The 288,358-nt window shown below is 43.1% G+C and overlaps 5 protein-coding genes across 6 annotated transcripts in view; 2 read left to right on the top strand and 3 right to left on the bottom strand.

Annotated features, from left to right (window-relative positions):
* Positions 1 to 14,909: 14,909 nt before the first annotated feature.
* On the top strand, positions 14,910 to 23,639 carry LOC124042905 (transmembrane protease serine 3-like). The gene is made up of 13 exons (XM_046361037.1): positions 14,910 to 15,322; positions 15,789 to 16,023; positions 18,818 to 18,922; positions 19,153 to 19,269; positions 19,434 to 19,557; positions 19,721 to 19,846; positions 19,981 to 20,027; positions 20,111 to 20,276; positions 20,615 to 20,784; positions 21,302 to 21,397; positions 21,533 to 21,675; positions 21,856 to 22,005; positions 22,702 to 23,639. Exons 1-13 carry the CDS (start codon positions 15,254 to 15,256, stop codon positions 22,744 to 22,746), a joined length of 1,593 nt encoding a protein of 530 aa, XP_046216993.1. The 5' UTR covers positions 14,910 to 15,253; the 3' UTR covers positions 22,747 to 23,639.
* An 83,631-nt stretch (positions 23,640 to 107,270) lies between these two features.
* On the top strand, positions 107,271 to 234,322 carry LOC124043914 (glypican-6-like). 2 transcript variants are annotated; one of them, XM_046363064.1, is made up of 10 exons: positions 107,271 to 107,748; positions 133,816 to 133,974; positions 168,642 to 169,033; positions 178,023 to 178,188; positions 189,196 to 189,326; positions 200,634 to 200,780; positions 202,309 to 202,338; positions 225,099 to 225,238; positions 229,506 to 229,681; positions 229,970 to 234,322. In XM_046363064.1, the coding sequence occupies exons 1-10, from the start codon at positions 107,598 to 107,600 to the stop codon at positions 230,185 to 230,187; spliced, it is 1,710 nt and encodes a 569-aa protein (XP_046219020.1). In that variant the 5' UTR covers positions 107,271 to 107,597; the 3' UTR covers positions 230,188 to 234,322. The 2 variants fall into 2 exon arrangements, with proteins under 2 accessions (XP_046219020.1, XP_046219021.1); XM_046363065.1 differs by lacking the exon at positions 202,309 to 202,338 and having other exon boundaries at positions 229,970 to 234,321.
* On the bottom strand, positions 233,634 to 249,470 carry LOC124043915 (L-dopachrome tautomerase-like). Its single transcript, XM_046363066.1, is given in 9 exon segments — positions 233,634 to 234,263; positions 234,407 to 234,608; positions 235,821 to 235,962; positions 236,089 to 236,133; positions 236,135 to 236,272; positions 246,545 to 246,711; positions 246,804 to 246,904; positions 247,460 to 247,759; positions 248,951 to 249,470. Coding segments are annotated over 9 exon segments (1,557 nt in total). The 5' UTR covers positions 249,240 to 249,470; the 3' UTR covers positions 233,634 to 234,090.
* Positions 249,471 to 254,830: 5,360 nt separating this feature from the next.
* On the bottom strand, positions 254,831 to 257,972 carry LOC124042904 (L-dopachrome tautomerase-like). The gene is made up of 8 exons (XM_046361036.1): positions 257,369 to 257,972; positions 256,908 to 257,207; positions 256,688 to 256,788; positions 256,413 to 256,579; positions 256,031 to 256,210; positions 255,802 to 255,943; positions 255,479 to 255,680; positions 254,831 to 255,362 (listed from the first exon to the last, which is right to left on the bottom strand). The coding sequence occupies exons 1-8, from the start codon at positions 257,658 to 257,660 to the stop codon at positions 255,196 to 255,198; spliced, it is 1,551 nt and encodes a 516-aa protein (XP_046216992.1). The 5' UTR covers positions 257,661 to 257,972; the 3' UTR covers positions 254,831 to 255,195.
* A 28,167-nt stretch (positions 257,973 to 286,139) lies between these two features.
* Positions 286,140 to 288,358, bottom strand: part of LOC124042903 (transcription factor Sox-21-B) — a 2,387-nt gene continuing 168 nt past the window's right edge. Inside the window, exons 1-2 of the mRNA XM_046361035.1 lie at positions 288,211 to 288,358; positions 286,140 to 288,004 (exon numbers count right to left, since the gene is read on the bottom strand). The exon at positions 288,211 to 288,358 is cut by the window's right edge and continues 168 nt beyond it. Coding sequence (XP_046216991.1) covers positions 287,251 to 287,982 — 732 coding nt within the window. The 5' untranslated portion in view covers positions 287,983 to 288,004; positions 288,211 to 288,358 and the 3' untranslated portion in view covers positions 286,140 to 287,250. The remainder of the gene's footprint in view (positions 288,005 to 288,210) is intronic.

Below are 288,358 nucleotides of genomic sequence, written 5' to 3'. Positions count from 1 at the left end.
TTTTGGATGCTACCCTGGTGTCCGAGCTGGGCATCCACACTCAGCCCCTCTCCATTACCATACATGGATGGGCACTCTATAGGCTGGGTCACTCACAATAACACTCCCATCAACATACAAGTGTCAATGAACCACAGCGAGGCAATCCAATTTATGCTGATTAAGTCTCCTCGGGTTCACGTGGTATTGGGATTTTCTTGGCAACAGAGACACAATCCCATCATAGACTGGACTGCTGGTGTCATGTTTTGTCTTAGATTGTCTTGTCATTATGCTTTCCCTTCTGTTCATTTTCCCCCTGCTGGTCTTTTTAGGTTCGTTCCCCTTTTTCTCTCTCCCTTCCTCTCTCTCTTCTCTCTATCGTTCCGTTCCTGCTCCCAGCTGTTCCTATTCCCCTAATCAATCATTTAGTCTTCCCACACCTGTTCCTTATCTTTTCCCCTGATTAGAGTCCCTATTTCTTCCCTTGTTTTCCGTTCCTGTCCTGTCGGATCCTTGTCTATTGTTCACCGTGCTGTGTCTGTGTATCGCCCTGTCGTGTCGTGTTTCCCTCAGATGCTGCGTGGAGAGCAGGTGTCTGAGTCTGCTAGGTTCAAGTGCCTTCCCGAGGCAACCTGCAGTTCTTGATCGAGTCTCCAGTCTGTTCTCGTCATTACGAGTGGAATTATGTCTTATGTTTGTAGAAATACTTTACTGGATTAAAGACTCTGTTTTCGCCAAGTCGCTTTTGGGTCCTCATTTACCTGCATGACAGCTGGTGCCATTATTGGCTGGAGCTCGTCCTGCCACGCCCATTGTCTGAAGTCAGCGCAGCCTGCCCCGGGACGTCTTCCTGTGGGCTCGAAGTTGCCCCGGACCTCTCCACCATTCTCGAGGTGCACCAGGACCTCCGGGAGGTTTCCAGTAAAGCCCAGGCCACTTCACTTCCTCCGCACCGACCCAATGACTGTGTGATCAACCTTCTCCCAGGCATCACACCGCCCCGGGGATGACTGTACTCTCTGTCGGGTCCAGAGACCAAGGCTATGGAGACCAAATGTTGAAGTTGGAAGTTTACATACACTTAGGTTGGAGTCATTAAAACTCCACAAATATCTTGTTAACAAACTATAGTTTTGGCAAGTCGGTTAGGACATCCACTTTGTGCATGACACACATCATTTTTCCAACAGTTGTTTACAGACAGATTATTTCACTTATAATTCACTGTATCACAATTCCAGTGGGTCAGAAGTGTACATACACTAAGTTGACTGTGCCTTTAAACAGCTTGGAAAATTCCAGAAAATGATGTCATGGCTTTAGAAGCTTCTGATAGGCTAATTGACATAATTTCAGTCAATTGGAGGTATACCTTTGGATGTATTTCAAGGCCTGTCTTCAAACACAGTGCCTCTTTGCTTGACATCATGAGGAAATCAAAAGAAATCAGCCAAGACCTCAGAAAAACAATTGTAGACCTCCACACGTCTGGTTCATCCTTGGGAGCAATTTCCAAACGCCTGAAGGTACCACATTCATCTGTACAAACAATTGTACGCAAGTATAAACACCATGGGACCATGCAGCTGTCATACCGCTCAGGAAGGAGACGCATTCTGTCTCCTAGAGTTGAACGTACTTAGGTGCGAAAGTGCAAATCAATCCCAGAACAACAGCAAAGGACCTTGTGAAGATGCTGGAGGAAACAGGTACAAAAGTACCTATATCCACAGTAAAACAAGTCCTATATTATCATAACCTGAAAGGCCGCTCAGCAAGGAAGAAGCCACTGCTCCAAAACCACCATAAAAAGCCAGACTATGGTTTGCAATTGCACATGGTGTCAAAGATCGTACTTTTTGGAGAAATGTCCTCTGGTCTGATGAAATCAAAATAGAATTGTTTGGCCATAATGGCAAATGTTATGTTTGGAGGAAAAGGGGGGAGGATTGCAAGCCGAAGAACACCATCCCAACTGTGAAGCACAGGGGTGTCAGCATCATGTTGTAGGGTTGCTTTGCTGCAGTTCGACTGGTGCACTTCACAAAATAGATGGCATCATGAGGGAGGATTTTCACCAAGTATTTGGATATATTGAAGCAACATCTCAAGACATCAATCAGGAAGTTTAAGCTTGGTCGCAGATGGGTCTTCCAAATGGACAATGACCCCAAACATGCTTCCAAAGTTGTGGCAAAATGGCTTAAGGACAACAAAGTCAAGGTATTGGAGTGGCCATCACAAGCCCTGACCTCAATCCTATAGAACATTTGTGAGCAGAACTGAAAAAGCGTGTGCGCGCAAGGAGGCCTACAACCCTGATTCAGTTACACCAGCTCTGTCAGGAGGAATGGGCCAAAATTCACCCAACTTATTGTGGGAAGCTTGTGGGAGGCTACCCGAAACATTTGACCCAAGTTAAACAATTTAAAGGCAATGCTACCAAATACTAATTGAGCATATGTAAACTAAGACAGGACATTTTTACTAATATTAAATGTCAGAAATTGTGAAAAACTTAAATGTATTTGGCTATGGTGTATGTAAACTTTCGACTTCAACTGTATCTATCTTTATGTGCTAAAACCACTGGCTCTCAGCAGGGGTAAGCATAACATACAAGTTGTGTTCCCCTACTCAGGAGAGGTGACGCAACAAGCAATTTGTGAATTCATCCCGGTTCATGCTGGGTTCACAGCCGGAACAAGTGTTCCAACTGTTCCAAATAATGAAGGCGCTGACGTAAGTGGCGTCAACATGCACCAGCAAAATAGCTGCAAATTGCGCTGTGCTGTAGTTGCTCGCCCCCGCCTAGTCCAATTAAAGAAAATATGTTTCAAAGTTGATACATGTGCATCCAGGTACATTACTGTTCAAAAGTTTGGGGTCACTTCGAAATGTCCTTGTTTTTGAAAGAAAAACACATTTTCTGTCCATTGAAATAACGTCAATACAGTGTAGGCATTGTTAATGTTGTAAATTACTATTGTAGCTGGACACTCTAATGTACTTGTCCTCTTGCTCAGTTGTGCACTGGGGCCACCCACTCCTCTTTCTATTCTGGTTAGGGCCAGTTTGCACTGTTCTGTGAAGGGAGTAGTACACAGCTATGTGTGAGATATTCAGTTTCTTGGCAATTTATCGCATGGAATAACCGTCTTTTCTCAGAACAAGAATAGACTGACAAGTTTCAGAAGAAAGTTCTTTGAGCCTGTAATCGAACCCACAAATGCTGATGCTCCAGATACACAACTAGTCTAAAGAAGGCCAGTTTTATTGCTCTTTGATCAGAACAACAAATATTCAGCTGTGCTAACATAATTGCAATAGGGTTTTCTAATGATCAATTAGCCTTTTAAAATTATAAACTTGGATTAGCTAACACAACGTTCCAATGGAACACAGGCGTAATGGTTGCTGATAATGGGCCTCTGTACACCTATGTAGATATTTCATAAACAATCTGCCATTTCCAGCTACAATAGTCATCTTCAACATTAACTATATCTACACTGTATTTCTGATCAATTTGATGTTATTTTAATGGACAAAAATGTAGCTTTTCTTTCAAAAAGAAGGACATTTCTAAGTGACCCCAAACTTTTGAACGGTAGTGTATACTCCAAGTCACAATTCACATCATTAACAAGTGGTTCAACCATCTGCACCCATTCAATTTATCCTAGATGTACGTAGTTATTACTTCTAAACAAAAAACATTTTTTGGGGTTCTCATATACTTCCAATTTTTGATTATTGCTTGAAAGGTCGCTAGGATAATAATATTTGGTTGTGATCATTGCACAATACATATTTTGGATGCAGCAGTAGCAAAGACTGTAGCAAAGCTACCTAAAAGAGCCATTTTACTGGTTGAAGTTGATGCATTGTTTAAGTATAATGCAGTTGATTTGCAACGATAACACTACCATTATATTAAGCAGGACATTCATACTAGCCGTACAATCTAATTATTATCAAATAGTAGTGTGAAATACACTCCTAGCAACATGTAAAAAAAATTGATGGCAGTCTCAATCAATCAAATGTATTTATAAAGCCCTTTTTACATCAGCCAATGTCACAAAGTGCTATACAGAAACCCAGCCTAAAACCCCAAACAACAAGCAATGCAGATGTAGCAGCACGGTGGCTAGGAAAAACTCCCTAGAAAGGCAGAAACCTTGGAAGAAACCTAGAGAGGAACCAGGCTATGAGGGGTGGCCAGTCCTCTTATGGCTGTGCCGGGTGGAGATTATAACAGTACATGGCCAAGATGTTCAAATATTCATAGATGACCAGCAGGGTCAAATAATAGTAATCACAGTTGTTGTGGAGGGTGCAACAGGTCAGCACCTCAGGAGTAAATGTCAGTTGGCTTCTCATAGCCGATCATTCAGTGTTAGAGCCAGCAGGTGCGGTAGAGAGAGAGAGAAAGAGTCAAAAACAGCAGGTCTGGGACAAAGTAGCACGTCCGGTGAAGAGGTCAGGGTTCCAGAACAGTTGAAACTGGAGCAGCAGCACGACCAAGTGGACTGGGGACAGCAAGGAGTCATCAGGCCAGGTAGTCCTGAGGCATGGTCCTAGGGCTCAGGTCCTCCTAGAGAAGAGAGGAAAGAGAGAAAGAGAGTTAGAGGGAGCATACTTAAATTCACACAGGACACCAGATATGACAGGCCCCCCAACACATAAACTATTGCAGCATAAATACTGGAGGCTGAGACAGGAGGGGTCGGTAGACAAATCAAATCAAATCCAATTGTATTTGTCACATTTGCCGAATACAACAGGTGTAGACCTTACAGTGAAATGTTTACTTACGAGCCCCTAACCGACAGTGCAGTTACGGATAAGTGCAAATACGTGCAAATACGGATAAGAATAAGAGACAAAAGTAACAAGTAATTAAAGAGCAGCAGTAAAAATAACAATATATACAGGGGGGTGCCGGTACAGAGTCAAAGTGGGGGTGAACCAGTTAGTTGAGGTAGTATGTACATGTAAGTAGAGTTCATTAAAGTGATTTTGCACAGATGACAACAGAGAGTGGCAGTGGTGTGGAGAGGGGAGGGGGAGAAATGCAAATAGTCTGGGTAGCCATTTGACTCGATGTTCAGGAGTCTTATGGCTTGTGGGTAGAAGCTGTTTAGAAGCCTCTTGGACCGAGACTTGGCACTCCGATACAGCTTGTCGTGTGGTAGCAGAGAGAACAGTCTATGACTAGGGTGGCTGGAGTCTTTGACAATTCTTAGGCCGGATGGCAGGAAGCTTGGCCCCAATGTACTGGGCCTTTCACACTACCCTCTGTAGTGCCTTGCGGTCAGAGGCCGAGCGGTTGCCAAACCAAATCATGCTCTCGATTGTACAGCTGTAGAACCTTTTGAGGGTCTGAGGACACATGCCAAATCTTTTCAGTCGCCTGAGGGGAAATAGGGTATGTCGTGCCCGCTTAACGACTGTCATGGTGTGCTTAGACCATGTTAGTTTGTTGGTGATGTGGACACCAAGGAACTTGAAGCGCTCAACCTGCACCACTGCAGCCCCGTCGATGAGAATGAGGGCATGCTCGGTCCTCTTTTTCCTGTAGTCCACAATCATCATCCTTTGTCTTGATCACGTTGAGGGAGAGGTTGTTGTCCTGGCACCAGACGGCCAGGTCTCTGACCTCCATCCTATAGGCTGTCTCGTTGTTGTCGGTGATCAGGCCTACCACTGTTGTGTCATCTGCAAATTTAATGATGGTGTTGGAGTCGTGCCTGGCCGTGCAGTCATGAGTGAACAGGGAGTACAGTAGGGCCAGAGCATGAATCCCTTTGGGGCCCCTGTGTTAAGGATCAGCGTGGCGGATGTGTTGTTACCTACCCTTACCACCTGGGGGCGGCCCGTCAAGATATCCAGGATCCAGTAGCAGAGGGAGGTGTTTAGTCCCAGGGTCCTTAGCTAAGTGATGAGCTTTGAGGGCGCTATGGTGTTGAACGCTGAGCTGTCATCAATGAATAGCATTCTCACATAGGTGTTCCTTTTGTCCAGGTGGGAAAAGGCAGTGCAATAGAGACTGCATCATCTGCTGATTTTTTGGGTGGTATGCAATTTGGAGTGGGTCTAGGATTTCTGGGATAATGGTGTTAATGTGAGCCATGACCAGCCTTTCAAAGCACTTCATGGCTACAGACGTGAGTGCTACAGGTCTGTAGTCATTTAGGCAGGTTACCTTAGTGTTCTTGGGCTCAGGCACTATGTTGGTCAGTGCATGCTCGCAGTAAACGTCCTGGTAATCCGTCTGGCCCTGCGGCCTTGTGAATGTTGACCTGTCTAAAAGTCTTACCCGCATCATTTGTGGAGTGCGTGATCACACAGTCTTCTGGTACAGCTGGTGCTCTCATGCATGTTTCAGTGTTATTTGCCTCGAAGCGAGCATAGAAGTAGTTTAGCTCATCCTGTAAGCTCGTGTCACTGGGCAGCTCTCGGCTGTGCTTCCCTTTGTAGTCTGTAATGGTTTGCAGGCCCTGCCATATCCGACAAGCGTCAGAGCCGGTGTAGTGCGACTCAATCTTAGTCCTGTATTGACGCTTTGCCTGTTTGATGGTTCGTCGGGGGGCATAACGGGATTTAGTTAGAGTCCCGCTCCTTAAAAGCTTTAGCCTTTAGCTCAGTGCGGATGCTGCCTGTAATCCATGGCTTCTGTTAGGGAATGTATGTACGGTCATTGTGGGGATGACATCATCAATGCACTTATTGATGAAGCTGATGACAGATGTGGTGTACTCCTCAATGCCATTGGAGGAATACCAGAACACATTCCAGTCTGTGCTAACAAAACAGTCCTGTAGCTTAGCACCTGTTTCATCTGACCACTTTTTTTTATTCATCTAGTCATTGGTGCTTTCTGCTTTAATTTTTGATTGTAAACAGGAATTAGGAGGGTGAAATTATGGTCAGAACTGTGGCCCCGTCCGACGATACCCCCGGACAAGGCCAACCAGGCAGGATATAACTCCACCCACTTTGCCAAAGCACAGCCCCCACACTACTAGAGGGATATCTTCAACCACCAACTGAGACAAAGCCGAGTATTGCCCACGAAGATCTCCCCCACGGTATTAACACGAGCGGGGTGCCAACCCGGACAGGATGATCACGTCAGTGACTCAACCCACTCAAGTGACGCACCCCTCCTAGGGACGGCATGGAAGAGCACCAGTAAGCCAGTGACTCAGCCCCCGTAATAGGGTTAGAGGCAGAGAATCTCAGTGGAGAGAGGGTAACCGGCCAGGCAGAGACAGTCGCTCCAGTGCCTTTCCGTTCACCTTCACACCCCTGGACCAGACGATTCTCTATCATAGGACCTACTGAAGAGATGAGTATTCAATAAAGACTTAAAGGTCGAGACCAAGTGCGTCTCTCACATGGGTTGGCAGACCATTCCATAAAAATGTAACTCTATAGAAGAAAGCCCTGCCTCCAGCTGTTTGCTGAGAAATTCTAGGGACAGTAAGGAGGCCTGCGTCTTGTGACCGTAGCGTACATGTAGTTACAGTATGTACGGCAGGACCAAATCGGAAACATAGATTGGAGCAAGCCATGTAATGCTTTGTAGGTTAGCAGTCTTTGAGAACTCCCACGTGTTTTCCCAGAAGGTGGGGAAATTGTGGGTGTACTTATGTGGGTGAACTTATTTGAATGACATTATTTCATATGATTTAATATATGTTATTACTGATATTAAGTCTGCTCCATTTGAAGTAGAAATTGAATATAAAGTTTATTACATGACACAAAACATTTAATAATTTTTAGACTACAGGAAATAGGCTGAATTTTGTGATAAACAACTGCAGTCAGGCTGCTTTGATTGTCAACAGCCTTGTGGCTATTGTAGTTTTTGACTGTAGAAAAACAGGAATCTCTATTGTTGCCCCATTTGAGGCAGGCATGCGAGAGAGGGGCATCTGTGATGGTGCAATGAACTGTCTGAGCAGGGGAACATTCAGTATACAATTTTCATGATGATGATGAGGATCATCGTTTTGATCATTTTTATTGATAACAAAAAGCTAAATGGTACATAATTGTTTATCATCAGTAATTATTTCACCTGCTATTTAAAATGACAATAATTCAAAGAATGATCACAGGACCACCTGTTTACTTTTCTTTATCAATCGACCTTTCACTTATCTGAACGATACGATTTGGCTCACAGACAGACGTCAGTCTCATAAAGATAAAGACGAGATGGAGTTTTCCTTGCTTTATCTCAAGGATCAGTCTCACATTTTTTCAGACTCAAAGGTCAGGTGAGGGTCTACGCAACAAACGTCCTGTATCACCACCAGTTTTGAATCTTGTTTGAGACACGTAATAACCAGCCTAAATGTACTTAATCACACTCTCTCTCTCTCTCTGTGTCTTTGATTGCAGACCAGCACAGACCAGTGATTAGGCCTGCCATGCAATCTCACCGATACTGTAGGGTACAGTAGCCTTACGCATGTCTGGTGGGCAGAGAATGAGGATGAGTTTTTATTTCGTTTTTTTATCTGATAAAGCCCTCAAACTCAACTCTGGACCTCGAAGCTAGTTCCACTGCATTTTTTCTAATCAGGGACCGATTAAGACCCGGGACACCCGGTGTGTGCAATTAATTATCAGGTAGAAGAGAAAACCAGCAGGCTCCGGACCTCGTAGATTAAGTGTTGAGTACCCCTGTGATAAAGCATGCATATTTTTTTGTCAGAAGCAATATTGCTGTTTATTATAATGCCTATGTGTCTTAGAATTTCCAACACTGTATGTCAAAAGACTTTCAACACGCATACCCAAACAACAACGTCATTAGGTTTATCTGTGTCTGTACTTTTCCCTGATAAACTTATTCAAAATAGTGATAGTATACCAACTCAAATCAGGTTAGTGTTACAGCATTCTAATGGTATATCTTTTAGAACAAAACTCTTCATCAGGTTAATCTGTATTTGAACAATTAGTGACATGGGAAGGGCATGTACTGTAAGTCTAACCAGGGCCACCTCTCAAAAGTGACATAGAGCAAAGTGTATATTATAAATGTGATGTGTGTGCAGTGTCAACGCAAAGTGAGAGGGGAGGAAGTGGATAGGGCAGAGAGAAGGCACACTGACCATGAGGAGCAGGGGTGTTTATTTTGACTGGAGTACATCTCGTTCAGCAGCATTGGTTGGAGGAGGATTAGGGAAAGTATCAAGGGTTGAGTGCACTTTGACAGCCGCAACACCACAACTTGACTGGTGGGTCTGGTGACAGAGTGGGTCGAATGGAAGGACTGTGTTCTTAACGTCACTGTATTAGCCTTTGCAGTCAACATGGCAGAATGGAACTGGTGCCCATTGATTTGTATCTAACAGACCAGGGTTCAAGTACTATTTCAAATATCGCAATTACTTTCACATACATTCAAAGTAAGTATTCAGATCTATTTTATTTGAATAGGCAAGTAGTTGAATGTTTCAATGTATTTGGAAATACACTTGGAGAGTATTTGAAAATAGTCAAATACACTGACTCAAATACACTCCCATGCATATTACCCAGGTATTTGAAATAAGTATTAGAACATAATCTCAAATACATTTTGGTAGACTATTTGGTTTTTACAAATAACCATTCACTCAAATAAAAGTTATTGTTTTGGGCTGTGTATTTGAACATAATCAAATACACAGAGAAAAGTATTTGACATAACAGATACTCAAATACACATGTATTTGAACCCAGGTCTGGCAATCTAATGCTGATCACTATGGATGCCTACCTGCTGTTCCCGTGCCTGATGATGCTACTGGCTATGTGTATGGATTATCACTGTGCAGATGCAAATGAAGACCAGGGCAATCAACTGCTAGGCCTCTGGATGTTGTCAATGAAAGACTCAAAGCAGAAAGGTGAGAACAACATGAGAGGAAATGTTGTGTCTTCTTGCATCATGCTGATATAATATTACTAGGGCCCAGAGGTTTTCCTATAAACTGTTGGCCCTACATACTGTAACATAATGACCTTCCAACCGGCTGCTGGTGTTTGTTGGATGTTTGTTCATTAGAAAGTTAAAGGTTAAAAAAACACCTGTTGTGAAGTTCCTATGCCAGACCGCTTTAAACTGTTGTGACTGAGGTTCTGGCAGCTCCTGACAGACGTGCGGCTCTGGCAGCTCCTGACAGACGGGGGGCTCTGGCAGCTCCTTACATACGGGTGAACTTGGAGGGAGGAGACGGAAAGACAGCCTGGTGCATGGGGCTGCCACAGAACCCACCAGGCTGGGGAGACCTACAGGAGGCCTGGTGCATGGAGGAGGCACCGGATGGACCGGGCTGTGGGGGAGCACTGGAGCTCTGGTGCGCAGCCTTGGCACCACTCCTCCAGGCTGGATGACCACTTTAGCCCGGACCCTCCAGAGTGCAGGCACAGGTTGAACCGGGCTGTGGGTGAGCACTGGAGCTCTGGTGCATACCACTCACACCTCTCCCTTCGGCTCAATACCCACATTCGCCCGGCACGGGCGGAGCGCAGGCATAGGATGCACTGCACCCTCCCAGCGCCCCGGAGACACAGCACGCAGAGCCGGCACAGGATACCCTGGGCCAAAACGGCGTACCGGAGACCAAACACGCTGGGCCGGCACAATACGCCCTGGCTGGATGCCCACTCTCGCATGGCACTTGTGGGGGGCTGGCCTATAGCGCACCGGGCTATGAGCGTAACACGGTGCCTGACCAGTAATGCGCTTCTTCCGGTAAGCACGGGGAGTTGGCTCAGGTCTATCGCCTGACTCTGCCAATCTCCCCGTGTGCCGCCCCCCAAAAACGTTTTGGGGGCTGCCTCTCGTGCCTGTTGCGCTGCCTTACCTCATATCACCTCTTCCTTGGGACGGGGATATTCCCCAGCCTGTGCCCAGGGTCCCTTGCCTTCCATTATCTCCTCCCAAGTCGAGGAGTCCAGAACCCTCTGCTCCTGGTTACCACCCTGCTTGGTCCTTTTTTGGTGGGTAGTGTTTTCTTTTTTTTTTTCCTGTAACGGTTTTCCTCCTCTTCTGAGGAGGAGTAGGAAAGATCAGGCCAATGCGCAGCGTGGTAAGTGTCCATATTTTAATGAAATGTAACCGAACACTGAATACAAAAGAACAAGAGAAATAAATGAAAACCGAAACAGTTCTGTATGGTTAAAAACAGACACAGAAAACAACTACCCACAAATCATAGTGGGAAAACAGGCTGTCTAAGGATGGTTCTCAATCAGAGACAACGATTGACAGCTGCCTCTGATTGGGAACCATACCAGACCAAAATCAGAAATACAAAACATAGAACAAAAACATAGAATGCCCACCCCAACTCACTTCCTGACCAAACTAAAACAGAGACATAAAAAAGAAACTACGGTCAATACGTGACAAGACCTTTAGCTCCACTGATAAGATGCACGTGTCCACAGTTTTATTTCTTAGACTCTCTCTCTCTCTCTCTCTCTCTCTCTCTCTCTCTCTCTCTCTCTCTCTCTCTCTCTCTCTCTCTCTCTCTCTCCCCCTCTATCTATCTATCTATCTCTCTCTCACACCCCCTCTATCTATCTCCCTCTCTTTCTCTCTCTCTCTCTCTCTCTCTCTCTCTCTCTCTCTCTCTCTCTCTCTCTCTGCAGGTGTGCCACCTCCTCATCCAATCAGAGGATTGGTCAAACAACAGCTGCTGTACTGCCGTGTTGGGATAGGATACCATCTCCAGGTCCTGTCCAATGGAACTGTAGGAGGAGTGCATGAACCAACTGAACATTGTAAGTTCTGATGAACTCCTTTAATTGATGACAACAATATACAGTATATCAGTTGTTCTGTATATCAGTTGTGTCAGAGGAACTGTCCATTTCAGAGAACAGATTTGAAACAGACCTGTAAGCCCTTGATGTAAGATCATTAACCTGTTGCGTGTGTGTGTGTGTGTGTGTGTGTGTGTGTGTGTGTGTGTGTGTGTGTGTGTGTGTGTGTGTGTGTGTGTGTGTGTGTGTGTGTGTGTGTGTGTGTGTGTGTGTGTGTGTGTGTGTGTGTGTGTGTGTGTGTGTGTGTGTGTGTGTGTGTGTCACTCTGCGTTAGACTGTATCTCACCATCCCTTGCATCCTGCAGGCTTGCTGAAGGTGTTTGCCATGAAGCGTGGTGTTGTGGGCATCAGAGGCATCAAGACTGGCTTGTATATCTGTATGAGCCAAGAGGGCATCGCACACGGAGCAGTGAGTACAATCTAACATGACTCTAATGTGACTGTTATAAATGGGGTATAGTAATGCAACAAAGACATTTGCTTTTCTGATCATGTCATCTTGTCCACCCACAGCTACAGTTCTCATCTGACTGTCTGTTCAAGGAGAGCCTGGAGGAGAACCACTACACCACCTTTTCCTCCCTGTCTCATCCAGGCATCTACTTGGCCCTGTCCCATAAAGGAGAGGCCAAGAGGGGGACCAGCGTTGGGAGACTCCAGCCCTGCACACACTTCCTCCCTCGCAGAGCTCCATAAGTAACCCCTGTGCAACCCTTTTACAACCTTTCTACAACCAATGACCCCAACCCAGGGGTCACAACTGTAACTGTGAGGAGAATCCTGTAAATCCCTACAACATTGAAATAACCCAAACTGTTGGGCATTTCACGCTTTTACCCAGTGTGACTGATATACTTGAAATTACATTGGAAACAGTGTAGCAACTGAAGAAAAGCAAATTGACATATAATGGTAGACTAACTCTAAGGGTCAACGCACACACGGTCCTTGTGATGCTCTGTTAGCATAATTGGATGTAACTGGACTGGACTGGATTTCGAACATCTGTTCGAAATATGAAGATATTTATGGACAAAAATATTATTTTTTTAAATCTACAGTTTCAGTCAGATTGAGTTGTGGTCATTACACTTGCCTTTTTTCAACTTTTCACATTATTTATTATATTTATCAGGGTTGGCCCTAGCCTTTTGGGGGCCCTAAGCGGGATTTGTTTGGGGGGCTCCCAAACTCACTGGGCAAAACATTTTAGTGGCCCCCCTCATGATGGTTGAAAGAAAAGTGATGGTGGTTGAAAAGTTAATTTCCTGCAATTCTACACATTTTGCCATCAGAAGTAGAGAACATGTTACCAAATGTTGCCATTTTATTTTTTTAAATGATGTAATTCTATACATTTTGAGAGAACAAAATAACAGTTTTACAGCACATTTCCTGAATATCTACCCATTTTTCTGTGTCTTATGCCATGTTGATAATATCTGAGTGAGTGTGACTGTCAGTGACGGACATAACAAGAGAAAAACTGCTGATGTACAACCCAATTTTGGGGGTTTTGGGAAAGGCAGCCCTATGTGACCATTTATGTTCATATGCCTGCAGCCAGCCTTGATATTTATTACAATCTACTATGAATATACACTTCCCTCTGTATGTATTTGGACAGTGTTGCAAAAATAAATATTTGTTTGGTTCTATACTCCAGCAAAAAAAGTCACCCTTCCCGCACACACACACTTAAAAAGTAGTCAGAAGTTTAGTATTTGGTCCCATATTCCTAGCACGCAATGACTTCATCAAGCTTGTGACTACAAACTCATTGAATGCATTTACAGTTGGTTTCAGTTGTGTTTTAGTTTATGTTTTTGCCCAATAGGAACTGAATGGTGAATGATGACAGCAGTAATTTAATTCTATGTGAGAAGATACAGTAAGATAATTCTGAACATTTCTACATTTCTAAATCTGAGGTCTTGGCTGATTTCTTTTGATATTCCCATGATGTCAAGCAAAGAGGCACTGAGTTTGAAGGTATGCCTTGAAATACATCCACAGGTACACCTCCAATTGACTCAAATGATGTCAATTAGCCTATCAGAAGCTTCTAACGCCATGACATCATTTTCTGGAATTTTCCAAGCTGTTTAAAGGCACAGTCAACTTAGTGTATGTACACTTCTGACCCACTGGAATTGTGATATATTGAATTATAAGTGAAATAATCTGTCTGTAAATTTTTTGGGGGGGAAATGATTTGTGTCATGCACAAAGTAGATGTCCTAACCGACTTGCCAAAACCATAGTTAACAAGACATTTGTGGAGTGGTTGAAAATCGAGTTTTAATGACTCCAACCTAAGTGTATGTACATAGTGAAGTGTACATATACATAGGTTATGAGGTCTATTCCTCTACTTATTCTACACACACTCTGACCCCTGCCCTCTACCCCTCTCTCTCAGGGACTGAGGCGCACCTCACTGAATAAGACATACGTGCTTGCCAGAGAGACGTGGTGAGGAGAGATTTAACCCCCCAGGATTTCAAGTCACCTCAGACCTCTCACTGGACCTCCAATATGAGAGAAAGATTCCACCACAATACGCAATAAAAAGAACAAATTTACTTGGGGTCGGTTTCTGTTAATTTATTGTCATATTCCTTCTTCATTCTCGTTTTTTTTACTACGTCTGACACATTTATTATTATTTAAAGCCATATTAATACACTGCTCATGACTTAATGATACATTATTAATAAGAGTGACTATATTTTTGTTGGAGATTACTTTTCTGGGAACATCTGAGTGATCTAAACCCTATAGACTAACAGACTGTCAGCTGGCCGTTATGTTCGGCCTAGACTGTAAGGACAGGTGACTACGTCACCCTCTATTTCCGTGTCCTGTGGTCCGGTACAGGGAGAGACACACACCCCGTGCCACGTGTAACCCTACCCCTGGAGGGGGAGGCTTGGGATCATTTGATCCCCTCGCTGAGTGGCAGGCCTCTTCGATCAGAACTCGCCTGCTCAGGTGTCCCTTTGTGTCTGAGCGGTGAGCGTGGGTTCAGGCAAGGCAGTAGATATAAGACCTCCCATTAAGGGAGAGAGAAAGGGATAGAACTGTGTTTTCATTTGGTATCAGGATTGGAAGAAAAAGACTCGATGGTGGAGAGGATCAAGATAATTACTACCGGCATCTAATGGTCACTAGGTTGGCCAGAAAAGTAGCTGGTCATCTTAGCGGCAATCTACAGATTGGTTTTCTCAAGCCTTTCTTCATTTATCTATTTGGGTCTTCGCCTTTTCACCTCTTTTCTTTTGTCTTTCATCTGGTCTATTCTGTACTTTGCGCTCCCATCCGTCTTTCTTCTCCTCTTTCTCCTCCTCTCTTTCATTCCATGCCGTGTTTCTGTCAACTGCTCTGAGATGGACTGTACAATAGATGACAGGGTGTGAGCGAAGACATGGCAGACCAAGAGAACACTGAAGAGCTAGCAGCTCCTGCTGCTAAGGAGAGCACAGCCACTGTCACGGTAAGAATCTTACCAGCCTGTGTGTGTCCATGGTTAGTATAGTGAATAGTTACCTACTTCAGTTCAGATAAGTGAATGAGCTTAGTCCTACACTCTTACAAAAAAAGGTTATATCTAGAACCTAAAATGGTTATTCTACTGTCTCCATAGGAGAACCCTTTGAAGAGCTCTTTTTGGATCCAGGTAGAACCAATTTGAGTTCCATGTAAAAACCCTTTCCATAGAGGGTTCTAGCTGGAACCAAAAAAGGTTATCCTATGGGGACAGCCGAAGAACCCTTTTGGAACCCTTTATTCTAAGTGTGTATGCATTTTCAGAAATTACTTCCGATTATGTTAAAGTTATATTAGCAAGCCACATGGTCAAGAGCTTTGTCTTACATGTCTATGTTAGCTATTCACGTGGCTCTATACTATAAGTCGATGAGTAGTATAAGCGTTGGGTCAATATCCATATCATCCCATAGGCCACTGAGGCTGAGCAGACAGACACATGGAGGATAGAGGTGGTGTCTGTGACTGATGACGACCTTCCGACGGTCGATACCCCGACCACATTGAATGTCAGTTCCCTCGACAGCCCCAATGACACCCCTCTTCCCGACACTGCCAAACCTGAACCCACCACTGAGCCCAAAGCCCCGCCCCCTGCCCCACCAAGTCCAGCCATGCCAATCACTAAGGTCCAGCCTTTCATGAATGGTAAGAGACTGGGACTCCTTTACCTGTACATTTGCTGACGGTCTCTCAAAGAGAGGAGTGTGAGATGTAATAGGTAAGAGTTCACCATTGTGGATTATAGGATTCTATGCCGACATTTGAATGAACATGGGAAAAGTGTTCCAAAATGGTTATTTACGGAGGGTGTTCAACCAAGAACCGTTTTGATCAGAAGAACCCATTTTGAAAGACAAGGGTTCTTGTAAGGCACAGGGGTCTATCTAGAACCTTTAACATCATAAGAAACGTTTTTGGAAGAAAGGGTTCTTTGATGATTCTTTGGAAAGCAAGAAGGATAATTTGAAAAGCAAGAAGGGTTCTACATAGAACCATATATAACATTTCCCGTTATGGTCAATTGCAGGGAGATTTTCATAATTGTTTGTTTTACTGTAATATTTGTGTTATTGCATGTACATTGATTGGTTGATACATTTTATGCTATACGAAGACAATTAATATACCGTTCTCTAAACTAATCCAATCTGTCAGTCTTTGGATTTATTGCACCTGTTACTGAGTTGGTTGTTCCAGTTTAGATGATTGAGTTGGTCTCAGTATTCAATCTTCGGTACACTGGCAGTCATTCTGAATGCAGGTTGCGGGTGACTAACAATTCCACTTGTTGGGTATCCTAACTCTGGCTGGATTCCAATTACACATCACTTTGCAAGCCAGCATAATGTGACTTGCAGGCCTGATTTGGCCTGTAAACCAGGATATTACTAACACCACTGTGTTAGGGTATAACTTGGCCCTCAAAGAAAGGCCTAATGATATACAGTGCCTTGCGAAAGTATTTGGCCCCCTTGAACTTTGCGACCTTTTGCCACATTTCAGGCTTCAAACATAAAGATATAAAACTGTATTTTTTGTGAAGAATCAACAAGTGGGACACAATCATGAAGTGGAACGACATTTATTGGATATTTCAAACTTTTTGAACAAATCAAAAACTGAAAATTGGGCGTGCAAAATTATTCAGCCCCCTTAAGTTACTACTTTGTAGCGCAACCTTTTGCTGCGATTTTAGCTGTAAGTCGCTTGGGGTATGTCTCTATCAGTTTTGCACATCGAGAGACTGAAAATTTTTCCCATTCCTCCTTGCAAAACAGCTCGAGCTCAGTGAGGTTGGATGGAGAGCATTTGTGAACAGCAGTTTTCAGTTCTTTCCACAGATTCTCGATTGGATTCAGGTCTGGACTTTGACGTTCTAACACCTGGATATGTTTATTTTTGAACCATTCCATTGTAGATTTTGCTTTATGTTTTGGATCATTGTCTTGTTGGAAGACAAATCTCTGTCCCAGTCTCAGGTCTTTTGCAGACTCCATCAGGTTTTCTTCCAGAATGGTCCTGTATTTGGATCCATCCATCTTCCCATCAATTGTAACCATCTTCCCTGTCCCTGCTGAAGAAAAGCAGGCCCAAACCATGATGCTGCCACCACCATGTTTGACAGTGGGGATGGTGTGTTCAGGGTGATGAGCTGTGTTGCTTTTACGCCAAACATAACGTTTTGCATTGTTGCCAAAAAGTTCAATTTTGGTTTCATCTGACCAGAGCACCTTCTTCCACATGTTTGGTGTGTCTCCCAGGTGGCTTGTGGCAAACTTTAAATGACACTTTTTATTGATATCTTTAAGAAATGGCTTTCTTCTTGCCACTCTTCCATAAAGGCCAGATTTGTGCAATATACGACTGATTGTTGTCCTATGGACAGAGTCTCCCACCTCAGCGGTAGATCTCAGCAGTTCATCCAGAGTGATCATGGGCCTCTTGGCTGCATCTCTGATCAGTCTTCTCCTTGTATGAGCTGAAAGTTTAGAGGGACGGCCAGGTCTTGGTAGATTTGCAGTGGTCTGATATTCCTTCCATTTCAATATTATCGCTTGCACAGTGTTCCTTGGGATGTTTAAAGCTTGGGAAATCTTTTTGTATCCACATCCGGCTTTAAACGTCTTCACAACAGTATCTCGGACCTGCCTGGTGTGTTCCTTGTTCTTCATGATGCTCTCTGCGCTTTTAACCGACCTCTGAGACTATCACAGTGCAGGTGCATTTATACGGAGACTTGATTACACACAGGTGGATTGTATTTATCATCATTTGTCATTTAGGTCAACATTGGATCATTCAGAGATCCTCACTGAACTTCTGGAGAGAGTTTGCTGCACTGAAAGTAAAGGGGCTGAATAATTTTGCACGCCCAATATTTCAGTTTTTGATTTGTTAAAAAAGTTTGAAATATCCAATAAATGTCGTTCCACTTCATGATTGTGTCCCACTTGCTGTTGATTCTTCACAAAAAAATACAGTTTTATATCTTTATGTTTGAAGCCTGAAATGTGGCAAAAGGTCGCAAAGTTCAAGGGGCCCGAATACTTTCGCAAGGCACTGTATGCAATGTATTGTTTAAATAATTACATTTAAAAGGCTAATACGTGTGGTAGAACTGTTTATAGAGGGTTCTAGGAAGAACCTTCCAGAGATAAAATGGTTATTGGTAGAACCCTTCATAGAGGTTTAAATGCAGAACCCTACATAGAGGGATCTAGGTAGAACTATATACAGGGGTTCTTTGAAGAACCCTACATAGAGGGTTCTAAGACAGAACCCTCTGCAAAGGGTTCTACCCAGCACCAAAAAGCGTTCCCCTATGGGGACAAACCGAAGAACCCTGTATGGTCATACTAAACACTTTTTTCTCTAAGAGTGTATCGGTTGGCCCTGGAAGGCTCTTTAAATTCTCAATTCCTTTGTCATGATCCCTCAGAGGAGAAGACATGGTGTGGCCGGTTGGTGGCTCGCAGGATGGAGCTACTGATCGGAGCATCGGTCCTCATGGTGGTTATTCTCACGTTGGGCATTGGGCTGGGAGGTGAGCACTAACGAACATAGTCCATTTGTAATTAATTAATTGTACCACTTTCCTCAACTCTTTAAATAATTAATGTACCCTATCCAGTTATACAATTTGGGTCTCATCCTGCTTTAAAGTCAGTCATTGCCTGGAACCCCGGTTGCACAATAAAGACAGAAACAAAGTGTTGTTGCCTGGTGTCAGTTTACAACCAACAGCATGTTAAGGGGAGTTTCATGTCTCCACAGTGGGTCTTAGCTGTGTGGGTAAGTTCCGCTGTGGTACGTCTTCTCGCTGCATCAGTGGCTCAGCCCAGTGTGACGGGGTGATGGACTGTGAGAATGGGGAGGACGAGCTTAGCTGTGGTGAGCAGAGCTAATGTTTTATCTCAACATATACAAGGACAAGCACACATTAGACTATTGAGACACAGCTGGTCAAGGGACTCGTTCAGTAGATGCCTTTATTCCTCACTCTCTCTACCTATGTCTATGCTTCTGTCTCCTTCTCGGCCTGACTGTTTGTACAGTGCGTTTGAGTGGAAAGAGTTCAGTGCTCCAGGTGCTGAGTGGAGGTGTGTGGAGGACTGTCTGCTCTGAAGACTGGAACCCTGCTCTTGGCCTTTCTGCCTGCAAGCAGCTGGGCTACTCCAGGTACGACTTGGGTATTTAACATGATATGCCTTACTGTCCTTCTTGAACCCTCTTTTTCATTGCCCTTGTGTGTTCCAGGATAGAGTTTGCCTTGTGTTTATAGATGCATTTTCAGAGGGTGTTTCTGATTAATTGCCAATAACTTATTCTATTCAACCCTCAGGTATGTGGAGTCCCGCTCCCTCCCCCTCTCTGCTATAGAGCAGGACTTCCAGCAAAACCTGGTGTCAATCAACCTGAGCCAGTCGGGCCAACAGGCCATCAAGATTCACAACGCCACCAGCCTCAGGTAGCCCACTGTCACCACACCAGAACAAGAGAGTTGATAGGGACTGCTGCTGAATTATTTTTCAATCAATATTCTGACCATCTCTGTCTTCTGCTCTCTCTTCGTCTTGCTCACCATTTACTCTCTTTCTCCAGTAAGACTCAATGCAGCTCAGGGACGGTGACCACAATCAAATGCCTGGGTGAGTGGATATTTAAGGAAGTGGGAAACTATACACAAAGGTAATACTAGTATTGTAAGCGCATATTGTACATGTGTCTGCAGAGTGCGGCTCCAGACCCCAGTTCAGCAGTCGTATTGTTGGGGGTAATGTATCAGCACTGGGCCAGTTCCCCTGGCAGGTGAGCCTACACTTCCAGAGTGAACACTTGTGTGGAGGCTCTGTCGTAGCAGACAGCTGGATACTGACAGCTGCACACTGCGTGTATGGGTGAGTCTAAAGTGAATGAACACACACACACACACACACACACACACACACACACACACACACACACACACACACACACACACACACACACACACACACACACACACACACACACACACACACACACACACACACACACACACACACACACACACAAAATCATATGCAACACACACACATACACACACACACACACACACACACACACACACACACACACACACACACACACACACACACACACACACACACACACACACACACACACACACACACACACACACACACACACACACACACACAATCCAACACATCTCATACTGCTCCTCCTTTCTCAGGTTTGCGTTCCCCTCACTGTGGGCAGTGCATGTAGGGTTGACAGAGCAGCCGGTGAATGGGGCTCAGGCTCTGGCAGTACAGAAGATTATTTACCATGGCCGCTACCGGCCCAAAGCTCTAGACTATGACATCGCTCTGATGAAGCTGGCTGAGCCACTCACCTTTAACGGTAGGTAGGGACCCCTCTGTCTTTTAACATACTGTACATCTCTGATCTCCCTCTGTTTGTCTTTATGAATGGAGGGAGGGATGGAGGCAGGTGCGAGGCTCATAGTATATCCTATGCTTTGTTTCTATAACTATTTTTTTATCCACCTTAATCATCTCCCTCCATTCCTCATTTTTTCACACTGTCCACTCTTTCTTTTCACCCCGATACGCCCCGTCTTCTCTCTGGTCACCTGGCTGTCTCTCTCTCTCAGGTTTCCCGGGCTCTGACAGCGAAATGTCATTATGTGTATGGTCTGTCTACTACTCTTGTTTTCCTGCAGTCCTGTATCTCTACTCTAGCTCACTTTTAATTATTGAATGCGTTGTTTTCTCGCCATTTGTTAGTTGCTCCAGGAATAAGAATCAGGTCAATTGTAGATTGTCTCAGTGAACTCTTACTTTATCACTATTTTTAACCCATGTGTTTCTGGGAAGTGTAGTTTGTTTCTGTGACCTGTCCTCCTTTCCTGCTTCAGGTCTAGTGGAGCCCATCTGCCTACCTAACTTTGGGGAGGACTTTGAGGATGGGACCATGTGTTGGATCTCAGGCTGGGGGGCCACTTCAGATGGGGGTGAATCTAGGGTGTTAAGCATCTCACATGCTGTTTCTCTATTCACACTAGTAGTCAGTCTAGGAGTCATATAGTTTTAAAATGTTCTTCTTTGTAAATGCATACTTTGTCTGAGTGTAGTCTGCTCTTTGCCAGGTGATGCTAGTGATTCGTTGCTCTCTGCCCGGGTCCCACTCATCTCCTCTAAGGCGTGCAGCACGCCAGGCGTCTACCAGGGCTTCATCTCCCCCGGGATGATCTGTGCAGGATACCTGGAGGGAGGAACAGACTCCTGCCAGGTACTGTAAGCTGATGGTGGTGAGCCTTAGTATAGAGTGAGACCTTTTGTGATTGTGTAAGTCTACATATACGTTAAATATACATGTGCTGATATGTTTTTACTGCTGTTAAAATATTAACTGTGTCTAGGGCCTTTCTGTGTGAGCCTGGAGTTTTACTGTTGTGTTTGTGGCCCCCAGGGAGACAGCGGGGGACCTCTGGCATGTGAGGACTCAGTGTGGAAATTGGTGGGGGCCACTAGCTGGGGCCAGGGCTGTGCTGATAGGAACAAGCCTGGGGTCTACACCCGCGTCACCCAGTCCCTGAAGTGGATCCACCAACAGATGGAGGTTAGGAAGGGGAGCAGGGGTTGGGGATTGGGGCTGGCAGTGATTGATGAGCAAGTATTTTAGGGTTATGAGAAGGGCCAAGAGTTTGGTTCTGACCAATAAAACTTCTTATCATGGGGTGACATTTATCATGGGAGTTAGTGGAGAGAGAGCCAGAGAGTTAGAATGAATGAATGAATGAATGAATGAATGAATGAATGAATGAATGAGGACGTAATTCCTCAGTGTGTGTCCAACAAAGCAGAGATGATTACAACCGCAGTGAAGCAGAGAGACTTGTACACATGGTGACGGAGAGAAAGGGTACGATGCTTGAGCCTCCCCTTCTGTCCCTCGTGTGTCTTTTCTTATTCTGTTTCACAAGCCCAGCTGTTCTCCTGTCCATCGATTCACAGAACTAAGACCGACAGCATTACTGTGCCTCCCCTTCCCCCAAATCCAGCAGCTGGCTGTACAGTAGAGTACAGGGTTGTGTTCAGATAGGAAATATGACATGCCTCTCTGACACAGAGAGGGAGAAATCATTTCAGCTCTATTCATCACAGTTGTGTCTGCAACATTCAGTGTGTTCACTCTTGTGAACTTTACCCAGTGCTTTACGCTATGCTTCCTCACTGACACCTAGTGGAGATGAAGTATAACTCAAACCCGTCTCAATGTTTCTCTTCTCGTGTGTCTGTGTTTCTACATCTGTAGAAAGAAGAGGAGCTGAACCCCTCGGAAGTTAGTACGGACAACTGAATTAGTAGAGAAGTGTTTTTATACATGCTACTTCTATCAAAAGTTTATAATATTGTACATTGCCTTGGACTTAAGAGTACGGCCAACGAACCAAATGCTGAATGTGTAGCACAGGCCAGGGTTGGATGGCCTAACAGTGACAGCAGCCCTCACAGGACAGGCAAAGGCAAACCACCCCCCAGAACAAGACACAGTAACCTTATAGACATGTTGGATGCTCAGAAAAGGCTATAAAAGCACCTGGATCAGAGTACGGTAGAGTATAGTACACTAAACCTTTGTCAGTTTGTATCCTACATGGCTTACAACCAAGCACAATGAAGGCAGTGGCACATTCAACAGTAGAGGTAAGGCATTGTTTATTCCAAAATAACAAGCTCTAAGGCAAACAGAGAAAAGTGAACAACAGTAGATAACAAGCGACAGCGATGGTAGAGATGTGAGAGACAGAGCGTGCAGCTGAGACCCACCTGAACCCGAGCCAGAAACACTCAGTGGGGATCTAAGTGCATCTCAGGTTGTCTGAATGACATCACAAGATAAGAGGGAACATTTGATGGAAACTATACAGTACGTTGGGGCAGCTTTTCCCAACAACAAAGGCCCTGACTTGGGCAATGATATTAGAATAGAAGATGGAGAGTTCAGAAAACATTCTTAAAACTGTCCCTAGATCAGCCAGAGTACAAGTCCTCCAGTCCATCTCAAACAGAGGACCAACGTGCTGCCTGTGAGGTCTGAGGATCCCAACTGCTCTCTCCACTTTTAATACAATCATATGTATGTGTACATAAATAAAGATTAACGTGTGCAAAATATAGTTTTAGACTGTGATCTACTTTGTACTGTATCTATGTATTGTTGATCTGACTGCCTAAGTACTATTTCAGTTCCTCGTGGTTGTGTTATAATAAACATTGTGCACTTGAAAGAGTGACGTCTGTGCTATTATTATAAAGGATTTACAAAGTGTGACATACTGTGTACACTGTGGAAAAACTGGACATGTTTGTATAATATCAGGTTACTGCAATCAATTAGCTGTGCAAGACCAAGTATATCTCAGTATATTTGAATTTAAATCCCAACTGTGATTGATAATGTAACATATTACTATGTCGTAGCTACTGTAAATCAGTGACCTGCTGTTTAGCGTCCTTTGACTAATTTAACAATGGGTTAGTTAGGCTTTCTGTGCTTCTTGGCTATAGTTAAAGGGATAGTTAACCCAAATTACAAAATGAGGTATTGATTTCCTGATCCTGTAAGCAGTCTATGGACAGCAATCCATGTAAGCAGTCTGTAAGCAGTCTAGGTGTGACAGCAATCCATGTAAGCAGTCTGTAAGCAGTCTAGGTGTGACAGCAATCCATGCTTTGGTGTTGTTTACCTGGCCAGCATTACAAATGCTAACATTGTAGCATTTGTGGCACAAATCAAATACAAATCTGTTGTACCTATAGCATTTTCGCGGCTCATGTCCAAATCATCCTAAAAGTATATAAAAATGTATTGTGTAACTCAATGTTACTTATAGATTATTTTTACATGAAGTGCATCATTGCTGATATACTGTAGGTAACACTGACTTGCATTGGATTTGTTCCACAAATGCTAAAAGTTTGCATTTGAAACAGTGGCTAGATTAACAAAACCAAAGCATGGATTACTCTCATACCTTGTCCATAGTTTTTTTTATACAGAAATATTTCATACAAAACAAGAGAACATAAAACAAATAACACATACTTCTCATGTTTGTATATAAAAATCTAGTTTCTTATTTTTTTCTCATGGGGCCATATGGCCATGTGTAAGCCTTGGAGTCAGTCATAATCAGAGTGGGCACATTGTGTGTGTGTGTGTGTGTGTGTGTGTGTGTGTGTGTGTGTGTGTGTGTGTGTGTGTGTGTGTGTGTGTGTGTGTGTGTGTGTGTGTGTGTGTGTGTGTGTGTGTGTGTGTGTGTGTGTGTGTGTGTGTGTGTGGGTGTGTGTGTGTGTGTGTGTGTGTGTGTTAGTGTGCGTGCGTGCGTGCGTGTGTGTGTGTCCACAAGATGCAATTGAGTTATTCATCATGCCAAGTTGTTGATTGGCTTAAGCTTGAAATAAGTCCTATTAGCTACACGTAGAGTGAGATAATTATCCTGTTTACCAGCAGCATCCTCCTCGCCAGCAAGTTGATCCATCTGACCTAACACATAGATAAAATGTGTCTGTAGACTAGACTATTACCTAACAACAATTATTCTAGTTACTGACTGGGATCTGAATTCCCACTTGTGAAGTAGGCCTAACTGTCTTTTAAATCAATGTTGATACAGTTAAACCTACTTTTAAATACAACAAGCATCGATTTGTGTCATGTACAACTTACACATGAGCCAGGGATTGTGTGTCTGTGTTGTCAGTTGAACTCCTAACATTTACTGAAAAATGCATAACTTGTAGCATTTATCATGTCAAGAGGCACAGTTGGTTCTTTAGATTGGATCAGAGAAGGGCAGAATAGTTTGTTTTAAATAGAGTTCATACTCATTAGGCAGTTATGGTTGTATCCAGCAGAGGGAAGCACATGCGATGTTAAAATTGTATTTGCAGCTTCAAGAGACGTTTCAAAAGAACCTCAATAACAGCTTCAAGTAATGTACCTATGCTTCATTCTGATGGTTCAAAACTGATAAGACAAAGATATCATACATTTTCTAATAGGCCTACTTTTCTGGCAGTGTTGGAAAAATTACCCAATTGTCATACTTGAGTAAAAGTAAAGATACCTTAAAAGAAAATGACTCAAGTAAAAGTGAAAGTCACCCAGTAAAATACTACCTGACTACAAGTCTAAAAGTATTTGGTTATAAATGTATCTAAGTATCAAAAGTAAATGTAATTGCTAAAATATATTTCTGTATCAAGAGTAAAAGTACAAATCATTTAAAATTCTTTATATTAAGCCAACCAGATGGCATGGTTTTCTTGATTTTAAATTTATGGATAGCTAGTGACACTCTTCAACACGAATACATAATTTACAAACGAAGCATTTGTGTTTAGAGAGTCTGCCAGATCAGTGGAGGTAGGGATGACTGGGGATGTTCTCTTGATAAGTGTGTGTATTAGATCATTTTCCTGTCCTGCTAAGCATTCAAAATTGACTTTTGGGTGTCAGGGAAAATGTATGGAGTAAAAAGTACATTCATTTGTTTAGGATTGTAGTGGAGTAAAAGTAAAGGTTGTCAAAAATATCATTAGTAAAGTAAAGTATAGATACCACAAAAAATGACTTAAGTAGTACTTTAAAGTATTTTAACTTAAGTACCTAACACCACTGATTTCTGGGCACATTGCTTGAATCTGTTTTATAAAAATGGTAAAGATCCTGATGTGTCCATGTTTTCCTCAAAATCCAAGGCTACAATGTGTGTGTGATCGTGTTATTATAATGTGATTTGATACGGATACTGCCCCAGGATAATTGGTGGATGGGGACCAACTCCAACAGGAAGTGACAGCACAGTACTTGGGCCCTTAAGAAATAACTACCCATGTAGACTCATCAAATCAATTTTTGTCACTTAAACTCTCTCATTGTTTTTTCCATTGTGGTTGACTCATAGAGAATAAGGTTTGACAGCACTCATATGGTAATAGGCTCCTATACCAGCACAGCTTGATTGGTATCACAAAGGACCCATATTTCCATTCCACCATTGTGACACAATGACCATCTGAGTTTAGTCATCTTGTTATTTTAATGTTAAAGTTGGCAATTCCTATGGTGACAAAGCTAACCTGTACACCGACGTTCTCACTTCTCCCCAATTCTGACCTTTACTTGACAGCCAAGATAAGTGAGAAGCATTCAGACACAGGACTTGTACTCAAAAATGAATTTCTGTTTGTCAGCCTATGCCGATCGCTCACACATCCTCTATTTACTGTGATGTGATTTTGTCCCCTCTTATACTATTTTTACAAATGAAATTGGTTCAAATCAATTCCCACTTTATTCTTCCATCCTAATAAGGTTGAACTCAGTCTGTTCAGCCTGCTGTCATAGACTAGACGTAACATACTAAACACTCAAATTAGAATGACATGTTGTTACATTTGGTATGCTCACATAAGACTGAAGGTATCTTCCGGCAAATAACCCGAACGTCTAGCAACTCAAAGGTTGCTTGCTTGAATCTCATCACAGACAACTTTAGCATTTTCTCTAATTAGTTACTTTGCAACCACTTACTACTTTTTAGATACTTTGCAACTACTTAGTGTGTAGCTAAACCTTTCCCTAACCCTAACGTGAACCATTTAATCTATTGAGTAGCTTGGATGAATAAGGTGCCCAGAGTAAACTGCCTGCTACTCAGTACCAGTATATACATATTATTAGTATATTTGGATAGAAAACACTCTGAAGTTTCTAAAACTGTTTGAATGATGTCTGTGAGTATAACAGAACTCATATGGCAGGCATGATGTTCCGGAGTTCTAAATTGAGCAGCTGCTGAAAAATGAGCTCCTGTATATATTGAGATTTAAATGGTTTTTTTAGAGTGAAGTACATCAAAAAAATCAAGAGAAAACTGCAAGACTCAATAGAAGACAAAACAAGGAACAAACCAAAAAAGACAGGCTTTTGAAAAATTAACTATTTTTCATAAAATTGTACAGTTATCTTAGCTAGCTGAATTGCTAGCAGAATTGTTTACTTGTTGCTAAGCAGTTGCTAGGGACTCTCCTGGAAGAAGCTAGCTAGCTTACAAAGAATAACAACAAAAAATATCTAGTTAACAGAAGAAAGGAAGACAAAATAAGGACAAAAGAAGGACAGAAGAAAAAGGAAAAGAAAGAGGACAACATAGTGAAACAGTACTTCTATTGCAACTTGTATTTCGTCGTCCTAACGTAGTCTACACTGCTATCTGCCCAGCAGCTAGCCAGCTAGCATACGTCCACCGTCTACCGAATTGCAGCACTGTAGAAACTATTACACTCAACTGAACGACTTGATTAGTGTAGTGTTAGCTAGCTACATAGTTGTCTTTGCTGTCTTCGTATCCAAGATAATTGTGTAGTTTAGAGCGTGTAGTCTTAGAGTGATTATCTTAATTTACTGAGGTTAGCTAGCCAGCTATTTGTCGTCCTTAACGTAGGAGACACTGCTAGCTAGCCAACAGCTAGCCAACGTCTACTGAATAGAACTTCCGCACTCAACAACCCGGTCGCATTCCGCTTCGCTCCACAGGTAGTATCACATTTTTCATTTCATTTCATTACAGCACAACGGTTTGATTTGTTTGATCGTAGCTAGCTACATAGCTAGCTACATAGCCGTCTGTGTATCAAAGATAATTGTTGTCGTTCTTTTAACGTAACGTAATCAACACTGCTAGCTAGCCAGCTAGCCCCCGAATAGCAACACTGTAGAAACTATTACACTCAACGGAACAACTTGATTAGTGTAGTGTCAACAACGCAGCCACTGCCAGCTAGCCTACAAAGTCAACAACGCAGCCACTGCCAGCTAGCCTACTTCAGCAGTACTGTATCATTTTAATCATTTTAGTCAATAAGATTCTTGCTACGTAAGCTTAACTTTCTGAACATTTGAGACGTGTAGTCCACTTGTCATTCAATCTAAATGTAATGTAAAAGTTGCGCTCACCTGTAGCCCTCCGCTTACAGATGAGCTCTGGCTTTTACTTTAGCGTAGCCTCTTCTGTAGCCTGTCAACTATGTGTCTGTCTATCCCTGTTCTCTCCTCTCTGCACAGACCATACAAACGCTCCACACCGCGTGGCCGCTGCCACCCTAATCTGGTGGTCCCAGCGCGCACGACCCACGTGGAGTTCCAGGTCTCCGGTAGCCTCTGGAACTGCCGATCTGCAGCCAACAAGGCAGAGTTCATCTCAGCCTATGCCTCCCTCCAGTCCCTCGACTTCTTGGCACTGACAGAAACATGGATCACCACAGATAACACTGCTACTCCTACTGCTCTCTCTTCGTCCGCCCACGTGTTCTCGCACACCCGAGAGCTTCTGGTCTGCGGGGTGGTGGCATCGGGATCCTTATCTCTCCCAAGTGGTCATTCTCTCTTTCTCCCCTTACCCATCTGTCTATCGCCTCCTTTGAATTTCATGCTGTCACAGTTACCAGCCCTTTCAAGCTTAACATCCTTATCATTTATCGCCCTCCAGGTCCCCCTCGGAGAGTTCATCAATGAGCTTGATGCCTTGATAAGCTCCTTTCCTGAGGACGGCTCACCTCTCACAGTTCTGGGCGACTTTAACCTCCCCACGTCTACCTTTGACTCATTCCTCTCTGCCTCCTTCTTTCCACTCCTCTCCTCTTTTGACCTCACCCTCTCACCTTCCCCCCTACTCACAAGGCAGGCAATACGCTCGACCTCATCTTTACTAGATGCTGTTTTTCCACTAACCTCATTGCAACTCCCCTCCAAGTCTCCGACCACTACCTTGTATCCTTTTCCCTCTCGCTCTCATCCAACACTTCCCACACTGCCCCTACTCGGATGGTATCGCGCCGTCCCAACCTTCGCTCTCTCTCCCCCGCTACTCTCTCCTCTTCCATCCTATCATCTCTTCCCTCTGCTCAAACCTTCTCCAACCTATCTCCTGATTCTGCCTCCTCAACCCTCCTCTCCTCCCTTTCTGCATCCTTTGACTCTCTATGTCCCCTATCTTCCAGGCCGGCTCGGTCCTCCCCTCCCGCTCCGTGGCTTGACGACTCATTGCGAGCTCACAGAACAGGGCTCCGGGCAGCCGAGCGGAAATGGAGGAAAACTCGCCTCCCTGCGGACCTGGCATCCTTTCACTCCCTCCTCTCTACATTTTCCTCCTCTGTCTCTGCTGCTAAAGCCACTTTCTACCACTCTAAATTCCAAGCATCTGCCTCTAACCCTAGGAAGCTCTTTGCCACCTTCTCCTCCCTCCTGAATCCTCCTCCCCCTCCCCCCTCCTCCCTCTCTGCAGATGACTTCGTCAACCATTTTGAAAAGAAGGTCGACGACATCCGATCCTCGTTTGCTAAGTCAAACGACACCGCTGGTTCTGCTCACAGTGCCCTACCCTGTGCTCTGACCTCTTTCTCCCCTCTCTCTCCAGATGAAATCTCGCGTCTTGTTGGCCGGCCGCCCAACAACCTGCCCGCTTGACCCTATCCCCTCCTCTCTTCTCCAGACCATTTCCGGAGACCTTCTCCCTTACCTCACCTCGCTCATCAACTTATCCCTGACCGCTGGCTACGTCCCTTCCGTCTTCAAGAGAGCGAGAGTTGCACCCCTTCTGAAAAAACCTACACTCGATCCCTCCGATGTCAACAACTACAGACCAGTATCCCTTCTTTCTTTTCTCTCCAAAACTCTTGAACGTGCCGTCCTTGGTCAGCTCTCCCGCTATCTCTCTCAGAATGACCTTCTTGATCCAAATCAGTCAGGTTTCAAGACTAGTCATTCAACTGAGACTGCTCTTCTCTGTATCACGGAGGCGCTCCGCACCGCTAAAGCTAACTCTCTCTCCTCTGCTCTCATCCTTCTAGACCTATCGGCTGCCTTCGATACTGTGAACCATCAGATCCTCCTCTCCACCCTCTCCGAGTTGGGCATCTCCGGCGTGCCCACGCTTGGATTGCATCCTACCTGACAGGTCGCTCCTACCAGGTGGCGTGGCGAGAATCTGTCTCCTCACCATGCGCTCTCACCACTGGTGTCCCCCAGGGCTCTGTTCTAGGCCCTCTCCTATTCTCGCTATACACCAAGTCACTTGGCTCTGTCATAACCTCACATGGTCTCTCCTATCATTGCTATGCAGACGACACACAATTAATCTTCTCCTTTCCCCCTTCTGATGACCAGGTGGCGAATCGCATCTCTGCATGTCTGGCAGACATATCAGTGTGGATGACGGATCACCACCTCAAGCTGAACTTCGGCAAGACGGAGCTGCTCTTCCTCCCAGGGAAGGACTGCCCGTTCCATGATCTCGCCATCACGGTTGACAACTCCATTGTGTCCTCCTCCCAGAGCGCTAAGAACCTTGGCGTGATCCTGGACAACACCCTGTCGTTCTCAACTAACATCAAGGCGGTGGCCCGTTCCTGTAGGTTCATGCTCTACAACATCCGCAGAGTACGACCCTGCCTCACACAGGAAGCGGCGCAGGTCCTAATCCAGGCACTTGCATCTCCCGTCTGGATTACTGCAACTCGCTGTTGGCTGGGCTCCCTGCCTGTGCCATTAAACCCCTACAACTCATCCAGAACGCCGCAGCAAGTCTAGTGTTCAACCTTCCCAAGTTCTCTCACGTCACCCCGCTCCTCCGCTCTCTCCACTGGCTTCCAGTTGAAGCTCGCATCCGCTACAAGACCATGGTGCTTGCCTACGGAGCTGTGAGGGGAACGGCACCTCAGTACCTCCAGGCTCTGATCAGGCCCTACACCCAAATAAGGGCACTGCGTTCATCCACCTCTGGCCTGCTCGCCTCCCTACCACTGAGGAAGTACAGTTCCCGCTCAGCCCAGTCAAAACTGTTCGCTGCTCTGGCTCCCAATGGTGGAACAAACTCCCTCACGACGCCAGGACAGCGGAGTCAATCACCACCTTCCGGAGACACCTGAAACCCCACCTCTTTAAGGAATACCTAGGATAGGATAAAGTAATCCTTCTCACCCCCTCCCCCTTAAAATATGTAGATGCACTATTGTAAAGTGGCTGTTCCACTGGATGTCATAAGGTGAATGCACCAATTTGTAAGTCGCTCTGGATAAGAGCGTCTGCTAAATGACTTAAATGTAAATGTAAATGCAAAAACATGAGAAATAAATCCAACCAGGAAGTGGGAAATCTGAGGTTGGTCGTTTTTCAACTCATTCCCTATTGAAGATACAGTGGGATTTTGGTCATGTTGCACTTCCCAAGGCTTCCACTAGATGTCAAAAGTCTTTAGAACGTTGTTTGATGCTTCTACTGTGAAGTAGGGGAGAATGAGAGGGGAACGAGTCAGAGGTCTGCCAGAATGCCTTGAGCTCGTGACGCTTGTTCACGTTCCATTACATGTCTACAGACAAAGGAATTCTCTGGTTGGAACATTATTGAAGATTTATGTTGAAAACATCCTAAAGATTGATTCTATACTTCGTTTGACATGTTTCTTCGAACTGTAACGGAACTCTTTGACTTTTCGTCTGCTCCTAGTGAACGTGCTTCGTGGCTTTGGATTTGTTTACCAAATGTGCTAACAAAAGGAGCTATTTGGACATAAATGATGGACATTATCGAACAAAACAAACATTTATTGTGGAACTGGGATTCCTGGGAGTGCATTCTGATGAAGATCATCAAAGGTAAGTTAATATTTATAATGTTATATCTGACTTCTGTTGACTGCACAATATGGCGGATATCTTTTTTTACTCAGATTATTGCATGGTTTGCTTTTTCCGTAAAGCTTTTTTGAAATCTGACAAAGCTGTTGCATTAAGGAGAAGTGTATCTAAAGTTCCATGTTGTAACGGTTCTCCTCATCATCTGAGGAAGAGTAGTCAAGATCGGACCAATGCGCAGCGTGGTATGTGTCCATGTTAATATTTAATAAATCAACTGAACACTAAATAACAAAACAACAAAGAGAGTGAACAAAACAGTCCTGTAAGGTGCAAACACACAAAACAGAAAACAACTACCCACAAATCAAGTGGGAAAAACAGGCTACCTAAATATGGTTCTCAATCAGAGACAACGATTGACAGCTAACACTGTTTGAGGACCATACCAGGCCAATCACATAAAAAACCAAAACTAGAACACATAGAATTTCCACCCCAACTCACACCCTGACCAACCTAAACAAGAAATATAACAAAGGAACTAAGGTCAGGACGTGACACATGTATAACACTTGTTTTTTCATCAACATTTATGATGAGTATTTTTGTAAATTGATGTGGCTTTCTGCACAATCACCAGATGTTTTGGAACTAGTGAACATAACACGCCAATGTATACTGAGATTTTTTTAATATAAATATGTACTTCATCTAACAAAACATACATGTATTGTGTAGCATGAAGTCCTATGAGTGTCATCTGATGAAGATCATCAAAGGTTAGTAATGAATTCTATCTCTATTTCTGATGTTTGTGACCTCTCTCTTTGGCTGGAAAAATGGCTGTGTTTTTCTGTGACTTTACTCTGATCTCTCACAAACATAATTGTTTGTGATGCTTGATATTTGAAATTGGACACTGTGGTGGGATTATCAAGAAGTGTATCTTCAAAATGGTGTGAAATACTTGTATGTTTGAGAAATTTTAATTATGGGATTTATGTTGTTTTGAATTTGGCGCCCTGCACTTTCACTGGCTGTTGTCATATCGATCCCGTTAGCGGGATCTCAGCCCTAAGAAGTTCCCTAACCCCTAGCCTAGCTAACATTAGCCACCTAGTTAACGTTAGAGTTAGCTACCAAGCTAACGTTAGCCACAACAAATTGAAATTTGTAACATATCATACGTATTGTACATTCATAACATATTGTACAAATTGCAATTCATAACATATCATACCAAATGGATGATGGACATCTACAAATTAATACATACCCTACGAAATGTAACATACCATACTAAATAAATGTGCTCCTTGCAGATGTCAAGTAATTCAAAGGCACAATTAAGACTTGTCTCTTCCAGTACAATGGAGGCTGGTCTCTGTTGAGGCAATGGTGCTTTCCGCTCTGCAGCTGATTGTGTTCACCAACCAACATACATCTGTATTCCCTGGAGCCCCATCTGCACTCTCTCTGTAGCTTCATTACCTTGAAAGGTGATTGTTGTAACACTCAGAAATTAGTATTTTTCAATCATTCCTCACCTCCACTCCTCTCTCCTGTTGAGTAATAACACAGCTCTAATATGACAAAGATCCATACAGTGGGGAGAACAAGTATTTGATACACTTCCGATGTTGCAGGTTTTCCTACTTACAAAGCATGTAGAGGTCTGTAATTTTAACATAGGTACACTTCAACTGTGAGAGACGGAATCTAAAACAAAAATCCCGAAAATCACATTCTATGATTTTTAAGTAATTAATTTGCATTTTATTGCATGACATAAGTATTTGATCACCTACCAACCAGTAAGAATTCTGGCTCTCACAGACCTCCAACCTCTCCACAATGGCCAAGACCAGAGAGCTGTGTAAGGACATCAGGGTAAAATTGTAGACCTGCACAAGGCTGGGATGGGCTAAAGGACAATAGGCAAGCAAATTGGTGAGAAGGCAACAACTGTTGGCACAATTATTATAAAATGGAAGAAGTTCAAGATGACGGTCAATCACCCTCGGTCTGGCGCTCCATGCAAGATCTCACCTAGTGGGGCATCAATGATCATGAGGAAGGTGAGGGATCAGCCCAGAACTACACGGCAGGACCTGGTCAATGATCTGAAGAGAGCTGGGACCACAGTCTCAAAGAAAACCATTAGTAACACACAATGCCGTCATGGATTAAAATCCTGCAGCGCACGCAAGGTCCCCCTGCTCAAGCCAGCGCATGTCCAGGCCCGTCCGAAGTTTGCCAATGACCATCAGGATGATCAAGAGGAGAAATGAGGAGAATAGAGGAGGAATGGGAGAAGGTGGTGTGGTCTGATGAGACAAAAATATAGCTTTTTGGTCTAAACTCCACTCGCCGTGTTTGGAGGAAGGAGAAGGATGAATACAACCCCATGAACACCAACCCTACCATGAAGCATGGAGGGGGAAACATCATTCTTTGGGGATGCTTTTCTGCAAAGGGGACAGGACGACTGCCCCATATTGAAGGGAGGATGGATGGGGCCAGGTATCGCGAGATCTTGGCCAACAACCTCCTTCCCTCAGTAAGAGCATTGAACATGGGTCGTGGCTGGGTCTTCCAGCATGACAACGACCTGAAACACACAGCAAGGGCAACTAAGGAGTGGCTCCGTAAGAAGCATCTCAAGGTCCTGGAGTGGCCTAGTCAGTCTCCAGACCTGAACCCAAATAGAAAATCTTTGGAGGGAGCTGAAACTCCGTATTGCCCAGCGACAGCCCCGAAACCTGAAGGATCTGGAGAAGGTCTGTATGGAGGAGTGGGCCAAAATCCTTCTGCAGTGTGTGCAAACCTGGTCAAGAACTACAGGAAACGTATGATCTCTGTAATTGCAACCAAAGGTTTCTGTACCAAATATTAAATTCTGCCTTTCTGATGTATCAAATACTTATGTCATGCAATAAAATGCAAATTAATTACTTAAAATTCATACAATGTGATTTTCTGGATTTTTGTTTTAGATTCCGTCTCTCACAGTTGAAGTGTACATATGACAAAAAATTACAGATCTCTACATGCTTTGTAAGTAGGAAAACCTGCAAAATCGGCAGTGTATCAAATACTTGTTCTCCCTACTGCATATCTTCATGGCTCGTATATTCTCATTGATTGGAAAATACACGCTGTCATGTTCTGACCTTAGTTCCTTTGTTCTGTCTTTGTTTTAGTATGGGCATGAGTTGGGGTGGGCAGTCTATGTTTGTTTTTCTATGTTGGTTACTGTGTTCAGCCTAGTATGGTTCTCAATCAGAGGCAGGTGTCGTTAGTTGTCTCTGATTGAGAATCATACTTAGGGAGCCTTTTTCCACCTTCGTTTCGTGGGTGTTTATTTTCTGTCTTTGTGTATGTCGCCAGACAGGACTGTTTCGGTTTTCAGTTATTCGCGTTTATTGTTTTGTTCCTGTGTTCTGTTCAGTTTGATTCATTAAATATTACATCATGAACACTTACCAGGCTGCAAATTGGTCCTGCGATCCTTCTCGCTACTCCTCCTCAGAAGAGGAGGACGAGATCTGTTACACATGGTTGCATCTTAATTCGGGGTTAGCCTTGCTGCAAAGTCCAACTCCATTCAATTGCAAATAATATTTGTCAAGCAAGAGGATAGATGCTGTAGATTAGACGTTCTTGAAATTCTGTAAATATAACAACTAAAACATTATGTATGGAGAACCTCTACCCCCAGTTTTACAGAAGAATCTCTTTCAAGGTTAATACTGCAGCCTTTTGAGAGTGCAGGCCACTATGGCAAGCCACTAGTTTAATTGGAAAAAGAGACTGCACGAAACTTCAAACCGAGACAAGACACAAATTCAGTATTATAAAGTACTTAAGTAAAATACTTTAAAGTACTACTTAAGTAAATTTTTGGGGTGTCTGTACTTTACTTTACTATTTATATTTTTGACAACTTTAACTTTTACTCCACTACAATCCTAAAGAAAATAATGTACTTTTTACTCCATACATTTTTCCTGACACCCAAAAGTACTCATACATTTTTGAATGCTTAGCAGGACAAGAAAATAGTCCAATTCACACACTTATCAAGAGAACATCTCTGGTCAACCCTACTACCTCTATGGCAGAGTGCCCCTGAATATCCCCTGAATATCCGTGAATTTAAAAAACAAGATAATCGTCCCATCTGTTTTGCCTAATATAAGCAATTTGAAATGATTTATACTTGTACTTTTGCGTTTGATGCTGAAGTATATTTTTGCAGTTACATTTACTTTTGATTCTTAAGTATATTTAAAACCAAATACTTTTAGACTTTTACTGAAGTCATAATTTACTGGGTGTCTTTCACTTTTACTTGAGTCATTTTCTATTAAGGTATCTTTACTTTTACTTAAGTATGACAATTGGGTACTTTTTGCACCACTGCACAAATTCAACAACACTCAACCTTATCTCTACTCAAACAGACTCATTTACTGACTCAAGCACACATCCTCATACCCACAGAAGTTGTACCAGATGTCTTTGTCCCAGGACTGCACAATAACACATCAGTCATGATAGTCTCACAGTATGACAGGTATGGATTTTGCATCCTGAGGTGACTCGCAACCCAAAGAGCTCTATATCACCAGAGATCATTGTCATGTACTGGGTGTCCATAGTTATCAGAGTGTCATTGATTTTGTGGAGATGTGGTTAACTCCTGTTATTTTTCTCCATGGCCTAATTAAAGATTCAGAAGGGACCTTGTCTCTGTGTTGATGTTGTGTCCCAGTGGGTGGTGTAATTCTGCTAACAGACAGGAAAAGGCCCTGTGTCAACCAGGATGCTGAGGTGGCACTTCAATGCTGGCATCCATACAGACGAGGGTCGCTTCCTTCATCTGACCGCTGTGAGTTAACTGTACCCCCATCTCTAGGACTCCACACGACCTGTAAATGAACTCACCGCTTTACATGCATATGGCACACCCCAGCTGTCAATTTATGCTAATGCCCCTCGAATTAGCCATGGAAAACAATTAATTCTCTCAGAGAGTTGATGGGGAGTTTTCACAAAGAGCCTTACCACAGTCTTTTGTGTCAGAACACTTACTGACTTTGTGGGTAGTGAGTCAGAGGCATGGATAGAATTCAAGTGAAAAAGTGCCCAAAATTAAAGCAAGGTCTTGCAAGCGTAGTTAATATTCCAGCAAGTAATCACTGGAGTTGGTTAGTTCATTGATCTGACAGTAGTTTGTGTCTTTCTTTTGACACCTGTTTGCAGAAATGGTCTGGCCATAGGGCAGTTTGGGAAAATTCCAAGTGGGCCGGTCCATCTCATGGGAGATTTTGTTTTGTTAAAAAATGGTCCTGTTAAGAAATATTATTATTATTATATATATTTTGTGCGGAATTATCATAATGAGATGTGAGATGAACTGTAACAGCCCATTGCTCTGCTATCTTCTGCAGGTAAGTGACTGCTCTGGAATAAGCTTTTTGCTGAGTCTTAAAGTCCTACTACAGTTTCCTTTTCAGCTCATTATCACCTGATTTACTTAACAAAAGGCACATCTCAATAGGTGTTCCAGGTATCCTCATGATATGGCACACGTGGAGGGGTGGGCCTTTCCTCTTGTGTTCTCTATTGCTCCTCCATTATTCGTTGAGCAAGGAGGGAGGCCGATGACCTCATGATTCCCCATCAAACCAAATCAAATCAAGGTTTATTGGTCGTGCACACAGATTTGCAGATGTTATCCCAGGTGCAGTGAAATGCTTGTGTTTCTAGCTCCATCAGTGCAGTGATAATACCAAGCAATACAAAACAATATGCCCATAATCCCAAAAGGAAAAATAAATCAATTAAGAAATATCAGAACAGCCTCCCGGGTGGCCCAGTGGTTAAGGGCGCTGTACTGCAGCGCCAGCTGTGCCACCAGAGACTCTGGGTTCGCGCCCAGGCTCTGTCGTAACCGGCTGCGACCGGGAGGTCCGTGGGGCGACGTACAATTGGCCTAGTGTCGTCTAGGTTAGGGAGGGTTTGGCTGGTAGGGAAATCCTTGTCTCATTGCGCACCAGCGACTCCTGTGGCGGGCCAAGCGCAGTGCGTGCTAACCAAGGTTGCCAGGTGCACAGTGTTTCCTCCGACACATTGGTGTGGCTGGTTTCCGGGTTGGATGGTGCCGTGTTAAGAAGCAGTGCGGCTTGGTTGGGTTGTATATTTGAGGATGCATGGCTTTCAACCTTCGTCTCTCCTGAGCCCGTACGGGAGTTGTAGTGATGAGACAAGATAGTAGCTACTAAAACAATTGGATACCATGAAACTGGGGAGAAAAAAGGGTCAAATTAAAACAAAATAAACAACAGAAAAAGAAATATCAGAACGAGCAATGTCTGAGTCAGAATATAAATATGTACACTGAGTGTACAAAGCACTAGGAACACCTTCCTAATATTGAGTTGCACCTCCTTTTGCCCTCAGAACAGCTTCAAGGTGTCAAAAGCGTTCCACAGGGATGTTGGCTCATGTTGACTCCAATGTTGAGAGTGAAAAACCCAGCAGCAGTGCATTTCTGAACACACTCAAACCGGTGCATCTGGCACCTACTACCACACTCTTACATCACTTAAATATTTAGTCATGCCCCTTCACCCTCTGAATGGCACACATACACAATGTCTCAGTTGTCTCAAGGCTTAAAAATCATTCTTTAACCTGTTTCCTCCCCTTCATTTACACAGATTGAAATGGATTTAGTAGGTGACATCAATAAGGGATCATAGCTTTCACCTGGATTTACCTGGTCAGTCTATGTCATGGAAAGAGCCGGTGTTCCTAATGTTTTGTACACATATAATGGTGCATGGACAGTATGGATAGTATATGAATAGAAAAGGTGTGTACAGCAATAGTTATATAGGATGTGTCATGCCTGCTCCCACTCCCCCTCCCTGGCGCCCGAAGGCGCCAGGCTCCCCAGCATTGCGCACTCCTGCCACCATCATTACGCACACCTGCCTTCCCCCGTCACACGCATCAGTGAATTATTGAGTCCAGGTGAGTCCAATCAATCATATTACCTCCCCTATATTTGTCAGTTCCCCAGCTCTGTTCCTCGCTGCTGCATTAATTGTCTTATGTCCTTATGTTACTCGGTGCTAATGCTGTTCCTGTCCTGTTCTATGTCGTTTCCAAATTAAATGTTGACTCCCCGTACCTGCTTCTCATCTCCACAATCGGTCCTTACAGAAAGCAGCAGCCATCAAACAAAGCATCGGGAGTGCTGGCATTGTGGTTGGTCGGGTCTGGGGGCCGCCGCCAATGGAACCAGGGGTGCCTAAGTCAGCTCTTCGGGCTTCCACACCGTAGCTGGCTCGAGAGGTTTCCTTGTCCAGGTTGGCTCGGCAGGCGCCCATCTCACGTCAGGCCTCAGCTGGATCGCCCGGGTTGTATCCCAGCTGGCTTGCCAGGCGACAACGCTTCAGCCGGCTCATCAGGCTCCCATGGTTTAGCGGGATCCTCAGGCTGTCACGTCTCAACCGGGTCGCCTCAGCCTGTTCGCCAGGCTCCCACGCCTCCCACGCCTCCCACGCCGATTCGTCTGGCTTATACGCCCCCAACTGGCCGATAGTATATGAATAGAAAAGGTGTGTACAGCAGTAGTTACTTCGGCCCGAAGGCGCCAGGCTCCCCAGCATTACGCACTCCTGCCTTCCCCGTCAAGCGCAACAGCGAATTATTGGACTCACCTGGACTCAATCACCTGTTTCATTACCTCCCCTATATTTGTCAGTTTCCCTGCTCTGTTCCCCGCTGTTTGCATTAATTGTCATATGTCCTTATGTTACCCGGTGCTGACGCTGTTCCTGTTCTTTTCTATGTCCATTACAAATGAAATGTAGACTCCCCATACCTGCTTCACATCTCCAGTGTTGGTCCATACAGGATAAGCCATGAGAATAGAGTGTATGTACACACGTGTACTGTCTCCTCCTTGTAGATGGTAGCAGGGTCAACAGCTCGTGGCTCGGGTGGCTGAGGTCCTTGATCATCCTCTGGGTCTTCCCGTGACACTGGGTCCTGTAGAGCAGGCAGTGTGCCCACTGTTACGGATACAGTTATCCTGTGTGTGTGTGTATCCTGTGTGTGTGTTTCTTTTCTCTCCTTCTCCCCTCACAGATGAAAATCATCACTCCCCAATCAGTCAACAATCAATCATCAATCAGAAGACACACCTCCTCCTATTTCCTGACCTATCACAGTTCCTTCCCCATGGTTTAAAAACCCCATCATTTGTTTGTTCTAAAGCTCAGCTCAATCTCTCTGTAAATGCCATGTCTGTAGGTCTCTGTGTTTCACTCTCGCTTTGTGTCTTAACCTCTCTTTTGTTTAAAGCACCTCCATAGCACTTTGTCATCACCTGTGAGTATTATTTTTGGTTATGGTGTTCGTTTGTTTGCTGGTGGGAAAAGGGGAAACCAAGACAAGTCGCCCATGGGCATACACTACCCGTAGGTGAACTTTGTTAAATACACTAGGTAGAACTGGGCGGACCACCCACTGTATTTTTGGTTAGTTAGTTAGCTGTTAAAGTAGGCTAGTCTAGCTTAGGGGTGTGTTTTTGTATATTTATTGTTTCTTTCCTTGGGTCCAGCTCAGCCCCTTTTCCTGCTCCCCCCACTACCGTGTGTTTATATATAAACCTAGAGTTTGACGGTAGATTTCTGTTGTCGTGGTTATTTCGTGCACAATTTTTCTTTGTCACAATAATAATTTGCATGAGTTATGTTACGGGTCTCATTACCATCCCCCCTAGACTGTCGGGCCAAAAGGGATTCGTAACATAAGTGGGGGCTCATCCGGGATCTGTCATAACTGACACCCATGCCGCTCATGTAGATTGTTGTAGTGGTATAGTTCAGTGTTGAGCGTCATAGCTGAAGTAGCATTAGTGTTTGCTATTTTCTTTGGCACTTGTGAAGTAGTGTAAAATTACTACTTTTGATTTGAAATCCTTTTTGGATGACCCTTTCGTGGGAGGTTTTTGACAAATGTCGTAGAGTTGATTTAATGACCTTGGCTGACCATTATTCAGTATCGATTCCGCAGAGTTTAGTTAAGGCGGAGGTTAAACGGCTAGTATTAAATGTATTGTTGGAAGAGCAGGTGCTTGTGTTACCGCTGCCTGAGCCTACTACCCCTGTAGGGGATGTTGCTGCTCCTGTAAGCCCATTGGTGTCTGATAATGAGGGCGAGGCTAAAACACCAGCCACATTGTCCCGTTTTGATCCACTCTCCCCACTGTCAAATGGTGATGCCAGGAGAGATGTCCGTTTAGCACAGTTCCAACTGGAGGTGGAAGAGAGAGCCCAAATTAGGCAAGAGACTCTCCAGTTGGAGATGTGTAAAATAGAGGCAGAAAAAGAACGAGAACAACGGCATTTGGAGATGTGTAAAATTGAGGCAGACAGAGAACAAAGGCAGTTGGAGTTCAAAATGCGCCAGATGGAATTGGAGGCAGAGACAGCGAGGCTAGCCTCCGGGCCTACTGTGCCTGTTTGTGAGCCGTCCTCACCTACTGTGTCCTCAAACACGTTTGACATTAGTAGGCAGATTGCCTTAGTACCTTTGTTCAGAGAGTCAGAGGTTGACTCCTATTTTTGTGTATTTGAGCGTATAGCCGTAGCATTGAAATGGCCTGAAGAGGTATGGTGCCTATTACTTCAGTGTAAATTAACTGGTAAAGCCCAAGAGGTTTTGTCAGCGTTACCTCTGGAGGACAGTTTGAATTACGAAGTGGTCAAAGCTACTGTTCTTCGTGCCTATGAGCTTGTGCCTGAGGCATACCGACAGAGATTTAGGTCTCATAGAAAGTCTTCTAGTAAGACTTATGTGGAATTTGCTAGAGACAAGGGAAATCTGTTTGATAAATGGCATGCTGCTAGTAAGGTAACTGATTTCAACTCTCTCCGGGAGTTAATCTTGTTGGAAGAGTTTAAAAATTGCTTACCCAAACGCATTGTAGTTTACCTAAACGAACAGAAAGTATCCTGTCTGGCAGAAGCGTCTGTGTTGGCAGACGAGTTTGTGTTGACGCACAAGAGTGTGTTTTCGGCTCAAACCGAGAGTAGAGCCACTGAGTTTCCTACCTTTAGCCCTAGTCGGCCAGCAGTAGTATGTCAAGCACGCCAGAAGAATGAGCGTCCATGTTTCTATTGTCATAAAGTAGGACATATGATTAATGATTGCTTCCTGCTTAAACACAAACAAGTGATGCCTCTTCGTGCCAAGCCACCAACAGGTGTTGCTCTAATTCGTACGGTTGTGAGGTCTGCAACAAAACAGGTGCCTCAGGGTAACTGTAGTTTGAAAGACCCAGTCCCCGACCGCCGTTATGAACCATTCATTTGAGGGGTTTGTGTCCCTAACGAATGACGAAGCGTCTCAACGACCGGTTAAAATCCTTAGAGATACTGGTCCGGTGCAGTCGTTTATATTGTCTGATGTGTTGCCCTTATCTGACGATACATACTGTGGTTCCAGTGTGTTAGTGCAGGGTATTGAAATGGGTTTTGTCCCAGTACCATTGCACTTTGTAAATGTACACTCTGAGTTAATCAGTGGAATATTCAGAGTGGGGGTACGCCCTATGTTGCCAGTGAAATGTGTGACCTTTATAATGGGTAACGATGTTTCCGGAGGAAAGGTAGTACCCGTATTGGAAGTATTGGATAAAAGTGACCACTCTCTCTCGAATGAGCTGGCACAGAGTTATCTACATGTGTTCCCCGCTTGTGCTGTCACTCGTGCTCAGGCTCTACAAGAGGGTGACGAGATAGATTTGTCGAACACTGTACTGTTCAAAGAGTTTGATCAAGAAGATGGATTGTGTGATACCTCTGAGAAGCTGATCACCTCTGACAAACAGCCCAGGAAAGAATCAAAGAACGTTGAACTTATTGCTGATGCAATACAGTTACCAGTCACTCGTGAGCAGCTGATTGCTAACCAAAAGGTTGACAACAAGCTTGCTAAATGTTTTTCTAGTGATGTCTCATTGGAAGATGTGAAGAAGAAGAACGTGGCTTACTTCATTGATGGTAATCTCCTCATGCGTAAATGGAAATCCCATGTTGACGCGGATGGAGATTGGAATGCTGTTTACCAAATAGTGATTCCTACAGCCTTTCGACAAAATGTGTTATCCCTTGCTCATGATCACCAGTGGTCTGGTCATTTAGGAATCACAAAAACTTATGATCGGATCCTTCGACATTTTTTTTGACCGGGTTTAAAACAAGATGTGGCTCAGTTCTGTCGGACATGCCACACATGTCAGATAACAGGAAAACCAAATCAGGTTATTCCTCCCGCTCCTCTTTGTCCCATACCTGTCATAGGTGAACCATTCGAGAATGTGGTGGTTGATTGTGTCGGACCGTTACCGAAGACAAAATCGGGTAACCAGTTTTTGTTAACGATAATGTGTATGGCTACAAGATACCCCGAGGCCATTCCTCTGAGAAGGATTACAGCCCCGGTAGTGAGTAAAGCCTTAATAAAATTCTTCACGACATTCGGGTTACCTAGGGTGGTACAAAGCGATCAAGGAACCAATTTCCTATCCAAGCTCTTCAGGCAGGTGTTAAAATCCTTGTCAATTACGCACCGTGTGTCAAGCGCCTATCACCCAGAGTCTCAGGGTGCACTTGAAAGATGGCATCAGACACTGAAGTCTATGCTACGTAAATATTGTTTGGAATCTGAGAAAGATTGGGATGAGGGAGTTCCTCTAGTTTTGTTTGCTGCTCGTGAAACTGTGCAGGAGTCCCTAGGTTTCAGCCCGGCTGAACTGGTGTTTGGTCACACAGTGAGAGGACCAATGAAAGTCCTTAAAGAACAGTTCTTGTCCCAAGAGTTGTGTACCAGAGATGAGAATGTGTTGGACTACGTTAGTCGCTTTCGTGAGCGCCTACACCAAGCTTGTGCTCTCGCAAAGGAAGCTCTGTCTTCCTCACAGAGGAGCATGAAAAGACACTATGATAAAGAGGCTGTTTCTCGTCCACTACAGCCAGGTGACCAAGTACTGGTGTTATTACCTGTTCCAGGATCTTCACTGTCAGCTCGTTTCTCGGGTCCTTATTTAATTGAAAAGAAAATAAGTGAAACTGACTATGTGCTTCAAACTCCTGATAGACAACGCCAATCTCGTGTGTGTCACATTAACATGTTGAAAGCTTACCACACCCGACCCAGCACACAGTTAGAGAGTTCAAAAACAGAGGAAGGTACTGCTGTCCCCTCTGCTACTACTGCTATGATAGTGGACTGTCATATTGATGATGTTGATGGCTTGGAGTTGCGCAATACTCAGCAGCAGTGTGTTAGATTGCCCAACTCAGAAATGCTGCTGTCTATCCAATCCGGTCTGGTTCATTTAACGGATGGACAGGCCAATGATATTGTGAGGCTACTACACAGTTTTCCATGTCTCTTTAATGACATTCCTACTCGCACAAATGTGTTGGAACATGACATTAATGTTGGAAATGCTACACCTATCAAGCAACACCCATATTGTATCAACGCTTCCAAGAGGAAGATAATGAGGGATGAGGTGAGATATTTGTTGGAGAATGACCTGGCTAAGCCAATTTCAAGCCCTTGGAGTTCTCCTTGCATTCTGGTTCCTAAACCTGATGGTACGTCCAGGTTATGTACGGATTATCGAAAGGTAAATTCTGTCACAATGCCAGATTCGTTCCCATTACCCCGACTGGACGACTGTATCGACACTATTGGTGCTGCTAAGTATGTAACTAAGTTAGACCTCTTAAAAGGTTACTGGCAGGTTCCGTTAACTTCACGTGCTTCTGAGATTTCTGCCTTTGTGACCCCAGACAACTTCCTACAGTACTCAGTCATGGCTTTTGGGATGCGAAATGCACCAGCCACTTTCCAACGACTGGTTAACTCCGTATTAACTGGCGTTCCTAATTGTAGTGCATACCTTGATGACCTAGTGATTTATTCGTCTGAGTGGTCAGATCATGTTGACTCGCTAAGGGTAGTATGTGAACGGTTGGCAGCTGCTTCTCTAAACCTGAACTTGGCAAAGTGCGAGTTTGTGAAGGCTACTGTTACCTATCTCGGTAAAGAGGTTGGCCATGGACAGGTGTGCCCTGTTGGTGCCAAGGTCTTGGCTATAACTGCATTCCCTGCACCTACCACCAGACGAGAGCTACGCCGCTTTCTAGGGATGGTTGGCTACTACCGTAGCTTCTGTAAAAATTTCTCTGTGGTAGTTGCTCCATTGACCGATTTGCTTAGTCCGGCTAGATCATTTGTGTGGTCCCCTGATTGTAAGAGAGCTTTTGAATCAGCGAAAGCACTATTATGTAGTACACCTGTACTTGCTGCTCCAGATTTTGAACAACCGTTCAAACTTGAGGTAGATGCTAGTGCCAGAGGTGCTGGTGCTGTTCTACTGCAGCAGGACAAGAGTGGAGTGGATCATCCCGTTTGTTATTTTTCACGTAAATTTAATAAATGTCAAACAAACTATGCGACAATAGAACAAGAAGCTCTTGCTTAGTTGTTGGCTCTGCAATACTTTGAAGTATATATTGGTTCCAGTGCCCTACCCGTGATTGTATATACTGACCATAACCCCTTAGTTTTTCTCCACCGAATGTACAACCAGAACCAGCGCCTTATGCGTTGGGCGCTGATTGTACAAATTTATAATTTGGAGATCCGCCACAAAAAGGGTTCTGATAATGTGTTGGCAGATGCTTTGTCTCGTGTGTGAAAATGATTTCTGTATGTTTTGCAAGGTTGTTGCTTTGTTGTGAGTATTCACTGAAATACTGTAGTCGCAACCCCTAGGGTTGCTCTTTTAAGGGTGGGAGTGTTACGGATACAGTTATCCTGTGTGTGTGTGTATCCTGTGTGTGTGTTTCTTTTCTCTCCTTCTCCCCTCACAGATGAAAATCATCACTCCCCAATCAGTCAACAATCAATCATCAATCAGAAGACACACCTCCTCCTATTTCCTGACCTATCACAGTTCCTTCCCCATGGTTTAAAAACCCCATCATTTGTTTGTTCTAAAGCTCAGCTCAATCTCTCTGTAAATGCCATGTCTGTAGGTCTCTGTGTTTCACTCTCGCTTTGTGTCTTAACCGCTCTTTTGTTTAAAGCACCTCCATAGCACTTTGTCATCACCTGTGAGTATTATTTTTGGTTATGGTGTTTGTTTGTTTGCTGGTGGGAAAAGGGGAAACCAAGACAAGTCGCCCATGGGCATACACTACCCGTTGGTGAACTTTGTTAAATACACTAGGTAGAACTGGGCGGACCACCCACTGTATTTTTGGTTAGTTAGCTGTTAAAGTAGGCTAGTCTAGCTTAGGGGTGTGTTTTTGTATATTTATTGTTTCTTTCCTTGGGTCCAGCTCAGCCCCTTTTCCTGCTCCCCCCACTACCGTGTGTTTATAAATAAACCTAGAGTTTGACGGTAGATTTCTGTTGTCGTGGTTATTTCGTGCACACATTTACTTTGTCACAATAATAATTTGCATGAGTTATGTTACGGGTCTCATTACCATACCCCCTAGACTGTCGAGCCAAAAGGGATTCGTAACACCCACGATGATGCGTTGGGCTGGCTGCACCAATCTCTGGAGAGTTCTGTGGTTGCAGACAGTGCAATTGTCGTAACAGCCCGAAAGGATGCGCTCTATGGAACATCTGTAGAAGTTTGTGAGGGTCTTAGGGGCCATGTCAAATTGCTTCAGCCCCTGGAGGTTGAATATTCGCTGTTGCGCCTTATTCACCACACTGTGGGACTGAAGGGACCATTTCAGGTTGTCAGTGATGTGCACACCGAGGAACATGAACATGAACATGAACATTTTGATCCTCTCCACTGCGACCTCACTGATGTGGATGGCATGCTCTCTCTGCTGTCTCCTGTAGTCAACGCTCAGCTCCTTTTTTTGTCGACGTTGAGGAAGAGGTTATTATCCTGGCACCAGTCCTCCAGGTCTCTCAGCTCCTCAGTGTAGGCTGTCTCATCATTCATGGTAATCAGGCCTAACACGGTTGTGTTTTTAGCAAACTTGATAATACAGTTAGAGATGTGCGTGGCCACACAGTCATGGGTCAACAGGGAGTACAGGAGGGGCCTGAGCACACAGCCCTGTGGGGTGTCCGTGTTGAGGTGTTCTTGCCTACCTTCACCACTTGTGGTCGGCCCGTCAGGAAGTGCAGAACCCAGTTGTACAGGGAGGGGTTCATACCCAGGGCTCTGAGCTTAGTGATGAGCTTGGAGGGAGTTATGGTGTTGAAGGCTGAGCTGTAGTCAATGAACAGCATTCTTCCATAAGTATTTATCTTGTCCAGTTGGGATAGGGCAGTGTGCAGTGCAATGGTGATTGTGTCGTCACTGGATCTGTTGGGGCGGTATGCAAATTGTAGTGCGCCTAGGTGGTAAGGTGGAGGTAATATGGTCCTTAACTAGCATCTCAATGCACTTCACGATGACAGAAGTGAGTGCTACGGGGCGATAGTCATTTAGTTAATTAAGTTACCTTCGCTTTCTTGGGTACATGCATGGTAGACATCTTGAAGCAAATGGGGACACCAGACTGTTTTTGATTGATTTGATTTATTACAATCCCCATTAGCCGATACCAATGGTGACAACTAGTCTTACTGGGGTCCGACATATAACGAAAAAGACATTACAGATAAAATACTTTACAATTTACATACTGTAAATAGGGGATATGGAGCGAATGAATATGTCCATAAACACTCCAGCCAGCTGGTCTGCACATGCTCTGAGGATGAGGCTTGGGATGCCGTCTGGGCCGACAGCCTTGTCAGGGTCAACACTCTTAAATGACTTACTCACGTCAGCCACGGAGAACGAGAGCACACAGTCCCCGTGTGCGGAGGGGGCGGCTCAATGTTGTCTTCCTCGAAGCAGACGAAGGTGTTTAGCTTTCACCTTTGTAATCCGTGATTGACTGGAATACCTCCCACATACAGTATGTCTTGTGTCTGAGCCATTGAATTCCTTCTCCACTTTGTCCCTGTACTGTTGTTTGCCTCTTTGATTGCTTTTTTTAGACCGACTCTTTGAATGGCCTACCCTAGTTTGCAGTTATGTCTAAAAACACAAATTTGCTCAAAACATATTTTTTTTACCCTTTAGTGTGTGTATGTTAATGTATTTCTACTTGGAATATAGTTTTCCAACAGCCAAAGTAAAACCAATTGCCGGAGGCGGTCTTTAAGTAGAAATCAAGGCACGTTTATAGTACCTTTTGACAGCCTCCTCATACTTGGAGTTGCCTCTTCATCTAAACTATGATTAGAACCTCTCTTAGATCAGCAACAGGCACGTCAGGTTGAAAATATCAAGCTGCTTGACATGCCTATGATTAAGTAAATATGTTGTTATGTTACTTGTGATCTTTTTCCTTTTCTGATTTGTCAAAGATAAGCAACATGGAATTGGGTTTCCATCCAAAGTAAATCTTGACTATTCTTTGTGAAGGGTTCTTTCTGCTCTCAATCTATTTCCTGCGCCATTCTTGTACGCCTTTTGTGTCTCACAAAGCAGTCATACCCACAAAGGAGGTTCAAAACCTGTGATTTTTTTTTTGTCAGGAGAGAAGTAACTGTCTCTTTTGTATGGTGTGCAGTGTTGCAGAGCAAAAAGCTATTTGGAATTACAGAGGCCCAGGCACTGATTAGCAATGGTCGGTTGGCTAAAAATGACTTTTTAATGACCAAAATATCACATATTTATGATTTTCTGTTTGTAGCATATTTTGTAATTGCAAGTAAATAGTGAGTGTGTTTGTGTGAGAGAGAGTGTGTAAGTTAGTAATGATAATACACTGTTGCCACTATATTAAATCAAATGACTGACTGAGGTTCTACTGGTTGTAGCTCCTACTGTCACCTGTCTCTCACACCCAGCTAGGCTCTGTAGGGAGACAATAGCTGTCTCTCTCTGGCTCACTAACCTTCCTCATTCTTTTTCATCTGTTCAACTGACTTCCAGTGAGCCTGACAGTATTCCTAGATCGAACTGGCAGAGATTCCAGCTCTGTTGATGTTGATGCACCAACTGCTCTCAATTCCAGCAGGAGTATCCTAGAGACGATGGCGGGGTTTAGCCTGTGAAATGACTGTCCCGGTAAGTCCAGAAACCCTATGAGATTTTTATATCCACCATTGGTAATGTAGATCCTAAACAGTGGATTTTCAACCATATCAAATAGCTCTGTACAGGGTCTAATACAGCAGCTGTCTCTGTGGAGCTGTGCCTGGCTGGTGCACAGTGTTAGGGAACATCAAGTCTTGTCTCCTGAACGATTTCTAAGAGGTTCTCTGGTCGAGATGAAATTGGCTATTCGCTCTGGACTGAATGCTGGAGAGGCCACGTGGGGCAAATGACGGGCAGACATCTGTGTGCATTTTATCTGCATTATACGGGGTAAAGCATTCAAAATGTACCATCTGGGCTTGTGCTCAGCTTTATAGAAGATAATGACAGGGAGTTGTGCTGATATTCCAAAACCATGGCTTGGTGGGAGTAATATTTTCCTCTGCAGGTAACATGTAGAAATACTGGATAAGAGACATGAAGGTGAGGTTAAGTCTCTAAACCATGACAAATATCTCTCAAGTCAACCTGACACTCGATTAAACTGACATATATAGTTTTACAATGCATTTGAATGGATACACTTCACCATGATACACATTTCCTCTGCTTAAACTTTATTGTGCATCTCCACACCACTGCCACTCTCTCTGTTGTCATCCATGCCACTTTAATGAACTCCACCTACATGTACATACTACCTCAACTAACCGGTGCCCCCCGCACATTGACACTGTACCTGCAACCCCCCCTGTATATATTGTTAATTTTATCTCTTATTCTCATCTGTATTATTATTATTTATTTTTTTCGGTTAGGGGCTCGTAAGTAAGCATTTCACTGTAAGGTCTGTTGTATTCGGCACATGTGACTAATACAATTTGATTTGATTTGAATTAGTTCATATTTTTATACACAATTTAGTGTGTACTAAAACATTTTTGTGCTGGTTGATTAGCTCTACAAAGCCCACAGCACAATCATTTCCAGACTCTCCATGTCTCTCAAAGCAACAACCCAGTGCAGTCAAATTAGTGAGCTTCCCTTTGCCACATTCTCATTATTCATTTGAGCTCCCCCCAGAGAAACCAACACTGCCAGAGGACAGCGCAGCTGGAGCATCAACAGCCAGAGGGTACAACCATTATCATGAAACCCAACTAACACCTCGAGCAGCACAGTGTGTGTTCCTTGTGAAAATTGCTAAACACGTTCTGTTGGCAGAGTGTGCTATACTATTTGATTATATGGTGAGGCTGATAGAGCAGAGGACAGCTGGCATGAAGAGGATTGAGAAGAATCACTCTTCACAGCTACAAGGACATAGAGTGGTCCTTCCCCCACAGGGTGAAGACGTCAGATAGACATTCAGTTGGGGTTGAGATTGAGTTGTCAACTAATGGTATTTTGTATAATTGTGTTACTTTATCTATCAATGATATGTGATATTTAGGTTATATTTATGTTGATGTTGATGATTAATTAGTCATGTTGATGCAAAGTGATCATATTCAAGTATGTTGGAATTAGATAAAAACATTTCTCCAGAGGTAATCTCAGAACAAAATCAGGTCAAAATAATTAACCAAGTCTATCAATAACAGGTTGAATTAGATTGAATGCTTGTATTTGATGGAAAACACAAGTGTTATGTGCATGTACATTGAGTAGACGACATGAGTAAAAAAACATATTTTGTTTGACCAAGCATCATTGTGTTTACCGAAGAACTTCGTCTGCTGTTAGAAGAGAGGCAGACCGAAATGCAGCGTGTAGGTTACTCATGACCTTTAATAAAGATAAAGCGGTACATGAAATAATTGAAAATACAAAAACAACAAACAAGTGAAACAAAATACAGCCTATCTGGTGACTAACACTAAGACAGGTACAATCACCCACGAAATACAACGCGCACTCAGGCTACCTAAATACGGTTCCCAATCCGAGACAACTAGAATCAGCTGACTCCAATTAGGAATCGCCTCAGGCAGCCAAGCCTAACTAGACACACCCCTAATAATACACACTCCCAATTAATACAAACCCTAATACGAAATACCACATATAAACCCATGTCACACCCTGGCCTACCCAAACATATAACAAAAACACAAGATACAATGACCAAGGCGTGACAGAAGTGCTACTCAAGAACTCTGTTTTACAGCACCATGAATTATACCTTGGGCAAATGAATGGTGGTAAACCACTAGGCTGCTCAGTGTAATCTGTGCCATTAAATAAAACAGATGCTTATTTGTTTTCCCTTGTAGGGAAAAATAGATTAGTACAGGATTGACATGATAAAGGTTACCTTGAATTACAGAAGCAATTTTCCAGCCTTTTTCCAACTGTTTGAAATCTGTTAGGCCAATCGTCAAACACAAGCAACAAAAATGTTATTGGGCAAACATTAGGACAGGTATTGAAGTGTCAGTAAGTTTTGGGAAGCATTGTCCGGAACAGAATGATATCACATCAATAAACATGTTGAAAAGTAAAGCCATTATTCTCTATTATTTCTTAATGACATTATATGGGTATGAAAACACAATGGGTTGAAGTGCTCTAGTTTGTAAGTGCTAGGGAACAGATTTATGTCTGTGTGCCCCCGTGCTAGATTACTTTTTCGAAAGCCATCAAATTAGTCATAATGTTGCGTTTAGAATTTCCATGAACACCTGCCAAACCATCACAGCTTAGCAACTCAGTGGGCTTACCATGTTTATAAGACATTGCCTTTGAGGCATTGCCATCAATCACAGCTGCTGCAATATATTGTCATGTAGCCTACCCAAGACCCCTTCACCCATTCATGGTCTAGTCTAGAGAAAGACATGAGCCAACAGAGCATTGAAGAGTAACACAAAACGTTCTCCAAGAAAAGGCATGGCAAAACTGAAATGTACAATATACTTTATACCTCTGGGGAGGCATCTCATTTCAGCATAGTGGCTGTTCCATGATTGAAGCCTCAACGATGGGCTCAGCTTTATCTCACTGGAGGCAGATCACAACTCTAGAGCTAACTTGAATCAAAGGACTGAGGAAGTGGAGCTTGCTTTGCTGCTATACTGAGCTCCAGAAAATGACTTCCCTTCCAGGACGTAAGCCCTCTTGAGACAGGCTCTTTATTTTAATTCAATCCCAAACTTCTCTAACAGCAGAATATCATCTGCCTGCCACATTGTCACAGGGAAGTGACAATGTGAGTAAGTATACAATCCATAGGCCTACTCCCCAACCAAGCTCAGAATGTTGCTGGCATCTATGTTCAAAAGCAGGAAGTGAAAAGACAGGAAGTGTTTCATAATCCTCTGACAGTTTCAGCTGTTTTAACTCAGCACTGTTTACTGTAAGCCTCTGACTCACTGAGGGTTGGGATATAATAAAAGTGAGATATAGTGTCAGCTAAAATTACATAATATTGATTTCCTGCATGGGAATCCATGGAGAGGAAGAAGTGTGGGGCCTCTTAGCAGGTTCTTGTTAATTAATAGGTTGTCTCAGGGGGTGAAGAAGTTATGTAACACCATGGTGATTCAGTCCCATGGCAGAGACAGGAAAGCACTATAGGTGTCTCACAGGATGAGCCTAACTAGTGTGTTCTATGATTAAATTCTTCACTCAGGTACTGTACGTATAGCAAAGACCATCTGCACAATAACAGCAATGAATCATGTGGCTTCAATTGAATAACATTGGATCCTGTCACCAGAGCTGCTCAAAGGCCTACAATTGATGTGATTTTTTTATTTTTTTATTTTTTATTAGGATCCCTATTAGCCGACAGTTAGTCTTTTCGGGTTCCAACACATAACAACAATACATTACAGACAAAAATATTTTACAATTTACATACATTTAAAACATTAACATAGACATTACAGACTTACATATAAAAAATAATAATAATACAACTAAAGACCAAAAAACTAAATTGAAATACATTTGAAATAATACAACTGAAGAATAATAATGTGTTTGTGTGTGTGTGTGTGTGTGTGTGTGTGTGTGTGTGTGTGTGTGTGTGTGTGTGTGTGTGTGTGTGTGTGTGTGTGTGTGTGTGTGTGTGTGTGTGTGTGTGTGTGTGTGTGTGTGTGTGTGTGTGTGTGTGTGGGGAGAGGCGTTGTTCTATGAGGTGTTGCTTTATTTGTTTTTGAAACCAGGATTGGTGTTCATTTGCACTATGTGAGATGGAAGGGAGTTGCATGCAATCATAGCTCTATATAATACCCCTGAATGCATGTCTGGCGGGGTAAGTATATCTGTCAGAGCTTTATGTAAGTAGATTATACATATAAACTTTGAATTTTCAACCCATTACATTTTCTCACAACAACAAAAATAATTAATGCAGTCAATATCTCCTCTACTTTGAGCCAAGAGAGACTGACATCCATTCTGTTGAAATTAGCTTTCTGTGTACATTGAAGGGCAAGAAGTGTTGCTCTGTTCTGGGCCAGCTGCAGCTTTTCTAGGTCCATCTTTGCAGCACTTGACCATATCACCGGCAAGAGTCAAGACTACATAAAACTAGAGCCTGCAGGACTTGGTACTGTGATTAGAATGTTGAGCATTTCTTTATCACAGACAGAACTCTCCCCATCTTTACACCAATTGAATTAATATGCCTTGACCATGACAATTGACAGTGTAAGGTGACTTTATTTCAATACACTAAGGAAGATGAACATGGGATGTACATAGGGGTGAAACATGGTAAAGGTAGTGGAAAGGTAGCAGTTCTGTAATAAATACACACATGCCAAATTAATACACCAAGGCACAAATGCACAGATACAGAATCTTACACAATACGGCAGTAATAAATGGCAAAGAGCTGGCATGCTGGCTTTTAGAACCAGTAAAGGGTGCTTTACCATTCTTGGGTAGTGAAATGACTCTAGCTTCCCTCCAGGTCTGAGGACAAATACTCCAGGCTCAGGTTAAAGATATGACAAACAGGAGTGGCAATACAGTTCGCTACCAAACCCAATAGCTTTCCATTTAACCCTTGTGTAAGTCTTAACATTCTGTATACTCCCCTTGTCCTAAGGGTAAAAAATGGCCCGCCTTCACTAAACCCCAAAAATAAAGCAGCTTAAGTGAATTTTTAACACCAAATCCATTTTGCATGAAGAAACAACCTGTCATTCATCACAACTGAACTTGAATACCTGTGTTTTCCCTATTCACAATGCATAAAGACTGCATTTAATCAGTGGACACCACTCATTTCATTACAACACACCTGGCATAATTGTTTTCTTTACTGAAGTAGAGGTTTATTATTATTATTGTTATTGCTAAAGGTACTGAATAGGTGTAAACATGTTTTTGTTGTTGCAAGAGATAGCACTTGTATAGCCTAAAAAGGTAGCAGAAATGTGCAGAAAGTAGTTTTGAATGCATTTTATTGAAGGGAAACAATAACTTTTTTGGCAACATTGTGATATATTCTTATATACTGTACAATGAAGAATTCAACTACAAAATACTAGTCTTCTCCCATTGTATGAACTATTGCCCCCACCCACAAGGTGTTTAAACAACAACAATAAATATAAAGGAAATAAGATAGATACAAAACAAAAACGTGAAGAATATAAATCAATGAACTCTAATTAGCAGATGTAGGACAGTATGCAAGTGTGTGTGCATGGACATTGCAGATGTATTTCTCACATGTGCAGCACATAGTATTTGTTTTACAATCCTTCTTTGGTGGGGCAGAATTGGCATCTCCTCCTCTTGCCTGCCCCAGCTGCAGCCTCAGGTGGATCAGGCCAAGATTCAACCCCCTGAACAGCTTTCACACGTGCTGCAGTGGCTGCTGTGCGGGGGAGACGCTCCCTTTAAATGTGTGGTGTTACAACTGCCTTTCCCAGCTTCTCCAGGAAAACCCTCCTCTTGTTCCGCTTATCAGACATCCGGGTAGGGTTGATCTTGTTCCATATCACAAAGGCTTTGTATGAGGACACCTCAATGATGTTATGGAAGATGACCAGGGGCCAGCGGGCAGCCATCCTCCTGCAACTGTAAGTTCCAATCACCTTGTCCAGGTTGTTCACACCTCCTTTGCTGTGGTTGTAGTCCAGAATGATGGCTGGCTTCCTGTCATCACGATCAATGATCTCAGCCATTTTGTGGAGTGTGTTCAGGAGAACCACATTCTTGTTCCTCTTTGGGAGGTAAGAAACTAGAGTGGTGGTGGTGAAGGCAAACTTTGATGAGAAGGCCCCTCTCCCCCTTGTTGCGAGGATTGTGCCAACCATAGTGAACTTCCTCTTCAGGAGCTGCTGGCTGAGTTCATAAGAGGTGAAGAAATTGTCACACGTGACATTGTGCCCCCTCAGTCCATCTGTCACATCGAGCACAATTGGTTCCCCTGGTTCTTCTCCGTGGAGACTGGTCGGCCTTCCTGTGTAGATTTGCATCTTCCAAGCATAGCTGGATTGTGCGTCACAGGCCACCCATATCTTAAAGCCATACTTTGCTGGCTTGCTGGGCATATACTGCCGGAAAGGACAGCGACCTTTTGACAAAAAAAGATGACTATCAGTAATTAGTATCAGTGTCACAGAAAACAATCACATGAAACAATGATATTACAGCAATACATAATAAAATGAACAGTGAAAATCACTTATATCACAGATTTGAAATTAAAAATACACCTCTGAATGGAACCAGTTGCTCATCCACTGCACTGCATTGCTGCACCCACTTCTCCCAGACCTCTCTTATGGCCGCCAGTTTGTCTCTCACACATCTCACAATTATCAAATCCTACAAACAAGGAATTGTGGTCAAACCCCAAACCATTACATACTGGCGTTTACCTCAGCTCATTGGCTATCTACCCAGCTAGATTTCAAGAAGATCAGTGGTCATTGAGTTGAAATATAGTCAATCAATGAAGCTTCGCTAAAATTATTGGTGCGTAAGGTAGTCATTTATCGGTGTCTTCAAATCAGCTCACTTAGGTCAATACTCCCTGCAAAAAAAACAATGAGGTTTGGCCATCTTCTTCTTCAGATACCTCCTCCTCTTCTAAGTCATTGTTCTCTTGTTTCTCCTGGACATCTGAAAAAATCTGATCTACGACCTGTTGGGCACTGAAACGTGCACGCATGGCTTCAGCAAAGAGAGAACTGGGGAGACTGTTATCTGCAGCACCTTTATAGCCTCTGACTGCAGTCCCCAGTAGTAAACAATGCTTTCAATAATGTTTATTTTGTCTGGCATTCTGTTTATTTTGTCTGAGAACTTGAGTCATGTGTGGGGTCCTGGAGGGGAGATACTGCACATGCACAAGAACATTTTAGGCGATGTTTCACTTTTTCGAATATTGCAGTCTCTCTAGGAAAAGTAATCAAATTTCAAGTTGAAAAAAATATATAATTTAGTGGATTTTCTCTGCTGTTAAACATGGTGGCAGGTCATTTTTTACCGTTAAGAGAACACAAGGGATAAGTTGTCAATACCAGGTGGTTTCTCATTAATGATGGACAACAATAATTATTCCACCTTTACCACACTAAAACAAATATTTCATTGTTAGTCATTTAATGCATGAATATGATGGCTCACAGTTTTTGTTGGCATTTCATTTCTGAGCTATTCCTTTTCACTTCATTCCTTTTCATGGTGGTGAAACTGTGATTTAATTGAAGTGTCAATGCAATTTTTTTCTAGTTCTTGCTCATTTAAAAAAAATCATATTTGAAGCAGCTTGAAGAAAGAGAGCAGCACAGCAAATCAGATCTGAAAACTGCCAAGGCAGAAAGTCAGTCCCATTAGACCACTTTCTTCTCACACTGAAATCAGAGCTAATGACAACTAATGTATGTTATCCAAATTTGTTCATGCATAAACAATCCAGCTAATGGACTATATGAAACCTTTGTGATACTCCTCATTCTATCTGTGTCATCATCAGACCCTAAACTGCACCGAGTTAATCACATAATTCCCACATCAGCGTGTAGTTCCCCTCTGAGCCAGTATTACACGGATTACAATCAGATGCTCTGTCTAATTACTCAGCATTAATTTGAACATCAAACTTCAGTCTTATCCTCTCTGGAAATTGACAAAGTAAAGCTGCAAGCAATAATCAGTCAAACTATCTTTATTGAGGTGGTGAAGTGACGGTCTGACCCTGTTTGTCAGAAGATCACATTTCTTGTACTCCTGAAGGCAATGTCTAACATGACAGCAGGGGCAAACCCCATTTAGAGAGCCCTGTGAAGGTGGGAGACGGGGCCTACTGGTCTCAGACAGTTTTGACACTGAACATGGGATGGCTATCAGATTGGATGCTGGAAGGAGTTCAGTCTAGTCCTTGAGTTCAGTCAGTTTCTGTGATGGCTGCTCAAAGGGTTACCTGGCTGTGCCTGTTCCAGGTTTGGATCTTTGGCTGTGTCCGAATCGACAAGGACCCTGGCTTATGAGACATAATTTGAAATGTTTTAAAATAAATAAATATCTAATTAATATCTAAGATATCTAAGATAAATGTATCTTATACTGTATCTCTTATATCTCTGGTGTAGGATATCCTGTAACTTAACAAAGATATTTTTTAACAATACTGTTAAATTAGTTGTCCGCTTCAGAGACTATTTTTTAGAAGAATGAGGAATAACTTTGTGAAATGTGAGTGTTATGTTTATTTATTCACAAATTTTGGACATACAGCGCTATGTCAGCTCGTGCGGCCTGCCCAACGCATTACCGGAGCAAACTTCCCGCCCTCCTGGACACCTACAGCACCCGATGCCATAGGAAGGCCAAAAGCATCAAGGACATCAACCACTGCCTGCTCACTCCGCTATCATCCAGAAGACGAGGACAGTACAGGTGCATCAAAGCTGGGACCGAGAGACTGAAACACAGCTTCTATCTCAAGGACATCAGACTGCTAAACAGCCATCAATAGCACATCGGAGGTGGCTGCCTATAGACATAGATTAGGGATCAGTGACCACTTTTAGAAATGGATCACTAGCCACTTTAACAATGTTCCATATCTAGCATTACTCATATCATATGTATAAACTTCATTCCACACTATTCTACAGTATCTTAGTCACTTTAAAATTGTGTTTACATATTGCATCACCCATTTGATATGTATATACTGTATTGTATTCTATACTACACCACTGACTGTTAAACAGCCATCTCCAGCACATCAGAGGCTGCTGCCTATAGACGTAGATAAGGAATCACTGGCCACTTCAAGGAAATGAAACACTTAGTCACTTTAATTGTGCGCAAATATATCACACATCTCATATGTATATACTGTACTCTATATTATGCCACCGTATCTTAGTCCAATGCCGCACTGGCATATAAGTATATATTCTTAGTCCATTTCTTACTTAGATTTATGTGTATTTTGGGTATATGTTGTGAAATAGCTAGATATTACTTGTTAGAGATTAATGCACTGTCGGAGCTAGAAGCACAAGCATGTCACTACGCCCGCATCTACTAAACACATGTATGTGACCGATACATTGGATTTGATTTGATTTTGATTTCCATACGCACGCACACATACACACATGTCAACCAAACACACATTCATACACATTACACACACACACACACACACACACACATACACACATGTACACTCACACACTTTTACGCTCATCATTTGCTGCTGCTACTCTGTTCTTTATTTTACTGTTATTACTATTTACCATGAGGCCTAGTCACTTTAACCTGCCTTCTGTTACGACAAATGAGTGAGGAGGTGTGGAGTCATGCGCAGAGAGCAAAAGATGTGGGGAAAAAACACGCTTTAATGTCCTGGAAACATAACATGAACAAAAGTAGGAAAACAAATTATCAGAAATATAAACGGACAGCGTGAAACCCAAATTACAAACCAAAATACACTCAAACAAAAAAAAACAGACGAACAAGCCCGCACGAAACAGAAGCGGGCTGAACAAACTATATATAACCCTACCCTAACAACCAAACAAGAAACAGGTGATACCAATCAGACAAAACCAAAGGAACACAGAACAACGGATCGGTGATAGCTAGTAGTCCGGTGACGACGACCGCCGAGCGCCACCCGAACAAGAAGGGGAGTCACCTTCGGTAATATTCGTGACACCTTCATGCACATTGATCTGTTACTGGTACTCCCTGTATATAGCTCTTGTGTATTTAATTTTATTCTTCTTGTGTTCAAGTTTTAAGCAAGCATTTTGCTGTAAAGTCTGCACCAATTGTATTTGGCGCATGTGATTTGATTTGATTTGATTAGCTAGCCAACAATTGACATGATCTGGTTAGCTTGCTAGTGATTTCTTCCAATCAACAATGAAATAAATGAATTGTGAATTCAGCAATGTGTAAATTATAAAGAACCGGACAGTTTTTAAATCCCGAATTGGTGAACTTGCTAGTCAGCTAATGATCAATCTTGCAATGTATGTATGTACTTACTCTGACTGTGATATATGGTTTTCTTACTCAGCTACAGTATCTTAAAGTAACTATCCAGTGGAAATCTTTTAAAAGTTCATATTCTGTTAACTCCTACCCAAATAATGTTGTTAACTCATCCTATACTTGTATTTGTGACCAAAGCATAAATTGGAGAAAAAGCACACAAAAAACCCCCCACCTCAAACATGTATCTCAAACAGACCGTTTACAAAATGCTTGCTATTTCCTCACATAGGATGATGTCATCATTCTGAGGAGGATAAGCTGGCCAATTAGCAGTCTACTTGCATTAATGTTTTTTTACGACCAGTATACAACCACACCACTCTCTTTTTTGGGTATGCCCACACCATTTAAACAGACTTTTTAACAGATTTCATTTCCATTTTTTGGAAGGAAAACTATTTCGCTCATATTGTAAATAATTACAGGTCATATTTCATAGAAATCTGGAAACACTGGACCGTTACTGGTAACACTTTACTTGACACCCAGTCATAACCATGTCATAATATGTAAGAACAGCTGACATAAGTTGTCATAACCTGTTATAATATGGTCATAGCACTATCCTGACACATCTATTTAGACCTGTTGTGGCATATATTGCATTATTTTTGTGGCAGGTTACGATACCGACAAAACCTACAACGGTAGCTATTTTATGGCTGTTTTTTTGACAGCTACATAAAACTGTCAAACCCCACAAAAACTACCACACAGGGAAACACATTCCATTACACCATAGCCTACCCGTCAACAGTATGTTTGTTATCTAACATTTTTTTATTGACCATATTAACTTATCATTGTAATTGCGCACACAGTGATGTCAGACATGTACCTACCCAATGCTCTTTTGTTGATGACTGGGATGAATGCAGGAGCAGATTTCAGGAGCATTACATGATAGGCCTAGCTGTCGTATATGATTATGAAGGTCATTATGCTTCTTGACAATGTCATAAAATGTATTTTCTACAAGTTATTTAGAATATGATGAAAAAAACATGACTCTAAATAATTAATTACAACAACAACAAGGGATTTAAGAAACAAACTTTCAATCGAAAGGAAACTTCTTGGCAGGGAAAAAAAACTACATTGAATTAAAGCGGGTTTTGACACTCTTATGTAGGTATCATAACCAGCCATAAAATAACGCAAAATAAGTCACAACAGATGTAAACATATGGGTTATGACAGTGTATGACCATATTATGGTCATATGGGTTATGACAGGTTATGAGAAGTTATGTCAGCTGTTATGACATATTATGACATGGTTATGACCATGTCATAACATGTTATGACACTGGGTGACAAGTGACGTGTTACACAGTTATTTAAAGATGAATGCACTTTTTTTTCCCTAATGTGCTTTCAGGTCTAAAAAGGGCATGTGTTAATTTCACTCTTTTGGCAGGACACTCTTTTCCAACTGGCTTGGAGGTAAGTAATTGTAACATCTGGTGAAAAACAAAATGCAGCTAGCTGCGTTCTGCTCAATCTTGGCTTTCCAGCTATTCAGGTAATTTGTGCATTCACCTAGAGAGCGTACTTATTCCTGACGTTATGTATTACCTCTAGGTGTAAACGGAATCATCCCAGCCGCTAATACACTCGTTTCCCTCGGCGACCGGTTTGTATATAAAACATTATCCTATCGGTTTCCTCCTTAGCTTTATTTAATGGGGGGCAATATGCTGTCTTAATAAAACACAATTTTCACACATGCTAGGGTTACTAGCTACTTCTGGACGTTGTGTACAGTAGCTGTAAACAACAGAGTGGTGCAACCTGATTGGCTGAACGCTGTACACAATGCATTAGCCACCCTAGGATGGTGGTGGAAATAGTGTTTTATTAAGACAGTACGCATATTCCTACCGTTTTTATCCAGAGGTCATTAAAGCTAGTTAAGAAAGTAAACAATGCCTTTGCAGCCTGAATGGAGGATGTTTTATGTACTCGATGGTCACAGTGGTCAGGAATGTATTGTAGACCTCCATGATCATGAGTTTTCCTTAAAGTATTGAACATTTTACACTCTTAGAAAAAAGGGTTCCAAAAGGGTTATTCGGCTGTCCCCATAAGAGAACCCTTTTTGGTTCTAGGTACAAGCCTTTTTGGTTCTAGATGTCACTTTCTTTTGTGTAGACACTATTCATATAAAAAAGGGCTCTCCTGTAGGGACAGCCGAATAACCCTTTTGGAACCCTTTTTTCTAAGAGTGTAAAATGTTATTCAACTGATCAGAGGGAAAAGTACCAACAACAATAGACCAGCCAGTAGACCAACCAGTGATCCGGGTCAACAGCATCAATGTAACAGTATAGACTTTACGTCAGTCATCTCACCCCGACCTGGGCGCGAACCAGGGACGCTCTGCACACGTCAACAGTCACCCTCGAAGCATCGTTACCCATCACTCCACAAAAGCCGCGGCCCTTGCAGAGCAAGGGGAGCCACTACTTCAAGGTCTCAGAGCAAGTGACGTCACCGATTGAAACGCCACTAGCGCGCACCACCGCTACCTTGCTAGCCATTTCACATCGGCTACACTAAGAACACATATAGAGATACATCAGACTAGTATTTTTCACCATAGTTATTCCTATTTCTCTCTGAGGCTCCAGGGCTACCCAAAGTGTTGGCCAAGCCTGATAATCTGATGGCGTCCATCTTCTCCATCCATCATGCAGGACGAACCATCTACTTTTCAAGAGTGTCCAAATGAAAAACCCCAAGACAAACAAACAAAACTTAGTAACAATAATAATATGGCAACTACTGTCTAATAATAATAGCAATGAAATAATAATCATAAAAAAGTACATTGACAGCATAAGAAAGTTGTTGTACAACTACTAATATGCCTATAACTGATACAAACTACTGCTACAACTACTAATACAGCAAAAACAAATGACAGTGCCTTCAGAAATATTCACACCTCTTGACTTTTTCCACATGTTGTTGTTCTACAGCCTGAGTTAAAAAATGATTATTATTAAACATCGCAGGCAACTTCCTGTGGCGGGTGTCACAGGTCCTTGCTCATCAGCTTATCACAGGCTTCCAGGTCACAACTGAGAGCTGACAAAGCAGCCAGCCCAACAGTGTAATCTCTTAGTCCTAGATTATGACTCCATTAAATGTGTTAAATTCTATTTCATTCTATTCTATTCAAATATCAAAATGTTCCTGTGACGGAACATGGAAAGGTATGCAGTCACTTTACATGGCTACTGTAATGTGTTTGCTTTTGGAAAATAACCACAAATGCATTTTCTCAGTACTGCTAATATTTTAACAATAATACAATTCAAAGATGGACTAAGTATTATTAGAGAATGGTAGTAAATCACCAGTATTTCCCACTAAACAACTATCATGTGGATATCCCTCTTAACCTCTGTATTTCTCGAAGCACTTTAGTTGCCAACCTATAAAGGTAGCTACTCTGATATAACCTTGGTCCCTGTCAGTGTTCCAGGCATTGACTTAATGAGGCTGGGTGCAACTGGCAGCATCATTTTGGTAATGGACCAAGTACACATCATTCAGCTATCGCTTTTAATAAACCACAGAGCCGTCATATTTTAGCCCCACAAACACAAATTTAGCTGGATATTAGTGTAAAAAACACTAATAGAAGATATCCCTTCAAAATCCTCTCGGCCTTTCACTTGTCTTGGGCTATGTGTGTGTGCTCACTTTAATAAATAGTGCTGCTTCAGTCAGTGAAAGTGTGTTGCTGACCACTGGTCAGACTCACACCTGTGTTCTGGTTTCAGCTGTATCTGAACCCTAAACCTGGTCCCAGCCACTTCTCCAATCCATACTGAAACCCATGCCTGGTACGTAAGCAATTTTGGCAATGGCTAACACAAGTTATGTGTTCATTAAGCATTATCCTTCTAGAACTGCTTTTTAATTGGCATAGCCTAGTTAGTGCAAATGCTGAGCTGAAGGTAATGTGACTATTACGCATTCATCCTGTTTCCAGTCAGCAATTCCTTCCAAATTCATTTGGCAAAAATACTGTCTTACATTTTCAAGAGTGGTATGCATTTCAAGTGGGCTATACTTCTGGAGTATAGAGTAGGAAGAAAACTACAGTTTGTGTATCCTATGCTCTGTGTTGTTTATCGGCTACTTATTACAAAAAAACAAATTTGCATCTGAACTCTGTGACGTGACATTGAATGTTGTTTAAGTTTTTTTCTGCCTGGTGAGAGGACAACTGATTATAATAAACCACTGTATAAATGTGAGTCAACAAATCATGAGGATAACAGACAGTGTAACTTCTGAGCCCCGCACTTAAATGCAGGGTTATGTACTGTAACTAAAGAAAAGCATGAGTTCCAACCATCCTGATACACTTAAGTATACAAAGTCCTTGGCCCTATTTCTCTGCTTGGATAAAGATGTGGAAAGGACAATCTGATTGTTTATGTATTGCTTTGTTGTTGTCCAGGCCTGGATGAATGTGTGTGACTTCTGAATTAAACATGAGGCTATTTTATTCATTTCCTACAATGCAACGAATATGCCCCAGAATAGGGCCCCTCAACCAATTAAAATGCCTGACCATACACATACGCTTAGAACAGTGGAGCTGACAGTGGCTTAAAAACTTGTCAAACAGAATCAAAGATTCCTTGAGTTTTTTCACATCTTTCTTTTCTTTCATTCTACTTTTTTTTTTAAATGTATGATGCAAGCAGTCTGAAGTCTGAAATTGGATCTGTTATTGATGAGGGAAACTGGAAATTGTCCAACTGTCAGATCAGCGCTATTATCTGCCTTTAGGTTTGAGGCAAATTAGACTTGGGGTCTCTGAGGTGCTGGGACCCTTACAGACTGGCGGTGCGGCACAGCACTCACAGAGCCTGGCACTTCCTTGATGGAATTCTCTTTAATCGGGAGAAGTTTCAGCGTCCCCTCTTGACTTGTTCACATCGGTTTGATTTGTTTTTCTGGGCAGACAAATGGCTATATTTCACAAGGCACACTGGCAACAGCCCCAGGTTGGTCAACAACAAACTGAAAAGTTATGCATATTTACTAAAAATTGGTTGTTTAGGAAGCTTTTGGAGCATGCAAGGATCACTGTTATGAAGAAGCAAACATTTGTAGAAATAACAATCCCACCACGAAAATACATGTCTAACACTAAGAAATATACTATAAATGTGTCAAAATGCGTTAGGCATATCTCTTGGTAGATAACTTTGGGTTACAATAGCAGTCCAAACCTTTTCCGTACTGGCTTTCAGGGAGTGGTGTTTTTCTGACCTTTTGTGTATCAAAAAAGGAGAAAATCTTTACACCAGTGTCTTAAAAAAAAAAATCAGCCGTGAAGTTGTTTTTGTTTCATGTTGTTTTTGGTTCAGTGTAGCTAGCTTCATTGGGTTTCATTTCCCACTAAGGTAAACAATTGTCTCTTATTTTCAGATGATTAGCCCAGGTTTGTATGTTCACGGAAATCTAGTCATCTCACTCAACTTCTTGAACAATCACACTCGTGGAGGCATGTACGTACTCACATACACACACAACCATATGCCTGGGCACCTTTAACAGCACCCATGGAATTCTCTGCTCCTGTGGGCACTCTCCCCCTGAACCACTTTGATGATGCCTTGTATAATATATCATCCACATCCGGTCTACAAAGCAGGGGCAATAGGCACATCCTCTCCTGCAGGGTTTGGAGTTAGTTAATGGATCACAGAGTTAATCAACCAAGGAGGGCACCTCTACAAAGTAAATGAGAGGAGAGCTCCATTTGACTGTTATCATTTCAGATTACTGGATCAGACACAGCATTTTAAACAAGCCCCAGTGATTCCTGCTCATTCCCTTCTGTCAGATATACTCAACTGCTATTACAAAATAAAATAAAAGTTGATTGGTCGCGCACACAGTTCAGCAGATGGTATAGCGGGTGCAGCAAAAATGATTGTGTTACTTGCTCCTAACTGTGCAGCAAAAAAATAAAACAAGTACACAAATAATAATCAAAAACTAAAAACAAGAAATCACGAATGTCAAAACAAATCCGGTTAACATCCCAAATAACACTGCAAGTGAAGGCTGCTGAGGGGAGGATGGCTCATAATAATGTCCGGAACGGCGCAGATGGAATGGCAATAAACATCTGAAAAACATGTGTTTGATACCATTCCGCTGATTCCCCTCCAGTCATTACCACGAGCCCATTCTTCCCAACTGAGGTGCCACCAACCTCCTGTGGAGTGTACAGTCATGGCCAAAAGTTTTGAGAATGACACAAATATTAATTTCCACAAAGTTTGCTGCTTCAGTGTCTTTAGATTTTTTTGTCAGATGTTACTATGGAATACTGAAGTATAATTACAAGCATTTCATAAGTGTCAAATCATTTTATAGACAATTACATGAAGTTGATGCAAAGATTCAATATTTGCAGTGCTGACCCTTCTTTTTCAAGACGTCTGCAATCCGCCCTGGCATGCTGTCAATTAACTTTTGGGCCACATCCTGACTGATGGCAGCCCATTCTTGCATAATCAATGCTTGGAGTTTGTCAGAATTTGTGGGGTTTTGTTTGTCCACCCGCCTCTTGAGGATTGACAACAAGTTCTCAATGGGATTAAGGTCTGGGGAGTTTCCTGGCCATGGACCCAAAATATTGTTGTTTTGTTCCCCGAGCCACTTTGCCTTATGGCAAGGTGCTCCATCAGGCTGGAAAGGCATTGTTCGTCACCAAAATGTTCATGGATGGTAGGGACAAGTTGCTCTCGGAGGATGTGTTGGTACCATTCTTTATTCATGGCTGTGTTCTTAGGCAAAATTGTGAGTGAGCCCACTTCCTTAGCTGAGAAGCAACCCCACACATGAATGGTCTCAGGATGCTTTACTGTTGGCATGACACAGGACTGATGGTAGCGCTCACCTTGTCTTCTCCGGACAAGCTTTTTTCTGGATGCACCAAAACAATCAGAGAGGAGATTCAGCAGAGAAAATGACTTTACCCCAGTCCTCAGCAGTCCAATCCCTGTACCTTTTGCAGAATATCAGTCTGTCCCTGATGTTTTTCCTGGAGAGAAGTGGCTTCTTTGCTGCCCTTCTTGACTCCAGGCCATCCTAGAAAAGCCTGCTGCCATTCCTGAGCATGCTCAAGCCTTTTTCACAACAATTGAACTGCTCTCCTTGAAGTTCTTGATGATCCGATAAATGGTTGATTTAGGTGCAATCTTACTGGCAGCAATATCCTTGCCCGTGAAGCCCTTTTTGTGCAAAGCAATGATGACGGCATATGTTTCATTGCAGGTAACCATGGTTGACAGAGGAAGAACAATGATTCCAACCACCACTGTCATGTTTTGTCATTTATTATCTTGTCTTGTCCCTGTGCTTCCTTCTATTCGTTTCCCTCTGCTGGTCTTATTAGGTTCTTTCCCTCTTTCTATCCCTCTCTCTCCCCCTCCCTCTCTCACTCTCCCGCTCTCTCTTCTCTCTATCGTTCCGTTCCTGCTCCCAGCTGTTCCTATTCCCCTAATCAATCATTTAGTCTTCCCACACCTGTTCCCGATCCTTTTCCCTGATTAGAGTCCCTATTTCTCTCCTTGTTATTCGTTTCTGCCCTGTCGGTTCCTTGTCTAGAATTCACCGTGCTGTGTTTGTGTATCGCCCTGTCGTGTCGTGTTTTCCTCAGATGCTGCGTGGTGAGCAGGTGTCTGAGTCTGTTTGGTTCAAGTGCCTTCCCGAGGCAACCTGCTGTTCACCTGCTGTTCAAGATCGAGTCTCCAGTTTGTCCTCGTCTTTTCGAGTGAAAGTTGTGTTTTTTGATTGTATTTACTTTACTGGATTAAAGACTCTGTTTTCGCCAAGTCGCTTTTGGGTCCTCTTTCACCTGCATGACAGAAGGAACCGACCAAGGAATGGACCCAGCGACTTCAGACGCTCGTTACACTGCCGTCGAGATCCAAGGAGCCATGCTCGGCAGACACGAGCAGGAATTGTCTGCTGCTCGCCATGCCGTGGAGAACCTGGCCGCTCAGGTTTCCGACCTCTCTGGACAGTTCCAGAGTCTTCGTCTCGTGCCACCTGTTACTTCCTGGCCTGCCGAGCCTCCAGAACCTAGGGTTAATAACCCACCTTGCTACTCCGGGCAGCCCACTGAGTGCCGCTCCTTTCTCACGCAGTGTGAGATTGTGTTCTCTCTCCAACCCAACACATACTCTAGAGAGAGAGCTCGGGTTGCTTACGTCATTTCACTCCTTACTGGCCGGGCTCGAGAATGGGGCACAGCTATCTGGGAGGCAAGGGCTGATTGCTCTAACAAGTACCAGAACTTTAAAGAGGAGATGATTCGGGTTTTTGACCGTTCAGTTTTTGGTAGGGAGGCTTCTAGGGCCCTGGCTTCCCTATGCCAAGGTGAACGGTCCATAACGGATTATTCTATTGAGTTTCGCACTCTTGCTGCCTCTAGTGAGTGGAACGAGCCGGCGCTGCTCGCTCGTTTTCTGGAGGGACTCCACGCAGTGGTTAAGGATGAGATTCTCTCCCGGGAGGTTCCTTCAGATGTGGACTCTTTGATTGCTCTCGCCATCCGCATAGAACGACGGGTAGATCTTCGTCACCGGGCTCGTGGAAGAGAGCTCGCATCAACGGTGTTTCCCTGCTCCGCATCGCAACCATCTCCCTCCTCTGGCTCAGAGACTGAGCCCATGCAGCTGGGAGGGATTCGCATCTCGACTAAGGAGAGGGAACGGAGGATCACCAACCGCCTGTGCCTCTATTGCGGAGTTGCTGGACATTTTGTTAATTCATGTCCAGTAAAAGCCAGAGCTCATCTGTAAGCGGAGGGCTACAGGTGAGCGCAACTACTCAAGTCTCTCCATCAAAATCCTGTACTACTTTGTCGGTCCATCTACGCTGGACCGGTTCGGGTGCTACATGCAGTGCCTTGATTGACTCTGGGGCTGAGGGTTGTTTCATGGACGAAGCATGGGTTCGGAAACATGACATTCCTTTCAGAGAGTTAGAGAAGCCTACGCCCATGTTCGCCTTAGATGGTAGTCATCTTCCCAGTATCAGATTTGAGACACTACCTTTAACCCTCACAGTATCTGGTAACCACAGTGAGACTATTTCTTTTTTGATTTTTCGTTCACCGTTTACACCTGTTGTTTTGGGTCATCCCTGGCTAGTATGTCATAATCCTTCTATTAATTGGTCTAGTAATTCTATCCTATCCTGGAACGTTTCTTGTCATGTGAAGTGTTTAATGTCTGCCATCCCTCCCGTTTCTTCTGTCCCTACTTCTCAGGAGGAACCTGGCGATTTGACAGGAGTGCCGGAGGAATATCATGATCTGCGCACGGTCTTCAGTCGGTCCCGAGCCAACTCCCTTCCTCCTCACCGGTCGTATGATTGTAGTATTGATCTCCTTCCGGGGACCACTCCTCCTCGGGGTAGACTATACTCTCTGTCGGCTCCCGAACGTAAGGCTCTCGAGGATTATTTGTCTGTGTCTCTTGACGCCGGTACCATAGTGCCTTCTTCCTCTCCGGCCGGGGCGGGGTTCTTTTTGTTAAGAAGAAGGACGGTACTCTGCGCCCCTGCGTGGATTATCGAGGGCTGAATGACATAACGGTTAAGAATCGTTATCCGCTTCCCCTTATGTCATCAGCCTTCGAGATTCTGCAGGGAGCCAGGTGCTTTACTAAGTTGGACCTTCGTAACGCTTACCATCTCGTGCGCATCAGAGAGGGGGACGAGTGGAAACGGCGTTTAACACTCCGTTAGGGCATTTTGAGTACCGGGTTCTGCCGTTTGGTCTCGCCAATGCGCCAGCTGTTTTTCAGGCATTAGTTAATGATGTTCTGAGAGACATGCTGAACATCTTTGTTTTTGTCTATCTTGACGATATCCTGATTTTTTCTCCGTCACTCGAGATTCATGTTCAGCACGTTCGACGTGTTCTACAGCGCCTTTTAGAGAATTGTCTCTACGTAAAGGCTGAGAAGTGCTCTTTTCATGTCTCCTCCGTTACTTTTCTCGGTTCCGTTATTTCCGCTGAAGGCATTCAGATGGATTCCGCTAAGGTCCAAGCTGTCAGTGATTGGCCCGTTCCAAGGTCACGTGTCGAGTTGCAGCGCTTTTTAGGTTTCGCTAATTTCTATCGGCGTTTCATTCGTAATTTCGGTCAAGTTGCTGCCCCTCTCACAGCTCTTACTTCTGTCAAGACGTGTTTTAAGTGGTCCGGTTCCGCCCAGGGAGCTTTTGATCTTCTAAAAGAACGTTTTACGTCCGCTCCTATCCTCGTTACTCCTGACGTCACTAGACAATTCATTGTCGAGGTTGACGCTTCAGAGGTAGGCGTGGGAGCCATTCTATCCCAGCGCTTCCAGTCTGACGATAAGGTTCATCCTTGCGCTTATTTTTCTCATCGCCTGTCGCCATCTGAGCGCAACTATGATGTGGGTAACCGTGAACTGCTCGCCATCCGCTTAGCCCTAGGCGAATGGCGACAGTGGTTGGAGGGGGCGACCGTTCCTTTTGTCGTTTGGACAGACCATAAGAACCTTGAGTACATCCGTTCTGCCAAACGACTTAATGCCCGTCAAGCTCGTTGGGCGTTGTTTTTCGCTCGTTTCGAGTTTGTGATATCTTACCGTCCGGGTAGCAAGAACACCAAGCCTGATGCCTTATCCCGTCTGTTTAGTTCTTCTGTGGCTTCTACTGATCCCGAGGGATTCTTCCTTATGGGCGTGTTGTCGGGTTAACAGTCTGGGGAATTGAAAGACAGGTTAAGCAAGCACTCACGCACACTGCGTCGCCGCGCGCTTGTCCTAGTAACCTCCTTTTCGTTCCTGTTTCCACTCGTCTGGCTGTTCTTCAGTGGGCTCACTCTGCCAAGTTAGCTGGTCATCCCGGTGTTCGAGGCACTCTTGCGTCTATTCGCCAGCGCTTTTGGTGGCCGACTCAGGAGCGTGACACGCGCCGTTTCGTGGCTGCTTGTTCGGACTGCGCGCAGACTAAGTCGGGTAACTCTCCTCCTGCCGGTCGTCTCAGACCGCTCCCCATTCCTTCTCGACCATGGTCTCACATCGCCCTAGACTTCATTACCGGTCTGCCTTTGTCTGCGGGGAAGACTGTGATTCTTACGGTTGTCGATAGGTTCTCTAAGGCGGCACATTTCATTCCCCTCGCTAAACTTCCTTCCGCTAAGGAGACGGCACAAATCATTATCGAGAATGTATTCAGAATTCATGGCCTCCCGTTAGACGCCGTTTCAGACAGAGGCCCGCAATTCACGTCACAGTTTTGGAGGGAGTTCTGTCGTTTGATTGGTGCGTCCATCAGTCTCTCTTCCGGGTTTCATCCCCAGTCTAACGGTCAAGCAGAGAGGGCCAATCAGACGATTGGTCGCATACTACGCAGCCTTTCTTTCAGAAACCCTGCGTCTTGGGCAGAACAGCTCCCCTGGGCAGAATACGCTCACAATTCGCTTCCTTCGTCTGCTACCGGGTTATCTCCGTTTCAGAGTAGTCTGGGTTACCAGCCTCCTCTGTTCTCATCCCAGCTTGCCGAGTCCAGCGTTCCCTCCGCTCAAGCGTTTGTCCAACGTTGTGAGCGCACCTGGAGGAGGGTGAGGTCTGCACTTTGCCGTTACAGGGCACAGACTGTGAGAGCCGCCAATAAACGCAGGATTAAGAGTCCAAGGTATTGTTGCGGCCAGAGAGTGTGGCTTTCCACTCGCAACCTTCCTCTTACGACAGCTTCTCGTAAGTTGACTCCGCGGTTCATTGGTCCGTTCCGTGTCTCCCAGGTCGTCAATCCTGTCGCTGTGCGACTGCTTCTTCCGCGACATCTTCGTCGCGTCCATCCTGTCTTCCATGTCTCCTGTGTTAAGCCCTTTCTTCGCACCCCGTTCGTCTTCCCTCCCCCCTCCCGTCCTTGTCGAGAGCGCACCTATTTACAAGGTACATAAGATCATGGACATGCGTTCTCGGGGACGGGGTCACCAATACTTAGTGGATTGGGAGGGTTACGGTCCTGAGGAGAGGAGTTGGGTTCCGTCTCGGGACGTGCTGGACCGTTCACTCATTGATGATTTCCTCCGTTGCCGCCAGGATTCCTCCTCGAGTGCGCCAGGAGGCGCTCGGTGAGTGGGGGGGTACTGTCATGTTTTGTCATTTATTATCTTGTCTTGTCCCTGTGCTTCCTTCTATTCGTTTCCCTCTGCTGGTCTTATTAGGTTATTTCCCTCTTTCTATCCCTCTCTCTCCCCCTCCCTCTCTCACTCTCCCGCTCTCTCTTCTCTCTATCGTTCCGTTCCTGCTCCCAGCTGTTCCTATTCCCCTAATCAATCATTTAGTCTTCCCACACCTGTTCCCGATCCTTTTCCCTGATTAGAGTCCCTATTTCTCTCCTTGTTATTCGTTTCTGCCCTGTCGGTTCCTTGTCTAGAATTCACCGTGCTGTGTTTGTGTATCGCCCTGTCGTGTCGTGTTTTCCTCAGATGCTGCGTGGTGAGCAGGTGTCTGAGTCTGTTTGGTTCAAGTGCCTTCCCGAGGCAACCTGCTGTTCACCTGCTGTTCAAGATCGAGTCTCCAGTTTGTCCTCGTCTTTTCGAGTGAAAGTTGTGTTTTTTTGATTGTATTTACTTTACTGGATTAAAGACTCTGTTTTCGCCAAGTCGCTTTTGGGTCCTCTTTCACCTGCATGACAACCACCCTCCTTTTGAAGCTTCCAGTCTGTTATTCAAATTCAATCAGCATGACAGAGTGATCTCCAGCCTTGTCCTCGTCAGCACTCAAACCTGTGTTAACGAGAGATTCACTAACATGATGTCAGCTCGTCCTTTTGTGGCAGGGCTGAAATGCAGTGTAAATGTTTTTGTGGGATTCAGTTCATTTGCATGGCAAATTAATTAATTGCAATTCATCTGATCACTCTTCATAACATTCTGGAGTATATGCAAATTGCAATCATACAAATTGAGGCAGCAATTGTGAAAATGTATATTTGTGTCATTCTCAAAACTTTTGGCCGCGACTGTACATACCAAATAGCTATACTCAAAATGATATGCACAGCAGTAGCGTAGGAGGCTGGTGGCACCTTAATTGGGGAGGACGGGCTCGTGGTAATGGCTGGAGCGGAATGGGTGGAATGGCATCAAATACGTCAAACACATGGCTTCCCTGTGTTTGATTCCATTCCATCAGCTCCGTTCCAGCCATTATTATGAGCCGTCCTCCCCTCAGCAGCCCCCGGTGAGCAGTAGATATATTACAGTGAGCTAAGTAGAGAATCCAGCGGATAAATAAACAGTGTAACAAAATGCAATTTACTGTAGTAGATATATTAGAATAAGCTATGTAAAGAATATAGCTATGTGAAGAACATTTTTAATGTCTCTATATACATGGGACAACAGCATTGACTGTGTGTGTGTGTGTGTGTGTGAGTATAGGCATATGCATGTGTGTGAATGAGTATGTGAGTACAGAAATGTGCGTGTGTATGAGGTGTGTGTGCATCTGAGCTTGTGTGTGTGTTTTGTGTGATTGAGTCTCTTACTATAGGAGATTTTGCGGTGCATGTTAAACAGTCTGATGGCCTGGAGATAGAAGCTATTTTTCAGTCTTTCGGGCCCGGCTTTGATGCACCTGTACTGTCTCTGTCTGTTAGATGGTAGCAGAGTGAACAGACCGTGATTCGGGTAGCTAGAGGACCTTGATGATCTCCTTGGCTTTCCTTTGACACCGAGTGCTGTAAATGAATGCTCTCAGTGGTGCATCTGCAGAAGTTTGTCAGGTTCTTAGGAGCCATTCCAAATTTCTTCAGTCACGGCGAGGTGAGGGAGTACAACCACTCACATGACTGATTGATATTACTGCAGTTAGGTACAATTTTGCTGAAAAATACCAGTGAGTTCTATGGAGAACAATGGGTATTTTCACACTTCCACTGTACTGTTCACACATGGATTATTATTTAGGGATTGAAGGTCACTTTTGGCTTTTCAACACACAATAAGGTCTCCAGTACAACTGATCATTACAAGTCTGTATGGGTGTATACCTATTCTGACCATGTCAATAGTATTACTCCTTAAATGTCTGCATCATCCATCTTCCCTTATCAGTGTTTACACGCCATCAGGTGTGCAGTGTCCTACACAGTCCCTCTGGTAATTTAACTTGCAATATGTTTTCAGAGTATTTTCTGAATGCTCCAAGTCATTATTGTCTCTGGCGGGTACCTAGAGGGAGATTAAACTAGAGTGGAGAGCCAGTGAGGATGTCAGGGGAGGGTCTGCTGTTTCATTTACAATCCCCCACTGCCTCCAGTAGCAGAACCAGAGCGTACAGCCCAGCCCCAGCCCCAAGGATAGAAGAAGACTGAGGGATACCAGCAGCAATGCCAACCTGATCCTCTTCCTCCTCCGCCTCCCGTCCTCATCTGCAGGCTCTCTGTGTCCACCATGGCAGAGTGATTGACCACTGGCTCTAGATTAGAATTGATTGCATCGGCAAAATAACAAAAGAAGCCTATTAGTATTCAAGCAGCGGACAGGTAGTGTGTGTCACACTGTGGGATCTCTGCTGACAGCAGACCTGGATCCATTATTAACAACACATTGTCTAGCAAGCTGATGCTAAAGATGAGAGTGGGGCCTTTTGATTTGAGTAATGCAGCGGTTCTAATTGGGTTGTATCGATCCCATCCACACGCTCCTGTTCATGACTGAACGAGCAGGATGTATGCCCTGCTGGTTGAAGTGAGTTGAAGGGTAAAATACCGGGGAAACCTGAGGAAAGTTTTTATGTGCTGTTAGCTCATGTAGTGTGTCTGTGGAGTTATTGGAAATGTTTTTGCTTAAGTTTCCATGAGAATGGATTGGAAGCGGTCATGGTCTCCTTTAGAGGACAGTAGAGGAGAGCAGGCTGCTCTTGTATGTGTGTCTCCGTGGGGGATTGGGTCTGGCAAAATCATGGCTGGTCCTTAATCCCGTCTCTTTGCCTAAAAAGGGATTGTGAGTGTGTCAAAAAGAGACATACAATAAAGTTATCATTGCTATGTATTGTCATGGTAAAATCTGTTATTGTATTGACACTGCAGAATTCAACGGTATTTTTTATTCCAAGTCTATACAATGTAATAAAGTGGCTCACATTTTCTCTGGGGTTCTTCCAATGGCTACAACTGTTATTCAGCCATTTTGCAGTATATAGGTCTCAGGTGCAGCTTAACCACTTGGCTACTCGTCCTTGCTCTTGACTGGGAGACGCCAGAAGCTTTGCCTTTCTTACAACCTGATGTTTTTAACATTTACCTCTACATGCATTGAAGTAAATGGGCTACATTATGAGTCATTTCCTGGACTTTCACTCTGTATTGAACATGTCGTTAATCACTAATTATCACAGCTATAGATGAAATTCCAAATATAGTCTCCCTCTTACAGCAAATACCATTTTTACATGTTCTTTCACCTCATGTGGCTCAGTTGGTAGAACATGGCGCTTGCAACGCCAAGGTTGTGGATTCTATTCCCACGTGGGGACCAGTACGAAAAAGAACAAAAAATGTATGAAAATGTATCCGCTCACTACTGTAAGTCACTCGGGATAAGAGCGTCTGCTAAATGACAAAAATGTCAATTTTAAAATATTGTAGCATACTCCATCATTCCCCTTTTCCTGGTGTCTATTTGAATGTGAATGACTGTAAAACAAAAAATGCTGACCACGCGTGCCCGAGCATGCATAGACAGATATGACAGAGAAAGAAATAGTGTGACAAGGGAAAGGGGGGAGGGGGGATCAAGCCAATCTTTATCTAAAGCCTATTGATCTTAAACACCAATCCGTTCAGGATTATTACAGTACTGATATTCTTGTTGCTGCTTTAAGCAAATGACCTTAAGCAATCAGTCGGCTGGATAACATGTCGGCGTCAACTCAGATGACGTTTAAAACAACAGCTTAATCCATTAGTACACAAACCACATACTGTAAATTGTAAATATAGAAGAAATGTGGACAACTGTTATGAGCAAATCACCCAATGGCAGTAGAGATTCATTTGACTGTGTTGTTTGATGCCAATGTGATAAGTTAAACACATTGGCATCAATGTGGGGAGACCATGGTATTCACAGCTTAAAGGCTCTGGTCTTGCTGCTTGAACCTTCTACATGTTATACCTGTCCTGTTAAACATTCATGCAAATCCAATGGCAGAGACAAAGATATCAAAGAATATGCCACCGTTTGAATGTTCACTGTCCATTACCTCTATCCATGTCTGGAGAAAGCGAATGACACAGCGGTTCAATGTTATACTGCAGGACAGGTAAAGGAAGAATACAATGTTAATTCCCAGTAACTGAGGATATAACTCCAGGACCATAATCTTTCCTTTGATCATGCATTATACAGGCAACCTGTTGTCGTGCCTACGATGTCAGACACCGTCACCTGTCCATGACCCTCCACTGGTCACCAGATGGATTAACACAGTTGAAGCTCTTTAAAGTAGTGTGCAGAGTGCCACTACTTGAACAGGCCACCCCTCAGAGCCGAGATCCTCTCTAGGTTTGTTCCTAGGTTCCTGCCTTTCCGGGGAGTTTTTCCTAGCCACCATGCTTTTACATCTGCATTGCTTGATGTTTGGGGTTTTAAGATGGGTTTCTCTGTAGTACTTGTGACATCTGCTGATGTAAAAAGGGCTTTATAAATATATTTCATTGAATGATTGATAATGCCTCTTCTGCAGGTTGTCTATCAACATTGTAATTAAATCTGCTCAATGTGATAACTGCCTGTAACTGCCTTAAGGGCGCTCATCAGGAGATTGATCCCAAGTACAGTGTATTCGGAAAGTATTCAGACCCCTTCCCCTTTTCCACATTTTGTTACGTTACAGCCTTATTCTAAAATGGATTAAAGAAAACATTCTTCTCATCAATCAACACATAATAACCCATAATGACAAAGCAAAAACAAGTTTTTAGAAATGTAGAAATACCGTCTTTACATAAGCCTTCAGACCCTTTGCTATGAGACTTGAAATTGAGCTCAGGTGCATCCTGTTTGCATTGATTATCCTTGAGATGTTTCTACAACTTGATTGGAGTCCACCTGTGGTAAATACCAAGTCATGAGGTCGAAGGAATTGTCCGTAGAGCGCCGAGACAGGATTGTGTCGAGGCACAGATCTGGGGAAGGGTACCAAAACATTTCTGCAGCATTAAAGATGCTCTAATCGCTGCCAAAGGTGCTTCAACAAATTACTGAGTAAAGGGTCTGATTACTTATGCAAATGTGATATTTGACAAAAACCTGTTGTTTTTGCATTGTCAATATGGGGTATTGCGTGTAGATTGATGAGGGGGGAAAACAATTGAATCCATTTTAAAATAAGTCTGTAATGTAACAAAAAGTGAAGGGGTCTGAATACTTTCCCGAATGCAGTGTCTCACGTCTCACGACTTCCGTGCTTGTAAAAACCAGCAACACTTATCCTGTACAAGCCTTGCAAATGTTCTCAATTCCCTGAAAATAGAGTCCCCATCTGGATCATAGCTGTTAGATGCGATGTAAAATGGCTATTGTCTTGAATAGATCAGGTGGCTACTTCATTTGAAACCAGAATAAATACATTTAGGGTCTGAAATGAACAGCGCCACAATGTTTCCTGCATATTAATTCAGCAGATTGCTTATATTGCCGTTTCCCTCGCACTCTGCACTGTGTCTGATCCACAGGCATCATTCACAAGGCACTCAGAAATCCCCCAATGCCAGAGGATGAAGAGGTTAGTAGTGCATATTGACCTGTTACGTATTAACATTGCAGTAGAGTACAATGAACGTTTGGTCCTGGCTTTAATCCTGGAGGACTGAAAGTGAAACATAATAAAATTAAATCTAGACATTTGCCAGAGTGAGATACGTTTGGTCCCACAGCTTGATTAAACCAACCAGGATGTTATGTTGATGGGCCGATTAAGTCTGTTGAGATCAGGGTATCATCCATCTACTGAAGATCTTAATCAATTATGTACAGTATATAAACTCTGGATTGCTGATATGCATTGACCATTGAGAGGCTTTAAAGCCACCGGTCGGCCATATTTGTAGAATGGTGCCGGAGGGAATGGCTGAATTTTTAAGTGCTCCTAACCAACTGTGCTATTTTGTTCATTTTGTCGCATTGTTTGTAACTTATTTTTAAACTTATTTTGTACATAATGTTGCTGCTACCATCTCCTATGACCGAAAATAACTTCTGTACATCAGAAAAACGATTACTGTCCACGAAATGGAAGAATAATTTTTCTTAACTTCCGGGATCGTGACTACAGCCTCAAGTCCATTACCATAACGCAACGTTAACTATTCATGAAAAACATTCACCTTTACCTTTGAAGAACTTCGGATGTTTTCAATGAGGAGACTCTCAGTTAGACAGCAAATGTTCAGTTTTTCCTGAAAGATTATTTGTGAAGGAGAAATCGGTCCGTTTGGTGCGTCACGTTTGGCTACCAAAAAACCCCAGAAAATTCAGTAATCAAAAACCAAACTTTTTTCCAAATTAACTCCATAATATCGACTGAAACATGGCAAACGTTGTTTCCTCTAGGTGTTTTTCACATATGTCTTCGATGATATATAGTTCGTGGAAGTGTGCTTTGCCCTCAGAATCCCATGGCAAAATGCCTGCAGCTGAAGATTACGCAACAATTTAGACAAAGGACCCCTGGCAAATGTAGTCTCTTATGGCCAATCTTCCAATGATATGCCTACAAATATGTCACAATGCTGCAGACATCTTGGACAAACGGCAGAGAGCTTAGGCTCATTCATGGAACATTCACAGCCATATAAGGAGACGATGGGAAACAGAGCCTCAAAAATTCTGCTCATTTCCTGTTTGAGGTTTCATCTTGGTTGCGCCTGTAGCATGAGTTCTGTGGCACTCACAGATAATATCTTTGCAGTTTTGAAAACGTCAGAGTGTTTTCTTTCCAAAGCTGCCAATTATATGCATAGTCGAGCATCTATTTGTGACAAAATATTGCGCTTAAAACGGGCATGTTTTTTTTTATCCAATAATGACATAGCGCCCCCATAGGTTGAAGAGGTTAAACGAGGCCGACGGTAAGGATATACTGCTTTCTCGGGAAAGGGCCCAAATCCCCATCATTTGCGTGAAGAAAAGACAAAGAAAAAGGGGGCGGATGTCGGGCTGCCTTCTGAGAATTTGTAAACTCCCACTGCCATCCATTCTATTGGCCAATGTGCAATCATTGGAGACTAAAACGTTTGACCTACGATCAAGAATATACTACCAACGGGACATTAAAAACGGGAATATCTTATGTTTCACAGAGTCATGACTAAACGAAGACACAAATAATATAGAGCTGGCGGGATTTTCCATGCATCGGCAGGACAGAGAAGCTACCTCTGGTAAGACGAGGGGCGGGGTGTGTGTCCATTTGTCAATAACAGCTGGTGCGCAATGTCTAATATTAAATAAGTATTAAGGTATTGATCGCCTGAGGTAGAGTACCTTATGATAAGCTGTAGACCACGCTATCCACCAAGATAGTTATCATCTAAACTCAGCAAAAAAACAATGTTCAATGAACCATAAACAATTAATGAACATTCACCTGTAGAACGGTCGTTAAGACACTAACAGCTTACAGACAGTAGGCAATTAAGATCACAGTTATGAAAACTTAGGACACTAAGGAGGCCAATCCAGTGACTATGAAAACCACCAAAATAAAGATGCCCAGGGTCCCTGCTCATCTGCGTGAACATGCCTTAGGCATGCTGCAGGAGGCACGAGGAAGGCAGATGTGTCCAGGGCAATAAATTGCAATGTCTGTACTGTGAGACGCCTAAGACAGCGCTACAGGGAGACAGGATGGACAGCTGATCGTCCTTACAGTGGCAGACCACGTGTAACAACACCTGCACAGGATCAATACATCCGAACATCACACCTGCAGGACAGGTACAGGATGGCAACAACAACTGCCCGAGTTACACCAGGAACGCATAATCTCTCCATCGGTGCTCAGACTGTCCGCAATAGGCTGAGAGAGGCTGGACTGAGGACTTGTAGGCCTGTTGTAAGGCAGGTCCTCACCAGACATCACCGGCAACAACATTGCCTATGGGCACAAACCCACTGTCGCTGGACCAGACAGGACTGGCAGAAAGTGCTCTTCACTGACGAGTGGCAGTTTTGTCTCACCAGGGGTGATGATCGGATTCGCGTTTATTGTCGAAGGAATGAGCGTTACACCGAGGCCTGTACTCTGGAGCGGGATCAATTTGTAGGTGGAGGGTCCGTCATGGTCTGGGGCGGTGTGTCACAGCATCATCGGACTGAGCTTGTTGTCAGTGCAGGCAATGTCAACGATGTGCATTACAGGGAAGACATCCTCCTTGCTCATGTGGTACCCTTCCTATAGGCTCATCCTGGCATGGCCCTCCAGAATGACAATACCACCAGCCATACTGCTCGTTCTGTGTGTGATTTCCTGCAAGACGGGAATGTCAGTGTTCTGCCATGGCCAGCAAAGAGCCCGGATCTCAATCCAATTGAGCATGTCTGTGACCTATTATATCGGAGCCGTGAGGGCTAGGGCCATTCCCCCAGAAATCTCCGGGAACTTGCATGTGCCTTGGTGGAAGATTGGGATAACATCTCACAGCAAGAACTGGCAAATCCGGTGCAGTCCACGAGGGGGAGATACACTGCAGTAATTAATGCAGCTGGTGACCACACCAGATACTGACTGTTACTTTTGATTTTGTCCCCCATTTTGATCAGGGACACATTATTCAATTTCGGTTAGTCACATATCTGTGGAACTTGTTCAGTTTATGTCTCAGTTGCTGAATTTTGTTGTGTTCATATAAATATTTACACATGTTTAAGTTTGCTGAAAATAAACGCAGTTGACAGTGAGAGGACATTTCTTTTTTATTTTTTTGTAGCCGTCTGTTTACCACAACAACCCAATGCTGGCATTAAGATTGCACTCAACCAGCTGTATAAGGCCATAAGCAAACAAGAAAATCCTCATCCAGAATTGTCGCACCTAGTGGCCGGGGACCTTAATACAGGCAAACTTAAATCATTTTTTTCTCATTTCAATCAACATGTCACATGTGCAACCAGAGGGAAAAAATCTCTAGACCACCTTTACTCCACACACGGAGATGCATACAAAGCTATCCCCTGCCTTCCATTTGGCAAATTGGACCATAATTCAATCCTCATGATTCCCGCTTACAAGCAAAAACTAAAGCAGGAAGTACCAGTGACTCGCTCAACATGGTGGTCAGATGAAGCGGATGCTATGCTACAGGACTGTTTTGCTAGCACAGACTGGAATATGTTTTGGGATTCATCAAATGGCATTGAGGAGTATACCAACACAGTCATTGGCTTCATCAATGAGTAAATCGACGACGTTGTCCCCACAGTGACTGTACATACATATCCCAACCATAAGCCACGAATTACAGGCAACATCCACATTGAGCTAAAGGCTAGAGCTGCTGCTTTCAAGGAGTGGGACATTAATCCAGATGCTTATCCCACTATGCCCTCAGACAAACCATCATTCATGCAAATCGGCAATACAGGATTAAGATTGAATCCTACTACACCGGCTCTGATGCTCGTCGAATGTGGCAGGGCTTGAAAACTAATACGGACTACAAAGGGAAACTCAGCTGCGAGCTTCCCTGTAACGCAAGCCTACCAGACGAGCTAAATGCATTTTTATGCTCGCTTTGAGGCAAGCAACACTGAAGCATGCATGAGACTATTTGATACCGCTCAAGGTAGGCGATGGTAGGTGAGCAAGATCTTTAAACAGGTCAACATTCACAAAAGCCATGGGGACAGATGGATTACCAGGACGTGTACTCAAAGCATGCGGGGAACAACTGGCAAGTGTCTTCACTGACATTTTCAACTTCTCCCCGTAGCACTCACGTCGGTAGCCATTAAGTGCTTTGAAAGGCTGGTAATGGCTCACATCAACAGCATCCTCCCGGATACCTAAGATCCACTCCAATTCGCATACCACCACAACAGATCCACAGATAACGCAATCTCAATCACACTCCACACTGCCCTTTTCCACTTGGACAAATGAAAAACCTATGTGAGGATACTGTTCATTGACTACAGCTCAGCGTTCAACACCATAGTGCTCACATAGCTCATAACTAAGCTAAGGACCCTGTGACAAAACACCTCCCTCTGCAACTGGATCCTGGACTTCCTGACGGGCCGACTCAGGTGGTAAGGGTAGGCAACAACATGTCGGTAACGCTGATCCTCAACACTGAGGCGCCTCAGGGGTGTGCTTAGTCCCCTCCTGTACTCTTTGTTCACACATGACCGTGTGGCCAAACACGACTCCAACACCAACATTAAGTTTTCTGAAGACACAACAGCCTGTTCACTGACAGCGATGAAACAGCCTATAGGGAGGAGGTCAGAGACCTGGCAGTGTGGTGCCAGGACAACAACCTCTCCCTCAATGTGAGCAAGACAAAGGAGCTGATCGTGGACTACAGGAAAAGGTGGACCTGACAGGCCCCCATTAACATCGATGGGGCTGTAGTGGAGCGGGTTGAGAGTTCCATGTTTCTTGGTGTCCACATCAGCAACAAACTATCATGGTCCAAACGCACCAAGACAGTCGTGAAGAGGGCACAACAACACCTTTTTCCCCTTAGGCGACTGAAAATATTTGACATGGTTCCCCAGATCCTCAGGAATTCGACAGCTGCAACATCGAGAGCATCCTGAACGGTTGCATCACCGACTGGTATGGTAACTGCTCGGGCATCTGACCATAAGGCTCTGCAGAGTGTAGTGCGTACTCCCCAGTAGATCACTGGGGCCAAGCTTCCTGCATCCAGGACCTGTATACTAGGCGGTGTCAGAGGAAAGCTCAAAAAATTGTCAAAGACTCCAGTCACCCAAGTCACAGACTGTTCTCTCTGCTACCGCACGGCAAGCAGGTCCGGAGCGCCAAGTCTAGGATCAAAAGGCTCCTTAGCAGCTTCTACCCCAAAGACATAAGACTGCTGAACAATTAATATAAATAAATAAATACATATTTTCTCTTTCTTGAACTGCACTGTTGGTTAAGGGCTTGTAAGTAAGCATTTCAGTGTATGGTCTACGCATGTTGTATTCGGCGCATGTGACAAAAAAAGTTTGTTTTGATATTCCCCTGTTATGAGCATTCCTCCAGAGGAGAGGTGGATGAGGCCGTAGGAGGGCAACAACCTAGCAGCAGGACCGCTACCTCCGCCTTTGTGCAAGGAGGAGCAGGAGGAGCACTGCCAGAGCCCTGCAAAATGACCTCCAGCAGGCCACAAATGTGCATGTGTCTGCTCAAACGGTCAGAAACAGACTCCATGAGGGTGGTATGAGGGCCCGACATCCACAGGTGGGGTTTGGCATTTGCCAGAGAACACCAAGATTGGCAAATTCGCCACTGGCGCCCTGTGCTCTTCCCAGATGAAAGCAGGTTCAGACTGAGCACATGTGACAGATGGGACAGTCTGGAGACGCCGTGGAGAAAGTTCTGCTGCCTGCAACATCCTCCAGCATGACCAGTTTGGCGGTGGGTCAGTCATGGTGTGGGGAGGCATTTCTTTGGGCGGCCGCACAGCCCTCCATGTGCTCGCTAGAGGTAGCCTGACTGCCATTAGGTACCGAGATGAGATCCTCAGACATCTTGTGAGACCATATGCATTGATGCTATGGACTGGCCCGCCCGTTCCCCAGACCTGAATCCAATTGAGCACATCTGGGACATCATGTCTCGCTCCATCCACCAACGCCACCTTGCACCACAGGCTGTCCAGGAGTTGGCGGATGCTTTAGTCCAGGTCTGGGAGGAGATCCCTCAGGAGACCATCCACCACCTCATCAGGAGCATGCCCAGGCGTTGTAGGGAGGTCATACAGGCACATGGAGGCCACACACACTTCTGAGCCTCATTTTGACTTGTTTTAAGGACATTACATCAAAGTTGGATCAGCCTGTAGTGTGGTTTTCCACTTTACTTTTGAGTGTGACTCCAAATCCAGACCCTCATGGGTTGATAAATTTGATTTCCATTGATAATTTTTGTGGGATTTTGTTGTCAGCACATTCAACTATGTAAAGAAAAAAGTATTTAATAAGAATATTTCATTCATTCAGATCGAGGATGTGTTATTTTAGTGTTCCCTTTATTTTTTGGAGCAGTGTATGTACAGTACCAGTCAAACGTTTGGACACAGCTACTCATTCAAAGATTTTTCTGTATTTGGACTATTTTCTACATTGTGGAATAATAGTGAAGACATGTAAATTATGAATTAACATGTACGGAATCATGTGGTAACCAAAAAGTGTTAAACAAATCTAAATGTATTTTATATTTGTAACGGCTGCCTTCCTCCTCCTCTGACGAAGAGGAGTAGTAAGGATCGGAGGACCAATGCGCAGCATGGTACGTGTTCATGCTCTTTAATAAAACAAGCGAACACTGAAACAAAACAATAAACGACACGTGAAATAACTAACCGAAACAGTTCCGTGTGGAACACACAGACATAGAAAATAAACACCCACGAAACACAAGTGGGAAAAGGCTACCTCGTTAGTTGTCTCAATCAGAGACAACTAACGACACCTGCCTCTGATTGAGAACCATACCAGGCCAACCGCAAAACACAACATAGAAATTGGAACATAGACAACTCACCCAACTCACACCCTGACCATACTAAAACAAAGACAAATCAAAGGAACTAAGTCAGAACGTGACAATATTCTTGATTCTTCAAAGTAGCCACCCTTTGCCTTGATGACAGCTTTGCAAAGTCTTGGCATTCTCTCAACCAGCTTCACCTGGAATGCTTTTCCAACAGTCTTGAAGGAGTTCCCACACATGCTGAGCACTTGTTGGCTGCTTTTCCTTCAGTCTGCAGTTCGACTCATCCCAAACCATCTCAATTGGGTTGAGGTCAGGTGATTGTGGAGGCCAGGTCATCTGATGCAACCCTCATTCACTTTCCTTCTTGGTCAAATAGCCTGAAGTTGGGTTGGGTCATTGTCCTGTTGAAAAACAAATGAGAGTCCCTCTAAGCGCAAACCAGATAGCATGGCGTATCGCTGTAGAGGGCTGTGGTAGCCATGCTGCTTAAGTGTGCCTTGAAATCTAAAGAAATCACTGACAGTGTCACCAGCAAAGCACCCCCACACCATAATACGTCCTCCTCCATGCTTCATGGTGGGAACCACACATGCAGAGATAATCCGTTCACCTACTCTTCGTCTCACAAAGACACAGAACCAAAAATCTCAAATTTGGACTCATCAGACCAAAGGACAGATTTCCACCGGTCTAAAGTTCATTGCTCATGTTGCTTGGCCGAAGCAAGTCTCTTCTTATTATTGGTGTCCTTTAGTAATGGTTTCTTTGCAGCAATTCAACCATGATGTCCTGACTCATGCGGTCTCCTCTGGACAGTTGATGTTGAAATGTGTCTGTTACTTGAACTCTGTGAAGCATTTATTTGGGATGCAATTTGAGGTGCAGTTAACTCTAATGAACTTATCCTCTGCAGCAGAGCTACCTCTGGGTCTTTCTTTCCTCTGGTGGTCCTCATGAGAGCCAGTTTCATCATAGCGCTTGATGGTTTTTGTTACTACACTTGAAGGAATGTTCTGGATTGACTGAGCTTCATGTCTTAAAGTAATGGTGGACTGTCATTTCTCTTTGCTTATTTGAGCTGTTCTTGACATAATATGGACTTGGTCTTTTACCATATAGGGCTATCTTCTGTATACCACCCCTACCTTGTCACAGCACAACTGATTGGCTCAAGTGCATTTAAGAAGGAAAGAAATTCCACAAATTAACTGTTAACAAGGCACACCTGTTAATTAAAATGCATTCCAGGTGACTACCTCATGAAACTGGTTGAGAGAATGCCAAGAGTGTGCAAAGCTGTCATCAAGGCAAATGGTGGTGACTTTGAAGAATCTCAAATATAAAATATATTTTGATTTGTTTAACACTTTTTGGTTACTACATGATTCCATATGTGTTATTTCATAGTGTTGATGTCTTCAGTATTATTCGACTATGTAGAAAATAGTAAAAAATACAAAAAACATTGGAATGAGTAGGTGTGTCCAAACTTTTGACTGGTCCTGGTGAACTTCATGTTTTGTGGATAATATGTACATATACAGTGGGTGAGCTCCATTCCTGACAGGCTGATTACATTCAATGGCAGTCTCAGAAGCTGATGTCAGGATGCTGCTTTGTAGGCACAGCTCCTGACAGGAGGATTAGTTGTCAGCGTGTTATAGGCTGATGCATATCATCCAGAGTGAGTGAGCTCTATTCCTGGCAGGCTGATCAGATTTATTAGAAGCCTCAGAGGCTGATGAATCAAGAATGCTGGCTTGTCCATAAACATGAATTGTCCCTTACAATTATACACATATCAGGTAACAACCAGCATATATAACAGCCTAGTTAGCTAGCTAACAAGACTTGCCAAATTACAGTGCATTCACACCCATTTACATTTTCCACATTTTGTTGTTTTAGAGCCTGCATTTTTGTCACTGGCGAACACACAACACTCCATAATGTCAAAGTGGAATTATATTTTTTCCATTTTTACAAATTATTTAAAAAATCTAACCTGAAATGTCTTGAGTCAGTAGGTGTTCAAACCCTTTGTTATGGCAATCCTAAAAATGTGCTTAACAAGTCACATAACAAGTTGCATGGACTCACTTTGTGTGCAATAACAGTTTTTAACATGATTTTTGCATGACTACTTCATCTCTGTACCCCACACATACAATGATCTGTCAGGTCCATCAGTCGACAAGTGAATGTCAAAGACAGATTCAACCACAAAGACCAGGGAGGTTTTCCAATGACTCGCAAAGAAGGGCACCTATTGGTAGATGAAAAGAAATGCAGACATTGAATATCCCTTTGTGCATGCTGAAGTTATTAATTACACCTTGTACCAATTAACCCAGTCACTACGAAGATACAGGCGTCCTTCCTAACTCAGTCGCCAGAGAGGAAGGAAACCGCTCAGGGATTTCACCATGAGGCCAATGTGACTTTAAAACAGTTACAGAGTTGAATGGCTGTGATAGGAGAAAACTGAGGATGGATCAACAACATTGTAGTTACCCCAACATACTAACCTAATTCTCAGAGTGAAAAGAAGGAAGCTTGTACAGAAAAAAAATCCAGCACTAAAGTAAAATAAATGTGGCAAAGCAATTCACTTTTTGGCCTGAATACAAAGTGTTATATTTGGGGCAAATACAACACAATGCATTACTGAGTATCACTCTCCATATTTTCAAGCATAGTGGTGACTGCATCATGTTATGGATATGCACGTTAAGTACTGGGGAGTTTTTCAAGTTAAAAAAAGAAAAGGAATGGAGCTAAGCACAGACAAAATCCTAGAGGAAAACCTGGTTCAGCCTACATACCCTGAAGAAGGCACAGTGATGCCAAAACGTTGGTGATTTACCCAATAAATGACTGGGAGTTTATATATCGAGTGTGCGACTCTTTATTTTTATAGCTTTTTGTTTATTCGCTGTAAGTCAACATCTACACATAAAATAGTTTTCTCTGGGTGTGTGCCAGCTCATGTTTTTATCAGTCTGCTTTCCACCAGACACTGGGAGATTAATTCCCCTTTCAGCAGGAACGAAATAAAAAGGCCAAATCTTACCAAGAAGATAGTGAATGTTCCTGAGTGGCCTAGTTACAGTTTTGACTTAAGTCTACCTGAAAGATCTGAAAATGGTTGTCTAGCAATGATCAACAACCAATTTGACAGAGCTTGAAGAATTTTGAAAAGAATAATGGGCAAATGTTGCACAATCCATGTGTGGAAAGCTCTTTGAGACTTACCCAGAAAGATTCACAGTTGTAAGTGCTGCCAAAGGTGACTCTACAAAGTATGACTCAGGGCTGTGTACTTACGTACATGGGATATTTCTGTATTTCAGTTTCAAAACATTTCAAAACATTACTAAAGACATGTTTTCACTTTAGCGTTATGGCGTGCTGTGTGTAGATGGGTGAGATAATTCAGGCTGTAACACAAAATATGGAATAAATTAAAGGGTTAGAATTGATTGATTATGGCCAGCAGCATATCACCCTGTATCCCACTACTGGCTTGCCTCTGAAGCTAAGCAGAGCTGGTCCTGGTTGGTCCCTGGAGACCAGATGCTGCTGGAAGTGGTGTTGGATGGCAAGTAAGAGGCATTCTTGAAAACATTTAAATATCCCAAGGCAGTGATTGGGTGCCATCTTTTGGATAGGACATTAAACGGGTGTTCTGACTCTCTGTGGTCACTAAAGACCCTGCTAACCCTGTTGTCCTGGCTAAATTCCTAATCTGGTCCTCATACCATCATGGCTACCTAATCATCCCCAACTTCCAATTGGCTCATTCATCCACATTCCTCTCCCCTGTAACTAATCCCGAGGCCATTTCTGTAGATGAGAATGTGTTCTCAGTAAGCTTACCTGGTAAAATAGGGGTTAAATAAAAAATAAAAAGCCATCGTTCCGGGTTTAAATGCCCCACAAGGGCTAGATGCCACAAGAGCTCTTAGCTCAAGGTAAGGGACATTTAGCTTACTAACATTCTAACCCGTAAACTGATAATGAAAGCATGATGTTAGCATGAAATGAACAATCCCTTAGTGTAGCAATCAATAAAAAGACATCCGCTGACCCACTGTGGGCTCTTCTGCCTCAGCTATACTGTCAATCTATCGTCAATGAGTCCAATCCTATTTAAAGTTCATCTTGTGATCGACAAAACAACTTTTATTATGTTGTGATCATGAGATAAATAACGTGATCTCAACATGACAAGGGAAATTAATATTTATTAATATGTTCCCTCTAGACGTCCATGCATATCAACCAGTTAATTAAAAAAAATGACATGTTGGATTCACATCTCCAACTCAATCACATTTACATAAGTATTCAAAACCTTAACTCAGTACAGTGTTTTGCAATGAAAAAAAAGATAATGTACATCTAAAATCTATTAATTAAAGTACCTTGCAAAAGTATTCATCGCCCTTGGCGTTTTTCCTATTTTGTTGCTGTCACGGTTTTCATGTGGTGAAGGAGAATCAGACCAAACTGCAGCGTGTATATTGCGATCCATGTTTAATCACACAACGTAAACACGAATAAACACAAACACTACAAAACAATAAACAAAACGAAAACCGAAAACAGCCTATACTTGTGTCAACTAACACAGCACAAGGACATCAAGACACTCAGGACAATCACCCACAATACAACCAAAGAATATGGCTGCCTAAATATGGTTCCCAATCAGAGACAACGATAAACACCTGCCTCTGATTGAGAACCACTTCAGACAGCCATAGACTAACCTAGAACACCCCACTAAGCTACAATCCCACTATCTACACACCACATACAAAAACCCATGTCACACCCTTGTCTGACCAAATACATGAAGAAAAACACAAAATACTACGACCAGGGCGTGACAGAACGCACCTCAAATCAATAGGGAGGGTCCGGGTGGGCGTCTGTCCATGGTGGCGACTCCGGCGGGGGACGTGGACCCCACTTCACAATTGTCTTAGTCCGCCTTATTGTCCGCCTCCATGGCTTTCTCACCATGGCCACCCTTATCAATGACCCCACTGGACAGAGGGGCAGAAGCTCTGGACAGAGGGGCAGAAGCTCTGGACAGAGGGGCAGAAGCTCGGGACAGAGGGGCAGAAGCTCGGGACAGAGGGGCAGAAGCTCGGGACAGAGGGGCAGAAGCTCGGGACAGAGGGGCTCTGGCGCCGGACAGGCGGGAGACTCCGGCAGCAGCGCTGGACAAGCGGGAGACTCCGGCAGCAGCGCCGGACAGGCGGGAGACTCCGGCAGCAGCGCCGGACAGGCGGGACCACCTGCAGGGAGGAGACAGAGAGACAGCCTGGTGCGTGGGGCTGCCACAGGAACCACCAGGCTGGAGAGACCTTCAGGAGGCTTGGTGTTAGGAGGAGGCACCTGAAGGACCGGGCTGTGGGGGAGCACTGGAGCTCTGGTAAGCAACCTTGGCACCACTTCCCCAGGCTGGACAACTACTCTAGCCCGGACCCTCCAGAGTGCAGGCACAGGTTGAACCGGGCTGTGGGTAAGCACGGGAGATCTAGTGCTTACTACACGCACCTCTTCCTTAGGCTCCACTCCCACATTTGCCCGGCACGAGCGGAGCGCAGGCAGAGGACGCACTGCACCCTCCCAGCGCCCCGGAGACACAGCACACAGAGCCGGCGCAGGATAACCTGGACCAAAACTGCGTACCGGCGACCAGACCCGCTGAGCAGGCACTATACGCCCTGGCTCAATGCCCACACTCGCATGGCACTTTCGGGGGGCTGCCCTATAGCGCACCGGGCTATGGGCACGCACTGGCGACACCGATGCTTTTAACCGCATAACACGGTGCCTGACCAGTAATGTGCTGCTTATAATAAGCACGAGGCGTGAGCTCAGGTCTGCTACCTGGTTTAGTACCACACCTCGTCTGCCCCCCCCCCAATTTTTTGGGGGGGCTGCCTCTCGTACCTGTCGCACTGCCATGCTGCCTCCTCATATTGCCGGCTGTCTCTGCTCTCCTAGCTGCCTCCACCTGTTCCCATGGAAGGGGATCCTTTCCCGCCAGGATCTTCTCTCAGGTGTAGCAACCCTTGCCGTCCAATACATCCTCCCATGTCCATTCCTCCTGTGATGCTGGCCGCTGTTGTTGCTGCTGCTGCTGTCGTCGCTGCTGTTTACCACGCCGCTTGGTCCGAGTTGGGTGGGTGATTCTGTCACGGTTTTCATGTGGTGAAGGAGAATCGGACCAAACTGCAGCGTGTATATTGCGATCCATGTTTAATCACACAACGTAAACACGAATAAACACAAACACTACAAAACAATAAACAAAACGAAAACCGAAAACAGCCTATACTTGTGTCAACTAACACAGCACAAGGACATCAAGACACTCAGGACAATCACCCACAATACAACCAAAGAATATGGCTGCCTAAATATGGTTCCCAATCAGAGACAACGATAAACACCTGCCTCTGATTGAGAACCACTTCAGACAGCCATAGACTAACCTAGAACACCCCACTAAGCTACAATCCCACTATCTACACACCACATACAAAAACCCATGTCACACCCTTGTCTGACCAAATACATGAAGAAAAACACAAAATACTACGACCAGGGCGTGACAGTTGCATTACAACCTGCAATTTAAATTTATTTTTTGAAACATTTAAAAACGGAAAGTGGTGCGTGCATATGTATTCACCTCCTTTGCTATGAAGCCCCTAAATAAGATCTGGTGCAACCAATTACCTTCAGAAGTCACTTCATAAGTTAAATTAAGTCTACCTGCGTGGAATCTAAGTGTCACATGATCTGTCACATGATCTCAGTATATATACACCTGTTGTGAAAAGCCCCAGAGTCTGCAACACCATAAAGCAAGGGGCACTACCAAGCAAGCAGCACCATGAAGACCAAGGAGCTCTCCAAACAGGTCAGAGACAAGGTTGTGGAGAAGTACAGATCAGGTTTGAGTTATAATAAAATATCTGAAACTTTGAACATCCCACGGAGCAAAATTAAATCCATTATTAAAAAAATGGAAAGAATATGGCACCACAACAAATCTGCCAACAGAGGGCCCCCCACCAAAACTCACGGACCAAGCAAGGAGGGCATTGATCAGAGAGGCAACAAAGAGACCAAAGATAACCCTGAAGGAGCTGCAACGCTCACAGCGGAGATTGAATTATCTGTCCACAGGACCACTTTAAGCCATACACTCCACAGAGATGGGTTTTACGTAAGAGTGGCCAGAAAAAAAGCCATTAAAATGTTTGGTTTTGGCAAAAAGGCATGTGGGACACTCCCCAAACATATTGAAGAAGGTACTCTGGTCAGATGAGTCTAAAATTGAGCTTTTTGGCCATCAAGACCAACACTATATCTGGCGCAAACCCATCAACTCTCATCACCCCGAGAATACCATCCGAACAGTGAAGCATGGTGGTGGAAGCATCATGCAGTGGGGATGTTTTTAATCGACAGGGACTGAGAAACTGATCAGAATTGAAGGAATGATGGCTGGCACTAAATGCAGGGACATTTTTGAGGGAAACCTGTTTCAGTCTTCCAGAGATTTGAGACTGGGACGGAGGTTCACCTTCCAGCAGGACAATGACCCTAAGCATACTGCTAAAGCAACACTCGAGTGGTTTAAGGGGAAACATTGAAATGTCTTGGAATGGCCTAGTCAAAGCCGAGACCTCGATCCAATTGAGATCCAATCTGTGGTCCAATCTCAAGCCAATCTATGGTATGACTTAAAGATTGTTGTACACCAGCGGAACCCATCCAACTTGAAGGAGCTGGAGCAGTTATGCCTTGAAGAATGGGTAAAACTCAAAGTGGCTAGATGTGACAAGCTTATAGAGACATACCCCAAAAGACTTGCAGCTGTAATTGCTGCAAAAGGTGTGTCTACAAAGTATTGTAGGGGGGGGGGTAGTTATGCACGCTCAAGTTTTAAGTTTTCTTTTTCTTGTTCTTTCATGATAAAAAATATTTTTCATCTTCAAAGTGGTAGGCATGTTGTGTAAATCAAATGATACAAATCCCCCCAAAATCAATTTTAATTCCAAGTTGTAATGCAACAAAATAGGAAAAATGGCAAGGGGGGTGAATACTTTTGCAAGCCACCGTACAAATCAGAGAACATTAATATTTTATACACACATGAAGATACCCATAAGCAATGATTTCTGATGATAAAAACAAAACAATGTGAAAATGGGGGGGCTATAGCGTTTTGGAAATGATCTGTTCATGTATTCTTTATCCACTACGTTTTTAGATGCTCAGGCTTATGGTCATTGTCTCCTTATGTAAAGAAAATATCAAATGTGTTGTGTTGCAGGCTTTTTTTCATTGAGACATTTCCATCCTGTCCCCTAACCCTTAGTCTTTGAAATAGTGGTTATCACAGCTTTACAGATGAAATGTTTTTTTGGGGGTGTGTGTTGCAGTGCATATAAATTCCCAACAACAACAACAGTAGCAAACTAGATGACAGACTGGCAACCCAAATAACAGCAATCTTCTGTAGAAACAGTAATGGTGTCTAGACTACCATCCTTGAACGATAGTAGAACAATTTCGGCCATGACTAAATTAGACTATCATATTCCAGACCCATATACTCCAGAGAGATCAATCGAAATGGTCAAGTGCAATGGCAGTGCACTTACTTTTATTTCCTAATCTACCCAGCTTTATTGCTCCACCCGGGCTGTTTGCTGATGGTTCATAGGCGGTGTCAGGTGAATTCCCTGCTCAGGGTGGGCTACATTCCGATGATCTTGCTATGCTATCCGGCTAATTGGGGTTTCTAAGCTAAAGTGACAGGCCCTGGGTATGAGTTTAGATTGAGCTTTTAGAAAGGTCAGAAGGGGTAATGATTTTTAGCACTTGTCATAACAGATCTCAATTGCCAATCTGTCCTTTTCTCTTTGACAACTAAACCATGGTTTCCCACTGGTGTGTGACTATGTCGAGCAGAATTGTTCTGCTATTGAATTAAAATCAAAAGCTAGAGTCTGTCAAGGAGAAAATGAATACAGTTTTTATTGCTCGCTATATTTGCATAATGTAGCTTTTTGTTGTTGCTTTTACCATTATTCAGTCGATTAATCTCTCAGAGTCAGCATCAAAAATACCCCAAAGACATGTTTGTCTCTGACACAATAAGCCATTGCTGAAAGTGAGGGCAGAGAGAGCAATGTAAATGTATTTTGAGTCTTCTCTTGCCTCAGGCATTTCAGAATGTATGCGGGACCTTTCTGACCATGCCTTTACACTCTTATTCTATGTGGAACTACTCTTCCAGGAAGAGACAGAGCAATTGTCTCTGACATTCGATTCATATATTCAGCAGAACCCCATTTACATTACGGCGTACATTTTTCCATATCCCATATTTTCCGATACGATTCCTGTCATTACTGTTTCCAAACAAACCTTGAGACCTCTTTGTTATTAAAGCTTGTAAATAAGCTGGAGGGGATAGCCTACGTCCCACGTGAATTAAATCCGCTTGGCCTCAGAGCTATAAGAAACATACTTGACATATTTCTGAGCACCTCCAAGGCGTATGATACCTACTACTGGTCTAGTTACTTTAGACAAAAATTAAAGTAGGTATGTTGGTCGGAGGAATATGGGTGGGCATTATCTTCGACTGTCGAGCAATTCAAAAGGTTACGTGTTCAAGTTATGCCGGATACCTCTGTGTGTATTTAGCTCTACACTGTCGGAAAAGATGCCGTAAATAAGCATTTCACTGTTGGTTTACACTGTTGTTCGTAAAGCATGTGACAAATACAATTCTCCCTAACCCTTATTCTAAACTTAACCCAATTCACAGAAATTCACCCTAACCTTTCACCTAAATTATCCTAACCTTTGTCTTTAGTTCACCTTACAACCAACTTATATTCTCCATATAATTGGTCTTTGTTGTTTTGACACAACAAGCAACCTGGTTTCACAGAAAGACTCATAATACTATACGTCCTCCAAGACAAATGACTTAAATCGACTTAAATCGTCCAATTTGTATTCTATTGTACGACCGCTATTCCATTTATAATTTATCCTAACGTAACGTAACATTTCATACTAAATGGAGTGTCACAGTTTACATACAAAATAACATGAATTGCCCTGAGACCACATTGATTAAATAAATCATGTATCATTTTAGAATACTACTGTACCTACTATCGAATTCTATAGTAAACTGTAGTATACTGTAGTATCCCTCGATCATATATAGTACTTACTATAGAATATTGTAGTATACTGTATAATACTATAGTAATTACTACAGTACTTTCCAAAAAAAAACATTGTATTAATTACCACAGTAATGTCTGCAAAAACACTACAGTCCGCGAAAACACTACACCTTAACTTTAACTATGGTAAATATCACAGTATTTAATTTGCATATACCCTGCCCATTCTCCTCTTCCATATTTCAATTTGTGCCACCCATAAAGGAGAAACCTACATGCCAAGTACAGACCATATATTGTGTTCCCTACAGGTTATAGAAAAGAGCAGGAGCTCTAAACTATTAGTTCAGACCACAGTCCTACCGACAGGTTCTAGAAAAAAAATGATATTAGTATTTATCCAGTAGGTTTCCTGAAGGAGAAAGCCACCACTTCTATGTAAACTCAGCAAAAAAAGAAACGTCCCCTCAATGTCAACTAGGTATATTTTCAGCACACTCAACATATGTAAATATTTGTATGAACAAAACAAGATTCAACAACTGAGACATAAACTTAACTAGTTCCACAGACATGTGACAAACAGAAATGGAATAATGTGTCCTTGAACAAAGTGGTGGTCAAAAGTAACAGTCAGTATCTGGTGTGGCCACCAGCTGCATTAAGTATTGCATTGCATCTCCTCCTCGTGGACTGTACCAGATTTGCCCGTTCTTGCTGTGAGATGTTATCCCACTCTTCCACCAAGGCACCTGCAAGTTCCCAGAGATTTCTGGGTGGAATGGCCCCCGCCCTCACACTCTGATCCAACAGGTCCCAGACGTGCTCAATGGGATTGAGATCTGGGCTCTTCGCTGGCCATGACAGAACACTGACATTCCTGTCTTGCAGGAATCACACACAGAATGAGCAGTATGGCTGGTGGAATTGTCATGCTGGAGGGTCATGTCAGGATGAGCCTGCAGGAAGGGTACCACATGAGGGAGGAGGATGTCTTCCCTGTAACGCACAGCGTTGAGATTGCCTGCAATGACAACAAGCTCAGTCCAATGATGCTGTGACACACCGCCCTAGACCATGATGGACCCTCCACCTCCAAATCGATCCCGCTCCAGAGTACAGGCCTCGGTGTAACACTCATTACTTCCACGATAAACGCGAATCAGATCATCACACCTGGTGAGACAAAACCGCAACTCGTCAGTGAAGAGCATTTTTTGCTAGTCATGTCTCGTCCAGCGATGGTGGGTTTGTGCCGTTAGGCGACGTTGTTGCCGGTGATGTCTGGTGAGGACCTGCCTTACAACAGGCCTACAAGCCCTCAGTCCAACCTCTCTCAGCCTATTGCGGACAGTCTGAGCACTAATGGAGGAATTGTGCGTTCCTGGTGTAACTTGGGCAGTTGTTGTTGCCATCCTGTACCTGTCCCGCAGGTGTAATGTTCGGATGTACTGATCCTGTGCAGGTGTTGTTACACGTGGTCTGCCAGGGCGAGGACGATCAGCTGTCCGTCCCGTCTCCCTGTAGCACTGGCTTAGGCAACTCACAATACGGACATTGCAATTTATTGCCCTGGTCACATCTGCCTTCCTCAAGCCTCCTTGCAGCATGCCTAAGGCACATCATGCAGATGAGCATGGACCGTGGGCATCTTTCTTTTGGTGGTTTTCAGAGTTAGTAGAAAGGTCTCTTTAGTGTCCTGTTTTCATAACTGTGACCTTAATTGCCTACCGTCTGTAAGCTGTTAGTGTCTAAACAACCGTTCCAAAACCGTTCCACAGGTTCACGTTCATCAATTGTTTATGTTTAATTGAAGCATGGGAAACAGTATTTAAAGCCTTTGCAATGAAGATTTGTGAAGTTATTTGGATTTTTACAAATGATTTTTGAAAGACAGTGTCCTGAAAAAGGGATGTTTCTTTTTATGCTGAGGATATAAAACAAACACTCGATAGTAAATACTACATTAATGTTTGCTAAAACACCACTGTAAATACTACAGTATACTACAGTCCGCAAAAATACAACATTAAATACCAGGTGATGGAACTGGTTCTGGTAACAGAACTGAAAATTGTAGAATAATTAAAATGTTTAAGGAACAGAACCGACAACAAAATTGATCTATACTGTTCCAGAACAGAACCATTATTTTAAAAGCATGTGAAGTGGGGATTTTTTTCTCCAGTCCCTCAAAAAAAGCAACAAAGCGCCTATGCAAAGCACTCACTTTGTCACTCAGAAACTTACTCCAGTGTCTGACTGCCAGCTGAAAATCTTTGCCAGTGTATGTGCGTAGGCCCATGCCCCTCCCCTCCCTCTGAAGCATAGTCTAACTTACAAACGTGATTCAAAAGATAGGGAGAGATATTTTTAATTAGAGAAGAATAGATTCACTTTTCAATGCTTGTTAAGGACACTATAGTTATCACATTTCACATTGAATTTATTAACTACAAAAAGGTAATACGTGTTTTTATTTTAATTCTGGTGCAACTCTGCACACACAAGCTTGTGTCATGTTTTGTCTTAGATTGTCTTGTCATTTTGCTTTTCCCTCTGTTCATTTTCCCCCTGCTGGTCTTTTTAGGTTCGTTCCCCTTTTTCTCTCTCCCTTCCTCTCTCTCTTCTCTCTATCGTTCCGTTCCTGCTCCCAGCTGTTCCTATTCCCCTAATCAATCATTTAGTCTTCCCACACCTGTTCCCGATCCTTTTCCCTGATTAGAGTCCCTATTTCTCTCCTTGTTTTCCGTTCCTGCCCTGTCGGATCCTTGTCTATTGTTCACCGTGCTGTGTCTATGTATCGCCCTGTCGTGTCGTGTTTCCCTCAGATGCTGCGTGGTGAGCAGGTGTCTGAGTCTGCTACGTTCAAGTGCCTTCCCGAGGCAACCTGCAGTTCTTGATCAAGTCTCCAGTCTGTTCTCGTCATTACGAGTAGAATTATGCCTTTTGATTGTAAAGTTACTTTACTGGATTAAAGACTCTGTTTTCGCCAAGTCGCTTTTGGGTCCTCATTCACCTGCATAACAGCTTGTTAACTAGCTAGCTCTGGTCTAGCTTTTGAAAACTTTTGAAAACGCCATTATGTGTAATGTAATGGAACTGAGAGTCATGATCAAGGGCTCAAAGATGTTCAAAGTTCAGTCATTGAATCCACTCCTCCGTAGGTATAATTATGTGGGCCTAATTCAGGTAATGCATTTCATAACAACAAGATGCCCAGCACTTCATGCCCAGCATTCTCCTCACCAGCGAAATGTCGGACACATCTCACACTAGCTTGCCCACTCCATAGAAATCTGCACTATCCATTGGTGAAGAAATGTTATGTTGAGCTAAATTTAAAACAATGGTGATTTCAGAGGTTTCATAACGAACAGAAAGGAACTATATAAACCGTTACTTTTGTTTGGTTCGAACCAGTTCAGAACTTTATTTTGCTGGTCGGAACAGCAAAAATAATATTTCCGTTCAGAACGAAAGGATTGGAAAAATATTTTGGTTCCAACCACTAGTAAATAGTACAGTATACATACCACAATCTGCAAAAACGCTAAATTAATTACTATAGTATATATTACCATTGTTACGTCCGTCGTCGGAATGAGACCAAAGCGCAGTGTGGAAAGTGTACATCTTGCTTTATTTTAGATGAACAACAAATAACAACAAAAGATAAACGAATGTAACGTTCTGCAGGCTACACAGTAACTGAACAAAAACAAGATCCCACAAACTCAGGTGGAAAACAGGCTGCTAAAGTATGATTCCCAATCAGAGATAGACAGCTGCCTCTGATTGGGAACCATATCCGACCAACAAAGAAATAGAAAACTAGAATACCCACCCACAATCACACCATTACCTAACCAAATAGAGAAATAAACAGGCTCTCTAAGGTCCTCCCAAAGGTGCGGACTCCGGGTGGGCATTTAGCCTCGGTGGCGGCTCCGGTTCTGGTCGTAGACCCCGCTGAGGACTCCGGACCATAGATCGTCGCCGGAGGAATTAGACCGTGGATTGTCGCCGGAGGAACCGGACCGTGGATCGTCGCCGGGGACTCCGGGCTGTAGATCGTTGCCGGAGGCTCTGGACTGCCGACCGTCGCTGGAGGCTCTGGACTGCCGACCGTCGCTGGAGGCTCTGGACTGCAGACCGTCGCTGGAGACCCCGGACCTTGGATCATCACTGGAGGCTTCATGCCATGGTTAATCACTACAGGCTTAGGGACAAGGATCATCACTGCAGGCTTCCTGCCATGGATCATCACTGGAGGTTCCGGACTGTGGACCGCCTCAGGAGGTTCCGGACTGACTATATTTTGATTTGTTCTTCACTTTTTTGGTTACTACATGATTCCATATGTGCTATTTCAAAGTTTTGATGTCTTCACTATTATTCTACAATTACTATCCTGCCGATCCTCGACTTCGGCGATGTCACCTACAAAATAGCTTCCAATTCTCTACTCAGCAAACTGGATGTAGTCTATCACCGTGCCATCCGTTTTGTTACCAAAGTGCCTTATACTACCCACCACTGCGACCTGTATGCTCTAGTCGGCTGGCCCTCGCTACATATTCGTCGCCAGACCCACTGGCTCCAGGTCATCTATAAATCTATGCTAGGTAAAGCTCCGCCATATCTCAGCTCACTGGTCACGATAACAACACGTGCTCCAGTGGGTATATCTCACTGGTCATCCCCAAAGCCAACACCTCCTTTGGCCGACTTTCCTTCCAGTTCTCTGCTGCCAGTGACTGGAACGAATTGCAAAAATCGCTGAAGCTGGAGACTTACATTTTCCTCACTAACTTTAAACATCAGCAATCTGAGCAGCTAACCGATCGCTGCACCTGTACACAGCCCATCTGTAAATAGCCCACCCAATCTACCTACCTCATTCCCATATTGTTTTTATTTACTTTGCTGCTCTTTTGCACACCAGTATCACTACTTAAACACATCTGCTCATCTATCACTCCAGTGTTAATCTCCTAAATTGTAGTTACTTTGCTACTTTTGCCTATTTATTGCCTTACCTCCTCATGCCATATGCACACACTGTATATAGACTTTCTTTTTTTATATTGTGTTATTGACTGTATGCTTGTTTATTCCATGTGTAACTCTGTGTTGTTGTTTCTGTGGCACTGCTTTGCTTTATCTTGGCCAGGTCGCAGTTGTAAATGAGAACTTGCTCTCAACTAGCTTACCTGGTTTAAACAAAGGTAAAATATATTTTTATTTTTTTATTTTTTTAAATAGAAAATAGTAAAAATAAAGAAAAACCTTGGAATGAATAGGTGCCCAAACTTTTGACTGGGACTATATGTAAAGAAGGTATTTCTGTTTTTAATTTTTAATAAATGTACAAAAAAATTCTAAAAACCTTTTTTCACTTCACTTTTCACATTATGGGGTATTGTGTGTAGATTGATGATTGAATTTTAGAATAATACTGTAAAGTAACAAAATTTGGAAAAAGTGAATGTCTCTGAATACTTTCCGAATGCACTGTACTGAAGATTCCATGCAAAAAAAGAGAATTAATAATTGAAAAGAGCAGTTGAGAGGTGTAACTTTAGATTGAGTATTGATGGGGGACAGGCAAAATGTATTGTGTTGTCAAATACAAAATACACAAAAATATAAGGATCCCTAATGAATCAATAAAAACTTGACATCCATATTAGGGGGGAACACGTTTCAAGAATTAGACTAGTTTACCATGTCTCACACACCCAATCAATGTTTCCTATATTTGTATTCATCAACCATCTCACACTCTCTCTCTCTCTCTCTCTCTCTCTCTCTCTCTCTCTCTCTCTCTCTCTCTCTCTCTCTCTCTCTCTCTCTCTCTCTCTCTCTCTCTCTCTCTCTCTCTCTCTCTCTCTCTACAGTGGGGAGAACAAATATTTGATACACTTCCGATTTTGCAGGTTTTCCTACTTACAAAGCAGTCTCAACTGTGAGAAACGGAATCTAAAACAAAAATCCAGAAAAATCACATTGTATGATTTTTAAGTAATTAATTAGCATTTTATTGCATGACATAAGTATTTGATACATCAGAAAAGCAGAACTTAATATTTTGTACAGAAACCTGTTTGCAATTACAGAGATCATACGTTTCCTGTAGTTCTTGACCAGGTTTGCACACACTGCAGCAGGGATTTTGCACCACTCCCCCATACAGACCTTCTCCAGATCCTTCAGGTTTCGGGGCTGTCGCTGGGCAATACAGACTTTCAGCTCCCTCCAAAGATGTTCTATTGGGTTCAGGTCTGGAGACTGGCTAGGCCACTCCAGGACCTTGAGATGCTTCTTACGGAGCCACTCCTTAGCAAAAATCGGCAGTGTATCAAATACTTGTTCTCCCCACTGTATATTTATATACAGTATATATATATGTGTGTATATATATACCGTATCTTTCTCTCTCTCACACACACACACACACACACACACACACACACACACACACACACACACACACACACACACACACACACACACACACACACACACACACACACACACACACACACACACACACACACACACACACACACAGAACATACAGAACATACAAACACATACACACAGGTAGCATCACAGCGTTGACATGACAAAGTTTTTAAACGTTTTTGTGATGATCATCTATCTCTGTTTCTTTCTCCCATTCACATACACACACACACACATATTTGTTTTACTATTCTTGTGGGGACCAAACAATTGATTCCCATTCAAAATCAATTTTCCCTTAACCCAAAACCTTAACCTCACCCTTAACTCTTATTTCTGCCGCTGAGCAAGGCAGTTAACCCACTGTTCCCTGGGCGCCGAAGACGTGGATGTCGATTATTAAGGCAGCCCCCAGCACCTATCTGATTCAGAGGGTTTGGGTTAAATGCGGAAGACACATTTCAGTTGAATACATTCGGTTGGACAATTGACTAGGTTCCCTTTCCCACACTCCTAACTCCTAACTGCTAACTCTTAACCCTAACCCCTAAAGCTAACACTAAACCTAATTCTAACCCTAAATCTGCCTCCACTATTTCAGCACCATTTCAACTTCAACATTTCAACAGCATCAAATCACGTATGCTTAAGTCTAATACAGGGACAACTAAAAGATTCCAATAACAATTTAGGTCAATCAACGTAAACAAAATATCAATTGGCTGTCCATGGTACTGATTTCTCTCTCTCTGTGTGTGTGTGTGTGTGTGTGTGTGTGTGTGTGTGTGTGTGTGTGTGTGTGTGTGTGTGTGTGTGTGTGTGTGTGTGTGTGTGTGTGTGTGTGTGTGTGTGTGTGTGTGTGTGTGTGTGTGCGTGCGCGCGGAAGTGTTTAACTATTCTTGTGGGGACCAGAAGTCCCCACGAGAATAGTAAATAAGAAAAATTGGAACAACTGACAACGATTAGCCAACTAGTTAACATTAGCCTACTACATCTAGCTACATATGGGAACTTCCATCCTCTCAGGCCAGAGGCACAATGTATGAATTTATGATTGGAACAGAATCACTGTTATAATCATTGGCCAGCACAGATAATTAACTAAAAGTCCAAATCCCTATCTCCATACATGGCTAATTTAGGAAAGGAACAATTTTGCTCGCCACTGTAACTAGCCATTGGGGTAAAATAACACAAGTTTTTTTTCTGACAATGACGTTTGGCTTCTGATGTGATATGATTGGTGTTACTAGCTTCCCTTGACAATTTTATTTGGTGTGCTAGGACCATTCACAGTTGAGCTCACTCTGTTATGCTCAACGTGGATTGGCTCTTATTGTATAATTTCTTTTTATTAAGGGAGGCTAAATGCTCACTGGCTTCCCTTGCATTCAGTGCTACGGGCGGCAACAATGTCATACTATTTTTGACCAGACAGCATCAGATAGATGGGTTACACATACAGCGACAGAGGAGTTCTGTCTCCCTCAGATGCTTTCTCCGGTGAGGCACAATCAGCCTCTTGCAAATTCAAGGAAAATTATGAAACATAGAGAGACAAAAGATAAATTATTTTATGTTTTTTATTTTTTCCTTGTAAATGTTTTGGGGAAGCCTGGCTTCCCTTGGCATCCATAAATACACACCACTGACACACATACACACACACGTATTGTTTTTAACTAAGCATATATGGCTAAGCAACATGTCAAAAACGTTAGTAAAGAAAAGTCCAAATTAAAACTTACCATGTCTTACCAGAATTATCTAGAGAGCTAACGTTAGCTAGCAAAACTTTCTTTGTCGTTCTTCTCCCCAACAAACCGCCGTTCTTCTCCCCAACAAAACAAGAATGCAGGAGAACAAGGACTACCACTTAGCAACAAAATGTTTTCCATTTTTTTTGTACGTTTCGAGAAACTGCCCTTGTATTCTAGCTGTGTTGTTGTGTAGCCTACTGGGCACTCTGTCCCAATGGATGGCCGTATGGAATGTTGTTGCTTGACATGATTTCATAATTTCATTGTACTGCAGTTTTACTGCATTTTAACGGCAGTGCATTTTAGTGAAGGTATCCTGTGTTATTGTACATGTTTATCTTACATGCTAGTAGCCTGGAACAAATGTTATGGAAGTGAATGGGCACTTTTCAACTGTAGTAAAATCAAAAGCATTTATGACATCAGAGATTCTCTAAATTAGGGACCATCTCTGATAGGTCGACAGACAGTCACACATTTTTGCTTGCTAACGACCTAGCAAATTTGATGACTTTAAGTATATCACATTTCTTCATTTGAAAAAATGTGTATTGATCCCCTGCCAGATAAAATCCTCAAATGGCCCTGCTCCTAAAAAAGTAATCGGCCGGATAAGCTGAAATGGACTTAGCCCGAGTACCATTGGCCGGAGTCCAGAGTAATATGATTTTGCTGGAGTCGGGAAGTGCTCGGCCCGCATGAAGCCCCCCAAGTCTGAGTCCATGGCGTGTCCTCCCTGAGTATCATACGGAATAGGCCCGAGCCCAGAGCGTTCATTGGGTATGCCATGAGACCCTAACCCACTTTGGTGCTCTCTGCCATCTGCTGTTTGCCAATAGTGGCGTGTATTCATGGAGGCCAAAGGAAGCCAGGCTTTCCCCCAAAAATATACAGAAAAGAAAATGAAAAAATCAAACATAATTTATCTTTCGTCAAGAGGCTGAATGTATCTCACCGGAGAAAGCATCCAAGTGAGCGAAACAGCGCCCCTCTGTCTCTCTACATGTAGGTCATCTATCTGATGTTGTCTGGTCCAAACAAGTATGACATTTTTGCCGCCCATAGCATTGAATGCAAGGGAAGTAAGAAAGGATTTGGCCTCCGTTGATAAAAAAGTACAACAAATTTGCCAATCAGCGTTGAGCTAAACTGAAAGAGCTCAACTGTGAATAGTCCTGGCGCACATAAACAAGGGTAAAGGGAAGCCCGTTTGGATTTTGCAGTAATTCCGATCAAATCACATTGAGAACATATGTCAGTGACAGAAACAACTTGAAATGTTGCATCTCGTTGTGTTGTTGTCCTCCGGTGGCTAGCTAGCCAAAATTATCCCTTTCCTAAATTAGCCATGGATGGAGATGGGGATTTGGACTTGTGATTTTATTTAATTCTCCTTACTGGCCAATGATTATAGTGGCAATTCTGATCCAACCATTACTTCGTACATTGTATGTACCCCTGGCCTGAGAGGATGGAAGTTCAATACATGAACTCAGCAAAAAAATAAATGTCCCTTTTTCAGGACCCTGTCTTTCAAAGATAATTCATAAAAATCCAAATAACTTCACAGATCTTAATTGTAAAGGGTTTAAACACGGTTTCACATGCATGTTCAATGACCCATAAACAATGACCCATAAACAATTAATGAACATGCACCTGTGTAATGGTCGTTTAGACACGAACAGTAGGCAGGTAGGCAATTACGGTCACAGTTATGAAAACTTAGGACACTAAAGAGGCCTTTCTACTTACTCTGAAAAACACCAAAAGAAAGATGCCCAGGGTCCCTGCTCATCTGCGTGAACGTGCCTTAGGCATGCGGCAAGGAGGCATGAGTAAGGCAGATGTGGCCAGGGCAATAAATTGCAATGTCCGTACTTTGTGGCAACTAAGACAACGCTACAGGGAAACAAGACGGACAGCTGATCGTCCTCGCAGTGGCAGACCACGTGTAACAACACCTGCACAGGATCGGTACATCCAAACATCACACCTGCAGGACAGGTACAAGATGGAAACGACAACTGCCCGAGTTACACCAGGAATGCACAATCCCTCCATCAGTGCTCAGACTGTCCGCAATAGGCGGAGAGAGGCTGGACTGAAGGCTTGTAGGCCTGTTGTAAGGGCCCTGTGTTCAGGGACACCTTATTCAATTTCTGTTAGTCACATGTCTGTGGAACTTGTTCAGTTTATGTCTGTTGTTAAATCTTGTTTTGTTTTTGTTGAATTATACCCTCTTTTCTCCCCAATTTTGTTGTATCCAATTGTTAGTAGCTACAATCTTGTATCATCGCTACAACTCCCGTACGGGCTCGGGAAAGACGAAGGTCAAAAGCCATTCGCCCCCTGAAACACAACCCAACCAAGCCACACCTCTTCCTAACACAGCGCGCATCCAACCCCGAAGCCAGCCGCACCAATGTGTCGGAGGAAACACCGTGCGCCAGGTGACCTGGGTAGCGTGAACTGCGCCCGGCCCGCCACACGAGTCGCTAGTGCGTGATGGGACAAGGATATCCCTACCAGTCAAACCCTCCCTAACCCGGACGACGTTGATACATTACTGTAGAATGTCGAAAAGCTGAGGACTGGAGAGGAGACCACTATGTGCTCAGATGCACAGAGCGGGCGCGAAAACACGAAGTGGAGTGTATTGTTAGAGAAGGTTTTTAGTCAAACCTGACATTTATTATCAGAAAGAAAATCTCTGGAATAACTAACCTCTTTACAGCTGTGGTGTGACTGAGAGTCCAATGAGATGAAGTGTCCCTATGTGGTACTGGTATATTGGTCTGTGTTGTGTGGAGACCATTATTGACCCTTTCAGTGCTTTATTGGTTTTGAAGCAGTTTAGTCCAGGGTAGATCAACAGTGGATTATCATCATGGCTGCAATAACACAGTTATACAAGGCGAGGGTTGGTGGTGAATCACTTCCTTTGTTTGCCCTAGACCACTGCGCCACCTGGAATCATGCAAATCCTTCTGAAAGTAAAATAACTCAAATTGTAATGATTGCAATGGCCTTATACCCAATGGGTGTAATGGCCCACAAACACTATGCACATGTTTATGTACGTAGATTGGGGTCTATTAGTTGAGTAGCATTTAGATAACTGGTCAGTAGTTTAATCAGATTTCAACCAAAAACCAGATCAACAAAAATAAGAGATCTTTGAAAAAGACAACTTAACCTGGTTGTGATTTAGTTATGTGACGTCCCGACCAGATTTCAACCAGAAAAATATGTATTTATTACTTCATATGCCCACTGAGTATTTTCTAGTTTTCAGTGCTCATGCTTCCTATCACTCAAGAGGTTATGTAGCAAGGTAAGGGGACAACAATGCCTGCTATGGACGTTTCCCAGTTTCTTTGAATGTTCAACATTATAGTGTAAGAACACTTTTAAAGCCTCAAAAGACAAGATGATCCATCTTTCAAAACGAGTCCTTTTTGTCGAGCCACAGCAGTCAACTAGCTAGCCAGCCACAGCAGTCAACTAGCTAGCCAGCCACAGCAGTCAACTAGCTAGCTAGCCAGCCACAGCAGTCAACTAGCTAGCCAGCCACAGCAGTCAACTAGCTAGCCAGGTAGCTGTTAAGCTCTCTAGCACATTCACTCATTTGTTTGTAAACCATCAACAAGCAAATTAGCTACCACATGTTCTTGTCAAGACTGTCAACAGAGGAGCTAGCAAGCAACACAATACGCCAAATGATAGTCTAAAAAGGTGGTTTGAAATGTTGCTTGAATTATCTGATTCCATGTGCTTTTCGGCTGCTCAGACTGCAGGAAGAATAACAGATTCAAATCAGATATGCAAATAAATGTGAGTCACTTCAAACTGCTGATGTAAACAAAGCTTAACAGAGGTGGAAGTGATTCACCACCAACCCTCGCCTTGTATAACTGTGTTATTGCAGCCATGATGATAATCCACTGTTGATCTACCCTGGACTAAACTGCTCCAAAACCAATAAAGCACTGAAAGGGTCAATAATGGTCTCCACACAACACAGACCAATATACCAGTACCACATAGGGACACTTCATCTCATTGGACTCTCAGTCACACCACAGCTGTAAAGAGGTTAGTTATTCCAGAGATTTTCTTTCTGATAATAAATGTCAGGTTTGACTAAAAACCTTCTCTAACAATACACTCCATTCCGTGTTTTCGCGCCCGCTCTGTGCATCTGAGCACATAGCGGTCTCCTCTCCAGTCCTCAGCTTTTCGACTTTCTACAGTAGTGTATCCTCCCCGACGTCGCTTTCTTAGTGAAGTTGAGTGAACACGTTGAGGAGCCCGCTCTCTGTTGGATCCATGTGGCTTTGTGGCTTTACCTGGACTCACTACACACATTCTCTTTTCTGCCGCAACGCGGGACTCTCAACCACCGTTGGTGGCAAAATAAACAGACGTTGATTGAGAAGGAAGTATTGATGCACAGTTGTAGAAAAGTGTCAACCACTAAACGTTGAGTTGTTAGAGGCTACCTGCGTATGCACTGCAGTGGAGTTCCTCTCTAAACTGGAATCAGTAGAGGATAAAAGAAGGATTAATCACAGAAGTGCACGATGCTGAGATACCAGACGGTCCTTTGGACTTTCTCATTGCTGTCTGTTGCAGCTGGATCCGATTTTAAAGCACGTAACTGCAGTGGGGTTAAAGAAGCTTCTATTGCAAAAGGCTTCCGCTTTGAAAATGTTCCTCTCCAACAAATGTCAGGTAAGAAAGGAATGATGTGAGTGCTGCCTATCAATACGTAGGCTAGGCTCTGTAAACTATTCAACACAGTCCATAGTTGCAAAGTGAGTAATATTATTGCATAATTAAGCATATCATCTGGATAATAATTTGTTTTATGAGCGAAACTCATATTACTGTAGTATTAAAATTGTAAAGTTTAACTACCGACACTGACTGCTATAGGAGTCATTTACACTGAGCAAGTAAAGGTGAAGGAACATTTTGAAAACAGGTGCCTTTACACTACGAAGCACAATGATTTTATTGAGCGATTTAACTGTTCATTATGATAATGCGAGATATATATGTGAAAGTAGCCTTTATGTCGTTGTTCTGCGTGGAAGGCAGATTCAGATGAAGGCTATACTCACCTGTCATCCATAAAGTTGTGGTTGATTTTTATGTATGAAGGACATGTATTATGATATAAATGTAGCCTAATAATAATTCAAAAGTGATTCTATTTTCTAAATAATAATAATTAGCCTAGTACAACTTAACACCCACTGTTTTAACACGGTCCTTATCTAGGTTACTTCAACAGGATGGCAGTAAATATGTTTTAATATCCAACAATACGATCCCTCATAAATCAAACTGTTTAGCTATTTAAACTCAAAGTCGTCTAATTATGCAGATATATCACAATAGCCAAGTGTATAACATTCCCATTCTCTATGCTTTCGTTCATTGGTTAAAAGTTCATCCTAAATATATCCACTAAACTACAATAGAATATAAGTAGTCCTTGACATATTGCTATTTTAATATTTGACTTAATAAAGTGATTTATTTATTTCTCTAACATGCTGTATAATATGTAAATGACAGCAGCAGAATAATCCTGGTGGTGTTAGATTTTCTGTTGTGTCCAGTAGAGGTCTCTGTGTCTGCTATGCGCCCCTGTGTCGAAATAATGCATCATCAGGCATGCACTGGGCTGATTTCTGTCCTGTTGATAACATGACAATGACACTGCCATGTAACGATCCCGCAGGTCGGTGCAATTCCATTTCCATCCAATATCCATTCCACTTCACATATGTGTCAACCATAGGTTAATGCTGGCATGATGCTATTATTATAGTTTTTGTAAGATGCATGTAAATATTATGATAACCAGCTGGTCTTCAGAAATATTTATATGGACTTTCCCTACTTCAGGCCATGGAGGCTTGGATTTCTCTGACCCACCCAAGTCAAGCTGTGGCTGGCTGGCTCAGTCAGAAACAACATTATTGCTTCACTGTTCTGATCAAGCATTCACAAGGGTACATTTGCGCAAGAGAGTTGTCAGGAGGAATGTTTCAACGATTTTGTACAGATATTGTTAGGCTGATGCATGAAGTGGATCAGCATGTTATTTTCACGATGTTAGTTGTTTCCTCGTTCCCTCCCCTTATGAATATGCACTTGGTCTGCCCAGACCATTAATGTCATAATGGCTTAGATCCTATAATTCTGTAGTTACAGACAGAAATCTGGCACAGGTAAAAAAAAGGCTGCATATTTGATAACAAGCACACCTGTTCATAGACAGGCTTGAATAACTAACTGATTAAATCCCTCAGATGTAGGCACGCTCCTGTCGTTGCCATCTAATCTCCAATGGATGAAAACCTCAGTGTCTCTCATCTCCGAGTGATGCAGCTGTATGGCACTGCTTTGATCACATCCCACATGGGCGTTGACCCCATTTATCGTCAGGAATGGCAATGACTGCCTATGTGATTTATGCAATGTCAACACCTCAGCAGCGGATGGCTGAAGCAATTCACGTGTGTTTAGCTGACACAATTGTGTGCATATCCTTGGTTTATTCCTACTAGCGATGTTAACATTCCTGTGTCACCACCACCGTGTTTGTTTGCAATAAACTCAGAAATGGTGCCTCATCTAAGATTCTTGTCAAGTTTCAATAGTATACAACCAGCATGCCAGTCGATGGAAAATGCTGATCTGAGTAATGCATGTTAAATTATTGAGGTGGGGGGAAAAAACAAGTCTATCTGCTGCATAATCTGTCGAGGTTGACATTTTCATTGGTGCGAAGCCAATCCTTAACATATTTAACATGAATTCTAACCGTGAGATAGGACAGGTACCTCTATGCATTGCTTGCTTTTTTGTTTGCCTTGAATCACAATGTGTTTATGATTAAATCCTAGTCAAGGATCGTCACTGAATAATCGGTTGAGTTGAGGTCTGTTGCTTTTGGCCTTTTCCCCAAGAGGAGGGCCATCAACCTCTAATTGTGGTCAAAAAGAGATGGGTGTGCCAGCATGACTTTGATGTCAGATACCTTAGAGACTAAAGATGTTGGACATCGTCAAATTAGATGTAAGGCACTGGAATTCCTCTCATATCCTTATGAAATCCCTCTGGCTTCATATTGTCCATGGTTCTACTCTTTTTCAGTGGTCTCTGATATACAATGTGTGATTTATTTATTTATTTTACTCGATAGGCACCATCTCAACCTTTTTCTATGTATCGCACACTTAGTTAGAATTAATTAGGGGTTTAAATATAACTTCATTGGAATGTAAATGCCTTCATATAATGCTGCATTAAAACAGTATCAGAGGAACCAACTGCTGTCGCATATGCCAACATAAGAAAGTTGTCAATCATAATTTAGGCTTATTGAAGCTTTCTCAAAGCTACACTTTCAAAGCTACACTTTCAAGAGAGTCCATCCTACAGTTATGTGCATGCTACACCCACTCCTATCGTTTCAGACCAGTAGTTTATATTGAATGGCTGAGCTGAAGCAACGTGTGTGGTCAGCATCAGCCAGGTCAGGTGGAATGTCAGCAGTGGTGTCAGCGTTATTGATAGAAGTGCTGCTATGAGTCAGTGCCTGCAGGCCCAGTTGGTACAGTAATACTCCGGGACCTGGCCTGTACATTCTGAAGAGTCCCTGGTCCAAGTTGTCAGCAAGTACAAGAGTGACTGAAAAAGTGGACTGGCTGCGGAGTGCATTGCTTTACAACAGGGGTGACAAACATACAGCCCACGGGCCAGACAAACTCAACATAAGAACCTTGGTAGAAATTATAATGGACCAACATTAATACAGTTTCTTGACTGTGTCCAGCTTGCTAATAATCACCGAATTGAAAGCTAGACAGTCAAGAAGCATATAACATTTTAAAAATAATAGATAGAGGACTATTTGTTGCAAAATTTGACAGAGAGGAAATATAACCAAATGCGGCCCCGGGGCAAAATGAGTTCGACACCGCTACCTTACGCCCTAAATCAGTGGACTGTCAGCGCAGCAAAAAATTGTCCGGTGCTCCTCCATCTCCTCTACAAGTTCTTGCCCCTGTATTTAAATAAACTGTCAGTGAGTTCCTTACATACCGGCCTCCCTCATCCAATCCCATCAATGCCCTGTTGAAAGACTAGCCCTGCATGCAGGCTTGTGAAAGATCTATCTCAGGTTCCATTTACTGACCCAGTGAATTAACCAATAAGCAAGACGAGACGCGACGACGGGGTGACTTGGAAGATGAGTCAAACAGACTGCTAGACCCTTCCTGGTAGATGTGTGTTATTAGGAACACAAGACACACACACACCCCCGAGCTGTGTCTGTGGAGCTTCTCAAGCTGTCCCAAGCTCGACCCTATCATTTCATGTCCAGCTCAGCCTCCCTGTTCCCAGCAGTGGAATGAGACCGAAATAACGGTGCTGATATTTGATGTGGTCCATGGCTGCGTACACAAGCAGTCAAATTATCTCTGCTGAGCCGTGTAATGTGCACAGGTCCTCATCCTGACTTAAGTTGTGGAATAGATTGAAAAGGGCAAAATGGGAGCAGAGAGAATGGCCAAGTGAATCTGTTGGCCTCTGTGGCATACGTCCGTATTACTATGATGCATTGTCAGATTATGATGACCTCCCCACTGACACACACAGATGAGGAGAGGGATCTGTGAGGGGAATTCTGGCAAGGATCACATGTGGTGGTGGTATGCCTCTGCATTTCAATGTCCAGCTGATGAAAAGTATGGTGATGGAATTGCACCTAATTGAACTGTTGGGATTGGCAGTGATTGAAATTGATGTAAATAATAGCAGTGGTGGCGGTTGTGGGGGTGGGGGCTATAGTCTGTTGATTTAATCGGAATGTTTCCTACCGTGACACACACAGGAGGTATCATCAGGAATGCCAGGGACCCAAACACTCATCTCTTTTTTTTCCACGCCAAAGTGGATTTCTCAAATGCCTCTTCCAGCTCCATGCGATTAATCATGCTCATGAATACTAAAATGGGCTGCATGATGGGGTTTCTCAACAGGAGCTCCCTCTCGGAACAGGAGGAATGACTCTGGTTTGCCTGCTACTATTTCAGCCTCTCAGGGAGAACAACAGAATAACAGTGCAGTTGCTCAAAGCATATCAACAAGCTCCTGCAGAGTAGAGACGCTGGTGCTGCCAATATCTTTTGTCAAGAAATTAAGTTGACAAGATGAGAGAGTTTTTTTGTCCCTTTTGTGTTTAGTTATTTTATATTTGATATAAATGTGCAATTGAGCATTTATCTTGCTGTGGATAATTCATCGAGGCTATTCCAATGTTCCTAGTTCATTCTTTGTTCCTTGTTGATATAACTCCCTGTGCGTTCACACTTGGTCCACTGTTTTGATTATCTTCCCACCAATACAATTTGCACATTTCATCACACGTGCCGTCAAACTAATTGCTGGAAACATGTAATGCATAGTTTCCATGTAAGCAGAATTATATTTGACTTGACAAGTGCTTTTTATCACAATGTGTTCAGTTCTACAATCTCTCTAGATACAGTATAGTGTCATTATAATTCAAGCCATAGAAGGGAGATGGATTTCGAGGCGAGAGCTTGGAAGATTAAATGCTAATTCCTATACCATTACACCCTTGTGATTGATTTTAGCACTAAGTGGGCTCTAGTTTTGAGTGTTGCCATTTTTCATATGCAGGCACATCTTTTTTTCTTTTTTCTTTATGTTTAAGCCTCTCTGTACACTTCTTGATTTTAAATTAGTCTCTTAAAGCAATAAAGACTATAATTGCCTTGATTTTCAATGGCGATGGATAATAGTTACAAAAAAACTTGTCAAGGTAAAAGTCTCTCCGTGACTTTATTTTATTTTTTATTTTTTTCATTGTCCCTTGTCCCTGTTTGAACTTGAATGTCTTGACAGATAGTGTAGAATTGTGTGACGGTTTATTTTATTATTTTCATTATTATTTAAATGAGGCTTGTCAGCTCTCTCGTGTAATCTCAGAGAAGATGGCACACATTGTCACATAGGCAGGGCATCCTCCTTGGCACTAATAATGAGAAATTAATAATAAATAATACATGCCTGACAATCTCATCACTGTTGAATTAAGTGTATAGAGCATACACATTTACAAGAAATACCAATCATTCTCATGAGACTCGAAACAATAAATGTTTTAAAACGCAAGTCATCATTACTTTGTGTTGTGTGAAAGAATATACTTTCGCTGTCAGAATGGATTCTAGGTCTTTAGTCTGTCAGAGATATCCAATTAAAATCTCACTGGATATGATATTTCATTGATTGGTGATGTTAATATAACCTGGCATTAATATCTTGTTTGGGTTAGGGATGTTTTGTAGAAGATGATTTGATTGTAGTGATATGAAGCCTATGTGAAAGACCAATATTTTAGGAAATTGAAAGTCATGAATGATCACCTTTGCCCACACCAAATAAAATAAAGTAAACATGTCATTTATCACATGCGCCAAATACAACAGTGAAATGCTTACTAACAAGCCCTTAACCAACAATGCAGTTTTAAGAAAAATAAGTGTTAAGTAAAAAATACATAAATAGAATATTTAAGTAACAAATAATTAAACAGCAGCAGTAAAATAACAATAGCGAGGAAATATACAGGGGGTACCGGTACAGAGTCAATGTGCGGGGGGCACCGGTTAATCGAAGTAATTAATATGTACATGTAGGTAGAGTTAAAGTGACTATGCATAGATAATAAACAGAGTGTAGCGGCGTAGAAGAGGGGTCTAGGTAGCCCTTTGATTAGCTGTTCAGGAGTCTTATGGCTTGGGGGTAGAACCTGTTAAGAAACCTTTTGGACATAGACTTGGCACTCCGAGTCTAGGTCCATTGTCTTGACAATTTATACGGCCTTCCTCTGACACCGCCTGGTATAGAGGTTGTGGATGGCAGGAAGCTCGGTCCCAGTGATGTACTGGGATGTACACACTACCCTCTGTAGTGACTTGCGGTCGGTGCAGCTATAAAACCTTTTGAGAATCTGAGGACCCATGCCAAATCTTTTCAGTCTCCTGAGGGGGAATGGGTTTTGTTGTGCTCCCTTCACTACTGTCTTAGGGTGTTAGGACCATGATAATTTGTTGGTGATGTGGACACCAAGGAACTTGAAGCTCTCAACCTGCTCCACTACAGCCCCGTCGATGAGAATGGGGGCGTGCTCAATCCTCCTTTTCCTGTAGTCCATAATCACCTCCTCTGTCTTGATCATGATGAGTGAGAGGTTGTTGTCCTGGCACCACACGACCAGATCTCTGACCTCCTCCCTGTAGGCTGTCTCATCATTGTCGGTGATCAGGCCTTTCACTGTTGCATCATCGGCAAACTTGATGATGATATTGGAGTCGTGCCTGGCCATGCTGTCTTGAGTGAACAGGGAGTACAGGAGGGGATTGAGCACACACCCTTGAGGATCATCATGGCAGATGTGTTGATACCTACCCTTACCACCTTGGGGCGGCCCATCAGGAAGTCCAGGACCCAGTTGCAGAGGGAGGTGTTTAGTCCCAGGGTCCTTAGCTTAGGGATGAGCTTTGAGGGCACTATGGTGTTGAATGCTGGGCTGTAGTCAATTAATAGCATTCTCACATAGATGTTCCTTATTTCCAGGTGGGAAAGGGCAGTGTTGAGTGCAATAGAGATTGAATCATTTGTGGATCTGTTGGGGCGGTATGCAAATTGGAGTTGGTCTAGGGCTTCTGGGATAATGGTGTTGGATGTGAGCCATGACCATCCTTTCAAAGCACTTCATGGCTACAGATGTGAGTGCTACAGGTCAGTAGTCATGTAGGGCACAGGGCTATGGTGGTCTGCTTGAAACATGTTGGTATTACAGACTCAGTCTGTAATAGGTTGACAGGTTGAAAATGTCAGTGAAGACACTTGCCAGTTGGTCAGCACATGCTCAGAGTACCACGTCCTGGTAATCCGTCTGGACCTTACTCACATCGGCTACAGAGAGCGTGATCACACAGCCGTCTAGAACAGCTGATGCTTTCATGCATGTTTCAGCGTTACTTGCCTCGAATCGAGCATAGAATTAATTTAGCTCATCTGGTAGGCTTGTGTCACTGGGCAGCTCGTGGCTGTGCTTCCCTTTGTAGTCTGTAATCGTTTTCAAGCCCTGCCACATCCGACGAGCGTTGGAGCCGGTGTAGTACGATTCAATCTTAGTCCTGTAATGACGCTTTGCCTGTTTGATGGTTCGTCAGAGGGCATAACGGGATTTATGGTTTTGGGTCTGGGTATGTATATACGGTCACTGTGGGGACGACGTCATCAATGATGTGGTGTTCTCCTAAATGCCATCAGAAGAATCCTGGAACATATTCCAGTCTGTGCTAGCAAAACAGTCCTGTTGTTTTTTAAAATGTATCTGTTATTTTACCAGGTAAGTTGACTGAGAACACGTTCTCATTTACAGCAACGACCTGGGGAATAGTTACAGGGGAAAGGAGGGGGATGAATAAGACAATTGTAAACTAGGGATTATTAGGTAACTGTGAATGATTTGAGGGCAGATTGGGAATTTTAGCTAGGACCCCGGGGTTAACACCCCTACTTTTAAGTAGTGCCACGGGATAAGTGCCACGGGATCTTTAATGACCTCAGAGAGTCAGGACACCCGTTTAACATTTCCATCCGAAAGACTGCACCCTACACAGGGCAATGTCCCCAATCCCTGCCCTGGGGCATTGGGATATTTTTTAGACCAGAGGAAAGAGTGCCTCCTACTGGCCCTCCAACACCACTTCCAGCAGCATCTAGTCTCCCATCCTGGGACTGACCAGGACCAACCCTGCTTAGCTTCAGAAGCAAGCCAGTGGTATGCAGGGTGGTATGCTGCTGGCTGTTTAGCATGGGCTTCATCTGATCACTTTTTTATTGACCGAGTCAATGGTGCTTCCTGCTTAGTTATTGCTTGTAAACAGGAATAAGGAGGATATAATTATGGTCAGATTTGCCAAATGGGGGGCAAGGGAGAGTTTTGTACACATCTCTGTGTGTGGAATACAGGTGGTCTTGAGTTTGTTTTCCCTTTGGTTGTACATTTAACATGCTGGTAGAAATGAGGTAAAAATGATTTAAGTTTCCCTGCATTAATGTCCCCAGCCACTAGGAGTGCCGCCTCTGCTCATTGAGTGCGGTCTTAGAGCCAGCATCGATTTGTGGTGGTAAATAGACAGATACGAAGAATTTAAATGATGAAATTAAATATAAATGAGATACTCTCACTCAGGCGAGCAAAACCTTGAGACTTCCTTGGATTTCGTGCACCAGCTGTTCTATCCTGCCAAAAAAGCATAAAACCCACCAGCTGAATGTTATTCATGTCGTCGTTCAGCCACGACTCGGTGAAACATAAGATATTACAGTTTTTTATCTGCCGCTGGTAAGATACATGTTGATTGTACGTTGGTTAATAGGACAGATGGTAAAGGGAGATTACCCACTCGCTGTCGGGTCCTTGCAAGGCACCCAGACCTTCGTCCTCTATATCTGCATCTCTTTCTCCTGAGAATGACAGAGATGAGAGCCTTGTCAGGCGTTTGAAGTAAATCCTTCCCGTCCAACTCGTTAAAGAAAAATTATTCCTCCAGTACGGGGTGAGTAATCTCAGTCCAGATATCTAGAAGCTTTTTTCAGTCATAAGACACGGCGGCAGAAACATTATGTACAAAATAAGTTACAAATAACACGGAAAAACACAAAATAGCACAATTGATTAGGGGATCGTAAAATGGCAGTCATCTCCTCCGGCGCCATTATTCACTGTTACACACATTGAATGTGTGTAACTTTTAGTCAACTCCTAACTTTTCAAGCAACTCTGGAAGCACTGATCATTTACATACCCTCCTTGGAGATCAGTGGATCTTCTTGTATTGATAAAAAAGACCTGGCCCGTGTCTGTTGCAACCAGGTTCAGTCATACTTTATAGCTCCCTATTTCCCCTCAGCCTGTCACAACAGTGAGCCATCAGAAAACAAAGCTCCCTTGAATACCTCGTCGCTGTCGTTGGATCTATCTTTAGCCCCATGTCTGCCACGTCAGTCCTGTTGACAACATCAGACTAGACATGTGCACCTGTAGGAGTGCTTTGTCTTTTTACTGCTCCTGGGAAGGGGCCAATGAGTTTGCATGTTGCGTAAGGGGCCATGGGGGAGGTATTGAGCGCTAGAAGTGTGTCCTCTCCCCTCTCAGGCCACTGAGTGTAGGGTGGAGGTATACCAGAAGTGTAACAAGCCACCAGGCACTAATGAAGCCCAGTGCCTTGGTAGTAAGCTGTAAATGAGGAGTGAAAGGTAATGATCAGTACAGGCCTTAGGGCCTTCCTAGTATCTACTCTCAGCCACCAGCTGCTACCTGTAAGTCCTTTTGCATGCTCCAGTTAGCAGGTTGACGCAGAAGAGAGTCACTCGCTAGCAGCTCGTTGTTCTCTGGGGCTTCTAGGCCCACTGCCCATGTATATCAAATGTCCTCAGCAATTTTCCCATTCCTCCTCCACTCATTTTATTACATAGTCCCCAATAAATATCAAAGCCAGACATGGTCGTATGTATGCTGATTAAGCGTTGCTTTTCATTCCACACTGTAGTGTACATGGTCTTTGGGTTTTCTTTACAGGATTGTCTATAGGTTTAGCCTTTCCAATATATGCCCTCTTGTCGTGTGCATCATCATTGTTGAAGGTACCTATTCTGGTACAGTTTCAAAGGTGTCATCGTAGACATTTTCATCCAATGAGGTGCTATCCCAGTCACATTGCCGGTATTGGCTCTGAATCCGACTGCTGTGACATTTAATTGCTTTGAAGTGACTTCCACAATACTTTTGGAAAGCAATTTTTAGACTTTGAACCTTTAGCCTTGAATTTTAAGGGAGTGCACAGTAGAGTGATCTGATATGATGTACAACTCACCTCAGCTGCAGCATGAGGGCCTTCGAAAATGGAATGTTCCAGATTTCAAATGTCATTGAATGGCTATTTTCTGTGTATGGCAGGATCAACAGATCCTGAAAATGCATTATATTGGCTAGAGAGCCCGTTTACCCACAAGGCTTTTTCAACTTCTCTCCTGAGAATATGGCAGTTTTTGAAACAGCATTTGCTTTCAGTAGCAGAGGGAGTAGCCTAATACTATTTCTTTCTTGTTTTTTTCTTGTTTGTGTAAAATCCCTTAGAATATTTTTTTTTCTTGCAATGAAACATCTTATTGCAATAAGAATGAATTTGCTCAGAAAATCAATTATTCTTGCCACAACCCTACGAGTTGCGAGTTTTTGGCCCAATTTGAAATGCAATGACAATGACATTTAGATATTAACATTTGACAGTCCAACACCTCCTTTACATTTGACTCACCTGAGGACGCAGACCAGACCACCATGTCATTATGTTGAAGGTCAAATGTGACACAATCATCTGTAGGCCTACTGTGCTGCTTATTTGAACATTTGCAAATTCATTCAAAGGACATTTATCAGCATATAACGTTATTTAAAAACATGGGGCATCCCTCTAATTTGGAGTCCTGGCATGGTGTAGTATGCTAGGGGAATACAGGGTCATTCCATATTGATTGATGTAAGTCCTAGCTAGAATCTGCTATTCCAAATAGCACCTGTTGGTTTTTTTTTAAAGGATGATACCTCCGGTAGTGAGGAAAACACAGATGACAATTTTCAGATCAATGTTGATATTTTTAACTCTCCTTGCCTATCGAATTGAGCCACCACTTAAAAAGGCACGATCAAGTTTCTTCGTAACCTCAATCACTTTATTTAAAATAGTGTGATCTCTCAATAGTATTTAGTGTGGACTCATTGTAAGTTGTAAAGTGTGAATATTAAAATAAGGAGGAAAAGGTACACTGACATTGACGGGAGGGAGGGGTAAAACCCCTCCCTCCTTCGTTCTGTTTTTACCATAATAACACCTTTACTGTCTCTGTGACTCATAAATATAGTGCCACAGTAACTATGTTTGTTCTGACTTGGCATTTGCACAAACATTTACAGTATCAACTTCTCAGGCCCCCCTTACCCTCTTAAATGTAACTAAATGTAATGGAACATGTAATCTACCCTTAAAGCACAGTAGATAACTACCTTGGGTGTGTCCCAAAGACAGAGCAGAGCTTTCCTCTGACCTGGATCAATGCTGGCTATAACTCAGTCATAACTCTTTAGCCATGCTATGAATCTTAATCAGGGGGTGGAATGAGTGGGCAGATGAAATCAATGTCCAGGGCCAAAGCGCTTTAGGAATCTGTTGAATGTTCCTGTTGCCTAACCTTATGCAGTAGTCCTGTGAAATTGATTCATTTCTAAAGCAGCTGGACATTCTGACATCATGAGTACCTCTTGACCCTTCCCGAAAGGACTAATATGTCACTGATGGCTATGTTGTTTTAGCTCTATAAGATGTAGCTCTAAGCATCAGGCCTGTAAACGTATGGCAGCAGGAGCCATGGGAGGCATACCAGATGGCAGTGCACATATGCTTTGGGTCTGTTTGGCCAGGTACACTGATGAATACTTCTGAGAGTTGGCCTACCTTTTCTGGCATGGAAATGTAACTTGAACACCTTTAATTCCCAAAGCTGGCTAATCCCAGTTCCGGTGAATAGGTCGAGTAACTTTTTCTACAGTGGTGGTGGTCCCTCGTGTTTTATATGTCAATTGAAATAGGTCGCTGTCAGTGTAGGTTGTGAACGTGAAATATTGTGATAACACTTTTGATATTACACAGTGGCTTGCAATGACTTGATTTACTGATTGTTTTAAAACATTTTCACAAGGGCGTTCCTGTAGATTACAGGATGATTGGCAAGTCTAATAGCCGTCGAGGGTCAGGTGCTTCGAACATGACAGACTTGCCCTGTGCTACTCTGAACGCTAAAATCATAGCACAATTAGAATCAGTCCATGAGTAAATTCACATCTAAGTGGCAGTAAGAAGCTTCCATCCTACATGGCATTGAGTATGCAAAGTAAAGACAAGCACACCTTAGTGGGGTAGGGTGCGGAATATGAATGTCTTCCCGTATTAGGCCCAAGGAAAGGCTTCATCAGCACAGATAATGGGAGAGGTGATCTGACTGACACTCTGCTTGATTACAGACACTGGAGTGACAGGAAGTAATTGCGACTCACGAAGGCAGCTCATATAGCTGTTGATAAAACACTCAATGCATGCATAAGCCTCATTACCTCGCAACCGCATTTGCACATTTTCAGTATTACAATGAGATATCTGTATGCCCCCACACATCTTTAGTTTGTGCCTTTGAAGAAACAGAGCAAGTATAGGCTATTGCCCACACGCACGCACGCACGCACGCACGCACGCACGCACGCACGCACGCACGCACGCACGCACGCACACACACACACACACACACACACACACACACACACACACACACACACACACACACACACACACACACACACACACACACACACACACACACACACACACATATCTCCAGTCTGTGAACACAATTGTTCATACTCTGTCTCACTCTCACCAGTATACTAATCACTGCAACAACATTCAATATTTCTTTTCCCGATTTAATTCGCTTACATGACAATGGGAGGACAAGCATATGCTTGCATGCATGTGTAAATGTGCTGTGTCTGGGGAGGCAAGAAGGAGTAGAGCCCTAGTTCTGCATCCTGACAACTCTGATAGCCGAGAGGACAGGGATGAGGCTGGGGATGGGCTGGTGCTGCCGCAAGGTTGCGTTTGGGACACTTCTCTTTATTTCACCCTCGCAGCCTTCTTAATACTAGATGACTCGCCAGAGGTCCACTTTCATACTATGATATTAGCAGGAAATAATGTCCCCCTCAGCCATTACAGCCCAGGTCCAGGTCCAGCTGACAATACACTGAGCACTACGTTAGGCAAAAGTATTGTATGACTGTTCAGGGCCAGAGCTAAGGAATGGGGAGCAGTAGTGCACTGCTTTGCACCCTACTATGAGAGACCAGGTACCCTGATATACAGTATTCGGGCACTATATCACCAGAATGAAATCTGTACAAACAGTGCAATATATGTTTATCTTGTTGCAGGCATAAGCTGTCGTTTTCTAAAGATAGGCCTTTTCGAAGCTATTTAGCGATTAAACAACATTACGGTTATTTTTTGTTTTTTAAACAACTAACTGATCGACGTTTTGCTGACATGGACTAATTGACTGACTATCAGTGACTAACATAACAAGAGAAAACTGATGATGCACAACCACATTTCAAAATTGCACCTTGTGTGTTCTACTATTCTAACTCGCAATAGTAAGTTGAGACCCCGACTGAGTTCCTAAAAAATGTCATAAATAAAAAACTATTTGGGGGGCCAGTTGCCCATCCCGGGTTCTACATAGTTTAGTGCAGAAAACGTGGTAATTAACTACAAGGTCCATAATCCATTGCTCACCAGCTTGTCCGGTCTGTGTGGAGCACACACGGAGACCTCGTTGACAGCAGTCATAAAAGTATGCCGTGTTTATTTTTAAGGACTACTAAAATAGTGATTTTGTCAGACAGCATAGAGATGACGACTTGGAATAAGATGTAAACGTCAGCATATAAAACAAATATTTTATTAAAGTAATGTGAATAAATGATGGTTAATAAGTGATAAGCAGTAATGGGCAGTCACTACCAGCATAGGACTTGTATTAATTGTTTTATTATGTGTTGTTAGATCATTCAACCCACGTAATGCATAGTGCATTTAATGTCTAAAAAAATGATCGAAACTGAAATTGAAAACCGTGATACATTTTTTTATAATCGAACCGATACCTAACCGACCTCAAAAAGCACTAATCGCTCAGCACTAAAGCTATTCAAAGAGTATGCTGTGTGAACCACTCTCTTTCTTCTCTGCCTAATGGGGAATTGTATTCCATTGTGTACCAACAAAAATATATCTGTGTGTCCACTGTGCTGTTTTAACCTTGGACATAAAGGATATACAGGCTACCTTGGTTGAGTGGAGAAGTTCCTTGAAAGCCCCTTATGGGATGTTGATGTACGAGAGACTCATTTTAAGTGATGTTTTGCTCTGTTGAGACTGCGGGAACACTCTGCACGGTCTAAGTGTCAGTGTGGAGGAGCTCTTTGTGGGTGACACGTCTGATGGAGAGCTGCACTCAGACCTGTGGCCAGTGGGACCTCCCTGAGTCCTTCCAACCTTTGGCCTATTAAAGTGTCCACTAAACAACTGTCTCTCAAACTTTTCCTTTATACACAGGCAGTGACCTACCTAACGCTTTTGAGTTTTCTTTTGACCTGCAAACTAAACAAACCTGTGTTTAAGGTGCAGGCAACAGTCATAAGCTGTGATAAAAAAGAGAGTTAGCTGTGAACAAACTGTGTGTGGGTTTCAACCTCCTGCCCTCACATCACCTCCTGACCTCACATCACCTCCTGCCCTCACATCACCTCCTGCCCTCACCTCACCTCCTGCCCTCACATCACCTCCTGCCCTCACATCACCTCCTGCCCTCACATCACCTCCTGCCCTCACATCACCTCCTGCCCTCACTGGTGGGTTGTTAATTCTCTACTTAATGGCTGAGGTCAGCTCAGCTTCTGCCAGATGAAGCTGAACTGATTCTCAAAGTTTGGTTAGCCTGCAGGTGTCTGAGTAAATTACATCTCAATTCTATTTGGGTAGTGAGCGAGAGAGAGGAGACTTCGGAAATTAGGTCATTTTTAGAGGGCTGTTTGGGTGACATGGTTGGTTGCTTTTAGGTTTTAACAAAACATGAAGCCTGCATCATCAACACACTTAACATAGCAATTTTTTAAAGTCAAGAATCATTGGTTAGTCATAACGTGATCAGATTATTTAGCCACATCATTGGTCTTCATAGTGATATTGCATAGTGTGTGGAGACTACTAAATGGATAGAGAGCTGAATCAGCATCCATGGCCCTACAAATGGCTGTTTGGGAAAATGGAATGATGATGTCGATCATTAACTTTTAATTCAGTTCAGTGTTTCATGGATGTCATCAATTGCAATGTGATTTCCTTCTGAATGGTAGGCTATATCATAAATCGTTTTTCACGCTGTTCTCCCTACTGGCTACGCTGACGACCCTTCGGAAACGTTACACTTTCCATTATAACAATGGTAGGACACAGAAGCTAGAAAGAAATGGAAGGTGTTTGAGAATACATTATGATCCGTGGACAACTTCCAAATATTATGAACTGATCACTCATTGTTCCAAACAACTGTTAATCCTATAGCCATCGTCAAATCAAAAAGTTCCTCATGTTGTGTCTCATGATTCCTTCATTTACTGTAAATGTTTGGCAAAAACCACCATGAATGTTTTTGAACGCTCAGTAGGAGAGAGGGATCATAAACAGCAGAGAAACACATGTCTTTGTCCTTAAGTGGTAAGTGGAGCTGAGCATGAATTTCATCTGTGGGCTGCTGGCAATTTTAATTTCATTTTGTTCGTAGGGAGCTGGCTGAATGTTGGGAGAATGGAATGATTGCATGGGGAGAGGTAACAACTCTGACACACATTTCTATATGTGTGTGTCTGTGTGTGTATGCGCGTGTGTATGTGTGTGTGTGTTTGAGGAAATGCTGTCTGCCACTGTCTCATCCAACCAGATTTAGGATTACTGTTATAGGCTATTTCTGGCATATTGCTATGATGTTTTCAATGCCTTTACTTTGTGACACTAGCTAGCGCTGATATCTGATCCAAATACTGGATGTATTAATGCTTTGGATTGATGGATGCTGCCTCATGTTTTCATGCCTGACTTCACAGTCACACACCATGGGTAATTCTTATGTAGGGATTCCTCCCATCGGGCACAAGTGACTTTGTTATGTAGCAGAATGTCATACAGTACATTGCACAGGCACACCCGCATACAACCCCCCTTTTAATGGTCGGTTTTGAAAATACAGTAACATGTAGAGTCAACAAAAACACACACTAGAGTAATCAACACCTCTAGTTAGCGGATGCTTGTATTCTTATTCACTGTCATAGCTACCTGTTAGAGACAAAAAAAAACAACAGCAGCCAATGGCATTCTCTCACCGGTAGACCTGAAAATATCTGTCAGATTTACAACAATGGGCTCTTTAATTAAATTCAGTAGTGGCTGCATGCAGAGACTGGTTCTGTAACGGTTCTCTTGTGGTGAAGGAGGGTCGGACCAAAATGCAGCGTGTAGATTGCGATCCATGTTTAATGAACAAACGTAACACGAATCTAAATACAAAACCTACAAAACAATAAACGTAATGAAATCCGAAACAGCCTAATACTGGTGCACATACACACAGAACAAGGAACAAAGGCACTAAGGACAATCACCCATGACAAACTCAAAGAATATGGCTGCCTAAATATGGTTCCCAATCAGAGACAACGATAAACACCTGCCTCTGATTGAGAACCACTTCAGACAGCCATAGACTTAACCAGAACACCCCACTAGCTACAATCCCAATACATACACACCACATACACAAACCCATGCCACACCCTGTCATGCAGGTGAATGAGGACCCAAAAGCGACTTGGCGAAAACAGAGTATTTAATCCAGAATAAACTTTACAAAACAAAAAGCATAATACTACACGTAAAGACGAGAACAGACTGGAGACTTGATCGAGAACTGCAGGTTGCCTCGGGAAGGCACTTGAACCTAGCAGACTCAGACACCTGCTCACCACGCAGCATCTGAGGGAAACACGACACGACAGGGCAAAACATAGACACAGCACGGTGAATTATAGATGAGGATCCGACAGGGCAGGTACGGGAAACAAGGAGAGAAATAGGGACTCTAATCAGGGAAAAGGATCGGGAACAGGTGTGGGAAGACTAAATGATGATTAGGGGAATAGGAACAGCTGGGAGCAGGAACGGAACGATAGAGAGAAGAGAGAGCGAGAGAGTGAGAGAGGGAGGGGGAGAGAGAGGGATAGAAAGAGGGAAAGAACCTAATAAGACCAGCAGAGGGAAACTAATAGAATGGGAAGCACAGGGACAAGACATGATAATAAATGACAAAACATGACAGTACCCCCCCACTCACCGAGCGCCTCCTGGCGCACTCGAGGAGGAATCCTGGCGGCAACGGAGGAAATCATCAATGAGTGAACGGTCCAGCACGTCCCGAGACGGAACCCAACTCCTCTCCTCAGGACCGTAACCCTCCCAATCCACTAAGTATTGGTGACCCCGTCCCCGAGAACGCATGTCCATGATCTTATGTACCTTGTAAATAGGTGCGCTCTCGACAAGGACGGGAGGGGGGGAGGGAAGACGAACGGGGGTGCGAAGAAAGGGCTTAACACAGGAGACATGGAAGACAGGATGGACGCGACGAAGATGTCGCGGAAGAAGCAGTCGCACAGCGACAGGATTGACGACCTGGGAGACACGGAACGGACCAATGAACCGCGGAGTCAACTTACGAGAAGCTGTCGTAAGAGGAAGGTTGCGAGTGGAAAGCCACACTCTCTGGCCGCAACAATACCTTGGACTCTTAATCCTGCGTTTATTGGCGGCTCTCACAGTCTTCCCCGCAGACAAAGGCAGACCGGTAATGAAGTCTAGGGCGATGTGAGACCATGGTCGAGAAGGAATGGGGAGCGGTCTGAGACGACCGGCAGGAGGAGAGTTACCCGACTTAGTCTGCGCGCAGTCCGAACAAGCAGCCACGAAACGGCGCGTGTCACGCTCCTGAGTCGGCCACCAAAAGCGCTGGCGAATAGACGCAAGAGTGCCTCGAACACCGGGATGACCAGCTAACTTGGCAGAGTGAGCCCACTGAAGAACAGCCAGACGAGTGGAAACAGGAACGAAAAGGAGGTTACTAGGACAAGCGCGCGGCGACGCAGTGTGCGTGAGTGCTTGCTTAACCTGTCTTTCAATTCCCCAGACTGTCAACCCGACAACACGCCCATAAGGAAGAATCCCCTCGGGATCAGTAGAAGCCACAGAAGAACTAAACAGACGGGATAAAGCATCAGGCTTGGTGTTCTTGCTACCCGGACGGTAAGAAATCACAAACTCGAAACGAGCGAAAAACAACGCCCAACGAGCTTGACGGGCATTAAGTCGTTTGGCAGAACGGATGTACTCAAGGTTCTTATGGTCTGTCCAAACGACAAAAGGAACGGTCGCCCCCTCCAACCACTGTCGCCATTCGCCTAGGGCTAAGCGGATGGCGAGCAGTTCACGGTTACCCACATCATAGTTGCGCTCAGATGGCGACAGGCGATGAGAAAAATAAGCGCAAGGATGAACCTTATCGTCAGACTGGAAGCGCTGGGATAGAATGGCTCCCACGCCTACCTCTGAAGCGTCAACCTCGACAATGAATTGTCTAGTGACGTCAGGAGTAACGAGGATAGGAGCGGACGTAAAACGTTCTTTTAGAAGATCAAAAGCTCCCTGGGCGGAACCGGACCACTTAAAACACGTCTTGACAGAAGTAAGAGCTGTGAGAGGGGCAGCAACTTGACCGAAATTACGAATGAAACGCCGATAGAAATTAGCAAAACCTAAAAAGCGCTGCAACTCGACACGTGACCTTGGAACGGGCCAATCACTGACAGCTTGGACCTTAGCGGAATCCATCTGAATGCCTTCAGCGGAAATAACGGAACCGAGAAAAGTAACGGAGGAGACATGAAAAGAGCACTTCTCAGCCTTTACGTAGAGACAATTCTCTAAAAGGCGCTGTAGAACACGTCGAACGTGCTGAACATGAATCTCGAGTGACGGTGAAAAAATCAGGATATCGTCAAGATAGACAAAAACAAAGATGTTCAGCATGTCTCTCAGAACATCATTAACTAATGCCTGAAAAACAGCTGGCGCATTGGCGAGACCAAACGGCAGAACCCGGTACTCAAAATGCCCTAACGGAGTGTTAAACGCCGTTTTCCACTCGTCCCCCTCTCTGATGCGCACGAGATGGTAAGCGTTACGAAGGTCCAACTTAGTAAAGCACCTGGCTCCCTGCAGAATCTCGAAGGCTGATGACATAAGGGGAAGCGGATAACGATTCTTAACCGTTATGTCATTCAGCCCTCGATAATCCACGCAGGGGCGCAGAGTACCGTCCTTCTTCTTAACAAAAAGAACCCCGCCCCGGCCGGAGAGGAAGAAGGCACTATGGTACCGGCGTCAAGAGACACAGATAAATAATCCTCGAGAGCCTTACGTTCGGGAGCCGACAGAGAGTATAGTCTACCCCGAGGAGGAGTGGTCCCCGGAAGGAGATCAATACTACAATCATACGACCGGTGAGGAGGAAGGGAGTTGGCTCGGGACCGACTGAAGACCGTGCGCAGATCATGATATTCCTCCGGCACTCCTGTCAAATCGCCAGGTTCCTCCTGAGAAGTGGGGACAGAAGAAATGGGAGGGATGGCAGACATTAAGCACTTCACATGACAAGATACGTTCCAGGATAGGATAGAATTACAAGACCAATTAATAGAAGGATTATGACATACTAGCCAGGGATGACCCAAAACAACAGGTGTGAAAGGTGAACGAAAAATCAAAAAGAAATAGTCTCACTGTGGTTACCAGATACTGTGAGAGTTAAAGGTAGTGTCTCAAATCTGATACTGGGAAGATGACTACCATCTAAGGCAAACATGGGCGTAGGCTTGTCTAACTGTCTGAAAGGAATGTTATGTTTCCGAACCCATGCTTCGTCCATGAAACAACCCTCAGCCCCAGAGTCAATCAAGGCACTGCATGTAGCACCCGAACCGGTCCAGCGTAGATGGACCGACATAGTAGTACAAGATCTAGATGAAGAGACCTGAGTAGTAGCGCTCACCAGTAGCCCTCCGCTTACTGATGGGCTCTGGCCTCTTACTGGACATGAATTAACAAAATGTCCATCAAATCCGCAATAGAGGCACAGGCGGTTGGTGATCCTCCGTTCCCTCTCCTTAGTCGAGATGCGAATCCCTCCCAGCTGCATGGGCTCAGTCTCAGAGCCAGAGGAGGGAGATGGTTGCGATGCGGAGCAGGGAAACACCGTTGATGCGAGCTCTCTTCCACGAGCCTGGTGACGAAGATCTACCCGTCGTTCTATGCGGATGGCGAGAGCAATCAAAGAGTCCACACTGGAAGGAACCTCCCGAGAGAGAATCTCATCTTTGACCACTGTGTGGAGTCCCTCCAGAAAACGAGCGAGCAGCGCCGGCTCGTTCCAGTCACTAGAGGCAGCAAGAGTACGAAACTCTATAGAGTAATCCGTTATGGATCGATCACCTTGGCATAGGGAAGCCAGGACCCTAGAAGCCTCCCCACCAAAAACTGAACGTTCAAAAACCCGAATCATCTCCTCTTTAAAGTTCTGGTAATTGTTAGAACAATCAGCCCTTGCCTCCCAGATAGCTGTGCCCCACTCTCGGGCCCGGCCAGTAAGGAGTGAAATGACGTAAGCAACCCGAGCTCTCTCTCTAGAGTATGTGTTGGGTTGGAGAGAGAACACAATCTCACACTGGGTGAGAAAGGAGCGGCACTCAGTGGGCTGCCCGGAGTAGCAAGGTGGGTTATTAACCCTAGGTTCTGGAGGCTCGGCAGGCCAGGAAGTAACAGGTGGCACGAGACGAAGACTCTGGAACTGTCCAGAGAGGTCGGAAACCTGAGCGGCCAGGCTCTCCACGGCATGGCGAGCAGCAGACAATTCCTGCTCGTGTCTGCCGAGCATGGCTCCTTGGATCTCGACGGCAGTGTTACGAGCGTCTGTAGTCGCTGGGTCCATTCCTCGGTCGGATCCTTCTGTCATGCAGGTGAATGAGGACCCAAAAGCGACTTGGCGAAAACAGAGTATTTAATCCAGAATAAACTTTACAAAACAAAAAGCATAATACTACACGTAAAGACGAGAACAGACTGGAGACTTGATCGAGAACTGCAGGTTGCCTCGGGAAGGCACTTGAACCTAGCAGACTCAGACACCTGCTCACCACGCAGCATCTGAGGGAAACACGACACGACAGGGCAAAACATAGACACAGCACGGTGAATTATAGATGAGGATCCGACAGGGCAGGTACGGGAAACAAGGAGAGAAATAGGGACTCTAATCAGGGAAAAGGATCGGGAACAGGTGTGGGAAGACTAAATGATGATTAGGGGAATAGGAACAGCTGGGAGCAGGAACGGAACGATAGAGAGAAGAGAGAGCGAGAGAGTGAGAGAGGGAGGGGGAGAGAGAGGGATAGAAAGAGGGAAAGAACCTAATAAGACCAGCAGAGGGAAACGAATAGAATGGGAAGCACAGGGACAAGACATGATAATAAATGACAAAACATGACACACCCTGGCCGGACCAAATAAATAAAGATAAACACAAAATACTTCGAGCAGGGCGTGACAGAACCCCCCCCCCCCTAAGGTGCGGACTCCCGAATGCACCTCAAAACAATAGGGAGGGTCCGGGTGGGCGTCTGTCCATGGTGGCGGCTCCGGCGCGGGACGTGGACCTCACTCAATCAATGTCTTAGTCCCCTCTCCTCGTGTCCTTGGATAGTCCACCCTCGCCGCCGACCATGGCCTAGTAGTCCTCACCCAGAACCCCACTGGACTGAGGAGCAGATCGGGACTGAGGGGCAGCTCGGGAGTGAGGGGAAGCTCGGGAGTGAGAGGAAGCTCGGGAGTGAGAGGAAGCTGAGGCAGGTTGATGGATCTACCAGATCCTGGCTGGCTGGTGGTTTCGGCAGATCCTGGCTGACTGGCAGATCCTGGCTGACTGGCAGATCCTGGCTGACTGGCGGATCTGGCAGATCCTGGCTGACTGGCGGATCCTGGCTGACTGGGGGATCCTGACCGACTGGCGGATCCTGACCGACTGGCGGATCCTGACCGACTGGCGGATCCTGACCTACTGGCAGATCCTGGCCGACTGGCAGTTCTGGCAGATCCCGGCTGACTGGCGGATCTGGAAGAGTCTGGTTGACTGGCAGATATGGAAGAGTCTGGCTGACTGGCAGATCTAGAAGAGTCTGGCTGACTGGCAGATCTGGAAGAGTCTGGCTGACTGGCAGATCTGGAAGAGTCTGGCTGACTGGCGGATCTGGAAGAGTCTGGCTGACTGGCGGATCTGGAAGAGTCTGGTTGACTGGCGGATCTGGAAGAGTCTGGTTGACTGGCGGATCCGGAAGACTCTGGTTGACTGGTGGATCTGGAAGAGTCTGGTTGACTGGCGGATCTGGAAGAGTCTGGCTGACTGGCGGCTCTGGCTGCTCCATGTAGGCTGACAGCTCTGGCGGCTTCTTACAGACTGACAGCTCCTTGCAGACTGACAGCTCCTTGCAGACTGGCAGCTCCTTGCAGACTGACAGCTCCGTGCAGACTGACAGCTCCGTGCAGACTGACAGCTCCGTGCAGACTGACAGCTCCTTGCACACTGGCAGCTCCTTGCAGACTGGCAGCTCCTTGCAGACTGACAACTCCTTGCAGACTGACAACTCCTTGCAGACTGACAGCTCCTTGCAGACTGACAGCTCTGGCTGCTTCATGCAGACTGACAGCTCTGGCTGCTCCATGCATACTGACAGCTCTGGCTGCTTCATGCAGACTGACAGCTCTGGCTGCTTCATGCAGACTGACAGCTCTGGCTGCTCCATGCAGACTGACAGCTCTGGCTGCTCCATGCAGACTGACAGCTCTGGCTGCTCCATGCAGGCTGGCAGCTCTGGCTGCTCCATGCAGGCTGGCAGCTCTGGCTGCTCCATGCAGGCTGGCAGCTCTGGCTGCGCTGAACAGGCAGGAGACTCCGGCAGCGCAGGAGAGGAGAAAGGCTCTGGCTGCGCTGGACAGGCGGGAGACTCCGGCAGCGCTGTAGAGGAGGATGGCTCCGACAGTGCTGGAGAGGCGAGGCGCACTGTAGGCCTGATGCGTGGTGCTGGTACTGGTGGTACTGGACCGAGGACACGCACAGGAAGCCTGGTGCGGGGAGCTGCCACCGGAGTGCTGGGGTTTGGAGGTGGAACTGAATAGACCGGACCGTGCAGGCGCACTGGAGCTCTTGAGCACCGAGCCTGCCCAACCTTACCTGGCTTGATGCCCGGCCGATACGAGGAGCTGGAATATACTGCACTGGGCTATGCACCCGCACTGGGGACACCGTGCGCACCACTGCATAACACGGTGCCTGCCCGGTCTCTCTCGCCCCCCGGTAAGCACAGGGAGTTTGCGCAGGTCTCCTACCTGGCGTAGCCCTACTCCCTGTGAGCCGCCCCCCAATACATTTTTGGGGCTGACTCTCGGGCTTCCGTCCGCGCCGCCGTGCTTGCTTCGCCAACCTCATTCTCCTGTAACCTTCCGCGCATTGCTCCATCGAATCCCAGGCGGGCTCCGGCACTCTCCCTGGGTCGACCGCCCACCTGTCTATCTCCTCCCAAGAAGTATAGTCCATACTCTTGTAGTCCAAACCGTACTCCTCTTTGGGCTGCTCCTGTTGCCTCTTCTCCTGCTGCACCTTTGGGCGGCTACACTCCCCTGGTTTAGCCCAGGGTCCTCTCCCGTCGAGGATTTCCTCCCATGTCCAGAAATCCTTCTTACGCATCTCCTCTTTGGGCTGCTCCTGCCTGTTGACACGCTGCTTGGTCCGTTTGTGTTGGTTGATTCTGTAACGGTTCTCTTGTGGTGAAGGAGAGTCGGACCAAAATGCAGCGTGTAGATTGCGATCCATGTTTAATGAACAAACGTAACACGAATCTAAATACAAAACCTACAAAACAATAAACGTAATGAAAACCGAAACAGCCTAATACTGGTGCACATACACACAGAACAAGGAACAAAGACACTAAGGACAATCACCCACGACAAACTCAAAGAATATGGCTGCCTAAATATGGTTCCCAATCAGAGACAACGAAACACCTGCCTCTGATTGAGAACCACTTCAGACAGCCATAGACTTAACCAGAACACCTCACTAGCTACAATCCCAATACATGCACACCACATACACAAACCCATGCCACACCCTGGCCTGACCAAATAAATAAAGATAAACACAAAATACTTCGACCAGGGCGTGACAGGTTCAAAGTGAGACAACTATTAAAAAGCTGTTACTAGAATTGATCCAATCAGTTTCAGCAGCTAACCCCTAGCTTATGTGAGAAATGTTGATTTTGGCCCCCATTTGTGTTAAAGGCATAAACAGCACTATGTTATCATGTTGTGAGCAGCACAGCTTGACAAATATGACTTTAATAATTAAATAGGGAAAGGCGACTGCATATTGACAGTGAGCGAGAAGTGCGAGGCATTGTTTGACCAGCATCAATACTGTAAATGTCCTGAAGATAATGATTTGGGTTTCTATTTTTAGTCTGACGTTACTAATATTACTCTAAAAATATTCACATCAGCAACCCTTCTGTCACAGCAAAACCGTAGGTTTATCAACCATCCTTGTGTGAGTTGAATCAGAATATGAATAGAAATGTGTTCTAGTTTTGGGTCTGCTGTTTATTACATGGGGGCAATGTTTCCTCTAAGCTGCATACATGCAGGGCGTGCAGCTCCCCTCTGACTGCCACAGAAGAGCACAAGATTGGACTTCACTCAACTTTCTACAGGTTTCCCCTTTAGTTATCACTATCGACGTTTCACTCTACTGAAGGAATTGTGATCGAATCAAAGCAATATTAGCCACTTTCAATGTAATATAATATACCCAAACAAAACGTAACTATTTAAGATTTTGTATGCAAATCTAGCTGTGCTGGAGATTGTTTTGTAGGATGAGCGCATTGGATTAGGATTCTATTGCATTAACATGCATAACTCAGGCCTATATGCATATGGCCATTGCCATATATGGATCTGTGCCATTCACTTTGAACTGGACTGTGTTTAGGCTACAGCGGTCATGAGTAGACGCGCTTCTTTTGAGATCAAAGTGAGAGCTGCATTTAGCCACGTGCATTTGTTCATATTCGCTCATAGTTACTGAGTTATAATCCCAGTTATAGCCGCACACTAGGGGCTCAGATGCAAAAATATTTATGTCCAACGTTTCGACAGACAAGCTGTCTTCATCAGGGTATAATAAAGAGCAATTTTATGTCTTAAAGGGAAAGTGTTGTACTTTCAGACGGTTTTGAATAAGCTAAATTGCCAATAGGCAGAGTGGAACATAATTTGTCTGATTCTCTGTAATAATGGTATGGTATTAATAAAGCATTTTATTTTGCATCAAACACAACATTTTCAGTCACCTCCTTATCTGAAGGTGGATAAACAGGTTAATGTCAAGCCCTGCATGTTTGTCTCATGGAATGTAGGCATTGAACACCACACATTGGCTGCTACTGTAGGCTGAATGACAAAACAGCAATTTCCATGTTAAAATGTTATGATAAGTTTTTCTCCAATGTTTTTGATGGTAGGCCACTCTGGTAGGTCTACATTATGATGAAATTGCCACAGTAGCCCACTTCACCACTGTTAAAACTGTAACCAAAAAGTGGGTACAGCCTCACTGTTCACAGTAAATGCCGGCCGGAAGCTGCACAGAATTTTCACAACATTCGAGTTTGCACACAGCAGACCTGAAATTTGCTCAGTGCCCAAAGATATTATAGAGAACATTGCATGGGGGTCATCAGGAATCTGTGTGACTGAATACCATCTCTGTTGTTTGCAGGTGACCATCTCCGGGTATGTCCCCAGGGCAATACCTGTTGCAGTTCAGAAATGGAGGACAAGTTTGGTCAACAAAGCAAGCTGGAGTTAGAGAACCTGGTTGATGAAACTAGTAAAGAATTGCGAAGCACCTTCGTCTCCAGGCATAAAAAGTTTGATGGTAAGAGACGCTCTCTTTCAATTATTTTTTTGATATCTCACAAGTGGGATTCAACAGAATCTCTAAGTAGCTTGAAGAACCAATCATAGACGACGTTTGTCGGAGACAGACAGGTTGAGTGGCGAATGAGGGAGTCCCTCCCCTCATTCTAAAGAGCCATTCGCCGACCCTCTGATCATTCTCACCTCTCTTAGTCACAGAAGAGTTTTGCCTAGCTTTCCTTAGCATGACTTGATCTGTTTTCCTATTTAACTGTTCACAGGTGTGCCGTTAAGGTTATGCCGCCACTACACTCTGCCTATTGTGGCCCACAATTCAGAATAGCAAAAGTGTCACACAAGTATGAAGATGGTGTGCTTGGAGTGGGGTGTACATGCAGGAACCAATGGGATGCTTAAGGGAGGGTGTTCATGTATTTGCAGGAATACCCACATGCAGGAACAATCACACATTATTGGGTTTTTCAGCTTTCATTTTTTGTGTTGGGTGACTTTACCCGAAAGGAATGTTTTCATTTCAGGTAAGAATTATCTTCACTGCTTTTCTTCCCTCGTCTCCTTTCATAGCTGGCATCACACAGCTAGCTACTGAGACTTGGCTAGCTCGCCACAATGCTAGCTATCCTACCAGCTAACTTTTCTACTTGAAAGGGTAGAATTTCTACCTCGCTCTCTTGTTTAGCTCAACCCACTACCGACCGTCCTAGAGTCACTGCTTATCGATCGAGAGCCACGCTTTTGTTTGTCGCAAGAATAACAAAGACTATCTTCCTTTCGCTAACATTGTGCTAACTAACTAGGCTGCTAGCCCACTTGGTAAACACAGAGACTTGGTAAGCCCACGCTGCAAGGCGCAAGCTAACATGGCTAGCTCGTTGGAAAGCAAGCTATCCACGTAAGCATTGCTTTCTAGCTCAGACCGACTTCCCTACCTGCACATACGGTAGCACAAGCACTGCTTGCTATAAGAACCTAGCTAAAGCCTACACAAGCCCACCACAGCTATAGCTTTTATACACAGTTCCCGCCCCGGCTAGCCATTAGGCACCTAATAAGCTAGCTCATGCCTGTCAAGGCTAATTTTCAGCAGGCTCTATCAGGCTAGCAGGCCTTTTTCCACAAATTAGGAACAAAGGAAGGTTAATAGTGGATTAACAACGGCCTAACCTGAATCCCCGGATCAATAAATTATGTCCACTGCTACCACGCCTGAGGCATGCACACAAACCACCTTGCTCTTGCGCTGGCAGCTCGATGATGCTGGGATGCTGGCTGCTACTGGCTCTCCCACCTACTGTGGTATTGCCAGCTTGCTCTCTCATTTAGTACGTTTAACCTTCAATCGTTTCATTGGCTGATCGGATACACCACACCATGCTACGGTCTAAAGACATTCTCTAGACCGAAGAAGTAATGCTACTGGTGCGGATCTCTTTGGCTAACGAGGTGCTAGCTATAGCTAGGTTATTACCCCACTAGGTGAAAACTGGATGGCTAACACAAGAGCCTTGCGGCTAAGCGTCGACTATCTCACGCCTAAGCCAGTTGTCAAAACTTTTTTTCCCAGAGTTATAATGGGCCCCATACTCCATGGGAAATGAACATGCTCAGGCAGAATTCTAACGAGTCCTGCAAGTTTTATAAGGTTTTGACCAAGTACCGGCCCATGCTAACTTAAGCTATGCCACTAGCCATCACGGTTCATGCTAACTACCACCTCCTAGCTGTTGCTAGCTTAGTTCCCGTTTTCTAGTTCGCCTAGCATTAACTTGCTTAGTGCTTACTAACTGAATCGGTCCTTCTACGCTGTGATCCGATCTTCGAGACGGCCTCTAATTGGCTAGCTAACGCGGCAAGGCTGGTTGTACCACTGCTAACCTATGCTGGGCAAAACGTTCAGCAGCCTACCTCAGCTAGCTCACCGCTATCTCAGCTTGCCTTGCCACCACCTGCCTGGCAGACCCAGATATCGTGGCAACCAGGTCTCCACTCTCTCTCTCTCTGAGCTAAGAGCTACTGAGCGACCAAATTAAGAGCATGCAGCAAACATACTGTCCAAGTTTTAGTACAGAGTCAAGACAGTGGGCAAGCGGCCCTTCGCTTCAGCCGCATCGATGTCCCGTCCAGTTGATTTTCCCGTAGGAAAGAAGGGGCGCCCGCCCCAGCGGCAGAGAAGCACAGCCAACAGATCACTCTGTGTTCTAGTCTTCCACCTTTCGGGTGGAGCACACACCACAATGGGGGAGAGGCACATCTGTGCTCCTATTCCCCTTTCCTTTGTGCAGCGACCCATTCTCATGCGTTCGCTCTCAAGGAAGACGGAGGAAGCCCACTCTAAACCTGATTGCCCTCCGTGCCACAGCTCTCCCCTCAGCTCTTTCTTCAGCAGCTGAGGCAGGAAGACAAACTGTCACTAGCCACCTAGCATTGTCCCCATATCTCAGTGTTTTTAACACTGCCCTTTTCAATTAATACAAAGAAGGGGTTACTCGCTCTAATGCCACCAGAGTGCGCTCCGGTACCACTGGTGAGCGTGAGTCAACCAACCTGTGGGCTACTCACCACAAGAGCAGGGAACTGGCGCACAAGCACAGTCCAGCCCTGGTTCTTGTCCACAGTTCCAAAGGAGTACAGACTGCAGTTTTCTCTGAGACAACCCTTGCAATCAATAACCACTGGCAACTCGACACAGATACCAAAGCAGGAAATGTCCTCTTTATTAAGAAGTAGACGGCCAGTGTAATACCATCGGCAGAGAGCCATCTAGGCTTCTACTCCCGGTACTTCCTGGTTCCCAAACGAAAGTTGCTGGTTCATATCAGTCGACCCGCAGGAAACGTTTTTCAAATAAACTGCCAGCATACAGGAGTTTTCTTCAGGAGTTTTGCTTGTCAAGGCACAGGCTACGAATAACTCGCTGTCCTATTTGGGCTAGTGCTAGCTCCCTGAACATTCAGCAAATGTGTAGTAGCAGCTTTCACACTCCCGAGAAACACACCTACATAGACGATTACCTGCTTTGCTCCCCATCCCTGGAGCAAGCGGTATGTTAGTAGTTGATGTTATTCTTTAATAACACAGACCCCAAAGCAAATCAGGGGGAGGAAAATAAGGTTATTCAAAGCAGACAAATCATGCTTGGAAGTAGATGGTAGATGTTTATGCTCCCCTGTCCTCAGTGATTCTCCCCAGTGATTCTCTTCAGTGATTCTCTCCACAGAACAAAGGGATAGGATGTAGTTTTATAACCCAGACCTAGCCTGTGGTTGACCAATTACAATTCCTTGCAATAAAACTGGGCCAATGGCCAAGTAACAAGTATCCTATTTCAGGCTGGACCAACGAGAACGTGCCACGTATAGCTATGAGTTCAGGACTGACATTCCTAACAGATGTTGAACTGAAAACCAACTATTTCAATTGATAATTCCCTATTAACCGTTGACTTTTAGTAGTCTTGACCTCTCATCATCTGCGTTGTGTATTTATCTTCAAAATATTCTTACAGGTACGAGACACAGCTTAATTTGGAAACTACATCTCAATCTCAACCAGATAAAAAGCTGTTGTGTGCCAACACAGAGAATAGAATACCTACAGTTGAAGTCCGAAGTTTACATACACCTAAGCAAAATACATTTAAACTCAGTTTTTCACAATTCCTGACCTTTAATCCTAATAATTCTCTGTCTTTAGGTCAGTTAGCGTCACCACTTTATTTTAAGAATGTGAAATATCAAAATAATACTAGAGAGAATGATTTATTTCAGCTTTTATTTCTTTCATCACATTCCCAGTGGGTCAGAAGTTCACATACACTAAATTAATATTTGGTAGCATTGCATTTAAATTGTTTAACTTGGGTCAAACGTTTTGGGTAGCCTTCCACAAGCTTCCCACAATAAGTTGGGTGAATCTTGGCACATTCCTCCTGACAGAGCTGGTGTAACTGAGTCAGGTTTGTTCTGCCCATACATTTTATATAGGATTGAAATCAGAGCTTTGTGATGGCCACTCCAATACCTAGACTTTGTTGTCCATTTAGAAGATTAATTTGCGACCAAGCTTTAACTTCCTGAATGATGTCTTGAGATGTTTCTTCAATATATCCACATAACTTTCCTTCCTCATGAAGTCATCTATTTTGTGAAGTGCACCAGTCCTTCCTGTAGCAAATCACCCCCACAACATGATGCTGCCACCCCCGTGCTTCACGGTTGGGATGGTGTTTTTTGGCTTGCAAGCACCCCATTTTTCCTCCAAACATAACGATGGTCAGTATGGCCAAACAGTTCTATTTTTTGTTTCATCAGACCAGAAGACATTTCTCCCAAAAAGTACGATCTTTTTCCCATGGTGCAGTTGTGAACCATAATTTGGCTTTTTTATGGCGGTTTTGGAGCAGTGTCTTCTTGCTGAGCGGCCTTTCAGGATATGTTGATATAGGACTCGTTTTACTGTGAATATAGATACTTTTGTACCTGTTTCCTCCAGCATCTTCACAAGGTCCTTTGCTGTTGTTCTGGGATTGATTTGCACTTTTCACACCAAAGTACGTTCATCTCTCGGAGGCAGAACACGTCTTCTTCTGAGCGGTAGGACGGCTGCGTGGTCCCATGGTGTTTATACTTGCATACTATTGTTTGTACAGATGACCATGGTACCTTCAGGCGTTTGGAAATTGCTCCCAAGGATGAACCAGACATGTGGAGATCTACCATTGTTTTTCTGAGGTCTTGGCTGATTTCTTTTTCCCATTATGTCAAGCAAGGAGGCACTGAGTTTGAAAGTAGGCCTTGAAATACATCCTCAGGTACACCTCCAATTAACTCAAATGATGTCAATTAGCATATCAGAAGCGTCTAAAGCCATGACATCATTTTCTGGAGTTTTCCAAACTGTTTAAAGGCACAGTCAACTTAGTGTATGTAAACTTCTGACCCACTGGAATTGTGATACTGTGAATTATACGTGAAATAATCTGTCTGTAAACAATTGTTGGAAAAATGACTTGTGTCATGCAGAAAGTAGATGTCCTAACAGACTTGCCAAAACTATAGTTTGTTAACAGGTAATATGTGGAGTGGTTGAAAAATGAGTTTTAATGACTCCAACTTAAGTGTATGTAAACTTCCGACTTCAACTGTAGGTGTAATGCTGGATTCTCTCTCTTATCAGGCAACACTCTCGGTCGACTGCACCACGTCACTCCGACAGTGCCTCTTCCTGTTACACAGGGGGTGCTCGGTCACGCTCAGAATATGTCTCTGAGTGCTGGAATTGATTGCGTCCACCATCTCAGTAGTAGCACTTGGCCTGCTGAGGATGAGAGACTTCCAACGTTTGGGGTCTGCCCAACGTCTTTGTGCACGTGTCACATCAATCGTCAGATAAGGTGACCTTCGCATGTATCTCAGCTCTCCGTCACTGGAAGAGCCCCTCGATCTTCGTTTCTGTCACTTCCTTAGGGGTAGTGGCAACGAGGAAGGTGGGGGCGACAGACAAGCTGGGGCGCAGTTCACGAGGGGAATGCAATAAACGAAGTTACCTTGAATTTAAATGACCTCTAATTGCTGACAGCATTTCTTTTACTGAAACACTTTCTACCCTCCCTGTCACATTTAGATCAGAACGGACAATACGGCTGTGAGGGCATACATCAACCACCAGGGCGGCACTCGCTCACTGCGCTTTTTACGGGAAAGGGTAGGGAAAGGGGGATACCTAGTCAGCTGTACAACTGAATGCTTTAAACTGAAATGTGTCTTCCGCATTTAACCCAACCCGTCTGAATCAGAGAGGTGCGGGGGGCTGCCTAATCGACATCCACGTCTTCGGCGCCCGAATGTCAATTATACAGACTATACGTCAGGATTATTCTGGGGAGCAAAGGTCACCTTCTTTCACTACCCGTGACTTATGTACGAAGTGTACTAAATGTAGGAGCTGAGTTATTGTCCACAGGGAATCCCCATCACGGGGAATGGAAACTCCATCCCCAAATGGTGAAACAGTTCTCCTCTGAGCCTCATTCTCCCCACTAGTCCGAGTGTGGGAAGTCCCTCAATGGCCAGGCAGGCTCTAGTTAGCGTATATCATTCTTCTGCGGTACCATGAGCCTTGGCAACTCCCGTTATGCAGGGATCTGCTGACCCAAGCGAACTGAGAGATTTTCCACACTCTCCTGAACGCCATCCTGGCCCGTGAGAGACAGGCCTGCCTCTCTGAGTCATTGAGACTATCCAGAGTGCATGGGCCTCTTCTACATGCTGTATGGAAATAAGTGGTGCATATTTGAGAAGTGGTGTGACCGAAAACTGAACATTTCTTCTGCCGAACCTTTTGGACAGAGGGAAGGATTTCTCCACGGTCCTATCTAGCCGCTATCTCGGGCCTGTCATATAGGCTTTGACAAAAACACGGTGGGAAAACACCCCTGATAAACATCCCTTGTTATGTTGTTTCATGAAGGGGACGCGTCACTTACGACCAGTTCACAACCCTTTAGTCCCACCACGGGATTGGTCTATTGTGCTTGAGGCTACTTCACAGCAGCCTAATGAGCTGCTGGAAAGCGTGGAGATTAAACCTTTAACACTCGAACCGCTGGGCCTTTCAGCATATGCATTTCTGCTAGAGAACGTTGTCAGCCGTCCCCGTAAGCATACGCATCAGATTCCTATACTGTGTTATCAACCTAAATAAATACAATTTCAAAAAAAAATTGATTGATTGAATGTCTTAAAAATATTTGGTTATTTTGAATAATTGTATATTTTGAAATAAACGAAATGAATGTAAGGATATGTTTTATACCACAAAGGAAACTGCAACACATAGGCCTCGCCTATTTCAATTTCTCTGTCAATAAACATTACAGTGCAATACATTTGCGAGATTTCATTGGTAGATTTGATCTGTACTAGAGTTATAGTAAGCAATAGAGTCCACTTAGAGTCCACCCAGTTACAGCTTATTTTGACAAAGTAGAAACGAAATAGAGATTATCAACCAGCAAGGCGCGCAGGTCAAATTGTTTGCCATAAAGCTAGGCCTAAGCAGCAACATTTGATAAATAACCTAATACATAAATAATTGTATGCATAAACAACAAGTAGACTAGAGTTATAGTAAGTAATACAGTACAGTGACAGCGTCTTTTGTCAAAGTAGAATGAAAAAGAGGTGCAGGTCAAATGCGCTTTTGTCGCCATTTTCTACCCAAACCGCGCCATCCCTCTCAGACTCCTGTCTCACTGCCCGGTTGGGATCATCGTCTCAGTTGGCCCTGTTCTGTTTTTTTTTCTGCGGCGAGACTCAGCCATCGGAGGAGGGGGCTGGAAGTCAACATCTAAATCGAGTGAAGTCCCATTGTCATCAGCAAAGTCGATTTCGGGCTCAATATCCGATCCTCCATCCAACTCCAGCTCATCTAAATTCTGCAGCATCTGCAATGCTGTCAGTGCGTCCATTGTGCACTACACACATTGTACTCTGAACTCAGTGTCTGATTTGACTCTCAGCGAGGGGAGATTTATATACCATTTCCAGCCTTACAATAAAAACATTACAGTGTAATACATTTGATCAATGTTATTTTTTAGATTCGTTTAGTAATAGCAGTCAAATTATTTGCATTGAAGGTAAGTACCAACATTTGATAAATATGTTTTATAAACAGTGCATAAACAATTGTAAAGGATACATTGAATAAATAAATATTTGTGAAAATATTGCATGAAGAAAGATACGTATTTGAGTCAAGGCTATATTTTGCATTATTTTACTAAGGCATACTGCAACATGTAGGCCTCGACTCTTTTTGTTTTCCGTACAAGAAAAACATTACAGTGTAATATATTAGAGTTCTTAAGTAAAAATATTTTAAAGTACTACTTTACTCGTTTTTTGCCGTATCTGTACTTTACTATTTCTATTTTTGACTACTTTTACTTCACTCTATTCCTAAAGAAAGAAGATAAGGCCGAAATGAGCCCCAAAAGTACTCGTTACATTTTGAATGCTTAACAGGACAGGAAAATTGTCCGATTCACGCACTTATCAAGAGAACATCCCTGCTCATCCCTACTACCTCTGATTTGGACTCACTAAACACAAATGCTTCATTTTTAAAGGATGTCTGAGTGTTGGAAAGTGCCTCTGGCTATCCGTAAATTTAAAAAACAAGAAAATGGTGCTGGTTTGCTTAGTCCAGTTTTTCCCAATTGTTTACTCACTAAAACTAGCCCATGAGGCACAATTACCCAAACCCGTAACCCATTTAGCAGAACCATACACCAAAGCTGCAATACTTCTGGCACATATTTTAATTTACACTCCGATTGCAATTCTATAACAAACATTTTCCAAAACACAACACACAATTCTCTACCTTTGGCACCACCATCACAACTAAAATCTATTTTATTCAAGAGCTAAGCTCAATTACCAATTAATCACTTTCACTCTTGAAATGTGCAAACACTAATTGCGTGAATGTTCATGTCACGATCGTCGTATTGAGGAGACCAATGTGCAGCGTGATGTGAATGCATCTTTTTTAATGAAAGAAAAACACAAAGTACACTAAACAAACAAACAAAATAACATGACGACCGTGACCGCTACCAAAACTGAGTGCTAACATGCAACATCACAGACAATAACCCACCAACCCCAACTGGAAAATGGCAACCTAAATAGGTTCCCCAATCAGAGACAACGATAAACAGCTGCCTCTGATTGGGAACCAATCCAGGCCACCATAGACCTATAATATGCCTAGACTAGACACACACACCTAGACATACAAAAACCCTAGATGAGACAAAAACACACATACCACCCTCGTCACACCCTGACCTAACCAAAATATATAAAGAAAACAAAAGAATACTCAGGTCATGGCGTGACAGTACCCCCCCACAAAGGTGCGGACTCAATGGCTCGGGTGTGGGACGTGGACCCTGCTCTACCTCAGTCTTGGTCCACTTAGGTGGCACCTGGGATGTAGCGCACCGGGCTAAGCACGCGTACTGGGGACACCGTGCGCTCCACCACATAACACGGTGCCTGACCAGTAGAACGCCCGCCACGGGAAGCACGGCTCGGAGAACTGTAACGCCAAGCTGGCACAGGACGTGCAGGGCTAGGGAGGCGCACAGGTGGCCTGGTGCGTGGGGCTGGCACAGTCTTCACCAGACGGCTAGCACGCACCTCAGGACGAGTATGGAGAGCTGACCCAGGTGACATCAAATCCCCGACATGCTCCGTCTGGCGGATGCCATGCCTCCTGCACCAACACAGCATTTCCCTCATAACTCTCTCCTCCAATCTCCCCATTAACTACTTCACTGTCTCTGCTTTGCTCACCTCCAACACCGGCTCTGGTTCCATCCTTGGCTCCTTACGGTAAGCAGGGTGTAACGGCGTTCTTCGTTTGTCAAAAGAGAGTCGGACCGAAATGCAGCGTGGTAGTTACTCATGACTTTAATGAATGAAGAGCGTAACATGAAATAACTATAACATATACAAAAACAACAAACGGAACGAGAAACCTATCTGGTGAACACTACACAGAGACAGGAACAATCACCCACGAAATACAAAGCGAAAGCAGGCTACCTAAATACGGTTCCCAATCAGAGACAACAAGAATCACCTGACTCTGATTAAGAACCGCCTCAGGCAGCCAAGCCTATACAACACCCCTAATCAGCCACGATCCCAAATACTACAAACCCCAATACGAAAATACAATAACATAAACCCATGTCACACCCTGGCCTGACCAAATATATAACGAAAACACAAAATACAATGACCAAGGCGTGACAGAACCCCCCCCCCCCCTAAGGTGCGGACTCCCGGACGCACCTCAAAACCATAGGGAGGGTCTGGGTGGGCGTCTGTCCATGGTGGCGGTTCCGGCTCGGGACGTGGACCCCACTCCATTAAAGTCATAGTTCCTCCCCTTCGCGTCCTGGGATAATCCACCCTCGCCGCCGACCATGGCCTAATAGTCCTCACCCAGAACCCCACAGAACTGAGGAGCATCTCATGACTGAGGGTCATCTCGGGACTGAGGGTCATCTCGGGACTGAGGGACAGCTCGGGACTGAGGGGCAGCTCGGGACTGAGGGGCAGCTCGGGACTGAGGGGCAGCTCGGGACTGAGGGTCAGCTCGGGACTGAGGCAGCTCGGGCTGAGGGGCAGCTCGGGACTGAGGGGCAGCTCGGGACTGAGGGGCAGCTCGGGACTGAGGGGCAGCTCGGGACTGAGGGGCAGCCCGGGACTGAGGGGCAGCCCGGGACTGAGGGGCAGTCCGGAATTGAGGGGCAGCCCGGAACTGAGGGGCAGCCCAGTACTGAGGGAAAGCCCAGTACTGAGAGAAAGCCCAGTACTGAGAGGAAGCCCAGTACTGAGATGAAGCTCAGGCAGGTAGTAGGCTCCGGTAGATCCTGGCTGGCTGGCGGATCTGGAAGATTCTGGTTGACTAGCAGATCTGAAGAGACTGGTTGACTGGCAGATCTGGAAGAGACTGGTTGACTGGCAGATCTGGAAGAGACTGGTTGACTGGCAGATCTGGAAGAGACTGGTTGACTGGCAGATCTGGAAGAATCTGGTTGACTGGCAGATCTAGAAGATCATGGCTGACTGGCGGATCTAGCTGCTCTATGCAGACTGACAGCCCCTTGCAGACTGACAGGTCTGGCTGCTCCATGCAGGCTGACAGCTCCTTGCAGACTGGCAGCACTATGCAGACTGACAGCTCCTTGCAGACTGACAGCTCTGGCTGCGTCATGCAGACTGACAGCTCCATGCAGGCTGGCAGCACCTTGCAGACTGGCAGCTCCTTGCAGACTAGCAGCTCCTTGCAGACTGGCAGCTCTGGCTGCTTCATGCAGACTGACAGCTCAGGCTGCTCCAAACAGGCAGGAGGCTCCGGCAGCGCTGGAGGGAAGGAAGGCTCTGATAGCGCTGAACTGGTGGGAGACTCCGACAGCGCAGGAGGGAAGGAAGGCTCTGGCTGTGCTGAACAGTCGAGGCGCACAGAAGGCCTGGTGTGTGGTGGTGGAACTGGTGCTACAGGATTGAGGACACGCACAGGAAGCCTGGTGCGGGGAGCTGCTACCGGAGGACTGGTGTGTGGAGGTGGCTCTGGATAGCCTGGACCGTGCAGGCGCACTGGAGCTCTTGAGCACCGAGCCTGCCCAAGCTTACCTGGCTCCATGCCCACTCTAGCCCAGCCAATACGAAGGGCTGGTATGTGCCGCACCGGGCTATGCACCCGTACTGGAAACACTGTGCGCTCCATAGCATAACACGGTGTCTGCCCGGTCTCTCTAGCCCACCGGTCAGCACAGGGAGTTTGCGCAGGTCTCCTACCTGGCATAGCCATACTCCCTTTAAGCCCCCCCTCAATAATTTTTTTGGGCTGCTTTTCGGGCTTCCTTGCAACCGTGTTCCTTCGTATCATCGGCTCCTATCTCCGGCTGCCTCTGCTCTCCTTAGTGCCTCCACCTGTTCCCATGGGAGGCGATCTCTTCCGGCCAATATCTCCTCACAAGTGTAACAACCTTTACCATCCAACACGTCTTCCCATGTCCATTCTCCGAATAATTCATCCTCCTTTTGCTGCTCCAGCTGTCGCTGCCTGTTTATACCAGCGCCTCTCTGCTTTAGCCGGCGTGTCTTCTTTTTCGACTCCATTCGCCTATAGCCCTCTTCGCACTGTTCCAGCGAATCCCAGGCGGGCTCCTGCACTCTCTCTGGGTCGGCCGCCCACCTGTCGATTTCTTCCCACGTCGTATACTCCAAGCCTCTGCTATCCATAACGTCCTCCTTTTTCTGCTCCTGCTGTCGCTGCCTGTAACCACGCCACTCGGTCCGTGTGTGGTTGGGTGATTCTGTAATGGCGTTCTTCGTTTGTCAAAAGAGAGTCGGACCGAAATGCAGCGTGGTAGTTACTCATGACTTTAATGAATGAAGAGCGTAACATGAAATAACTATACAAAATACAAAACAACAAACGGAACGAGAAACCTATTACAGCCTACACAGAGACAGGAACAATCACCCACGAAATACAAAGCGAAACCAGGCTACCTAAATACAGTTCCCAATCAGAGACAACAAGAATCACCTGACTCTGATTAAGAACCGCCTCAGGCAGCCAAGCCTATACAACACCCCTAATCAGCCACAACACCCCTAATCAGCCGCGATCCCAAATACTACCAACCCCAATACGAAAATACAATAACATAAACCCATGTCACACCCTGGCCTGACCAAATATATAACGAAAACACAAAATACAATGACCAAGGCGTGACACAGGGGGAGTTGGCTCAGGTCTGACTCCTGACTCTGCCACACTCTCCCTGTGCCCCCCTTCCCAAGAAATCTTTGGGGCTGCCTCTCAGGCTTCCAGCCGCGCTGCCTCCTCATACCGGCGCCTCTCTGCTCTCGCTGCCTCCAGCTCTGCTTTGGGGCGGCGATTTTCCCCTGGCTGTGTCCAGGGTCCTTCGCCATCTAGAATCTCCTCCCAAGTCCATGAGTCCTGCGTTCTTTGGGCCATTGTAGGTGGGTTATTCTGTCACGATCGTCATATTGAGGAGACCAATGTGCAGCGTGATGAAAGATGAAAAACACGAAGTACACTAACCTAACAAACAAAATAACAAAATAACAAAATAACCGTGACCGCTATCAAAACTGAGTGCTAACATGCAACATCACATAGACAATAACCCACAAACCCCAACTGGAAAATGGCAACCTAAATAGGTTCCCCAATCAGAGACAACGATAAACAGCTGCCCCTTATAGGGAACCAATCCAGGCCACCATAGACCTACAATATGCCTACACTAGACACACACACCTAGACATACAAAAACCCGAGATGAGACAAAAACACACATACCACCCTCGTCACACCCTGACCTAACCAAAATATATAAAGTACACAAAGAATACTCAGGTCAGGGCGTGACAGCTCATTTTGCAATAAGACCGTGTTGAAATATAAAACAAAATGTTTTCCATTTGTGTTCCTCTCTTGTTTGAGTACACACAAACAGTAAACAGTATAACAACATCTTAGTCTTTACACGGAAATAGGTTCTGATAGTAGTGTTTTGCAATGTCACATTACTGTGATCTCGGTTGTCAGTAAGTTAGATTCATTTGATGTTTGTGTGTCTCATTTGTATGCAGAGTTTACCCCAATTGTTGACACACTAAAATTGGAACTTGAAACGCAATCACCGAAACCTGAAACTCATGTACCAAATCCCTAAACCAATTCTGCAAAATTGCAAGAACAATTCCTGCTTTACACTCAGTTTTCAATTCTAAATCACACTTTTTGCAAAACACTACCTACAGTTCTCCACATTAGGCACTATATTCAAAATCAAAATCTCTTTAGTCCCTTTGGAAAGCGACGCCAATCACGATGCCACGCTCTATACATCAATTGGCAACACCGACTCCTCACAGGTGTAAACACTAGTTGCTGATTTGTTCACTTAGAAATCAGAGCTTTAGCAATATAAAAGGCCACAGATGAGCTCTCCTGTTTTGGAGGAAAATGGAAGTGAATGGTGAAGCAAGATCTAAAGATGAATACGTGAGAGGAAGACGAGTACGAGGAAGGAGAGTTGTCTCAGATGAGATCAGGGCCACATTGGTTGACAACAATAGTTTGAGTATGAGGGAGGCGAGGCAGAGAGTTCAGCCCAACCTGAGCCGCTACTCTCCTCCATACATTCAGAAATGAGAACCGGTAGGTTACCTACCATCTACACTATGCACTTTATGTATGTACACTAGTCCGACATATCAGTAGGCCTATGTTACTCAGTGATTGTTGGCCAATGTTACAGTAATGTCATTTCATACTGAAAGAAAATAGATTATTTTAGCCTACTGTAACCAATCATATCATATTGGTGGATCTTCTGCAGAACTGAGAGAGGGCCAGGTCGTGGTGGAAGACACCGGCTGTTCACACCAGAACAGGAGACCGCTTTTGTGATCATGGTGGTGGCAAACAATACCATTAGACAACGAGAAATCCAGAACCACATAATTGCAGACAACACAATATTCAATAACATTCACCAGGTGGGCTTGTCTACATTGGACCGTGTATGACAGCGCAACCAAATCCGGATGAAACAGGTCTACATGGTGCTATTTGAGCGCAACTCAGAGAGGGTTAAAGAACAGCGCTATGAATATGTGCAAGTAAGTACTATACTGTGAATTTACTATCATATCAGCACTTTATAGACACATTATAGTACTGTAATCCAGTGTATTGTGTCTCACCATATTGACTGCTCTAGGTCTGTGACATACTGTCCTGTCTGTTTCATAGAGTCTTGGATCTGGATGCTGCTGCAATTCAGCACGTTTATATTTACGTTGATGAGGCTGGCTTCGACCTAGCCAAAAGAAGGGGACAAGGACTGAACTTTATTGGCCACCGTGCCATTGTGAATGTCTCTGGACAGCGTTGAGGGAATATCACCATGTGCGCAGCCGTTAGCCAGCAAGGCGTCCTCCATCACCATGCCAACCTTGGTCCCTTCTACACCGCCCTTCCCATCGCATTCCTGGACACACTACATGGCATCCTCCTTCCAGCCGAGCAGAGGGGTGGACCAGAGCAGCCCAGGTATGTTGTCAACGTGAGTTTCACGGGCTGCTCTGGTCCGCAACTGGTTCATCGACCACACACAATTTATTGTTCTATACCTCCCACCATATTCCCCATTCCTAAACCCAATTGAAGAGTTTTTTTTTTCGTTATGGTGATGGAAGGTCTATGACCGCCATCCCCTCGCACGCATGCCCCTTCCCCAGGCAATGGAGGATGCATGTGGTGAAATTGATGTGGGGGCTTTCTTCGGCTGGATCCGTCACGACCAGAAGATTCTTTCCCTGCTGTTTAGCCAGGCAGAACATCGCTTGTGATGTAGATGAGGTGCTGTGGCCAGACCAAAATATGAGGCAGGATGCAGCCTAGTGTTTTTTTTCTTACATTTTGTGTGTTTTGACTCTTTGTGTTTAGAGTTTTGAAAGAATGAGCCACTTTCATTTTTTATTTTTGTACAGAAAACCCTTTATCTTACTGAATGTTTTCCTTGTTTTCTCCTGTTGGGTATGGAAAGTGTTACATACACAACACGTGTTCAAAAATACTGCATTTTGGAAATAAATGACAATGTTTTTGTTACTGTATTGCATTTGTGTTTATTTATGTATACATTACTGTAACAATCTTTTACAACCAGCTACAGTGTAACACTGAAAAGGCATAAACCTACTGATGGGATATTTATACTGTAGTACGTTGTGTTGCGCACATCAGTGTGCTGGTTGGTAGACAGATCTATTCATTTTATGCAAAAAAAAAAACTGTTTTGAATGTGGTGTTTGCATTTGCTAGAGATTTGTAGAGTTTTGCGTTTGGTGTTTAGAGTTTTGGGAATATGGCTCAAAGGTTCAGCAACCATGTGGAAAACTGTAATTTCGAGCAGGGAGTATATGATTTTTATTGTGTTTCATTTTACAAGATGTCTGTGGGGTTTGGGTAAATTAGCTAACTGTTTTGTGTTTAGAGTTTTGAGTACCTGAGATGTCATTTCAGCAAACATGTTAACATTTGGGAAAAACTGGCATTTGAAATGATTTTTTTACTTTTGATACTTAAGTATATTTTAGCAATTACATTTACTTTTGATACTTAAGTATATTTAAAACCAAATACTTTTACTCAAATAGTATTTTACTGGGTGACTTTCACTTTTACTTGAGTCATTTTCTATTGAGGTATCTTTACTTTTACTCAAGTATGACAATTGGGTACTTTTTCCACCACTGGTAAGTAATACAGTCCAGTTACAGCTTCCTCTGACAACGTAGAAACGAAAGAGGTGTCTTGTTCCTGGGTGTGAGTTGTGCGCTTGGGGAAGAGCAGGAGGCTCTGCTGCCACAATTCTTACACTATTGTTCTAAATTCAATCACCCATCTTCACCCCCCTCCATCCTCATCATTCAGTTCATTCAAATTCAATCATGAAGTTACCACCATCAGTTTCTAGTGGTTTCCATCACAATTCAATGAGGAGAGAGACATACTGTATTAGAGCCTGGGTACCAATGCCTTACACTTCATTTGTCTTTGTCCCGTAAAGGTGCACGATGCAGAACTCGCTTTTTATTTCCTGGTTCCTAAAATTCTAATAGTTTGCCTAATTTCACTTTGTGACAAAACAAGCAAGTATGATGTAGATAATCATTGCACCATCTAAGCCACTGTGAAATACACTATATATACAAAAATATCTGGACACGTCTTCAAATTAGTGGATTCGGCGATTTCAGACACAGCCGTTACTGACAGGTGTATAAAATGGAGCACACAGCCATGCAGTCTCCATAGACAAACATTGGCAGTAGTTGGCTGATGTTAAGACAGAAACGTATTATGTAGAACAGGGGTCTTCAACATTTTCTTACCCAGGGACCCCCGCCCAAGCAAACCAGCGGCCCATGTTCTTTTTCCACGTATTTAGATCTCAAATTCTTTAGTGATTTGGATACCAATGAATTTGAAGCTCTCAACCTGTTCTGCTGCAGCCTAGTCGATGTGGATGGAGGCGTGCTTTCATTTAATCTACTTATAGCCTATGCACACCTTGAGTGTACTTAAGTTTTTGAGGATCCTTGATTAACAAAGTTTGTATCAGTTCTGTCGCAGTTTAGCTGACTGTTGTGTTTGGTCAATTTGGTCAACTCGCTCAGGAGGGCTTTTTGAATTCTAAATCCTCATGAAGAGTCTGAGTACCTCCTTGGATTAGACAAGCATGGCCCCTTTGCACAGTAGATTGACAGCTGGAACCAGGAGCAGAGTGCCTCGTCCTCCTCTATAGCAGGTCTGTTGCTGCGGTATGTGTGATCCTGACTTAACCCCACACCGACTACTGACTACCTCTCCTGGCCCCCTCGGCTCAGAGAATGGATCTTCTATTTGCAGGGATATATTCTTTTTTTACACCTCGGCCTCGACTTTCACACTTTCTCCTGATCCTCCTCTTCCCAGTGAGCCCATGCTAGTTATGGTTTAAAGAGCAATAACACTTTCCAATGGCAGCAGCTGCTGATCAGGACTCTTTGAAGGAGATGGAAAAGAAAATCATGTCAATTATCGGATCCATTTCCACAGCCATCCACCTCATTTCACTCAGCTGCTTTTTATGAAGTTTTTTTTAAATATATGATTTATGTTAGAGAAGCTCTGTAAAGAAAGTGCCTGTGTGGTGGCTCTCCCTGTCCCAGATGGGTGCTCTTTGGCATAACTTATTTTGTTGAACCAAAACCATATTGTGCTTCTCTTTGGGTTGATTTTGCTTCATTTGGTTCGCTGTTAACACAGGTAATTCAGGGAGCTTGTCAATGTTAAATCAAGCAGTGGCCTTGATTCAGCAGTGCTCTCTCCAGTGTGTGGAGCTATGGGCTTTCACAGATTAGTCAGGGGCCTTCAACCCCTTCCCCCCTTGCACATTTACCCTGCCACCACCCTCTAATGGACGTTTATCATTGTTACAGTTATAAATATGTAGATATTATTATTATTGTTGTTGTTTCCTTCACTTCTCTTTTTGACCTTGATGCTTGGAGCTTAAGAATTTCACTGTACCTTGCAATTATATCTGTGACCCTGTGCATGTGACTAATAAACTCATCGAACCATCTAATCCAATCTCTCTCTCTCTCTCTCTCTCTCTCTCTCTCTCTCTCTCTCTCTCTCTCTCTCTCTCTCTCTCTCTCTCTCTCTCTCTCTCTCTCTCTCTCTCTCTCTCTCTCTCTCTCTCTCTCTCTCTCTCTCTCTTTCTGAAGTGGAGCGTAACTGGAAAGCACAAACACCCCACCTTGTAGTTTCTCAAAAAACTAAGTCAAATGCTTGACTTCAAGATTGAATAGTATTCAAGTTTTGACTGTTAAGACTTGTTCAAAAAAACATATACAATTTAGCTAATCTCAAGGGCAAACATGCGAACACTGCGTTGATGCTTAACGTGTGAGGATGTGAAAAATTAGGAGAGCTGATGAAGCATATTTTGAATTCATTTTGTATGCCCCACAATTATTCAATGGGGAGCAGTGCATATGTTAAATCCTGCAGTCACCCGCAGCTGAGATTTAAAGCAGAGTCGTTTTTCATGCAGTATGATGCACTTGGCTGACATGCCTAGGAGTATTACTACAAATCTTCAGTAACAACATTAGGGCAATTACAGAATGATCATGAATACGCTAGTAAAACACTGGGCGAATCTTGTTAATCGACCATTGACAAATGAAGACGAACGTGTTTTATGGACAAGTCATTACAAGTTTACTGTAGCTACTCTGTCAAATGACTTTTATTTGGCAAGGGGACACAAAAAGGTTGATTAGTAAGCAAACATTTCAATTTATGGTCATGGTGATTATTTGGCTGAATATTTTAGTCCAAATTATGTATTTCCTTCTGCTTCTGTTTTCCTAAAATGATTTGTGATACGCTTATGCTGTTGACATTGTTCTGGCACTGTCATCACATACTTTTAATTATAATACACATAGTTGAATGCCTCAGTACCTCTTCACAAACTGGTAACAGGCCAATCCTATTTACCTAAATCCAAAAGAACTGCAATATTTCTAAGAGCTCAGAGGTTACATTCTTGACCCACCAGGCTGAGCTTACTTAAGATGATAATATGAAAAATTCATCCGAGATATCCTCATTAAACCTGCCTCTTCACTGCTCGCACTGTCCGTAGTAAACTGCAGGTAAAACACATCTGCATTAAACTCAGCATTTTGAGCCTCTAGCTCCTCATTATGAAGATCAGAATATACTTTCATGTAAGACAAATGACACACTTTTTACACATTTTACAATACAAACATAGATGCAACATCGCACAACTCTTGAGTGTTTTGAACTTCAACCGAATTCCCAGCAGCAAGTGGCATGATTCACCACGCCCACTCCTTCTAAACGTTTCAATGTACCCGATCTGAAAACTGTGGGCTATTGAATTACAGCCTATCAAATGATCGCATAGTTGCTCAGAAACTCAATGTCAGAACGTCGGTGTGTTCTTTTTTCCAGGAAAACAAAATCTTTAGCACACATGCCGTTCCTGGAAGCAATCATGCATAAATAAATAAGTTATATTTTGATCGGTCTCTGTCAGGGAGAGTGAATGTCATGAGAGGAGAGTAAAGTCTCCACGGATGGAGATGGGGGAAGTAAATGGAGTTTGTCCAGCAGCACTTACATCCATGGCACCACGCACCCCTGTTCCTCTAGGGGCCCTGTGCCACTCTCCATAATTTCATCAGTGTCAGGATGGATGCTGTGTGCAGCTTTCCATGCTGCAGCTTTCTGCTGGCTGCGAGCTTTACAGGAGACACAGAGTCTGGAGAGGGTCTCTGCTGACTAGCAACACAGGAAACATGAGACATTCCTATTTGGACTCTGATTTCATTCATGTGTCGGTTATCTATGATTTCAATCACTTTGGAGAAATGTAAAAGCCTGAAGAATTCTAGAGTTGTTTTAGCAAGGTCAGCCTTCACCTTCCTGGCCAAGGAATATTACAAATATTTTCAACATATTTGTTGGATTTGGCTTTCATCAGTTAGTATTAGAAGGATGGAATCAGAGGCCAACTATATCATACAGTATTTTATGCTGATATATTTGATTTTAAAAAATCAGCTTCAGGACAATTATATTTTATGCTGATATATTTGATTTTTTAAAATCAACTTCAGGACAATTACTGTAGCCGAGTTAAACCAGACTGCTAACCATTGTTTGAAGTGAAATAATGGTGAACCTAATGTTTAACCAGGCTACAACTATTGTGCCCATAACATTGAGTAGGACACCACTGAGGTATAGTAAGAACTGCGTTCAAGATGTATTGTTTTCAAGGTAATCAACTCACGTTCGCATACACTGATTCGTGGACCGTCTAAACATTACATGCGCACTAGCACTCGGTGTACACAGGGAGTGGGCGAGCAGTGACATCATCACCTCATCCAAAAACATGGCAGACATTGGATGAATATGAAATGTTAATATGTTCGGCTGTCAGTGACGAAGAAAAAAAAATGGCCTCCCGACAGTTATTTCAATAGTTCAATGTATGTTTTGTGCACAAAGGTGATGACTCAAATGTCTTATTAGAGACTTTGAAATCGGACTTCTCTATGTGGCCTTGTCTGGAAATTTGCTTTCTGGGTCGTGCGTCAATTAAACTGCAGTATCGAAACAAAACTGTAGGAGCAGTCGAAACCATGCTTCTAGACTGAAACCCTGGCCCTTTGGAGGACACTGGACAACTAAGCATTGTTACCTCATGTTCAGTGCTAGCTGTCTCATTTAAATGTTATTTACCATGTATTTAGCACCTGTTTGTAGAGTCCCACCCACACAGGGCGTTCAGGTATTTCCTACACTCCGTGTGGAGTGGGCCATGAACTTTCTGTAGCTGACAGAGCAGCCCACACATGCCTGACACCACTGCCTACGTGTCACTACCACAACAGTGAGAGAGTGCACCGTCGACCATCCTCTGCCAAGATGTTCCTGGCAGAAATATCCCACATCGCCCCCAAAGATCTACTCCATCAGCGAGGCAGCTGTAACATAGACAGACCTACAAGAGAAAATAGAGGCCATCATCTCATCTACCAATGTCAATAACACGGCTTCTATTAGTGCGATTTATTACGATTTTCCTATGTTCTGGTGGATAATTTATGCATAGCATATTTTTCAGTGGCTTGGCGCTAATCCATATCCCAGGACTCTGGGAAACAGTGCTGTTGTGCGCTGAGAAATTTGAAAAATAACAGGCCCTCAGATATCTCTCCCGTTTAGCTCATTAAATACTGAGGTGGGGGTCTTAATTACTAATCAATGTCCTAGCCCTCCACTGACCACTAACACCATGGTGTTGCCGACCTACACAGAATATTAATGTAGGGAGAACGGCATTATCGATTCTATCTAGAGCCACAGACTCTTAAACAGCCCCGTGCCTGTGGTGCAGTGCTTTTAGATTCATATTTGAATTGTTTTGTTTTTCACACACAGAAATTAGCATCCTCCCAAACTGCCTTTTCATGCCTCTGACAGAGGTCTGTCTGATCTGTGGTAATTGTCTTTGCTCTGATTGTTTTTCTCCCCTGCTTTAATTCCCATTTAGACATAATGATGTGTTGTCTTGATTGTGGTGTTAAGAGTTCATGACTATCCCAATTCTATTTCCCTTCCACACTAATAGGCCAATGAGACTTGCATTGAGCTTCCTAAAGATTAAGAGGCATTTGTCGATATCATATTACTTGCCCGAGATCATATTGATTTCCGTTGCCCCTCATACGGATGAACACTATGCCATAACAATTACACCCGTTCAAGGAGAAGAGGGAAACGTAATTCAGTTCCTTTTTCTTCTCCTTTTTTAGCCAGTTGTCGATTGACAGGGCCCACGCCAACAGCCCTCTCACCCCAGCCAGTAGAATATGACTCACAACAGCAGCCCCAGAGGAATAATCCCCAGGCATGCATGGTATAAAAGGTCAGGCTGTCATGTTCTCCACAGTAACGGAGGCCTTCCTCTCAGACTCATTCCCGTCCCTCAGACAGCGTCCTCCCCATCGGGCCGATGGCAGGCTCCTCTCCTCTCGGTAATGCAAGCCTCTGATTGACAGGTGGATTTGGGATTATTTTCCCCGGGGCAGGAAAAGTGCAGGTTTCAAGCAGAGGCATTAAAGATAGAGGAGATGCTTATATATGCCGAGGCGAGCATCCTAAATCCATGCAGCCCTGATAAACACACGAGAGAGGGAGAGATAGAGGGAGAGAGGGAGACAGGAGAGGAGAAATGGAGAGAGAGAGATGGAGAAAGAGGAGGGAGAGAAATGGAGTGTGTTTTTCTGTGGGCTGGCTTTATCCCTGCAGGATTGCACCCAGAGTAGCATGGATGGAGATAAGATGGTGTGTGTGCTCTGCCCTAGGAGAAATCACAGGCAATGTCATTTTTATGATGTGAAGCACAATGGGGAGCTTCGCTGATACAGTACTCTTGAATTGCTTACTTGTATGAACGAGTGTAGCTTTTAATCTATGGATGGGGTATGGATTTAGTGATCTCTCACTTGATATGGAGTTTTTCCTAGCCACTGTGCTTCTACTGTACATCTGCATTGCTTGCTCTTTCGGTTTTTAGGCTGGATGTCTGTATATGCATTGGGCTTCAGAGTGGCGCAAAGGGTTAAGGCACTGCATCTCAGTGCAACAGGCGTCACTACAGTCCCTGGTTTGAATCCAGGCTGTATCACATCCGGTCGTGATTGGGAGTCCCATAGGGCGGGCACAATTGGCCCAGCGTCGACCGGGATTGGCTGGGGTAGGCCGTCATTGTAAACAAGAGTTTGTTCTTAACTGACTTGCCTAGTTAAATGAATGAAATAAATTGCGCTTTGTGACAACTGCAGATAAAAAAAGGGTGTTTAAAATACATTTGATTTGATTGATAGAAAAACCAACCCAAAACTGAATTCAATCCCTAGCTGTTTACTCCATCGATAATTTCCAGATTTATCAAAATGAACATTTATTTGAATAATTTGAATTCTATATTTTAAATCAGGGGTTGGAAACTAAATGATTTTCTTTCATTCCATTCCTGTGTTCCGACCTGCATAACAAAGTTCTGAACCAGTTCGAACTCCCTATTTCCTCCCCATATTGTTATTTATCTTCTTGCTCTTTTGCGCCCCAGTATCTCTACTTGCACATTATCATCTGCACATCACTCCAGTATTAATGCTAAATTTGAATTATTTTGCCACTGTGGCCTGTTTATTGCTTTACCTCCCTACTCTTCTACATTTGCACACACTGTACATAGATGTTTCTATTGTGTTATTGACTGGACGTTTGTTTATGTGTAACTCTCTGTTGTTGTTTTTGTCGCACTGCTTTGCGTTATCTTGGCCAGGTCGCAGTTGTAAATGAGAACTTGTTCTCAACTGGCCTACCTGGTTAAATAAAGGTGAAATAAAATTAAAATATACTTAAAAAAATAACAATTCATTTAGTCCCTTTTTGTCAAATAACAGTGAAATAAACATAGTTTTTACATTTAGCTCATTAATTTACTCCACCAATTAGCGTGGATAGAGCAGCTTGCTATGGAACGGGTAAGCTAGTTGTTTACATGGTTGATGCACAGATACCGTAAATGCAGGTGTGAGATGTGACTTGATGTGAACCGTCTGTTCCGTTCCTTAAATAATTACGTTTTTTGGGGTTTTCGATCCTGACCTGATTCCAACCCCTGATTTAAAGGATGTTTATTTGATCGTTTTGGTCTACTGATCTACTGATTTATACTGTAAAAACTATTTTACTCCCCTGCTGTGAGTGGATGTCATGAGGTTCAATCAAATTGATCAGCTTTGTAAATTCTTGAACGCTCAAACCCTGATGCTCAGGGCTGCAAAAGGATGATCACGTAAAGTCAATGTTGAGGTGGCTGCATCTTTAATATTGACGCTGTTATAAATGACCTACCATATGGTGATTGATGGCAGCGTTGAAATAGTCTCCTGTTACCACAGGATGTTTCCTTAATGATGTGACCTCCACATTTTTACTGTCGGCTTCAACCTTCCTGGCCTTGTGGCTTTGCTTGAAGTCTTCTCTCACGCCAGCAGCATCAGAACACTCTTGGTTGCCTTCAGAATCCACAATGTCACTGGGTGAATGCTTCAACTGTCAAGTGTTGCCTTGAAGACTGGGTTTTTTTTTTTTTTTTTTGCTTTTGTGGAAAAGCTTTGGATCACTGTGAATCTTTGTAATTTTGATTTGTCCCATAGCTTTCAAGAATCACAATTATTTTGGCTTCTGTGTTGTTTTAGAAAGCCCTGTAGTGTGTTACTGCTGGTCATGTCTCTGGGGACATTGCTGTAATTAACTATAGCCCGCAAGGCCCCCTCTACACTGTGGCCCCTGAACAGGCCCCAAATGACCCAAATCAATTATCTTCAAAAAAATGATGATCACAGCACATGGAGTGCCCCACAAAAGAAATCGTAGTTCTCAAAATGTTGTCAAGAACTTGTTTTGCCTTTTCTCTTTGTGTACGTTCTCATACACAGATACTTACATTTTGTTAGAACAGATCGACTTCTGACCGCTCTGGTCAACCTCAGTGAGAGAGTGACTAGAGAAGCAGTGACGTAGCTACACTTTGTCAACGTGAGAATGGCTCCATTTAGCCTCCTCTCCTGTGCTCACTGTGAGGAATGGCGGACATATTGAGCTTTATCTGCTGAAAGTAATGAACTCTTTGCCAGTTAGGGGTATTAACATCGCTCTTGTCCAACATTTCTGCCTCATTGTCCTCTCGGCTCACAGCTTTCGCAGCCAGTCATTTTGGGCAGACCTCTTAATTACGGCGATGTATTGAGGCCTTAAGTGAGCTCTACTTGTAATTTGCAGTTTCTGACATAATTCCTTAATACCTGATTGTAAAATATGATCCTATTCATGGATTTGCTGTAATTATATTAAGTCGTCTTTTTTTACTTAATGTATTATTCACTGAACTGTATTGAGGTCACCCATAATGTGAGTGATAATTATTCATCCTAATTGTACTGGAATAAAGCTTGGAATGGTATCAAATATTCTGACTATATAAAAAAAAATATTCCGCCTTAATTATGTTGATTATATTCGATTAATAGCCGTGCTGATCCGAAAGGGAGAAGAATTGACTGCACAAAGATATTTTCTTATCCTCAGCTGCACATTCTTAATCAAATTAGTTTCAAAGCTGTCATTAATCAGAAGAGATATCACTGGGTGCCATATTTATTTTTAATTAATGAAGCGAAGTTGATTAAGCACAAGACAAGCTTGAAACACACTGCAATAAGTACAAATCTTTGCTTAAATAATTCAATATATACTCTTCCATTGTGTCTCAATTCTCTCAAGGGTGCTAAAAAATGACCTTATTTAAACAAACTTCACTAAAGACAAAACTTTACTTTCTGGAAGTTATTTGGAAGTGCTAAACACGTGCTAACTTCTTTCTGGAAGTGATAAGTATGTTTACTAAATTAAAGGATGACAAATGATTTGCCATTGGTAATTCTTCTGAACGCATCACACTGGTAAAAGACACAGGTGTGGAAATGTAATTTGATGCTATTATGTCCCACTGGACACAAACATGTCACTGGAGTCCAACAACAGCAACATTAAAGAACAGGTAAAAACAGAAATACTAAAGGATTTGTTATAAAGTGAAAATATAATCCAGAAATGGCATGCCAATTACACCCCATAATGCAAACACCCAAATGTCGAGACATTTCAATCTGCCACACTTCAGAGAAGTGTAAACAGTGAACCACCACACTCTTCCAGCATAATGTATTTCGAAGCACAACAAAAGCTCTTTTAATACAATTTTGGATGAAAATAACAACTGTTTGCCTCGTTAATACAGATGAGTGAACGCACTGTCCTGTGTTCTCTATGAAATAATAAAGTACTGTACCTGGAGATCAGTGTGTAATGCTTATCCTCTCGTCTCAGTGGGCTTTAGATGTCATAAATACTGAGCCACGTTGAGTAGAAAACCAACTGCTGGTAAATCTGAAGCAATCTATCTTCAACACTGTCTCTAAGGGATAAGGATGTAAATAATCAAGGTCACTTTCCCAGTCACATGTAGGCAGGTGTGAGAGATTGTAATGAAAGAACAACCAAGGTGTCTGGTGGTGTTGCTACTGCACCAAGGAGTTTGATAAAGCTAGAATACGCTAGATTGCATATTAAGTTACAGTATGATGTCTTCAGGTAGGATAATTAATGGAGGGAGAAAAACATACTGAGCAAGACAAGACAACTTGAGCATTTCTTAAATGCAGCCGCCTTGCATGCAGATAGCACGTCTTCTAGCAAAAGACGGATTCAGTATTAAAGCATTTCAGATCATATTTCCCAGGGATCGTTTCTCTCTGGTGTTTGGATTCTCGCTAATGTGTTGCTCCTAATGTAATTGAATTTCACTAGCATTGCAGAGCGCTAATGAGCACTTAGAGCCATTGCAATTTTAACAAGGCCCCTCTGATTCTGGCCTGATAAGTGATTGAAATGCACAGCTCCATATTGAGAGCAGTACGGCTCTGGGCTCTTGGCTAAACAACATGAACTGCACAGAGACCGCCCAGGGTCTTACGTTCTATATCATGCCCTGTTATATTCATGAAGAGAGGAGTGTCTCGATCTCTTGGCTTTCAAAGTACGAGTATCTGAGACAGGAGTAATAGATTTCATCCTAGCTCTGATACCTTCCTTGGTTTAGTATGGAAGTCATGGAGGTGTCTGCTATGATTAGTCCTGAATTGTTGCACCCTGCGCTTCTAATTTGGAGGAAGTGGCATGAACCCTATTCAAATGTAATCTGGTTCCTTGAGCGGCAAGGCTTTCATCATTGATAGCAGATGGTGGGAGACATTATCACCTCGTTCCCGTTACTGATGACCCATATAGGTCATTTGGTAAACAATAAGCTGTGCGTAGGAATGAATAACGCGGGACAGGAAGACGTTGAGAAAGGCAAGCATACTTATTCTCCTCTATAGTATTACTTCAAACGTGTTTTTCGTAATATGTGGAGGGAAAAATGGAATGTGTCGGTGCTGTTTGTACTTGATGCGTTGTCATTCCCATTCATGTCCAACGGAGTGTTTTTGAGGATGGCAGGTGTCATCTAGAGAAATAAAGATCTACCTTCACCACAAATGCAGGCGTTATTGCTTTCCAGAATCACACCAGGAGAGCGTCCTTTGTCATTTCAAAAGGGAGTTTATATTGGAGTTGGAAAGAAATCCCCAAAAATGTGTGGATTCATATCAGAATGTAATCAGAGCAACAAACAATGGGCCTTTTGACAGGTAGTCTTTGTTTGGCAAGGATTTTAGTGAATTAACTTCTGAAATTACACTGGAGGATATCCTGCTGTCTGTTACTTTGATATGCACATTGCCTTTTTCTGCACCATATGTATTCCACTTTCTTTGCTAATTGCTTCTCAGTCACAAGCTTGATATCGCAGCATGGTCACAATTCTAGTTATGCTGGTGTGTTATCCACAGCAGATGCTATTTATTCCCTAAACCATGCTATCGGAGAAAATCCATTGTGCCTTTTGACAACTTAAGAAATAAAGATAGCATTAAATATAGAGATTTTCATGCAATAACCTTTAGATGTATCACATACAGTGCCTTCGGAAAGTATTCAGAAGTTGCTGGTCTTGCCACCTGAGAGAGAAATAAAACAAACCACATTTTATTTTCTGAAATCAATTACAACTTGTGGAGTCCATTCTCCAATAAATTGAGGCTGTTAGGAGAGCAAACATGAGGAGATGCAACTCAACATTAGGAAGGTGTTCCTAATGTTTGATACACTCCGTGTTCTGTACAGGGAATTCGGAAAGTATTCAGACCCCTTGACTTTTTCCACATTTTGTGATGTTACAGCCTTATTCTAAAATGGATTAAATATTTTTTTTTTCATCATCAATCTACACACAATACCCCATAATGACAAAGCAAAAACAGGTTTGCATATATATATTACATTTACAGAAGTATTCAGACTCTTTACTCAGTACTTTGCTGAAGCACCTTTGGCAGTGATTACAGCCTCGAATATTCTTGGGAATGACGCTACAAGCTTGACACATCTGTATTTGGGGAGTTTCTCCCATTCTTTGCAGATCCTCTCAAGCTCTGTCAGGTTGGATGGGGAGCATTGCTACACAGCTATTTTCAGGTCTCACCAGAGATGTTCGATCAGGTTCAAGTCTGGGCTCTGGCTGGGCCACTCAAGGACATTCAGAGACTTGTCATGAAGTCGTTGTTCTGTTGGAAGGTGAAACTTTGCCCCAGTCTGAGGTCCTGAGCATTCTGGAGCTGGTTTTCATTAAGGATCTCTCTGTACTTAGCCCCATTCATCTTTGCCTTGATCCTGACTAGTCTCCCAGTCCTTGCTGCTGAAAAACATCCCCACAGCATGATACTGCCACCATCTGTCATGTTTTGTCATATATTGTCTTGTCCTTGTGCTTTCCCTTCTGTTCGTTTCCCCCTGCTGGTCTTATTAGGTTCGTTCCCTTTTTCTATCCCTCTCTCTCCCCCTCTCTCTCTCTCTTCTCTCTATCGTTCCGTTCCTGCTCCCAGCTGTTCCTCATTCTCCTAACTCACTCATTTACTCTTTTCACACCTGTCCCCTATTTTGCCCTCTGATTAGAGCCCCTATTTCTCCCCTTGTTTTCCGCTTCTGTCCTTGTTGGATCCTTGTATGATGTTCGCTGTTCTGTGTCCTTGTCTCGCCCTGTCGTGTTTTGTCTTCTTCAGATGCTGCGTGTGAGCAGGTGTCTTAGTCTGCTACGGTCGGTGCCTTCCCGAAGCAACCTGCAGTCAATGGTTGAGTCTCCAGTTAGTCCTCGTTACTACGAGTGGATTTAAGTTTTTTCCTGTTTTGTTTTCTTCTTGATTTATCCAGGATTATTACTTTTGTCATATACTGGAATAAAGACTCTGTTTTCGTTAAGTCGCTTTTGGGTCCTCATTCACCAGCATAACACCATCATGCTTCACCGTAGGGATGGTTGCCAGGTTTCCTCCAGATGTGAAGCTTGGCATTCAGGCCAAAGAGTTCAATCGTGGTTTCATCAGACCAGAGAATCTTATTTCTCATGGTCTGAGAGACTTTAGGTGCCTTTTGGCAAACTGCAAGTGGGTTGTCATGTGTCTTTTACTGAGGAGTGTCTTCCATCTGGCCACTACAATAAAGCCTAATTGGTGGAGTGCTACAGAGATGGTTGTCCTTCTGGAAAGTTCTATCATCTCCACAGAGGAACTCTAGAGCTCTGTCAGAGTGACCATCGGGTTCTTGGTCACCTCCCTACCCTTCCCCAGATCTGTACTTCAACACAATCCTGTCTTGGAGCTCTATGGACAATTTATTTGTCCTCATGGCTTTGTTTTTGCTCTGACATGCACTGTCAACTGTGGGACCTTATATAGACAGATGTGTGCCTTTCCAAATCATGTCTATTTCATTTAATTTACCACTGCTGGACTCCGATCAAGTTGTAGAAACATCTCAAAGAGGATCAATGGAAACAGGATGCACCTGAGCTCAATTTTGAAGTCTCATAGCAAAGGGTCTGACTACTTATGTAATTAAAGTATTACTGTTTTCTCTTTGTCATTATGGGGTATTGTGTGTAGATTGCTGAGGATTTTATAATAATTGTGTAACAACAAAATGTGGAAAAAGTCAAGGGGTCTGAATACTTTCCAAAGACTCTAGGAAGTCCAAGTGTGCTTGAATAGGGCCAGCCTATTGAGAGTGACCGGCAGTATATAATTACTAAATCATAAACACTTCTGAAGTGTATAGGAGAATGTGAAGATAGAAATAGTATCAGTGTGACTAGACACTCAGGGGTAACCTGAAAAACTTCCATCTCTTCACTGTTTAATTTTAGCAACAGGGTGTCATGTGAAAATTACATGGAAGTGTGCCAATCTTACACTCAGACACCCTTCATCATCAAAAGACAAACTGGTGTACAGTGCCTTTACTTTTAAAGGATGAAAATATTAAAATGTTAACTCATGTTAAAAAGTCAATAGATATACCATACTACACACAACATGAGAGCACGTACAGTATTTGTAGATATATATATATACACAGAGTTGAAGTCAGAAGTTTACATTCACCTCAGCCAAATACATTTAAACTTAGTTTTTCATAATTCTATTATTTTATAGTAAACTGTATATTGTATAATACAGTCACACCCTGATATGTTTAACCTGTCCTTGTGATTGTCTCCACCTCCAGGTGTCACCCATCTTCCCTTTTAACCTCAGTGTATGTCCAGTTGAAGTCGGAGGTTTACATACACCTTAGCCAAATACATTTAAACTAAGTTTTTCACAATTCCTGACATTTAATCCTAGTAAAAATTCCATGTCTTAGGTCAGTTAGGATCATCACTTTATTTTAAGAATGTTAAATGTCAGAATAATATTATTTTATTTTATTTATTTATTTAACCTTTATTTAACTAGGTAGGCAAGTTGAGAACAAGTTCTCATTTACAATTGCGACCTGGCCAAGATAAAGCAAAGCAGTTCGACACATACAACAACACAGAGTTACACATGGAGTAAAACAAACATACAGTCAATAATACAATAGAAAAATAAGTTTATATACAATGTGAGCAAATGAGGTGAGATAAGGGGGGTAAAGGCAAAATAAAGGCCATGGTGGCGAAGTAAATACAATATAGAAAGTAAAACACTGAAATGGTAGATTTGAGAATGTGCAAAGTAGAAATAGAAATAATGGGGTGCAAAGGAGCAAAATAAATAAATAAATACAGTAGGGGAAGAGGTAGTTGTTTGGGCTAAATTATAGATGGGCTATGTACAGGTGCAGTAATCTGTGAGCTGCTCTGACAGCTGGTGCTTAAAGCTAGTGAGGGAGATACGTGTTTCCAGTTTCAGAGATTTTTGTAGTTGGTTCCAGTCATTGGCAGCAGAGAACTGGAAGGAGAGGCGGCCAAAGGAGGAATTGGTTTTGGGGGTGACCAGAGAGATATACCTGCTGCAGCACGTGCAACAGGTGGGTGCTGCTATGGTGACCAGCGAGCTGAGATAAGGGCGGACTTTACCTTACAGGGTCTTGTAGATGACCTGGAGCCAGTGTGTTTGGCGACGAGTATGAAGCGAGGGCCAGCCAACGAGAGCGTACAGGTCACAGTGGTGGGTAGTATATGGGGCTTTGGTGACAAAACGGATGGCACTGTGATAGACTGCATCCAATTTATTGAGTAGGGTATTGGAGGATATTTTGTAAATTACATCGCCGATGTCGAGGATCAGTAGGATGGTCAGTTTTACGAGGGTATGTTTGGCAGCATGAGTGAAGGATGCTTTGTTGCGAAATAGGAAGCCAATTCTAGATTTAACTTTGAATTGGATATGTTTGATGAGTCTGGAAGGAGAGTTTACAGTCTAACCAGACACCTAGGTATTTGTAGTTGTCCACATATTCTAAGTCAGAACTGTCCAGAGTAGTGATGCTGGACGGGCGGGCAGGTGCAGGCAGCGATCGATTGAAAAGCATGCATTTAGTTTTACTTGTATCTAAGAGCAGTTGGAGGCCACGGAAGGAGAGTTGTTAACACAGTGTCCAAAGAAGGGCCAGAAGCATACAGAATGGTGTCGTCTGCGTAGAGGTGGATCAGAGACTCACCAGCAGCAAGAGTGACATCATTGATGTGTACAGAGAAGAGAGTCGGCCCAAAAATTGAACCCTGTGGTACCCCCATAGAGACTGCCAGAGGCCCGGACAACAGGCCCTCCGATTTGACACACTGAACTCTATCAGAGAAGTAGTTGGTGAACCAGGCAGGGCAATCATTTGAGAAACCAAGGCTATCGAGTCTGCCGATGAGGATGTGGTGATTGACAGAGTCAAAGCCTTGGCCAGGTCAATGAATATGGCTGCACAGTATTGTTTCTTATCTATGGCGGTTAAGATTTCCTTGAGCGTGGCTGAGGTGCACCCATGACCAACTCTGAAACCAGATTGCATAGTGGAGAAGGTGCGGTGGGATTCGAAATGATCGGTAATCTGTTTGTTGACTTGGCTTTCGAAGACCTTAGAAAGGCAGGGTAGGATAGATATAGGTCTGTAGCAGTTTGGGTCTAGAGTGTCCCCCCCCCCCTTTGAAGAGGGGGATGACCGCAGCTGCTTTCCAATCTTTGGGAATCTCAGACGTGACGAAAAAGATGTTTAACAGGCTAGTAATAGTGGTTGCAACAATTTCGGCAGATAGTTTTAGAAAGAGAGGGTCCAGATTGTCTAGCCCGGCTGATTTTTAGGGATCTTGATTTTGCAGCTCTTTCAGAACATCAGCTGACTGGATTTGGGAGAAGGAGAAATGGGGAAGGCTTGGGCGAGTTGCTGTGGGGGGTGCAGTGCTTTTGACCAGGGTAGGGGTAGCCAGGTGGAAAGCATGGCCAGCCGTAGAAAAATGCTTATTGGAATTCTTAATTATAGTGGATTTATCGGTGGTGACAGAGTTTCCTATACTCAGTGAAGTGGGCAGCTGGGAGGAGGTGTTCTTATTCTCCATGTACCTTACAGTGTCCCAGAACTTTGTGTTGCAGGAAGCAAATTTCTGCTTGAAAAAGCTAGCCTTGGCTTTTATAACTGCCTGTGTATATTGGTTTCTAACTTCCCTGAAAAGCTGCATATCATCTAGAGTGATTTATTTCAGCTTTTCACATTCCCAGTGGTTTAGAAGTTTACATACACTCAATTAGTATTTGGTAGCATTGCCTTTACATTGTTTACCTTGGGTCAAACGTTTCGGGTAGCCTTCCACACGCTTCCCACAATAAGTTGGGTGAATTTTGGCCCATTCCTCCTGACAGAGCTGGTGTAACTGAGTCAGGTTTGTAGGCCTCCTTTTTCGCACACTCTTTTTCATTTCTGCCCCAAAGAAATTCTATCGGGTTGATATCAGGGCTTTGTGATGGCCACTTCAATACCTTGACTGTGTTGTCCTTAAGCCATTGTGCCACAACTTTGAAGTATGTTTGGGGTCATTGTCCACTTGGAAGACCCATTTGCGACCATGCTTTAACTGATGTCTTGAGATGTTGCTTCAATATATCCACAATTTTCCAGCCTCATGATGCCATCTATTTTGTGAAGTGCACCAGTCCCTCCTGCAGCAAAGCACCCCCACAACATGATGCTGCCACCCCTGTGCTTCACAGATGGGATGGTGTTCTTCGGCTTGCAAGCATCCCCCTTTTCCTCCAAACATAACAATGGTCATTATGGACAAACAGTTCTATTTTTGTTTCATCAGACCAGAGGACATTTCTCCAAAAAGTATGATCGTTGTCCCTATGTGCAGTTGCAAACCGTAGTCTGTATTTTTTATGGCGGTTTTGGAGCAGTGGCTTCTTCCTTGCTGAGCGGCCTTTTATGTTATGTCTAAATCGGACTCGCTTTACTGTGGATATAGATACTTTTCTACCTGTTTCTTCCAGCATCTTCACAAGGTCCTTTGCTGTTGTACTGGGATTGATTTGCACTTTTCACACCAAAGTACGTTAATCTCTACGAGACAGAATGTGTCCCCCTCCTGAGCGGTATGATGGCTGCGTAGTCCCATGGTGTTTATACTTGGGTACTATTGTTTGTACAGATGAACGTGGTACCTTCAGGCATTTGGAAATTGATCCCAAGAATGAACCAGACTCGTGGAGATCTACAATTTTCTTTCTGAGATCTTGGCTGATTTCTTTTGATTTTCCCATTTATGTCAAGCAAAGAGGCACTGAGTTTGAAGGTAGGCCTTGAAATACATCCACATTATGTCAATTAGCCTAAAGCCATGACATAATTTTCCGGAATTTTCCAAGCTGTTTAAAGGCACAGTCAACTTAGTGCATGTAAACTTCTGACCCCCTGGAATTGTGATACAGTGAATTATAATTGAAATAATCTGTCTGTAAACAAATTTTGGAAAAATGTCTTGTGTCATGCACAAAGTAGATGTCCTAACTGACTTGCCAAAACTATAATTTCTTAACAAGAAATTTGTGGAGTGGTTGAAAAATGTGTTTTAATGACTTCAACCTACGTGTATGTAACCTTCCGACTTCAACTATATATATATACTGTATATAGGATATGCTGTACATCAGAGATGGGCAACTTTGAATGGGTTGGGATTCACAAAAAATCTAAACTTGTCATTATGGGGCCGCAGTGGCTCGCGGATCTGCATCCCCACATCCATACCCACACATGCAGTCAGAGCCGGCCCAAACCTTTTGGTCCCCCACCACCCTGCGAGCAAAACATTTTATCGGCCCCTCCTCTTGACAGCAGAGAGAACCAAATTCATTTCCTGCAATTCTACATATTTTTGCTATGGGCCGTACAGTTTTTTGTGCAGTTTTAAAGCAAGTTTTCTGCAATTCTACACATTTTGCCATTGGGCATAGAGAAAATTCTATAGCTAATTTCATGCCATGTGCAGTTTTACAGCTAATTACTTGCAATTCTACTTATTTTGCCATAGGGTGAGAGAAATGTTTGCCGTTTTAATATGATATCTGACTGAGAGTGACTAATAAAACAAATGGGGGTCCCCCGGTCGGTAATTTGACCATGATTACTAGAAGTTTAGATAGCTGGCTAGACTAACTTACCAATCTAAAATGTTTTTGCTGACGGGCTGTCAGTGAAAAGCAGAAGAAAAAGACGGCTGATGCACAACCAAAATTTAGAAAATTCTACCTCGTCTCATCTACTATTCTAACTGTTAACATTAAGTTGAGACTCTGACTTAGTTCTCAACGAAAAATATTATTATTATTTTTATTATTGTACATTATTTGAATTGTCTCTCTCTTTCTTCTCTTGTCCAAGAGTTCTTCCTGGAGCTGCTGGAGAACACGGAGAAGTCCCTGAACGAGATGTTCGTACGGACCTATGGCAAGCCTTACATGCAAAACTCAGAAGTCTTCCAGAACCTGTTTGCCGAGCTGAAGCGCTACTACACTGGGGGCAACGTGAACCTGGAGGAGATGCTCAACGACTTCTGGTCGCGGTTGCTGGAGCGCATGTTCACGCTGCTCAACTCCCAGTACGTCATCACAGATGACTATCTGGAGTGCATCAGCAAGTACACGGACCAGCTCAAACCCTTTGGAGACGTGCCCAGGAAGCTCAAGGCTCAGGTTACAAGGGCCTTCATTGCAGCCCGCACATTCGTCCAGGGGCTCTCGGTTGGTCGAGAGGTGGCCAACAGGGTGTCCAAGGTAAGCCCAAGTCTCTGCCATTCATAAAAACTGCCTTCATAAAAAAATATTTTGCAGATATTACTAGGGTATACTGTAGTATTTACTATAATAATAAATAGGACTTATATAGGGCTTTTCAAGGATCCAAAGTGGGTGATTTCTCTTTGCAGAAACCTACTGGACAAATAATAGAAGAACAAATTTGACATAACCTGTAAGTAGGTAGGACAGGAGTCTTAATGGCAAGGTTCAACATTTCTGCTATTTTCTATAACCTATAACCTACTACAGTTTACTACAATGTAGTACATAATTATATAGTAGTGTTATAGTATTATATAGTCAATTATAGTATTTTTTCCATTTGGATATGAGGGTGTTAACCATGACTTATTTCCGTAATAATGTACTTCATGCCGTGATTACCAGGTAAACATTCTTATGGGACAGTCTATTGCCATGAAGTACAACATTCTATAGAAAGTGCTATTAATGAATGAAATATCCTATAAGTGCTACATGATCCAAGGATACTACAGTGTGTAGCATACAGTGCATTGGGAAAGTATTCCGACCCCTTGACTTTCCCCCCACAAATGGACAGTACTGTTCAAAAGTTTGGGGTCGCCATTACCAGCAACCATCACTCCTGTTCCAATGACACGCTGTGTTAGCTAATCCAAGTGTATCATTTTAAAAGGCTAATTGATCACTGGAAAACCCTTTTGCAATTATGTTAGCACAGCTGAAAACTGTTGTCCTGATAAAATAAGCAATAAAACTGGCTTTCTGTAGGCTAGTTGAGTATCTGGAGCATCAGCATTTGTGGGTTCTATTAAAGACTCAAAATGGCCAGGAACAAATAACTTTCTTCTGAAACTCGTCAGTCTATTCTTGTTCTGAGATATGAAGGCTATTCCATGCGATACATTTTCATGAAGCTGAAGATCTCGTACAACGCTGTGTACTACTCACAGAACAGAACAGCACAAACTGTCTCTAACCAGAATAGGAGGAGTGGGAGGTCCCGGTGCACAACTGAGTAAGAGTACAAGTACATTATTGTGTCTAATTTGAGAAACAGACGCCTCACAAGTACTCAACTGGCAGCTTCATTAAATAGTACCTGCAAAACACAGTCTCAACGTCAACAGTGAAGGGAAGACTCCGGGATGCTGACCTTCTAGGCAGAATTCCTCTGTCCAGTGTTTGTGTTCTTTTGCCCATCTTATTCTTTTCTTTTTATTGGCCAGTCTGAGATTTGGCTTTTTCTTTGCAACTCTGCCTAGAAGGCCAGCATCCCGGAGTCGCCTCTTCACTGTTGACGTTAAGACCGGTGTTTTGCAGCTACTATTTAATGAAGCTGCCAGTTGAGGACTTGTGAGACAGCTCACACTACCAGTCAAAAGTTTTAGAACACCAACTCATTCAAGGGTTTTTCTTTATTTTTACTATCTTCTACTTTGTGAATAATAGTGAAGACATCAACACTAAGAAATAACACATAGGGAATCATGTGGTAACCATTTTTTTAAACAAATTGTAAATTATTTTTTTATTTGAGATTCTTCAAATTGCCACTCTGTGCCTTGATGACAGCTTTGCACACTCTTGGCGTTCTCTCAACCAGCTTCATGAAGTAGTAGTAAAACAATAGTACAAATAAAGAAAAACCCTTGAATGAGTAGGTTCTAAAACATTTGACCAGTAGTGTGTGTGTGTGTGTGTGTGTGTGTGTGTGTGTGTGTGTGTGTGTGTGTGTGTGTGTGTGTGTGTGTGTGTGTGTGTGTGTGTGTGTGTGTGTGTGTGTGTGTGTGTGTGTGTGTGTGTGTGTGTGTGTGTGTGTGTGTGTGTGTGTGTGTGTGTGTGTGTGTGTGTGTGTGTACAGTAGCCAAGAAAATGTTACCAGGGGTGGGAGCGTTGAATATCATTTTGAGGCTTTTGTCTATGCGTACCTGCCTGCAAATCAAACATACACTTGGTGTACAAAACATATACAAATTTCAGTACAGTAGCCAAGAAAATGTTACCAATATATTTCTAGACTAAACCAGGTGTTAAATGGTATCAGATTAAACATTACAGCATTGAAGATCATTTTGTAGTATTATACAGTGTACTACAAGATTCTATAGTAAGCACTAAACGTTCGAGGGATACTACAGAGTGGAGTATATTATTCTACAGTATACTACACAATTATATAGTAAGTACTACAAAGGATTGAGGGAAAATACAGTGTGGATAACAGTATTCTATAACGATACAGGGCGAGACGCAGATGCAGACAAGGGAGGCAGATGGTTCGAGGCTCTGATATTTATTATAAAACAAGGGGCAGGCAAGAGACGGGTCGTGGACAGGCAAAAGATCATAAACCTGGTCAGAGTCCAGGAGGTACAGAGTGGCAGGCAGGCTCAGTGTCAGGGCAGGCTGAATGGTCAGGCAGGTGGGCTCAGTGTCAGAGCAGGCAAAGGTCAGAACCGGGAGGACTAGAAACTTGGAAAAAGCAGGAGCATGGAAAAACACGCAGGTAGACTTGACGAGACAAGATGAATGGACAACTGACAAACAGAGAACACAGGTATACAGGTGAAGTCGGAAGTTAACATACACTTAGGTTGGAGTCATTAAAACTCATTTTTAGGATGACACAAGTAATTTTTCCAACAATTGTTTACAGATAGATTATTTCACTTATAATTAATTTATAATCAATTAATTAAGTCTGGTTCATCCTTGAGAGCAATTTCCAAATGCCTGAAGGTACCACGTTCATCTGTTCAAACAATAGTACCCAAGTGTCAACACCATGGGACCACGAAGCCGTCATACCGCTCAGGAAGGAGACACGTTCTGTCTTCTTGAGATTAACTTACTTTGGTGTGAAAAGTGCAAATCGATCCCAGTACAACAGCAAATGACCTTGTGAAGATGCTGGAGGAAACAGGTACAAAAGTATCAATATCCACTGTAAAACGAGTCCTATATCGACATAACCTGAAAGGCCGCTCAGCAAGGAAGAAGCCACTGCTCCAAAACCGCCATTAAAAAGCCAGACTACGGTTTGCAACTGCACATGGGGACAAAGATCGTACTTTTTGGAGAAATGTCCTCTGGTCTGATGAAATAAAAATAGAACTGTTTGGCCAAAATGACCATCGTTATGTTTGGAGGAAAAAGGGGTGGCAGCATCATGTTGTGGGGGTGCTTTGCTGCTGGAGGGACGGGTGCACTTCACAAAAGATGGCTTCATGAGGAAGGAAAATTATCTGGATATATTGAAGCAACATCTCAAGACATCAGTCAAGAATTTAAAGCTTGGTCGCAAATGGGTCTTCCAAATGGACAATGACCCCAAGCATACTTCCAAAGTTGTAGCAAATGGCTTAAGGACAACAAAGTCAAGGTATTGGAGTGGCCATCACAAAGCCCTGACGTCAATCCTATAGAAAATTTGTGGGCAGAACTGAAAAAGCATGTGCGAGCAAGGAGGCCTACAAACCTGACTCAATTACACCAGCTCTGTCAGGAGGATCAATGGGCCAGAATTCACCCAACTTATTGTGGGAAGCTTGTGGAAGCCTACCCGAAACGTTTGACCCAAGTAAAAAATTTGAAAGGCAATGCTACCAAATACAAATTGACTGTATGTAAACTTCTGACCCACTGGGAATGTGATGAAAGAAATAAAAGCTGGAAGAACTCATTTTCTCTATTATTATTTTGACATTTCACATTCTTAAAAATAAGTGGTGATCCTAACTGACCAAAGACATGGACTTTTTTACTAGGATTACATGTCAGGAATTGTGAAAAACCGGGTTGAAATGTATTTGGCTAAGGTGTATGTAAACCTCCGTCTTCAACTGTACATACACAGAAGGTAAAAGGGAAGATGGGTGACACCTGGAGGGGGGTGGAGACAATCACAAGGACAGGTGAAACATATCAGGGTGTGACAGTATTCTACAATATACAGTTTACTATAGAATATTAGAATTCTATAGTAAGTACTGTAGTATTCTTTAGTAAATTGTAGTATTTTTTCATGAGTTTAGTTTTTTTTTATAGCTTTTGCCTAATTTGCTGCTATTGTGCAGCGGTGAGAATGCTAATTCTGATAAGGAATACACCACTTCCCATTGAAAAAGGGAATTTTCTCCTGAATCCTTTGACCCAATTGTATAATGTACAATTATTGTCATAGATTTATATCAAAACTTTTCCCAGAATTGAACAATGGACTGATTGTGTTGGATCCATCATTATCACATATAAACATTTAATTCCAAAACCTGAGATCATAAAACGGAGCAATTTGTTGGTGTTGGAGTTGGTGTTGGAATGAATTTTACTGGTGCGGAAAGAAGTAGGCTTTTAACAGAATCCAACACATTCTTGAACAAGCTGAAGGTGTTCTAATTTACTTTCTGGGTGAGGTTTTGTTCTCTCCCAGAAGATCCCCTACAGTATAATATTACTGACTTACCACTGACTTTACCACCAGCACCACCTCTTTGTATGGGCCTATGGGCTTTTGGGTTGAGGCTCAGGCCTGCCCTCTCGAGTGCTCTATAATGACTACTGATGGGGCCTCCCGTTATTCACAAGGAATTCTTAAGCATGGGAAGAGTATCTGTCTCCAAGCTACGAGGAAATATTATTTGCTATGGATGTTTGTATCTCTATCGTCCAATATTTGTTAAGTCTGTATACCGTCCCCATTAATCTTTCTGTAAGTATTCTGTTTGATGTGATATAATCTTAATGCAGCTAGCTGTTGCTGCAGTATATCACTGCCTTAGGAGTGTGTGTAGTTTCGATCCAGTGCAAAGGAAGATTAAAGGCATAGCAAGAGATGTATGCTTGGTATTTGCTCCACTCAACAACAAAAACAACTGTTTTCTAGATCGTGTTCACAGTTAATATCAACATTAGAACACTGGCCTTATAGATACAATTTGCTTCCCCTGCTTCGGTGGTCACAAGCAATTTAGCGGAATTGCATGCGTTTGTTACAATACTGTGTAAACTGTTCTGCGTAGTCCGAGGAGAAGCCTGGACATCAAGGCTAGAAAACAGTTAATATCCTGTTTGGAAATTGAGTCCTTATGCAACTGTTGCTGGTCAATGGGTTTATGTTCATCATAATTCATGATAAATAGGATATGCGTCATGGGGATCTTAGCGCAGCTACAGTATTATACGGTCAAAGGCACGAGGAAACCCAAGGTGATTTGGCTGCCTGCGGAGAATCAGATGTATAACCCATGAACATCCAACAAACTCAACCTTTCCACTGCGGGCCATTCATTACCAGCAAGCATGATGAACTCTGTGAACCACAATCATGTGTGATCACGTCATGCACCTCCAGGCCATATCAGTTCCCCATTTCCAGCCAGGGCAGCCTGATTGAAACCCTCTCTATGAGCAAACCCTGGGGATGAGTTGTTAGCATCTGTGGTATTGACACACATCCTGGGTTCCCTGGCAGCCGCCATGTCCCCACCTCACCTCTGACATTACCCAGGGACCTGAGACACAGGTCATGTGGCGGGGGCAAAGGCGCTGTGATCCACGGGGCCTCAACTCATCAGAAGAGATTGGGTGTAAGCATAATGGAATAAGACACCCCAGAGGAGGTGTCCTGGCACCCGGCTACAGTGAGATGTGACATCTATGCCGAGTGCTGCTGGGGGACTTTATTGAGTTAAAGGAGCTGGTGTAGTACATCACATCCCAGCAGTTCACAGTTTTTGACAAAGACACTCAGCTTTTTGACTGGAGGCACTGCCTGAGTAACTAGAGACACACGTTATATATCGCCTGGCAGTTTAGTTTACCCATGATCAATCAGAGTTTGGCATTCAATTACACTTATTACAGCATAAATACCAGCGTAGGCTTGGTGTTTACCCATTTTTCTAAACCTCTGATATGAAAAGATATACCCAAGGATATATCAAGGCTTCAAAATGTTCTCAAAGTATCAAAGACTGCATTCTCATTATGGGTACACCGTGTATTTCTGTTATTCAGTGTTGCAAAGCAGTGATGTGGCTATTGATTGATTCTAATAATAGGACGTGCTTTGATGAGCCTGTATCATTAGAATAATACCTGCTCTGCAAATGGTGTAATGCGCTCAAAGGAGCAAGCAGTCCAGGGAGAGATAGGGGAGAGTCGAGCAGACATTATGGCAACATACTAAGTGCTGGTCTGCACCAACGCCATTTGTGGGGAAGGGTAGCATTTGTCAGGTGTCAGTTCTGCAAATTGAAAAAGGGGGAAGCAACCCTATACCATGTCTTACTGTACGGACATGCACATTCTTCCAGTGGAGTATTTTAAAATTAAGTGGATTTCAGGTTCAAATGACCCTTTTAAGATCTTAGAATCTGAAAAATACTTATTTTTATCGCATCCATATGAAATGAATGAATTGTATTCACCAACAGTTGCTATGCAACTGCAGAACAAAGCAATCTGAAATGTCACAAATATTGAAGGCAGATACTGTATAGCCACCACAGGTAGCAGAGAATCTAAATAAACGATTACCCCCTTGATATCTTCAACTCGCAGACCCCACACCTGTGAGTTCCTTTGGATGTCAGTGGGTACATGACATTGTTTGAGTGATCAGCATCAGACTGTTGTCATAAGTCAAGCCAATGACGGAGGAAGCTAGCAGTAGATGTTTGAGGCGTATCAGTCAGTCAGCGTGTGTGTGTGTGTGTTTGTTTGATCCTTGTCTTCAAGCCTGACTCGGTGGAGGCTGTTGATGCCTCCGCCTTGCCTTCCCCTCAGCAGATCCTCACTGTTGGGTTGAGAGAGACAGGGGTCCAATCACATCAAACATGAAGACAGCTCAGAAACCACTCAAAACACAGACTTCCAGCCAAGCTGTGCCTCTTCTCTCACCTCATTCATGCAGTGTCTGGGTACTTTGGGAAGTTTAGACTAGTATATCTGCTCACATTGGAAATACACAAGATATTTTGGGCGTTGTGTAAAATTATACTTCATTCAGAACAGAGACTGGGTGTTTCCTTTATTATTTTAAAGATGTTGAGATTAACCTGACGAAATAGGAATGTGTTATTGTATCTACAGTATACAGTATATACAAAGGTATGTGGACACCCCTTCAAATGAGTGGATTTGGCTATTTCATACTCTATTTTATGTATAAAATAGAGTACATCAGCCATGCAATCTCCAGAGACAAACATTGGCAGTAGAATGGGCTTACTGAAGAGCTCAGTGACTTTCAATGTGGCACCGTCATAGGATGCCACCTTTCCAACAAGTCAGTTCGTCAAATATCTGCCCTGCTAGAGCTTTCCCGGTCAACTGTAAGTGCTGTTATTGTGGAGCAACAACGCCTCAGCCGCGAAGTGGTAGGCCACACAAACCCAAAGAACGGAACTGTTGAGTGCTGAAGCACGTAGCGCGTAAAAATGATCTGTCCTAGAACACTACCTGCCCGAATGAGTATAGCTAATTCTAAAGTTTGGTGGAGGTGGAATAATGGTCTGGGGCTGTTTTTAATGGTTTGGCCTAGGCTCCTTAGATCCAGTGAAGGGAAATCTTAACACTACAGCATACAATGACATTCTAGACTATTCTGTGCTTCCAAATTTGTGGCAACAGTATGGGGAATGCCCTTTCCTGTTTCAGCACGATAATGCCCTTTTGCACAAAGCAAGGTCCATACAGAAATGGTTTGTCGAGATCAGTGTGGAAGAACTTGACTGGCCTACACAGCGCCCTGACCTCAACCCCATCAAACACATTTGGGATGAATTGGAACGTCGACTGCGAGCCAGGCCTAATCACCCAACATCAGTGCCCGACCCCGCTAATGCTCTTGTGGCTGAATGGAAGCAAGTCCCCCTCAGCAATGTTCTAACATCACGTGGAAAGTCTTTCCAGAAGAATGGAGGCTGTTATAGCAGCAAAGGGGGGACCAACTCCATAATAATGCCCATGATTTTGGAATGAGATGCTCAATGAGCACATGTCCACATACTTTTGGTCATGTAGTGTATTTTGGCCAGAGTAACAAGAAGCTCAGACACTACTGCAATAAAATGCATAAAACATGTAGGCATCCACTTACACACACACACACACACACACACACACACACACACACACACACACACACACACACACACACACACACACACACACACACACACACACACACACACACACACACACACACACACACACACACACACACACACACACACACACACACACACACACACAAGCAAACTGATGCACTGACAGAAATGGTGGTTAGGGAATTGCTTTTTCACATAGGCCTGAGATGCAGTAACAAGGTTAAGAAATTATTATTAAGGGCCTGTCTGTGTTGGTGTTTGTTAAATAGATAAAGCCATTAGCCATTACCCTGGAGCCTTGACTTCAAAGAAAAAATATGTTGATATTTGCATTATTGACCAAACAAATCTGGTGCTGTATTTTTCACATATTTTCAATTTCGCCAGATACAACTGTTGTTCATGTCGTTCCTGTTTATGTATGCTGAGCTTCTGTTGAGCGCCATAGATGTAAGGACAGTGGAGCAGCCGGCGTGTCTTTTTGCATTTTAAACAGTGTCTTAAGCCTGACATTCTCGGACTTCATTTGACCTCATGAGAATTGTGTTGTAGTGCTCTATTGAAAACAGAAAGCACAGTAGAATGCTCCTACTGTTCTCCCAGTCACTCACTCTGCTGTGATCCTGGTAAAGGGCCCTCAATCTGGACAGAAATGTTGCCTGGGAGGAATCATACTGGTTTATGTAGAACATAGTTTTACTTCCTGTTAGCTTTCTTAGCCAGCTAGTATCTTATTATTCATCCAAGATAGGAAATTACAGTTTGCTGTATCCTATGTGTAAAACAGTATATCGTATCTGTGTAAAACAGTATATCGTATCTGTTATGCAGCTGATCTTTACTCTGACACTATATCCACCCACTAGGTGAGCAGCACCCCAGCGTGTATCCGAGCACTGACCAAGATGATGTACTGCCCATACTGCCAAGCCATGCCCTCCGTGAAGCCCTGTAACAACTATTGTCTGAACGTCATGAAGGGCTGTCTCGCCAACCAGGCCGATCTGGACCCAGAGTGGAACCAGTACATCGGTAAGACCCCTCCCTTTGCCTTTGTATAAAAAATGTGTGCTGTGTTGAATTGTTTTGTCTGTGTTTTTCATTTTACGGTAAGATGTCATTCATGTTTTATTTGTCTGTGTTGAGTCCCGTGGACACAACTTGGGCACTGTAATAAGAAGGTACATTTTCGTTTTACTGTTTGAATCTTCATTTTTTCTTTGACAATTTATACTGGATGAAAACGCCATAACTCATTGGCTGGTGGGCTCATGCTGTGTTAATTGGGGACTTGCTGTGGGATAGTAGCACACTGTGGGAAACGCTGAGCTTTGTGGAAAGCAGTTCAACAGGAGCTCGTTTAACTCGGGGAGATTACAAACATGAATACAACATGGCAGTTATTTTTTTTAATAGACTTTACCTAATTCAGTTTGGAGCTTTCATTCAGATATGTCAAGACTGCTGAAGTGAACTAAAGCCGAGCAGTCGAGCTGCGATCTGCTCTTTAGAGACACATGACAAGCATGCTGCTGTCAGAAACAAGCAGCTGAAATGGGGCCACAGCTCTCTCGATAGTTGTTCCATGTCAGAACATCGGAGGCCCAATGTAAAGTACAGCGCATTGAGGTGTTGGTGGAGCAGTGTGACATCCGTCAGATTAATATTCAATGGTAGCATCAGGTTGACTATTAGAGTCTTGTTACCCAGGACTAAATGTAGAGCTGATGGTGTGGGTTTACTGTATATGCACTGTACAATTCGCTGTTACAGAGCTTGGCCACTTCAATAGCTCTCTACTGTAGGCTACATCAGTCACTACAGTAAAGGTCCAGCAGTACAAGATTTATACGATTTATCTAACAGTTTTACGTTTTATGTCCTTCTATTTGATAATTGGGTGGTCTAACTGAAATACTGTGTTTTTTCTAGATGTCAACATTTCCATACTTTCAATTGGAGTATTGTTCCAGGGGTGGAGATTAAATGTCAGTTCATATATTTTGGCTCTCTGACATTTCATATTCATTATAGGCTGAAAGATTTTCAATTAGCTCAAGGTCCAACCGCACAGAGGATATCGATTGGGCTTTCACAGCCTACAATAGTGATTGCGTGTCTGCCAAATGTCCCCTGTGCTTCTCACTGTTCCTTAAGTAGTTGAGAGGAGGATAGACCCCGTGAAAATGAACTCCAAACTCCAATAACGCGGGTTTCTTCTTTCACATGTGCCGGATGATCGTACGCAGGCTTTTGCTTTGCAGCGTAGGGCATTGGCGGTTTTTGCCGTGATGCTGAAATCCATTGAGTTTGCATACAAGCTCACAAACCAATATAGGATTATCATACTCTTGAACATGTCTTTTCATCCACGTATAGGGCTACATTGTAGTAATATACTTTAACTCACATGAAAACCTTTAGCTATTCCAGTTAATGTGAATAGAATGGGAGAAGCTGGCGTCTACAGGGCTTTAGAGTGAAATAAAACACAAAAGCCTGGGAGACTGACATGGAACTGGCAACAGAGCTTAAGTAAAGATATTCATCTTGATTCCAGTAGCATCTATCTCGCCCAACAGCGTATGTCTGCTCCGCTGACCAGAGAAGACGAGATACCGGAAAGGTGAAAAGCTAATTCAACCAAGGAGTGAGAAATCCTTTACAGCTGGAAGCTGAGCTCCCGATAGCAATGATTTTTCCCTCAGCACCTCCTCACTGCTAGAGCTCCACCAGCAGAAAATAACACTCTCTGACACAGTGCATTGGAACTTCTGACAAAAGTTGGACAAAAAGACAGCCATTCACATTACCCTCAGCCTAACCTTCATTTATCCTCAGTGTGAATGTGTGGTGGGGGGGGGGGGGCAGAGGAGGGGCTTTGGTGCCTCTGCCAAAAGCAGGCCAAAACAGATGTTCATTCAGTGCAGCTGTGCTTCTGCTTCCATTCATTCAGTCTAGCTAGCGAAATATGGAATGCTCCAAAACATCCATCTCTTCTTATAATAGCTGTGTGCCAATGCGCGGCTTCCGTTTATGCATAGTCGAAGACAGGGGGGAAAAGACGAGAGGCTGTATAAAGCTCCCATTATATTGGTGTGTCTGAATGTTCTTGTTCCTCTCTGGAAGGGTTTCAATATGTTATTTATGAAAATAGAGTTGAAGCTTGGCACTGTGTACTACGAGCGATGGGACTATTAGTATGTGCCGCGACAAATCAGTTGAGTTCTGTGTGTTTTTGTATATTTTATTGTACATAGCCAGACCTCACTGCCAACCCAACCCAAATTGTATACCCTTGCAGGAACTTGCTTTCAGTCATTTATTTCAGAAAATAAAATGTGGTTTGTTTTATTTTATTTCTCTCTCAGGTGGCAAGACCAGCAGGTTTGTACTTTTTCTTCTTTCCCTTTTCTCGCCTTAGGCGGGAAGCAAATGGGCCAAGCAAATGAAATATGACTGAGGTATTTCACGTAGAACAACATGTGAAATGTTCAGTGAGTCTAGTAGAATTCATGGCTAAAATAAGCGGAACTTCGTTTGATTATTTCAGGCTAAAGGAAAAGGGCTGAATTACAGGAGTGGAAAGGTGCTGTACCTATAGAGATTGATTGATCGTAGGAGGTCATGGCACTGTTGTCATACACATCAAATGTCATAATACCAAAAATATATGGCATAATATCAAAATCTGTCATATCAAAATATCAGTAGAGTAGCCAAGTCAATTTTAATAACACATTTCCAGACTAAACCAAGTGTTAAATGGTATCAGATTAAACATTACAGCCTTGAAGATCATTTTCAGAGGTTTTATCTATGCATACCTGCCTGCCAATCAAACATGAATCAGACAGTATAAAGGACCCATGTTTAAATATGCAAATCTGTCAGCTGAATTCAAGCAAAATGGGTTTTGTTTTCCCTCCTCAAGTATTCATGTAATTCAAACCGAAGGCATAAATCATGGATAATATTGGTTCCACTGACTAGCCAGTCTCTAATCCATTTGTTCCCATTGGAACCACTTGTTCTGACCTCTTGCTATTTTGCATGAAAAAAAATCAACACAAGTGGCTCAGGCTATGAATTATGGAAACAGGTGGCAGACATCATCCTTTATTCAACCTGCGTTCTGCATTCATCCCTGAAACAGAATTATGGCATGCATGTGAATCAGATCAATCCCGGGTTTGTTTTGTTTTACAAAATGTATGTTCATATTATCTACAAGTAATAGAAAAGCAGTAGATGAATGGCATGTGAAGTAAGATTAGATGAGAAGTCAGATGTTTTTTTTTTTTTTTGATGGGATGAATCATCTGAAGCGTTGGGGAAGCTAACCGAACATCTGTCAGTTCACACCTGAACACTCATCACTGAACATACAGTATGCTGGATTCACCAACTCCTCCAGGGTTTTGGTTTACATGATACATTAGGCTTGAAATATGCATCGAATCTCAGTTTGTGGGATGGCTGTTTATATTTGCATGTCTTTGAGGTGCCTTTGAAGTGTTTTCATATAAGGGAATCGTCCTTTTTTTTATTGAATAATGTTTTAAAAATGTCATATATCTGAAACACTTTTTAAGAGGTTATGTATTTGGCTGTCCTAGAGAATTGATGTCTCGATCAGCCTATGGCGTTTGAACATCCGTCACATGCTGTGGTGATATATGTGGCCCTCTCTAGTTTACACCCCACGTGTCATTATCGGTTTTTTTGTGTGTGTTTGTTGACAGGTGATAGAAAGTGATTCTCCTTCCTGCTTGACTACCGCAATGCACACAAGACTAGGCCCTACCCATGTGCTAATACTCTGGGACCATCCAAAGGTGTACTTACACAGCGGTGCCACGGCTTTTTCTTCTATTATTTGTGCTTCATTGCAATACTGACTAGGATCGTTCTCTCTAGAGGCCGTAGGTCACCACAGTGTAAGTGATCTGCATTGATTTTATTTGCTCATTTCTTTTTAATTGCGTGATTTGTTTCACCGGGGTAACTGGAGACAGTCACAACCTCACAATTCATGAAAAACATTTCCTGTCCTTTGTGAAGATTTCCTCATTAATAAAATATAGAAGAGGAAGGGAAAATAAATAATCTCAGCAACACGCCACTAGAGGACTGCCCGTGGCTGAGAATGAGACAACTGGGCCAAAAGATGTCCTCTTCTGCAAGGGCACCGCACTAAAGGAAATGGAAATAGTGATCATATTGTTAATTAACTGTGTGTCCTTACATAGGTTTAAACATGGATATAATGAATTGCCACTTATGCCTCAACACCACAGCAGCTAATGAAGTAGGGACCTAAACGCAACAGTGTTTCATTAAGCTATGTCCGTCTCTCTCTCTCATAGGACATAGGACTCTAGGTGTGCACCAGTCACTTGCATGGTGTGCTGCTTATTATTTGTGATGATCATGCTTTTCCGTCTCCAAAAATAGGATAGAATCACTTGTACTTTGAGACGGAACTCTCTGACTGAAGTACAAAAACGGCAGATACATCATTCGAAGCGACATTTCATACTCCGCCTTGGATCTGCAGTACTAATGGGTCATTATGATGGATGTAATTGTCTTTGTATCAGGCAGACAACTGGCATTTCACGACAAAAGAGAAGTGAGTTGGAAAAGACATGTAGCATCCCTGTCTGGATTCTGTTTAGTGATAGTCTGCGCAGCTTACCTCTCTCTGTTGCTCACTCTTTAGCTTGTGTAAGTCCTGGCTTTATGCATAGAAGAAATGCCGGAGTTGACCTGAAATTTGATACTGTATCTAATAATAAAACTGAAAGGTGCAATCAGGGGTGGTGTGGGTGAGAGAGAGAGAGAGAGAGAGAGAGAGAGAGAGAGAGAGAGAGAGAGAGAGAGAGAGAGAGAGAGAGAGAGAGAGAGAGAGAGAGAGAACCACGTATCTTCAGCAGTAGACCCAGGCCAGGTGCCATGAGGTCTCATTCGAGAGCTGTGATTTAGACAGCATCATGTAGGTGTAGAGACTCGTACCACCCACTGCTGAGGAGACCGAGGAATTCATTGAATATGAAGATTCATTTTGATAGCTCATCTGACTGTCAACATCAGTTTCCTTGCCCTGAAATTGTATTTTATCCCTTTGTGATGCGATGTAGCAACGGAACCAACCTTAAGTATAAAACCATCTATTCCGTTCCATTAGATTGTTTTAGTTTTCCTCTCTGCCTATAGCTAAATCAGTGAGGTCTGAACTTTCCCCTCCTGGTGATGCATGCAGACCTCTGAGCAGGGGGCGATTTAGCATGGTCTCCCAGTGCTATTTCACCCCACCACTGGAATGGATAAATGGGTTTATAATGGTTGTTTGCTCTCGGACTAATCTTTGTGGCCACTTCCACCACACAGGGACACGGGGTTAAGCAAATACAAATAAGTAATCTTATACCCTTTGTGATATGTGACCACAGTTGATAGAATCCTGGAATCCATTAATGTCCCTAGCTGTGGGGAAAGGTGAGGGTTGGATAGTCAAAGCTGTTAGAAGAAATTGCTTCTTTAATGAGCCCTGCCTTGCTAGAACACAAACCCAAACACATTAAGAATACATTCCTGATGTACTGTAGGTAGAGCCTGTGAAATAATGTCTTTACGTAATCTGTTGCCAGATTGAAGTCAGACATCGCAGCAAGAAAGCATTTGTTTTGTGTGTTTTCTCGATGAAGTAAGGCAGCAGTGTGTGAAAACAGTGGTTGTGAACCTGTTGCTCAGACATAATCATAATTCACCTGAATGGAATGACTTTCTCACCATCATTTTGAACAAGATTTGTAAAAGAGTTGCCGAATATAGAGAAAAATGGGTGTCATAATGACTGCTGGAGTCATTGCGGGGGAAATAAATCATTTTCATTGCGTCGTCACATCCGTTCCTTTTCTGATTTCAGAGGGGTTCAGCAGGTGATACTTTGTCCAGATCATGTTTGGGTTTTGTGGTAATCATGTGTTAGCAACTTCTCAAATATGTGGTTTTACGAGGAGAAAATTGATGTCGACTGGAAGCAAGGATTTCCTCTACATATTTGTGGACAAAATCGTTGAAACACCCCTGTCAGCCTGCATTAGAGATCATTGGACAGATGCTCGGTTCAAAGACAATCCCCATGACATCCCTCACCCCATTAGTAACGGGATCCGTTGGAGAATGGCTTGCTATTGGGTTCTGCTGCAGAATTTCATTAGGACTAGCAAATCACTGGTGCTCCTGAGAACGTAGGTTTTCTATAGCTAAAAATACATGCTTATTATGAGCTATTATACAGTTACAACTGATAATTGCATGTAGGATATGAAGACAAATCTGATTAACACTTGCATTTATTTTCCTGTTTAGTACGTAAATTCAGTATAGGTTGCTATTCTGTGTTGCTGAAGGCAATGATCACTCATGTAGGTTTAATAAGCAAGTGGAAATGTTAGATAATCGGCTTTAATTCCAATAGTTTCTGCCCAAACAGGATGCATGCCAGGACTCAAGTGTTTTTTGCTTTGAAGAACTACATCAGAATAGTAGTGCAGCTCAAAGGATATAATCAGTTTCTACCTATGTCATCGTTTCCTTCTATTTGTCTATTATCAGATAAAACACAATTGTCATAAATTATGCCTAATTGCTCGATACATTTATGCTCAAACCCCAGGGAATTTGGTCCTACTTTACAAGTGGCGCTATTTCAAAAGTTTCAATGGTATACTTTCAATGCACTTCAACAGTCTTTGAATAGTGTGCAAGAGTTGTCTCTCCGATCCATATCCTCATGAGACTCATAGGATTACTGCTCGTCGCGAGGGGCCTTATTTTTTGTCGTTCGCCCGGGGAGGACGTCTTCTTATGCAGATCGTTTTATCTGTCAATGAAATATCCATGGGTGGGTTTTAAAACGAGTCCATTTCCCCAGTGTTATCCCGAGATTAAAGGCAACCTGTGTCAGACCTCCAGTTGTAGACCTGAACATGATAGAAGTGCCGGTGGCGTCAGCGTTTGGGTTCACGCGATCAGATGTGCACATTTAAATCTCCCCCAGACATACATTCAAACCAGCAACAACTACCTTCTTGCGTGTTACATTTGATTTAACTCTATGTGTATGCATTTCAAGTCAAATAGCCTGTCTGATCTATGAATCAGGCAGAAAATCAAGTGTCTGTTGCTTTGTGTTTCTGCACAGCTAGAAAAAAACAAAAGAACAAGTCTCCACAGAACATTGGTATCAGGAATTTGTTACTATCTGGTGTGGTGTGGCCATTTGAAAACTCTGTGAATGAATAGAGAGCTTTTAGGAAATAAATGGGTGTTTTGGAAAGGCAATTACCATGTGCGCAAAGCTTTTATGGCTTGATAGAAAAAGATTTAACTCAGCCAATCTTGGAAGGTCTTTTTTTATCTGTATCATTGCTATGAATATTTCAAAAGAGCTGTGGATAGTCTCATCTGTTTCTCTCTGGTGTCTGTGTGTGTGTCGTGCGTGCGTGCGTGCGTACAGGCACACCATGTGCACGCGCTCGTATGTGTGCTCAAGGACTTTTTTATCAGGACAAATTGTGACCAAGGAACAATATGCTTTCCCCTGCCCATTTTCTTCTACGGTGTCATATAACACCATTAGTTGGCTGAGTGAACCACAGATGAGCTATGCTTTACAGAATCCAAATTACATGAGAGCCATTTTTCATCTCAGGGATCTCTTCAGAGGTAAAGAGCCATACATGGGCCTTTTCACTTTCCTTATTTGTCCTTGTCTGCTGGAGCTTTTCTAGCAGATAGCCTCTATTTTAGGGGCAACAATTTCGATAGCTGAAAATAGGAGATTGTCTGTAGGACAGGGTTTTCCTTTTTGTGTGGTTGTATTACAATTTACTGTAATAGAGTGTTCAATTCAAATAAATGAACATGCCTCTAAAAAATGCTATGTTTATATAATTCAATTTCAGGAAAATACTGTCTTTCCTTTAGTGCGTTCATGTTGGAAGAAACTACTGTCGCTAACAGCTCCCTCATCATCATTTTTGGCCTCCTGTCTCAAAATAGGACAAGATGGGCGCTATTTTCATGGCTGTGTGGTGATGATAACCAGATTTCATCCTGTTGGCCGGTGGCCTATCTCCACACTACAAAAGTGAAGCAGGGAGAGCTGAGCTTGGCACGCAGGAGTAGCAGCCCAGTCACAGTGGACCAGACTCTGTGCTCTCCTCATAAATGAGACTCATTAATTCTCCATGTAGGTAGAGAGCGCTACCGCGTGCCTCCTTCTCCTCAGAGACGCAGCACTGTGGCTAACTGCAATTTGACTGCCCTGTCCTGCCCTGCCCTGACTTGACCCAATCAGCATCACTGTCTTGGCTCCTCGCTAGCAGTACACACTACACCAGTCTCTCTCTCTCTCATTCTCTCATTCTCTCTCTCTCTCTCTCTCTCTCTCTCTCTCTCTCTCTCTCTCTCTCTCTCTCTCTCTCTCTCTCTCTCTCTCTCTCTCTCTCTCTCTCTCTCTCTCTCTCTCTCTCTCTCTCTCTCTCTCTCTCTCTCTCATTCTCTCTCTCATTCTCTCTCTCTCTTTGCATGCTCTCTCTCTCTTCACTCCTCTCTCTCTTCACCCCTCTCTCTTTCTCTCTCTCTTTGGGGATTGTGTGGGATGAGGCGTTGCATCCTGGGCTCCCTGTGTTTGTAGTGCCCATCTGATAAACATATCTTAACTCCACATGGCTGGGAAAGATTGCCATCTTCCTTGTGCTGCTGAAGGCAACTCCATTCACTCTCTGCATGGGAGATCTGTGGAGGAGCTCGCCACTGACTGCCCTGACCTGGATTGTCACTTTTTGAACATTTTAATTTGAGTGTGTGACCTTTATTTTTCTCTACATTATACCTGAGGCCTGCTGCATGCATTCAGATTACATTTACATTATTAGCTTGGATACTGACATTGTTAGATTTAGCAATGTGTGTACGTAAAGCTTTGTTGACATACGTTCTTTGAATGTAACGTGTCATTGCCTTACGACATGAAAATATACGGTGAGCTTCATTTTGCTTGTGGGTACTTCACAGACTTCAGCTAGGAAACCAAAAAGAACCTAGTTAGTCCCTGACCCCTGACCTTAGCCAGTGTGCTGATGGATTTGTGACCAAGCATCACAGGCTATCTGCCGCCCCAGTGTAAACAAACACAAGTGCTCTTCAAAGGGCCGACTTCAGACATAATTGGAAAGGAAATGGCACCAGAGATGACTGAGGTAATGTTGCCCAGCCAGCTCTTCTCCTTACCATTAGTGATAGCAGGTCCCCAAAGACCACTGTGGCCCATTCTGCAAACATCTAAAGTAGTTATGGGAGACTGGGAGTTTCACGATTAGAACTTATTTGAAATCCAAAGAAATCATCAAAGCTTCCCTTTTTACATAATTTTACACAAGTAAGCAATGTTTTCCAAACCAGTCATTTCAATGTTTATGGAAAAGAATGCGTCAACAAATTGTTAATCTTGTTATGATTACAGGCTATTGTAGTTCTGCCATTTGAGCATGGTAATCAACAAATGTTCTCAAAAACAGCTTATTGAATGATGAAGAGGAGACTGTGGCAGCAAGCCAAAGGATTTGTAACACAAAGCCGCATCATAGAACCAATTTTTTTATGTATTTGAACAATAAATGACCTGTGATTTTGGGAAGGTTTACACGCCTGGGAAAAACATCATGGTAATGCATATCAATGTATGACTTGTGGTCAATGGTTTTCCATTCCCTAAATTAAATTATTACTTCATTCAGTAGATAGGTAATGACAGAGTAATTATGACAGTGTGTGGGTGGTGAGGTCCTGTCCTGGGAGGTCTACTGGCTGAGACTGCCTGGGCATGACTGAGAAGTTCTACAAGAGCCCTAGAGCAGTGTTACCCAGGCCTCGCTGTTCCCCTTTGGGGCTACTAGCTGGCCAGGTCCCCATATGCCTGTGGATCTCCACTCCCACTCCAAACTGTCATTACACAGAGAGACAGACAGTCCCAGTCCCACATTAACATGGATATCCCCCCAAGATAGAGCACAGCAGCTCTGTTCCGTGACAATAACAATTAGCTCATGGTTTTGTAAAGGGCAACTCCGGAGGGCTAAGACCGCAATGAGAATCAGGAAATGTTCTTATACAGTATAATTACTAAGAAAGACAGTGTGATATTGTATGTGTGACAATACCCCTTCTGAATTGAACATCATTGATCTCTTTGGTTCAAGGATCATATGATATTATAATAATTCCAGACCAGTGTGGGGTGATTAAAATGCTGTAAGTAAATGCGGTGTTGTGATGATCATATACAGTTCAGACATTGCCGTATGGTTTTAGTCTACACAGTGATATTAATGAGGTGGTGACCTTATAGCATCCGTGCCCGGAGCGAAAGTAAATAAGACCTCAATGTGCTTCGCTTTGAGAAATTCTATTAAATCAACGACTAATCATCGCTTTTCTTTTTATTTCGTATAACTCCATTTATATTGAATCTATTGAGTTGATCTACATAGAAATGTAATATACACCCAGAAGCATTCATGATATACAATTATGTATTGCTGTGATTGGATGTGGTAATTTATTTCAAGTGCCAAACACATACAGACAAACACATACAGTATAATGATGAGACGCTGTGATGAGATGCTGCTTCTTCCTTAGACAAGTGTGACAGTTAATGATGAATATTGACAAATAGCAAATTATAAAGGTGTTTTGTATGTTGCATAAATATACAAATACATTTTGCTGAAGTGACACATTAATTGTCTTAGTGATACCAAGGCAAAGCATTGAATGCTAATGGGAGATAATCTGCTTTCTCTGGACACATAAGTCTTCCAACTCAAGTCTTTGGCAGTCATTGTGGCTAAATTCCTCTCTCGCTCTCTCGCTCTCTCGCTCTCTCTCTCGCACGCGCGTGTTCAATCTCTCGCACGCTCTCGCTCTCACTCTGTCTCTCACTCTGTCTCTCTCTCTCGACAGATGCCATGTTGCTGGTGGCACAGAGGCTGGAGGGACCCTTCAACATCGAGTCTGTCATGGAACCCATTGATGTCAAGATTTCGGAGGCCATCATGAATATGCAAGATAACAGTGTCCAAGTCTCCTACAGGGTATGTCAACCAAATTAGTCAAACTGATTCCCTAGAACCCAACAAGGTGTCTTCCCAGAAAATCAAAATTGTTTCTGTGAAACCCCCGAGAGCATTTGTTAGGAAAAAGTTCTCATGACACAAAAACTGTCCGGTCGTGCTGATGACTGTATAAAACATTTGTCTGATGTTGCAAGAATGTTCCAAGAACACATTTAATCTGTTCTTCAAAGAATTCCCAGAATGAGATACACTACCGTTCAACAGTTTGGGGTCACTTAGAAATGTCCTTGTTTTTGAAAGAAAATCACATTTTCTGTCCATTATAATAACATCAAATTGATCAGAAATACAGTGTAGACATTGTTAATGTTGTAAATGACTAATGTAGCTGGAAACGACTGATTTTTTTATGGAATATCTACATAGGTGTACAGATGCCCATTATCAGCAACTATCACTCCTGTGTTCCAATGGCATGTTGTGTTAGCTAATTCAAGTTTATAATTTTAAAAGGCTAATTGATCATTAGAAAACCCTTTTGCAATTATGTTAGCACAGCTGACAACTGTTGTCCTGATTAAAGAAGGAATAAAACTGGCCTTCTTTAGACTAGTTGAGTATCTGAAGCATTAGCATTTGTGGGTTTGATTACAGGCTCAAAATGGCCAGAAACGAAGTACTTTCTCCTGAAACAAGTCAGTCTATTCTTGTTCTGAGAAATGAAGGCTATTCCATGCAAGAAATTGCCAAGACACTGAAGATCTCGTACAACGCTGTGTACTACTTAAAGGTTACCAGAACATTTACATAATTAGATTGTGGGAACAGTGCGGGAACATTACAAGAGACACGTACGTTACCAAAACACAAAATATGCTCAGTTGTGATGACATTCATACAATGTTTTAAGTTAGGTTGCACAGGACATTCCTATAATGTTGTAAGAAGAACACCTGGTCCAAGTTATTTAAATGTCCCACACCATTTAAAGTATGGGAGTTGTCTGGGTATTTTGCAATAATATTATTGTGATATTTGCACAGGTTGCACAGAACATTCCCACAATGTTGCACAATGTTCCACAATTTCCAAATAAGTAATTTTATATGACTTTCATAGTATATTTGTTTTAGGTTTAACATAATATTCCATTTCAACAACATTTAGAAAATGCAATATTTAAGTTTGACCTAATATTACCAAAACATTCTCAGCATGCAAATCTGTAGCTCCTTATAGCAGATTGGAATAGATCCCCATTAGGTTTCTCTGCAGATTTAATGCCAATTCTCATTTGAGGACTGTATTGTAGGTGACATATGGCATTTTCATTTAATTCATAGGACATTTGAAGATCATTTAATCATACAAACACCTACCATATTTCTTACACTTCATATGTTTTCAATCTGCACATGTGGAGTACTTGGAAACTGCAATACTTGGATCCCAAGCCAGGTCTTTTATTCTCTACGCCACCAGGGAAGCTCTCTTACATATTTTTTTCAGTATTTAACCTTGGCAGTATGGTCAATAATGAATTCCATGCTTCCTGTTTATCCTTCTTAGACATAAGTAACCCAGAGAAATACTGGTAACTGGGTTATTCACCATCACTTCACCCATCCTCTGGGCCACTATTTACAAGACTATGAGTGATGATCTAGGATCAGTTTTGCTTTTCAAATCATGAAAAATAAGACAGGGGGGAGGGGCCATATCAGCCGTCTCAAAGTAGGAATTATATCGGGTGTGTTTTTTAAAGTTTAACAGTACATTTTTAGACAATGTTTGATTCATTACAGTTAGTCTAAATTCTGCATTTCTGACTGGATTGCCCAAAAGTTATCATTAGGTTTCCAGGTAATGTAATAACACAATGTACCAGTTATTCAAACATCAGGTGAATGTTTTATACAAACATTCTATAATCATCAGCACGACTGGACAGTTTTTATGTTATTAGAACATTTGCCACAACTTTCATAGAACCAATTTTGGTTTGCATTACTGGTACATTGTCTTATTACTGCTCCCAAGTGGCACAGCAGTCTAAGGCACTGCATCTCAGAGCAAGAGGTGTCACCTGGTTCGAATCCAGGCTGTATCACATCTGACTGTGATTGGGAGTCCCATAGGGTGGCACACAATTGGCCCGGTGTCGTCTGGGTTAGGCCGGTGTAGGCCGTCATTGTAAATACGAATTTGTTCTTAACAGACTTGCCTAGTTAAATACATGTTTTTTTTAAGTGTATTACATTACCGGGAAACTTAATGAGAACTTCAAATCATCAAATCAAATGTTATTGGTCACGTACACTTGTTTAGCAAATGTTATTGTGGGTGAAGCGAAATGCTTGTGCTCCTAACTCCAACAGTGCAGTAGTATCTAAAAAGTTAAAGATTGGAATTAAGCAATGTTTTGAGCAATGTTGGAGTGGCATTGACTACAATACAGTACATTTACATTTACATTTAAGTCGTTTAGCAGACGCTCTTATCCAGAGCGACTTACAAATTGGTGCATTCACCTTATGACATCCAGTAGAACAGTCACTTTACAATTACAATCGTGCATCTAAATCTTAAAGGGGGGGGGTGAGAAGGATTACTTATCCTATCCTAGGTATTCCTTAAAGAGGTGGGGTTTCAGGTGTGTTATGCAGGTGAATGAGGACCCAAAAGCGACTTAACGGAAACAGAGTCTTTATTCCAGTTTTAAACAAAAGCGATAATCCTGGATATTATCTAGGTAAATGCAAAAACAGGAAAACTGAAATCCACTCGTCAGTATAGAGGAACGACTGGAGACGCGACCACAGACTGCAGGTCGCTTCAGGAAGGCACCGGCCGTAGCTGACATTGACACCTGCTCACACGCAGCATCTGAAGAAGGTAAAAACACGACAGGGCGGAACAAGGACACAGAACTGCGAACATAAAACAAGGATCCGACAAGGACAGAAGCGGAAAACAGAGGGAGAAATAGGGACTCTAATCAGAGGGCAAAACAGGGGACAGGTGTGAAAAGAGTAAATGAGGTAGTTAGGAGAATGAGGAACAGCTGGGAGCAGGAACGGAACGATAGAGAGAGAGAGCGAGAGATGGAGAGAGGGAGGGGGAGAGAGAGGGATAGAAAGAGGGAAAGAACCTAATAAGACCAGCAGAGGGAAACGAATAGAAGGGAAGCACAGAGACAAGACATGATAATCAATGACAAAACATGACAGTACCCCCCCACTCACCGAGCGCCTCCTGGCGCACTCGAGGAGGAACCCTGGCGGCAACGGAGGAAATCATCAATCAACGAACGGTCCAGCACGTCCCGAGATGGAACCCAACTCCTCTCCTCAGGACCGTAACCCTCCCAATCCACTAAGTACTGGTGACCACGTCCCCAAGAACGCATGTCCATGATCTTCCGTACCTTGTAAATAGGAGCGCCCTCGACAAGGACGGGGGGGGGGAAGACGAACGGGGGCGCGAAGAAAGGGCTTGACACAGGAGACATGGAAGACAGGGTGGACACGACAAAGATGTCGCGGAAGAAGCAGTCGCACAGCGACAGGATTGACGACCTGAGAGACACGGAACGGACCAATGAACCGCGGAGTCAACTTGCGAGAAGCTGTCGTAAGGGGAAGGTTACGAGTGGAAAGCCACACTCTCTGATCGCGACAATACCTAGGACTCTTAATCCTACGTTTATTGGCGGCTCTCACAGTCTGCGCCCTGTAACGGCAAAGTGCAGACCTGACCCTCCTCCAGGTGCGCTCACAACGTTGGACAAAAGCCTGAGCGGAGGGAACGCTGGACTCGGCGAGCTGGGATGAGAACAGAGGAGGCTGGTACCCAAGACTACTCTGAAACGGAGATAGCCCGGTAGCAGACGAAGGAAGCGAGTTGTGAGCGTATTCTGCCCAGGGGAGCTGTTCTGCCCAAGACGCAGGGTTACGAAAAGAAAGGCTGCGTAATATGCGACCAATCGTCTGATTGGCCCTTTCTGCTTGACCGTTAGACTGCGGATGAAAAACGGAAGAGAGACTGACGGAAGCACCAATCAAACGACAGAACTCCCTCCAAAACTGTGACGTGAATTGCGGGCCTCTGTCTGAAACGGCGTCTAACGCGAGGCCATGAATTCTGAACACATTCTCAATGATGATTTGTGCCGTCTCCTTAGCGGAAGGAAGCTTAGCGAGGGGAATGAAATGTGCCGCCTTAGAGAACCTATCGACAACCGTAAGAATCACAGTCTTCCCCGCAGACGAAGGCAGACCGGTAATAAAGTCTAAGGCGATGTGAGACCATGGTCGAGAAGGAATGGGAAGCGGTCTGAGACGACCGGCAGGAGGAGAGTTACCTGACTTAGTCTGCGCGCAGTCCGAACAAGCAGCCACGAAACGGCGCGTGTCACGCTCCTGAGTAGGCCACCAAAACCGCTGGCGAATAGAAGCAAGCGTACCCCGAACGCCGGGGTGGCCAGCTAACTTGGCAGAGTGAGCCCACTGAAGAACAGCCAGACGAGTAGAGACAGGAACGAAAAGAAGGTTACTAGGACAAGCGCGCGGCGACGCAGTGTGAGTGAGTGCTTGCTTTACCTGTCTCTCAATTCCCCAGACAGTCAACCCGACAACACGCCCTTCAGGGAGAATCCCCTCGGGGTCGGTAGAAGCCACAGAAGAACTAAAGAGACGGGATAAGGCATCAGGCTTGGTGTTCTTATTTCCCGGGCGATAAGAAATCACAAACTCGAAACGAGCGAAAAACAACGCCCAACGAGCTTGACGTGCATTGAGTCGTTTGGCAGAACGGATGTACTCAAGGTTCTTATGGTCAGTCCAAACGACAAAAGGGACGGTCGCCCCCTCCAACCACTGTCGCCATTCGCCTAGGGCTAAGCGGATGGCGAGCAGTTCGCGGTTACCCACATCATAGTTGCGTGCCGATGGCGACAGGCGATGAGAAAAATAAGCGCAAGGATGGACCTTATCGTCCGAATGGAAGCGCTGGGACAGAATGGCTCCCACGCCCACCTCTGAAGCGTCAACCTCGACAATAAATGTTTAGTGACGTCAGGAGTAACAAGGATAGGAGCGGATGTAAAACGCTTCTTGAGGAGATCAAAAGCTCCCTGGGCGGAACCGGACCACTTAAAGCACGTCTTGACAGAAGTAAGAGCTGTGAGAGGGGTAGCCACTTGACCGAAATTACGAATGAAACGCCGATAGAAATTAGCGAAACCGAGAAAGCGCTGCAACTCGACACGTGACTTAGGAACGGTCCAATCGCTGACAGCCTGGACTTTAGCGGGATCCATCTGAATGCCTTCAGCGGAAATAACAGAACCGATAAATGTGACAGAGGAGACATGAAAGGCGCACTTCTCAGCCTTCACGTATAGACAATTCTCTAAAAGGCGTTGGAGTACACGTCGAACGTGCTGAACATGAATCTCGAGTGACAGAGAAAAAATCAGGATATCGTCAAGGTAAACGAAAACAAAGATGTTCAGCATGTCTCTCAGTACATCATTAACTAATGCCTGAAAGACAGCTGGAGCATTAGCGAGACCGAACGGCAGAACCCGGTATTCAAAATGCCCTAACGGAGTGTTAAACGCCGTTTTCCACTCGTCCCCCTCTCTGATGCGCACGAGATGGTAAGCGTTACGAAGGTCCAACTTAGTAAAGAACCTGGCTCCCTGCAGAATCTCGAAGGCTGACGACATAAGGGGAAGCGGATAACGATTCTTAACCGTTATGTCATTCAGCCCTCGATAATCCTCGCAGGAGCGCAGAGTACCGTCCTTCTTCTTAACAAAAAAAACCCCCGCTCCGACGGGAGAGGAAGAAGGCACCACGGTACCGGCGTCGAGAGAAACAGACAGATAATCCTCGAGAGCCTTACGTTCGGGAGCCGACAGAGAGTATAGTCTACCCCGAGGGGGAGTGGTCCCCGGAAGGAGATCAATACAACAATCATACGACCGGTGAGGAGGAAGGGAGTTGGCTCTGGACCGACTGAAGACCGTGCGCAGATCATGATATTCCTCCGGCACTCCTGTCAAATCACCAGGTTCCTCCTGAGAAGAGGGGACAGAAGAAACAGGAGGGAGAGCAGACATTAAACACTTCACATGACAAGAAACGTTCCAGGATAGGATAGAATTACTAGACCAATTAATAGAAGGATTATGACATACTAGCCAGGGATGACCCAAAACAACAGGTGTAAAAGGTGAACGAAAAATCAAAAAGGAAATGGTCTCACTGTGGTTACCAGATACTGTGAGGGTTAAAGGTAGTGTCTCACATCTGATACTGGGGAGAAGACTACCATCTAAGGCGAACATGGGCGTGGGCTTCCCTAACTGTCTGAGAGGAATGTCATGTTTCCGAGCCCATGCTTCGTCCATAAAACAACCCTCAGCCCCAGAGTCTATCAAGGCACTGCAGGAAGCTGGACCGACAAGGTAGTACAGGATCTTGATGGAGAGACCTGAGTAGTAGCGCTCACCAGTAGCCCTCCGCTTACTGATGAGCTCTGGCTTTTACTGGACATGAAATGACAAAATGTCCAGCAGAACCGCAATAGAGGCAAAGGCGGTTGGTGATCCTCCGTTCCCTCTCCTTAGTCGAGATGCGAATACCTCCCAGCTGCATGGGCTCAGTCTCTGAGCCGGAGGGAGGAGATGGTTGAGATGCGGAGAGGGGGAACACCGTTAACGCGAGCTCTCTTCCACGAGCTCGGTGATGAAGATCTACCCGTCGTTCTATGCGGATGGCGAGTGCAATCAAAGAGTCCACGCTGGAAGGAACCTCCCGGGAGAGAATCTCATCTTTAACCTCAGCGTGGAGTCCCTCCAGAAAACGAGCGAGCAACGCCGGCTCGTTCCAGTCACTGGAGGCAGCAAGAGTGCGAAACTCTATAGAGTAATCCGTTATGGATCGATCACCTTGACATAGGGAAGCCAGGGCCCTGGAAGCCTCCTTACCAAAAACTGAACGATCAAAAACCCGTATCATCTCCTCTTTAAAGTTCAGATAATCGTTAGAACACTCAGCCCTTGCCTCCCAGATAGCTGTGCCCCACTCCCGAGCCCGACCAGTAAGGAGTGATATGACGTAAGCGATCCGAGCTCTCTCTCTTGAGTATGTGTTGGGTTGGAGAGAGAACACAATATCACACTGGGTGAGAAAGGAGCGGCACTCAGTGGGCTGCCCAGAGTAACATGGTGGGTTATTAACCCTAGGTTCCGGAGACTCGGAAGACCAGGAAGTAGCTGGTGGCACGAGACGAAGACTCTGAAACTGTCCTGAGAGGTCGGAAACCTGAGCGGCCAGGGTCTCAACGGCATGACGAGCAGCAGACAATTCCTGCTCGTGTCTGCCGAGCATTGCTCCCTGGATCTCGACGGCAGTGTTGCGAGAATCCGTAGTCGCTGGGTCCATTCTTGGTCGGATCCTTCTGTTATGCAGGTGAATGAGGACCCAAAAGCGACTTAACGGAAACAGAGTCTTTATTCCAGTTTTAAACAAAAGCGATAATCCTGGATATTATCTAGGTAAATGCAAAAACAGGAAAACTGAAATCCACTCGTCAGTAGAGAGGAACGACTGGAGACGCGACCACAGACTGCAGGTCGCTTCAGGAAGGCACCGGCCGTAGCTGACATTGACACCTGCTCACACGCAGCATCTGAAGAAGGTAAAAACACGACAGGGCGGAACAAGCACACAGAACTGCGAACATAAAACAAGGATCTGACAAGGACAGAAGCGGAAAACAGAGTGAGAAATAGGGACTCTAATCAGAGGGCAAAACAGGGGACAGGTGTGAAAAGAGTAAATGAGGTAGTTAGGAGAATGAGGAACAGCTGGGAGCAGGAACGGAACGATAGAGAGAGAGAGCGAGAGAGGGAGAGAGGGAGGGGGAGAGAGAGGGATAGAAAGAGGGAAAGAACCTAATAAGACCAGCAGAGGGAAACGAATAGAAGGGAAGCACAGAGACAAGACATGATAATCAATGACAAAACATGACAGGTGTCTCCGGAAGGTGGTGATTGACTCCGCTGTCCTGGCGTCGTGAGGGAGTTTGTTCCACCATTGGGGGGCCAGAGCAGCGAACAGTTTTGACTGGGCTGAGCGGGAACTGTACTTCCTCAGTGGTAGGCGAGCAGGCCAGAGGTGGATGAACGCAGTGCCCTTGTTTGGGTGTAGGGCCTGATCAGAGCCTGGAGGTACTGAGGTGCCGTTCCCCTCACAGCTCCGTAGGCAAGCACCATGGTCTTGTAGCGGATGCGAGCTTCAACTGGAAGCCAGTGGAGAGAGCGGAGGAGCGGGGTGACGTGAGAGAACTTGGGAAGGTTGAACACCAGACGGGCTGCGGCGTTCTGGATGAGTTGTAGGGGTTTAATGGCACAGGCAGGGAGCCCAGCCAACAGCGAGTTGCAGTAATCCAGACGGGAGATGACAAGTGCCTGGATTAGGACCTGCGCCGCTTCCTGTGTGAGGCAGGGTCGTACTCTGCGGATGTTGTAGAGCATGAACCTACAGGAACGGGCCACCGCCTTGATGTTAGTTGAGAACGACAGGGTGTTGTCCAGGATCACGCCAAGGTTCTTAGCGCTCTGGGAGGAGGACACAATGGAGTTGTCAACCGTGATGGCGAGATCATGGAACGGGCAGTCCTTCCCCGGGAGGAAGAGCAGCTCCGTCTTGCCGAAGTTCAGCTTGAGGTGGTGATCCGTCATCCACACTGATATGTCTGCCAGACATGCAGAGATGCGATTCGCCACCTGGTCATCAGAAGGGGGAAAGGAGAAGATTAATTGTGTGTCGTCTGAATAGCAATGATAGGAGAGACTATGTGAGGTTATGACAGTAGAATAGAATACAGTATATACATACGAGATGAGTAAAGCAGTATGTAAACATTATTTAAACATGATTAAAGTGACTAGCGTTCCATTATTAAAGTGGCCAATGATTCCAAATCTATGTATATAGGGCAGTAGCCTCTAAGATGCATGGTTGCGTAACTGGGTGGAAGCAGGCTAGTGATGGCTATTTAACAGTATGATGGCCTTAGGATAACTTGATTGTAGTTTATCAATTTATTAATTCGACCATTTTTAAAAACAAGCACACATACAACGTTACAGCCATACATACACATGAATAAAATCATCGAGGATAACACACAATAAAGTCTGGGACTTATTTCCATTGTGGTTCTCTTGAGACAAGATTGAACACAGTATGGCAGTGATATAATAAAACAAAAAAATAGAAGAACATCTATCTCATCATTCCAGTTACATCATAGGGGTTATTCATATGTGCACAGAAGATGATTGAGTTGGAGGTGTGCATGGCCACGCAGTCATGGGTGAACAGGGAGTACAGGAGGGGGCTGAGCACGCACCCTTGTGGGGCCCCTGTGTTGAGGATCAGCAAAGTGGAGGTGTTGTTTCCTACCTTCACCACCTTGGGGCGGCTCCTCCAGGACCCAGTTGCACAGGGCGGTTTGCGCCTTCAGTTTTGCGCGAATGCTGCCATCTATCCACAGTTTCTGGTTTGGGTAGGTTTTATTAGCCACAGTGGGTAGAACCTCTCCTATACACTTCCCGATGAACTAGGTCACCATATCCCTGCATTCGTCAATTTTATTCTCAGAAGCTACTCGGAACCTATCCCAGTTTGCGTAATCAAAACAATCTTGGAACATGGATTGCGATTGGTCAGTCCAGCGTTGAATAGACCTTAGCACTGGTACTTCCTGTTTGAGTTTCTGCCTATAAGAAGGGAGGAGCAAAATGGAATCATGATCAGATTTGTCAAAGGGAGGGCAGGGAAAGGGCCTTAGACTTTTAGAAAAGTTGAGTAGCAGTGGTCCAATGTTTTACCAGCGCAAGTATTACAGTCAATGTGTTGGTAGAACTTTGGTATTGTTTTCTTCATATTTGCTTTGTTAAAATCCCCAGCTACAATAAATGCGGCCTCAGGATATGTGGTTTCCAGTTTGCATAAAGTCCAGTGTAGTTATTTGAGGTCCTTCGTCGTATTAGCTTGAGGGGGAACATACACGGCTGTGACTATAACAATATCGTTGGCATTTGATTGTGAGGTATTCTAGGTTGGGGGAACAAAAGGACTTGAGTTTCTGTCACTCCATGAGTGTTTAATCATGAAACATTCACCCCCGCCTTTCTTCTTCCTGGAGAGTTCTCTATTCCTGTCTGCGCTATGTACTGAGAACCCAGATGGCTGTATGGACGGCGACAGTATATCCCTAGAGAGCCATGTTTCTGTGAAACAGAGTATGTTACAATCCTTGATGTCTTTCTGGAAGAAGATCCTCGCCCTGAGCTCGTCTACATTATTATTCAGAGATTGAACATTAGCGAGAGATATACTTGGAAGCGGTGGATGGTCTGCACGCCTCTTGAGTTGGAACTTTTGAGGAATGTTCTGTGGTGGTTATTACCGATATTATGCACAACATCTTTGTGAACGCTAGAACATTCAAAGGATATTCAGTTTTTTTTAAATGTATACATTTAAGAAAATGATTTCGTTATCAAAAACATGTTTTGAACTGAATGGGAATCTTAGCTAATGTTCTGGAAATGTTCCCGGTTTGCTGGGTAGAGTCCATTAACACACTAATTAAAAGGCAATACAGCCTTAATGTGGGAGTAGAGAACAAGGGCAGGATGGCACATCTGTATTCTGTCACGTACAGTTTATATTTGAAACCAACTGGATCATGTTTTAGGTGTGTATTGCTACCCATTCTAATTATATCAAATTTTAGGTCTTTGTATTTGAATTACATGTTTCCCTATGGTCAGATAATCTTAGTTCAACTAACAGTAGTTAATGTGTTTCCAGTGTTTTACTGCATTTTACTTGTCCACAAAATTGTAGTCATTGCAAAAAAAACTGAAGTGGTTGTGAAGAGATTCTTCAGCCCACGCATGTTGGGTGCTTGATCTCGTTCAAGGCTAAATGCTCTGTTGGCTTTCTCACGATGTAGATGCAGCTTTGTTTATCTTTAAAGTATATGTGGTGAATTGCCCATAATCCATTAAAAAGTTAACTCCATGATATTATATATGGCTGGTCTTGCACCAGTTGAAAAACCTGTCGGCTCTGGTTAGATCAATGTGACTTTGAGCACTGTCATGTTGGCAATATGGGGCCTGTAGGATCCACAAGGCCTTAACAAAACATTGTGTTTCCCTCTTTTCCACACCCCAAGTAATTCTAGCTCCTCTTGCAATCCAACAGTTGGATGTCCTTCTCTGTGTAATTGCAGATTTTTCAAGGCTGCGGCCAACCAAAGCCCTCAGGAATGGGCGGCAGGTCTACCCGGGGCGTCTCGGATGTGTTCAACGCCCGCTTCAGGCCCTACAGCCCAGAGGAGCGGCCCACCACTGCAGCTGGCACCAGCCTGGACAGACTGGTAAGGAAAAGCAGAGACACACAGCCCACTCACAGCCCACAGGACCACTGCTTCAGAGTAAACATCATTTGTCTTTCTGCCTTGACACTGTTTATTAAAGCTGGTGATTTGCCATGGTAGGGCCCCCGGAGCCGGAAATTAATTATTTGTGCTCGTCTTCCGTTCAGGCCTCACTCACTCTCTCTTTATCGATCCGTGTTTGTTAACAAATCATCAGCTTTACCCTGGAGGGCAAAGAGAAGTGTGCAGCATCCTGTGCCCTTCCTGTCTATGTGTACCTCACAAATAAGACAGAAAAGATTAATGGAATTTGTGAGATTGACAAAGTCAGGTGTTTGCTGTATAAAGTAAACCTTTGCTTTCGATCAGATTAGCTTTGTTTTGTTTCATTAGATCTTGTTTTTCCGATTTTCATCTCATACAACCTTGACAGTGACACCTAACTTGATGTTTTGCTAAGGGTAGAGGTCAACATATAGCTGACAGTCCAATTCAGGTGAGGGACATTTCTCATCATGGATTATCCTTACCACGGTTCTCTCTCTCTCTCTCTCTCTCTCTCTCTCTCTCTCTCTCTCTCTCTCTCTCTCTCTCTCTCTCTCTCTCTCTCTCTCTCTCTCTCTCTCTCTCTCTCTCTCTCTCTCTCTATATATATATATATATATATATATATATATATATATATATATATATATATATATATATATATATATATATAGATGGTAATGTGAGAGCCAGCATTTAAGGCTTGTCAAAGTGACCAATTTGAAAAGTATGTCACTATCATGCAGGGTTATTTTTTGTATGAGACCAAAATCCAAGGTTAAATATGTTTCTCTCAATAATCATCAAACTCTTAATTTGAAATGTATTCAATATTTGTTTGATGTACAGATGTAGGATCTTATTTGACCAGTTTCTCACAGTAGAAAAATAATCCTGCAGCAACAGGAAATGTGAATTATTAGGTGGATTATAATTAATGGACATTTTTGTAGGGGTTGACACATTTTTTGTTAGGGCAAATCAACTCTGACATTTTTTAAAGGAAATTACAAACTTTAGAAGCCTTTTTAAACTTTGAATACACTATGCGTTTGCATTTCCTGCTGATCATGTTAAAATCCAACACCTTTATAATATTCAACCACGTACAGTACCTTCTTTTCATTGGGACTGCACTATTTTAATTATGGACTCAATTGAAAGTCAATACATTGTTTTGTAACTCAGGAAAATAATATCCTTAAATGGATTGAGAAAATAATAATCTGCATGGCTTCGGGCTAAAGCCAGAATCCCATTATAAGAAAATATAAATTTTCTTCCATCAATTTCATTAATGAATAGTAATTATGATTTCCCTTAACTGTGTTCCTCCTCTTAGCTCTTTTTGAAGGACTCTGTAGTCTTTGGATGTATGCATTTGAATGTAACGTCTTTGTGTACCTCCCTCTTTCCTACTCCACTGTCTCACTTTATTTAATTCAAAAATGCTTCTCTTTCCCATTGCTATGCTGCTTACCAGAGGACTGTCTGGAGTGCAATGCAACACAGTGTAAGCTTTATGAATTCTACTCTTAACCTAAATCATTTTGTGTTGGGCCCTTTTGTCACATCTTGTCTCCTATGCCATGCTCCCTAATGTTTTGTCACTAAATAAAAAGAATTACAGACTCATAGTTTCCAAAGACGAGGTATGGTTGTATATTACCTGGCAACTACTGTTGTAAACAAGTACAGTGACATCCAAAGCTCAACGGTAAACCTGATATATATTCCATCTCAGCCACTGTCTCAGATATTACTCCCAAAAGAGTCAACTTTCAAATAACCTTTTTATGTTATTACAGAGAAGTCTGTGTTTTGATTTACAAAGCAATGTATTTGTGGAGCTGTTGAGACCTTGATCATGGCCTCAGTGTTTTATGGTCTTCTGGAACAATATTGGCTGTTAAACATTGTATTAGTAGTCAGGTGTACTGCCAAGACCGGTGCTGTAGACGAGGGAGTTGAAGGAGTTGCGGTTCCTTCGGGTAGTGAGGACTCTTCCCTAGAGGCCGGTCCATGTTTTTCCTCCCTTACCCACTATATCTACACAGACACATCAGAGACCTCACATTGCCTTAGCTAATGGAGTCAACTCCTGGAGGAGCACAGGCAATAACCAGGTGACCTACTCCATCAGAGCTTGGCAGAGGAGAACTCTGAGAGGGGTGGTGGTTGGTGGTGGTGGTGTCTGGGCGGTTGCTCAAATGGCAGACAGAGTGAAATGAGGCCTCCAGACTGCCTCATGAATAACTGGGCAATTAGCCCGCTTGGAGATTCCCTCTAGATGTTGAGTTGAGTGACAGAGGTTGATTATGGACATCTGACAGCTAGACAAGGACACCTGGTGAGGGTCTCCATGATGAGGATCCATATGCACTGTAGTCAGGGGGTGTCTAGTTCTCTGCTGTGCTGGCTGGTTCTCAGTCGGTTTCTACTGGCTCCATAAAAAGTTGCTAGAGTACAGTGGCTTTCTAGAGACAGACGTCCTCTCTCAGTTTCATGATATCATAGAGTTCTTTCAATAATAAAGCTGTGAACTGTAGTGGTGGTGGCGAGAGGCAGGATGTTAAAGGAGCTGCCCAATGAAAGTCCGACTTTAAAAAGTTAACTCATATCCAAGAAATGTTGTTGACTCATCCTATAATCGTATTTGTGGCGAAAGCATAAATTGGAGAAAATGTTGTTCCAAAACCCCACCTCAAACTTGTATCTCAAACAGACAGTTTAAAAAATGCTTGGCTATTTCCTCATAGAACATGATGTCATCTCCCTGAGAAGGATGAGCTGGCCAATCAGCGGTCTAAAGTAGGATGAGCTTGCCAATCAGTGGTTTACTTGCATTAATATTTTTAATAACCGGTATACGCCCAAACCATTCTATTGTTGGGGTACACCTACAGCATTTCAACAGAGAAAATATGCTTTTTAACATACAGTTGAAGTCAGAAGTTTACATACACTTAGGTTGGAGTCATTAAAACTCATTTTTCAACCCCTCCACAAATTTCTTGTTAACAAACTATAGTTTCGGCAAATCGGTTAGGACATCTACTTTGTGCATGACACAAGTCATTTTTCCAACAATTGTTTGCAGAGGGATAAAATCACAATTCCAGAGGGTCAGAAGTTTACATACACTAAGTTGACTGTGCCTTTAAACAGCTTGGAAAATTCCAGAAATTGATGTCATGGCTTTAGAAGCTTCTGATAAGCTAATTGACATAATTTGAGTCAATTGGAGGTGTACCTGTGGATGTATTTCAAGGCCTACCGTCGAAATCAGTGCCTCTTTGCTTGACATCATGGGACAATAAAAAGAAATCAGCCAAGACCTCAGAAAACAATTGTAGACCTCCACACGACTGGTTCATCCTTGCGAGCAATTTCCAAAGGCCTGAAGGTACCACGTTCATCTGTACAAACAAAAGCACGAAGGAGACGCATTCTGTCTCCTAGAGATGAATGTACTTTGGTGCAAAAAGTGCAAATCAATCCCAGAACAACAGCAAAGGACCTTGTGAAGATGCTGGAGGAAATGTACAAATGTCTCTATATCCACAGTAAAATGAGTCCTATATCGACATAACCTGAAAGGTCGCTCAGCAAGGAAGAAGCCACTGCTCCAAAACCGTCATAAAAAAGCCAGACTACGGTTTGTAACTGCACATGGGGACAAAGATTGTACTTTTGGAGAAATATCCTATGGTCTGATGAAACAAAAATAGAACTGTTTGTCCATAATGACCATCGTTATGTTTGGAGGAAAAAGGGGGATGCTTGCAAGTCGAAGAACACCATCCCAACCGTGAAGCAAGGGGGTGGCAGCATCATGTTGTGAGGGTGCTTTGCTGCAGGATTGACTAGTGCAATTCACAAAATAGATGGCATCATCAGGGAAATTATCTGGATATATTGAAGCAACATCTCAAGACATCAGTCAGGAAGTTAAAGCTTGGTTGCAAATGGGTCTTTTAAATGGACAATGACCCCAAGCATACTTCCAAAGTTGTGGCAAAATGGCTTAAGGACAACAATGTGGAGTGACCATCACCAAGCTCTGACCTCAATCCTATAGAAAATGTGTGGGCAGAACTGAAAAGGCGTGTGTGAGCAAGGAGGCCTACAAACCTGACTCAGTTACAGCAGCTCTGTCAGGAGGAATGGGCCAAAATTCACCCAACTTATTAAACTATTTCAGTCATATTGTAAATAATTACAGGTCATATTTAATAGAAATCTGGAAACACTGGGCAGTCACTTTAAACAGACACACTGGTGTGCATTTATTTGTACAAAGCCCATCATTAGGATGTAATGGGAAGCTGGACTGTCTTAATCACACTGGCCACAGAGAAGGGATTATAATGTTGTCTGTCAGAATGTTTTCAATGATCTGTGAGTTATAGGTTATATAGTTGTGAGTTACAGTGCAAGTATTCAGACCCTTTGACTTTTTACACATTTAGTTACGTTACAGCCTTATTCTATATTTCTTAAATGTTATTTTCCCCCTCATCACTCTACACACAATACCCAAATGATGACATAGCAAAAACAGGTTTTTAGAAATGTTTGCAAATGTATTAAACATTTTTTTAAAACAGAAATACCTTATTTTCATTTTTTTTTAAATGTATACATTAGTCAAAGTTAGAATAAGGCTGTAACGTAACAAAATGTGGAAAAAATCCATGGGTCTGAATGCTTTCCGAATGCACTGTATATGCTTTAATAAGCAACGTAAAGATATAATGTCTTGTAAGTTAAAGGCTTTGGGCAAACAGAGAGTGCAGACATATTGGCCCCAGTGTGACCTTATCATTCTTTAACTTTAACCATCAATAGTCAGACAAGTGAAATATCCATCCAGAAGCGGCCATGATACATGTGATAGCCCTAAATTCATTTATGAACCGCTGTCTCTAAGGCAGTAGGTTGCTGCAGTTTGCATTCGGCTTGGGATTGTGGGGGTGTCTGCTCATCCAGATACCTTAGACATGTATTTCCCTCATTGAAGCAGCCTTCTGCCAGGTAACTGACAGTTATTAACCCGGATCCTGTGGCCTCTCATACAGTAGCTGCAGTCCTCACAGCTGCAGCAGTTATCAATGTCACTGTTCCCATCTGTTTATTCACCGTCAGAGGTGTCTGATACCCAGTGGGAGGCCTCCTCTTTCACTTCCGCTGTTTTGTCGTCCCACTCACTGTCTTCCTTTAACTTTCCAGAACATCATAATTATCAGTGACATTCCCGGTGATGTTGCATGTATCCAAAGCTAAGGAGTCCTTTGATTTGGAGTTAGTGTCTGACTTCAGCGGTGAATTAGCTAGTCAAAGGATGCAAGCTGAGCCAGGGATGGCAGGAACTCAGGAAGGGTCTGTTGTTGTCTGGCTGTGTTGCAGTGCTTATGGGGAAGCCCTGAAGAGCCGGTCCACCTCCAGGCTCCATGAGCCATGACTGCTTCATTCCCTGACATCCTGTCACCATCCGCCATCACAGTCCTGTGAGAGGAATGGATCTTTGAACGTCCTAAGGGAGATGAAGGCACCACAGAGTGTCAGGCAGAGAGGGCCTTTAACGGCTGGTGTTTGATGATAGGGCAGGCCTTTAATGTGCCATTTAGTATAAGTTGTTTTATTCATTGTCTTCTCCTGGGGCGTCCTTGTCATGAAATGTATTCCAAGGTCATTTTTCAATCACAGGGAAAAACAGGAAGCAAAAAAAGTTATTTTATAGAATTTTAAAATAATGTATAGTTGCCATTTACAACCTTTTAGTTGGATTTACATGGATTTAGCAAACTATTGCTTCGGCGTCAGCATAAATCATTGCACAACTGAACGTGGATGTTGCAAGAGGTTGGTTAACTCCATTCGGTGGATTATTTCTGTGTAATTATACTCTTTGCTTTGTATTTTGGTAACTCGATAGGCTGATGTCCATTTCCATGTACTTGCAAATCCATGCGCTCGCCAGCCCTAATTCAGTTGTGTGGCTGTAAATGAATTGTGCTGGCCTCATTGATTGCTTTTGGGAGACTGAAGTCCTCTAGCTGTGCATGGATGTGGCGCCTAATGTGCAGTAAAGGAAATTGGATAACTCCAGAGCAGTGCCATAGAAACCAAGCTACAGTCTATCTTCATTAGCTAGATGAGCATCATCTTGGAACACGACAACAGTCTGTTGTAGCTTCTCTTGTATGCTGCCCTTTTGAATTTGGTCTCGTGCTCCATCTCAGTCGTTTCTACGCTGCCTGATATATTTGTAATTACAGTTATTCATAGTCTATCTTATATGTATAATATGTTTCATAATATATATCATGTTTACCTATTTCTCTCTGGAGCATAATAGATGTAGGTCTCGTAGAATCGGGTCTTATAGAAAGAAGTCTCTCATGCAAGCGAAACAATATTGCACAGATCATCTTGTGACTTGCAGCCATGCGCATGGGAACAAATGTGAAATGCCGGTGTGGTGGCCTGGGTCATACTGCGGCCTATAACCCTTCATTCTATCCTTTTTCAAAGTATTGACCCATACATAAACCAGCTGCAATGCAGAGTCACTTTAAGCCTCTGAAGCATTCTCGTTTTAGATACGGCTTAATGGAAGTAAGTAGGTCTATCCACATGTCCATTCTCATAGTGGTTGCATTTATCCATTCCAGCCATGCTATTATGTAGATTCCACAGATTCTAACATAATTGTTAGTTTCCCCCAAAACCACATAAAAATAAACAGTGTAAAGATGGATAGTCCTATGATTTGACAGTGTATTTAGGAATCTCTGAACAAAGGGTGGTACTCAAGCATACAAATGTGATGGTTGAAAATGGTAGCCTGACAAATTCAGCAAATGCCAGCAATCTTGGATAACCACCCGAGACTACATTCTGAATGTTCCGAATCACAATGGGTTTGATACAAGCGGTTTAGTGTTTTCTTCGACTTCACGGTCTCCAGAGCTACTTGTATGCTAAATCATTTGCCAGGCGGTTTCAAGGGAAATGAGGATGAACAAACAGATGACAAGTTAGCAAATGCCTCTATTATCATGCCTCCATCACAGGATATCTCACTGAGGAGATACTAGGCTCTACTCTCTCTCATTGTAGAAGTAGTCCAGAAATAGACGTCACACATTCTATAATACTGCCAGATATTTGATGTACAGTGCCTTTGGGAAGGTATGCAGACACCTTGACTTTTTCCACATTTTGTTACGTTACAGCCAAGTTTTAAAATTGATTAAATGTTTTTCTCCTCCTCATATCTACACACAATACCCCAGAATGACGAAGCAAAAATGGTTTTTGACAGTTTTGTAAATGTATTACAAATAAAAAACTGAAATATTACATTTACATAAGTATTCAGACCCTTTACTCATTACTTTGTTGAAGCATCTTTGGAAGCGATTACAGCCTCGATTCTTCTTGGGTATGGCGCTACAAGCTTGACACACCTGTATATGGGGAGTTCCTCCCATTCTTCTCTGCAGATCCTGTCAAGCTTTGTCAGGTTGGATGAGAAGCGTTGCTGCACAGCTATTTTCAGGTCTCTCCAGAGATGTTCGATCAGGTTCAAGTCTGGCTGGGCCACTGAAGGACATTCAGAGACTTGTCCCGAAGCCATTCCTGCGTTGTCTTGTCTGTGTGCTTAGGGTCGTTGTCCTGTTGGAAGGTGAACCTTCACCCCAGTCTGAGGTCCTGAGAGCTCTGGAACAGGTTATCATCAAGGATCTCTCTGTACTTTGCTCCGTTCATCCTTGTCTCCCAGTCCCTGCAGCTGAAAAACATCCCCACAGCATGATGCTACCACCATGCTTCACCGTAAGGGATGGTGTCAGGTTTCCTCCAGAGGTGACACTTAGCATTCAGGCCAGTTCGATCTTGGTTTCATCAGACCAGAGAATCTTGTTCCTCATGGTCTGAGAGTCTTTAGGTGCCTTTTGGCAAACTCCAAGCGGGCTGTCATGTGCCTTTTACTGAGGAGTGGCTTCCGTCTTGCTACTTTACCATGAAGGCCTGTTTGGTGGAGTGCTGCAGTGATGGTTGTCCTTCTGGAAGTTTTTCCCATCTTCACAGAGGAACTCTAGAGCTCTGGCAGAGTGACCATCGGGTTCTTGGTCACCTCCCTGACCAAAGCCCTTCTTCCCCAATTGCTCAGTTTAGCCAGGCAACCAGCTCTAGGAAGAGTCTTGGTGGTTCCAAACTTCTTTCATTTAAGAATGATAGAGGTCACTGTGTTCTTGGGGACCTCCAATGCTGCAGACATTTTTTGGTACCCTACCCCAGATCTGTGCCTCGTCACAATCCTGTCTCGGAGCTCTACGGACAATTCCTTTGACTTCACGGCTTAATTTTTGCTTCGATATGCACTGTCAACTGTGGGACCTTATATAGACAGGTGTGTGGCTTTCCAAATCATGTCTAATCAATGGAAATTACCACAGGCGGACTTCAGTCAAGTTGTAGAAACATCTCAAGGATGATCAATGGAAACAGGATGCACCCGAGTTAAATTTCTGGTCTCATAGCAAAGGATCTGAATAATTTTGTAAATAAGGTATTTCTGTTGATTATTTTTAATGCATTTGCAAAAATAAAATAAACTGTTTTTGCTTTGTCATTATGGGGTATTGTGTGTTGTTTTATTTAATCCATTTTAGAATAAGGCTGAAATGTAACAAAATGTGGAAAAAGTCAAGGGGTCTGAATACTTTCCAAAGGAACTGCATCTCACCTTGTAATCCAAGGATCAGTCATGTGGTGTTTTATTCTATTTCAGTTCTTGAATTAGCACTTTCTATCCACAAATAGTTGATATTGTGAAACAATGAGCTTGAGTGTCAGACAGCAGAAGGATGGGAAAGATGGCATGGCACCAGGCTCTTTCACAGCCGTGTTCCGTTCTAAACAGAAGGAAGCCATTTCTATTCCTGAAGATGTCACGATATCACTCTGCTCTGCTGGCAGATGTGTGTACAGCGGTACAGCCATGGCACAAATAGACAGTTTGGCTCTCACATGAGAGTCACCAAATAACACATTCCCTTCCATCACCAGACACACATGCACACACACCACAACCACAAGCAACACCACCGCAAGTTGTTATCTCATAATGAGTCCCTGGCACTCTGTACCACTCACCTCTATGTATAACTTGAAACTAACTACATGTCATTTGAAAAAACAAATATGGCTATTATATGGCTATTATACGCCGATATTTGATGTTTTACTTGGAGGAACATTGCTGTAATCATCAAGGGATTTGATATGAATCATTTCAGGCAGCTTCACACCAGGTTCCTCTTCGTCTCTTGTTAGCAGGGTCTCCTTCCATGGATCATTCCTGCATCCTAACTAATGGTGTTGCCATTAAGGCCCTGCTCCTCTTCATATCTGTCAATACATTAATGAGATACATTGGCCCCATCACACCCGGGCCTTTGCAGGCTTCCCCGGAGAGCCGTGCCAGCCGGGGGAAGAGCAGGCCCCCCGATTGCTCTGTTCTTCTGAACAGCATGGAGTTTCCCTTTAATCATCTCCTCTCGCTCAACCACTTCTCCAGTCCTAGCCTAGGGCAAATCACTAGCACAAACTTACAACCATTTCATCAATATTCTGTCATTTTGCCACACCAAGGCATCCCTGTTTGATGAATTGAGCGCACCATGATCAAGTGTATTGCTTAACTGCTTGTCGTTGAGGGACTGATTCCAGGGCATAAAGAGGGGTTACTCTGATTACGGCACGGTGGGACAATTTGACTGCGTGTAAAAGGCTGTTATAACAACTAATTGAAAGAAGCCACTTATTGTTGGACCTTCTTCAACCCCTTCGTTAGTATACTGTACACCCACTGGAATCTCCATGCAATAGTTAGTAAAAGGTTAAAGATCTCACAACTACTGCAGTGACATACTGTCTGCTAATGCAGTATGTTTGGTGCTATATTTCAGAGCACTAAAATACTGTATTTCTTTAATTAGATGAACATGATACGCTATAACACACTTACTCCTCCTTGTAAAGCATTGGTTGCTTCAGGTATTTGGTCTTGTCCTGTCCTCTCAATGTTACTATCTGTCCATGGGGGTTTAAATTAGAAAACAACACTATTATACTATTTAAGGATGTAGAGAAGTGAGAACTAAGATACAATCCCAGACACGTAACATATAGTCCATGAAACGATCTGTACGTTGAAGGATTTCTCGATAATGCTGTTCGGTTGAATTGTGTAAAACAAAACTACATATCCTCAAGGGATTCAAACAAAAAAAAAAATGCTACAATTCAATATATATATTTGGGAAATAGCCAAAACAGCGGTTTATTTGTCCACGTAAACAACATATGACACCGACCGTAACTGTTTGTTTGCTCTACTGTACGTGAAGCTGCCCTGGATCAAGATTAAAGCCGCTCATCATTATGCACTAGCATTACAAGCAGAATTTCCAAGTAAAAGTACTGTAGATATGAATATTGTTTCATCATTGCTCTATGTACGTGTTATTCCCTTGTCTAATATGAACATTTCAAACACTTGATATATGGGGAGCCTTCTGAATGGTGATAAATATTCATTGCCATTGTTCCCGTAGACTTGCTTGCATCTGTCATCCCTTCAATCTCTGCCAACCATAACACCGGGGAAGATGCTGCTACATTTCTCTCACTGTTCCAAAGTTAAATCAAAGCAACCTGAAAATAATAGTCACATTTGAATGACAATAAGACTCTCACCTCGCGTCAATTATGTGCTGTGCCAGGAAACATTGTAATAACAGTCACAAAGACAGGGCTTCACAGACATATGGCGCCGTCACTCTTGGGTATTGGAATGATATACAGGCAGGACACACCACCCCTATGCTGAGATCTCTGTGTTAAATCATAGCCATCCGCTCCGGCAGATTTAATGCAGAGACATAATCAGGACTCTTGGGAACCAAGCCAGGGCTGCATGGGTCTGGGGCTGCGTGGGGCTGGGGCTGCATGGGTCTGGGGCTGGAGCTGCATGGGGCTGGGGGTAGGGCTAGTGCTACTCGGGCTTAGGGTTGCTGGGGTTAAGGGCTTGGGTGAAAGCTGCGGCTGAGGCTGATGTTAAGGTTGGAGCTGAGGGTAGGACTTTGGCTGCTGATACTGAAGCGTGAGGCTGTGGCTGGGGCTGCAGGATGATTGGCCTCCACCTGTTGTGGCATGGATAAATAGTCATTGGCTTCCAAACGTTTATCTTGTGGCCATTGAAATATACCACAGTAGCGCAGATATTTCACAGTTCGGCACTGATTGAACCCCTTTATTCAAATTCAATATCCGAGTGCTGCTGATACATGTGACAAGTTCAGAATGCAGCTGACAACTTCAGAGGGGCTGCTGAAGACAGTGTGACAGCGTACTTTCTGCCAGTTGTTCACTGAAACACAGTCGCTTTGTTGCTCATGGAGATATTCACTTAGAGTCTGTACAATCATGTGTGGCCGTTTGCCAATGCCATCGGGGTATGTGTGTTTTGGAAGTTGCACTGCAGTAAGCTAGTTTCATAATACAAACAACACATTGAAGTTACTGTAAAGGCCGACTGTGTCATTGGCCTGAGTTTGAAGGAGGAACTGCTCAGGTATATCCGTCCCGTCTGTGCTTAAACTGACAGGATTAACAGTTGTTTGATCTCTTTTAGGGGTCGCCCAATACGGCATCACAAAGGGGGAACATGTTTGTACCTACCCTCTGTTGATTGTTATTGATTAGGGTGAAATGAGACAACACATCCATGTGCACTACACTAGTTGCTTTATGCAGTAACCCCTGTGCCCTCTCAGTGTTTAGCTTCTTCCAAGGACACAAACACAATTCAACGGTCATGCCATTGTGGAAAGTCTTATTCAAAACACAATCTGAGTTGATTTACTTAGTATGTGTTTTTTGGAGGGGGGGGGGGGGGGGTGTTGGGAGATTTTTAATATGCAGAGTGGGTTTTGGAACAGATGGTGTGTCGTGGTTGAGAGGCTGTGCTGTTTATGAGGAGACCCAGGCCCAGGAGGAAGGGTTTATGAGGTGTTAGACACCAGTGATTAAATAGCCGTGTCGAGGGACAAACACCCACAGGGGCTCACTCCACTGCCACCATTCTCCACACTGGAGCTGGGGAACAGGGACATCTGCAGTCTTTAAAAACATAAAGGATAGGTAAATAGTGTTATTTAAGATCAAAACATCAAATCAAATCGTATTTGTCACATGGGCCGAATACAACCGTGAAATGCTTATTTTACGAGCCCTTTTCCAACAATGCGGAGTTAAAACGTGAGAAAAAAATAGCAGCAAAAAAAAAAGGAAATAGTAACACAATAAAAGAACAATAGCGAGGCTACATACAAGGAGTACCGGTACCGAGTCCATGTGCAGGGGTATGAGGAAGTTGAGGTAATGTAGGCAGGGGAAAAGTGACTGGGCAATCAGGATAGACAAGCAGCAGCATTTGTGAAGAATGTGAAGGAGTGTGAAAAGATGTGTGTGTGGATTCCACATCTGTTGAATACATTACAGCAGTAACAGATACTGTAATAGATGTTTTACCAACCTTGACAATGGGTGGGAATGTCTAATTCACCGACTGTCCCAGGTGTGAATCAGTCCCTACTCAGAGGGTTAGAATGCCAACCGGCAGTGTTGCCCAATGGAGTAGCCTAGGGTCTGGATCTACTGTAGCAGACTGAAATATCCCTGTTGCTGTGGACTCCAATGAGAGAAGAGTGTCTGGTGTCAGGGTCATCCATTCCACCTCACTGTTGGTCAGAGTCAGACATATGGAGTATGGTAGGAGTTTGCTGCAGGGAGCAGACTCCTTGAGCTCTGTACTGTAATTGAGATGCAGCGAGAATACAGCATTCATATCAAATGAAAAACCTATTTTAAAGCAGGCAGTAGTGACTGTTGCCAGGGAAAATAGGTTGATCATGGAGTTCTCTGCCCCTTGTGGTTTGTGCGGCCAGACCTTCTGCACAGGCTATGATTAGACTGAGCTCAGCCTGCACTCATTTGGTAGAGACTTGTGACTGAAGGATACTTTTTGTATGCGGCAGCGATGACATGCTTTGTTATTCATTTTAGAAACCCGCAATTAACAGTCGATTAATCATCATAGTGTCCTTTGTAAGTGACATAGAACATGTGTACCTTTTTTTGAAACTATATTTTCCAAGTCCGCATTAACGACGCTCTGAGGAAGTGCCTTGCCTTAATAAATAAAAAAACGGAAAGAAAAGATGTTTAATGAAAGCAGTGCTGAATCAAGTTAGGGCATGCCCCCTTTTTATATACAGTGTCTCACCTCTGCAGTCTGGCAGCCAACGGAGGTTGGTATTAGTCACCTTGGTGCTCATCCTGTAGTAAGTCGATAGAGTTTGGTCTCCGGCCCCTGGCAGCATGGTAGAACAGCCAGGAGGATGACTTTGGCTTGAAAGCCGGTAACACGGCAGTTTTTGATCTGGAGATTGGCAAGGGCAACACAGATACAAGGACAGAGGGACGAGCAAAACAAAAAGTGATATGGCAAGGGTCATTTTATCCACGCACACAGACATACTAGGTTCATTTTTTTTTTACTACAAATAAAGGCATGTAATTATCTGCATAAAATATTTGCTTATAGTATATAAAATGCATTGTACTCTTGTAGCCTAGGTAGATGACAATCATCTGTAAATACTCTGCCCATGTGTTTGTCTATTTCGAACTACCCAGTTATTTCCCACAATGAGCAAATATAGTGTGCATGGTAAGTTTGCTTTGGAACGAGCTGCTTTGAATTTGAAGGCACTTTAGTTTATCTGAGTTTAAAGTAAAGTCGTGCTGTCCGCTGTATGACAGGTAGTGTGTGTGTCATTTACGGCGCCATTAGAACATAACTAATGATGTTTACAGCTGGATTCATCCCCAGTACTGCCTTTTACATCCATTAGTTAGACCCGCTGGTTTCCCATTGGTAATCCCCTTGCAGACAGCTGCAGACAGAGGGGGGAAAGAGAAAGAGAGACAGGGAAGAGAGGTGGAGAAGAGGATAAGAGAGAGAGAGAGAGAGAGAGGGAGAGAGAGAGAGAGAGAGAGAGAGAGAGAGAGAGGGAGAGAGAGAGAGATGTACTGTATGGCTCAGGACAGAGAGAGAGAGATGTACTGTATGGCTCAGGACATAGAGAGAGAGACAGGGAGAGAGAGAGCAAGAGATGTACTGTATGGCTCAGGTCAGAGAGAGAGAGAAACAGGGAGAGAGCGATGGCTCAGGACAGAGAGAGAGAGAAACAGGGAGAGAGAGATGTACTGTATGGCTCAGGACAGAGAGAGAGAGAGAGAGAGAAGGCAGAAGACTAGGCTGGACTCTGCTGCAGAATTTGATCCTCTCTGTTTAATTTCATGTGAAGTCTTCAGTGTTTTCACACATTATTCCATCCAAACCATAGCACTTTTTACCCCCAAATAACCTTTATGTGAAAAGCTTTGTCACAACGATATGTATTTCATTATGAATACAAACAAGCATTGCGACTGGAAATGTCATTTGAAGCTCAGAAAGCCTCAACCCCTAGCAATCCTGAAACAATTTCACATTTCCTAATGACTTTTTGCCCTGTTTGTCAGGTTCTGTGGCCGTCCCTGCATATCCGTATCGCTGCCTCGTGGCAGTCATTCTAAAGCAATCAGCAGGCACGCGTCCTCTGGAGGTATTCTAAATATTCTGTCATTAGCCTAAAGGACCGCTCCGTGCTTTGAAGAGAGATGGATTATAGATGGCATGACGCATTAAACAGAATGTAGATATGAGTTCAGAAGCAGAAACACAAGCCCATGCTCTTTGATTGGATAGTCCTGAGTTGTTTAAACTGGAAAGACTCCACTGTGAGATTAGCTAGTCAAATACAGAAACTCTGAACAGTGCTCTTCTCGATAGCTATTATGATATTCTCTATCAAATATCCTTGGTATTATTACTAACATTATTTCTACAGTGATTTGTACTGTATTTATTTCCTCAACAATGAATGCTAGTGAATAGGGTTGAAAGCTACCTATTTAACACACAGCTCATATACTGGCACATTTTCTTGTTCCGGTGGTGCAACATGTAATTTGTCCAAATGTGCATCAAAGTGGCACATAAAAGGAAATGTCTTCATTCTGTCTTCACGGTGAAGACTTCTCGTGTCAGCATTACATTTCAATCGTTATGCATTTTAGTCATTTAGCAGACGCTCTTATCCAAAGTGACTTACATTAGAGCCCTGTGTTCTCTGTCTTGATATATATATATATATAAATATATATGGATATTAACCATGGTTAATAACCATAACTTTAATGTCCTGTGGCTTCACATTTGTCATTATCACCCAATCAGTGTGGATGTTAGAGTAAACAGGAAGTGGGGTTCATTTCTTTGGAGTATTTGAAGGATGTTTGGGATTTTAGTGGAAATACCTCCTATTGTCTGACAGCCGTTTAGAGAGATGATCAAGGTCATGAACATAATCTCAGTTTCCTCTCTCTGTCTTCTCTGTCTCTGTCTCTGTCTCTGTCTCTGTCTCTGTCTCTGTCTCTGTCTCTCTCTCTCTCTCTCTCTCTCTCTCTCTCTCTCTCTCTCTCTCTCTCTCTCTCTCTCTCTCTCTCTCTCTCTCTGTCTCAGTATGTCGTTCTCTTTTGCTCTCTCTGTGTGTCTCTCTTTCTACCTTCTCCCTCTCCTTCTCTCTCTTAGTCTTTCTCTCTCTTTCTCTCTCTCTCTCTCTACTCTCCATATTCCCTTCATTTGCACCCTGCACATACTGTACCTGTCTGTCAGTGCTGCTCAGCCTATGTACCCTCCACTTCTTATGCATACATGCATGCACTAGAGAATTCAAATAAACATCCTCTCAGTAAAAGTGGCTCTATCGAGAGCTGAGATTATAAGGTTTTTTACATTTTGAGAATCTCTATGTATCTTTGCATGTTTTTTTACCTTGAAGTTTTTTTTTTATGATTTAAAAAAAATGTAAACTTGATTTAACTAGGCAAGTCAGTTAAGAATGAATTCTTACCTACAATAACGGCCTACCCCAGACGACGCTGGGCCAATTGTGCGCCGAACTTTGGGACTCCCAATCACGGCCTGGAATCAAACCAGGGACTGTAGTGACACCTCCCGCACAGAGATTCAGTGCATTAGACAGCTGCGCCACTCGGGAGCCTTGCAATATCTTGTAAATGTGTAAAGCATTTGCTTGTATATATAGACTTATGTAACTCATCTGTATTATCACTTGCTGTTGCAGATACTTCAAATCCCATGGCATATTAGCACAGCAAGAGGCAGCATAGTCTAAAGTATGACCTTGCTACTTTAATGTCAAGTATTAATTATGGATACCATTTGCATGATCCATACTTACTTTTTTATAGAATGTGTGTGTGTGTGTGTGTGTGTGTGTGTGTGTGTGTGTGTGTGTGTGTGTGTGTGTGTGTGTGTGTGTGTGTGTGTGTGTGTGTGTGTGTGTGTGTGTGTGTGTGTGTGTGTGTGTGTGTGTGTGTGTGTGTGTGTGTGTGTGTGTGTGTGTGTGTGTGTGTGTGTGTGCATGGATGTCGGTACACAATATACATTAATGTATCTATTATACACTGAGTGTACACAACTCTTTCCATAACATAGAGTGCCTTCAGCAAGTATTCACACCCCTGGACTTTTTCCACATTTTGTTGTGTTACAGCCTGATTTTGTTATACACTGTCCTACACACTATACCCCATAATGTCTACGTGGAATTATGTTTTTAGACGTTTTTACCAATTAATAAAAAATGAAAAGCTGAAGTGTATTCAACCCCTTTGTTATGACAAGCCTAAATAAGTTCAGGAGTAAAAAAGTCACATAATAAGTTGCATGGACTCACTCTGTGTGCAATAGTGTTTACCATGATTTATGAATGACGACCTAATTTCTGTACCCCACACATAAAAGTATACGTAATGTTCCTCAGTCGAACAGTGAAATTCAAAAACAGATTCAACCACAAAAGAACACTGTTTTTATTTGAATGCCTTTCGAAGAAGGGCATCTATTGGTAGATGGGTAAAAAATGTAATAAAAAGACATTGAATATCCCTTTGAGCATGGTGAAGTTATTAATTACACTTTGGATCAATATCAATACACCCAGTCACTACAATGATGCAGGCGTCCTTCCTAACTCAGTTGCCGGAAAAGAAGGAAACCGCTCAGGGATTTCACCATGAGGCCAATGGTGACTTTAAAACAGTTAAATAGTTTAATGGCTGTGAGAGGAGAAAACTGAGGATGGATCAACAACATTGTAGTTACTCCACAATACTAACCTCAATGACAGAGTGAAAAGAAGGAAGCTTGTTTATGGTAAAAATATCCCAAAACATGCATCCTGTTTGCAATGAGGCATTGAAGTGAAACTGCAAAATATTTGGCAAAAAAATTCACTTTATGTCCTGAAAACAAAGTGTTATGTTTGAGACAAATCCAACACATCACTGAGTGCCACTCCTCATATTTTCAAACATGGTGGTGGCTGCGTCATGTTATTGGTATGCTTGTCATCTGCAAGGACTAGGGAGATTTTTAGGATAAAAAGACACAGAATAAAGCTAAGCACAGGCAAAATCCTAGAGGAAAACCGGGTTCAGTCTGCTTTCCAACAGACACTGGGAGATTAATTCACCTTTCAGCAGGACAATAACCCAAAACACAAGGCCAAATATACACTGGAGTTCTTTACCAAGACAACATTGAGTGTTTCTGAGTGGTCTAGTTACAGTTTTTACTTAAATCGACAAAAAGAGCTGTGTCATGATCGTTATAATGAGTGGACCAAGATGCAGCGTGGTATGGTTCCATCCTCTTTATTTTGAAGTGAAACTCAAAGAAAACAATAAATGCAAAACGAAACGTGAAGCTGCTATAGTACTCACAGGCAACTATACATAGTCAAGATCCCACAAAGCGCAAAGGGGAAATGGCTGCCTAAATATGAACCCCCAATCAGAGACAACGATAAACAGCTGCCTCTGATTGGGAACCATACCAGGCCAACATAGAAATATAATTACCTAGATGACCCACCCTAGTCACACCCCGACCAAACCAACATAGAGAATAAAAAGCTCTCTATGGTCAGGGCGTGACACTATGGCAACACTTGAAAATGGCTGTGTAGCAATGATCAACAAAAAAGGGCAAACATTATAAAAGAAAGCTCTTAGAGGCTCTTAGAGACTTACCCGGCAAGACAACAAAGCAAAGGAGATGATCGTGGACTTCAGGAAACAGCAGAGGGAGCACCCCCCTATTCACATCGAAGGGACAGCAGTAGAGAAGGTGGAAAGTTTTAAGTTCCTCGGCGTACACATAACAGACAAACTGAAATGGTCCACCCACACAGACAGTGTGGTGAAGAAAGTGCAACAGCGCCTCTTCAACCTCAGGAGGCTGGAGAAATGTGTCTTGTCAACCAAAACCAACAATCTTTTACAGATGCAAAATTGAGAGCATCGTGTCGGGCTGTATCAAAGCCTGGTACGTCAACTGCACTGTCCTTAACTGCAAGGCTCTCCAGAGGGTGGTACCTTCTGCACAACGCATCACCAGGGGCAAACTACCTGCCCTCCATGACACCTACACCACCCAATGTCACAGGAAGGCCAAAAAGAACATCAAGGACAACAACCACCCGAGTCACTGCCTGTTCACACCGCTACCATCCAGAAGGCAAGGTCAGTACAGGTGCATCAAAGCTGGGACCAAGAGACTGAAAAACAGCTTCTATCTCAAGGCCATCAGACTGCTAAACAGCAATCACTAACTCAGAGGCTGCTGTCTACATTGAGACCCAATCACTGGACACTTTAATAAATGGATCACTAGTCACTTTAAACAATGCCACTTTAAATAATGCCACTTTAATAATGTTTACACATCTTACAATACTCATATCATATGTAAATACCTTATTTTATACCATCTATTGAACCTTGCCTATGCCACTCGGCCATCGCTCATCCATATATTTATATGTACATATTCTCATTCACCCCTTTAGATTTGTGTGTATTAGGTAGTTGTTGGGTTACATGTTAGATATTGCTGCACTGTCGGAACTAGGAGCACAAGCATTTTGCTACACTCGCATTAATATCTGCTAACCATGTGTATGTGGCCAATAAAATTTGATTTGAGCTGTAATCACTGCCAAAGGTGATTCAAACATTTATTGACTTTAACATTTCTAAAAACATGTCTTCACTTTGTCATTATGGAGTATTGTGTGTAGTTGAGTGAGCAATTCAGGCTGTAACACAACAGAATATGGAATAAGTCAAGGGGTGTGAATACTTTCTGAAGGCTCTGACCAGGTGAATCCAGGTGAAAGCTGTGATCCCTTATTGATGACACATGTTAAATCCACTTCAATCAGTGTAGCTGAAGGGGAGGAGACAGGTTAACTTCTCTAGGGCAGGGGGCAGCATTTGGAATTTTGGATGAAAAGCATGCCCAAATTAAACAGCTTTCTACTCAGTCCCAGAATATAGGATATGCATATAAGTAGTAGATTTGGACAGAATAATAAAATAATAAAGTTTCCAAAACTGTTAAAATAATGTCTGTGAGTATAACAGAACTGATTTGGCAGGCGAAAACCCGAGAAAAATCCATTCCGGAAGTAGGATTTTTTGTTGTTGTTGTAGTTTTCTATTCAATGCCATTACAGTATCCATTTACTTAGGACTCAAATTGTTCCTATGCCTATGTTCCTATGCCTTCCACTAGATGTCAACAGTCTTTAGAAATTGTTTCAGGCTTGTATTCTGAAAAATGAGGGAGTAAGAGCAGTCTGAATGAGTGGACCCTGCCGTGTCACAGAGCTTTTTCATGTGCACGACCAGAGAGTTGCCTTTCTTGTTTAACTTTTATATTGACAATGTTATTGTCCAGTTGAAATATTATAGATTATTTAGGCTAAAAACAACCTGAGGATTTAATATAAACATTGTTTGACATGTTTCTATGAACTTTACGGATACAATTTGGATTTTTTTGTCGGCCTGTTGTGACTGCGTTTGAGCCTGTGGATTACTGAAGAAAACGCGCAAACAAAACGGAGGTTTTCGGATATCAAGAGAGACTTTATCGAACAAAAGAAACATTTATTGAATAAATGAATGTCTTCTGAGTGTAACCATTTGAAGATCATCAAAGGTAAGGGATTAATTTTATCTCTATTTCTGACTTGTGTAACTCTTCTCCTTGGCTGGTTACTGTTTGTAATAATTTGTCTGCTGGGCTATGTTCTCAAATAATCGTAAGGTATGCTTTCTCCGTAAAGCATTTTTGAAATCTGATACCGTGGTTGGATTCACAAGAAGTTCATCTTTAAACCAATGTAAAATAGTTGAATCTTTTCTGAATTTTTATAATGAGTATTTCTGTATTTGAATTTGGCGCTCTACAATCTCACTGGATGTTGGCCAGGTGGGACACTAGCGTCCCACATACCCTAGAGAGGTTAAAGAAGGTTTTTTAATTCTTGAGACAATTGAGACAATGATTGTGTACCTGTGCCATTCAGAGGGTGAGTGGGCCAGAGAAAATATTGAAGTGCCTTTGAACAGGGTATGGTAGTAGGTGCCGGCACCGGTTTGAGTGTGTCAAGAACTGTTTTGGGTGTTCCATTACCCAAAGGACAGCCCGTCAACTTGACACAACTGTGGAAAGCATTGGAGACAACATGGGCCAGCATCCCTGTGGAACGTTTTTGACACCTTGTAGAGTCCATGCCCTGACGAATTGAGGCTGTTTTGTGGACAAAATGGGGTGCAATGCAATATTAGGAAGGTGTTCCTATTGTTTTGTGCTCTCAGTGTACATTAATATACATTCATGTATAATGTAATACATTCATGTATAAAAAGGCTGGTACACAGTGTTGCATTTGCAGTTGAATTTGCGGTCTCTCTCTTTCTCACTTACTCACACCATACACACGCACTCCCTCAATTTCTAAGAGATGTAGTGCCATCTAGTGGTCATAGTATGCTATACTGCCATCCTGCCTATATCAGCTTGTTGATGCAGTCATCATACCATTTGATTTATTCATAGGGAATGCACAATGAAGAGGGGGACTGAGATTCAAAAACAGCTTATAGAAGTAAATTGCATTTGGTCTACTTATTATTTATTTTTTTAAAGCACATTCTCCCTTCTCCTCTTTCTTTATTCTCACTCCTTTGGCGTGCTGAAAGTATTTGAGATTGAGGTAGAAAGTCAAATTCCATTTGGATTCCATTCAAAGTATATTTTCTCACTCTGGAGATGGTCTTTGTTCACTCTGTAGGAATATAAGTTATATATTTAAATGTTAAGAATATGGGATATAAAGAAATATATATTTAATATGTATTCACTTATTTTGTAATGAAACTGAATTCTGAGAATGGATCCCCCTGAATATGATCAATGAGAATATGGAGCGACGTAAGGTAACGCAACCTGTTGAGTCTCGAGCCCCATCATAGTTTCATGATAACATCAATTAAAGTCACATTAAACACAACTACCAGTACAGTGCATTCGGAAAGTATTCAGACCCCTTCCCTTTTTCCACATTTTGTTACGGTACAGCCTTATTCTAAAATGTATTAAGTACATGTTTTCTCATCAATCTACACACAATACCCCATAAGGACAAAGCTGAAACTGTTTTTAAGAAAATGTTAGCAAATCTATATTAAGAAAATACCTTATTTACATAAATATTCAGACCCTTTGCTATGAGACTCGGAATTGAGTTCAGGTGAATCCTGTTTCCATTGATTATCCTTGAGATGTTTCTACAACTTGATTGGAGTCCACCTGTGGCAAATTCAATTGATTGGACATGATTTGGAAAGGTACACACTTGTCCATATAAGATCCCACAGTTGACAGTGCATGTCAGAGCATAAACCAAGCCATGAGGCCGAATTAATTGTCCGTAGAGATCTGAGACAAGGTTGTGTTGAGGCACAGATCTGGGGAAGGGTACCAAAACATTTCTGCAGCATTGAAGGTCACCAAGAACACATCGTTCTTAAAGGGAAGAAGTTTAGAACCACCAAGACTCTTCATAGAGCTGGCCGCCTGGCCAAACTGAGAAATCGGGGAAGAAGGGCCTTCGTCAGGGAGGTGACCAAGTACCCTTCTAGAAGGACAACCATCTCTGCAGCACTCCACCAATCAGACCTTTATGGTAGAGTGGCCAGACGGAAGCCACTCCTCAGTAAAAGACACATGACAGCCCACTTGGTGTTTGCCAAAAGGCACTTAAAGGACTCTCCGACCATGAGAAATAAGATTATCTGGTCTGATGAAACCAAGATTAAACTCTTTGGCCTGAATGCCAAGCTTCACATCTGGAGGAAACCTGACACCATCCCTACGGTGAAGCACGTGGCGGCAGCATCATGCTGTGGGGATGTTTTTCAGCGGCAGGTACTGTGAGACTAGTCAGGATCAAGGGAAAGATGAACAGAGCAAAGGACAGAGAGATCCTTGATGAAAACCTGCTCCAGAGTGCTCAGGACTTCAGACTGTGGCGAAGGTTCACCTTCAAACAGGACAACAACCCTAAGCATACAGTCAAGAAAATACAGGAGTGACAAATCTCTGAATATCCTTGAGTTGCCCAGCCAGAGCCCGGACTTGAACCCGATCTAACATCTCTGGAGAGACCTGAAAATAGCTGTGCAGCGACGGTCCCCATTCGACCTGACTAAGCTCAAGAGGATCTGCAGTGAAGAATGGAAGAAACTCCCCAAATAAAGCGGGAGCTTGTAGCGTCATACCCAAGAAGACTCGAGGCTGTAATCGCTGCCAAAGGTGCTTCAACAAAATACTGGATAAAAGGTCTGAATACTTATGTGAATGTGATATTTCAGTGTTGTTGTTTTTCTTTTAGCAAAAATGTCAATAATCCTGTTTTTGCTTTGTCATTATTGGGTATTGTGTGTAGATTGATGAAGGAAAAAAACAATTGAATCCATTTTAGAATAAGGATGTAACATAACAAAATGTGGATAACGGGAAGGGGTCTGAATACCTTCCGAATGCACTGTGCAAAAGCTCAAACCCACATTTATTTCTCAAAGTTCTGTAAAACAGACTGGCCAAAATGAATCTCTTGAATGTTCTTATGAGAACCATCCACCAACTAACAAAGCCACCCCTGCCTTCTCTAGCTGCACAGTACAATATGTTTTATTCCTCAGATCACAGGGTAATCAGGGGCCGCTATAAAGGAACGTATTGAGTTGTGTCAGTCTAATCTCTGTATTTGTTGATGGTGAGATCACATGGATCCGTATTTCCCGGTCCACCTTAGCTCATATGATGGTAGGTATATTATACAGAGTCCTATGGGCCTGGTCGAAAGTAGTGCACTACATAGGGAATAGGATGCCATTTGCACCCAGTGTATCCCCAAAGAATTGAATCTTAGTGCAGTCAGTTGTGTGGTTTAGTGAAACATGGCCGGTGATGTTAGTGCACTGAGTGGTATCCTGGCCCCTCTGGGCAGCAGCATCAGAGCTGCTAACATGCTTTGGCATTCGTGTGACAGGATTAACACATCAAAAGCAGTGGCAGTGGCCTACAGCAGCGACCCCACTGTCAGTACTGCACCTTTCATGTTCAACTACAGGTTCACTACAATTTACCCTGCTGCTCATAGCATGACAAGGGGAGGCAGATAAGGGGGACACTCTGACGTTATCAGGTTTCCCTTCAACTTCTGTGAACGACAGTAAATCCAAACTTTTTAATACAACATCCAGGTTTAGGGTGCAAGTTGCCAGGCATGTTGTGGTTGTGATGCGTGGTTGCTAGGTAAATGTGTCTTTGGAGGTCTCTGCTGATCTGGACTTTTCTCTACATCGGCCTTCATCCCATACGTCCTCTATAGGGGACAGCTTCCTTGTCTCCTTGAGCCACGAGTGAAATTGATTTTTAAACGTGTATACTCTCAGAATGTACATTCACAATTGGACCTTTCTTTTAGCTGCAATATCTGTGTTCAACGTCTTGATAAAGTGTCAAGTGTACACTACAGTCTTTCTTGCTAAATGCAGTATCACCCGATGATGAGGTTACGGACCATTGAGTCTCATACCCAAGTCAATGCTGTCAATTGGTCTCCCTTTACTTCACATACTCAGGTGATTGACATCAAGGAGAAACTGAAGCTGTTCAAGAAGTTGTGGTCCAACCTGCCTGAGGACATCTGCCAGCCACACAGGGTGACAGCAGGGAATGCCACCGATGACGACCAGTGTTGGAATGGGCACACCAAGGGCAGGTAAAACTGGACTACAGACATCTGTAGTTGCACCCAAACACAAGCTGCTTACCCTGAACACTTAGGTAAACTAGCACTAAATGACTTTCATTATATGTCTGATCCCTGAATTAAGTACCTCTTTTATTATGTATTTTGCACTGACCCAAATACGACAACTAACTATTGGAGAGCCTTGACATTTCTGGCAGAGGCATGGCAAAACAAGTGGAAGACAAATTGCTGTGCACTCCAAAGTCCTCCGAGGAGTTGGGAAACATTAAAGCGTCTGAACCAAACTGAGCCTTCCCTGGAGAGGGCCTTTAATGTTTGTTTTCATTTGCTTTGATGTCTTTTTATAACCCGCAATGATGCCCCGTTGCTGGAACTAATTGCATTAGCAACCAAAATGTTTGACAATTGAAGTTAAATGCTGCTTTGTCCCAAAAGGGGAGACTAATAAACTACTGTTATTACAAAATCATAATCCAACTTCCACATGTGCATATTGACTACTTGCTGGGCGACTTCACTTGAATAATAATAGCATAGCTCATTTATGGTTCTCATTCAGTCATTCTGAATGTAATATTTTGTTGTTTCCTAAGTATATGCTAATTACATAGAGGTTGCATTTATTCAACCATTGTGATTGTGTTTGTTTCACAGGAGGTTGGTGGCACCTTAATTGGGGAGAACGGGCTCGTGGTAATGACTGGAGCGGTTTCCATGTGTTTGATGCCATTCCATTTTTTCTGTTCCAGCCATTATTGTGATCCGTCCTCCCCTCAGCAGCCTCCTGTTGTGTGTTTCCTACTGAATGTATGTTTCCTGTCTTTCTTGATATGCCAAGTTGTCTGGTAGAAACATACTGCCTCTACTGGTTAGCCCTCGTTTAACACCCAAAGGTTGAGATAGAAACTTAACTAAAGATTCCGAGGCAGGTGAGGCTGGTGGGAGGAGCTATAGGAGGACGGGCTCATTGTAATAGCTGGTATGGCATTTATGGAACGGTATTAAACACATCAAACATATGGAAACCACATGTTTGACTCCATTCCAAGTTTCGTTCCACTTACTGAGCAATATAACCGGTGATAGGTCTTGTGGGTATTCCAAGGATAATAGATTGGCAGATAGATTTTTACGCTGGTAAAAAATATTTTTGTAACAGCTCAATGTCTATTATTTGTGCGTTTAGCATTTCTTGTTTTGATGACCAAGAGGTCCTGATTTCAACTATGACTCGTACAAAAATTGTACTTCTTGGTGTGTTGGTGTGCGCCAGACTGTTTCAGACTAGCACTAGGTGGATGTACGAAAACAAAGTTAGTATTGGAGATTAAATATAGCATAGCACTGCCCTTTGTGGGTGGTAGTGGCGACTGAGTTGTGAAAAAAAAACAGAAAGTGACCTCTGTAACATTTTCCCGGGTGAAATATATTGTGGTGTGTAAACACATTCCGAGACATGTGCAGTTCAAGAGTTCACTCTACTCACCCTGGTGACCCCTAACAGACCTGTGCTATTCATGCCTGTCAGAAGGAAAGCAGGACAAAAATAACATGGTAGAGAGCTACATGGCGGGTCCAGCCTTTGTCTCTGTCCTTTCTTATTCAACTGGCGGGTGCAGAGCCCAAGGCCTGTTCTGGAGAATTCTGTGTAACAGACACAGCATGCAGGGAGGCCAGAACAGACTTTAAACCCTCTAGAGGCTAATCCCTGTCTAATCTGGGGGAGGGGTTTTAAGCAAACATATGGAATTGTTTTAGGACCATTTAGCTCTTTGATTCAGAATTTTAAGGTCCCTTAAGGTATTAAAATATATATAAAACAATTATTTGATGAAACATTGAATTTGGCCTTACTACTATTCGCCAATAGAAACACATTGAATAACAGTTTCACTACATGAAACAACAGACAGTCCGCAAATTCATTAAAAATCCTACAATGTGATTTTCTGGATTTTTTTTCTCATTTTGTCTGTCATAGTTGAAGTGTACCTATGATGAAAATTACAGGCCTCTCTCATATTTTTAAATGGGAGAACTTGCACAATTGGTGGCTGACTAAACACTTTTTTGCCCACTGTATCTGAGAGATATAAGAAATATCAGGAACCTATTTGTATGTATTTTACATGCATTTAACCCCTTATTTCAGGCACTAAACTATCTCCATATATACTGTACTTCCATTTATTTTTTTAACTGGCACTGGGAACCTTCAGAGGACATATTAGTGTGTAGCCCAAACCGTTCAGACGTTATAGGCAGAAGTTAGCAGAAGAGGCTGTACCGACTTTCAGACGAGTCTTGTGATGCCGATTGCCAAACCGTTCGGACACTATAGACTTTTTTGTGAGAAGATCCCTTTTTCTGGATGTCTCATGGCCTGACTGTCAAGTGTGCTCTCTCTCCGTCCTTTAGGTCACCAGGCTGCTCATTATGGCGCACACCTGTCACCATCGTTACGCGCACCTGCGCATCATCAATCAAATGTATTTATAATAATCAGGCCAGGTAGTCCTAAGGCATGGTCCTAGTGCACAGGTCCTCTGAGAGAAAGAAAGAAAGACAGAAACAAACAAACAAACAAACAAACAAACAAACAAACAAACAAACAAACAAACAAACAAAAAGAGAGAATTAGAGAGAGCATACTTAAATCCACACAGGACACCGGATAAGACAGGAGAAATACTCCAGATATAATAGACTGACCCTAGCCCCCCAACACAAACTATTGCTGCATAAATACTGGAGGCTGAGATAGGAGGGGTCGGGAGACACTGTGGCCCCGTCCGACGATACCCCCGGACAGGGCCAAACAGGCAGGATATAACCCCACCACTTTGCCAAGCACAGCCCCCACACCACTAGAGGGATATCTTCAACCACCAACTTACCATCCTGAGACAAGGCCGAGTATAGCCCACAAAGATCTCCGCCACGGCACAACCCAAGGGGGGGCGCCAACCCGTACAGAAAGATCACGTCAGTAACTCAACCCACTCAAGTGACGCACCCCTCCTAGGGACGGCATGGAAGAGCACCAGTAAGCCAGTGACTCAGCCCCTGTAATAGGGTTAGAGGCAGAGAATCGCAGTGGAGATAGGTGAACCGGCAAGGCAGAGACAGCAAGGGTGGTTCGTTGCTCCAGTGCCTTTCCGTTCACCTTCACACTCCTGGGCCAGACTACACTCAATCATAGGACCTGCTGAAGAGATGAGTCTTCAATAAGGACTTAAAGGTTGAGACCGAGTCAGCGTCTCTCACATGGGTAGGCAGACCATTGGAGCTCTATAGGAGAAAGCCCTGCCTCCAGCTGTTTGCTTAGAAATTCTAGGGACAGTAAGGAGGCCTGCGTCTTGTGACCTTAGCGTACGTGTAGGTATGTACGGCAGGACCAAATCGGAAAGATAGGTAGGAACAAGCCCATGTAATGCTTTGTAGGCTAGCAGTAAAACCTTAATCAGCCCTTGCCTTAACAGGAAGCCAGTGTAGAGAGGCTAGCACTGGAGTAATATGATCACATTGGTTGGTTCTAGTCAAGATTCTAGCAGCCGTGTTTAGCACTAACTGAAGTTTATTTAGTGCTTTATCCGGGTGGCCGGGAAAGTAGTCTAACCTAGAAGTGGCAAAAGCATGGATACATTTTTCTGCATCATCAGACTCACCTGGACTCCATCACTTCCTTGATTACTTTCCCTATATGTCCCTCCCTTTCGTTCCTTCCCCAGGCGTTATTGTTTCTGTTCCTGTGTCATGTCTGTGCGTTGTTCGTGTTTCTTATTTGCTATTATGTTGTGTTTATTTAAACACTCACTCCTTGAACCCGACTTTCAGCGCACGTGGTTACACTGACAAACACAGCTCTAACTCTGCCACCTTTCCCCACAGATGCAGAAGGCTGATTTCGGGGTATTGAGACGCAGCCCATGCGGAAAAAATATCTCTAGCTTAAACAGATGGATTTTGATGGGGATTTTGTGTTATGTAAATTTGACTTCCGCGGGGCTGCGGAAATTGTAGGCTAAGGGTTAATGAGGCTGTCGAGTGTCATTAACCGCTCTGGCATTACTCTCATTCACCCCAGTGAGTTGCTCCAATGTTACACATGAAATGTTCTGCTAATTGCCTAATGAATTGGTTTCTCTCAGTGTGCTTAAGACATGACTTCTATTTAAAAAAAATAGTTCCAGGGGATTTCAGTGGTAACTATGGTAACTCTCTTTTTAGTACATATGAAATGAAGTCATATTATTTTTGTCCTGCCTGGCAGGTATTTCCCAGAGGTTATGAAAGACGGATTGACCAATCAGGTGAATAACCCGGAGGTGGGCGTGGACATCACCAGGCCTGACACGTTCATTCGCCAGCAGATCATGGCTCTGAGAGTGATGACAAACAAGTTAAAAAATGCCTACAATGGCAATGATATCTACTTTCAAGACTCAAGTAAGTAACTCCACACACTTTTTTAAATAAATATTACATTGTTAAGAAATACTGTAGCTATACAGTTTTTCCCAGTATACCTACAGCACAAGTATTGGATTTTTTGTATTTTGTTTTTATACTTCACCTTTTCATGTTCAAAAAATGCAGCAATTATTTCTAGATTAATGTGATCACTTCAACGTTGAAAGTGTATTTTATACCAATAGTCCTCTCTCTGTCAGTTACTTCCTCTGTATATGTATTGACTGCTTACCGTGCCCTCTATGTTCCTGTGCTGTTGTCCAGGTGATGAGGGCAGTGGCTCGGGCAGTGGCAGCGGCTGCACGGAGGCCTGCGTCACTGAGTTTGACTTTGCCAGCACCGAGGCACCGGTGGTGGGAGCGGACCAGAGCGGGAGCGGCCCGGTGGAGGATTCAGCAGCAGCCACACACCCTGCCTCCTCAGCAGCCCTGCTGGCCAGCCTGTCCCTCTCAGTCCTGGCACTGCACAGGCTATGGAGATAATGCTGGGGGAACTCACCCAACGTGGACAGAAGGATCTCTCTCTACGGTGTGTTTTTCTACTCAAGCAGACTGGAGCTACAGTCAAGCAGACAGTATTCAGGCAGCCTTGGCCTCTCAGATAGATAGAGGGGTCTTCTCTGCTCTGGAGACAGCAGTCATGCATCCTGGATCCCCCTTCCTCCTCCTAAAGTGTCTGGTCATTGGTGCCATCCTTAGGCAGGACTTCACATGACTCCCGTCACTCCAAAATAGAAACAGATGATCCACCGTCAAACATTGTTCAAGAAGCCCAAAGGAATTACTTTTTGCTGGCATAAGGCAGATGTTATTAGGTCTCCATGAGAAAAAGTAATTGCACTTTTGGTCTATTTTTTTTATGCTATAGAAGATGATTATGTTGTACCACTGTGAGATTGTGGAGAGGGTGCACCAAGAGGTGATCAGAAGATAGAACGAGAACATGTCTACTATGGTGTAAGGTGATCTCAGCTGGCAGGTATTTTACTTGTTGACAGGTCAGCAGTGCATTTCTTCATTCATAAAACAAACCCGAATTCCCCAAAATCACAGAAAAATACCATAGATACAGTATGGCTTTCACATTAATTGTTGATTTCGTCCTTGGTTCTTCTGCTTGAAATATTATTGAATATTTTTCTACATTGACAGAAATACATACATATGATACATATGAAACATGTTTAATGTTAATCAGGTAAAGTAAAATATTGTACAACTCAAACACTATATATACAAAAGTATGTGGACATCCCTTCAAATTAGTGGCTGTTTCAGCCAAATCCGTCGCTGACAGGTGTATAAAATAGAGCACACCGCCATGCAATCTCAATAGACAAACATTGGCAGTAGAATGGCCTTACTGAAGAGCTCAGTTTGTCAAATTTCTGCCCTGCTAGAGCTGCCTCAGTCAACTGTAAGTTCTGTGATTGTGAAGTGGATACGTCTAGAAGCAACAACCGCTCAGCCGTGAAGTGGTAGGCCACACAAGTACACAGAACGGGACAGCTGACTGCCTCTGGAAGCAATATTAGCTCAAGAACTGTTAGTCTTTAGCTTCATGAAGTGGGTTTCCTTGGCCGAGCAGCCACACACAAGACTAAGATCACCATGCTCAATACTAAGCGTTGGCTGGAGCAGTGTAAAGCCCGCCCCTCATTGGACTCTGGAGCAGTGGAAACGCGTTCTCTGGAGTTATGAATCACGCTTCACATTCTGGCAGTTCGACAAACGAATCTGGGTTTGGCAGATGCCAGTAGAATGCTACCTGCCCAAATGCATAGTGCCAAGTGTAAAGTTTGGTGGATGATAAATATCGGTCTGGGGCAGTTTTTCATGGTTCCGGCTAGGCCCCTTAGTTCCAGTGAAGAGAAATATTAAACCTACAGCATACAATGACATTCTAGGCGATTCTGTGCTTCCATCTTTATGGCAACAGTTTGGGGAAGGCCCTTTCCTGTTCAGCATGTCAATGCCCCTGTGCACAAAGCAAAGTTCTTACAGAAATGGTTTGTCGAGATCGGTGTGGAAGAACTTGACTGTCCTGCACAGGGTCCGGGCCTCAACCCTATCGAACTACTTTGGGATGAATTGGTGAAATAAATTAAATAAACATTGGAACGCCGACTGCGAGCCAGGCCTAATCGCCCACCATCAGTGCCCGACCTCACTAATGCTCTTGTGACTGAATGGAAGCAAAGGGGGGACCAACTCCATATTAAAGCCCGGAGATGTTGAGATGTTTGACGAGCAGGTGTCCACATACTTTTGGCCATGTAGTGTGTCTAATATAAGTTTTTACCATTTACTGCATTCTGTTGTTTTGAGTGCAGATGTTATCATACCACAAAGAACCTCATCAGAATGATTGCTTTAAGTTATGTTATATGGTGTTATCCACTATGTCAGATTTTCCCATAATTGGAGAGAATAAGAGAATGTCCAACCATTTAGAAACGATCGGTCTGCATTTATTGGTATGAGGATATTAAAAGTTTACATAATTTTTTCCCCTTATATTTTTTATATCCTCAGATATGAACCTTTCCCTGATAACTCAGGATTGAGATGTTTTTGATGTTAATTCAACTTGTTTTGAACTGCACATGCTTAACTTCATAAGCATATGTTCATCTCGTGTTTTCACTACCTGCAATGTGCTGTCTAACTTCCCATCTGTCATTATGAAGGCAAATGTAGATACAGTAAGACACCATGTTCTAACAGTTCTAGCAAGCACTTCTTATGAACTCAACTGAGGCCCTCAGATTTCAAGATTTCCAACATTTATTGACAAGATCATTTATTAATCCGTTTTATGGAAGATACATGTGCAGTTAAAGTTAATACACTTAAATATCTCTAATGTCAAGTGAGCTACTGTCGACATCTGCATTCAACTGTAACCACTAATGTCTTTATAATTCACAAGTAGATCTGTCGAAATTACCGTTCACATAACATTGATTCAAACATGGATTCAAACCAGTTATTCATTCATTATTAAAAACAGGAGAGAACGAATGAGGATCAAGATGAGGTGCCAAATTGTAGTAGGTAAAAACATAGCACATTGAAGACAAAAAAATGCCAAAGGCAAAAAAAAGCCCCCTTCATTTATCTCTGGCGCCTGAGTGGTTCTGTGTGCCAGAGACAGGCTCAAAGCCGACCACAGCCACCTGTGAAATGAGAATCTTAGAAGGTAGAGAGTGTCTGGACAGGGTTGAATGCTCCAGTGAGGATAAGCAGTAGAGCGTACCTACAGAGACTGGGAAAGGATTGGTATTACTGAAGGGGGCGTACTGTATTTCCCCCCTCAAATGCTAGCCAACAAAACCAGCCTCAAGTAGTATGGTGTTCTCAGATGGCCGGCAGGTCAACTCAGTAAACCATGAAGGCCAGCTAAGCTAAGCATACATATCAAGGGAGTTAGCCAGTATTATATTAATATTCTTCAGCTCTTATTATCATCTCTTATTGGCCTTGTTGCAGCATATCAATTGTGAGCTTGCTTCGTTGCCTCTTGATTAACCAGTATTAGTGTTCACCTTGGCAAATGATGATGATGATGTGCAAAATAATGGAGAACAAACATTTTTGTCTCTTTGTCAGTGTGTCCTTAAAATAAGATTCTTTATTATGAATAATGATCTCGCAGGATGCAGAGTATTTTCTTTGTTGTATTATTGCACTTTTAATGGTCATATTTTTCTTATATTTTGTCTTGTACTGTATGTTCATGGATCAGCAAAAGTAATGTAAAAAAACAAATGTTTCAGAAACCTTATTCATCAACATTTCATACAATCAAATGCATTCTATTGTAACAAAAACAAATATGATCACGATAATATCTTGCTTGGAGTTGGAAAACAGTTTCAAGCCAATAAGGTTGATGATATAGTTAACATAAAGACCGTACAAACAAATATGCCTTACAGTTTTTTAATGCAATTAAAATGGTTGCATCTGTGTTTTGTTACTCTTTCATGCAAATAAATATTTGTTAAAAAGATAATAATAGCTTTGCAATTTTTGAAAATGTTATTTAAATTGCATAATATTTTTTTTTAATAATTATTATAATGGATTCTTCAGTTAGGGACAAAAACTGGATAATTTCAATCTTAGGTAATAATGGATACATCATCATATTATTAAATCATTTCACATAAACAAAATGTCCTACTGTATGCTCTGTTATTGTTTAAACAGTACAAGAACAGGGTAGTGTAGGTAAAAGAAGAAGCAAATCACTAATACATTGTACTGTAAATTCCCATCAACAATGTCTGGTTTGACAGAGCGCGAGTAATTTAGTACTGAGATATATTTCAACATGAGAAGCAACAAGGATATTAACCCAACGTGTACAGTACATACTGTTTAGGCTTCCTCTGTGTACTTTTTGTTGGTGAACTGTGCATTGATAAGGGGTTCAAAGCCACGCTTCCTGCGCTGCTGCAAGTAGAGGACCAAGACAAGTAGAAGAACCAGGAGACCCAGGAAAACACCGCCCAGAGTGGACCCCAGCACAAACACAAATCCACTGTCCATAGCTGAGGGAGGGACATAAGAAGAGAGATTTAATGCAAACAAGACCTTTATGAGAGCTTTCTTATTTCATTTTGACCTGATAATAAAATAAGAAAAAGTTGATGACGATTCATTTTATTGCAAAGACGACTGTGAAATCACTAACCATCCAGTTCAATGGCATAAGAATATCCCAGCTGGTCAGACGCAACGTAAATCTCTTCATTGGTCACAGGAGGGAAGAATGGCACCATGTTGTAATCTCTGTTGTGACCAATGGGGGCCATCTCATCGGGGAAACTGGAGTTTGGAGGAACAGACTTCCTCATCCACTCATCAAAAATGGCATCAGTGAAAGCATGGAGCACCTTTAAAGAGATAGAGAGTTATGTAACTTTAAAACATTTGGTAACACTTTAAATTAAGTTGCCAACACCACATCAAATTGTCCTTTATTACAATGTAACTGCACAGAAATAACTGTAGTAACAGTAAAGTAACCACATAGTTATTACTATGCATTTACATTGTAATAGGGTTTAGCGGTATCAGGTATTACACAATTGGAACAAGGACGATGTAATTCCACATCCACTTGCTGAAGGTTGTCCCACATGCATAATTATTCCACATGTTATTGTTCCACGATGTAACTACTGTTATGCAACTACACATTTGAAAGTCCCCTGTGAATTACGATGTTAATAATTAGTCAAACCAAAATATGACCTTGTCAGATGTAACTACACTGCCATCAAATTCAAGTGCAATTTCAGGGGTTGATACCATCTTGATCTAATGATGTAAATAGACTAGGACATGAGAGGCTGTTACATGCTAACCACAGAGTAATGAAAGGCATTATTACCTACTGGGTTTCCCTTCACATTAAGTAGCTTGGTCCTGGCTGGTTACACGATAATTACAAGTGTATCCCATTCAACTACGTCCTTCTTACATGACTTTTTATTCGGTATAACCTTAGAAGCAGGTAATAACACAGACAAAAAAATGTATTTCAAATAACCAGCAGTTAATGAGAGGGTGTGCCTTGTTACAATTGTTTTTACTAGGTCCTAGCCGATTTACATAATTACATCAAGACGATATCAACGCTGATATTACCTGTGGATTTGACGGTAGTGGCACTGTATAGTATAGTAACGAGGTCATATATTGGTTCAAGTTATTAAAATGATCATTCACAGGTGACTTTTAAACGTGTAATGGCAAAACGAGTTACATAGTGGAACAAGAAAATATTTAATAACATCAGGGGGATATCCTTCAGCAAGTGGATGTGTAATTACAAAGTCTGTGTTTCTAATTGTGTAATAACTTAAACCGCTATAACTCTAGTATCATGTAACTACATAGTAACTACTATGTTGTTACTACAGTTATTACTGTGTAGTTACATAGTAATAGGGACAACTTAATATAAGGCGATATCAAACGTTTAAGCATCTTCTGCACAGAAAACGGCTAACTACAAAATAGTTTACTTTATCCCACATGACAGTCAAATACAATACTGCAATACATGGACTCATAAGCAATTGTTCAAACTAGATCATTACTAGAAAGATGGGGTCATTGGCTGCAGAGTGAGACAGAGCACTGGTTCCATTGAGGAAGGAGTGGACCAGGTTGTGCAGGTTGTTCACTGATGAGTCAAGCTCTGCCTCGCCATCTGGCTTGTCATAGCCTTCAAGAGAATTCCTGTGTAGAAAACAAATTACAGTTGGAAGTCAGAAACAATGCAATCGAGACAGATTACTCAATGTTACTTTATTGGATAATACCTTATGCGTAATGTCCCAGGTCAGTGTCAATAGATTAGGTCACCTGAAGCTGAAGGTAGAGTTAGTGTAGAACGGAGCGTTGTCAAAGTCTGATGTTTAAACAGCTCCTGACATCATTCATGGTGGGCAGACTCGTGTCGGTCCTCGCGCCACCCAGCTGACCTCTCCTAATGCTCCCCTCACTGGTCCCATTACAGAGAGTGACCAGGCGGTTATATTCATCCAGGCTGGGGGGGGGGGGGGGGGATTCAAGCAACATGTACCCAGTAGTATCAAAACCAGCATAGGCCCAGAAAGCATAAACAACACAGGTATAGTACAGACAGGGCATGGTTTCCCAGGCATGGATGAAGCCAGGTCCTTTACTTTCAATGAAACGTCTTAATTGGTTTTGGGCTAGATTCAATCCGATTGACATAGCGTTGTTTTGGCGGTGTCGAAGGTGGAACTGCTTTAGATCTGTCAAATCCACAAGTGTCTCGTTGCGTTATCGCAGAGACTGCCATTGGATGCAACACAGCCACACTCGACTATAATCTGACAAATACCATGCAGTCCGCAGTTTCAAGTTAGACTCATAAACATGTGTTAGCCTAACCAGTGGTGACTCAACATGTTCAGCTAAAAAATATATAAAACTGTATACAATACCGTTCAAAAGTTTGGGGTCATTTAGAAATGTCCTTGTTTTTTAAATAAAAATTATATAAATAAAATAACTTCAAATTGATCAGAAATACTGTGTAGACATTGTTAATGTTGTAAATGACTATTGTAGCTGGAAACGGACAGTTTTTTAATGGAATATCTACATAGGCGTACAGAGGCCCATTCTTAGCAACCATCACTCCTGTGTTTCAACGGCATGTTGTGTTAGCTAATCCAAGTTTATCATTTTAAAAGGCTATTTGATCATCAGAAAATCATTTTGCAAATATGTTAGCACAGCTGAAAACTGTTGTTCTGATTAAAGAAGCAATAAAACTGAACCTGTCAATTCATGTGCCTTGCCACCATGATATATGGGCCTAACGACAATACATTCAACCACACCTTTGTTTTATCACAAAACTGGATAGCAACCTCTGTCCATAATGCATATTGCATGTACGATAAGAGACAGTTACATGACCTACAGCATGGTCAAGCAAGTTAATGTTTCCGACATTTTCGGACCACTAAACAACTATTGATTTAGAACCACAGAGAGTTACCAGGGATTGTGAAGAGACACAGGCACAGAGACACATACACATGATAAGACAAACACTCTATACACGTACACATGGATGTTGTATTGTAAATATGTGATAGTGGAGTAGTGGCCTGAGGGAAAAACCTAAATGTATTGAGTAAAGTGTTATGAAATGTTATGTCATGTAATATTTTAAACTGTATATAAGTGCCTTAATGTTGCTGGACCCAACAAAGAGCAGTTTTGCCTTGGCAGCAGCTAATGGGGATCTTTAATAAATACAAATACAAATATCGCAAGTTGCAAAGACTGCCTCCACTATTTCAGCACCATTTCAACTTCAACATCATAAAATCACCTCTGCTTAGTCTAATACAGTGACAACTAAAAGATACCAAAAACGATTTTGTCCAATCAATGTATGCTAAATATGATGTGGCTGTCCATGGTTCTGATTTCTGTGTGTGTAGAAAAACATGTTGACTAACCCTACTTGTAGAGAAACTGTCATGTTTTGTCATTAATTATCATGTCTTGTCCCTGTGCTTCCCCTTCTATTCGTTTCCCTCTGCTGGTCTTATTAGGTTCTTTCCCTCTTTCTATCCCTCTCTCTCCCCCTCCCTCTCTCACTCTCTCGCTCTCTCTTCTCTCTATCGTTCCGTTCCTGCTCCCAGCTGTTCCTATTCCCCTAATCAATCATTTAGTCTTCCCACACCTGTTCCCGATCCTTTTCCCTGATTAGAGTCCCTATTTCTCTCCTTGTTTTCCGTACCTGCCCTGTCGGATCCTTGTCTATATTCACCGTGCTGTGTCTATGTTTTGCCCTGTCGTGTCGTGTTTCCCTCAGATGCTGCGTGGTGAGCAGGTGTCTGAGTCTGCTAGGTTCAAGTGCCTTCCCGAGGCAACAACCTGCAGTTCTTGATCAAGTCTCCAGTCTGTTCTCGTCTTTACGAGTAGTATTATGCCTTTTGTTTTGTTAAGTATCTTACTGGATTAAAAACTCTGTTTTCGCCAAGTCGCTTTTGGGTCCTCATTCACCTGCATAACAGAAGGATCCGACCAAGGAATGGACCCAGCGACTACAGAGGCTCGTAACACTGCCGTCAAGATCCAAGGAGCCATGCTCGGCAGACACGAGCAGGAATTGTCTGCTGCTCGCCATGCCGTGGAGAACCTGGCCGCTCAGGTTTCCGACCTCTCTGGACAGTTCCAGAGTCTTCGTCTCGTGCCACCTGTTACTTCCTGGCCTGCCGAGCCTCCGGAACCTAGGGTTAATAACCCACCTTGCTACTCCGGGCAGCCCACGGAGTGCCGCTCCTTTCTCACCCAGTGTGATATTGTGTTTCTCTCCAACCCAACACATACTCTAGCGAGAGAGCTCGGGTTGCTTACGTCATTTCACTCCTTACTGGCCGGGCCCGAGAGTGGGGCACAGCTATCTGGGAGGCAAGGGCTGATTGTTCTAACAATTACCAGAACTTTAAAGAGGAGATGATTCGGGTTTTTGACCGTTCAGTTTTTGGTGGGGAGGCTTCTAGGGCCCTGGCTTCCCTATGCCAAGGTGATCGATCCATAACGGATTACTCTATAGAGTTTCGTACTCTTGCTGCCTCTAGTGACTGGAACGAGCCGGCGCTGCTCGCTCGTTTTCTGGAGGGACTCCACACAGTGGTCAAAGATGAGATTCTCTCTCGGGAGGTTCCTTCCAGTGTGGACTCTTTGATTGCTCTCGCCATCCGCATAGAACGACGGGTAGATCTTCGTCACCAAGCTCGTGGAAGAGAGCTCGCGTCAACGGTGTTTCCCTGCTCCGCATCGCAACCATCTCCCTCCTCTGGCTCAGAGACTGAGCCCATGCAGCTGGGAGGTATTCGCATCTCGACCAAGGAGAGGGAACGGAGGATCACCAACCGCCTGTGCCTCTATTGCGGATTTGATGGACATTTTGTCAATTCATGTCCAGTAAGAGGCCAGAGCTCATCAGTAAGCGGAGGGCTACTGGTGAGCGCTACTACTCAGGTCTCTTCATCTAGATCCTGTACTACTATGTCGGTCCATCTACGCTGGACCGGTTCGGGTGCTACATGCAGTGCCTTGATTGACTCTGGGGCTGAGGGTTGTTTCATGGACGAAGCATGGGTTCGGAAACATAACATTCCTTTCAGACAGTTAGACAAGCCTACGCCCATGTTTGCCTTAGATGGTAGTCATCTTCCCAGTATCAGATTTGAGACACTACCTTTAACTCTCACAGTATCTGGTAACCACAGTGAGACTATTTCTTTTTTGATTTTTCGTTCACCTTTTACACCTGTTGTTTTGGGTCATCCCTGGCTAGTATGTCATAATCCTTCTATTAATTGGTCTTGTAATTCTATCCTATCCTGGAACGTATCTTGTCATGTGAAGTGTTTAATGTCTGCCATCCCTCCCATTTCTTCTGTCCCCACTTCTCAGGAGGAACCTGGCGATTTGACAGGAGTGCCGGAGGAATATCATGATCTGCGCACGGTCTTCAGTCGGTCCCGAGCCAACTCCCTTCCTCCTCACCGGTCGTATGATTGTAGTATTGATCTCCTTCCGGGGACCACTCCTCCTCGGGGTAGACTATACTCTCTGTCGGCTCCCGAACGTAAGGCTCTCGAGGATTATTTATCTGTGTCTCTTGACGCCGGTACCATAGTGCCTTCTTCCTCTCCGGCCGGGGCGGGGTTCTTTTTGTTAAGAAGAAGGACGGTACTCTGCGCCCCTGCGTGGATTATCGAGGGCTGAATGACATAACGGTTAAGAATCGTTATCCGCTTCCCCTTATGTCATCAGCCTTCGAGATTCTGCAGGGAGCCAGGTGCTTTACTAAGTTGGACCTTCGTAACGCTTACCATCTCGTGCGCATCAGAGAGGGGGACGAGTGGAAAACGGCGTTTAACACTCCGTTAGGGCATTTTGAGTACCGGGTTCTGCCGTTTGGTCTCGCCAATGCGCCAGCTGTTTTTCAGGCATTAGTTAATGATGTTCTGAGAGACATGCTGAACATCTTTGTTTTTGTCTATCTTGACGATATCCTGATTTTTTCACCGTCACTCGAGATTCATGTTCAGCACGTTCGACGTGTTCTACAGCGCCTTTTAGAGAATTGTCTCTACGTAAAGGCTGAGAAGTGCTCTTTTCATGTCTCCTCCGTTACTTTTCTCGGTTCCGTTATTTCCGCTGAAGGCATTCAGATGGATTCCGCTAAGGTCCAAGCTGTCAGTGATTGGCCCGTTCCAAGGTCACGTGTCGAGTTGCAGCGCTTTTTAGGTTTCGCTAATTTCTATCGGCGTTTCATTCGTAATTTCGGTCAAGTTGCTGCCCCTCTCACAGCTCTTACTTCTGTCAAGACGTGTTTTAAGTGGTCCGGTTCCGCCCAGGGAGCTTTTGATCTTCTAAAAGAACGTTTTACGTCCGCTCCTATCCTCGTTACTCCTGACGTCACTAGACAATTCATTGTCGAGGTTGACGCTTCAGAGGTAGGCGTGGGAGCCATTCTTTCCCAGCGCTTCCAGTCTGACGATAAGGTTCATCCTTGCGCTTATTTTTCTCATCGCCTGTCGCCATCTGAGCGCAACTATGATGTGGGTAACCGTGAACTGCTCGCCATCCGCTTAGCCCTAGGCGAATGGCGACAGTGGTTGGAGGGGGCGACCGTTCCTTTTGTCGTTTGGACAGACCATAAGAACCTTGAGTACATCCGTTCTGCCAAACGACTTAATGCCCGTCAAGCTCGTTGGGCGTTGTTTTTGCTCGTTTCGAGTTTGTGATTTCTTACCGTCCGGGTAGCAAAAACACCAAGCCTGATGCCTTATCCCGTCTGTTTAGTTCTTCTGTGGCTTCTACTGATCCCGAGGGGATTCTTCCTTATGGGCGTGTTGTCGGGTTAACAGTCTGGGGAATTGAAAGACAGGTTAAGCAAGCACTCACGCACACTGCGTCGCCGCGCGCTTGTCCTAGTAACCTCCTTTTCGTTCCTGTTTCCACTCGTCTGGCTGTTCTTCAGTGGGCTCACTCTGCCAAGTTAGCTGGTCATCCCGGTGTTCGAGGCACTCTTGCGTCTATTCGCCAGCGCTTTTGGTGGCCGACTCAGGAGCGTGACACGCGCCGTTTCGTGGCTGCATGTTCGGACTGCGCGCAGACTAAGTCGGGTAACTCTCCTCCTGCCGGTCGTCTCAGACCGCTCCCCATTCCTTCTCGACCATGGTCTCACATCGCCCTAGACTTCATTACCGGTCTGCCTTTGTCTGCGGGGAAGACTGTGATTCTTACGGTTGTCGATAGGTTCTCTAAGGCGGCACATTTCATTCCCCTCGCTAAACTTCCTTCCGCTAAGGAGACGGCACAAATCATCATCGAGAATGTGTTCAGAATTCATGGCCTCCCGTTAGACGCCGTTTCAGACAGAGGTCCGCAATTCACGTCACAGTTTTGGAGGGAGTTCTGTCGTTTGATTGGTGCGTCCGTCAGTCTCTCTTCCGGGTTTCATCCCCAGTCTAACGGTCAAGCAGAGAGGGCCAATCAGACGATTGGTCGCATACTACGCAGCCTTTCTTTCAGAAACCCTGCGTCTTGGGCAGAACAGCTCCCCTGGGCAGAATACGCTCACAACTCGCTTCCTTCGTCTGCTACCGGGTTATCTCCGTTTCAGAGTAGTCTGGGTTACCAGCCTCCTCTGTTCTCATCCCAGCTTGCCGAGTCCAGCGTTCCCTCCGCTCAAGCGTTTGTCCAACGTTGTGAGCGCACCTGGAGGAGGGTGAGGTCTGCACTTTGCCGTTACAGGGCACAGACTGTGAGAGCCGCCAATAAACGCAGGATTAAGAGTCCAAGGTATTGTTGCGGCCAGAGAGTGTGGCTTTCCACTCGCAACCTTCCTCTTACGACAGCTTCTCGTAAGTTGACTCCGCGGTTCATTGGTCCGTTCCGTGTCTCCCAGGTCGTCAATCCTGTCGCTGTGCGACTGCTTCTTCCGCGACATCTTCGTCGCGTCCATCCTGTCTTCCATGTCTCCTGTGTCAAGCCTTTTCTTCGCACCCCCGTTCGTCTTCCCTCCCCCTCCCGTCCTTGTCGAGAGCGCACCTATTTACAAGGTACGTAAGATCATGGACATGCGTTCTCGGGGACGGGGTCACCAATACTTAGTGGATTGGGAGGGTTACGGTCCTGAGGAGAGGAGTTGGGTTCCGTCTCGGGACGTGCTGGACCGTTCGCTTATTGATGATTTCCTCCGTTGCCGCCAGGGTTCCTCCTCGAGTGCGCCAGGAGGCGCTCGGTGAGTGGGGGGTACTGTCATGTTTTGTCATTAATTATCATGTCTTGTCCCTGTGCTTCCCCTTCTATTCGTTTCCCTCTGCTGGTCTTATTAGGTTCTTTCCCTCTTTCTATCCCTCTCTCTCCCCTCCCTCTCTCACTCTCTCGCTCTCTCTTCTCTCTATCGTTCCGTTCCTGCTCCCAGCTGTTCCTATTCCCCTAATCAATCATTTAGTCTTCCCACACCTGTTCCCGATCCTTTTCCCTGATTAGAGTCCCTATTTCTCTCCTTGTTTTCCGTACCTGCCCTGTCGGATCCTTGTCTATATTCACCGTGCTGTGTCTATGTTTTGCCCTGTCGTGTCGTGTTTCCCTCAGATGCTGCGTGGTGAGCAGGTGTCTGAGTCTGCTAGGTTCAAGTGCCTTCCCGAGGCAACCTGCAGTTCTTGATCAAGTCTCCAGTCTGTTCTCGTCTTTACGAGTAGTATTATGCCTTTTGTTTTGTTAAGTATCTTACTGGATTAAAAACTCTGTTTTCGCCAAGTCGCTTTTGGGTCCTCATTCACCTGCATAACAGAAACGCCAATAATCCTGCTCTCTTTCATGTTGACGAAAGGTCTATTACTCTGTCACACAGTACATGTTTTTATTTTTTGTTGTCCTAGGCTACCTGGCTAAAATGCTTGCTCGCTAGCTTAACTTCCAACGTTAGCAGTGGTGGAAAAAGTAACCAATTGTCAGACTTGAGTTAAAGTAAAGATACCTTCATAGAAAATGACACAAGTAAAAGTGAGTACTTTAACTTATGACTACTGAACATTAGCCTTCTACATCCATTTTTTTTACCTTTATTTAACTAGGCAAGTCAGTTAAGAACAAATTTGTATTTTCAATGACGGCCTAGGAACAGTGGTTTAACTGCCTGTTCAGGGGAAGAATGACAGATTTGTAACTTGTCAGCTCAGGTGTTTGAACTTGCAACCTTCCTGTTACTAATCCAACGCTCTAACCACTAGGCTACCCTGCCGCCCCATATTGAACTTCCATCCCTTCAGGCCAGGGGTACAACAATGTATGAATTAACCTCTTAATGGTTGGATCAGAATCAACATTATAATCATTGACCAGTATGGACAATTAAGTAAAACCACTATTCCAATCACTATCCCCATCCATGGCTAATTTAGGAAAGGGCTCATATTAGCTAGCTGGCTAGCTAGCCAACGGAGAACAACACCTTGAGATGCAACAATTCAAGTCAATGACGTATGCCCTAAATAGGATTCGATAGGAGTGACGCCAAACCCAAGCTGGCGAGAGGCCAGAAGCTCGCTGGCTTACCTAGCCTTCAATGCTACGGGCGGCAACAATTCAATTGGACCACATAGCTTCCGATAGATGGCCAATACGTAGAGAAACAAAGGGCCGCTGTTTCGCTCGCTCGTATGCTTTCTCTTGTGAGATTACATTCAGCCTCGTGTGATTTGAAAGAGAATTATGAAACACAGAGAGACAAAAGACATTTTTACCTTTGGTAGATTTTTTGGGGGGAAAGCCTGGTTTCCCTTGGCATCCATGAATACACACCACTGCTTCTTATCTGCTTCTTATCTGCACATCGTTCCCTTATGCCATACTCGATACATCTCAATTGCTATGTTGCTTACAGTGCATTCGGAAAGTATTCGGACCCTTTCCCTTATTCCACATTTTGTTACATTACTGACTTATTCTAAAATGTATTCAATAAAACCATTTCCTCGTCAATCTACACACAATACTCCATAATTACAAGGTGAAAACAGGTTTAGAAATCTTGTCAAATTCAAAATCAAATAGAAAAGACGTCATTTACATAAGTATTCAGAACTTTGTATTCAGACATCCTTGAGATGTTCCTACAACATTGATTGACCTGTGGAAAATTCAGAGTCTCCTGTGGAAAATTCGAGCCTGTGGAAAATTCGAGTGCATCCTTGAAAATTCAAGATGTTCCTACTGTGGAAAACATTGATTGGAGTCTCCCTGTGGAAAATTCAATTGATTGGAGATGATTTGGAACGACACATCTGTCTATATAAGGTCTCGCAGTTGAAAGTGCATGTCAGAGTAGAAAACAATCCATGAAATCGAAGGAATTGTCCTTAGAGCTCCGAGACAGGATTGTGTCGAGGCACAGATCTGGGGAAGGGTACCAAAAAAACCTTCCACCATCCCTACGGTGAAGCATGGTGGTGGCAGCATCATGCTGTGGGGATGTTTTTTAGTGGCAGGGACTGGGAGACTAGTCAGGATTGAGGGAAAGATGAACGGAGCAAAGGGCAGAGAGATCCCTGATGAAAACCTGCTCCAGAGCATTCAGGACCTTAGAATGCTGTGAAGGTTCAACTTCCAACAGGACAACGACCCTAAGCATACAGCCACGACAACGCAGGAGTGGCTTCGGGACAAGTGTCTGAATGTCCTTGAGAGGCCCAGTCAGAGCCCGGACTAGAACCCAATCGAACATCTCCGCAGAGACCTGAAAATTGTTGCGCAGCGATGCTCCCAATCCAACCTGACAGAGGATCTGCAGAGAAGAATGGGAGAAACTCCCCAAATACAGGTGTGCCAAACTTGTAGCGTCATACCCAAGAAGACTCAAGGCTGTAATTGCTGCCAAAGGTGCTTCAACAAAGTACTGAATAAAGGGTCTGAATACTTATGTGAATGTGATATTGAAGTTTTTTATTCGTATGCATTTGCAAAAATACAAATATTGCTTTGTCATGATGGGTTATTGTGTGTAAATTGAAAAACAATTTCATCCATTTTGGAATAAGTCTGTAATGTAACAAAATGTGGAATAAGTCAAGGGGTCTGAATACTTTTCGAATGCACTGTAGGTCTCATTAGTTTGTTATTCATTATTTTAGGCAATTTTGGAATGATGCATTTCTTTGTTCTGTTTACTTTGTGAATTATAATTAGTTCATGTGCTTGTCTCAATGAGGAGGGGATACTATAATGGTGTTGGGTCTGTAACCATGTTTGCCAGGAGGTAATAGACCCATGTAATTCCAGTTGATATTGCAAAGGTTGTTTGGTTTGGTTTAGGCCTAATAAAATACTTCAAATGGTAGGCTAATATGCACTGAACATAAATGTAATAATGTTTGTGCATGGTTTAAAAGTCAAAACCGACGTCGGCATTGGTTAATTATTGAAGGAGAATGCAGTTTTTATCGAGTTACACAAATCCACAAGGAGTCACTAGAAACCATATTAATCTAAGCAAGTCAGCCATATCAGCCATTGTTTTTTTTAAATCCAGTAAATGAGGCTGAATGAACTTTTCGCTGCCAGATGAGGATACGCTGATAGCCAGATGAGGCTACGCTGATAGCCAGATGAGGATACGCTGATAGCCAGATGAGGCTACGCTGATAGCCAGATGAGGATACGCTGATAGCCAGATGAGGCTACGCTGATAGCCAGATGAGGATACGCTGATAGCCAGATGAGGCTACGCTGATAGCCAGATGAGGCTACGCTGATAGCCAGATGAGGCTACGCTGATAGCCAGATGTAGCGGTAATAAAGATTCATTCCATGATGCTGAAAAGAAAGCTCCTCTGTCGGGACAGATTTATGTAGGCTCTAACAGTTTGTGGGCACCGTTTGTCACCGTTATAATTTAATACCCCCCACCACCACCACCAAGATTTACATGCTAATATTGACACGGAGCGTAACACATCTATAGTTTGATATTTGAGAGTCATTATTTCTAATATCGATAATGGCTGCACTTTCTAGCCCTGGATTGAACCTCTAACACAGGAGGGATAATAATGAAGTGGTTTGTGACACACAAGAGCAGACGCTCACCGATACGTCAGCTCATACCACAGTTACACCTCCAACCCCGCCGAAACAACAGTGGTTAACACGGGTTAATGCACGATCTGATTGAATCCAGGCCTTAATCTGTTTCCGGGTAACCTGCCCACAATGTTTTTAACTCGTTTCTGTCCAAAAAACGCACCTGTCGCACACCACTCCCCAATTGGAGAACCTGGACTGGTTACTGATGAGAGAGGGGTTGTCTGGGTTGCGCCCCCCCAGGAGAGAGTCTGTACAGACGTCACACTCAGTCTGCCCTGTGGCAAAGTTCCAGTATGGAACAGCAAAGTTCTCATTGCCAGTCAGTCTCTGCAGAATTGAGGAAAGGTTCACTTTCATTCTCATCCATATTTGAAGCAGTTTTCCACGTCTTTCTCGTCATCATTCAAACCCACTCTTACCTGCAGGTCTCTCTCCAGACTGAGAAGGTGGTATCTGTGCCAGGTGACGAAGGCTGGTCCTTTGTGGGAGAAGTCAATGGCCTTGAAAGGACGACCTGGACCTACAGGGAAACACAAGGTTTTTCATGAGCAACTTCTGAATGTTCTCTTCTGTTATCTATACAATACATGGAGATTGGAGAGTATTATATAAACATATAACTAGTAAATAAGTAACACAGCAAGTGAGTCATTTGTAACATTTGTCTTTCATTTATGTTGCAACCAAGAAGGGATTAGCTTGAAGGTTGAATGTCATTTAATGTACACTGAGTGTACAAAACATTAAGAACACCTGCTCTTTCCATGACGTAGACAAGCTATGATCCCTTATTGATGTCGCTTGTTAAATCCACTTCAATCAGTGTAGATGAAGGGGAGGAGACAGGTACAAAAAAATGTTTTTTATGACTTGAGACAATTGAGACATGGATTGTATGTGTGTGCCATTCAGAGTGAATGGGCAAGACAAAATATTTAAATGCCTTTGAACAGGGTATGGTAGTAGGCACCGTTTTATGTCAAGAACTGCAACGATGCTGTATAATTAAATATATTGAAATTATTATTTAATCTATAAATGTATGAAATTATAAAATAATCAATGGGTGTTTTACCAAGAAGTGTGTCTCTGACAGAATAGTAATGCTGCCACACAAAGAAGTCGTAGATGGAGATGTTGGCAAACTGGGGCTGGGTTCCATTGGGCCCCAGCAGGCCCAGCCAGTGCTGTGTGGCGATGACATAGTCTGGGTGGGTGGTGCTCTTGGCCCGGTCCAACACATCCAGAAACTCCTGAAGCTCAGCTGGAGTCAGAGAGTGGATGTTCTTCCTCACCACCGGTACTTTACGTATGTCACAGTTTGGTCCTGCCCAGCCAAACTTACACTGGCCACAGTCGAAGCCACCAAAGTTACCTAGACACATGAAGGGGATATAGATAAGGTAAATCAAGTATACGGGAACAGTCAAAAATGTGGACCGTTCCATATACTTATGGGGACAATTCAATTATCACAATTTCAATTATCACAATTCCCACCTAAAGGGCAACTCCGCAACTTTTCAACCTCATATTCATTATCTCTAGCATCAAACGAATGACTACATATGTGAAAATGGTGCATTTCAATGTTTTGCATAAAATAAAATACAATTTTAAAGGTTCTACCTAATGACTTCATCAACATTTGTCAAAATAGTGACATGGGGAGCAAGAAAATGTATTATTGAACCTTTCTTTAAATAGGCATGTCAGTTAATTACTCATTCTTATTGACTACCCCGGCCAAACCTTAACCCGGACGACACTGGGCCAATTGTGCACAACCCTATGGGACTCCCAATCACGGCCGGTTGTAATGCAGCCTAGAATTGAACCAGGGTCTGAAGTGACACCTCTAACACTGAGATGCAGTGCCTTAGACCGCTGTGCCACTCGGGAGCCCTCCCTCTGGCTAGAAACTCATTGCATGTTTTGAAAATGCCCGTTTTTCTTACTTTTAATCGTACTATGTCACAGAGAAGCATTTTTTAGGACCTTCTCATCTTATCTCTTTCACCACAGATCATAGAAACATTCCGTTTTTATTTGTAGACACTGGTTTGGTGCTAAAGATAATTCATATGTGGATGAAAAGTGGTGAAGTTGCCCTTTAGCAATTTTCAATTGTTGTTTTAGGTTCTAATGTGATCCAAACAAAAACCTATATTATTCACTAGTGAACACTGATTTGCTGAAAACATTTAAAGGCGCAATCAGCAGTTGAAACAATAAGAAACCCACACCCCGTCCCTGATTCGATAAAAAGCTGAGGGATGGGGCTGGAGAAATGTAACCACTCTCAAATTCATAGACAGAGTTTAACCATGTTTTTAGGCTTTGTAGTGTTTGTTTATATTAACTTTCTATACAAATATTGGAGTAAAACAAGCTTATATGTTGGTGTCTGATGGGATACAACAGTTGAACTAAGCTTATGAGGCATTTATAAGTCATTTTCTTCAATAATCAATGGGTACATATCATTAATTTACAATTCCAAAAATGTATGTCGCAACTGCACATTGCCCCTTTAAATGTAACACTTCATTTTAATTTGACTTACCAAAGCACCTGCATGTCCGATTGAAGAATTTGATAGGCCACCTTTCTCGATCATCAACATTTCTCAACCTATATGGTCCGCCCCAGGGTTTGGTACTGACTCTGATGTCGGAGCAGTTTCCTCGTCCAGATAAAGTTCCACACACATTAGCAGGATCAGAGCCGGGAGCAGGGCAGCACTGCTTTGAGACGATCCCCTCCACCGTGCTGCAGACTCGAGGAAACTGAGCCTCCATAGAATCGGGCCTTGTCACAAAACAAACCAAACCTAGCAACAACGCCTTGATCATCTTCAACACCTCTTGTCCTATTCTGGCCACTCACAAACCAGTTTGTACACCACCACACAGCAATTACGTGCTCAATTATTTTCCCCTAAGGGTATGGAATCACATTTGTAACGCTCCTCAGTTGTGTATTCAACATTTGGCTACAGTCATAAATGTAATTCACGAGGGACAGCCTGTGAGAAAGTACACTGTGACCCAGTAAGTCTCAGGAACGTTAGAAAAGCCTCCCATGTATGTGCCCTCTATAAGTATGGTCAGAAAGGATTAAGATCATGGTCTCGTGGTAATCACCTGACACACGAGGACTATGAGCTGGACATACCAGTGAACCAGTGAAATACCTCGGGCCAAAATACTTGGGGTGATGGGTAGTCAACAGAATATGATATCTACAGGTCCATATACTGTGAAACACACAATATTAGTCCCATGAATATATTTTTTTAAAGTTCACACAATTTAACAACAGATATTAACATCCGATCACTTTTGCAAGTCTGATAACCTACTAACTATAATCCAGTCAGGCCTCCCGAGTGGCGCAGTGGTCTGTGCAATGCAGTGCAGTGCTAGCTGTGCCACCAGAGATTCTGGGTTTGAGTCCAGGCTCTGTCGCAGCCGGCCGCAACCGGGAGACTCATGGGGCTGCGCACAATTGGCCCAGTGTTGTCCGGGTTAGGGGAGGGTTTGGCTGGCAGGGATATCCTTATCCCATCGTGCACTAGTGACTCCTGTGGTGGGCTGACACAGTTGCTAGGAGTACAGTGTTTCCTCCGACACATTGGTGCGTCTGGCTTCCGGATTAAGTGGGCATTGTGTCAAGAAGCAGTGCGGCTTGGTTGGGTTGTGTCGGAGGATGCACGGCTCTCATCGCAGGACGCACGGCTCTCGACCTTCGCCTCTCCCGATTCTGTATGGGAGTTTCAGCGACAAGACTGTAACTACCAATTGTGGAGAAAAAAGGTCATAAAGAATTATAAAACAAACTATAATCCAGTCATCAGTTCTGTTTAGTGTAATTTATAAAGTTGTTTTTGCCAATTTATCGCATGACATATCATTCATATAACCTTAAATCGTTTAAATCATGATAAAACATGGCTCACATAGTTCATACCAGAAATCTTCATCTGAACACAAAAACTAAAGAGACTTCCGAATCACACAAGTTATGTTTACTACAACTCTGCATCGGGAAAAACAGATTAAAATACCTTGATCAGATTGTGCTAATTTCGGCGTATGGAGGCCATGCGGATTAGGAACATGCAGGCTGAAATGTTATACTTTGACCAATCATTTCCCTTTCCTCTGGTATAATCTAAACTATGCTCAGACGTTTCAGTCTAATGCTGTACTTCTGGTGTATTACTTTACCAAATCTCCTTTCCTTTTACGTATTTCAACACGTCCTCGGGTCATGAGATATTTGTCCTCTGAGATTTTAGTGCAGAGCTTGCTGAAAGGGTCACCCTTGTGACAAGAAAGTTCCCCAACCACAACCAAACTCTTACATTTAGACTGTTAATGTAGGCTACTTGTGTAGGGTTGTTTCTATCGACGGGGAGAGTTAAATTACATGTTTGTCTTAAGCAACATCATGAACAAGTAGGCTATATTGTATACTGGAGTACTAAGAATTTGTTTTCTTATACTGCGCTGGGAAAAAGTCATCAAATGATTGTGGAATCTTTCTGAGAACTAAGCATTCTTTGTTCTGTGGGAGGAGCTCCAAAATCATCAATGAAGGTAAATGATGCTTGGTTCACCAGTGCAGAAATGTCTTGACGTCATATGCTTTGTGCTCGTGTGATTAGCTAGATTTCCCCTTCCACCTCTTACCTATGGCCTGGCATGTGACTGTTGAGTGAAAAGTCACATGAATACCTAAACTCAACAACAACAAAAAGAAACGTCCTCTCACTGTCAAGTGTGTTTATTTTCAGCAAATTTAACATGTGTAAATATGTGTATGAATATAACAAGATTCAACAACTGAGACATAAACTGAACAAGTTTTACAGAAATGGAATAATGTGTCCCTGAACAAAGGGGGGGTCAAAATCAAAAGTAACCATCAGTATCTGGTGTGGCCACCAGCTGCATTAAGTACTGCAGTGCATCTCCTCCTCATGGACTGCATCAGATTTGCCAGTTCTTGCTGGGAGATGTTACCGCACTCTTCCACCAAGGCACCTAAAAGTTCCAGGACATTTCTGGGGGGAATGGCCCTTGCCTTCACCCTCCGATCCAACAGGTCCCAGACGTGCTCAATGGCTTCGCTGGCCATGGCAGAACACTGACATTCCTGTCTTGCAGGAAGTCACGCACAGAACGAGCAGTATGGCTGGTGGCATTGTCATGCTGAAGGATCATGTCAGGATGAGCCTGCAGGAAGGGTACCACATGAGGGAGGACGATGTCTTCCATGTAACGCACAGTGTTGAGATTGCCTGCAATGTAAACAAGCTCAGTCTGATAATGCTGTGACACACCGCCCCAAACCATGATGGACCCTCCACCTCCAAATCGATCCTGCTCCAGAATGCAGACCTCGGTGTAACGCTCATTCCTTCAACAATAAACGTGAATCTGACCATCACCCCTGGTGAGACAAAACCGTGACTCGTCAGTGAAGAGCACTTTTTGCCAGTCCTGTCTGGTCAGCGACGGTGGGTTTGTGCCCATAGGCGATGTTGTTGCCAGTGATGTCTGGTGAGGACCTGACCTACAACAGGTCTACAATCCCTCAGTCCAACCTCTTTCAGCCTATTGAGGACAGTCTGAGCACTGATGGAGGGATTGTGCATTCCTGGTGTAACTCGGGCAGTTGTTGTTGCCATCCTGTACCTGTCCTGCAGGTGTGACGTTTGGATGTACCGATCCTGTGCAGGTGTTGTTACACGTGGTCTGCCACTGCGAGGACGATCAGCTGTGCGTCCTGTCTCCCTGTAGCGCTGTCTTAGGCGTCTCACAGTACAGACATTGCAATGTATTGCCCTGGCCACATCTGCAGTCCTCATGCCTCCTTGCAGCATGCCTAAGGCACGTTCACACAGATGAGCAGGGACCCTGAGCATCTTTCTTTTGGTGTTTTTCAGAGTCAGTAGAAAGGCCTCTTTAGTGTCCTAAGTTTTCATAACTGTGACCTTAATTGCCTACCATCTGTAAGCTGTTAGTGTCTTAACGACCGTTCCACAAGTGCATGTTCATTAATTGTTTATGGGTCATTGAACAAGCATGGGAAACAGTGTTTCAACCCATTTACAATGAAGATCTGTGAAGTTATTTGGATTTTTACAAATTATCTTTGAACGACAGGGTCCTGAAAAAGGGACATTTCTTTTTTTGCTGAGTTTACATATACTGCTAGTGAGGGCATGAGATCATTTTTTACAAATAAATTCTAATCCCCTAATAAAATTTTAAAAACTGAATCCAAAAGAAAAATCCTGAATCCCAAAATACATTTTTAAATTAAACAAGGTTTGTAGAAACAACGTGCTGGTATTTTAACACTGTCCATTATTGGCATAAAGAAAGATACACTAATATGTTGTTTATTTAATGGACACAATCATATTTTCTCTCTGCAAGTCTACGCAGTTGTTGAATTACTCAAAAGCCAACATTTTATGGACCTAATCTAAGAAATCAACAGAAAGAGTCAGAATGTATTGTGGTTATCAAGAGAGAAAATAGCCCTGAGAAAATTCCCTTTGTGTGACCATACCTCTTAGATAGGGTTAGATGTTAAGTCCCCTATTTAGGGGACTGTGAGCTTTTCTGGACCGGTTCTGACTGACAAGTGAACGAGGCAGGGTCCAGTGCCTTATTGTGCCAGAAAGCTCCATCTATCTGCTTTCCACTATGACTCTATCAGTGGGGCTGACTTGAAGTCTCAGGTTTCAGACCCACATTTGCATAGGGAGTAAGTGTCACATTTTCTGACCTATCCAGACAAAGAATCACTTTTATTTTTATATTTTTTGTAAACTATGTACTTGAGCTTGTGTACTCAAAAGTAACTACACCACAGTCATGTATAACTATTTTACCCGAAAGGTGAGATCTAGACACTTCTAGAAGGATGTATCATTAGTAGTTATTGTTTATGGCAATCTCATGAGGAAAATATTGCTTTTGTGTAGTCTATTTGCAGGTTGGCATTTATTGTTATGAATCTTGACCTGGAGGCAGCTCTACAGAATGGTCACTAAACTTGCACAGCCACAAAGTTATAAAATCGGATTTTAAACCTGACCCTAACCTTAACCACACTGCTAACTCTAATCTTAAATTAAGACCAAAAAGTAGATGTTTGTTTTCATGAATTTTTACGATATAGCCCATTTTGACTTTGCAGTTGGCCCATCTAGCGGAAATAGCTCAGTTCTGCCTCAATGGCAAGATTCATGACAACCATAAACTTACTGTCAATTTAGGCGGTAATATACATTTTGACATAACATTCAAGAGGTATGTAAATTCTACGCGTTCCTAGGGGTTACCAAACATTTTGCTTCATGACCTACCAGAGTTAAGCAGTGACAAAAACATACCCAGACCAAAATAATAAGTTAATAATTGATTAATAAAACCCTCTTCTTCAAAACATTTTCAAAACATTTAACTGGATGTGGATTTGAGTATGGGCTCTTGTGACCCACTTGTGACCCACACAGTATGGGAGCCATTGCTTTATACAACGGGTACTATAAGGTTCACTGCACTTAACAGGATTAGTCAGTAGGATTAATGGAAAAGGCCTAATGGAATGTGTTATAGAAACTATAAAGAAGAAGTGAATTGAGTAAACCATGGAGTTATAATATATTTCAAGTAAAACTTAATGCACACAATTGAATTTCTATTTGTATTTATTACAGATCTCTTCCTTGGGTCCAGCAAAATTAAGGCAATTTATACAATTTTAAAAACATTACAATACATTCACAGATTTCACAACACACTCTGTGCCTTCAGGCCCCTACTCCACCACTACCACATATCTGCAACACTAAATCCATGTGTATGTATAGTGCATATGTTATCGTGTGTGTGTGTGTGTGTGTGTGTGTGTGTGTGTGTGTGTGTGTGTGTGTGTGTGTGTGTGTGTGTGTGTGTGTGTGTGTGTGTGTGTGTGTGTGTGTGTGTGTGTGTGTGTGTGTGTGTGTGTGTGTGTGTGTGTGTGTGTGTGTGTGTGTGTGTGTGTGTGTGTGTGTGTGTGTGTGTGTGTGTGTGTGTGTGTGTGTGTGTGTGTGTGTGTGTGTGTGTGTGTGTGTGTGTGTGTGTGTGTCTGTGCCACATTATATTTAGTTGAGGTTTACGGTTTACTGAATGTTTTGTCCCAAATACAATGCTTTTAGTTTTAGAAATATTTAGGGGTAACTTATTCCTTGCCGCCCACTCTTCGTCAAGTGTTGCAGCCATTTCAGTCTCTGGAGTAGCTGACGTGTATAGTGTTGAGTCATCCGCGTACATAGACACTCTGGCTTTACTCAAAGTCAGTGGCATGTTAGTAAAAATTTAAAAAAGCAAGGGGCCTAATTGACAACAAAGGATAGGAAACATAACTGGAATCAGAATCAAAGGGTGTACAAATATTTATTCTCGTAAACTACATTTTTGTCCAAGACCATAGAATCAAACATTTACAGAACAGGAACTGAAAATGGGCTCTCAATAAATGAATAAATATTCAGTAAGTGTTCATTATTTTGTATGGGTTCATTCCTTGTGTTGTTCTGATTGGCTGAATATAAATATTACAGGTCTCAAACATTCTACCCTCAGGATTTTACATTGATGAAATAAGTACTTATCTTGAGTTTACAGTATGTTTCAATTGATCCCATGACTGTGTATTACGTTAATATGAACATAGCATACAAGCTTAATCAGATAAACCGTAGGCTTTCGTTCAGTTACTGTTAGGCTTTAGCTCAAGAAAAGTTCAAGAGTTGTCTATGTACTTCCTATTGTATTGTATTAAGGGTTCAAAGCCATGCTTTCTTCGCCTGTGCAGCATATAAACCACGACTACCATGAGCACAGCCAGTAGGCCCACGAAAACGCCTGTCAAAGTAGCTCTCACGACAAATACAGGATTACCGTCATTCTCTGAAAGACAAACGGAAAGAAAGCAAACTCTGAAATGAATTGGTGCTTACTTCATTCTCTTGCCATTAGCGTTGAATGCATAGTGCAAACGCCTGTTGAAATGTTGAATCACTAACCATCCAGTGCGATGGCATAAGAATATCCCAGCTGGTCAGACGCAACGTAAATCTCTTCATTGGTCACAGGAGGGAAGAATGGCACCATGTTGTAATCTCTGTTGTGACCAATGGGGGCCATCTCATCGGGGAAACTGGAGTTTGGGGGAACAGACTTCCTCATCCACTCATCAAAAATGGCATCAGTGAAAGCATGGAGAACCTATACAAATACATTTCTTAGTTACACAAACTAAGTAAAAACACATTTCTATTATTATGACATGTACATGTACTTGTTTTGTTTAATTAAATTCTATCTTATTTATTTTATTTTTCATTACTAGAAAGATGGGGTCATTGGCTGCAGAGTGAGACAGAGCACTGGTTCCATTGAGGAAGGAGTGGACCAGGTTGTGCAGATTGTCCACTGAGGAGTCAAGCTCTGCCTCGCCATCTGGCTTGTCATAGCCTTCAAGAGAATTCCTGTTAATAACAGATCATATTTTATTGTTAGCGTACACACATAACACTTTTGCCAAGAGAAAAAGTGAGTTATCGAAGGAAAATGACCTGAAGCTGAAGGTAGAGTTAGTGTAGTAGGGAGAACTGTCAAAGTCTCTGAGTCTAAGACAGCTCCTGACGTCATTCATTGTGGGAAGACTCATGTTGCTCCTCCCTACCTGTCCTCTCCTTATATGTCCCTCACTGGTCCCATTACACAAAGTGACCAGGCGGTTATATTCATCCATGCTGGGAGAGAAGACAGATGTTGTTTAATTATGAATAGAGATGCTATCCCCTGTACACATAAGTGAAGGTACTCACGTGTGTGTATGCGTGCACACACACACAAACACACACACGCACAAAGGCATGCAAGCACAGACACAAATACTCATTCACCTATGTATAGCCACATACACTCAGCGTTTTAACATAAATTGCTCCAGACCTGTTACACACCACTCCCCAATTGGAGAACCTGGACTGGTTACTGATGAGGGAGGGGTTGTCTGGGTTGCGCCCCCCCAGGAGAGAGTCTGTGCAGACGTCACACTCAGTCTGCCCTGTGGCAAAGTTCCAGTATGGAACAGCAAAGTTCTCATTGCCAGTCAGTCTCTGCAGAAGAGAGGTCATTCTGCTATACACATTCTGTAGACATTTCCTATTAACGTACATACTCGTGAGAAAAATAAGGCCACACAGAAATGACCTCCTCACTCTTACCTGCAGGTCTCTCTCCAGACTGAGTAGGTGGTACCTGTGCCAGGTTATAAAGGCAGGTCCTTTGTGGGAGAAATCAATCTGTTTGAAAAGACGTCCAGGTCCTAGAAAAGATTAAACGTACTGGTCAAGGATATGTAATAGATATTCAATTGTTTATCATTTGTAAATGGTCATCATTATACTTTCTTGTTTGGTTGTTTGTGTGGTACATCACATTTACCAAGCAGCGTTTCTCTGACAGAGTAGTAATGCTGCCATGTAAAGAAGTCATAGATGGAAATATTGGAGAACTGGGGCTGGGTTCCATTGGGCCCCAGCAGGCCCAGCCAGTGCTGTGTGGCGATGACATAGTCTGGGTGGGTGGTGTTCTTGGCCCGGTCCAACACATCCAGAAACTCCTGAAGCTCAGCTGGAGTCAGAGAGTGGATGTTCTTCCTCACCACCGGGACTTTACGTACGTCACAGTTTGGTCCTGCCCAGCCAAACTTACACTGGCCACAGTCGAAGCCACCAAAGTTACCTAGACACATGAAGGGGATATAGATCATAATGTAGCTATGCTGTACAACATACTAATACGCTTTTCACATGTAATTTTAACCTAAAGTTAGATACTTATATAGATAATAGAGATCCCTTAGAGGAAGTCTGCAGTTTAACATTTTCAATCTTAGAACTTACCGAAGCACCTGCAAGTTTGATTAAAAAATTTTGTTGGCCACCTTTCACGGTCGTCTCGGTTTCTCATTCGATATGGTCCGCCCCAGGGTTTGGTACTGACTCTGATGTCGGAGCAGTTTCCTCGTCCAGATAAAGTTCCACACACATTAGCAGGATCAGAGCCGAGAGCAGGGCAGCACTGCTTTGAGACGATCCCCTCCACCGTGCTGCAGACTCGAGGAAACTGGGCCTCGGTAGAATCGGGCCTTGTCACAAAACAAACCAGACCCAGAACCAGCACCAGAGCCCTCATCTTTCACGCCTCTGTAATCTTCTGCCTTCTCCCTAAAAATGGATTTGTACACCTGTTCACAGCAATGATGTGGTCAATAAGTTCCAATGAGACGCAGAGATGTAACTAATTCAATGTCATGGTCTTTGTCTTTCCCATTTAGAAATAAAATACAAATTCAAGGCCCACTTCGTAATTTCCAACCCATTCAGCACAATTACAGATAGCATTGACAGTGGGCTGCAGGCCTCCAGTAAATTCAACCGTTCTTCCCAGAAATGATAAACTAACATTTCTGGGGACAAGTGATAAAAATACCCGCGCTGTGTCTTTTAAGAACCCAGAGAACAATGATGTCCATATGTTTGCACAATGCTTGCCCTCAGTTAAAGATCCCGTGGTAGCAGATTAATTTTTTTTTTAAGTATTGGGCCTCCAGGCAATTGATCATGTGACGAGATAAACCTTTGTTTTTTCTCCTACCGTCCATCTGATGCCCATTCCCAACCACAGAAGTACCACAGTAACTGTAACTATTTGACATTATTCACACCACTTTCAACTCTCCCTTTGCTTTCTAAAACTGCCCTCTGGCCGAAGGCATGAATTTCAACTTTGGTGCTTTTAACGCAAAAAAGGCATAGTTCAGTAGGTGTTTCATCTCCACAGTCATGAACAATTTGAACATTTGAAATCATTTTTATCATCATGCGTCTACCTTTCTCTGTTTACTGTTAAGTAACCTTTCATGTACTCTACAACATTATGTGACTATAGTCATACTGGCATCATCTGATAGACCCCTAAGGACCTCTTTCATATCATGTGTTCAACTGAATGTTGCCCATCCCTCGATGAGTATGCACTTTTCAACAAAACAACCTTAGAATTTGTGCATACGCTTCTCATCATGTATCACAAACAATCATATTTTCTTCGACTCAAAAATCCTTATGGTTAACCATTTATTTCAATAGATCTTTAGAACACTTTGAATGAATTACATGATATCCTAAATCAAGCTTTTGCATTTCATGGAATGTGAAATCTGTCATAAGCCTCCATTGAAACACATGGTGGTGCTAGAGAGCCATCTTTGAAATACAATGACAGCAAGTGTGCTGGAAAATAAGTATTTGAGGGTATGTACACAGTTGTATAAGTTACTTCTTATGTGCAGCTTGTCACTGTAGTCCAGCACTCCAATGTTACATGGTACAATTTCTTCCTGCTATAGATTTAGAAAGTACAAGCATTACCAGGTAAATGGGTTGTAGCTGGGTCGTTCCACGAAATGAGTGCCTTTTGGGTCCCTTAGATATTTTAAATAGAAATTGTGCACAAATATATAATTGTTTAAGCCTATTATATTAAATGAAGTTCCCTTTAATATAGAACACATGGAAAATGCAATAAATCAGCATGTTTATCTTTCCCTCTGTGCTTCCTCTGTGACTTCTGTGGAGATTTGAACCCATTTAAGTGTTCACCGTCATTGTAAAGCCCTAGTTCATTTGTTGCTTTGACAAAGTCCTTTCTAAAGATTATTATTGATTTCGTGTGATTAGGGATTCATTTTAAGGTTAAAAAAATGTAACATTTTAAAAAAGCCTGTCCCTCATTTTAAGGTCAACCCTGTTACGTGAACTGAAGTGAACTCTAGTTTCAATATGGTGAAACTATTCCTTTTTACATTTTTTTTTTTTTCAAAAGAATTTAAAGAAACATTGAACTTCTAATAGTCAAATCATAGTGTAAAAGCAGGTGAGCTGGTTCTACTCTTTTTTTTACCGACACTGGTTTCGTGTTGGAAAACTGAGTGGGTTGAACGTAACACGCCAACCCTGTTACCCATAAATAGACAGGCTAGACATTTTTTCACAATTACAATTTCTTGTGACGCTTGCATTCAATTGCCCCTCACTGTCGCAGACAACAATCTTTCATTCCCCCTGTCACAAGGGGATTTATGGCTGATTTAAGATGAAATAGTCAACACTGTTACTTTCTTTGGCACTTACTAGGCACTTACTATAGTCCCTTTTTTAATTTAACCTCTTGAGATGGGAAAATGTTTTGTTTTTTAATTGAACACGTGCTCTTAATGACAGAATGCTAAAATGAGGTGAAATCAACGACAACAACAAAAAGTTACACTACTCAAAAGGCACCTAATTGGTGGAACGACCCAGTTATTCAGACATGTAACATATTTGTTTTTTTCCCTGAGATTTGGCACCTACTGATACCTTATCTGGCCCTGGTGTCCTGAAGTTATACTCAATCCTAAGAAAACACAGGGAATACTCAGAAATAAGGCATAAGCCTTTCGGGGCCCTAAGCGAGATTTGGTTGGCCCCCTGGAGCCGGCCCTGCATATTAGCATCAACGTGACATCAGTCAAAACACCTCAATACAAAATATGGTATCAAGAACAAGATCAAACTAGCTGAAACGAGGCACCAACGATTCCCCGTACAGCAGCTTCTTGTCATTGTTTCTAGCTATCTGGCCATCCAGAATCTCAACAACACACGGCCTTCTGACCCATTAAGCGATGTGCATCGTTTTTGTGATGTTGTCAGCCAACCCGTCTATTGTGCCTGGTAATGCTTTTATCCACTCCGTTTGTTTCACCTCCTCCCATTATCATTTCAATTCCTGTATTATTACCCTTTGATTTTGCACTGAGTGGTTGACCACCGTATGAGAACAATTTGAGTGCTGTTGATTTTTGAGCTGCTAATTACACCAGTGTGGAATATGCATGCAGTGTTGTCCTCTTTTGTTTTTGTTTGAGAGACAATATTGCCCGGTTGTGTTGAGAGTCCTACCCGTATCAGCCCCAATGGAAGTGGCATTGTTCTGAAATGGAAAGTTCCAAATGAAAGGCCAGCATTACATAAAGGGAAAGTGCTGCTCAGCCTTTGAAGTGCTGCAAATGAAAATTCTCCTTTAATAGCATTTCAAAGAGATATCACAGAAGGAGGTGATGCTTAATTTGTGAAATGATCTACTTATTACCATGCTGATGGCAAAATGCATCCATTTCCTTAATGGCTAGGTGAATATTCTGTTCAGCGCGTTGTGCTCTGTACACATTTGGAGGAATATAATGTGTTGGTTGGAAGAAAGAGGGCCTTTTCAAATTGTAATCGAGAGTACTTCAGTTTCATTCACTGAGAACCGAGCTCAGTGGTCTGAAAACGGGAAGAACTGATTGGAGGAGCAGCTGAATCACCTGATTTTAAACCAGCACTCTAAGCCACACTCACAGCACCTCAGTCTAATTGATAGAAAGGCATCTTTTGTCCTCTCGGATCACGATTGATAGCCTGCTGAGGCAATCACACACTGTTAAAAGTGAACGGGACTGGAGTATGGTGGATGCTTCCACTCTTATTCATTGTTGCCCAAGAAAGACCTTGCCTTGTTTATTTTGTGGTGTTGGGTATGAAAGCCATTCAGATTCAATACGTTCTGCTGAAAGGATGCTTTGAGCTTATAGCAGAGGTACAGTGTAAACCCGATTACCCATGCTAGTGTTAGAAACCTTGATTTAGAATTATAGAAGGCACAGTTCAAGTGAAAATATGAGGTTACAGGTGTGGCCCCATTTCTTCTTTTGAGTTGTATTTCATGATAGTTCATGTCTACTTCACCAGCTCTGTGTATAGTCACCTTTCCTGAAAGGTCACCTGTTGAATTGCTTTACATTTACATTGTATTGTAGGAACTTTTGGAGAGAGAGAGAGAGAGAGAGAGAGAGAGTGAGAAAGAGAGAGATGCAGTATGTTTAAATGACATCAGGGGGGCAGTATTGTTTTGTTTGTGGTCTTTGTTCAGGGGCATGACTGACCAAGCCACCTACGTTGCCTTCATGATGCTTTCCCAAAAACACCATAAAATAGTCCAGGTATGGAAATGAACTGCCACCATTTAAAATTCCAACCATTCTAGGCAACAACTTCCTGTTTATTGCCTTTACGTTGGTCTGGGGGGTGTAGCCTATAGAGGTAAGCCTATTGAGTGTCCCAGTATACCGTCTTAATCCTCTATAAGACTTCTATATCCACCTTCAAACTAATAACGAGAGGCAACATGTCCTCAACAAACTAGTTCACTAACTTCTGTCACAAACTGGCCTAATTAGTCACTGGAAAATAAGATTAATAGTTGCCGTGAAATAATGCTTCGGGTCAATTATTTAGAAGATTCCCATGATGTTATCTTCAAATTGTGAAGCCAATTCAAGGACAAGCAGCATGAAAAACAATGTTCTTAGATAAATTGCCATCAAAAGTCAACATGCGTTGAAATTAATCGAGATGCTATCCATGATCATTAACATAAGGTTTATGTGGGCAACCTATAGTACAGTACAACCAACACTTATTACATGCATTTAAAGGGCCCTGGCCTAATTACTAATCTCTCCCCTTGTACCATTAGAAATGGAAATTAGAAGTACAAAAAAGACCTTGGGCACTTTTCAATCAGAATACATTAAAGTTGCATTATAGAGGGATAAAAAGAGCGTTGAGTGTTTAAAGTGCTCGGCTGTTCCATGCTCTTCTCACAAATCCTGTCAAGAGGATGCAGGATCCTCTTTAAGTGGGTATTTCCAGTGAGCACCGTCCGACACCGACGTCCCTGGACGTTGACAAGACATTGAAATTTGATTTGGCCCAAACATAGACGTCTATGATTGGTTTAGATTTAGTCCGGTCTGGACCAAATCTGAACCAAGCATATATGTCCAAGTTTCATAGGTTTGGACAGCACAGTACATCACAGCAGAGTACAGTATATTAAAGTAGAGTATAGTATATTTCCATACAGTACAATAGAGTAGAGTACAGCATAGTAGAGCACAGTAAAGTGTAGTATAATGTACTATATTGTACTGCACCCTACTGTACTGTACTCTACTGAACTAAACTCTACTGTACTGTACTGAACGTAACACTACTGTGCTCTACTGTACTGTGCTGTCCAAACTTGTGAGACATAGATATCCAGTCAGCTTAGATATCTGGCCCAACCAAATTTGGTCTTGTTTGGGCGCCGAAGCTCACTTGAATAATACCCAGCATGCTTTGAAAGTGTTCCTTTTCACATTTACAATTTGTCCTTTTAGCACACGCTCTTATCCAGAGTGACTTACAGTGCCTTCAACTAAGGTAGAGAAACAACCACATATCACTGTCAGAGCAAGAAAAACCTTTCTGCAACCGTTACTGAGAATGTTATTGTAGTTTAAGTGTTCTGTTTTTTTTTACTATTGGTCTAAAAACTTTTAACATGATCACTACAAGTTTGAAAGCCTTTGAAAAAGCTAACCTAAGTCCATGTGACAGATGGGAGGAATAATGCATATTCCATACTGCAATCTTTCGTTTGCTCCATTTCCCTATTTTATTGTAATACAGCATTTCAATGTGACATAGTGCTTTCTTCATTGACCTGTAGACATAAGTGAATGTACGTATGGTTGAAATTTGGCCATAGAAACAATGACCAAAATAATGTATTTTCAACATCCGGAAAATATTATTTTCAACATTCATTAAGAACTGAAAATGTACCTCATTTCAACACAATTTTGCTCACTGGGTTTACCCTTTGTTCCTCTGTCCCTGATCCCAGGATCTCCAAATCACAGACAGAATTGTTCTACAATTACAGTATAACAAGGGAATAAAATATAATATATTGTTGTGGAACTGGCTGCTGAAAACAAAACTGCTATTTATTTTTTGCTATGCCAAAATCAGAATATTGGCTAGACCATTCAGTGATTCTTTCTCCAGTGCTTCCCGCCCACCTCTCTGGCAGCTTACCGATTTACATTTGAGCATAATGCAGGCATTAGAGGAGGCACAAGGCAGCCCTGATAAGTTACAAAGTGCTCCAGGGGTAAACCTCGTAAGAAGAGGTTTTGGAGTTATTTACAGCGTTCAAATCCTTCAAAATGCATGGCTGGAGGAAGAGATTTGTTTTGCAGTTGATGCTTTGCACACAAAGCAAACACAATGCATATGGAGGGTGTTAAGCTGTAAATGACCAGATGACAGTCTATGCTAATAAACTGATCCCATCACATGACCTGGGTGGAGACTATGATACCACACAGGACAACAAGGCTGCGGTCGGATGTTGCATACAAGCACCTCATTGAAACACAGGCTCTGGATTCAAAATAGAGGGAAAATATGGGAAGCAAATTATTTTTCCAAACACAATTTAATTTTCAATGAAGAACTATTTAAGTTGTATGGTGTTTTCTCCACAAAGATGTGTTTTTGATTGTGCAATTCACATAATAAAAAACGCACTCCAAAATGCAAAACCCTAACAAAGGAGGTTAAAAAGCAATGGATTTCTCTGTTATCAGAATTGCTTTCTGTACAGTTGTTCCATTTGAAATGCATTTAATTGCAAATAGAAAAGAAGAGAGAGAAAGCCAACAATGCGAAGGCTGAAGCATTTTCTCATCTGCAGCGAGTGAGAGTATTCAAATGTAAGGGGGCAGACAATGAATGAGAGGAATCGTGCTCTGAATAGCCCTCTCTTTCTCTCCCTTTCAGTCCCAGGCCAATCCAAGGCCTTTTCCTTCCCTACTCTGAGGGGCGGGCTTTTCTCTCTCTGCTCAAACTTCCACACCACAACACTGTAGAACAAACACAGCCACCTGAAAGCCTGGCTATATTTGACATGTAGCTGGGTACTATTGAATGTGTCTCTTCTCTAACAAGTGTTATGGAGCATATCTGTTATTTTGACAGTATATGTTGTGACACTATGCCAACGCTGAGAACCATGTTGTTGAAGTGTGCTCTGTTCAGTGGATACCTTGAGTTGGATACTTCATCATGCTGCTGAGTCTTTACCAATCTGACTCAGACCCAGAGCATCTCTACTCCGTCACAACACTGAGGGGGAGTACTGTGGGGCTCACGGGACACAAAGCGGTCCATGCCTGTGTCTTTGTGGGGCCAGCCCAGGGAGCACCCCCCAGTGTGTCTATCGTAAGTTTACTGGGGGAGCAGGGGAACAAGTTGAGGGAAGAAAGTGCACCCTTCAAACTTTCAACAACAGCTGGGAATTCTATTTTTTCTCAACAAAGATTTATACATATTTATACAAGCCCAAATGCTGATAGGAAGGTGGTAAAAAAATCTTAGAATTGCAGAGGTAAACTATATGTAAATGCCATAAAGTAATAGACTTGTAGTGCAAATCACACCATTTTATCTTTAATTTTGCTTTCGTACCCCCCTCCCTTCCCCCCATCCTCTTTCCTCTGGCTTAAAGGTGCATCAGAGATATGCATTTAAGCATATTCAGAACACGGGGCGTGAAATTAAATGTGTGGCAGAGTGAGAAAAATATACAGACGCTGGAGATGCCTTAAAAATAGTCATTTATGCAGATGGAGAGGAGTGAAATCATTTGCAATGGGATGACCCTCTCTCCAAGCATTTCTCCCCTCACTGTTCTTCCCTAATCTTGCACTGTATCTTCATTTTTCATTGAACTCGCCAGTTTGCTGCTAAGCAGCCTTGTAGATAAGGCAAAGTGCTAAAAGGAGACGACAGAAGGAGCTCAGTGGGCCCGTTTCTATTGCACTTTCACCCAAGGCAATGGGCAGAATTTAACGGATTCCTTCCAACATATGTTTTTGCCAGATAAGTAAACAGTGTGTGTCGGAAATGAAAAAAAAGCATTTGCAATTTAATGACATTACAGCTCCCAGCTTAGCCCGCCGTGCTGCGAGGCGAAGAGCAGAGAAAGGGGAGAGCGGAAGAATGGAACCGGGTGTCATCAATGTTTTTTTTTTCTCTTTTCCCTTGCAAGAAGCAGCACTGAATTCTCCTTATTCTTTTCATAGCCCTTCACTTCTCCATACCTTCCTGCTATTTTCTCCTCTTGTCCATAGTTTCCACTCCTTTGTCGGGATGAAATTATCTATTATTTTATTCAGATAACTTGTCATTTTTCCTGCCAACCAGACCCTCTCTAACATCAGATTTCTGGAGCCAGGAAAGATCCACCCTGGCTTGGAGTCCTCCTCTCTGTCTCTCTCTTTCTCTCTTCTTATTCGTCTCTGTCTGGCTTCATCAAAGCACAATGGCCTGTCTGCACAATAAAGCAGCAATGTCTCTGTGTTGTCATAACATTCAGACTTAATACCAGCACAGCAAGTGGCAAAGTAAGAGCGGGAAAATAACCTTAGCTTCTCATTTCAGAAGAAGTAAAAGATCCTTGCCTGTAAAGACTCAGTGATTTCCCTTTTTTCTCTTTTCATCCTGTGGGCTGTCTGACAGCTGCCTTATTATAGAAGGCTAATTGTGCAGGAAAGCAGATTATGAGAGTGGTAGGATGTACTCCTTGACCATGTGCTAATGTGATGACAAGTTTGGGGACCCTCTAAGCGAAAGGCATTGCATGCCAGGGCACTTTTTGGCACTGGCTTTAATCTGCCTTTGGTATTAACTCAGCAAACCGGTTTGTTTGAGTACGGATCAATCGCTCGCTCATTATTTTTACAAGAAAGCTTTATATTCCAGACGCTTTCCTGGTGTTGATCTCTCATTAACCATGCTATGTAAATGCACTGGCAATCCTTGTGTAAGGGATACGATGTCACCCCCGGGCCCAAGCTTGCAGAAGCACGTTACCGAAAAGAAGGGGCAGGAAATTTGGGTCAGCTTCCTTCGCCAAAACTTGAATTTCAGGTTTCTGCTTAAACCCCCTGCTCTACCATTCTCCATTAATGTGTTTTTGTGTTTGGTGATGTTATGTTTTAAATGTCAGCCCTGGAGCTGTCCAGTAATTCAGGAGAGACAAAAAGAGCCCTGTGTCTCAGAATCTGATCCAAGTGTTCATGTTACCTCTGTAATCGCTGCTGGCTGCAATGTATACACCCTCCATTCACTCCTTGTCTCTTCTACCGCCTTCACTATATTGACTGTATAGGCGCTGGGTGAGGAATAGGTTTGATAGGGATAGAACTGGGTGGTACAGATATGGGACTAAATGAAAAATGAGTCAATGGATCGCTATGTCAAAAGGATCATCTTGATAGCCTAACGGGGTGTCTACTACCCGTTGTGTAGGCTACGTTGTTCATGTAGAGGGAAATGAAACTGCATGAATAACTGACTGTTAATAACTGAAGGATCTAGCTACCTGAAATACCCAACCAGTCAAGATGCATTGTACATCAAATTAGGGATACACATTCCAGCGTGTCTACTTGCTGTTCACCAAAAAACAAAAACAAATATATATGAGAGACATCCAACAATGTGAGATATTCAAATATCTGTTTGCATGTTTGCGAGAACAAGGTATCTGTGGTATGAGACATAGGTGAGAAATGTATTTGGCAAAAATAAACTCGGGCATGGTGAATGACGCAACAGTAAAATTAAGGTGACAGCCCCAGTCATTGACTTTGCATTTCTAAAGCGCCCTACATCCATAAATCTATGTCTCATTAGTGCTCTATGTCAACTATATGTATTTTTACACCTGCCTTCCTTAATCTCTTCAGTAAAAGTCTGGAGCTGGTTTGAACTCATTCAAGTTCCTAGTGTGTCACCTATGACAATTTCTATGGGTACCAGTCATAAGGGAAAGTTAGGGCGCCGGTGAAAGCTCTAGCCTTCAACCCGTTTTGAAATAGCAATTCAAGAAACACTTTTCCACATGACCCATTTCAGATTATAACAAACAACTAGATTTCCTATTTGCTTGAGCAACTTTCTGTGCAGGCAGTTTCAGACCTTTTCCACCTAGGAAAGTTTAATCTGTGGCCTCATTGACTGCAGAAGCAGTGCTGCCACTCTATACCATTGGCCCAAATAACCAGCCTTTCCATTCATGTTACTTTTGGCAGCTTTATATGGGAGCTATTTTATATGCACTTTAAGGCAGCACTCGGGCAAAATGAGACCATGTAAATTAAGTCATATAAAAAAGCATGAACATTATTCAACACGCTCTTCCAAATGAAGGGCCTCTGACTGAGGAGAGAGATCTCAGAATAAGGAATGTCCACATGTCATGCATGGCCTTGTGATGCTGTTGTTAGTCTATAGTCATCACGATGAGAAAAGGAAGTACGGACGGACCTCCGATTACGGCCCTGCTCTCTCTCTCTCTCTCTCTCTCTCTCTCTCTCTCTCTCTCCCTCCCTCCCTCCCTTTTTCCACCCCTCTCTCCAGTCCTCCTCCTGACTTGTACTGAATCAATGAAGATGTGAACACGTTACCTCAAAACAAAGCCGATACACATACTTTTGTCCAAAGAGTCACTACTACTGCTCTATACAACTCTTTTATTCAAACTTCATCGCTGGAATAGGCAACGTTGAGAACAGAGCAACTGTTGTAATGTGTTCACACAGAAAAATGTGAAATCGGACTGGACCATTCATAATAGATTTGTTCTGAAGATCTTCACATTATTTCACAATTAAAGTATGAAGTCACGCTCTTAACGAGTACAACGAATGGCACGTTTCATATGCCGACCAAGTATAAAGATTGAACATGTGCATTTGCTGCTGAATATGTCATGGGTCCCGTAACAATTATGCCTTTGTGACCATCAGTACACCTTAACAGCACAGGCAGGGTATACAGAGGTAGCTACATACAATTTTAAGTATTGTAATATATAAATTATGATTCACACTGTTTCCATATACACTACATGAACAAAAGTATGTGGGCACCGGCTCGTCAAACATCTCAATCCAAAATCAGGGGCATTAATATGGAGTTGGGGACCCCCTTTGCTGCTCTAACAGCCTCCACTCTTCTGGGTTGGAGAACATTGCTGCGGGGACTTTCTTCCATTCAGCCACAAGAGCATTAGTGAGGTTGGGCACTGATGTTGGGTGATTAGGCCAACTCATCAGGTGTTCAATGGGGTTGAGGTCAGGGCTCTGTGCAGGCCAGTCAAGTTCTTCCACACCGATCTCGACCAGCCATTTCTGTATGGACCTCGGTTTGTGCACGGGGGCATTGTCATGCTGAAACAGGGAAGAGCCTTCCCCAAAACTGTTGTCACAAAATTGGAAGCACAGAATCGTCTAGAATGTCATCATATGCTATAGTGTTAAGATTTCCCTTTACTGGAACTAAGGGGCCTAGCCCAAACCATGAAAAACAGTCCAAGACCATTATTCCTCCCCCACCAAACTTTACAGTTGACACCATGCATTGGGGCAAGTAGCGTTCTCATGGCATCCGCAAAACCCAGATTCATCATTCGGACTGCCAGGTGGTGAAGAGTGATTCATAACTCCAGAGATCATGTTTCCACTGCTCCAGAGTCCAATGGCGATGAACTTTACATCATTCCAGCCGATGCTTGCACATGGTGATCTTAGGCTTGTTTACGGTTGCTCGGCCATGGAAACCCATGTCATGAAGCTCCCGACAAACAGTTATTGTGCTGATGTTGCTTCCAGAGGCAGTTTGGAACTCTGTAGTGAGTGTTGCAACCGAGGACAGACACATTTTATGCGCTACACGCTTCAACACTTGGTGGTCCCGTTCTGTGAGCTTGTGTGGCCTACCACTTCGCGACTGAGCCGTTGTTGCTCCTAGATGTTTTCAGGTCACAATAACAGCATGTACTGTTGACCGGGGCAGCTCTAGCAGGGCAGAAATTTGACAAACTGACATGTTGGAAAGGTGGCATCCTATGCCGATGCCAAGTTGAAAGTCACTGAGCTCTTCAGTAAGGCCATTCTACTGTCAATGTTTACCTATGGAGATTGCATGGCTGTGTGCTCAATTTTATACACCTGTCAGCAACGGGTGTGGCTGAAATAGCCGAGTCCACTAATTTGAAGGGGTGTCCACATGCTTCTGCATATATAGAGTACGCAAATATTTTTTTACAATGTAAAGAGACAGCGTAAAGGCAGAAGATAGTTTGAAAGTGTTTCTGACACAGTAAACATAGGGTTGTTGTTGATGACGCCATGAGCAATTCAAGATTTTTTTTTAATTAAAAAAATAAAAAATAAACAGACATCAGGAAACTGGGATTAAATTCACCTTTTGCTTTTTAGAATCCAACGTTGACTGCAGCTCTCCTACAGAGGAACTATGTTAACCAGGTGGTGCACCTCCTTCCACTGATAAAGCCAAAGTTTTCATCCACTAAAGTGGGGGCTGAGGATTCAAACATTTCAGTACATGGAGATTAGTAATGGAACAACATATCATTTGGCAATGATCTATTTTGCTGTTGTTGTTAATTAAAGCAAGTATGCAGAATTTGTGTGCAAAACCATGATATCACAATGCACAGAGTGAATCCCAAATCAAGCTTTGCATATTATAATCCTGTTGAAATGTGAATAAATAAAGCCTATGAATTAATGTGGGCAAGATTTCATTTTAATGTGCTGGGAGAAATTGAGAAAAAAATGAGCATTACATCTCACTTACTTCAAGTAGTTGTGAAGAGTGTGGGAAGGAATCATTCCTTCTCATTAAAGGTGCAATCTAGAGCCCCCCAGATCTCCAATGTAATAACCAGTGAAAATAATCTGTTTTATTGATAGGCACATGTAGCAGTGTGTGCCAACTGCCAGGTACTTATCTTTTGCCTGTGTCCTGTCTTATAGAAGGATATCATTCTATGTGACTGCTCCTCGGGGCATCAGCTCTTCAAGTTCATTATTTCTCTCTCCGATAGATATATTTTGCCCTAAAAACCTGAGAATTTAATATGAGAGCTGACAATCTCTGCCAGCGGTCATTTGGAAATGGAACAAAAAAATGTCATGTCAGTTGACAGAATATTTTTTTAAAGCTGTACACCTTCCATCGTATTTTAATTTATTGATGGATTCACAAAGTAATCCTACACATGCCACACACTTTGGGTTTTTTTGAAGGGGAGAGTGGATGCTCTTACTTCACACTGAGCAGTACTAGAATGGAATATTTCAACAAAGTCTAATTTTGTCAATGTATATATTGTTTGACTGTGCTGCACAATAGGTTAGTGTCTACATAATTACACGTTTGGCTTATGAGAGTAATCGTATTTCTTTCCTTCAACACAGTAGGGGAGATCGGGTTTGGTTGTCACACTTTTTACTCGTCTGTATTTCTCAGCTCTGTTATATATTTTCAACATGAATAGAAAACCAAGGTCTTGGGTTGAAATAGGGACCCGTTTTATCCTCATATCTTATTCCAACATGACGTTTTAACCCCTCAACGCAATCTGTACACCCCCATCGCGGGTTGGTTGTCACACAGCATGGGGTTGGTTGTCACAATGTTTGCTAGTTACTTATTCCTTATGCAACAGGAAATGAAGCAACATACCATACAGTCGTGGAAATAGCGGAGACTTTCTTTGATCAAATGATATTCCTAACAAAATTCTGCATTTTATGCCGTGAGAACAACATATTTGTGTGAGTATGCGTGACAGAAAAAAATGTGTGTGTGAGAGAGAGGCAACAAAGCCAGATAACACAGATACCTCTGCCCAACCAATGGAAACATGATGCATCGGGAAAATGCAGTTTTGACACGGTTTGCTAATTGGCAAGACATATACAGCTGAAGTCGGAAGTTTACATACATTTAGGTTTTAGTCATTAAAACTTGTTGGAGTCATTTCAACTACTCCATGAATTTCTTGTAAACAAACTATAGTTTGGGCAAGTTGGTAAGGAAATCTACTTTGTGCATGACAATTACTTCTTCCAACAATTGTTTACAGACAGATTATTTCACTTATAATTCACTGTATCACAATTCCAGTGGGTCAGAAGTTTACATACACTAAGTTGACTGTGCCTTTAAACAGCTTGGAAAATTCCAGAAAATTATGTCATGGCTTTAGAAGCTTCTGACAGGCTAATTGACGCGTTCTGTCTCCTAGAGATGAACGTACTTTGGTGCAAAAAGTGCAAATCAATCCCAGAACAACAGCAAAGGACCTTGTAAAGATTCTGGAGGAAACAGGTACAAAAGTATGTATATCCACAGTAAAAGGAGTCATATCGACATAACCTGAAAGGCCACTCAGCAAGGAAGAAGCCACTGCTCCAAAACTGCCATAAGAAAGCCAGACTACAGTTTGCAATGACACATGGGGACAAAGATCATACTTTTTGGAGAAATGTCCTCTGGTCTGATGAAGCAAAAATAGAACTGTTTGGCCATAATGACCATTGTTATGTTTGGAGGAAAAAGGGGGAGGCTTGCAAGCCGAAGAACACCATCCCAAATGTGAAGCACCGGGGTGGCAGCATCATGTTGTGGGGGTGCTTTGCTGCAGGAGGGACTGGCGCACTTCACAAAATAGAAGAGAAAAAAAGCATATGTGAGCAAGGAGGCCTACAAACCTGACTCAGTTATACCAGCTCTGTCAGGAGGAATGGGCCAAAATTCACCCAACTTATTGTGGGAAGCTTGTGGAAGGCTACCTGAAACGTTTGACCAAAGATAAACAATTTAAAGACAGCGCTACCAAATACTAATTGAGTGTATGCAAACTTCTGATCCACTGGGAATGTGATGAAAGAACTAAAAGCTGAAATAAATCATTCTCTCTACTATTATTTTGATATTTCACATTCTTAAAATAAAGTGGTAATCCTAACTGACCTAAAACAGGGAATTTTTACTAGGATAAAATGTCAGGAATTGTGAAAAACCAAGTTTAAATGTATTTGGCTAAGGTGTATGTAAACTTCTGACTGACTTCAACTGTATATACTTTGAATACCTACATTTTAAATTCTTACAGCTCTACATCATTTATATGTCTGCCAGGCATCAACATTATATTCTGATGTCTCGGCAACGACTTCCCAATGTGTAAACGCTCTCCCCACCAAATATTCCCAACACATTTTGACATGTTGCCCAAAGGTGTTTGTGTTTACTGGGAAGGGAGGTATTTATAGCAACAGCACAAACGAGCTTGGGATTTATTGTATACTAGTGGCAATGTGACAACCAACCCCACATTGATAGTGACAACCAACCCCACTTTCCATGTGACAACAATCCCCCACATGGCTTGACCTAGAAACTCAGAAATAGGATGGGAATGTAGCACTCTTTCCTCTTTTCAACAAACATCATTTTGCATGTATACTTTCCTAATTCAAACATTTCAAATGAAAATACCAATCCCTTTTAGAAAAACACATACATTCCCCTCACCTCAATGTTTTGTCATGCTGAAATGAATTGCCCAGGTGGATGAGTTCTTTCAAAGAATTTGTACATTTTAATCTTACATTTCTTACATAATAATAAGCACTGTGACAACTAACCTGTGAGACAACCAACCCCGGTCTCCCCTACTTATCTGTTATGTCTACACCATGTTTCCATGTTAAATTATTCAGATCCGAGTCATATCTAATCTCGTCACATAAAAGACTTCATCCAAATCGCACCTTTGATTTGACGTTAAATGTCTTAAAATAAAATACAGTAAGAAAAATAAACAATAAATACCTCTCCATAGATGTTCCACATTTATTTCTGTAAACACATTCTCCTGAACCAGGGATCAATCTTGAACATATTAGAGTTATTCTATAGTTGAATTGACAATTCCCAGTAATCCTAGACATTGACTAATCGATCAGTAATCCCTACAATGAAGCAGTACAGTGAGTACTCACTGAGTAGAAGGACTCACATTGTGTCAGTGGGAAGCTTTCATACTGCCCCCTGGACCAAACCACTAGGATTCATCAACTGAAATGACACAATCTAGAACCATCAAGCAGCTCCACTGTTTCTTATCGTAGAATGTTAGTGTAGTAATGTCTTTCAAACAGTAGTGGGAGCCTTAGTGTTAGACAGCCTATTACAGTGAGGACAGAGGAGAGTCTGTGCCTCACGAAGTGTTGTTTACCAAGTCCTCAATGTGTGTTTAAGAAGGGATACAAGTGTACAGTCATGGCATGAAGACAGTGGAGCCCTGGTCCTAGCTGGCTCTTACACCTATGGCAATTCGATTCATGTTCGAATCCTCTTACTCCTAAGAGTAATTTGCAATTGATTGTTGACATGACACTGATAGAGGTAATAAAGACACCATTTTGCATTATACTCTCTGTGATATACCATAACAATTTACGAAAGGCACTGAACACTTTCTACAGGAAGTCTAAGCTTGATACTGTCAATAAAAACAAGGTATTCCCTAGAAATGGCTCCTAGATGACCTAGCTAGCGTTGTCTGGCAGGCTTCAGAACACAAGAGCTGACCACTGAGTCAACTGCTGCTGCTTTATCTACTGCAGATCTTCATTTTAGTTATTTCGTGCGAAGATCATAGGGAAATCCCAGTCCTCTCCCTCATAATATCTTGTGTAACTGCTTGACTTCTTTGGATGAATTCTTGGCCTGGGGGAAAACGGTGAGTAATTTGATGATCACACAAAGGCTGAACAAACCTTCCCCGAATAATTGTGTACGGTTGTGCCAACAGTACTTACAGATGATCACAGATATCCTTCCTCAGAGACTCCAATGCATGATGTTCCACAAACACAAGAACGAGGAAATAGTTTGACAAATCCCTCCTGGAACAACACAAAATGTAACACAGTGACAGTACAGGCATACATATGTCAAGTTGTTGGAGTTTCACCCAGTTATTATAGTTCAAAATGTATCATCTTGTAGTGGCTTTTAATAATATGGATTCCTAAAAGTACTATTTGGTAAAAGACAAAATCACCACTTCAAATATTTCCGAGATATCCAGGGATAATATTCGTGAAAATGTGATAAATACATTGGTCTCAACCATGCTCTCACCTGGGCATGAAGAGACACCTTCAACTCACCCAACAGTTCCTAATTGCAGCATGCCTTCCTGAGCCCCAGCAGAGTCCATACACCCATTGCATTATGTACTTTTAAACAAACTTGGACCTCCTAAAAGTGGAGCCAGACTTCAGAGGATGTGGCATGTTTATGGGAATGTACTGCATATAGAAATTTTCTCATTTCTTCTGGTCACCTTGGGCATAGTGACATGTATGGTTTGGAGCCTTTGATTTGAGACATGGAGGTGTGGTGGAAAAGGTGCAAAGCAAGATAATTTTTTTGGCATTTTCACCTCCTGGGAGCATAGAGAAGCAAGAAATGTAGCCGGTCCTTCCCTGGAGATTACAGGTAATACGGCACATAGCCTTCATAAACATTCTTGATACAACCTGGTGATGGAGAGATTGCTTCAGGAGAGAACTTTTCACATTTTGATTTGCCTAAAATGAGCTGGAGAAGTCAGCGATCTCTTTGAGGTTCTTAAGAGAGAAACGTGCCCTATAGCAGTCGCTCTCTGACTCCACACATACTAAATTAGAATATACAGGTGATTCCCAAAAAACATGCCCCAAGTAAATGCATAATGTGTATATAATGTATATACTGTATATAAATACAAAAAAACAACAAAGACCTGATGATGGTTTATTATTATTCACCTCAGGAAAAAAATGCTAAATGTGATCCATCTAAGCCATTGAAGCCAGGTTTTAATCCAAGCCCTTTTGGGGTAGCCTCGGGCGAATTAGGAATGTAGAAACGTCTGTATATCCCTCTGAGGTCAACATAGAGTTGAACCAGCGCTACATATGTATGATAATTTGCCTAATCTCCCCTCTACAAATGTCTTACAGGCACATAAAGGCTTTAACACTCAGACACTAATGATATCAGTGCATCAGAAAGGGTTTATGAAAATCTGAGACAGCCAAAGCTTGAAATCCTATGAGAGAACCCTTTACATTGCCTCTCAATGTGTAATTGATGTAGTGTAGTGCAGATGGAAGTTTTTTTTATTTTTTTGTTGAAATAATGTGAAACTAGAAAAAAAACATTTGCATATGTTGACAATGATGAGACCTCTTTCTCTAATACACTACATTGTCTTTTACAGTACACTACATATTTGTTTTAGGACTTATTTTGATCATTTATTCTGTAACTGGAAATAAAACAACTTTAAACATCAATTACCAAGATTATTCAATTAATTCAGAGATGACTAACTATGGAATGACATATTGCTTTATGTAATCTATGGGTGCTTTATGTAATCTATGGGTGCTTTATGTAATCTACAGTGCTTTACTGCATTGATATTGCGTGACCCCCCTCATCTGAAGAGGGATTGTCATTTCAAATACACTGAGAAAACTACGTAAATACAACTCCTCTAACCAAAGGTGATTGTGTAATTTTGAGTAAAAGGGGAATTGTTTTACCCCATAGGTTTACCATCCAAGATAATGACAAAAATGTTGTTCCCTGCAAAGATTGCCACAGCCATTACTTAACCACAAAGTCCAAGACATAATGGTATAGACAGCATGAATTGCCAACACATGATATCTTTGTAAAACTCTACTCCTCAGTTCAATGACTGAGAAATTGTTGTCCTATAGTCAGTGAAAAATAAAGCTGACTTTCTAGCTTACTTGACCTGTTATGGCTCCATTAGCAGTAACCCACACTAAACAATGGGCTGAATAACACACATGTAGTGTTCATTGAGTAGGTATGTAATAACCAATTCAATTAAACATGGGTAATATGTTTTTTCTCTTACAGCAGGTGAAAACAACACAGAGTTAGCAGACGTGGGCCCCCGCCGCTCACAAGGACTGTGTGCTTCTGATCTCCGTGGCCTACGTGAGTAAGACATTCAAGCGTGTTAACCATCGCAAGGCTGCCAACCGAGACGGCATCCCAAGCCGCATCCTCAAAGCATGTGAAGACCAGTTGACTGCAGTATTTACGGACATATTCAATCTCTCCCTATCCCAGTCTGTTGTCCCCACTTGATGTTCACTATTGTTCCTGTGTCCAGGTAACTGAACTAAATGACTATGACCGCCCCGTAGCACTCACTTTTGTCATGAAGTGCTTTGAGAGGCTAGTTAAGTATCATCTCCACCTTACCCAACACCCTAGACTCCACTACAATTTGCATACCGCCCCAACAGATCCACAGACTATGCAATTGCCATTGCACTGAACACTGCTCAATCCCACCTGGACAAAAGGAATACCTACATTGTGTAAGAATGCTGTTCATCGAATACAGCTCAGCCTTCAACACCATAGTGCCCTCCAAGCTCATCACTAAGCTCAGGGTCCTGGGTCTGAAACCCACCCTGTGCAACTGGGTCCTAGACTTCCTGACGGGCAGACCCCAGGTGGTGAGGGTAGGCAACAATACAGTACCCCCGCCACGCTGATCCTCAAAACGGGGGCCCCACATGGGTGTGTGCTCAGCCCCCATCTGTACTTCCTGGTCACCCATGACTGCATGGTCATGCACGTCTCCAACTCAATCATCAAGTTTGCTGACAACACAACAGTGGTAGGCCTGATTACCAACAACAATGAGACAGCCAACAGGGAGGTGGTAAGATCCCTGGCAGACTGGTGCCAGGAAAATAACCTCTCCTCCAACTTTAACAAATCAAAGGAGCTGATCGTTGACTACAAGAGAAACCAGACAGTGCACGCCCCCATCCACATGGACAGGCTGCAGAGGAGTGTCAAAAGCTTAAAGTTCCTCAGCATGCACATCACCGAGGGCTTGAAATGGTTCCTTCACACTGACAGCATGGTAAAGAAAGTGCATCAGTGCCACTTTAACCTCTGGAGGCTGAAGAAATCCATCTTGATCCTTAAGATCTCCAGAACTTCTACAGATGCACCGCCGAGAGCATTCTGGCTGTATCACAGTCTGGTACGGCAACCTCACCGCCTACACCACATGAATAAAAGTATGTGGACATGTGCTAGTCGAACATCTCATTCCAAAATCATGGGCATTAATATGAAGTTGAACCCCCCTTTGCTGCTATAAACAGCCTCTACTATTCTGGGAAGGCTACCACTAGATGCTAGAGCATTGCTGCTGGAACTTGGTAGTGTTCTCCTGGCATCCGCCAAACCAAGATTAGTCCGTCGGACTACCAGATGGTGAAGCGTTAATTCATCACTCCAGAGAACGGGTTTCTACTACTCCCTAGTCCAATGGCTTTACACTACTCCAGCCGATGCTTGGAATTGCACATGGGGATCTTAGGCTTGTGTGTGGCTGCTCAGCCATGGGAACCCATTTCATGAAGGTCCCGATATAAGTGTGTGTATATATATATATTTTATAGGTTTATATTTATATATATACACTGTACCAGTCAAAAGTTTGGACAAACCTACTCATTGAAGGGTTTTTCTTTATTTTTATAATTTTCCACACTGTAGAATAATAGTGAAGACATGAAAATTATGAAATAACACATATGGAATAATTTAGTAACCAAAAATGTTTTAAACAAATCTAAATATATTTTTGATACTTCAAAGTAGCCAGCCTTTGCTTTGATGACAGCTTTGCATACTCTTGGCATTCTCTCAACCAGCTTCACCTGGAATACTTTTCCAACAGTCTTGAAGGAGTTCCCACATATGCGGAGCACTTGTTGGCTGCTTTTCCTTCACTCTGCCGTCCATCTCATCCCAACCATCTCAATTGGGTTGAGGTCGGGTTATTGTGGAGGCCAGGTAATCTGATGCAGCATTCCATCACTCTCCTTGGTCAAATAGCCCTTACACAGCCTGAAGATGTGTTGGGTCATTGTCCTGTTGAAAAAACAAATGATAGTCCCACTAAGTGCAAAACAGATGGGATGGCGTATCGCTGCAGAATGCTGTGGTAGCCATGCTGGTTAAGTGTGCCTAAATAAATCACTGACAGTGTCACCAGCAAAGCAACCCCACACCTCCTCCTCCATGCTTCACTGTGGGAACCACACATGCAGAGATCATCCGTTCACCTACTCTTCGTCTCACAAAGACACGGCGGTTGGAATTAAAATCTCCAATTTGGACTCATCAGACCAAAGGACAGATTTCCACTGGTCTAATGTCCATTGATCATGTTTCTTGGCCAAAGCAAGTCTCTTCTTCTTATTGGTGTCCTTTAGTAGTGGTTTCTTTGCAGCAATTTGGCCCATGAAGGCCTGATTCACACAGTCTCCTCTGAACAGTTGATGCTGAGATGTGTCTGTTACTTGAACTCTGTGAAGCATTTATTTGGGCTGCAATTTCAGAGGCTGGTAAGTGTAATGAACTTATCCTCTGCAGCAGAGGTAACTAACTCTGGGTCTTCCTTTCCTGTGGCGGTCCTCATGAGAGCCAGTTTCATCATGGCGCTTGATGGCTTTTGGAACTGCACTGAACTTTCGAAGTTCTTGAAATGTTCTAGATTGACTGACCTTCATGTTTTATATGTAGTGATGGACTGTAATTTCTCTTTGCTTATTTCAGCTGTTCTTGCCCTAATAAGAACTTAGTCTTTTACCAAATAGGTATATCTACTGTATACCACCCTTACCATGTCACAACAGAACTGATAGGCTCAAATGCATTAAGGAAAGAAATTCCACAAATGAACTTTTAACACCTGTTAATTGAAATGCATTCCATGAAGCTGGTTGAGAGAATGCCAAGGCAAAGAATCTAAAATATGAAATATATTTGTTTAACATTTTTTGGGGGGGTTAATAAATGATTCCATGTGTGTTATTTCATAGTTTGGATGTCCACACTATTATTCTACAATGTAGAAAATATTAAAAATAAACACCCTGGAATGAATAGGTGTGTCTAAATTTTTGACTGGTACTGTGGAGTTTGGACACAACTACTCATTCCAGGGTTTTTCCTTATTATTAATATTTTCTACATTGTAGAATAATAGTGAAGACATCAACACTATGAAACAACACATATGGAATCATGTAGCAACCAAAAAAGTGTTAAGCAAATCGAAATGTATTTTATATTTGTAATTCTTCAAAGTAGCCACCCTTTGCCGTGATGACAGCTTTGCCCACTCTTGGCATTCTCTCAATCAGCCTCATGGGTAGTCACCTGTAATGCATTTCAATTAACAGGTGTGCCTTGTTGAAAGTACATTTGTGGAATGTTTGAGTTTATTTTATTTTTACAGGGACAGTGCACATTAATCAAAGTTTCAGTAAAAGTACCGGTTTTAGCCAGCCAGCTAATTTTCAACAGTAGTCCCTGGGCAGGTTATTAAAAACAATTACAATATAGATAATAGCAACATAGGACAAGCAAGACATAGCATACAGACAGAGCAACATAGGACAAGCAAGACAGCATACAGACAGAGCAACATAGGACAAGCAAGACATAGCATACAGACAGAGCAACATAGGACAAGCAAGACATAGCATACAGACAGAGCAACATAGGACAAGCAAGACGTAACATACAGACATAGCAACATAGGACAAGCAAGATGTAGCATACAGACATAGCAACATAGGACAAGCAAGACATAGCATACAGACAGAGCAACATAGGACAAGCAAGACGTAACATACAGACATAGCAACATAGGACAAAAAGCAGCAAGACAAAATTCATAAAAGCAACAAAGTGTTTCCACTCCTCACAAGCTACAGACAACAGACAACATGGAAAGCGGCAACACACAGTCTTTCCTTAATGCATTTGAGCCAACCAGTTGTGTTGTGACAAGGTAGGGGTGGTATACAGAAGATAGCCCTGTTTGGTAAAAGACCAAGTCCATATTATGGCAAAAACAGCTCAAATAAGCAAAGAGAAATGACAGTCCATCATTACTTTAAGACATGATGGTCAGTCAATACGGAAAATGTCTAGATTGTTGAAAGTTTCTTCAAGTGCAGTCGCAAAAACCATCAAGTGCAATGATGAAACTGGCTCTCATGAGGACCGCCACAGGAAAGGAATACCCAGAGTTAGTTACCTCTGCTGCAGAGGATAAGTTCATTAGTGTTAACTGCTCCTCAGATTGCAGCCCAAATAAATGCTTCACAGAGTTCAAGTAACAGACACATCTCAACATCAACTGTTCAGAGGAGACTGCATGACTCAGGCCTTCACAGTCGAATTGCTGCTAAGAAACCACTACTAAAGGACACCAAAAAGAAGAGACTTGATTTGGCCAAGAAACACGAGCAATGGACATTAGACCAGTGGAAATCTGTCCTTTGGTCTAATGAATCCAAATTTGGGATTTTTGATTCCAACCGCTGTGTCTTTGTGAGACGAAGTGTAGGTAAGTGGATGATCTCTACATGTGTGGTTCCCACCGTGAAGCATGGAGGAGGAGGTGTGGGGGTGATTTTCTGGTGACACTGTCAGTGATTTATTTAGAATTCAAGACACACTAAAGCAGCATGGCTGTCACAGCATTCTGCAGCGATACACCATCCCATCTGTTTTGCTCTTGACCAAGAAGAAGAGTGAAGGAGTGCTGCATCAGATGACCTGGCCTCCACAGTCACCCGACCTCAACCCAATTGAGATAGTTGGTATGAGTTGGACCGCAGAGTGAAGGAAAATCAGCCAACAAGTGCTCTGTATATGTGGGAACTCCTTCAAGACTGTTGGAAATGCATACCTCATGAAGCTGGTTGAGAGAATGCCAAGAGTGTGCAAAGCTGTCGTCAAGACAAGACAGCTTTGCTTTGATTTTTAAAATACTTGTTGGTTTCTACATGATTCCAAATGTGTTATTTCATATTTTTTATGTCATCAATATTATTCTACAATGTAGAAAATAGTAAAAATAAAGAAAACCCTTGAATGAGTAGGTGTGGCCAAACTTTTGACTGGTACTGTATATACTGTATTCTACTAATGGCTCATCATATATAATAGTAGTTTAATAAATAGTGTTTAACATGATTTTTGAATTACTACCTCAAGCAGACATTGAATATCCCTTTGAGCATTAATTATACTTTGGATGGTGTATCAATACGCCCAGTCACAATAAAAAGATACAGGCGTCCTTCCTAACTCAGTTGCCAGAGAGGAAGGAAACAGCTCAGGGATTTCACAATAAGACCAATGGTGAATTTAAAACAGTTACAGAGATTAATGGCTGTGATAGGAGAAAACTGAGGATGGATCAACAACATTCTAGTTAGTCCACAATACTAACCTAAATGACAAAGTCAAAAGAAGGAAGCCTGTACAGAAGAAAAATATTCCAAAACATTCACCATGTTTGCAATAAGACACTAAAGTAAAACTGCAAAGAAATGTGGCATAGCAATGCATGTCCTGAATACAAAGTGCTATGTTTGGGGCAAATCCAACACAACACATCACTAAGTACCACTCTTCATATTTTCAAGCGTGGTGGTGGCTGCATCATGTTATGGAAATGTTTGTCATCGGCAAGGACTAGGTAGTTTTTTAGGATCAAAAGAAATGGAATACAGCTAAGCACAGGAAAAATCCAAGAGGAAAACCTGGTTCAGTCTGCTTTCCAACAGACACTGGGAGGCAAATTCACCGTTCAGCAGGACAACAACCTAAAACACAAGGCCAAAAATACATGAGTTGCTTAGCAAGAAGACATTGAATTTTCCCGATGGGCATAGTTACTGTTTTGACTTAAATCGGCTTGAAAATCTATGGCAAGACTTGAAAATGGCTGTTTAGCAATGATTAACAACCAACTTGACAGAGCTTGAACAATTTAAAAAATAATAATGTGCAAATATTGTACAATCCAATTGTGCAAAGCTCTTAGAAACTTAAGCAGAAAAACTCACAGTTGTAAGCGCTGCCAAAGGTGATTCTAACATGTATTGACACAGGGGTGTGAATATTTATGTAAATGATATATTTCTGCATTTCATTCTCATTAAATTTGGGGTATTGTGTATATATGTGTGATATACATGAAATACATTTTGAATTCAGGTTGTAACACAACAAAATGTGGAATAAGTCAAGGGGTATGAATACTTCCTGAAGGCACTGTTGCTCCATACTGTCTATACCCACCATTCACATATTTATTTGTGTTCCGGACACCGATATTGCTAGTTCCAATATGTCTTCATTTCGTGTTCTTTCTTTTTGGTAGGGAGGGGTGGGTGGGAATTGTGTGTGTATTGTTATTGTATTGCCAGATTTTGCTGCACTGTTGGAGCTAGAAACATACACATTTCACTATATCTGCAATAACATATGCAAAACTGTGTACATGACCAATACACTTCTATTTTTTTTGAGCAGGGGTTGCAAAGTTCAGGGAACTTTCAATGCATTCCCTGGTTTTCCAGAAATCCTGGTTGAGGGATTTCGGATGTCCTGCTTCCCGGAATCATACAGCTGGGATTTCGGGAATTCAGGAAAACCAGGGAAATGTATTGAAAGTTTCCAGATTTTGCAAGCCTATGCCTGAGCAAGGGCAAATAGAAATCCTCATTATTTTGTTTAATGATTTTCAATTTGAGAGTCATTATATATATATATATATATATATATATATATATATATATATATATATATATATATATATATATATATATATATATATATATATATATAACCTACACTTTTTAGTTCTGAACTTCTAACGCTAGTGGGATGGGTGTGGCTTCATACAATGGTCACGAGAGCAGCTGCACAACGATATGACAGCCCCGACGCAGTTCCACTTCTGGTTAACGCTTGATCTGATTGAAGGCCCTAGTTCCATTTTAATTTCCCTTATCTACACGCAAGTGACCATCTGCCAATTACATCGAGACAGAAAGCTTGTATTGCCACGAGGCTGCTTGACCACTGTTTACTTAGAGCACGGGTGTCAAACTCATTCCATGGAGGGCTGAGTGTACGCTAGTTTTCATTATTTCCTTTTAATGCTGTGTCTAATTAAGACCTAGACACCCAGGTGAGGGGAGTTCCTAACTAATCAGTGACCTTATTGATCAGTCAAGTACAAGGAAGGAGCGAAAACCCCTAGACTCTCGGGCCTCCATGGAATGGGTTTGACGCTTGTCTTAGTTAGAGCCCAATATTCTGTATTTCTAATTTATATCAGAATCATACAGTTTATTTACAGAGGGGTATTAAAATATTTAGTTTCAGACCTGAATAGAATTATACTGGTATATGTAAGTCTGGACGAAAAGTGTAACAGCATAATCAACTGCAGACATCCGTTTCCTTCCATGATGATCTGTTGGCTATATTCACCTCAGCAGGGTCAAAGTAAAACCCTTCATTCCCCATGGGATGAATTTGACAGACTTGGATCACCATCTCAAACACTGCCCTCAGTACACTTCCTACATTATACCATTTAAAAAAATATATGGTCAAAGCTTGATTTATGCTGTACACCCTTCAATATCTTTTTGGACTGTCACATAACAGACATACCACCGCAGCCATTCTGGACTCTACAAGTGTGAGCCTGCATGACAGATGGTGTTTTTGCGGCCATGGTTTTGGATATGAGACTGAGTTTGGTTATGCTGAAGTAATCAGAGACATGAAATACCATTTTGAGCTGTGATTGAGGGATTTGATGAAGCTCCTCAGTCAGTCTCGTGCATTTAGTTTTAAGAGTTTTTTTCCCCTAAATTAAATTATATTGAAATCCAATCTTGTTTATGAGCATGATTGTTTAAAGGATTTTAGGCCTTTTCAACACTGGCACTCACATTCAGGGAGTTCAAGCCTGAAAGTCTGTAATTCTATGATTTGCCTATCTTGGAATCAACTCTGGAAAAACATTTTCTGGGGGAAAAAAAGTTTCCCCCTAGTTATTTGCATAGTTGCATCTCCACCTTTCCCATTGAGTCCACTTTTCTTCCATGGAGAAAAAAGCATATCTATTCAAAAGGCATTTAGTCCATTTCTTTCTTGGCCGGGTAACCTATTCATCAATTGTTCTGCCTTGTAGATTGCATTCTAATGCTAATCTGGCGTGTTAAATATATATTTTGCTCCCCTTTCACCGTTTTGTCATTCAGTTTATCCAGTTTTGGCCACCCATTTTATTTATTTATGCTCCTGCTTCTATTCATGTGCTCATGTATTTTTTATTGTGTTGTTTCACTGTCATGCAGTGTCAACTCACTCCATTCAAAGTGGGCTACTTGAAGGGCTTGGGGGGACAAAGCGTGTACACATTGCAGTGCTATTCACTCCGGCCAGCTGGATCGGTTGAAAAAAACCTTGTGAAAAGAAATCCTCCACAATGGACACAGAGAAGTGCACAATGCTAACAGTTTTCCAAATACCACTGATTGCTTTCATCACAATGAGGGAAAGCAGCCGCTTTTTGCTGAGCTCCACTTCAACAAACAACACTCTCACAAAAACCTCCCAACCCACGTTTTGTTCCCAGACAAAACCTCCTCGACCGTCTAAACGCTCCCAGTGAAGAAAAAGTTCTTTCAGGGTTTCTTCCCCCTTTCCTTAAGTAAAGTATAATAAAAGGGCAAAGAAAGAAGAGGGAAATGGTCACTGAGCTGGTAATGCGCGCTCTTTTATCAACCTGGCGACCTTCTCAGGCGTTTTGGTCAGCAAACTGTTGGCTGCCCTTTCAAAATATCTTCTTTCAAACCAAAAACGATAAAGTGCTAGCCTACCTTTCAAGAAAACAATCAAAGGACATATCCTTTCTGTTTTCGAAATAAAATGACACAATAGCCCATACTCTCGTCTATTAATGTTCAGGCCTATTATCTAACAAGGCCAAACAGCAAGTTATAGAATATTGGTGTCAGTATGGGGAGCAAAGATAGAAATAAAAGTCCCCCGTGAAGAATTCAAATGTGCAGAAATAATTCTGAGATGATAAATGTTTGTTATTTTTCTATTTTATACTGCATGAAACAAGCTCAATTGCGCGTTATTTCCAGGGCAAAGTAGGAAGTTCCGTGGAGAGAAGTGATCGGAGTATTACAATAGAGAATCCAGAGTGGTGAAAGGGTTTAATTAACCGTGTCGGAGATAATTATCCCTGGACAGTCTAAATTAGTTTTGCATAATCGCTCTGATCCATATGAATTAACTTATTAATGTTATCTATGAGGGGTAGTTTGCTTGAATAACATGCCCAATGTATTACATGTCATAATGAGCATAAATTCAGATATTCCCGACACACGCACACACGAACACACACAGCAGATGTGATAAACTGTGCCATAGCTAAGCATATTGAAGTATTTTCATTGAATAAGAAAAATACAATGCTATTAGTTGTGTTTTGTAATTGGACGCTGGCACTTAGATCTAATTCAGGCCCTGTTTTAATACCTCAAAGAGATGCCTGTTCTACAGGCCCGAAGAGCTCACTTTTTTTTACTGGGAATAGAGGGTTTAAAAGAAACCCACTCAGTTGTATCTTCCTTCCTATTCACGATTAAAATTGTGATAAATCAGGTTTTGGCTCTTGATTACAATGGGTTGATTTAGATTTCCGAGTAATGCTATTCAAAACACGAACAAAAGCGGCCTTTGGAGGATACCTTACACTTCACCTGGACTGACCACATCAGGGCAATTCAGATAAAAAATCTTGTTAGCAATTCAACAAGAACTACAGCGATTCTTTCTGTTTGTCCGCATACGCTTTATTATAATCCTTTGTTCAACAAATGAAAAGAATAGCATTTAAGAGTTTAAAGTACATGTAAGTGGTGTTAAATAAAACACAAAACAGACAACTTCATTAAGAGTTAGTAAAAACGAATGATGCTCCTTATGCACATAAATGCACAAGTCTCAAGAATCAAAAATGATCAGTGATCATTTTGTGTCTTGCCAATGTTGACAGAAAGGCGAACGATTGTAGTCGAATTAAAAAAACTTTTGGGCTCGTCATTCTTTAAAATAAATTACATTATATAAGCACTTCCTATTTACTGTGCAAATGTTACAGGACAAGGTATGTCCTCTGTTCAATCGACAGGGTCACCATAATCATTCCACTAAACAATAAATAGTACAGACATCTATAAAACAGTGTTTAAAAACTCAAAATATACACTGGATTTCTAATCAAACAACCCAGTCAGTTCCAGGCCCTATCTCAAGCACTAGCCTAATGGCAAATTAACTATTAGCATCATTTATCTGTACACATTTACAGGCTTATGTCATTCTGATTGAAACAAGAAAGCCAGACGGACAAACAATTATCATTCCTTCTTGACCAACAATATAAATCATAATAGCCAGTGATTAGACTCTTTAAACAATATTGAATTATCAGGTACAATATATGAACAAAAATTATGGCCAGTTCGTGTTTACCTATATCTGATTTGTTGTGGGATGCAGTAAACTAGGCCTACTTGATAACAACAAGTCAAGCAGGTGCATTTGCCACAGATATAGATCAAATATGGTACCTTTCAAATGAGTATTCACATTGACACGGGCAAATAGATCTCCTACCCTGTTCCTCCCCAGTTCAGTATTTCTGCCATCCTTTTGTTCGGACCCTCTGGGATTTGCCCGGAGATGTATGAATATTAGTTTAGAGAGTTCGCTATATAAGAATTACCTTCGATAAAGGCATTAATCAATATACATACACATGTGATATCTGAGACAACGAGCACTTCATCACATGTACAAGTTTGTGCATGCATAATAAACTCTTGCATGAATATTTTTTTTCTTCACATTTAAACGTCTCCTAAATCCAATATAGGCTATCATAATGCCGCTGCATATGCAGGGTAGTCAAGTTGAGGTTTGCCCATGCCAGGCAGCAGGATGTAGGCTAGCGGTGGCTGAAGACCCGCAGAGGGCCAGCCCGTACAGTTACAGGGGATCATGTAGCCTGGGTTGCCCGGGGCTGGATGAGAGTGAGTGTGAGTGTGTGTTCCACCAACACTACCAGTTCCAGAGAAAGCCGTGCCACCAGGGTACCCCAGAGATGGGTAAGGAAACGATGGAGAGGAAAGCTCTGACATCTTCGACCCGAGGTCAAAAAATGAATAGGGGTTCGTGGTCATGGACGGGTTGAAGAAGACTCTCGCTGCTGCGGCCGCCGCTGCCGCTGCTGCCTTGTCTGGGTTCCCTAATAGGGACTCGTGAAGTGCTCCATGAGATAGACCGCTAACTTTAAGCGCGTCGTGCTCTCCAAGATTGTAGGGCACTGGGAAGGCAAACTTGTCTTTTTTCATCAGAGTCTTTGGCTTCCGCCTAGGTCTGTATTTATAGTCAGGGTGTTCCTTCATGTGCATGGCTCTCAGTCGTTTAGCTTCGTCAATGAATGGCCTTTTCTCTGACTCGGTGAGAAGTTTCCACTCCGCTCCCAATCTTTTGCTGATCTCGGAGTTGTGCATTTTTGGGTTCTCCTGAGCCATTTTTCTTCTCTGCGCTCTGGACCAAACCATGAAGGCATTCATCGGGCGTTTTACGTGATCCATTGGTTTAGACATGTTGGTACAAAATACTTTTGGTCTGAAAAGGTAAATATCACAGACAATATGTCAAGTCTCTTTCTAATATTTAGTGACAGTATAGTCTCAGTTTGCCTAACTAACACACGGTAAAAAGTTACATTGGCCTACATATATAATAAAACTAAGTAATCCAATTAAATATATTTCGCAGATATACATTAGTGTGAGATAAAATGTTTCAAAAAGTATATTTCCTTTACTTACGTAAAATATCAGTGCTTCATCACACCGTAGTAAGATATCCGTTTTGAAAAGAGCAATGCGCAGCGTTCTGATGAGAAACTCTATAAAAGTTAGGTTTTCTGATGCATGTTGATACCCGACGAGGACAATATAGCATCGAAGACAGAAG

Source organism: Oncorhynchus gorbuscha, linkage group LG09 (assembly GCF_021184085.1).
Source record: "Oncorhynchus gorbuscha isolate QuinsamMale2020 ecotype Even-year linkage group LG09, OgorEven_v1.0, whole genome shotgun sequence".
NCBI classification, from domain to species: Eukaryota; Metazoa; Chordata; class Actinopteri; order Salmoniformes; family Salmonidae; genus Oncorhynchus; species Oncorhynchus gorbuscha.
This window is presented reverse-complemented; position numbering and strand designations above follow the sequence as displayed.

Coding starts and splice junctions, on each gene's coding strand:
- LOC124043914 (XM_046363064.1), top strand. CDS start 107,598: ATGCTGAGATACCAGACGGTCCTTTGGACTTTCTCATTGCTGTCTGTT. Junction 107,749..133,815: donor TCCTCTCCAACAAATGTCAG/GTAAGAAAGGAA, acceptor TGTTGTTTGCAG/GTGACCATCTCCGGGTATGT. Junction 189,327..200,633: donor GTGTCCAAGTCTCCTACAGG/GTATGTCAACCA, acceptor GTGTAATTGCAG/ATTTTTCAAGGCTGCGGCCA.
- LOC124042904 (XM_046361036.1), bottom strand. CDS start 257,660: ATGAGGGCTCTGGTGCTGGTTCTGGGTCTGGTTTGTTTTGTGACAAGG. Junction 257,208..257,368: donor TCAAACTTGCAGGTGCTTCG/GTAAGTTCTAAG, acceptor TCATGTGTCTAG/GTAACTTTGGTGGCTTCGAC. Junction 256,580..256,687: donor GTCTGGAGAGAGACCTGCAG/GTAAGAGTGAGG, acceptor TCTCTTCTGCAG/AGACTGACTGGCAATGAGAA.
- LOC124042905 (XM_046361037.1), top strand. CDS start 15,254: ATGGCAGACCAAGAGAACACTGAAGAGCTAGCAGCTCCTGCTGCTAAG. Junction 19,847..19,980: donor CACAACGCCACCAGCCTCAG/GTAGCCCACTGT, acceptor CTCTTTCTCCAG/TAAGACTCAATGCAGCTCAG. Junction 22,006..22,701: donor GGATCCACCAACAGATGGAG/GTTAGGAAGGGG, acceptor CTACATCTGTAG/AAAGAAGAGGAGCTGAACCC.